The sequence below is a fragment of the Salvelinus alpinus genome, chromosome 33, assembly GCF_045679555.1.
Source record: "Salvelinus alpinus chromosome 33, SLU_Salpinus.1, whole genome shotgun sequence".
Classification (NCBI taxonomy): domain Eukaryota; kingdom Metazoa; phylum Chordata; class Actinopteri; order Salmoniformes; family Salmonidae; genus Salvelinus; species Salvelinus alpinus.
In genome coordinates, this window is record NC_092118.1 from 15919735 (window position 1) to 16208092 (window position 288358).

Here is a 288358-nt window from a genome sequence, read left to right on the forward strand (position 1 = left end):
GTGACAGGACCAGTCATTGAGTCTGGTGTAGAGTTCATGCTCCATCTCAGCTTGATGGAATTGATGGGAGAAGGCCAAGCTTACAGACATTGAAGTCTGAAGACGTTTGTATGAAATATTTTTTTAAATGTATGAGTTTGGATTCAGTTTCCACTGTACGTTACTCATTCTAGCACAGTAATCCCCACATGCCATCTGCCCCCTATTCCTCACCTGTAAGATTTAGAACTCCTTGCAGACATCCTAAAGTTAGGGAGGCCAGGCAACATAGTATAGACTTTGAAGTAGAAACTGTTTCAAGCCTGGCATTTTCTTTCTTAAATCCCATGACATTTCCTCCCTGCTCCTGAATGGGAGAATGAGAGTGACACGGAGAGGGGGCAACCAAATAAACCCTTCCTAGGGGCCGAAGCCACTAATCTATAATTTAATTTCAAGCGGGTGTCTGGGCCATGAGGACACATGGCAAGGTCAAGGGCTACTGTACAGAGAGGGATCGAGAGCGAGAGATGTGGATTTGGAAGCACAGCCGTGGGTTTGATCAACAGCTTCATCCAGTTTAGAGGGAATAGTGATGGGCTTGGGGTGGGGGTTGAGGTGGGGTGGCTTCTCAGAGACAGCCAGCCTGTCTTTTACACCAACCCAACCGCAGCCACTTATTTCACACACGACAGTAACAAATACTCCTGGAGGAAATGCATTATTCAAAACAACTAAGATGTTTGTGATGAATAAGCATCTGCAAGTCCCTAAGAACGTGAGAGCGTAACTGGAAATTTAACACGTCTGGCTAGATCTGCATGTAAATGAAAGATTTGTATTACTTTTCACCATTATTCTTGTTTTCCTCATTATGTAGAGGAGTGTAGTCTGAGATAAATCAGCTCTAATGGAGAAGTGGAGGTATGAATTGTGAGCAGTGTGGCTAATCCCATGAGTAAGGAGATATGTGTAATAATAGAGTGGACCTTGTTCTCCATGAACACACATGCAGTGACCCTGGGAATGGACGCAATAATTACCAGTGACCGCTCGGGAACATTTTCACCATGTCTCTTTAATGCGAATCGGCACTGGGTTATTTTATGGACGGCTTTAGCATTAAACATTTATGGACGGCTTTAGCACATGGACATTTGGCACAAGGACTTGGCACAAGGACTCGAGTACCTGTATACTGTAACAGAACCTATACCCTCACCCACCCACCCTTCCACCCTCCATCTTGAATTCATAAAACATACTACCTTGGCAGTTAAGAGTAGCTGAGAAGAGTCCATGTTCATTAAAAACCTTACATATAAGGCTGCTGTCAGGTCAGTGAGAGAACCAGGGTGTATCCCATGCACCATTTGCAGTTTGTTCGAGCTTAGCTGGCATTCAATTTCAACTCCAAGTTATTGAATATACGAGAGCGGTAGACACTGACAGGTACAAGTTACTCCACGGGCAACCATTAATTAGTGAGTCAAGGAGTAAATGGAGAACTACACAGCTACACTCCATCTCTGGCAGGCAGACAGCTACGGAGACACCGATGGCAGCCTCAGCTGGGTCATCTCTTAAGCTGCTCACTTCCTATTAGAAATGAGATCCTGGGTCTCTCAAACTTCCTACCTCGATACACGGGGAGCCTGTCAAATCCAATGGCGTTCAAGTGGAGTTTCTCTCTAGCATATTGCATAGAAATTAATACGACTCCACATCAGCATTCATATACTGCAGCAGTCTTCGTTAACTGAAAGAGTAGCAGGGGAAGGGAAATGCATAGCGCTGTAATAGGATATGATGGGTTTATGTCTTTTTGAAACCCAGGAGGAAGTGGTCCTGTAGGGATGGGTATGATGGACTCATCATCAGCTCAGTAAGGACTGGACACTGTGTGGGTAGGAGACAGTGGAACCAGTCTCTCCGTCGTTGGATAGGTGTAGTGGGATTAAATACAAGACTCATCGCTGTCTCACCGTCTGCCTCCTCACTTCTGAAAAGAAAAAAAGATTGTGTTAGAGAGAGGGAGGTTATCAGACCAAAACCTTATGGGGAATTGTGCTATGGAGAAAAAACATTACAGAGACACTTTCTTATTCCAACAGGACAATATTACGGTTTGTTCCTTTTGATTAGACTGCAACATCTCAGTCTTTATCCAGTGGACCTGTTTTCCATATTACAGCTAACTCTTCTAAACTTTGAAGGAAGTCTGCCCACTCCGGTCCCAATAGACCCCTCCACACAACTGCTAATGCTACCACAGCAAATGAAACTGCTCTCCCTGAATAATTAAACTGGTTGGAAAATTAACTCAGACACACAGGGTTTAATGTCACACAAGAAGCTCTCCTAGTTTAAGATTTTAAAAAGCAATATAGCGTGGTATAACCGTAGAGGTTCAGGTAAAATATGTAATTATAGTGCATCACCCATAGCTACCTGAAACCTACTGCTCTGGACTTCCAATTGAAAAGAAAATATACAAAAAATATATATAATGTTTAAATTTTTCAGTAAAATAATAATTTAAAGCTGTACATGAAAGGAAATATATTAAAACACAAAGTTTGAGGTAGAGGAATACTTTATGCATTATGACATTTTGCAGTAGCCTACATGCTCTGTGTTCCAGAAAGGCTTCATCTCTACTTCCTGTCCAAGCCTGTCATGCTTATAAAGCTCCGTTTGATTCTGATCTGACTCGAAGGACTGAGATTGCAGACCGTCAGCAGATGCAATATTCTCTAGCGTGTGGTGAATACTGTCTTGGTCACTTTGGCTGCTGCCACTGTTTGGAAACCTCTCTATCACTTCTTAATCATTACATCTTGTCCCCTTACTGGATGGATCTGTGGCACGTGAGATACAGTTGAAGTCGGAAGTTTACATACACCTTAGCCAAATACATTTCAACTCCGTTTTTCACAATTCTTGACATTTAATCCTAGTAACAATTCCCTGTCTTAGGTCAATTAGAATCACCACTATTTTAAGAATGTGAAATGTCAGAATAATCGCAGAGAGAATGATTTATTTCAGCTTTTATTTCTTTCATCACATTCCCACTGGGTCAGAAGTTTACATACACTCAATTAGTATTTGGTAGCATTGTCTTTAAATTGCTTAACTTGGGTCAAACATTTCGAGTAGTCTTCCACAAGCTTCCCACAATAAGTTGGATGAATTTTGGCCGATTCCTCCTGCCAGAGCTGGTGTAACTGAGTCAGGTTTGTAGGCCTCCTTTCTCGCACACGTCTTTTCAGTTCTGCCAACAAATGTTCTATTGGATTTAGGTCAGGGCTTTGTGATGGCCACTCCAATACCTTGACTTTGTTGTCCTTAAGCCATTTTGCCACAACTTTGGAAGTATGCTTGGGGTCATTGTCCATTTGGAAGACCCATTTGATTTAACTTCTTGACTGATGTCTTGAGATGTTGCTTCAATATATCTACATAATTGTCCTTCCTCATGATTCCATCTATTTTGTGAAGTGCACCAGTCCCTCCTGCAGCAAAGCACCCCCACAACATAATGCTGCCACCCCCGTGCTTCACGGTTGGAATGGTGTTCTTTGGCTTGCAAGCCTTCCCCTTTTTCCTCCAAACATAACGATGGTCATTATGGCCAAACAGTTCTATTTTTGTTTCATCAGACCAGAGGACATTTCTCCAAAAAGTACAATCTTTGTCCCCATGTGCAGTTGCAAACCGTAATCTAGCTTTTTTTAATAGTAGTTTTGGAGCAGTGGCTTCTTCCTTGCTGAGCGGCCTTTCAGGTTATGTCGATATAGGACTCATTTTACTATGGATATAGATACTTTTGTACCTGTTTCCTCCAGCATCTTCACAAGGTCCTTTGCTGTTGTTCTGGGATTGATTTGCACTTTTCGCACCAAAGTACATTCATCTCTAGGAGACAGAATGAGTCTCCTTCCTGAGCGGTATGACGGCTGCGTGGTCCCATGGTGTTTATACTTGCATACTATTGTTTGTACGGACGAACGTCATACCTTCAGGCGTTTGGAAATTGCTCCCAAGGATGAACCAGACTTGTGGAGGTCTACCATTTTTTTTCCTGAGGTCTTGGCTGATTTCTTTTGATTTTCCCATGGTGTCAAGCAAAGAGGCACTGTGTTTGAAGGTAGGCCTTGAAATACATCCACAGGTACACCTCAAATGACGTCAATTCGCCTATCAGAAGCTTCGAAAGCCATGACATCATTTTCTGGAATTTTCCAAGCTGTTTAAAGTCACAGTCAACTTAGTGTATGTAAACTTCTGATCCACTGGAATTGTGATACAGTGAACTATAAGTGAAATAATCTGTCTGTAAACAATTGTTGGAAAAATGACTTGTGTCATGCACAAAGTAGATGTCCTAACCGACTTGCCAAAACTATAGTTTGTTAACAATACATGTGTGGAGTGGTTGAAAAACGAATTTTAATGACTCCAACCTAAGTGTATGGAAACTTCCGACTTCACAACTGTATCTCTATAAAGTGGAGAAACTGTAAATAAAACAACAGAGACAACTTGATGAATTATTTAAGTCAAAAGAAGTCTAACTGAGTCCTGACAGTTTCCTAGAGGTTTCTGTAAACTCGGTGGCTCTGGATATCCATATGTATCAAACAGAATCAATCCATTTGAAAAGTAACTCCAGTTCCCACTTTCCTAGCCTCCTCTCAGAGGGCAGTGCAGCTTGCCTCCTAATCCATCAAACAAATGAACACAACACAATATTTTCACACCTGCATGCTCTCATCGGATTCAAATCTACTTTTGGATATTCCCAATTTGGAAATGCATGATGTGTGTGTTCAAACAGGGGGTCATTCTAATTGAGTCCAGGACAGCAGCGTCCTGAAATGAATTTCAGAAATGAAAGACCACCCCAGACCTTTACCAAAGGCTATAGAGATTGTTTGGCTGTACAGTTGAAGTCGGAAGTTTACATACACCTTAGCCAAATACATTTAAACTCCGTTTTTCACAATTCCTGACATTTAATCCTAGTAAAAATTCCCCGTCTTAGGTCAGTTAGTATCACCACCTTATTTTAAGAATGTGAAATGTCAGAATAATAGTAGAGAATGATTTATTTCAGCTTTTATTTATTTCATCACATTCCCACTGGGTCAGAAGTTTACATACACTCAATTAGTATTTGGTAGCATTGTCATTAAATTGTTTAACTTGAGTCAAACGTTTCGGGTAGCCTTCCACAAGCTTCCCACAATAAGTTGAGTGAATTTTGGCCCATTCCTCCTGACAGAGCTGGTGTAACTGAGTCAGGTTTGTATGCCTCCTTGCTTGCACAAGCTTTTTCAGTTCTGCCAACAAATTTTTTATAGGATTGAGGTCAGGGCTTTGTGATGGCCACTCCAATACCTTGACTTTGCTGTCCTTAAGCCATTTTGCCACAACCTTGGAAGTATGCTTGGGGTCATTGTCCATTTGGAAGACCCATTTGGGACCAAGCTTTAACTTCCTAACTGATGTCTTGAGATGCCGCTTCAATATATACAGATAATTTTCCTGCTTCATGATGCCATCTATTTTGTGAAGCGCACTCGTCTCTCCTACAGCAAAGCACCCCCACAACATGATGCTGCCAGCCCTGTGCTTCACGGTTGGGATGGTGTTCTTCGGCTTGCAAGCCTCCCCCTTTTTCCTCCAAACATAACGATGGTCATTATGGCCAAAAAGTTCTATTTTTGTTTCATCAGACCAGAGGATATTTTTCCAAAAAGTACGATCTTTGTCCCATGTGCAGTTGTAAACCGTAGTCTGGCTTTTTTATGGCGGTTTTGGAGCAGTGGCTTCTTCCTTGCTGAGCGGCCTTTCAGGTTATGTCGATATAGGACTCATTTTGCTGTGGATATAGATAATTTTGTACCTGTTTCCTCCAGCATCTTCACAAGGTCCTTTGCTGTTGTTCTGGGATTGATTTGCACTTTTCGCACCAAAGTACATTCATCTCTAGGAGACAGAGCGCGTCTCCTCCCTGAGCGGTATGACGGCTGCGTGGTCCCATGGTGTTTATACTTGCGTACTATTGTTTGTACAGACGAAAGTGGTACCTTCGAGCGTTTGGAAATTGCTCCCAAGGATGAACCAGACTTGTGGAGGTCTACAATTGTTTTCCTGAGGTCTTGGCTGATTTCTTTTGATTTTCCCATCGTGTCAAGCAAAGAGGCACTGAGTTTGAAGGTAGGCCTTGAAATACATCCACAGGTACACCTCCAATTGACTCAAATTATGTCAATTAGCTTATCAGAAGCTTCTAAAGCCATGACATAATTTTCTGGAATTTTCCAAGCTGTTTAAAGTCACAGTCAACTTAGTGTATGTAAACTTCTGACCCACTGGAATTGTGATACAGTGAATTTTAAGTGAAGTAATCTGTCTGTAAACAATTGTTGGAAAAATGACTTATGTCATGCACAAAGTAGATGTCCTAACCGACTTGCTAAAACTATAGTTTGTTAACAAGAAATTAGTTTCAATGACTCAACCTAAGTGTATGTAAACTTCCGACTTCAACTGTATATGCGACACACACATACACAAAAAGAAACTCATATCTTCACGTCAGACTCCTGACTGAATAGACTGGGAAGTTAACACAGACGATCCAAACTTGGCTCTATCCATGAGCTCCAGCAGACAGACATCAGGAGGACAGAACCATCCCACTTCTTCTTAGCAGGTTGAGACGCTGCATGCTGACGGACAGTTTCATTTACAGCCAGTGCAGGGGATTGCACACTAATTTACCCAGGCTATAGGAGACTGTTCCTTTAAAGCAGCAGAGTGCCGGGTTCATTCTAATGAACCACTGTAAATCCACACTGCACTCATTTCAGTCCTCATTTGCATTGAAATGGAAGTGCCATATTTCATTCTCTTCCTTGGTAACCTTCCACCACTTATTTATATATTTGGAGAACCCTGTACAGGGAGCCACGGGCCGCTGTTTTCAGACATTGACGTAAATGACAACAATCTGAGTCATTATCAGAGAACAACTCCAGGTGGGGGATGCTGACATCAACACAGATGTTTCCAGAAGTCAATATGCAGCCTTTGCAGATTTGGAGAAAACTTAAAACTGACCAGGTAAGACAGGTTTCCCATAAGCCATTATGAAATACACAGAGTCCTTATAAAGATGCTCTACTTAATTTATTGAACACTTCATTTGTATAATTTGTCTAATTTGTATAAATGCATGTGGTATATGCATTGTAACATTGCTGGTGGCAAGCACACCATGATGAATTATTACAGACATGACAATGATAAATAATACTCGGAGAAAACCATTCCGTCATACCCTCTGAGACGTCACAGTCACAGCTTCAGTGACTGTCACCTCAATGCAGCGTCATACATCACACACACGCCAAATAAATGTCATCTGTACCTTTCCCCATATTTTTATTATGTGGTGTGATTTCCCCTCTCCAATTTCCTCCAAGCCCCCCCGGTGTTAATTATCAGGCTTCTTTCCCCTAGAGCAGCACAGAGCTGTGGAAGTGCATTAATCTTGATTCTCCACTCCAGTACAAAGCCTTGTTTGAAGAGACTCCTGTGGTAAGCCCCAAAGGCAAAGTGATTCAGAGTCAGAAGGAAAGAGGAGAGGGAGAAAAGAGTTGCAGATCGCTCTGTGTTTACACTGGGAAACCTGGCCGCCTGGCAAAGCAGCATGCAAACCATTCATCCCCTTCTTCCTCAGTGTTATAATCATCATCTGTATGATGAATATCAAGCTGTGCGTCTGTGATGACATCAGAAGGGACCATGGGCTATTATGATTTATTGATTTGGTCTGTGGTAGAGTAATGAGGTCACTTTCATGTCATCATCCCATTCCCACTCAGTGGACTGATGTCTGCTGAGTGGACCTGTCGGTGTTCTGGGGACTAACTAGGAGCTCTACAATTAAATGTGACCCCATTCTATGTTCCATATTTTCTCTCCATCCATGTAATTTAATGGTCTGCTCTAATTGCTGTAGTGTAATTACAAGGTTTTCAAAACATGTTCCTTCGTTAAAAATGTAGTATATAGTGAGCCTTGGATCCAGTGCAGCTAGTAATTGGTGGCGAATCAATGTTAGTGAATTCTTTAGACTACTATACTGTTCTGCTCTGCTGGTCTGCTGCTGGCTGGTCACTCTGCTCCCTCTCATCTAATCTGTCATCCACATCACTGCACAGATACAGACAGAGACAGCAGCACACTCTCAGACAGACACGTCTATCGCCCTCACCAAGGATTTTATCTTTAATTAACACAGGTCAATCCAGATATATCCGCCAACGGAAAGACAGAGATTGTATTATGATTTCCATGACAGGAAGTTGTTTTAAGCCTGTGTCGGTTGAATAATCATTAATTGCACTGTCATCACTGTGGCTGAGTGACAGAATTCATGAGAGCTCATTCATTTAAACAGTCACAGTGTCTAGGTTGAGGAAGGTGATCCTTTTGAAACTTCTAGAACTGGAATTCTGAGGGCTTTTAATGGCAAAAAATGTTATGCCCTTGATTTCTTGTAAATCGTTAGTCCTCAGTTCTAGAATAGTTTCTCATTATGAAATCTTGTTCTACAGCATTGAGGCACTAAGCCCAGGTTGTCAACACAGTGATACACATCTTTCAGCCCAGACGCCTTCCATTTGGAGCCATGTATTTTCTCCCTGAGATTCACATAAAAAGACATCTTAGGCTGCGCTTACACAGGCAACCCAATTCTGATCTTTTTTAACTAATTGGTATTTTGACCAATCAGATCAGCTCTGAAAAAGATCTGATGTGAAAAGATCTGATGTGATTGGTCAAAAGACCAATTAGTGAAAAAAATATAAGAATTGGGCTGACTGTGTAAACGCAGCCTTACCGTCTGCAAATCCAGCATATTTGTGCCTATTCCCATTTGGGTATGCTAACTTCTCTGTATTTACATTTCTGCCTTCTGTAATTCTCTTGATGTTCTCAACACACACCTTTCCTTCTTCTGACAATAGTTTAGCAGTATGTAATTAATTTAGCCAATTTAAAAGAACAGTGTTCCAACACAATTATACCAGCTCATATTTGAGATGACATTTGTAATAGGTGTAAACAAGTCTGAAGGTGTGTGCTACTGTGTACTGTATGCCAGTGGAGGCCTCTATAAAAGTCCCAACCCCAGTTGGACAACTCATGTGGCCAATGGGAGAAGAGACAAAAGTGCAGGCGCCAGGCTCCCGGCCCTCTGCCCCGGCGGGGTTGATGGAGGACGTGATGAATGCTCTGGAGGAGTGTCTCTCCATCCATGTAATGAAGGGGGATTGGACAGTCATGCCAGGCCAGGGGCATCATGACAGCAGCAGTGACCAAAGACCCTGAGCCAGGTATATTAAGTGTTGCTGACAGCCAGGTGACACCAGAGCTCTGTGTTGTGTTGACTGCACATGACTCAGTACCATGTCACCATGATGGAGTGGTAAACAGCCTTCAGGATCCATAGACCACCTGAGACGCTCTATACGTAATGTATATATGTGCCGCTGCATGCATACCACAGCCCACCGCACTGAACTGTCAAGGGGCCCCAAGGCAGTGGGTTGTAGGGAGGGAGGAGGGAAGGTGGGTGGTCTCCATGCTGTGTATTACATACCCAGGCTCTCATCTGCATTATGAGTAATCTATGCTAGTTAATTGAGCCCAGAGGCAGTTGGCTTCAATGAAGCCTCCTGTATTTTTATGGTGCAAAATAGAAGAAAAATAGCTCTCAGAGGAGCGGGGCTCTCTGTCGAGAGGCAAACAGAGCAGAACTCCTGCCGTGTTCATTAGCTGTCATTGATCAGTGATTCAGTCCCCACACTCCCGCTGCACACTGATATTACGAGTTTCTTGTCATGAAAATCGTTATTAAGGTAAAAAACAAACAAGTGCAGCCAGCCCAGCAACTTTGGTCCTTATATTATATTTTTCACTGCACTATTCTGATGCGTATGGCTCCGCGCCAAACCTCTCCAAGCAAAGCTACAAAATACTATGCAGTCAGTGATATTCTGAGCAGCAAAACTATCCATCCTAGACCATCCTCCAATATCAATATGATGCAGTTTTTTCCCCCATCTCTTTATTGGCTTTCCCTCATCATCCAGTAGCTGGTGCTTCTGTACAGTACAGTATTATATGGTTGCAGACTCATTATCCTGATAAATGGCTGACACAATAAGCTAAATAACGCACATAGCCAACACCTCCCGGGAGAGCTCTAGCCCAGCGTAAGTGTCCTGTCTGACATCATCAACATCAGACGAGCCTCGCCGCGGCGCTGAGACAACAGTAACCTGAGGGGCCGCATCGCCGCCTGGCACATGCCCTCTCCCCAGACACACCCAAAGGTCCCACCGACACGCCAGGCGAAGCTTATTCCTCACCTCACGCCAGCTCTCTTGCTCTCGGTCTCTCTCTCTCTCTCTCTCCATCGCTCTCTCTCTCAACGACGAGCCACGGCACAGCAGTTATACCTTAAATGCTCTAGGAACCATTTCCCATTTTTATATCTCACTTCATTTCTTCTCCTAGTTATTTCTTCCTCATTCTTATAAAAAAGAGAAGAGTGGGGCTCCTCAAAGTGATGTGCTGTCTCTGCTCGCTAAAACAGGACAGAGACAGAATAAGCCCTTCGGCCAACACTGTAAAACATAACAATGAGATAGATTCTTAGAATGACAGTCCAGAGTTTAAGTGGATATACAGGGGAAAATTCAAATCAATATTTTAGAGCTCTAGTAGAAAAGAGGGTGGAGAGGGCCATTATCTAGAGCTAATTGTACCTATAGGGCCTGTCCTATTAGACGTATTAATATCTACTCTCTCATTGGAATTCATTTGTGGTACTGGCTGTTGCTGGATGACTAGGCCATATCTGTCTCTCTGCCTCTCCTCTCTCACATTCACACAGGATTTCCTTTATTCTCTTTGTGTCTGGCCTTGACAATGCATCCTCCTTCCATTGGCAGATATAATATCAGGCATGTGTGCTGCAGCTCGCAGTACAATGGGATTCTGAGGTTCTCTTTGCATGACTCATTTGGAGTAATATGTCCTCCTGATTAACGTGGATCATTAAATTGTGTCAAACGTACACGTTTACACTGCATATCTCACCATGCTATAGCCGATAACAAACGCAATCGAGCTGTCTATTAGCCTTTCAGGTAAAAGCCTACTGGCAGACAAGGTGAGAGTCCTCCACTATGAATGACACTTCCCTCAAGGACACACAGTCCTCTGTGAGGAATTACATGAGATGCTTCACCATTGTTCAATGTTTCAGCGAGCACTCACTACGGCTAATTACTAACCATGGCAACAGCTCTGGATGTGAACACAGTATGGACACGCAAGGTGAGTGAATTGCATACCCAGTGGCCTGCAGTTGTTGTATGAAATATAAGAATAGAAAATAATAATGAATCACATATAAACAAATATATCAAGAAGGTAAAAGGTTTTACCGAAAACAAAATGTCCAATGACACTAAAACAAGATAATCAGATGCACTGAACTTCCGTTATTAAATAAGATATGCTGCACTCTGCATAAATGAGGTAATCGATACAAAAATGGCCACAGAAATATTAAAATAATTGATCAGTGGTGATTCAGCAGGAGAATATGGTTTACAGGGTATTGACCTGTGACAGTGTTAGGACTGAATGTGAAGGTCAGGGCGTAGTAATGTCAGATAACCTCACAGACAGTGGCTCAAATGGCACCCTATTCCCTATATAGTGCACTACTTTTGAGCAGGGCTTATTGGATTCTATAGGAAATAGGGTGCCATTTTGGACCCAGACAGTGACTCTTGGTGCCTCTACTTTATTTGGGGTAGTTAGAGGAAATGAGTTCCTCCACCCTCTATCATCATGGTTGACCATCTCAGCAAATTATATTTTTATGACTTAATCCAATCACTGTACAATAAAAACATACTGTGACCGTATATAGACGCACAATAAAGATATTGATATCACTGTCTTGACACCAAATAACTTTGCTTTGCGTTATTACAGCAAGAGAAACATCTGTATAATTTGCATAGTAACATAATATGTGTGAGTTGACAAAGTGTGGTGGTGAAATGCAGTGTCAGCTCCTTCACTCCAGCTGGCCCTCGTGATTATTCTCCAAATGTGATGAGTATAATTATAGGGAAACTATCCCATCCTCTTATTAACAGATCCATGTCTTGAACCCCTAAACCTGCCCTATGAAATCCAGCTATTTTATGGATGGAAGGAAAATAAAGAGGAGGCTCCCACACTGCATTCATTGCTTCCTTTAATGTGACAGGTTCAATCTTAGTCAGGTCAAAATTGATGGAAAGCTTCTGAAACGCCTCTAAAAATATCCACGAGCAATATCAAACATGCTCGTCATAATGAAAGAGGAAAATATAGATTTCACAGAAAAAGCTGTGGTGACAAAAATGTGCTTGGCCTTCACGGCTTTAACCTCCCTCTGTCAGCTAGTGAAGCTTTCCTAAAATAGCCACAACACAGTTCCCAACCTGGGCTTCCTGGCCTGGGCAGTCCTTTCACCCAGGCCTAGGCAGGAAGGGTAGGACCAGGGGAGTGAGGTGGAGCCTGACACAGCCTCCCAATGCTTGGCCTGCCGATGGGCCAGCCCATCCCTCTCTCCAGACAGGCAGCAGACCAGGGGCCACAAAGGCCAGGCTCCAGTCACTGGGTGATGGATGAGGCCTCACAGTCTGCCACTGCATTACTGCTGCTGTCTGTGCATGGTCCATCTGACCCTCACTACAGAGAGACAGACAGACAGATAGATAGATAGACAGAGAGTATACTGCACTGGGCTGTTCTGTTCTGGGAGAGGGAACACACCACACCATCCAGACACTCCATAAGTCTCTCTAGACAGTGCCGTTACACAGCTGCATGGTAGGCAACCATACTGTACATCCTCTTCAGATAGCAAGCTGAATACTAGAGACTGAACGTCAGAGACATTTCTCCAATATTTAGATAGCTAGCTATTAGTGGCTTGCTTTTTGAGGAGTGTGTATGGCTACATGGCAGGCAGGGTTGGGTAGGTTACTTTCTAAATGTAATCTGTTACAGTTACTATTTACTTGTCCAAAATGATAATCAGTAAAGTACATTTTGGATTACCCAAACTCAGTAGTATAATCTGATTACTTTCAGTTACTTTTGGATTACTTTCCCCTTAAGATACATTACAAGAAGGCAAACAGGATCCATCAAATGCATTTGGTGTGTACTCATAGTGGTCTCTGACTTGTGGTCATAGAAAAAACTTAAACTTGCGTATTTTCTCAATGCTGAATTGAATGTCATAAAACAGAAAGGTGTCATAATGAAAAAGATAAAATTCTCGCAAACATCCTTTCTAGATTTTAACATAATCCAATAAGTAATCATCTAGTTTTTCAAAAGTATCTGTAATCTGATTACTGTTTAGAGTTTTTTTTATTAAAATGTAATCAGATTACATGTAACTGATTACATGTAATCATCAGTTACTCCTCAACCCTGAAGGTAGTGTACTGTAGGTCGGTGGGCTGAGCCGACAAGCATCATCCCTCTAAATGATTTATGCAGTCAAATTCCTCTCTTTTTTTTTTTACATGCTAAATAAATACCGTGAGCAAAAGATTGGCATAGTCAAATCAACTAAAGGGAGCAAATACACTGTAAGAAACAGATTATAAATAGAGTGACTTGTTGAGGTGACGGAGACTATTATCAACACCTATGTGTCTGTCTGGCTGGGAGAGAGAGAGAGAGAACGAGCGAGAGAGAGAACGAGAGAGAGAAAGTTGATGCTTCTCACTTTACAACCAGCCTGTCTTTTTTTAACCTCCTCCTGTATTCTTGTGTCACTCCCACAGAGACACACAAACACACCTGGTGCTGGCAGCTTAATGAGTCATCGCTCCAATGATTAAAGGTCTAATGCGGCCGTTTTTTTATCTCAATATCAAATCATAACATGCTGTAATTGAGGAAAATCATGTGTTTGACGGCACCGGGCCTTTAACATTAATTGGGCTTTAAGGGGGGTTAGGAAGGAGCTGGAATATTCAAAACCCACTTCTAATGACATTGCACAGAAATACATTTGTCATAGCAACCAATGACCCAAGACATTCCCAAATTTCTGATTGTCCTTCACAGAATGAATGCAGCCTGAGGCTCATTACAGAAGCAGTTACCCACAGCCTCTGCAGACCTTGGGGCCTCAAGAGCACTTACTGCCTCCTGAAAATGAAATGTGAAGACAACATGACATGACAAACACAAACGCACCCACACGGACAGGCACACAAACACATGAAGGATGTGTAATGATGTCATATTATGTAAATCTTACCTGTGTTCTATTGGCTTTAGCTTTTCAGGGGGTCATGGCTGAAAGACAGAACAACAGAGGAATATGAGCTTCGTAATGCTAGTAAGACAATTAGAATCATAGAACAATACAACATTGTCCAGTAGAACTGTTGGCTATTTGCAGCTGAAAGTGGTTCCCAGTAGCATGAGATGTGAACATGTATGTAGCCAGCCTTCATACCATCTTTGTAATCTGCGTGTAGGGCTGTTGCGGTGACTGTATTACCGCCACACACGAGCCATGTGACCGTTGAGTCACAGTAATCTCCTTTTATGCACTCTTGACATGCATTAGTAGTACCCAACTCACTAAAGACCATCAGGTCACTAATGGCCTGGTACTCAGGGCTCTATTGTCCCTCTAACCACTCTGACATTAATGCAAATGAAATAGAAAATCCCATCAAACACATCATCAAACAGTATGTGTTTTTAAAACTCACCCAACTATGATGATCAATTTGAAGAAAGAAGTTCAACAACAGGTTGAAACTGAGTGTAAAACATGGTCATTGTGGATGTTGTTTCAAAGCCTGACACAATTAAATGGGCAGTGCTTTGTAAGGTGATAATTCATTCAAAACACCAATATGCATATTCAAGTTTATGCATACGCATTGGCCTGTGAGCCCAACACCACCCCCCCTAAAAAAACGAAACTAAAACAATGATTTGCCGTTTCTAGTAATCACCTTTGAGAGTGGACTGCATTATTATGCACACTGGATGGACTGTTTACCTTATGCTACACTCCAAACTTTCTATCCATGAGTCTAGGAGAGAACTTATAGGCCTATGCAATGCGGTAAATTGATTGTGCATGGGCCGCTAAGCCTTCAATTAACAGTGAATTTGGATTTGATTTTGAATAGCCTAGAAATAGGGCCTTTTTTATATTTTCATAATTAAGAGGCTGACACATTACCTTTAGCTACAGCATATCTCACCACCGTGCATCCCCCCCCCCCCCTCCTCTCTCTTTCATTACTTACACGCAGAGAGAGGAGCTGTCAACAGTTTAATGAAATAGGTTTCGGTGTGAATACATGTTACTCTCGATGTTCCTGATCAGATTTCACTAGGTATCCCAAATGAAGCACTGGGTAGCTGTAGTAACAGGGTTGGAGAGCCCATGGCATACAGAGTTTGGGTGGAATATCACCTGTCGCGCAGCGAGAGGCTGCATGCTCCTCAAACAGTGATTGATGCATGGAGTGGAATAACCAGAGTAGCCTGAAAAACGAACCAGCAGGAAAGCGGCCTCCATTCACTATTAGAGAGCATATGGATGACCTGTCTTTTTCCCTCTGTCCCTGTTCCTACCCATTTAATAATGGGCCTTTCTAAATCAAAACAAATGTTACATATTAGTAAAGACAAGATTAAATTGAGAATAGTGAACAGCATGTGAAGCCTGAGGAAAAGAACATAGTGCAATATTTCTTTTACTACTTTCACAAACATCAATAGCCTATAGTTGTCACGTTCCTGACCTTATTTCCTTTGTTTTAGTCTTTGTTTAGTTGGTCAGGACGTGAGCTGGGTGGGTATATTCCATGTTATGTGTTTTCATTGGTTTAGGGTTGTCTAACTAGCCTGATATGGTTCTCAATCAGAGGCAGGTGTTTTACATTGTCTCTGATTGGGAACCATATTAAGGTAGGCTGTTCTCACTGTTTGTTTGTGGGTGATTGTTCCTGTTCGTTGCGTTCTTTGTTTTCTAGATTCACATGTTCAGGACTGTAGCGTCGTTGATTTCGTTTTGTTTATTGTTTTTGTTCGTGTTGAATAAGTGTTCGAATAAATATGGATACATACCACGCTGCAATTTGGTCCTCCTCTCCTTCAACCAACGACGAGAGTCGTTACAATAGTCAGTCGCATAATGCAGCCCATATTTGTTTTGATTTCTACGACATTCTAAGGTTTGTATCATTCACAACTAAAGTTGCCAAATAACTCTAAATCTAGTGTATCTGACCTGTTTCAAATCCCTTTTACGCCAAACATAGCCACTTCATATGCACACTCGCTCCGGAATGGGAACAATATCCTTTCTATTTGATTCAGCAAAGTTAAATTATATTATTCTTACTATAAAATCATATAATATAAAATAAGGGCACAGGACTTATAAGCATATATTGTAGCTAAATGAACAAGCCTACAGCCTATGGCATAGATAGGATAACATACAGTTGGCCAACTCATATTCTGTTCTTCTGAAATAAAATGTCTTCATATCATAATGTTTCTTTAAACATGCCTAAAATAAACAACAGATTTATTGTGATGGTGTATATAACTTTTTTTTTCTTTCCCCCATGTAAAAACTGCTTTTATTTTCAGCAAACGTAACATGTGTAGGCCTCCCGGGTGGCGCAGTGGTCTAGGGCACTGCATCTGGCCCAGGCTCTGTCGCAGCCGGCCGTGACCGGGAGGTCCGTGGGGCGACGCACAATTGGCCTAGGTTTGGCCGGTAGGGATATCCTTGTCTCATCGCGCTTCAGCGACTCCTGTGGCGGGCCAGGCGCAGTGCGCGCTAACCAAAGGGGGCGGGTGCACGGTGTTTCCTCCGACACATTGGTGCGGCTGGCTTCCGGGTTGGAGGCGCGCTGTGTTAAGAAGCAGTGCGGCTTGGTTGGGTTGTGCTTCGGAGGACGCTTCGGAGGAGCCCGTACGGGAGTTGTAGCGATGAGACAAGATAGTAATTACTAGCGATTGGATACCACGAAAATTGGGGAGAAAAGGGGGTAAAATCTATTAAAAATAAAATAAAAAACTTAACATGTGTAAATATTTGTATGAACATAAGATTCAACAACTGAGACATAAACTGAACAAGTTCCACAGACATGTGACTAACAGAAATTGAATAATGTGTCCCTGAACAAAGGGGGGGGTCAAAATCAAAAGTAACAGTCAGTATCTGGTGTGGCCACCAGCTGCATTAAGTACTGCAGTGAATCTCTTCCTCATGGACTGCACCAGATTTGCCAGTTCTTGCTGTGATATGTTATCCCACTCTTCCAACATGGCACCTGCAAGTTCATGGACATTTCTGGGGAGAATGGCCCTAGCCCTCACCCTCCGATCCAACAGGTCCGAGTGTAACGCTCATTTCTTCGACGATAAATGCAAATCCGACCATCAACCCCGACCATCACCCCCTAGCACTTTTTGCCAGTCCTGTCTGGTCCAGCGACGGTGGGTTTGTGCCCATAGGCAACATTGTTCCCGGTGATGTCTGGTAAGGACCTGCCTTACAACAGGCCTACAAGCCCTCAGTCCAGCCTCTCTCAGCCTATTGCGGACAGTCTGAGCACTGATGGAGGGATTGTGCGTTCCTGGTGTAACTCAGTGGTGTAACTCCTGGTGTAACTCAGGTGTGATGTTCGGATGTACCGATCCTGTGCAGGTGTTGCTACACATGGTCTGCCACTGCGAGGACAATCAGCTGTCTGTCCTGTCACCCTGTCGTGCTGTCTTAGGCGTCTCGCAGTACGTACAATTTATTGCCCTGGCCACATCTGCAGTCCTCATGCCTCCTTGCAGCATGCCCAAGGCACGTTCACGCAGATGAGCAGGGGCCCTGGGCATCTTTCTTTTTGTGTTTTTCAGAGTCAGTAGAAAGGCCTCTTTAGTGTCCTAAGTTTTCATAACTGTGACCTTAATTGCCTACCGTCTGTAAGCTGTTAGTGTCTTAACGACCGTTCCACAGGTGCATGTTCATTAATTGTTTATGGTTCACTGAACAAGCATGGGAAACAGTGTTTAAACCCTTTACAATGAATATCTGTGAAGTTATTTGGATTTTTACGAATTATCTTTGAAAGACCGAGTCCTGAAAAAGGGACGTTTCTTTTTTTTGCTGAGTTTAGATGTTCCAAAAGCATGCATCAGCGGCTTGGATGCATGGAAGCCTGGAGAAGCTAAACGTGTTTATGTTAATTAGCGGTCAAATTACCTTGAGACCAGCATTTTTTTGCATGACAATAACCGTCTGACAAAATTTCATGAAGGCCACAGCCCTATTTGTGGGGTTATAGGTCCAAAACATCAGACCACTCTGGAGGCTCTCACATTAGTTTACAGTATTTACCCAACCTTATCATGACTCTCCCTAATGAACGAATGAGGCGGGATTACAATCTAACGGTTGTCTCTCTCTTTAACCCCCAACCCCCTGTCCCTCCCTCTCTCCTCTCATCTCCTGTGTGTGTGTGCACCAACCTTGCCCAGGATAACAGGAAGCAGAGGGCATAGTGCTTTATTTAATTAGCCACTGCAGCGGAGTGCTCATGTGGAACCGACGCGTGGCGCGCCCTGGAACACTAAGGGGAGGCAGATCAGGGGAGTGAGATGGATTGACGACACGTCGCCTCCCCCCATGGGGGCTTCACTGGGCTGAAGGGGTACGGGTCACATGACAGGGAAGGGGGGGACAGATGACGTTTGTGTACAGGAATTCATCCTGGGAATGCTTGTTGCTGTCCCCTAAACCCTGCTTGACTAATGGAGAGCCCTGCCCCTGAGTGTACAGTATACCTCTTCTCCCAAAGACACATCCGTCCTGCGAGCTCTTTGCAATTACTTTATCTAAACTTCTGATCAGTGCTGCGTGCCGTCAATGGGCCTCCATGTTGTTGTGATGCAGAATGCTGCTGTCTGCTTTCATTAGGTCTGACAGCGCTCGTTATTCCACATGATTTAGGAGCAGCTATCCCTCCTCTATCTCTCTCATATTGTGACAATGATCTGCTGGCCTTCTCTTCCCGGACCAACAGATAACCCTTCAGAAGAGGCTAAACCCTGCTCAGTACGCAAAGCACACGCCATTAACAGTTCAAAGAGGAGAGAGGGAAACCTTCTAGCAACACACTACCTAACAGTATCTGGCCAAGTAGTATGGTAATATATGAAAAGTCAATGAAATATCCAACATTGTAGGGACACAATTAGCAGAGTCAGGTGCTGGTCTTCTCATGTGTTTGATTATAGGAAAGGTCCCACCCACAAATGATGCGTGAAAGTAGAACAGAACATGAACATGCCTGAATATTACAGTCCTCATTCTGATGCAATTGGCTTTTTACACCAAAACCCCATTCTCAGGGTGCAGTTTGATAGTGTTGAAGTAAACTCCCTCTTGAGGAAGGAGTGTACTGTACTATACTAGTGAGGAACACAATCTGAAGCACACGAGTTATGCAGAAGAACACTTAGCCGTAGAGCACAGGGACGTCTGTTAATTAGCTCTCCTGAAGTTCTTCTGTGGCCCACATCCACTAATGAAGGAATCATAACGACTGTATTTACATATCTTTAAGCAGTAATATGTGACACACTGGGACAGCACATGAGAAGAGGAGCACCACAGACTACACTGGCTGCATTGGCTGTGTAAAGATAGGCCTGTCGGGTTTGACTGTGGCTGGGGAGAGAGGCTGGGGAGAGAGGCTGGGGAGAGAGGCTGACGCTGGGGAGAGAGGCTGGGGCGAGAGGCTAGGTCTGGGTCGGGGGAGAGAAGCGGGGGCTGGGGATAGAGACTTAGGCTGGGGAGAGAGGCTGGGGCTGGGGAGAGAGGTTAGGACTGGGGATAGAGACTTAGGCTGGGGGGAGAGGATGGGGCTAGAGAGAGAGGCTGGGGCTAGGGAGAGAGGGTGGGGAGAGAGGCTGGGGCTGGGGAGAGAGACTGGGACTAGGGAGAGAGGGTGGGGCTGGGGAGAGAGGCTGGGGCTGGGGAGAGAGGGTGGGGCTGGGGAGAGAGGCTGGGGCTGGGGAGAAAGGCTGGGGCTGGGGAGAGAGGGTGGGGCTGGGGAGAGAGTCTGGGACTAGGGAGAGAGGGTGGGGCTGGGGAGAGAGGCTGGGGCTGGGGAGAGAGGCTGGGGCTGGGGAGAGAGGGTGGGGCTGGGGAGAGATGGTGTGGCTGGGGAGAGATGGTGTGGCTGGGGAGAGATGGTGGGGCTGGGGAGAGAGGGTGTGGCTGGGGAGAGAGGGTGGGGCTGGGGAGAGATGGTGAGGCTGGGGAGAGAGGGTGGGGCTGGGGAGAGAGGCTGGGGCTGGGGAGAGATGGTGTGGCTAGGGAGAGATGGTGAGGCTGGGGAGAGAGGGTGGGGCTGGGGAGAGAGGCTGAGGCTGGGGAGAGAGGGTGGGGCTGGGGAGAAAGGGTGGGGCTGGGGAGAGATGGTGTGGCTGGGGAGAGATGGTGAGGCTGGGGAGAGAGGGTGGGGCTGGGGAGAGAGGCTGGGGCTGGGGAGAGAGGCTGTGGCTGGCTCTCTAGACTCCTCTCACCTTCTCCTCATCAGGAGTACTGAGTAGATAAGTGAGGATTGCAGCTGGACATTTTTCATGACTTTGTGGTTCTCCTAATACCCATGGTCATGGGAATATGACTATTTCATGAAAGGACACAAAACAATGTGCAATGTGTAATCTTGGTTCCCTGAGGAAAGGGAGGGAGATGTAAGCCTAACATGTGAGAGATGGAGATGTGAGAGTTTCTCTAGAAATCACGTGGTCATGCCTTTTCCCTTTCGTAATGTGGTTGTTGAACTTTACTTTTCAGGTTTGTCATGGTTGAAGAGATTAAACAGCTATCCCACTGAATTGTGGAGGCTATTATAAACACTGCTATGGGAATACACCAACTCTGATGTGACTGAGTCTGAGGCAGCTGCCCTAGCCGTTTCCTGTGCAGTGTATTAAAATCATCAAGATATTTAGGTTGATGAGCTATTGCACCTGACGATCTAATGCGATTCAAGCGACTGTCATCCATCTTTCAGCTGTTGCCTTGGAGGATGGTGACGTGGTCTCACTCCATGGTATCAGCATTATGGAGCATGACACTAGCTTGTCTTCAACCTTGACGGCACCTTGTCTCTGCAAGCCAGGTAGGAGGGTTAATTCACCTCACAAACCGGAGACCATTTTCATTTCTCTCTGCCTCTTTCGGAGGGTGCTCAAATTGCTCTTTCTGATGTTGTTTCCCTCATGAAAGAACTGGGTCATGACGATGCACACTCTGCCAGTGCCCTGTTTCTAGGGCCTAGGCTAACTCCACAGAGCCCAGGATGCAGAGAGAGCAGAGCAGAGAGACAGACAGGGGCTAGTGGGGCAAAGAGAGAGATTGCAGCCCACTCCAAACAGTGTGCTGCTCTGGGATTACTGCAGCTAACTCTAAACTGCGCATCACGCTCAGATTACAAAACTCATTTCAGAAAAGAGGTGAGGGTAGGGGAGTGGGGAGTATGTGTGTGTGTGTGTGTACTGTATGTGTGTGTGTACTGTATGTGTATGTGGAAAGAGAGGAGGGGGAATGGGTGATGTTGGCTCTTCCAGCTGCAAGCACATCAAGGATTTCAGGCCAGGCATCTTGTTTGTAAAGCGGTACCCTGCTAGCTAGCTGCTGTAACGCCGGTGAGGGGAACACCTCTCTTTCCAAACGCAGAAGCCCAGGATGAGCCCAGGCTCCTAGTTATCACTGGCTATTGTTCCAATCAGGCTGTCTTTGAAAAGGGAGCCACGCTCTCCTCCGGACAGCTCATTAAGATAACACACAAACGTAGCTCCCACATCATCCTGCATTTATTAAAGTGGCCTTCATTTCAGCTCCTTTGTCTCACACAGGAACCTCTCCCCTTGTCAGCGCAATTGGAGCCAGATGGCAAAACAAAGCCGCTGTCTGGAGTGTTTAAAAGAGGTACCTCAGACGGCAGAAGAATGAGCCGCTGAGCCCCTCTTCAGCTCACGCCCACCACCGTACGCATGTGCACCACTGCCCGCACAGGTGTGGCTTTTGAGGAAAAGAGAAAGGTGGGGGGGTTGTTGAGGAGTCAGGAGAAAACAGTGGGTTGAGGTGGAGGATCTTGGAGGTCTTCCTCCTCCTAGCCAGTACTGCACCTGTAGGTATGGGGGCCACCATGAGTTGCTCCTGCCACTGGGCTGCAGAGTTCACTTCGAAACATTCACGAGACATGCATTAGGGAAAGGAGCCATTGTCCACACTGCCCAGAGACCTTCCTTCACCTCTCGGCTTATTAAAATCACATAGCATTAACTGTGGCATTCACAGGGAGGATAAATAATTCAATCACACTAAAGAAGAAGTCAAATGAATAACTTTAAAGACATTAACGCAGGAGGGAGAGTTGTTCAGGCCTGTGCCTGGTATGCACCATGGCCTTGACTCAGAGCACAGAACTTGCTCTGCTAGCTAATTAAACAATTAATTCAGGACACAATATTAAGTAGTATCACACAATTGTGCTGAAAAACGTGCTCACTGCCCAAACATCAGTACTGCATTTATACATTGCACCGGAAGAAGCAGAAATCCATTCCCTGTAAGTTCTTTGCAATTCAATTAAAAATGGAATTAGAATGGGGTATGCATTGAGGAGTAATTAGCCTGTAAGTGTATGGTGTAAAAATGTGGTGATGGTTGTTCCAGATGTGCCTTGGCTGACCTGTCTTAGACTGCTCCTCTTCCTGCAGTTCTTTGGCCTCTTCAAGCTCCTTGGCTGTGGAGAGAGAAGAGAAGCCATCAGACCATTAAACACACAGAAAACACGCAGGCACGCAACAGCACGCACACAATGTACTGTTCCTCTGGATTTCATAAGGCAGCAGCTCATTTAAACCTACGGTGTGCTCATGCTTCACGGCTCAGTCGGAGGCTGAGGCTGCATGTGGCACTGGACCACAGCTGCCCCCCCTGGCCTGGCCCACTCACAAAGACAGTAATCACATTAAGCTATGGCCACTGGCCCTCCTCTCTGGAAACATACTGTCAACTGGGCCAGGCTGACAGAACCCACAGTGATGGGCACACACGTGTGCGTGGGCACACGGAGGCAGTAATAAATGTGCTCACGCACACACACACACATACACACAAGCACACCTACACACACGCACGCACACTCCAAAAATAGACCAGGAACAGAGGAACCAGAGGACGGCTGATTTGAATTTCCTGACACCATCCTCAGCTCCATTGTGTTAGAGAGAGTCTGCATTTAGTGTCAGATACTTACTGCATGCCCAGATTCAACTGATCATTGGACCAAATTAAACGTGAAAGCAACAATATTGTTTCTGAGTTTTTTTGTATGTCTGCTGCAATTTACAAGACTGACAGAGAGAGAAAATCCTTGCAAAATAACCAAAAAAATTGCAGCAGAAAAAAGATTGGTATGTTTCATTTAAAATATATATGCTGCTTCTATTGTAGTGTCCAGTCCTTCATACATCACACTATTCCATTTCCGTTCCACATTCCTTCAAGTCTATTTTGGATTCGCATTTTGAAAACACCACACTCAGACAGTATGTGTATGCCCACAGGTTATAATTTCTCAGAGTGATTCATTCAAATCTCCAGCTTTTCAAGTGAGTTGTTTTCCCCCTTTCTTCGCATGGCATACCTACCTATTTCTGGATCCCTCCTCAGAATGATTATCTGGGAGGATTTCACAGGAATCCATTTGAGAAGGTCACATATTTGAGCAGCTGTCCTCCTCTAAATTCTGGTGCCAAAAGGACATTTAGTTTAAACAAACATTCACTAGAAACCTTTACAGCATTTGTGTTTTTTATGATGAAGACAGAGGGAATAGATTCACCGACCTCCACTCTCTCTCTCTCTCTCTCTCTCTGTCTGTCTGTCTGTCTCCCTTTACCTCAGCACTATGACGTCACTCTATAGCTCTAAAAGTTGGTTAGAAAATATGAATAATGAATGTGGAGTGTAAATGTTCTGTGAGAGACCTTGAGCCGCCTCTCCTCAGTTAACAGCCAACACTTCCTGTCCTGATGCAACAACCTCTGACACTATGGGAAGAACAGCCTCCAGGGACACTTCTACAGTACCAGGATGAACCAGGCATTTTAGAGATGCCTCTATGTCAAAGTCAAAATGGTGGCTGCCATCCACAGAGTTTGAGTGAAATCTGCTCTGGCAAGGGGAAGCGGCCATCATAAAACTCTGAGATGGATTTCAGAGTTTAGGTCCAATATTAGAAGGTTATTTAAGTGATTAGTTACATCCCAAATGCATGCAGGGATAAAAACAAGTGAGTGCAGCAGCTGGACTCCAGGGGAGTGATCTGAATCATCCATGTCCCCACGATGACCTTCATCTATCACAGAGGGCCATTCGTCCCATGTCACCTCCACATAACACACTCCACATAACACACTCCACATAACACACTCCGAGGGTACGTCTGATTAAATCACACGCTCATTTAAACGTAAAATGAGCTTCAGGAATATGGTACACTGGTCCATTTACAGCATATGTTGGACATGTATGGTATACACATTCATTATGCAAGAAAGGACGGAAGGAAGGAAGAACGGAAGGAAGGAAGAACGGAAGGAAGGAAGGAAGGAAGGAAGGAAGGAAGGAAGGAAGGAAGGAAGGAAGGAAGGAAGGAAGGAAGGAAGGAAGGAAGGAAGGAAGGAAGGAAGGAAGGAAAAAGGGAAGCAAGGAAAAAAAGAAGTAAGGAAGAAAGATGTGTACTGCAACAAATACTAGTATAAATTGAGCTTTCATCTCCCAGACTCCAATCCCACTTGCTGCTCTGCCCGGTTAGGATACACATCCACTGCTCCATATACATTATGACAGGGAAGAAAAATGGCTTACTCTGTTTTGGACTAGTTTTGACCCCTCTACCCTCACTACCCAGAGTTTCAGAGGAGAGAGTCAACTTCAATCTGGCTAAACCCAAGAACACCATTAAAAGATAAGACAGCCTCAATTAGGTTGCACTTTCCTGCTTCCTGCAGTTCCAACAGCTGTGAATGTGCACTTTAACACATCTCCACATCTGTATTCATACGGTATCAATTTATCTGGGTGTGCGAGTCTGCGTGCTACGTGAAGAAGTCAGTGTATGTTACTCTTCAACTCGGCAAACAGGGATCCTAAAGAACTTGGAAAAATTCACAGACAGGGAACAGAATGAGACTTAACCTCTCATTTAGCTGAGTGGTGCACCGCCAGTTAATCAACCCTCTCTCTCTACTACTACTGGAGCAGTAGCCTGCTCCTCCTGGTTACTGGAGAACAGGTCTGCGACCCCACAAGACCTTTTGCTCATGGTATGGAATCAGTTTTTCCCCTAGGATTCTTTTCAGCAGCTCGGGGGGGGTGGGGGGGCTGAAAAATATATATATTATATATTTTATTTGTATGTTTTATATTTTGCAGTATATATAAAATTAATATAAGGGAAACACTGGGAATGTATTGTAATACTCTCTCCCTCTCCCTCTCCCTCTCCCTTTCCGTTTCATTTTGATTTCATATGTTCCATCGAGCTATAATTATTCTTGCCTGTGCGTGTGTGTCAGTTCCAGATATATTTTTAAACCCCAGGGACCAGTGCAGACACTGGCTGACCTTTATTTAAATGTCTCCTCCACTCGGAGTACATCTCATTACAGCCAGGCCACCGGCTCCCCACCATACATCTCGGCTCAAAACTTTAGTTCTCTCAGTCAGTCCCTACTCTGCCTGCAAGCCGTCCCCAGCTATTCAGTAGCGCTAATGATCAGACTCTTCTAAATTAACTTCCTGCAGAAAGACGGGGTCACAGCATCCCTCCACAGCAGCAGATAATCATATATACATACAAACACTGTCTGGGAGTTAAGATTCTGAACCAGCTGTCCAAGACACTGGCACCTCATGTTAACATGTCATCCCTGGTAACCACCACTCTCCTCCCGCTGTCATCCCTGGTAACCACCACTCTCCTCCCGCTGTCATCCCTGGTAACCACCACTCTCCTCCCTCTGTCATCCCTGGTAACCACCACTCCCCCCCCTCTGTCATCCCTGGTAACCACCACTCTCCTCCCGCTGTCATCCCTGGTAACCACCACTCTCCTCCCGCTGTCATCCCTGGTAACCACCACTCTCCTCCCTCTGTCATCCCTGGTAACCACCACTTCCCCCCCCTCTGTCATCCCTGGTAACCACCACTCTCCTCCCGCTGTCATCCCTGGTAACCACCACTCTCCTCCCTCTGTCATCCCTGGTAACCACCACTCTCTTCCCGCTGTCATCCCTGGTAACCACCACTCTCTCCCGCTGCCATCCCTGGTAACCACCACTCTCCTCCTGCTGTCATCCCTGGTAACCACCACCCTCCTCCCGCTGTCATCACTGGTAACCACCACTCTCCTCCCGCTGTCATCCCTGGTAACCACCACTCTCCTCCCTCTGTCATCCCTGGTAACCACCACCCTCCTCCCTCTGTCATCACTGGAAACCACCACTCTCTTCCAACTGTCATCCCTGGTAACCACCACTCTCCTCCTGCTGTCATCCCTGGTATCCACCACTCTCCTCCTGCTGTCATCCCTGGTAAGCACCACTCTCCTCCCTCTGTCATCACTGGTAACCATAACTCTTCTCCCGCTGTCATCCCTGGTAACCACCACTCTCCTCCCACTGTCATCCCTGGTAACCGCCTCCTCCCACTGTCATCCCTGGTAACCACCACTCTCCTCCCTCTGTCATCCCTGGTGACCACCACTCTCCTCCCTCTGTCATCCCTGGTAACCACCACTCTCTTCCCGCTGTCATCCCTGGTAACCACGACTCTCCTCCCACTGTCATCCCTGGTAACCCCCACTCTCCTCCCACTGTCATCCCATGTAACCACCAGCCTCCTCCCGCTGCCATCCCTGGTAACCACCACTCTCCTCCCACAGTCATCCCTGGTAACCACCACCCTCCTCCTGCTGTCATCCCTGGTAACCACCACTCTCCTCCCGCTGTCATCCCTGATAACCACCACCCTCCTCGCTCTGTCATCCCTGGTAACCACCACCCTCCTCCCGCTGTCATCCCTGGTAACCACCACTCTCCTCCCACTGTCATCCCTGGTAACCACCCCCCTCCTCCCTCTGTCATCTCTGGTAACCCCCACTCTCCTCCCACTGTCATCCCTGGTAACCACCAGCCTCCTCCCGCTGTCATCCTTGGTAACCACCACCCTCCTCCCGCTGTCATCCCTGGTAACCAACAGCCTCCTCCCGCTGTCATCCCTGGTAACCAACAGCCTCCTCCCGCTGTCATCCCTGGTAACCAACAGTCTCCTCCTGCTGTCATCCCTGGTAACCAACAGCCTCCTCCCGCTGTCATCACTGGTAACCACCACTCTCCTCCCGCTGTGTCTTCCACATAATCTGGCTCCAGTCATCTGCAGGCCTACTCTGTGAGGGTTTGGGAAAATCATTGGGACAGCCATTTTGCATTTGAACTAGTGTCCTCAGAAGGGTCTGAAAACAGGACGGGTTGTGTACATTATTCACCTCAATCAACTCTACACACAAAAGAACAATACAAAAACACACCTCTATAACAATCTCTATTTTAATGTCCAGCGGTATTATATCATCAATGTAGGTACCAGGTACCTGCTCTGTCCTCCTCACAGCTTTCCTTGATCTTCCTACGGCAGACTGCAGCCAGGGCGATGAGCAGACCCAGCAGACACACAGCCAGGCCCACCGTCACCCACAGAGCCACCGGGGGAAACACCATGTTCTGACCTGGGAGAGGGGGAGCGAGAGAGCAAGAAAGGGGGAGGGAGGAAGATACAGAAAAGGAGACAGATACAGTTAGTAGAGAGCAGGGCACTCAACATGGTCATCACCATGACTACCCCATCATCCCCACCGCTATGGCTGCCTATCATCATTCCCATAACCATCACCATCATCTCACCATCATACAGTTGAAGTCAGAAGATTACATGCACAGGTTGGAGTCATTAAAACTCATTTTTCAACCACTCCACAAATGCCTTGTTAACAAACTAGTTTTGTCAAGTCGATTAGGACATCTACTTGGTGCATGACACATAATTTTTCCAACAATTGTTTACAGACAGATTATTTCACTTATAATTCACTGTATCACAATTCCAGTGGGTCAGAAGTTTACATACACTAAGTTGACTGTGCCTTTAAACAGCTTGGAAAATTCCAGAAAATTGTGTCATGGCTTTAGAAGCTTCTGATGAGCTAATTGACATCATTTGAGTCCATTGGAGGTGTACCTGTGGATGTATTTCAAGGTCTACCTTCAAACTCAGTGCCTCTTCGCTTGACATCATGGGAAAATCAAAAGAAATCAGCCAAGACCACGTTCATCTGTACAAACAATAGTACGCAAGTATAAACATCATGGGACCACGAAGCCGTCATACCGCTCAGGAAGGAGACACGTTCTGTCTCCTAGAGATGAACGTACTTTGGTGCGAAAAGTGCAAATCAATCCCAGAACAACAGCAAAGGACCTTGTGAAGATGCTGGAGGAAACAGGCACAAAAGTATCTATATCCATAGAAAGCGAGTCCTATATCGACATAACCTGAAAGGCCGCTCAGCAAGGAAGAAGCCACTGCTCCAAAACCACCATAAAAAAGCCAAACTACGGTTTGCAACTGCACATGGGGACAAAGATTGTACTTTTTGGAGAAATGTCCTGGTCTGATGAAACAAAAAATAGAACTGTTTGGCCATAATGACCATCATTATGTTTGGAGGAAAAAGGGGGAGGCTTGCAAGCCGAAGAACACCATCCCAACTGTGAAGCATGTAGGTGGCAGCATCATGTTATGGGGGTGCTTTGCTACAGGAGGGACTGGTGCACTTCACAAAATAGATGGCATGATGAGGCAGGAAAATGATCTGGATATATTGAAGCAACATCAATCTAGAAGTTAAAACTTGGTCGCAAATGGGTCTTCCAAATGGACAATGACCACAAGCATACTTCCAAAGTTGTGGCAAAATGGCTTAAGGACAGCAAAGTCAAGGTATTGGAGTGGCCATCACAAAGCCCTGACTTCAATCCTATAGAACATTTGTGGGTAGAACTGAAAAAGCGTGTGGAAGGCTACTCAAAACGTTTGACCCAAGTTAAACAATTTAATGGCAACGCTATCAAATACTAATTGAGTGTATGTACATTTCTGACCCACTGGGAATGTGATTAAAAAATAAAAGCTGAAATAAATCATTCTCTCTACTATTATTTGGACATTTCACATTCTTAAAATAAAGTGGTGATCCTAACTGACCTAAAAGGGAATTTTTACTAGGATTAAATGTCAGGAATTGTGAAAAACTGAGTTTAAATGTATTTGGCTGAGGTGTATGTAAACTTCCGACTTCAACTGTATGTGCCCTAACCACATCATTATTGTCACCCTATTACAGATTATCATCATCACCCTCCTTATATCATGCTTGTATCATCTGGATGTTAGGGAACATTTACTTTATTTGAAATGAACAAGATGTGGTGATTCATCGAGATCCATTTAACAAACACTTGAGTGTTAAAAACATGGCCAGATGGCAGAGATATCTCAGCAGTTGGAGTACTTTGTGTTGTCTTTTTCTACCCAACAGCCTTGGCACTGCGAAAGAGGATGTGGGCACTAGGTATCCTCACGCCTTCTGCTGCATTCACAATCTGTCATCAGGAGTTATGATGCCCAATGACATCACTCGGTTTTATCCTATTAATCATAAATATAAATAAAATATGATGTTGTATTTGTATAATTCTGATGCTACACTGCCAGCATTTTTCTGACGGTTGTGAGGATGACTGTCTATCAGACAGCTTAGCACACAATTCACTCTAGAGAGACAATGAAATATAAAAGTGAGAGACAGCTTCTTGACAAGATAAAACCAACAAAAATCTGGCCAGCAAGACAAAGATATTGCAGACATCCGCAAATTTCCCCAGGGCATTCCAATGTAACAGAATAAAGTAGAGAAGGAAAACAGCTTGAGACACTAAATAGCTTGAAGGCTGGCTATAATACAAACTGGCCTCCTTCAGAGAACCCACTCTGGGAAGATAATTGTAAAAAGTCTCGAAATTGACTAGCGTTGGGATGGAGAAATGACCAAGCATCTGTAAGGACTTGGCACAGGACAGACAGAGAGGACAGAGACACACTATTGCACAGCCAAGATGGAGGTCAATAGGAAGCCTCCTTCCTATTGAGAGAGAGAGAGCGAGAGAGAGAGAGAGAGAGAGAGAGAGAGAGAGAGAGAGAGAGAGAGAGAGAGAGAGGAGGAGAGAGAGAGAGAGAGAGAGAGAGAGAGAGAGAGAGAGAGAGAGAGAGAGAGAGAGAGAGAGAGAGAGAGAGAGAGAGAGAGAGAGAGAGAGAGAGAGAGAGAGAGAGAGAGAGAGAGAGAGAGAGAGAGAGAGAGAGAGAGAGAGAGAGAGAGAGAGAGAGAGAGAGAGAGAGAGAGGGGACTTCTGCCCATTGCAGTGGATGAGGAGGGCCAGGAATGTGTCATAATGGTAGATGAGACAGGATGCAGAGAAATGGAGAGCTCTGGGGGGGGCAGTTGGGGTGGCATTCTCTGAGTTAGACAGAAAAGGTTAATTTCACTGAATTTCACCTCCTATCTGTTTGTTTACCTTTATTTGGCCAAGTAAGTTGAGTGTTTGAATCAAAACATGTTTTGACAGTATGTGGCCATGAGAGCCTTCATACGTATGTGATTATTGGAACACATTATGGGAAGCAAGATTATGCTTAACCACGTAATCACACTTTATATGGCTATTGTATGATATGCCATGAAGAATCATAGGATATACACAATATATATGTTGGCATATATTTATATATATATGATGCGATCCTAGTGCAATATCCAATCAAAAACAATTGGTTTTCAGAGTGACTGATAATGTTTAATATAACGGTGTTTGGGCAGACCATAATCATCATTGAAATGTGCTGGATGTGTTACTACAGATTGGCTTCTAATAAACTCTGTTCCAGCCCAAACCGATATCAAGAGCAACTTGTCATATAGAGAAAGGAGAAAACCTAGATAGTCCATCTTGTCATTTTGACAAAGCAGTATATAGTTCCTTGGGCCAACCATGACTGATGGGCTCCACTGTCTCTCTGTAGAGCTCTTTGCTCTGTGCTATTTAAAGAATAACCACTGTAACCGTGTTAATACCAAATGCAAAGGCCAAATTACAGATAAATACTATGTAGTACCATGCTCTGCTCGCTGTACGCTCTGATTCGTGCATGAAGTGTCCACATAGAGCTATAATAAGACAGAGAAGTAATGAATGTGTGTGGTACTTTGAAGCAGAGCAGAGCTGTGCTCTCAGCTTCTCCCTCTCTCTCACCCCTCCCTCCATTCTCTCAATCCCTAAGGGCAGGCTGATCAAGACAAATGTCGTAGTCGGCTATCATTTCAGCGCTGGGGCCCCAAAGGGCTGCAGGATCATATTTTTCTTTTTCTCTTGTTTGATGATGTGATTTTGTTTTCTTCAGAAAGAGATTTGTCTCTAATGGCTCTGTTTACCTATCGTCTCTTTCCCCTCCACCCATTCCTTCTCTACTGGGGTGAGGATGGAGTGTTTTGGGCTGCCTGTCACATCATTGAAAGTCGGGAGACTGCAGAGCTGCAGTAATGGGGCCACAGAGGTGCAACTTCTGGGCTCTGCACTGAACTCAACACATACAGTTTATAGAAGCAAAACACAGGTCTATTTATGTAAACATCACTTTACAGCAATTACAGTGAGATATGACTTGGAGTTTGGACCGGACTACGGCCCTTAAATATTATCAGGCAGGTCGACTTGAGTGTAGGTGTCGAAAGGAAGCCAAACAAAAAGGTAAAAATATATATTTTTATGGGAGTGAATGCAGTATGATTAAACACCACCTAGATATGGACTCTTAATGGAGGGCCTGCATGACCAAAAAATACATTTAACTCCCCATTCATTCTATAAGACACATAGGGGGCCTCACGCAGGCCAAGCTGAAGGTAAAAGCCCAGATTGGCATTCATTTTCCTGGAGCCAGAGTGCTTTAAGTTCAGCCAGTGCCTACGGTGGAATAAAGTGCTCAGTCCTGGCCTGTCGTATCAGATTGTCTCAGTTCTACATCGTCATGACAGACGAAGGATCAAAGCTGCTTTCTCTATCTGCGGGTGTCAGCTGAGTTTTACATTTACACCGGACAAAAAACACCTCCTTAACTGGGACCGAAGGAGAATAATGTCCCCTGACAGACAGAGAGACACCCCACCACAGGCTAACAGGAGCCCCAGGGCTCATTCCAGGCAGGCTGGGGAATGAGGAGGAGCAGAGGGGGTCAATAAGCTGCCTCTTTCTTTGTGAGGCTATACCAAAGGCCTGGCAGCCCTGGCCTTCAGAGCTGCTCAGGGCTGGTGTGATGTGAGAGGATCAGGGGACAGACAGTGGTTCAGTGGGGATCACAGGGAGGCAGGGTGGACTGGAGGATAGCCCTAGGGTGGAGGGACACTGAGGCCCAACCCTGCTGGAGGGTCTAGTATCCCCCATGGCCCAGAAGAAGTCAAGGCCACACTGCAGAGAGGAAGAACAGGCATGAGAGAATGGACAGAGAGAGAGAGAGAATGGACAGAGAGAGAGAGAGAGAGAGAGAGAGAGAGAGAGAGAGAGAGAGAGAGAGAGAGAGAGAGAGAGAGAGAGAGAGAGAGAGAGAGAGAGAGAGAGAGAGAGAGAGAGAGAGAGAGAGAGAGAGAGAGAGAGAGAGAGAGAGAGAGAGAGAGAGAGAGAGAGAGAGAGAGAGAGAAGACCCGTCTGTGCGTTTGGACAGAAAAGAAAGATAGACAGAAAGAGAGTCAGAGAGTGAGTGCGAGAGAGAGAGAGAGCGAGAGCGAGAAACGAGAAAGAGAGAGGTCCACAGGACTGTTAAAAAGCATTCTGCATCTCTACAATGATGAGTGATGAGTCAGTTAAAGGGGCAGGAAAAATTCATTGTGTGATTACACAGTATAACACAAGAGACAATGAAGCCGAGACGAGCGCACGTAAAACTCATTGGGACAATAGACGAACGCACGTAAAACTCATTAGGACAATAGCAGCCAGTCAACCTAAATCACATTCACAACCCAGTCTGCTGTGTTCACACCTCGCTGGGAAGAACAGCTCTGCAATCACCAATCAACAATCAATCAATCAACAATAAGCTGTCTGGTGATTTAAAGCTTTATTTCCTTCCCTTCGTTTAGCAGTTGTGAGATCTGGGAGGACTGTGATAGGCTGGCATTCATAATAACAACACTGAAGAAAACAAGAGGCCAAGTGCAGTGTCAGAGGTCAAGGCTCAGCCAGACTAGAAGACAGACAGAGAGAAGACATGATTTCCTTTTTTCCATTTGGGGGAATAATTTAATTGAATGGCCGACTTTGCGTTTGTTTCAGACTCACACCAATTGTCACACTTCATCACGGTCAGAGAAGGTGATCAAAACCTTGCCTCCGCCTACATGCTGAAAGGGCTAGCTGCTAGAGGTAGCGCTGCCTCTCTGCCGCCTGTCCTCTGACTGTCCCCGGGTGCATATCTCACAGAAAGGGAGGACAAGGAGGAGCTCACCTCACCGGGAGAGGAAAAACTTGGCAAACTGAGATGGATGAGCACAGCTTTCTGTCCTGTCAGCATCTTTGCACTGAGCATTCTCCCCCTTTTCTTGCATTTCAATGAATTGCTTTTCGGCTAGATACCACAGCTGTCTTATTGGCATGCAGGGAGGGTATAACCGCCTCTCTAGGACAACCCAGCTCACATTTACTTACACAATTTGTCTGACATTATTGCCCTGATTTGATGCCGTGGTCTTGAGGAAAACACAAAAATATGATGTGCACGTGGGTGCATTTAAGACAGAATAGTGACTCTGCAGTTATTGGAAGAAAGTTTTCTAACCACACTTTTTTCACAGAGGAACCCATAAAAGCCATCTGGATGTGGCGGGCGGTGTTTCATGTGTGTCTGTGCACATGTGCATGTGTATGCCTCTGTGCATGTGTGTGTGTTGTTTGTTGTGGGTGTGTGTGACTGGGCTGGGATAGGAATAAGGCCTGCATGCAGTACCATTAGCCCACTCAAAAACTCTAAGCTGTCTTTCATGCACATCGGGAAGTAGCTTGTGACCTTTCTCCTGGGATGGATGCTTGGCTCTAGGTTCCCTGCCTTTACTTCACCATTTAGCACAACGCTGCTGAGAGTTTAGAATAGTGAGTTGCAGTGGGAGGTCACCCGCTCGCCTCAATGAGTTTGACTACTGATGTGATCGATCCAGACGTGAATACCAGTCCAGTAGTTGCTCCGACTCTCCCTGCAGCCTTGCACCTCAATGGTCACGTTCCCTCGAGACAGCCTGGCATCAACATGGAATGGCTGGGTTAGGGGAACAATTGTCTGGTATTGGCTGTACTGAGCTAGACCTAGTCTCCAAGTGTAGGCAAGTCACACATATTGAGACATTGTCCCTATGGTCCTCTAGATTAACTTCTCACTAAGACACTAGTGTCTCACCCTGCATAAAGATTAACCTACAGACAGAGACAGAGCACTCACAATAATGAAAATGTACTTTCATCTCCCATCCGTTTCACTATAATTCAATACAATCTCTTTAAAAAAAAATCCCCCCAGATACATATCCAAAATGTCTGACTGTGCTATAAAAAATTGCTTACAAATATAAAAAATAGGGCCATAAAGAAATTCCCAATCTTATCTAGTGTCTAGTGAAAACAAACTGTCGGCATCAGAGGTTTTGGTTTAATACTCTCACAGCTAGGAATAGTTTTCAGTGTAACACATCCATATAAATACTGATTTGGCCGTGCATGTAAACAGTGTGTGGGGAATCTAATACTCAGGTAAATTCAGTGGGGTGATTTCAAATCTCATTCCAGCAAGGTTAACACGATTTTCTCATCCTTAGTTTACAGTGTACCAGAATCAGACTGTATACCCAGTATGATGGCTAATTAAGCATGTTAGCATCCTAAGCATGTTTCAGACTGAGGGAGGGAGTGAATGTGTGGCGGGGGAGTTGATGAACACTAACCTAGTATGAGAAGAACTAGGACCGGAACCACAGCGTCTATCCCCCACCTCGACCAGACCTCCATTAAAAACTCCTCTGACGTCTCCTGTAGCCGACAGAGACTCCATCACTTCAGCATGCCCTCCTCTCAGGAGAGACTGGCATTAAGATGTCGGAAGAGGCAGAGTGGACTATCGATTTCTCACCACTTCCATTTCGTTCCTCCTTCGGCCGTAACAGCTGAGACAAACTTTAGGTTGCAATAATCAGTTTAACAAGTCTTGTTCTCTAAATTTTTAATTAGTTTTTCAAACAAGGGTCTGACTACAAGAGGGCAGAAGATGTGTAGGAGGGAATCACTAGTGACAGCTATCAGCACCTCTGCCGACAATCTGCCGGGCTGATCGTGTCTGATATGAGTGGATAGGCTGAGAGCAAATAGACAAGGCCGCACTGCAGAGAGGAAGAGCAGGCAGGAGAGAGAGAGGGAGTCCATTTGAATGGCTACTGTCAAGTACAGCCCTTATCCTAACGCTATAGCCTCAATGTTTTACGGGAATAAACACTACCAACAGCCCCTCTGATTGGCTCTTTGGGCATGCGAGTTCTTTACCAGGATCTATTTGAAGGTGTGAGAGATAACACGCGATAGAGGTGATACCCCAGAGAATTTCATCATCATCACAGACTCCACTATCTGAAATAGTATAGCATGAAAGGTTGATGTGTTTACCCCCCGCCACTCAGCAATATAAACATTTGTAGACACCCACAACATTAAAGATGTTCTTGCATCCATCCTAAACCCTCAGTTGAGTGAGTTTGTTCTTTAGTATGCCTTCTCCTCTCTGCAGTATCACTAGGAGAATATATAATGACAGAATTTCTTAAAAAGACATGCCTCTTTATATCTTTGCCTAAGGCTCTCATTATAAAACAACATTTCTCATTTTGCTCTGCTGCAGTCTTTGGTGGTTACTGTAGAGATGAATATTCTCAGAGCACTCAGGAGCAGCTGGCTACGACCCTGCCACTGCCTCTGTATCAGGTCAGCTCTGTCTCCACCAACCACACAGCTGCACATCTCTAGGAAACTGCTACATATTATTATTTATTTTTTTTCACCTTTATTTAACCAGGTAGGCTAGTTGAGAACAAGTTCTCATTTGCAACTGCGACCTGGCCAAGATAAAGCATAGCAGTGTGAACAGGCAACACAGAGTTACACATGGAGTAAACAATAAACAAGTCAATAACATGGTAGAAAAAAAGAGAATCTATATACAATGTGTGCAAAAGGCATGAGGTAGGCAATAAATCGAATAATTACAATTTAGCAGATTAACACTGGAGTGATAAATCATCAGATGATCATGTGCAAGAAGAGATACTGGTGTGCAAAAGAGCAGAAAAGTAAATAAATAAAAGCAGTATGGGGGGTGAGGTAGGTAAATTGGGTGGGTAGTTTACAGATGGACTATGTACAGCTGCAGCGATCGGTTAGCTGCTCGGATAGCAGATTTTTAAAGTTGTTGAGGGAGATAAAAGTCTCCAACTTCAGAGATTTTTGCAATTCGTTCCAGTCGCAGGCAGCAGAGAACTGGAAGGAAAGGCGTCCAAATGAGGTTTCTCTCTCTCTCTCTCTATTATATATATTCTCACATTCACTATAAAAATAGTCTTAATAAGAATGATTTAAACGCAACCAAGTGGGGCAATCGGTTGTTTCTTGTTTCCATAGAAATGCAAAGCAATGCTTTGGAGCAAAACATGCTAATTGGTGACTTCTTCTACTGCGTGAGTAATTTCCTGGTCTTAAATACAGATTTTTGGGTGGGTGTTGATAATATGGATGTTTTCCTGAACATAATGTAGCTGACAGGGACATAAGGTCCAAATAAGGTAGATAACAGAAGACTCAGTTTGTCAAATTTACTTAAATTCAATTTGTATGAGAGAGAGAGAGAGAGAGAGAGAGAGAGAGAGAGAGAGAGAGAGAGAGAGAGAGAGAGAGAGAGAGAGAGAGAGAGAGAGAGAGAGAGAGAGAGAGAGAGAGAGAGAGAGAGAGAGAGAGAGAGAGAGAGAGAGAGAGAGAGAGAGAGAGAGCGAGATAGAGAGAGAGAACAAAAACACCTCCCGGTGGTTTCAAAGGCCTGGGGCCCTGATTCCCAGAAGCCATACAGTAGCCTAATGATCAGACACTGTGGTAATGGTGCTGAAAAATAGATTTTTTAATAGCAGGAGCACATTATTTAAGATTAGCCCTCACATTGAAAGCCTCAGCAATATGATTGGCTGTTATGGCCCTGCAATACTTTCTTTTATTGGCGTACTTATCCCCATGAAGTAATCAATAATTCACCATCATGGTCATAATGTAATGGTCAATGGGATTTTGTGTTGAGCAGATTTCACATTGCCATATATTTGCCATATTGCCGTATGCTTCTAATGTCTGTTCTTGAATTAAAGTATTGGTTCTTGTTCAGTATGACAGAGAAAAAGGCCTCATTAAGGCCTGCACACATCGCACCATATGTTGATCTGGTGTTCGTCTGCCAATCGTTCGGCACGCTGTGTTTTAGAGACCACCCGCTGGTGGACGGCTAACTGACCACATTTTTGCACGATTCTGCACGATGTAAAATCGGCGCGCTCTCGGTTCGCAAATTAGAAGTGCAAACATTATTGGTGTGTCCGAGCCCTTAAATCCAGGGCAGTCTCATGGCATACAGTCTTAAAGTTGAAATGTTGGAGAGTGTTAAAATACATTTAGCTTGACGTTGGTATTCATACTGTGGTCTCTTCTAATGCAGCAGCCAGGAGCATCATGCTCTTTAAGTGAAGGTCGGGTGAAGGAAGAAGTGAGTGTAGTAATGTTCTGAGTGGAAGTGGAGGTTACAGACCTCCTCCACCTTACTCTGCCATCTGAGTGGAGAGGAGGCTCCAGTAAGTCATCCACAGCCAAACTGCATGGCAACTGCCAAGCAGTTAAAGTCTCTCTCTCTCTCTCTCTCTCTCTCTCTCTCTCTCTCTCTCTCTCTCTCTCTCTCTCTCTCTCTCTCTCTCTCTCTCTCTCTCTCTCTCTCTCTCTCTCTCTCTCTTCACTTCTCTAAATAGAAATTAACTGTGTCTTATGCGATGTTCCATCTTAAACACATGCCCTCCAAATCCTTCATTAGCTATATAAATACCACACTGCTCCTTACTGTTTCATTAACTACAAAATATACAAGGATGATCTACTATTACCATACCCAGGGGCGCAACTTTCACTGGGGACGGTGGGGTCATGTCCCCCCCACATTCTGAAATTTCCTTTTTCTCCGGCTGGATTTAGGACCGCGGACACCACAGAGTGGGCTAACAGGCTGCGTGAAGGCAAAGCTTCTGGAAGGCTGGCTGGCTGGACCAGCACGGGAGAGTTGAGCATAGTTCAGTGTGTATGTGTTGTGCTCTTTCACTGAGTTGTAAAAGCAATCAAAGTAGAAACTGGCTACTCTTTAGTTTGCTGATGTTAGCTGGCAAGGTAACTGCTGTTTAATTTAACAGAAAAAATGTGTGTTTATTCACAGTGCTGAGCTAGTATTGTAACTGACATGTAATATCAGCTAATGTTTCATCACCTCTCAACTGAGGTGAATGAATTAGCTACGCTAGCTAGTAGTTACCACAGCCAGGTTAGCTCTAGCCTCTAGTTATGTGTCAGATAGCGATATGAGGTGGCTATTATTACTATATAACAGCAGTTGTTTGTATGGAAATGTTTTGTAGCCTTTGTTTCAACAGAAGTAAATTAACTTGGCTAGCTTCGCCAGTTGATGTAACGTTAGAGAGAGCTGGCCAAAAGTTGGCTAATGTTAGCTATTATTTTTGCCTGAATCAGACTAGACCTGAATCACACGATGAAACCATAAGCCAAACGATGTAAGATTGATATACTGAATGTTTTCACTGCAATGTGTGTTTTTATTAGTCAGTATGGCAATGTAACGTCACAGTCTTCATTGTCAAGGTGCACAGTAGAGGTCTGGTGGGACCAATTTTGTCATCCCACTACCACCCGCATCCGCAGCTTTTCATACCGCACTCCGCCCACACCCGCTGGCTTTGACCTGACTAGATCATAAATGAACAATTGTCCAGACAGAGGCTTGAGTTTGCGAATTGACGGTTTATTAAACCAACTTTACACAGGCTACTGTTTGGGCCGTAGCACACGCCAAATAGATGACAGATAACCCACAAGCCAATCGTGACCTTCTCTTGTGAAGCCCAGACGTAAGAGAGAGAGAACAAAGGCTGAACCTGGTCTTAACTTCCAATGCTCCACCCCCCTGCCCAACCCCCCTCCACGCCACTCCGCCAACCACCAGGATGCCCGGCATCAGAACATTCCAGGCATTCCCGTGATTGGCAGATAGCAGGTTGATTGACATGTCGGACCCCGCGAACACCGGGTACTGGTCAGTACAACACAACCACCTCCTAGCCTAACACATAACACACAGCTGTCTGTGCGGGTCGCTACACAGCCCCCCCACCACAAAGTCCCTCGTCCCCGAGGGAACAAACAAAGTCTCTGAAGCGACCCGGAGGTCTCCTTTGCCTGCGTGGCCGTGATGGTCGCAGAGTGCCCCTCTGGGAACCAGGGGATGAAGGCAGGGATATGGGGGACAAGGAAGCGGGAACGGGTAATACAGTCCGTGGCTCTGGGGAACCACGCGGTGACACAGGGGGGGAGACAGGGGGAGTGGGCTGTCTGGAGCCTTGTCTGCGGCACCTGAGGGTGGGTGCCTGGAGAATGTCATTGCCAGAGAGGGGAATTGTGGGGGTTCCTGGGGTTTGGGGAGAAGAGGCCCCTCTGTATGGGGCTAACCTGTCCCGGTGCAGTGCCACCTTTCTCCCCCTGGGAGGAAGCTGCACCCGGTACACAACCTCCCCTACCCTCTCCAGGACACTGCAGGGTCCCACCCAGTGACTGTCCAACTTGGGGCATCTGCCTTTTTTCCTTAGGGGGCTGTAGACCCAGACCAGCTCCCCAGCCACAAAGTGCCTTCCCCGGGTGTGCACGTCATAGTTCCTTTTCTGCCTCACACCTGCATTCACCAGCTGCTCTCTGGCGAAGGTGTGGGCTGTCTCCAGGCGGTCCTGGAGTCTCCGGGCATACTCCGGCCCCGGAGGAACATGAGGGCTATCCAGGGGCCGACCAAACGCCATCTCCGCAGGGGTGCGGATCTCTCTCCCCAGCATGAGGAGGGCAGGCGTGCAGGAGGTGGAGTCTTGGACAGCGGAGCGGCATGCCATGAGGACCATAGGCAGGTGCTTGTCCCAGTCACGCTGGTGTTTGGAAGAGACGATGGCCAGCTGCTGTCCAAGCGTTTTGTTGAAGCGCTCCACAAGGCCATCACTTTGAGGATGGAGAGGAGTAGTGCGGGTCTTGTGCATACCCAGCCTCTCACACATGGTGGCGAACATACGGGACTCAAAGTTTCTGCCTTGGTCGCTGTGGATGGACTCTGCAGCTCCAAACCTGCTGAACATCCCCGCTGTCAGGGCGTCGACGATGGTCTCTGCCTCCTGGTCAGGCAGAGCATAGGCCTCGGGCCATTTTGTGAAATAGTCCATGGCCGTGAGCACCCAGCGGTTTCCACTGTCTGTGGTGGGGAACGGCCCAACTACATCCACTCCCACCCTCTCCATGGGAGCCCCCACTGGGAACTGTTGGAGCTGAGCATGAGAGCGGCCTGGGGGGCCCTTTCTCGCTGTGCAGTTGTCACAGCGGCGACAAAAGTCCTCCACATCCCTCTTGTGCTGCCCCCAGTAGAAGCCCTGACGGAGACGGCGCAGTGTTTTTGTGACCCCAAAGTGTCCAGTCCCCACCCCCCCCATGAGTACTCTGGAGCACAGCCTCCCGCAATGCTTTTGGGACCACCACCTGCCACCTCTCCTCTCCCGTAGCTGACTCCTTCCATGCCCGCTGTAGCACGCCATCAGCCAGCCGCAGTCTCTCAAACTTCGACCACAACCCTTTGGTCGCGAGTGAGAGCGCTGTCACCTCTTCCCATGGTGGCCTCACCTGCGCCTCTACCCACTGTAGCACTGGCTGTAGGTCTGTGTCCCGTCCCTGCTGCTGCCGCCATTCAGCCACGTCGACAGTCTGCAGCTCACAGCAGACAGGCCCGCTCGCCCGACACACTGTGGCACAGACACCCTCCTCTGCCCGCAGCTCTCTCTCCCGTCCCTCTCTCCGTTCACAGTGGCGGCAGCCGTCTGCAGTACAGGGCCGACGGGACATGGCGTCGGCGTTGGAGTGGCGTGCCCCTGCCCTGTGCACCACCGTGAAGTCATACGGCTGAAGCTCCTCCAACCAGCGTGCCACCTGCCCCTCTGGCTCTCTGAAAGACATGAGCCACTGGAGAGCAGAGTGGTCAGTCCTTACAGTAAAGGGCAGACCACCCAGGTAGTACTTGAAGTGTTTGACGGAAGCCACAACAGCCAAGAGCTCCCGCCGGGTGACACAGTAGCGGCGCTCATGTTTGTCAAATGTTTTGCTGAAGTACGCCACCACTCTCTCCCCCTCTGGCCCCACCTGGGCCAGCACCCCACCCATGCCCACATTGCTCGCGTCTGTGTCCAGGATAAAGGGCAAGGTGAGGTCAGGGGGGGCGAGCACGGGGGCCTCGATCAGTGCACGTTTGAGGGTGTTGAACGCCTCCTCACACTCCACTGTCCAAGTGAAAGCCTTGTCCTTCGGCAGCAGGCGGTTCAGTGGAGCAGCAACGCTTGAGAAGCCCCGTACAAACCTCCTGTAGTACGAGGCCAGGCCCAGGAAGCTCTTCAGCTGACGCTGGTCGGTGGGGGTGGGCCAGTCTCTGACAGCCCCTACCTTGTCCTCCATGGTGCTGATCCCCTCCTTCCCCACTCGGTGGCCCAAGAAGGACACCTCTCTCCTCATGAAGTGGCACTTCTCGGGGTGGAGCTTCAGACCTGCGGCAGCCACCCTCTCCAGCACACGCCGTAGCGCCCCCAGGGCTGACTGGAAGGAGCTGCCATGGGCCAGGATGTCATCGAGGTATACCAGACACTGCTGTCGGGGGATGCCATCCAGCACCCTGTCCATCAAACGCTCAAAAGTAGCTGGAGCGTTGCACAGGCCAAAGCACAGGACCTTGAACTGCCAGTGTCCTCTGTTAGTGGAGAACGCAGTTTTGGCTCTGGCCTCTGGGGAGAGGGGCACCTGCCAGTAGCCACTGCGGAGGTCTAGTGAGGAGAACCAGGAGGACCCCCTAACCAGGTCCAGCGACTCATCGATACGTGGTATGGGGTATGAGTCCTTCCTGGTTACCTCATTCAGCCGCCTGTAGTCCGCACAGAACCTCAGCTTGCCCCCCTTCTTCGGAACCATGACGACTGGCGCCGCCCAGGGGCTGTCTGAGGGCTCAATGAAGTCTGCCCGCTGCATCTCCAACACAGCCTTGTCTGCCGCCTCCTGGCGTGCCAGCGGGATACGGCGGGGACGCATCTTGATGGGTCGAGCATCACCTGTGTCGATCTCATGCTGCACCAGATGAGTCTGACCCACCTCTTCCTCACTCAACGCAAAGCTGTCTCTGAATTCAAACAGCAACTGCCACAACCGTTCCTGCTGCTCGGGGTCAAGACCAACACAGTTCCTCCCCCATATCTCCCTCACTGCAGACAGTGTCCTCTCCTCTCCCATCTGGGGTAGCTGGGCTGGGGGGGTGCGGCCCGGGCTCACAGAGGGCTGTGTCATGGAGGTAGCTGGGGGAATGTAACACACCGCCGTAGGTGACAGGGGGACTGGGGAAAAGTCACACACAGCTGTGGGGGAGGGGGCGCAGCCATGAGTCTCTGCTGCTTTAACTGTTGGAGTAAAGGGTTTGTTGGGTTGAGTGAATGTGACATTAGGGGGGGCCATGGTGACTTCCGTCCCTCCCTGGAAGCTCAGTGTGCCCCTATTTAGGTCTAACTGGCAGCCTGTGCTCCTAAGAAAGTCCAACCCCAGGATACAAGGGTCCTGCACAGCCGCCACCCACACAGGATGACGCACAGTCCTGCCCCCTACTGTCAGAGTCATTATTCCCTTCCCTTTCATGGGTGCCAGCTCACCTGTGACTGTGCGGAGCTGCACAGTTGTAGGCTCACACTGAGTCCAACCTGGCACAATATCTGGCCTCACCAGGGTTACTGTGGACCCAGTGTCCACCAGGGCAGAGCAGGGCACCCCCTCCACAGTGACAGGGACATGACAAAAGTCCCCAACACAGGTCCGGCCCACCACAACAACAGGCTCCATCCGCTTGCCCTCGTCTGCTTCTGGGGGAAGTGGAGCCTTGCTTCCCCGTCTGTGCCGGTGGGCTCCTCCTGAAGATGATGGTGGTTGGGATAGAAAGCCAGGGGTCCGCACTACCCGGTCTATGCGGACCCCGAGCCGTTTCCCTGAGCTCTGGGGGACATGGGGCAATCTCGGCGCAGATGGCCTGGCTGGCCACAACCCCAGCAGACCCTGGGACCAGGGCGTGTGTTTCGTGCCGCCTGTAGCGACACAGCACGAATGAGTTTTGTCATTTCGGCCACCCAAGCAGGCTTTTCCGGCTCCGGGCTGCTCTGCCCCCCAGCTCGCACAGAGGGTGTGTCTCCCTGCACCCCCACCAAAGCCCCAGCTGAAGCCCCAGCCCACACCAGCTCCCTCTCCAAAGCCATCTCCAAGGCTGTCTGCAATGACTCAGGATGAGCCAGCTGGGTCTGTATGCGCAGCTCCGTAGGAGAGAGCGCCTGTATGAACTGGTCCCGTGCTAGCTCGCTCTGCACGGAGGGGGGCATGTGAGCATATGCCCGCCGAGAGAGGCTCTCAATGTCATTAGCTAGCACCCGTAGAGGCTCTCCAGGCTGCCTGCGTCTATTACTCAGTTCGGAGCGCAGTAGCCCGGGCTGTACACACTGTCCATAGCGCCTCCTCAGTGCTCCCACTAAAGCACCATAATCATGCCTGTCCTCGGGGCTAATCAATATCAAACATGCCAGAGCTTCATCCGTGAGGCATAAAGCCAACTGCAGTGCCCTTTCTTCATCCGACCACCCCCTAAAATGAGCTAACAGTTCAAACTGAGCATGAAAAGCTTCCCAATCCGCCTTACCGGAATACTTCGGGGTCTTAACAGATACGGACGCAGCCGGGAACTGGGCGCCGCCATGTTTGTTTACATCCTGAGCCCCAGATTCCTCGTCACGCCGCGTCGACGTCACCACTTCGGTCCGCCCACCAGAATCCGCGCGAAATACAGTCGACGAAGCACTCATGCCCGCTTCAGCTGCCATCGCTCTAACGTCCTCCCTCAAGCGGCCTCTGCGCTCCGACGCCCTGGCGATCTCCTCAGACAGAACCCCCGACGTCCATTCACACGCACCTCCTTGGCCATAATCGTCCCCTACCTCCACCTTCACTTTCGGATTCCCTCGAAGCATTTTCAATCCCCGTTCTCACCTACGGTAGCTAGCCACATAAGTCAGCTAGCTAGCTGGCTAACTTGTATCAACGTTTTTACTTCTGACACCAATGTAATGACCTGACTAGATCATAAATGAACAATTGTCCAGACAGAGGCTTGAGTTTGCGAATTGACGGTTTATTAAACCAACTTTACACAGGCTACTGTTTGGGCCGTAGCACACGCCAAATAGATGACAGATAACCCACAAGCCAATCGTGACCTTCTCTTGTGAAGCCCAGACGTAAGAGAGAGAGAACAAAGGCTGAACCTGGTCTTAACTTCCAATGCTCCACCCCCCTGCCCAACCCCCCTCCACGCCACTCCGCCAACCACCAGGATGCCCGGCATCAGAACATTCCAGGCATTCCCGTGATTGGCAGATAGCAGGTTGATTGACATGTCGGACCCCGCGAACACCGGGTGCTGGTCAGTACAACACAACCACCTCCTAGCCTAACACATAACACACAGCTGTCTGTGCGGGTCGCTACAGTTTTGTAGCCTTTGTTTCAACAGAAGTAAATTAACTTGGCTAGCTTCGCCAGTTGATGTAACGTTAGAGAGAGCTGGCCAAAAGTTGGCTAATGTTAGCTATTATTTTTGCCTGAATCAGACTAGACCTGAATCACACGATGAAACCATAAGCCAAACGATGTAAGATTGATATACTGAATGTTTTCACTGCAATGTGTGTTTTTATTAGTCAGTATGGCAATGTAACGTCACAGTCTTCATTGTCAAGGTGCACAGTAGAGGTCTGGTGGGACCAATTTTGTCATCCCACTACCACCCGCATCCGCAGCTTTTCATACCGCACTCCGCCCACACCCGCTGGCTTTCTGTCTGACTCCCACCCGCTACCGCAAGAACTGGTCCCAAACCCAACCGCAGTCCCACAATGTTATTTTAGGCATATGTGACGCAGCTCACTTGCCAGTCATGGTCCCAGCAATTTTGCTCCCTATAGGCAATATCAAATGGACAAACATAACTTAGGAAATTGTTTAAATTACCAGAGATTCTCACATGGCCCTTATATTAGGCAAACTGTATTACTGGGCTATATCAACCAATATGATAGATGTAGTTTGTAGAGAGCAGAGTAGGAGAGACTTGCACTTTCTCTTGAGATATTTTTATAGCCTACCTTTTAGGAGTGGGAAGATGGGTGATCAATATCTAGGCCTATTTCTAGGCAATGTAGTAAAGTATTTAGGTAGGACATTTCCTTGGAAAGATAACTGCCCAGTGCTTCTACCTCCCATGCATAGGCTATAGCCTACACTATTTAATTGAGACCACACGCACACCTGATCTCGCAGGTATGGCTACAGAACTTGAAGCAGCAAGAATGACGACAGCGACACTTCCTATGTTTTGCATAGGCCTATAGGATATAGCCTACTTTTTAGGAGGACGATTTGCTGGCAGAGACAAATAAATGGGTAATCAATACTTATTGAAAATGAAAAGGCGCACCGCTCGCTCACCATAGAAGCCTAACGTATGCGCGCGTTGAGCCTTTTCCTTTTCAATGATGATTAAAGTTTTTGATTGCACTTCGACTCACGTTAGTTGAGCGCCCTCCACTTCTATCCATTATCAATAGCCTATTTATTTACAGACACTGTAGTAAACTAGTCTAATCATATTTAAATTAATTTCATATTTAAATTGACTGCCACGTGATTCTCCGCCCACGTAGCCAGCCTACTCTATTTCAATGAGACCGCACTTGATCTCTCACGCCCAACTAGGAGAGGTAGGCTACTGATGTTGAAGCAGCGAATTGTGTGAGAATAATGCAAAAAACATGTGATTTTAATACAATAGGTAGGCTAACGCATACAAAGCAATCTGTGGGACAACCAAAATATTTTCATCCCAAAGTCGTCTGTCTGACCGCCCACAGCATGAAAAATGATCTATGTCGGGACCCGCAGGTCCCGCTGGCATCCTGCAGGAATGCAGCCCTCTAGTGCACAGTCAGTACACAACACTGCTCATCATGTCTTATGGTGAAAGTGGTCCCAGCAGGGTCAGACAGCCAGGGAAGACCAGTCTACGGACCTCAGGTGAATTTTGCAGTATATTAACAATATCTGTGAATGATACAACGTTCCATCTTGAGTTGATGGGTAGACCTACAGTAGCCACAGGACAGCAGCTTAAAGCTACAGTCTGGGATCTGGGAATAATGGTCATTTCAATTATTGAACCATTGATTATATTCTTGAATAATATAATATATAAATGTACACCATGGGAATTCTTTGTTGTGCCTCATCTGAGCAGGACCAGATGGTGACAGGGGGCTCAGCAGGGTCAGGTAGCAAGGGAAGACCAGTCTGTGACGGAGCTGAGGTGAATTTTTGCAGATACAGCACTTTATTATCTCTGCGCAGCAAACACTGGACATGACAGATGCTATTTTAAGGCAGTCTGACAAACCTTCAAAGTTGATGTCCAAACTGTATCAAGGGTTGATAGAGGCTTTTCACGATGACACAAAACATGTAAAACAAAAACGTGAGAAAGACCTGGTAGAAGCTATTGATGATGATGATGACTGGATACATATATGTTAAAATGCCCCGTCATGTTCATATCATCTCAGAATTAAATTACTGCAGTTTTAAGACCATCCAGTGAAACTGAATATCATGCACTCAGAAATACATTCCTCTGCTTGAAGTGTAAAACACAAAAGGGGACATATTTGCATATGTTTTGGTCTTGTGAAGGCTGGCTGACTTCTGGCAAAGAGTATGTACTTCTATTTCAGCATGTCTACAGATTCTCCTTTCTCCCTGTTTTTGTTTGCTTGTAAATGTTGATACTGGTGGCTGTTATCTGAAGAAACTGTGTAACGAAGCTGTGTAGCTCAGTTGGTAGAGCATGGTTCTTGCAACACCAGGGTCGTGGGTTTGATTCCCATGGGGAACCAGTATAAAAAAAAAAATGAAGTATGAAAATGTATACACTCACTACTGTAAGTCACTCTGGACAAGAGCATGTGTAAAATGTGAAACATTTATAGTGGCTAAGAAATGTATTGCCATTCATTGGAAGGTTGGTTATCCTCCCCACAATGTCAAGTTATCTATCATTTCATTTATTACAAGATTAAGGGTATACTGGGCAACTTTCATAAGGTCTAGATGCCTTATATAGAATACAATCTGACTAAAGGAGTCTGTATTGAAAACATGCCCACGTCTGGGGAGATACCTATTTAGGCAGTCCTGGGGTCTGCCGTCCTGTGGGTTGTCACTCTGGCCTTGGAGTAACACACCAAAACCAATAATGAATGTTTCACTAAGATCCTAAAGCTTAGTGGGGTGTATTAGAATGTGACACTGCAGGGTGGTGGATCCCTAGAGACAGGACGAGGTGACCCAGCTATATTGTTTGCAAGTGGGGTGTATTAGATTGTACTATTGTGCCCATGACATTAATTATATGGAGGATTTGCTGTTTCTGTTTGTTAATGTATATTTGAGGTGTATGTGTATGTGTATTAAAAAAAATAAAAGAAATACAAACATTTCTCTTGGGAATTAAAAAAAATGAAGGTAGGAACTGGGAAGGAATAAAGACAAATAATAAAGACAATCAAAAGTCTTAGTTTTGCTAGTCTATTGGTTATATGTGCAACACAATATTTATTATTGAATTACCTTTGATCTAGTTCAGTCTTATTTATCATTTAAACATATTTAATAATGATATCTTACCTAGCTTGATGACTGTGGGCATTTTTGCTTACTTTTTGTTCTAAATAGAGACGGCATATTGGATTGTGTAAAAATACAGGAAATTAGCTTTAGATGACCAAAAGAATTATGGGGGAGGACCCCCAGACACCCCGCCAGGTTATGTCCCCCCCACTTCTAAAACCAAAGTGGCCCCCCTGACCATACCCCTCAGGTATTTTGAATCAAAAGGAAATGTTTCCATGTCCAAGTTAGTATAGCGTAGCCCTACTATAACTATCACTGCCTCAGTCTCAGGCAATATCATGGTTGCAGACGCATGAAATGATGCATTTGTCTCCTGAAGGTAGACGTGTATCACCACTGCAGCCAGGACCTTCACCAAGACTACACTGAGTGTACAAAACATTAAGGACACCTGCTCTTTCCATGACAAACACTTACCAGGTGAACCCAGGTGAAAGCTATGATCCCTTATTGATGTCACTTGTTAAATCCACTTCAATCAGTGTAGATGAAGGGGAGGAGACATGTGAAAGAATACTTTTTTAGCCTTCAAACAATTGACATGGATTGTGTATGAGTGCCATTCAGAGGGTAAATGGGCAAGACAAACGTTTGAAGTGCGTTTGAACGAGGAATGGTAGTAGGTGCCAGGTTTGTGTGAAGAACTGCAATACTGCTCTTCTTTTTTTTTACACAAAAATGTGTATCAAGAATGGACCACCACCCAAAGCACATTCAGCTAACTTGACACAACTGTGGGAAGCATTGGATATCAACATGGGACAGCATCCCTGTGGAAAGCTTTCGACACCTTGTAGAGTCCATGCCTTAAAGGGGGGGATGCAACTCAATATTAGGAAGGTGTTCCTGATATTTGGTATACTCAGTATATGTGGCCATAATGTTGTATGCGCTTCCATTGGCTGCTGTGATATAATGAACAGAGAGGGCCTCAGTCTTTACCCAGAAGTAGTTTAGCAGGTGTGAACCTGGGGCCCTATAGGGGCCTCTAATCCTCTGACCTTCTTAGTGTGCTCCATTCACTACCAGTCATTTATCTCATCCCCATCTCTATATCCAGCCAGCCAGCCAGGAGTCTAACAGAAGGCACAGCCTTTGGCTAAAGCGCAAAGGACTTGACTTGGTTAGCATTTAGCTCAGTTGGCATAGGGATCAGATATACACTGGTGGCTCTGGAAAGTCTATCAGGAAATTGTGATGCTCTCTGTGTAGGATCATGTAGGATCATGCTGGAGCAGCAGTTTGAAATTCAAATGAAGTTGTATTAGTCCTTAAGCCTTGGGTTTGTTATTTTTTGTTACCATAGATATTAAACTATCTATCTTATTTTGGATTTCAATATCATTTCACTAGAATCGCTTTAATTTTATCTTGCTATTTCTCTCAAAGCCATTTCTGCTACTGATGCCCGTGGTAATGTTTTTAAGGCAAACATAATGGAATTGCATCTTATTTGATAACGAGGGACGTCTACAGTACATGGTTGAGGCCCCAAATAACCACAGACGTAACAGAGCCATTGGAGACGACAGTAACACTAACAACGGCATCAGAAACCTTCACTACAGCAGTAGACTACAGCTTTGCTGCTCATCCCCCAGCAGTACAGCAAGTGGCTGGAAGTAGGCAGACACATACATTATAGATATGACAGGCAGTATAAGTCTGGGTCACTGAGATGTCTTTTGGCGTTGACGGAGAGTTGCACTTACTGCAGACCCCCCCCCCCCCCCCCGTCTGATGAAATTAAACACAGTTGACGAAATTAACAATGTGAAAGGATGGATTGAGTTCATTTCCCTGTGGACAGTTTGTCTGTTAATGTGACCTGAAGGAGATCCCGGCCCTCACAGCTTCCCTCTATCCACACCAGTCACATTTGGCTATGTCAAAGATGGCTGCCATGTTCTAATCAATGCTTTCATCACAAATGTAGGAGCATAATATTCGGTTTGGAGAGTTAACGGGCTGTGATGACTCTGTCCCTGCAGATGAAGGCAGATGACTCAGACTGACTACAGTACTAAATGTTGAGTCAGGTTGAGTCATTTCAGTCACATTTACAGACAGTAAACAAACTCTTTTGAGTGGTTTAAGTCCATGCTGCAGGGAGGTAAGTACAAAGAGTCCTGGGCCAGTAACACACCCCTACAGAGAGACGGCCACACTAGCTCCATGCTTAACTTTCATTAATTTCACACCTTGTAATCAATTACTGGTCTCTAGAGCTATCAGTGAGGCGAGCTACCTTTTCCAGGAACGAGCCCAAGTATCTCAGCGCCTCCTAATTGAAAAGACATATCACCGCTAGACAATACTCTTTGTGTATGGGTGGCCATTGATATTGGGTGGCCATTGATATTTCAAGGTACAAAGCGATTTACGGAGGTTGCAAACATCTTTTGTGGGACAACAATGCATGGTCTTATCTGGTTTAAGAGAGTTTAAGCATAAAATAAATGGATATGAATAATTAAACAACCAAGCCTTTGAAGGTATGCTCAACCGTTTTCTCTGGGCTACTCTCCGCACAATGTCTCTCAAAAGGCTGCACCTAATATGATTTGAAATCGTAAAGCAGAGGCTGACGCCAGGCCTCCAGAAACCAATCCCTCTTACAGGATAAAACAGCAACTGTGTGAAATGTACACTGCAGGCCCCTTGGCTCAACCCCACTGATTTCCAGTCCCCCCTCACTGTGACTCTGGGAGGGAAAATAAAAAATGAGCTTGATCAGTGACAAAATAGGGCTTTTGCACTTTTACTGCAGCCATAAATATAATCTGTCTTGAAGAAGAAAGAAAGCAGGAGAGGAGTGCAGGGCTTAAAGAGACAGGTTCCCTTCAGGCTCTGGGCAGGCATAAAGATGTCACAGTAGTCCACAGTGTGGAAAGGAGAGGAGAGGAGGCCAGGACGTGCCCGATGCCATGCCATGGTGGCCTGGGACTGGGGCCGTGGACACTTATAGAGTCATGTACTGGTGATGGCTCCCCTGTGGTGAGGGGGAGGACAGGACAGGACCACACAGCAGGCCCAAGCCCACACACCCACACAGACTACCAGACAGCCACTCACAGTAGAGGTGTTCAGGCCGCAACGCTCTAACATTGTATTTTCAACTGCAGACATAAAATACATTTTGACATTCAGCCATTGCAAAGACCTTTTATGCCAAAAGGAGACAGTGAAGATGACAACAGTGAACAGGAACAGGAAGGCATAAATCACCAACACAATGAGAGGGAGCTCATTTTATCGCAGTGATTGTTGAGATGCTATAAGAGCAATGCAGTGAGCAGGAACTGGCCCGGCCCTAATCCCTCATTCAACCCAACAATCCCTCAGAGCTGCAAACGGCAAGACTGAGAGCATGCCAAATAATATTGTGAAGCCATAATACAGGGATAAAACGTGACAGGAGCAAGTGGCCCCTGTTCATAATCCTGAGAGGAAATAATGTGCTTCCAAAGACTGCCATTGGCCTACCTGAATTTGTTTTAGACTGCTCCCTCCATTACTCCATCTCTCTATTTGGTTGATGTTGTGCTACGGTGTTGTCATAAGACAGTGTGTATTCAGGGAGGGATGTAAAGATAGAGAGACAGAAAGACAGAGAGAGAGAGAGAGAGAGACAGAGAAAGCGAGACAGAGAGAGAGAGAGAGAGAGAGAGAGAGAGAGAGAGAGAGAGAGAGAGAGAGACAGAGAGAGAGAGAGAGAGAGAGAGAGAGAGAGAGAGAGAGAGAGAGAGAGAGAGAGAGAGAGAGAGAGAGAGAGAGAGAGAGAGAGAGAGAGAGAGAGAGAGAGAGAGAGAGAGAGAGAGAAAAAAAAAAACGTCTGTGCGTTTGGACAATAATTAATACAGTGTTCCATCAGGGGAACTGCCTGCTCGCTTCTCTGCTGACAATGGATTCATTTATACTGCTGTTTTCCTCTTTTTCCAAAGGCTTCGTTAATTGTATTTAAAGTAGCCCTGTAAAAAAGTTGAGTAGAGAGTGTTTTGTTTTTAGCTTGCTTTCGTTTGCTTACTTGTTTTTTTAGGCTTGCGTAAGCTTGGCGAGCAGGGCACTGGCAGGTACCAATTTAGAAGGCAACACATGTCAGGAACAAGCACCCAGAACAGATAATAACACAGTCAGGGGAAAAGGGAAGAGGCACAAACGTAATGAAGGAAAACACAGCAAAGCTTTATGCTGTCTGCTCCAAATGGAATATATACTGTATATCTATTTTTTTTAACCTTTATTTAACTAGGCAAGTCAGTTAAGAACAAATTCTTGACGGCCTACCCCGGGCCAATTGTGCGCCGCTCTATGGGACTCCCAATCACAGACGCATGTGATACAGCCAGAATTTGAACCAGGGACTGTAGTGACACCTCTTGCACTGAGAAGCAGTGCATTAGACCGCTGCGCCACTCAGGAGTCCTGAAAAGGCTGTGCTAGGACTGCCCATTAGCACCTTTGTGACACTGTCTCTTCTGCCTATTAAGAGTAATGTTGGAGTGTGCATGGAGCTATTGAGGCGTGGATGTGAGTGGGAAAGGGAGCGAGATGTAAAGTGTGTGTTTGAGAGAGAGGAGGAGAGAGAAACAGGGAGAGAGAGAGAACGTGAAAGAGAGAAAAACAGGGAGAGACAAACAGTGAGAGAGAGAGATAGAGAGAGAAAGCGAGAGGGGGGGTAGATAGAGGGAGAGGCTGAGAGAGAGAGAAAAACATGGAGCGCGCAAGAGAGAGAGAGAGCGAGCGAGAGAAACAGTGATAGAGGGGGGGAACATGGAGAGAGAGCAATGTACTGTAAATCTGGTGGAGTGAGTTGGTCCTCTCGGAGCAGGGGATGAGGCCTCCCATGAAGTTGATGGAGCAAAGCAGATTGGATGAGCTCAGCAGCATCTCCCTCTGTCACCCTCTCTTCCTCTGTCTCCCTCACTTCATCCATTTACAATACCTTTACATTTGAGTCATTTAGCAGACTTTCTTATGCAGAGCAACTTAGAGTAAGTGCATTCATCTTAAGATAGCTAGGTGGGACAGCCACATATCTCAGTCATAGTAAGTACTTTTTTTTCAGCTAGTAGGGGGAAAAAGTCAAGTTGAGAGTGTTAGTCCCTCCCTCCCTGTCAGTGACTCAATCTCCCTGCCTGCCTGTCAGGCCCTGGTGCCACGGCTCAGAGCTTAGCAAACACTCTCTGCTCTCGTCTCCATCTCATTCTCTGTCATCAGCACAACCCTCACTCCCCCTTTCCCTCTGTCCTCTCTATCTCGATCTTATCCTGCTGCTGGGAGCTGCGAGTGCTGTGCCAGCAGTGGAGTCGGGCGGAGAGACAATGGTGCTCTCATCCGCTGAGCAGAGAGACAGAGGGCCTGGGCAGTGACAGGCCTAAAGCCCCCACCGCCACCACAGCCATCTCTCATCTCTCATCTCCCACAGTAGGGATCTAAAGCTCTGCATTCTGCCAGCAGCGGTAAAAATGATATTAGACAGACAGCATGTCCATAAAGCTCAAAGGGCATTATTATTTTTTGAGGATAGCAAAGTGGCCGAGAGGGTGGGCAGGGAGGGGGAGGGGGAGCAGAGGTGGGATTTAGTCTGAGACTGAGCTGCTCAAACTGCCTCTGCTGCTTTCGGCCAGGAGGATGGTAGTATAGCCAAGCAGGCTGGGGAGGCAGGGGAGAAAGAGGAGGGAGAGGAGGCAAAGGAGGGAGAGGAGGCTGAGGAGGGAGAGGAGGCTGAGGAGGGAGAGAGGAGGTTGAGGAGGGAGAGAGGAGGTTGAGGAGGGAGAGGAGGCTGAGGAGGCTGAGGAGGGAGAGGAGGGAGAGGAGGCTGAGGAGGGAAAGAGGAGGTTGAGGAGGGAGAGGAGGCTGAGGAGGGAGAGGAGGCTGAGGAAGGAGATGAGGGAGAGGAGGCTGAGGAAGGAGATGAGGGAGAGGAGGCTGAGGAGGTTGAGGGGGCAGAGAGGAGGCTGAGGAGGGAGAGGAGGGAGAGGGGGCTGAGGAGGCAGAGAGGAGGGAGAGGAGGGAGAGAGGAGGCTGAGGAGGGAGGCAACCTGCCTGGGTTCATACAAGGGCTGCTGCAGCTGCTGCCTCTTGTCATCGTCCATGGACGCTGGATGCCAGGCATCTCTTTGTGTCTGTTCCAAGTTGGATCCTACTGTATCCTGTTGCTACATCCATCAATATCCTACTACCAACACACATTGTTGTCTCTCTCCCAACAGCTGTTGAACCAACACATGATACGGTCATTTAGGGCTCAAGCCTGACATGACCTCTTCTAACCTGCACTGAGATATTTCAGTTGTAAATGGCAGTATTGTGTATGTAGTATTTAGCCAGTCAGGTGTTGTGTCATGGGGGAGGTACTACTATTGACAGTGGTGCTAATGATGATGGCATGGTTCACAAGCATAACTTCTTAACCCATACCGTCTCAACACATGGCTTCACACGCGCCCCACACACTGTTCCCGTGCAGTTAGGGGTTCATTTTCTCCAAATTAACCTTGTCAAACTATTTCTTTTCCCAGAGGAAGAGTTGTATTACTATTGTAATTTTCAATCAGAGATTGAGGAAAGTGTGAAATTTTTATGTGCTTGTTCTCTCTCCCTCCTTCTCTCTCTCTCTCTCTCTCTCTCTCTCTCTCTCTCTCTCCCTCCCGCTCTCCCTCCCTCCCTCCCTCCCTCCCTCCCTCCCCTATTGGGTGGGGAATAGTCCATTTGGAATCTTAAGCAGATTTCACCCCTCCCTATAATAGGATCCTCAGCCTGCCTCAGTCTGGTGTGCGGTGGGTGCAGTGCTGTGATTATCCAGTATATTTACTATATAAACTCTGCTGGGCACACACTCAGAACAGTTCTGCTAGGTCAAAATTAATTACAGAAGTTGTTAAGCATACAGCAGCTGTTGTAAACAAATGCAAATACATTTTCATATCAAACAAGCCCCTTGTATCCCGGCACACCAAAATAAATCTGCCACTTGTTTACTAACAAGTTAGGCCATCATCAAGCTGTGCTGGTTAGAGTAAGATAAATTAATATTCTCCAACTAGCCCCAGAGCGCTCAGATCCTGGCCACTCCACGGCTTTAATCAAAAGCTTTGCCGCTTTGTCTCTGGGTTTGTTCCATCCATCCATCTCTCTCTCTCTCTCTCTCTCTCTCTCTCTCTCTCTCTCTCTCTCTCTCTCTCTCTCTCTCTCTCTCTCTCTCTCTCTCTCTCTCTCTCTCTCCTCTCTCTCTCTCTCTCTCTCTCTCCTCTCTCTCTCTCTCTCTCTCTCTCTCTCTCTCTCTCTCTCTCTCTCTCTCTCTCTCTCTCTCTCTCTCTCTCTCTCTCTCTTCTCTCTCTCTCTCTCTCTCTCTCTCTCTCTCTCTCTCTCTCTCTCTCTCTCCATCTCTCAATCTCTCTCTCATCCCTCGGCCTCTCTTTCTTCTTGGCTGGTCTATTCTCTTTCATAGGTTGCCTCTGTTATTCTCCGTAGCCTAGCCTGGTTTTTCTCTAGGATAGCTTCAGAGCGTGGGTAATTCCTTTATTTCCACCGAGCTGAACAGATCACTTTTCGTTATCAGCGGTTTTCTGCGCTCGGCACAAACTGTCTCTCTTTGGAGAACAAAGGCTTTCCACTAGTCTAACAGAACAGGTGCTCTGCTGGGTTTCGGGTTGGATGAGGAACAACTGCTCAGTCTGAGAGGAACTCTTCCTTGACACACCGACTGACGAAGATCACAACCATACCTAGTTCTCGATCCCTTCATACTGCTTCAGATCATCGCTCCTATGTCCATTTCCTCCTCTGCTCTGTCAGGATTCACCTCTATCTTCCCATCACCTCTATAGATCTGGACCACTGAAATAACTCTATGATCAGAACCAGTTCACCGCCTGAGGCAACGTCTAGAATGCCTTAGACAGGCACCTAATCAGCCTTACGTTCTCTATAAAACAGATAGCATATACGCATATCTATGTCCTTTACTAAAACCACAGGATGCAATTGTCTCTAGTAGTTCCACTTTTCTAAAGTCTACTGCAACATGTGAACAGTAATCGTACTGTGAGCTTAACAGCAACACTTGTTGACTCCTTCATGTCATGTCTCTTCCTACTGTGGATTTAGCAACATTGTAATACACCAGAGGCCCTGTCATGACTGTAGAGTGTGGAGCTGTGGAATAGGCCATCAGGCTCAGGGCCCTGCCGGCCCCAGCAGCACGGAAACAGCAGTCATTTCCCAGCCCAGCGGAGCAGCACTCACTGACCTGACACACACACACACACACACACACACACACACACACACACACACACACACACACACACACACACACACACACACACACACACACACACACACACACACACACACACACCACACACACACACACACACACACACACACACACACTCCCTGACCCGGGCGTAGGGTGACCTCCCCCTCCCTAGCTCTGCTCCAGCAGGTCCCGGCCACCTCTTCTTATTTATGAGCCATTTCACACAGCCCTGCTCCCATTTAGAGAGCCAGCCTTGGCCCGTCAGACACACTAAACACTCCACACGCTAAACATCACGTACACCAGTAAGGCAGCCAGGGGACATGGGGTCGGGGGCTGGGGATGGGACAGAGAAGACCCCAGTGCCACCACACAAGGCTACCACCCACACAGCCCAGGAAGAGATTACACCGCTCACCCAAAAAGAGCAATGTAAACATATTGGCCCACTTCCTGGTTGGCAGCCATTGGCTGTAGCTTCAGTGGAGTGGCAGGCTAGCGCTAGGAGTCTGCTCTGTAGGCTGTACAGCTGCTGCACCACCATCACTTCCACTTAGCTGTAATATTACTGTATATCCTTTATCACCTTCGAGCATTACCAAATGTCAGATGAGTAGATGAGTTTCATAGGAATCATCTGGGAAATAATTACCCACTGATGTGATTTAACGATGTGCGGAAACTGATGGTTAGGCTTATTGGAGCATAATTGAACATTTCATTATTTCCCTTCAGTTCTGTGGAGCTCTGAACAGCTGAATATTCAAGGCATAACATTTGACTGACGGATTGATTTACAAATGCATGCAAGACTTTAATAGGCAGACGTGCTCCTGTGTGACTGAAAACAAGATTATCCTGAACTGGCAACATTAAAACACTGTGGGAAGTCTCTGAATGTTAGCCCGTTTACTTTCCAGAGGCTAGGGCCTTTGTCAGGGAAGACAGACAGCAATGGGGAACACAGACACACAGATTCACATAGACACACACATAGACACACACACCTGTGATAGTGACGGAGGCGTGGCCGTCCTCGCCCAATAATGGGTTGGTCAGTCTGCAGCTGTAAGTGCTATTGGGCTCCAGGGTGACAGTCAGGACACTGCGCATGCTGAACAGCCCCTCCTCATTGGCCACCAGGGAGGTGGTGACGTTGTCCGTCAGGTTGTGCCCGCCCCCGTCCTGCCACAGTACGTCAGCCTCAGGGTAGCCACCGTACGCCACGCAGGTCAGCGCCACCTTGTCACCCGGCCGCAGGTTAGAGTCCGGCTCCAGGGTCACCAGAGGCTTGGAATAGGGGGCTGAGGGGGGAGAGAGGGGGAGAGAGGAGGGGACAAGAACAGACACACACAGAGTTTTAGCCAAGTCGCCAGAAACTTGGAGTAGGGGGCTGAAGGGGTAGGGGGGAGCAGAGACATACAGAGTTTTAGTCAGATTATCAGCAGTGAGGGACACCCAGGGAACTGTTTGACATGATTCCCATTAAATTGTTAATTACATTTAGGGAGCTTAGCATAACATCAGCTTAAGATCCCAGAGACATCATCTGCAGCATATCCTGGTGCTCCTCTCTGACGTCCTTCTTCTCCTCCCTGGAGAGAGCCACGGCTCTGAGCCAAGCCGCCTCACAATACAACGCAACCACCACAGCTTGGCCCGGCCCGGATGTGGGGCCTGGGGGAAATTGGCACGGCTCCGAGAATTTGGGACTGCTGTGCTCTGTTCAGGGGTTTGGCAGGAGGGGGCGGGCGGTGAGGAGGTGAGGGGGGTGAATCCTCAGCCTGGAATGAATTCACTGCTCTCCAATCCCCTGAGCTAAAACACAACCAGAGAGACGGCGGGCAGAGAGAGGAGGCTGTATTCCCTGAGCCAATCATAACACAGCAAACAATGGGGAGGACAGGGAGGGAGAAGAAGGAGATTAAATAACTTCATGCGAGTTGCCTTTTGAAAAGTGGGCTCTCTCGCTCTCTCTCTCAGCACTAAGACGGAATGTCAGCCTGCCACTAACCTCCCTGGCTATCCATTTGACTGACAGGCAGATTTCCACAGAGACCCGTCATTTTCTCAGAGCACTGTGGGAAGGGAGCTCTATGATGTTAACTGTAAATGCCAGCTAAAAATAATACATCTATGAATCGAATGCATGAAAAGGGGCCAATTTGTCACTGTTTGAGCTACTGTGTCATTTTTCCCCCTTTCTCTACCCAGACTAGCCAACCAAGAGGAAAACTGTCGAACGTTAGCGCTGCTTAATGCACATACATCCTTAGACAGGAAAGGCCCAATTTAACAACAAAACATGGAAATTAGTGGTGAGGGAGGGAGGAGTTCACCAACACTGTGTGTGAAGTCATAAAGAATAATTATAAATAAAAGTGCACTCAGTTGTGATGATAGTCCTCTGTTGGAACAACCACCTTCATCACCGAGCTGCTAGTAACAATCAATCTTGTCAGGAACTAATAATCAAAGCCAGTGATTGACCACAACCAGAGGACCACAATCAGGAAGTATCGACCAAACATGTTATTGTGCATCCCTGACGGAACTAAGTGTTTTATGACCAATTTCTGTGTTGTGTTAGGCATCGATCCTAAAGGTCTCGCATGATTATCAAAGAAGGGCCTGTGATGTGTCACCAAATTGCCCTCTAGTGGCCTCATGGCTGGAATTATTTCATAATTGATAAACATGAATAAAAAATCCCAAAAAGGAAAATCCGGTGTTTCTATGTTAAACGGGTTTGTTATAATTCAGTCTTCTGTGATGGACAGTCGTGGCCAAAAGTTTTGAGAATGACACAAATATTAATTTCCACAAAGTTTGCTGCTTCAGTGTCTTTAGATATTTTTGTCAAATGTTACTATGGAATACTGTAGTATAATTACAAGCATTTCATAAGTGTCAAAGGCTGTAACGTCCTGACCAGAGTTATTATGTGTTTTGCTTGTTTAGTGTTGGTCAGGACGTGAGCTGGGTGGGAATTCTATGTTGTGTGTCTAGTTTGTCTGTTTCTATGTCCAGCCTAATATGGTTCTCAATCAGAGGCAGATGGTAATCGTTGTCCCTGATTGAGAATCATATATAGGAGGCTTGTTTTGTGTTGGGATTTTGTGGGTGTTTGTTTCCTGTCTCTGTGATTGTCTGCACCAGATAGGTCTGTCTCGGTTTTTGCACATTTGTTATTTTGTATTGTTGTTTGTAGTGTTTCACTTGTTCTTTATTAAACATGTTTAACACTAGCCGCGCTGCACTTTGGTCCTCTCCTTCACCCCTGGAAGAAAACCGTTACAAAGGCTTTTATTGACAATTACATGAAGTTGATGCAAAGAGTCAATATTTGCAGTGTTGACCCTTCTTTTTCAAGACCTCTGCAGTCCGCCCTGGCATGCTGTCAATTAACTTCTGGGCCACATCCTGACTGATGGCAGCCCATTCTTGCATAATCAATGCTTGGAGTTTGTCAGAATTTGTGGGGCTTTCTTTGTCCCCCCGCCTCTTGAGGATTGACCACAAGTTCTCAATGGGATTAAGAGGTCTGTGGGTTTCCTGGCCATGGACCCAAAATATCTATGTTTTGTTGCCTGGGCCACTTAGTTATCACTTTTGCCTTATGGCAAGGTGCTCCATCATGCTGGAAAAGGCATTGTTCGTCACCAAACTGTTCCTGGATGGTTGGGAGAAGTTGCTCTCGGAGGATGTGTTGGTACCATTCTTTATTCATGGCTGTGTTCTTAGAGCCCACTCCCTTGGCTGAGAAGCAACCCCACACATGAATGGTCTCAGGATGCTTTACTGTTGACATGACACAGGACTGATGGTAGTGTTCACCTTGTCTTCTCCGGAAAAGCCTTTTTCCGGATGCCCCAAACAATCAGAAAGGGGATTCATCAGAGAAAATGACTTTACCCCTGTCCTCAGCAGTACAATCCCTGTACCTTTTGCAGAATATCAGCCTGTCCCTGGTGTTTTTCCTGGAGAGAAGTGGCTTCTTTGCTGCACTTCTTGACACCAGGCCATACTCCAAAAGTCTTCGCCTCACTGTGCGTGCAGATGCACTCACACCTGCCTGCTGCCATTCCTGAGCAAGCTCTGTACTGGTGGTGCCCCGATCCCGCAGCTGAATCAACTTTAGGAGACGGTCCTGGCGCTTGCTGGACTTTCTTGGGCGCCCTGAAGCCTTCTTCACAACAATTGAACCGCTCTCCTTGAAGTTCTTGATGATCCGATAAATTGTTGATTTTGGTGCAATCTTACTGGCAGCAGCATCCTTGCCTGTGAAGCCCTTTTTGTGCAAAGCAATGATGCCGGCACGTGTTTCCTTGCAGGTAACCATGGTTGCAGAGGAAGAACAATGATTCCAAGCACCACCCTCCTTTTGAAGCTTCCAGTCTGTTATTTGAACTCAATCAGCATGACAGAGTGATCTCCAGCCTAGTCCTCAACAACACTCACACCTGTGTTAACGAGAGAATCACTGACATGATGTCAGCTGGTCCTTTTGTGGCAGGGCTGAAATGCAGTGGAAATGTTTTTTGGGGATTCAGTTAATTTGCATGGCAAAGAGGGACTTTGCAATTAATTGCAATTCATCACTCTTCTTAACATTCTGTAGTATATGCAAATTGCCATCATACAAACTGAGGCAGCAGACTTTGTGAAAATTCATATTTGTGTCATTCTCAAAACTTTTGGCCACGACTGTATATAAAGTGTAATATTGGGATGCAAACTCAAAATGTAATACATTTCAACTCTATATCTGACATGATACAGGTGTCTTCTTTTTTTTAAGCCCATAACCATGAGTGAGAGGTGTATACTTTTGTTTCAAAATATATTTGTTTAAGACTACCAAGAAACACTGTGTGACCCTGATTTATCCCACTGCAGTAAAAGGTTAAAGAGGGGACTCTACTTCCTGTATGTGAAGCCCTTCCGGTGTCTCCTTCTCCTCACCTCCTTCTCAACCGTATTGGAGGAGACAAACCAAGATCCTCATCCTCTGACCCTCTTCTCCAATGTGTTTTGAGACAGGATTCGAGGAAAGATGTATCGAGAAAGATGTGGTAGCTGCAGGCCAAGCATAGACTCATATCTCCCTCTCTAACTTTAAGTACCAGTTGTCAGAGCAGGTCACATATCACTGCATCTGTACATAGCCCATCTGTAAATAGCCCATCCAACTACCTCATCCCCATACTGTTATTAATTTTTTTGCTCCTTTGCAACCCAGTATCTCTACTTGTACATTCATCTTCTGCACATCTATCACTCCAGTGTTTAATTGCTAATGTCACGCCCTGATCATAGTTTGCTTTGTATGTTTATATGTTTTGTTTGGTCAGAGTGTGATCTGAGTGGGCATTCTATGTTGTATGTCTAGTTTGTCTGTTTCTGTGTTTGGCCTGATATGGTTCTCAATCAGAGGCAGGTGTTAGTCGTTGTCTCTGATTGAGAACCATATTTAGGTAGCCTGTTTTGTCTTTTGGTTTGTGGGTGTTTGTCTTCCGTGTCAGTGTTTGTCGCCACACGGTACTGTTTCGTTTGTTCACATCGTTTATTGTTTTGTTTAGTGGTCTGAGTTTAATTAAAAACATCATCATGAACACTTACCACGCTACGCTTTGGTCCTCCTCTCTTTCTCCCGAAGACGATCGTTACAGCTAAATTGTAATTATTTCGGCACTATAGCCTATTTATTGCCTTATTTGCACACAATGTATATACTTTTATATTGTGTTATTGACTGTATGTTTGTTTATTCCATGTGTAACTCTGTGTTGTTGTTTGTGTTGCACTGCTTTGCTTTATCTTGGCCAGGTCGCAGTTGTAAATGAGAACTTGTTCTCAACTGGCCTACCTGGTTAAATAAAGGTGAAATAAAAATAAATAAATGGTTCAGCTTTCCCAGTCTGAAGTTGTTATTGTAAAACTTAAAAGAGAATGTGTTCTCAATGACTTACCCGGTTAAATAAAGGTAATAAATGAACAGACTCACCTGCCACCTGGAGCAGTAGGGCTGCACTACCGTAGGCCTCCACCCTGACGAAGCAGGTGTAGCTACCCTCGTCGGCCACCCGGACCCCTCTCAGGAGGAGCGATGTGTTGCCTGCGTCCAGTTGGGAGGGGTACAGGCTGGTGCGGTTGGCGTAGCGCTCTCCCTGGTCTGCCAGCTGGTCCTGGCTGGCCCAGTAGCTGTGCACGCTGCGCTTGGTGTCCGTCAGCTGCCAGAAGACACTGAGGTCAGACAGGTTGAAGGGAGAGGCGTGGCTGAAGGAACAGTTGAGGGTGGTGTCCATGCCGTACAGCGCAACCACTGGCAGCTCTGGGACTTGCACTTCTAGGACAGCTAGATAGGAGAGAGGAGAGTATGTCAATAACAGAAAACATAGACCTGTGTGTTTAGCCGTGTAGTGGAGAGAGATGTCGAAATAAGCTTTAGGGAGATGAATGAACTGCAATAAAGATGTAGCTCCTAAATATCCACTTGGAGACAGTGGTGAGTTAATAATCTAGACAGTGGTCTGTCTGGTGAGAAAGAACGCTCTCCATCTCTCTCCAGAGTGTACTGTCTCCCTCAAAACAACACGGGGCTAAGCTGCTCAATGGTGAGTGTGATTTGTTTTGTTTTAAAGCGGAAACCCTCCTTAAGGCATCTGATCTCCACATTGCTTGTCTAGACTAGACTCTTCTCTCCTCTCCTCTTCTCTCCTCTCCTTTCCTTTCCTTTCCTCTTCTCTTCTCTCCTCTCCTCCCCTCCCATGTCCTCTCTGCAGCCAAAAGCAGGCTTTGCATAATCATTCTGGCTTAGTAGCCATCTCAGACACCACAGAGAGAGGAGGCTACAGCTAAACCATTCACAATTTATTCCTGTCTCCACTTCTACAGGTCTGATTGTGTGATGAACATCAGGACAGAAAAAGCCATTCCAACCCCTGAAATCCCCCTGAATCTAGTGTGATGCATCCTGTACTCGACTGCTGCTATTCATTATGAGAACCTCTTCTGTACTCATGTCTTTCAGATTTAATAACAATCACACACTTCTGCATGAAATAGTTGTGATTGAGGTGAAACAATTGATTTCCCAATTATCAAACAACAAACAAACAACACTTTCATCCAAGTGCAATCCGTAGATGAGGACGCTCAGTCAAGGCAAAGATATTTTGGTAGACACATAGCCAAACCTCACAGGGGACCACACATTCACCAATATCCCCCTGCTAATCTATAGGCACACTGCCACCTGCTGGATCTTCATGTAACTACAGGCCAGAGGAAAACAGGGCAAAATAGACCATTTGCCAACACCTCAACATCCAAAAATATACCATCCACCACATCCAGAAAACCATGGAAACAGAAGAACAACAAGCCCCAGTAACTAACAAACACAAGAATGTCATTCTAGGTGATGCACTACAGTTCCTCCCAACCCCTGTGAAAATCACAAAGCAGCTTTTTAATTTACTGACAACACAGTGGTGGGATGTTTTTCTATAGCCCCATAATGTGACTACACTTCCTCTGCCGTGCCACAGCACAGTCGACAATCCAATCCAGTAATCATGGCATACCATTACAGTAGCAGGGTTTATTGTAGGGCTGTATGGCAGTCTACCAGACTAACGTTCTACTAGTTTGTGTGCGTGTGTGTTTTTGTAGTGCTTTCTGGGTTGATGAATAGGCAACAGGCACTTTGGTAGGACTGGAGCGGAAGTGACGGTCCCCACAGAGGCATGCACACAGAGGAGGGAGGAGACACAGCAATTAGATCACTCCCAGAGCAGACCGGAATGACTCACTCCAATGGGTTCAGAGGAGAGAGAGGAGGGAGAGAGAGGTGAGAGGGAGGTAGGGGGAGAGAATGGGAGAGGGGAGAGACGAGGAGAGAGGGCAGAGAGGGGGAACATGATGGAAGAGAGGGGAGAGGAAGGAGAGTGAGAGGGCAGCTTTGAGCGTGCACTTAAAGATAATATCAGGAAACAAGCCAGGAGGGGAGAGCACTGCAGCCCATAGCTAATCCCCTAACTCAGGACAGGGCCCAAGTCAGGGAAGAGATAAGTACTCATCCCTCTCTCCTTCGATCTCTTTCTCCCACCTTCTCTAACCAGTGACCCTCTTCTTGGTGCCAGTCTGGTGAGTGTCCAGCAGGACATTGGGGCAGCATGTTAACACACTGACAGACATACACAGACAGACCGAGAGCAGCAGGAGAGCACAACGTTTCACATCCACTTCACTGCACCCAAAGGGGAGGGTCTGTTAGCTCTGACGTCATGGAAACTGTGAGTAAGCATCTGATGTCCTATTCCTTCAGAGGTGAAACACGGAGGGGGCAAACTGGTATTGTTTCTCCTTTTAACCTCTAGATATCTCCAACAAACACAACAACATACTGTAGTATTTGTGATAACTCCTTTGGTCTAGGGGGTTGTGGTTGAAAAAGTGTATTGTGAGAGGTGGTGTCTCCCTGTTTGAGGGAGGAGGGCTAAGGGCTCTCCCCGGCCCCTGAGAGGCGATAAAGAGATGCTCAGAGTAGAGAGTGGTGGAGGGAGGGGACAGCAGGGCAGATTTACACCCTGCACTTTGTGTTTATGGGCCCGGCTCTGTTTGAGTGCCTGTGAGAGAGACAGAGCCGTGCACTTTCACAGCCGACATGAAATAAACTCATTAAAGCCCTGTGAGCACTGGCTGGCACTCTTACCTCAGACTCCCTTCCCTCAGAGCAGAGCGCCACGCAGGCAGACACGCAGGCAGGGAGGCAGACAGGGAGGGAGGCAACCAAGCAGACAGATACGCAGGCAGAAAGAAAGACAGACAGACAGACAGACAGACAGACAGACAGACAGACAGACAAGCAGGACGACAGTGGCAGGCAGGGAGAGAGGCAGGCAGGGAGGGAGGCAAGAAGGGAGGAAGAGTCAGGCAGGCAGGGAGGAAGAGGCAGGCAGGGAGAAAGAGGCATGGAGGGAGGCAAACAGGCAGCAGGGAGGGAGGCAGACAGGCAGGCAGACAGGCAGCAGAGAGGGAGGCAGACAGGCAGGAAGGGAGGGCGGCAGGCAGGCATGCAGGCAGGGAGGCAGACAGGCAGCAGAGAGGGAGGCAGACAGGCAGGGGAGGCAGGCAGACAGGCAGCAGGGAGGGAGGCAGACAGGCAGCAGGGAGGGAGGCAGGCAGGCAGGCAGGGAGGCAGACAGGCAGCAGAGAGGGAGGCAGACAGGCAGCAGGGAGGGAGGCAGACAGGCAGGCAGGGAGGCAGGCAGGGAGGGAGGCAGACAGGGAGGGAGGCAGACAGGCAGGGAGGGAGGCAGACAGGCAGCAGGGAGGGAGGCAGACAGGGAGGCAGGCAGGGAGGGAGGCAGACAGGCAGCAGGGAGGGAGGCAGGCAGGCAGGGAGGGAGGGAGGCAGACAGGCAGGCAGGGAGGCAGGCAGGGGGGAAGGGAGGGAGGCAGGCAGGCAGCAGGGAGGGAGGCAGGCAGGCAGGGGGGAAGGGAGGCAGGCAGGCAGCAGGGAGGGAGAGGCAGGCTGCAGGGAGGGAGGGAGGCAGGCAGCAGGGAGGGAGAGGCAGGCAGGGGGGAAGGGAGGGAGGGAGGGAGGCAGGCAGGCAGGCAGCAGGGAGGGAGGGAGGGAGGGAGGGAGGGAGGGAGGGCAAGCTAGCAATGGCCCTGTCGAATATTTACATCGCTCACTCCCCTCATCCCCTCCGCTCCCGTAATCCCTGGGCTGTCTATTCAACCCCTTCCTCAACTCAACAAAACAGTGATGCTGTCACTGGGCCCTGTCTAGCCTAGTGCTAAACTCACCAGTACAGATGCAGACTTAAGAGTAGTGATGGGGGTGGGGGGAATCTATACAGATTCATATCAGGATAGTAGTGTTTTCAGCACTTTTATTTCAAAACTATTTTTCACATGGCTCTCTCTCATCCCTCTGCAGCAGACACATGGTGAGCAAAATGTTTGGACCATGGAATCATAATAAAACCACAGTATTGAATCGCAATACATATAGAATTGTGAGAGTCGCAATACATTTTGTATCGGCAGCTAAGTATCGAGATAATATCGTATCGTGAGGTCCCCGGCAATTCCCAGCCCTACTCGAGAGCCACCCTGAACTTGTGAGCTTAGATGAATGGTTCGCTGCACGGATATCCCTGCTAGTACAGATTAGCCCCAGCTAGTGCTAAGCAAATATATACAGATGAGTGGAGCAGAGGGGCTGAGGGGCCTGCTGAGTGTGAAGCAGCATGGCAGGCAGCAGGCTGACAGGGGCTGGGAGGAGAACCACAGGCTTCATACATAGGCAGCTGACAAGGTGACACAACACGGCTCTTGGTAAACAAATTCCTTAGCCACAGCGGCAGTGACATCTCACCTCCGTCCTCCATGCACACACGCACGCACGCACACAACCAGGCAAATGCAGGCACACACATACGCACGCACGCACGCACCCACGCACACACACACACACACACACACACACACACACACACACACACACACACACACACACACACACACACACACACACACACACACACCCACACACACAAACACCTACACGCAGGCACGCACAAACACATTAACATCTCACTCTGCTTGCGATCACTAAAGTTGAATTCACTCAGTTCAATAGAATGTACCCCCGTATCCACATCTAGGAGAATGCAACACATTGCCTACACATTCAGTGTTGATGTTCCATTGCCATTCAGCTGACCCTGGTCAATGGGACACAACCCCAAACAGAAATACCTAAACCTGTAATAACCGGATCCCTTTAATAACCTGGGCTGTTAAACACAAGGACTTCAATAAGACCACAGCTTCCATCTCCCTCCAGCTCCTGAAGCAATAACCCACACTGTTCAATAACCCTGGTTCATAACTGCTTCTCCAATAACAAACACAGAATAGAACTCGGCTTCAAATGAACTGTGCTTAATAACAGTGAACATCACCCACTAGGCCAATAGGCACCCTACACACAGGTTCAATTACCCCTGCTCGATAACAGACGGCAGAGCTACCAGTAGTACTGTTCATTAGAAGACGTTAGGTACACATGTTCAGAGATATGGTAAAGCCCCTTTGTCGAACACGGCATAAAGGAACAGCCATGATAAGAGTGCACAGACATACATACACTGGAAGGCAAATTGCGGCGGTAATATTGACTTAACTAAGTAAACACACACAGGCAGTGTAGTTAGTGTTCTGTCTGGCTAAGTAGTGAGCTGCTTCAAAAGCTGTGGCAATAATGCCCCCATCGGGTGGTCAAAAGTACTGCAGCTCCAGACATGTTGGTCATTGCACGAACGACCCACCTGAATATCTAACGAACAGGAAGTTCACAGATGCTTAGTGGCCTTTCACAACAGCTATTCTTTCAGTCAATGTCGTTGTTCAAACACGCCAACTAAAGGCTTTCTTCAAAGCGTTTCCAAGCCCAAAACCTTTCGAATACGTCCAGGGGAACACAAATAAAAAGCAACATCTGGAATACATTGAGAGATGTAGTGGTAGTTTAGACATGGTCAGCGTAACACTGCTGGGAATTATCCCTCGCGACACATAGAGAATCAATTCTAAACCTGATCCTTTCCTCCCCTCCTGAAAGAGAGACACAAAATGGAGGGGATTATGTAGGTCTCTGAGCCTTGAATAATGGGGTCACTCATGACATTTACCAATTTAACACTGTCTCTCCATATCTGGGCTACAGTCATCATAGAGTGAAAGCCATCTCTGTCTGTGAGAGATATATGAGGTGCAGATAGCTAGTAGAGCAGACAGGAGCTCAAGTTGCTTATTTTCAGCAACGTAATAAATCAAGATGCACCACACTTCCTTTCTCCTGACTCTGTCTGTCTATCTCTCTTTCTCCCTCTCTCTCCCGCTCTCATTTGTTGTTTATGCTCTCTCCATCTTCTTCTCTCCACAAACATGGCGGGCGGGTGCTTTATCAGGGGGAGCTGGTCTCATATCCCGTCAATAAGCTGTTAATGGGCTCTGACAGGCAGATAATGGTGGGCCAGTTGCAGAGGAGCTGCCTGGGAGATAAGGACAAGCCTAACCTTCCTCCACCACCTGCCTGCGAGAGAAGAGAGAGAACACAACCTGGGATGAGTATGAGGAGCGAGCCATAGGATCAAATCCATGCCAGCAGGAGGGGGGGTGGGGTGGATTTGAGTTTGTGCAGCTTAATCCAAATGACTGGGGTTAAGGTGAGCCTATACGCTATGCATACGATTACAGAAAAGCCAAGCTAAGTTGATCAAACTGTATTATTGTAGAGGTGGCAAAGGTTTGGGTTCTAATCCCTCAGATAGACAAGTGTTTGACACCTGCTGGCCCTGGTAATAACCAAAGCCATGTCTGGGAGGGTAGAGCCCTTGCTCAAATCTCAGGCTGCAATTCTGTTCTGCCTTATGAAGGGGTCAGGGAGCAGTGGATGTCTGCATTAATGCTGGGGGTTAAGGGGTTAAAGGGTCAGGGGCTGGGGCTATGTGTCTGGATGGTACCTTGAGCCCGTCTCCTCCTGAGACACAGTGACCTCACTCAGGACCCTGTAACCATGGCAACACCTGGCCGAGCCTCTCCGGAGACACAGTGACCTCACTCAGGGCCCTGTAACTGTGGAAGCACCCGGTAACCGTGGAAACAACCTGTAGGTAAGTGTCTCCTCTCTCTGTATGTCAGGCAGGGAAGCTTCTTCCTCAGCACAGATCAGAGCGGTGGTGGTGGGTCGTTACCCGCATCAATGTTTAAGCGATCCCACAAGACAGCTTTTTTAGGACTTGTTCAAATAATCATGAGGTGCTTGATGGGTAATGCACTCTGTTTAAATGGCTAGGCTACAGTGCAGAGTGAGCGGGGGGAGAGAGGGAGGGGCCAGCAGCTCAGTGCAGTAGCCAACCTGCTAGTAGACTGACTGGGCATTATGTATGCATCGCAGAGAAAGCAATCTTTGTCGAGCCTGTCCTCGATTGTTTTTAAAAGGATACTTCACTGGCCACAATCAAATTAGTAAGAACATCACTGATACGGGGTAATAACCCTAAATTGAATTTCTGTGCGGGCCAAAACGTCCTCTCTCTACAGAATCAATTGCTGTGAAGAGAAAAGGAGGACAGGGAGAGGGCATTCCTAGTTAGCAGACCTCAAAGGGTACACCAGAGATGCGGGCGTGAGCTATTTACACGCTTCAGGGCCTTGCCATAATGTCTGCCGCTCTCTGACTGCCACACTAGATGTGATCTATTCAATTATGCTAATTAATTAGAACTACCTCCCAGCTCTCGTCATTAAAACTGAATCCAGGTCAGCTTGCCATTTTTGCATTTGCATGAATACAATTTCCCTTTTAACGTGGAGATGCTAAGAGCGGGCAGGTGGGCGCAAGCAGCAGCAAATGGCAGAGGCCTGGCAGGCTGGTGGCAGTGCTGACAGAACAGAGAGCATGACAACAAGCAATTAGCCAGACAGCATCCTGTTAATGCTTCTGCTTTACACTACTGGCTCTACTGCCTCTCAGCTGCTAATGCTGCTTATGGAGCCTGGATGCTAAGCCTACTTACTGTGCTGGTGTTGCTGCTGTTGCTTGCCTGTTAACTTAGAGCAACCCCACTGAGAGTACTGCTACTAGTCTAGTGCATTAAAAGTACATGGAGTATACCAAACATTAGGGACACCTTGTTTCCCAATTCGTCGTGGCATGGACTCTACAAGGTGTTGAAAGTGTTCCACAGGGATGCTGGCCTATGTTGACGCCAATGCTTCCCACAGTTGTATCAAGTTGTCTGGATGTCCTTTGAGTGGTGGACTATTATTGATACACACGGGAAACTGTTGAGCGTGAAAAAGCCAGCAACATTGCAGTGCTTGACACAACCCGGTGCACCTGGTACCTACTACCATACTCAAATGCACTTCAATTTTGTGTCTTGCCCATTTACCCTCTGAATGACACACATACACAATCCATGTCTCAAATGTCTCAAGACTTAAAAATCCTTCTTTAACCTGTCTCCTCCCCTTCATCTACACTGATTGAAGTGGATTAAACAAGTGGCATCAGTAAGGGATCATAGCTTTCACCTGGATTCATCTGGTCAGTTTATGTAATGTACAGTTGAAGTCAGAAGTTTACATACACCTTAGCCAAATACATTTAAACTCAGGTTTTCACAATTCCTGACATTTAATCCTAGTAGAAATTCCCTGTCTTAGGTCAGTTAGGATCACCACTTTATTTTAAGAATGTGAAATGTCAGAATAATAGTAGAGAGAATGATTTATTACAGCTTTTCTTTCTTTCATCACATTCCCAGTGGGTCAGAAGTCTACATACACTCAATTAGTATTTGGTAGCATTGCCTTTAAATTGTTTAACTTGGGTCAAACGTTTCGGGTAGCCTTCCACAAGCTTCACACAATAAGTTGGGTGCATTTTGGCCCATTCCTCCTGACAGAGCTGGTGTAACTGAGTCGGGTTTGTATGCCTCCTTGCTTGCACAAGCTTTTTCAGTTCTGCCCACAAATTTTCTATTGGATTGAGGTCAGGGCTTTCTGATGGTCACTCCAATACCTTGACTTTGTTGTCCTTAAGCCATTTTGCCACAACTTTGGAAGTATGCTTGGGGTCATTGTTCATTTGGAAGACCCATTTGCGACCAAGCTTTAACTTCCTGACTGATGTCTTGAGATGTTGCTTCAATATATCCACATAAATTCTCCTGCCTCATGATGCCATCTATTTTGTGATGTGCACCAGTCCCTCCTGCAGCAAAGCACCCCCACAACATGATGCTGCTACCCCTGTGCTTCACGGTTGGGATGGTGTTCTTCGGCTTGCAAGCCTCCCACTTTTTCCTCCAAACATAACGATGGTCACTATGGCCAAACAGTTATATTTTTGTTTCATCAGACCAGAGGACATTTCTCCATAAAGTATGATCTTTGTCCCCATGTGCAGTTGCAAACCGTAGTCTGGCTTTTTTATGCGGTTTTGGAGCAGTGGCTTCTTCCTTGCTGAGCGGCCTTTAAGGTTATGTCGATATAGGACTCGTTTTACTGTGGATATAGATACTTTTGTACCTGTTTCCTCCAGCATCTTCACAAGGTCCTTTGCTGTTGTTCTGGGATTGATTTGCACTTTTCGCACCAAAGTATGTTCATCTCTAGGAGACAGAACGCGTCTCCTTCCTGAGCGGTATGACGGCTGTGTGGTCCCATGGTGTTTATACTTCCGTACTATTGTTTGTACAGATGAACGTGGTACATTCAGGCATTTGGAAGTTGCTCCCAAGGATGAACCAGACATTTTTCTGAGGTCTTGACTGATTTCTTTTGATTTTCCCATGATGTCAAGCAAAGAGGCACTGAGTTTGAAGGTAGGCCTTGAAATACATCCACAGATACACCTCCAATTGACTCAAATTATGTCAATTAGCCTATCAGAAGCTTCTGAAGCCATGACATCATTTTCTGGAGTTTTCCAAGCTGTTTAAGGGCACAGTCAACTTACTGTATGTAAACTTCTGACCCACTGGAATTGTGATACAGTGAATTATAAGTGAAATTATCTGTCTGTAAACAATTGTTGGAAAAATGACTTGTGTCATGCACAAAGTAGATGTCCTAACCGACTTGCCAAAACTATTGTTTGTTAACAAGAAATTTGTGGAGTGGTGTATGTAAACTTCCGACTTCAACTGTATACTCAGTGTATATGGATACTGAAACAAAGAAACCTGTCACCACCACAGAGTCCCTCTGCAGAAGACCTGACAACAGCTGTGCTAAGCAACATTTTCTTATTTTACAATGTTACACACCAACAGTTTAGACGGGGACTCTACCTCTGTACTCTACTAGAGGTTGTCTTGGGAGAGTGCAGCGGCAATGTGGCAGCCTCAGAGTGTAATCCTGTGTGGAGATAGGGGTATTTAATTGTGCAGCACAGGAGTGACACTGATACGGTTATTTAATGGCGGAGTAGAGGAGAGACACTGTAGAAGACAAGTGGGATTAGCAAGGGCCTATAATCCTAATCAGAGACCTACTGGAGACAACAGGCCCAGAGGACCCCAGGTCTCACACGCACACATACAGACACACACACACCAGCACATACACACGTGCACACCCACTCACTATTTCCACATGACAGTTTGTCTCTATCAACAGACTTCAAAGCACATGACTTAGAGTATGAATTAAAACATGCTGTACAGTGTTACCTAATACTGTAAATCCTTAATTCAACAGTAAACTCCAGTAAGTAAATAAAAGATAATCATATATTGTGTGAGGTAAAAACATTATTAACTACAACTTAAAGAGCTACACAGAATCAGTCCGAGACGCCTCCCTCCCTCCGTCCCAGCAGCCGCCAAAGCCAGTAATCAGCAGGCCAGAGACCCATGAAGGCTGGAACAGTACTAGGCCCTAATGAAGCCCTGCTCCTAGCTCTCTCACTCTCAGAGTCTCTGTCTGACTGCTGACTCCAGCACACTGCACTGAGCACTACAACAACCCTGCTGCCTAGTGCCCAGGCTACACCAACCACAACTCCCCCTTCTTACTGGAACATGAGAGGCTGACTCCCCCACCACACTCTCTGACTCACTGGAGAAAAACGACACTCTCTGCAAGTCTCTTCTCAGGCAGGACCTCACCCTACTAACTACCCCAGGGCCCCATTTTAGCTCTGGCTAGAGAAGTACAAACCCAACCAATTTTCCTGTCCAAATATAACTTTCTCCTCAGTCATAACTTTCTAAATGTTCCCATTCTGTAAAGTTTTCATTGTCTTTACTTTTTGCACTGTTAAGAATATTAGTTTGGAGAGTAAGCCTCATTTGAGTTGTTGTTTTGTCTTCCTTGTAATTTCTTTGAAGGGAATGACTAAAAACCCTGTTAAAGCGTATTGTTTAGATGGCGATGGAATTACACTTGGTGGTAGCTTTGATCTCTGGGTAATGGCGGGCCATGGAGGGGGATAGGTGGACACCACCCACCGAGAGCTTGCACAGCAAGCAGCGTGGGCAGCAGGAGGGACAGCATGGTCTTCCTGGGGGGTCTCGGTAGCGCGGGTCAGCCTCGTCAGACACAGCACTGTGGAAACAAACACAGAGACATGATCCGATTCGCTCTGGCCCAATTAATTTAAATACAACATTTCAGACAAGAAATCATCCAAAGAAAGACAGGGGAGTGCAAACAGCTACTGCTCATGTGAACTAAATACAATGTCAACATTAAACCAGCGTGTTTGCTGTGGGAAATCCTGCAAGAGAGGGAGAAAGAGAGAGAGAGAGACAGAGAGATAGAAAGAGAAATAAGAGAGAGAGAGAGAGAGAGAGAGAGAGGGAGAGTGTGAGTGTGAGAGAGAGAGAGAGAGAGAGAGAGAGAGAGAGAGAGAGAGAGAGAGAGAGAGAGAGAGAGAGAGAGAGAGAGAGAGAGAGAGAGAGAGAGAGAGAGAGAGAGAGAGAGAGAGAGAGAGAGAGAGAGAGAGAGAGATTATGACCTGTTGCCACAAGAAAGGTGCAACCAGTGAAGGACAAACACCATTGTAAATACAACCCATATTTATGTTTCTCTTCTGTACTTTAACTATTTGCACATAATCTGACATTTGAAATGTCTTAATTATTTTGGAACTTTTGTGAGTGTAATGTTTACTGTTAATTTGTATTGTTTATTTCACTTTTGTTTATTATCTACTTCACTTGCTTTGGCAATGTTAACACGTTTCCCATGCCAATAAATCCCTTAAATTGAAATTAAATTACTAGAGAGGGAGTGATAGGCAGAGAGAGAGTGAGGGAAGAGAGTGAGCGAGAGAGGTAGAGAGAGAGAGGGAGAGAGAGTAGGGGGGAAAGAGCTAGAGGGCTGTACACAGTACAAGGCATTTCTTTCAGGCCATTAGAACTGAGTGAAGGGAACTTCCATTCTGACAGGAAACAGCCCAGTCATTCGCCTAGTGGCCTCAGGACGCCCACCCGTGGGAAAACTTTAGATGTAATGAACTCTTTTGACTCCTACCACACAAAACTGTCTCCTGTCTGCCACCACTCTCTCGGTGGGAGACTGCAGAGACACTGTGTGTGTGTGTGTGTCAGGGTTTCCGTTAGCCGGTAATAGCCGGCTTTTGGCCTCTTTTTTTTTAAAAGCCCGAAAAATAAAATTGGCACCCGTCAATTCTCCCGGAGAAGACAAAAAATCCCGTTGCGAAATAATGCTTTTTAGCCTATTCATTGATGCAAATATCAGTTGATGTAAATACATTTGACCGGTCATGCTTCTATGGGTTCATTTGCATAATTTTGTGGAATTAAATCGTTATGTATCTTATTTATCACACGCGCACAGCATACATATACATGTATGAAAGACCAAATTTTTTGGAGCCACGATTAAAAAGAGCTAGTCATTTTATTTCTCAACTGGTAATTGAAGCGCGATTCCCAATCGCCATTCAAATGCATAGGCAACGGAAGGCAGGCTTCGTCAGCGCGTCACACACCACTTTGCAATGAGTTGGAGGCAGTATGCATTTTGAAAACATATAGTTACTTAATTGTTTGAAACTTTAACGTTTTACTACTTATTATGAGGCAGGTTTTACCTTGCTTCAAAGTAGCCTAGGCAACTATTGTATAAAGACTTCGTTCCATATGCCATTGAAACCAGTAGCCTATTTCTCTCATGTTCTATTGGTTATCAACTTTCTTTCATCGTCCTGTAGCCAAGAACACATTCGCGGGTAGGCTACTGCCTTGTGCGTATTGCTGAGTTAATAATGTCAAGAAATAATAGTTTATCATCATTTTAAGCTAAACATTCTGATCTGCTGCATCAGATTCATTGCTTTTTAAAGTTGTATTATGTAGCCTAGCATAGCCTACTGGTTGTATGAATGTTGGATCTATCGTTCCACAACTGTCCCAGCCTGTTTGGGCTATTTCTTTCTGGACAAACTGACCAATAGAATAGGTCAACTTTTCTACTATGGGGATAGTAGATTGACATATGCTCATAAGTAAGCGCATCCATAAGGCTGGGGGAAGCGTTCCCTAAGTAAATTTAATTCAATTGCCAAAATTATATAGGCTAATTAGCCTACTCCTGTCTACATAAATAAATAAAAGCATTCAAAATTGGTAACTAAAGCATGATTTCGCCACAGAAGATCATTAGCTTCCCCTAGCCGTAAATAAGTTGTAGATTACTTTTAAATCACATTGCCTACAGTCGGGAAGGAAAGGCATCACAGTTTGGAATGCAAATGGCTATTGCTGTAAAGAGAACACAATGAAAATACTCTAATTTCTCTTTTCATAATTTCTCTTTTCACTACTTAATAATTATGATAATTAAGGATCGGACCCTTTCAATTTTTGCCTAAAATGACATGACCCAAATCTAACTGCCTGTAGCTCAGGACCTGAAGCAAGGATATGCATATTCTTGATACCATTTGAAAGGAAACACTTTGAAGTTTGTGGAAATGTAAAATTATTGTTGGAGAATATAACACATTAGATCTAGTAAAAGATAATACAAACAAAAAAACACGTGCTGTCTTTTTTTATTTATCATCTTTGAAATGCAAGAGAAAGGCCATCATACAATATTGCACTTTAGGCGCAATTTACATTTTGTCCACTAGATGTCAGCAGTGTGTGTGCAAAGTTTCAGATTGATCCAATGAAGTGTTGCAATAGTCTGCCCAAATGTGCCGAATTGATACATGTTCAAGTACATAACTATAGAGAACATACAACAATTATATGGTAATACAAAATGTAAGTTTACACACTCCCAGGAATGTCATACATGATGGATCATTAGCCCACCCGCAGCACGCGCTCCAGCAGGTGTATCTCACTGATCATCCCTAAAGCTAAAACCTCATTTGGACGCCTTTCCTTCCAGTTCTCTGCTGCCTGCGACTGGAACGAATTGCAAAAATCTCTGAAGTTGGAGACTTTTATCTCCCTCAACAACTTTAAAAATCTGCTATCCGAGCAGCTAACCGATCGCTGCAGCTGTACATAGTCCATCTGTAAACTACCCACCCAATTTACCTACCTCACCCCCCATACTGCTTTTATTTATTTACTTTTCTGCTCTTTTGCACACCAGTATCTCTTCTTGCACATGATCATCTGATGATTTATCACTCCAGTGTTAATCTGCTAAATTGTAATTATTCGATTTATTGCCTACCTCATGCCTTTTGCACACATTGTATATAGATTCTCTTTTTTCTACCATGTTATTGACTTGTTTATTGTTTACTCCATGTGTAACTCTGTGTTGTCTGTTCACACTGCTATGCTTTATCTTGGCCAGGTCGCAGTTGCAAATGAGAACTTGTTCTCAACTAGCCTACCTGGTTAAATAAAGGTGAAATAAAATAAAAATAAAAAAATACACTAACTTTCACACATTTAGATGGCCAGATGGGCCAGAGACAGCAGGGGTTCAAACTGTAGAACCCAATTCCTACATTTTAATATAAAACTTAATTTTATCAAACAAAACTATGCTACATTTTATCTCTGGGACCCTCAGGATGACAAATCAGAGCAAGATTACTGAATGTAGGTACATTATTTTCCTTTGAGGTGAATGTATCAAACCATTTGCCGTGATAAAAGTTTTTTGTTGTTGTGCACTCTCCTCAAACAATAGCATGGTATTTTTTCACTGTAATAGCTACTGCAAATTGGACAGTGCAGTTAGATTAACAATAATTTCAGCTCTCTACCCATATAAGACATGTCTATGTCCTGGGACATGTTCTTGTTACTTACAATGTCATGCTAATCACATTAGCGCATGTTAGCTCAACCGTCCCTGTATAGGGACACCGATCCCGTAGTTAACATTTTGTTTTTGGACAGAAGAAGAAGAAGAAACGTATCTGATATAGCCTATAGCCCACGCCTATACGCTATACGCGCTCAGCCATGAGTGACAGGCCTTTTTTGCAAACAGTGATTGAGTTATATTATTAGCCTAAATTATGACTATCCAATCTACTCATCACATTCCGAACAGTAAGCTATCTTACATAAGTTTGCATGGAATGCTTTATTATAAAGGGGAATTTTTATGGTGAAAATTTGCTTCCCCAAACATGAAACTCATGCGCCGTCTATGCATAGGCTTGTGATTTGGCGGATCGTTGTTGGCTGAGGAAAAGTACATGTGGATAGTAATTCTAACATCTTCAAAGTGTGCGATATAAGGACACACGTCATTGCATCCTCGACTTGTAAGTTCTGTTAAGATAAAATGTCGTAATCTAAATGTGATTTCTGTCGTTCTGAGCACCGTGGGTGGACGCCCTAATCAGGTCACGCACCCAATGCATATGGGTCCGGTAAATGTCTCAAATGTCCAGTAAATTAAAATGCTGCAGGTCAAATGTCCGGGGCCACGTTTTCATAATGGAAACCCTGGATTGTGTGTGTGTGTGTGTGTGTGTACACTACCCATGACCCACATACAATTGGGTAAGTAAAATGAGAATAAACACTATAAAATGACAGCAGGGGCACAACAATCATGTGAATATAAACGTTTTGGGGATAATATACATAGACGGGAGGGGTAGACACTGTCCAACTAGTGAAATGCTCCTATATAACCCCTGAAAGTACATGCAATATTAAAATAAAATACTAAACCTATCCAGTATAATATAATAGCACAAACCTAAAAGACTGGATGATACTGATTATGATTAAAATAATACAGAGATCTGTTTCCGCACTGTTACTGTACTCCTCATTTCCCTTTGGCATACAGTATATCCTGTACTGTATTCTCCCTCAACACTCATGTCCTCTACTGTCCACTATTCTCGCTCCCTCCCTTCCTGAATCCTAACACAGCTAGCATACCCTACTGACGACCCCCAGAGAGAGAGAGGCTGTGAGGGGAGGATAAGGACTATAATGGGTAATGCCAACTGGGGTCAACATGACGGCATGGTATCAGGTGGCTTGTGGGTAGACTAGGCAGGCTACAACATAAGCAGACAGCACAAAAGGGAGTGGTACACTAAGAGGTATGGTTAACGCTGTCACGCCCTGGCCTTAGTTATCTTTGTTTTCTGTAATATTTTGGTTAGGTCAGGGTGTGACAGGGGGGATGTTTGTGTATAGTTGTCTCGTCTGGGGTGGTTGTATGGTATAGGGGGTTTTGGTAGAGTGTATGGGTTTGTGTTGAGTGTAGGTGTCTAGGTAAGTCTATGGTTGCCTGAATGGTTCTCAATCAGAGACAGCTGTCATTCGTTGTCTCTGATTGGGAGCCATATTTAAGGCAGCCATAGGCAGTAGGCTTTTGTGGGTAATTGTCTATGTGTAGTGTTTAGTGTCAGCACTATTTGTTTGAATAGCTTCACGGTCGTCTGTTTGTCTTCAAAATAAAAGGAAGATGTCGTTCTATCACGCTGCGCCTTGGTCCTCTATACAAAGTTACGACGATCGTGACAAACGCAGTCTTCAGCTATGGTGACCAGATTGGTCTGTTCACAGAAATGAAAAGTAGAAGCCTCTGACACTCACTTTGGTTTGTACTGCTATTAACAACGTTACTGAGATAGAACAAAACAAATCCCCACCAAATACTCAATCATAACCAACGTAAACATAGCCTACTTCTTACAGTTAGAGAGCTAAATGTGTTTGTAATAAATTAATTAAACAGTTTCCAACTATCCAGGTTAGTACATTGCCAAATGAGTCACGTCAACACTGCAATGGTCATCAGCTTCCTTCCTTGGCTTAGATGAAAACCTATGATGAAAGACTTTCCATGAAGTGACCAGATGAGCTCAGCAGAAAGAAAGGATGTGGGTAGAAAGGTAACTTCCACACAAAGCTACTTCCATAATAGGACTGTTCCCTGGACCCTGGCTGTCTGTCAGTCTATCTGTCTGTCTCCCTCTGGTCTGGACAGCTGTCCAGCAGGCAGCAGCAGCCAGCCTGCCCATAATTAATTTAGCATGCTAGGACTAGGGAGCTCGCGATCTAGAAATATTTGTCCTGCTCACTGGCTTCAAGTTATTCATGGCAAGGCTGATACATTGTATGTGTCCTAACATACCCGCATGGCATTCATAGAAAACATTACAACATAGACAGATGACATACCTAAGAGTTCTTCATAGTCACAAGTCAGATTTCCTGACACATTGTTAAGTTCCTGTTTAATTCAGTTTCACATAGCTCAGCCAATATGAACTCAGATATTCTTGAGTATGACTGGTACGCAGTGCGAAAGCCACTGTCTGTCGAGGCTGTCTCTGTCCCTTGTGGACAGACAGGACAGCAGGAAGCATTCCCATTTTTTGTATTGAATTACTCAACGTTATTTCCCTTCCTCCTGTCTACTTTCTCCACCAGGACTGGTAAATCCCATTTTTCCTCTCTCCCTGCGCTAGCCAGCTTATTTTGTCCAGCTTAATGTCAGAGGTCAGATCAAACTCATTTGACCACACCTGCAGCCTTAGACAGGCATAAGGCAGGAATTACTTCAGCACACTAACGAGTACAATGATCTGTACTCTGTCTTCACTCAGCAGATCCATTTACATTTGTTGTGGATTTATAGGTTGTGGTATCACATACACAAATGGTATTACCTAAACGTAAGGTGTTTGCTGGAAAAGTCTGATATTGCAAATGCTTTTCCCTCCATTTTAAGTATGAAGTATTTCTCTTGTCTTTCCCCAAAGCCGGTTATAATTTCCTCTCTAGCCAGCTTAGTATCAAAGGCTATTGTATCCCTCCAGGATGCTGTACCTGCCAAGAAAGCCCAGCTGCTCTGCTCTGACAGTTATATGATAGGCATCATCAGACCAGTGGTTCTGAAGCCCAGTCCTCCAATGCAGTATGGAGCTCAGAATAATAACATAACATAAACAGCAGCTGACACCATGAAACTAACTCTACCCTCAAGGAGAAATAAAAAGCAAAGCCTTATATAAAAGTTGAGACATTGAGATATGGGTAAAGAAATTATAATTGCATTGTAACCCTCTGTAAAACAACAATGACATTACATCGGCTTATTGAATTCACTTTTATTTGATAAAACCGAGTCTAAGTGGGAGAAAAGTGACAAAGTAAAAGTACAAATTGTTGCTGTAGGGAAATGAATGATAGGGTAGGTACTGTATGTCATTGTTTGGGAGTCACCGAAAGTCGTAGACAACCAGGCAGATTGTGTCATTCTTGGTGGTGGTTACCTGTCATATTCTAGAACAGGGGTTCCCAAAGCTTTTCACTCAGGGAGGCCTCCCTTCCAGCATTGGGGAACGCGGGTAGTTGTTCTAGACATTTCTAACAAGTTATAAATAGCTCTCTAAGGTCTGCAATGACTGACATGATGAGAGGAAAACTGCTGATTGAGGAGTAAGTTGAAAGCCGGACTAAGTTCATTAAACGCCCCACAGTTTAAGAACCTCTGTTCTAGAAGACCTTATCATACTTTATAATCACCCAGGTTGTTTGCTCTATGTTGCCCTGGGCCTGAACATTTCCCCCCTCCCATCTCTGTGATGGGGTAATGCTGCTGTGTGTTCCAAGTTCCAATCACAGCGGTTCCAACAAATAGGAGACCACCCACTGGGCACAGATGTCAATTCAACGTCTATTCCACGTTGGTTCAACACAATTTCATTGAAATGACGTGGAAACAAAGTTGATTCAACCTGTGTCTGCCCAGTGGGCAGTCTATTGTCTAAAAACAAGACAATCGTGTTATTATCAAGCTTTACAGACTATAATTAAGTTTAGAGCAGTGGAGGCTCCTCAGAGGAGGAAGGGGAGGTCCATCCTACTCAGTGAATTTCAGATAAATAAAAATAGTGAAACATTTAAAAAATATATATTTTTAGATAAAACTATACTAAATATATTCAAGTTACCAAATAACTAATTAAAACACACTGTTTTGCAATGAAGGTCTACAATAGCCTCAACAGCACTCTCAGGGGTAGCGCCATGGTGTAGCCGGAGGACAGCTATTTTCGTTCTACTCTGGGTACATTGACTTCATTACAAAACCTAGGAGGCTTAAGGTTCTCAACACCTTCCATAGACTTACACTGTAATTATGGCAACTTGTGGAGGATGCCCTCCAACCTATCAGAGCTCTTGCAGCATAAACTGACATGTTGTCTACTCAATCAAAGGATCAGAGAATAAATCTATTACTGAAAGCATAAGCTACCGCTAGCTAGCACTGCAGTGCAAAACATGTGGTGAGTAGTTGACTCAAAGAGAGAGATAAAGACAATAGTTGAACAGTTTTGAACAAATTAATTTCTTCAAAAATTAAGGAGAAGCATCAGAGAGAAAGTGAGAGACGGAAGCAAGCAGAACGAAATGGGGATAAACCTACCTGAATTTGTCCAATAAAACTTGTTTGCAACTGTTTTGACTAATGGTTACACCATAGATCAACTAGATGCAGGCAAGATTGTGCAAGGCGGTATTGAAAGTGTCACTGTCACCTTGATTACTCTAATTTGTCTCTCGACCTGTGCACCTACGTTATAAACTTTCATTCATAGGCTAGGCTGTAGCAATCTCACAATGGGTATAGGGAAATGTGAATATAACCTCTCTTGGGTAGGGGGCAGTATTTTGACATCCGGATGAAAAGCCTGCCCAAAGTAAACTGCCTGTTATTCAGGCCCAGAAGCTAGGATATGCATATATATATTTGGATAGAAAACGCTCTAAAGTTTCTAAAACTGTTAAAATAATGTCTGTGAGTATAACATAACTGATTTGGCAGGCGAAACAACGAGGACAAACCATCCAGGGGGGTGAAAAAATTGAGGTCATAGGATTTTCCAATGGTTTTCTATGGGATACCCTTATTATTAGGAACCTGGTTGCAGTTCCTATGGCTTCCACTAGATGTCAACAATCTTTAGAAATTGTTTGATGTTTTTCTTTTGAGAAATTAAGAAGTAGTCCTATTCATTGTAAGTGTCACTCCAGGTGGACTCTACTGTTTTGTTGTGCGTGAACAGGAGCGCACTCCACGTTGTTTTTATCTGGTATTAGAAACAGTTCATTCCGTCTTAATTTTTTTTTTACATTTTACATTTTAGTCATTTAGCAGATGCTCTTATCCAGAGCGACTTACAGTAGAGTGCATACATTTTATTACATTTTTACATACTGAGACAAGGATATCCCTGCCGGCCAAACCCTCCCTAACCCGGACGACGCTATGCCAATTGTGCGTCGCCCCACGGACCTCCCGGTTGCGGCCGGCTGCGACAGAGCCTGGGCGTGAACCCAGAGACTCTGGTGGCGCAGCTAGCACTGCGATGCATTTTATCGATTATTTACGTTTTAGGGTACCTGAGGTTGGATTAGGAACGTTGTTTGAAATGTTTGGACCAAGTTTACAGGTAAGATACTTTGATACTTTTAGATACTTTGTAGGCATGTTGGGCGAGTGTAAACCGGTGTATTTCAGAATCAAACGCGCCAAATAAATGGACATTTTTGGGACATAAAGAAGGACATTATCGAACAAAAGGACCATTTGTGATGTTTCTGGGACATTTTGGAGTGCCGACAGAAGAAGATCTTCAAAGGTAAGGCATTAATTATATCGCTATTTCTGACTTTTGTGTCGCACCTGCCTGGTTGAAAAATGATTTTCATGTGTTTGTATGTGGGACGCTGTCCTCAGATAATCACATGGTGTGCTTTCGCCGTAAAGCCTTTTTGAAATCTGACACAGCGGCTGGATTAACAAGAAGTTAAGCTTTATTTTGATGTATAACATATATATTTTCAAGAATGTTAAATATTTTAATTTAGTATTTTTGAATTTCGCGCTCTGCAATTTCACCGGATGTTGGCCAGGTGGGACGCTACCGTCCTGCCCATAAGAAGATAATGTAGTAGCCTAAACTTATCGATGTTACATTGAGCTGATTGAATGGAAGATTAATGACAGTCATCCAGTATTCTGTAATAGAAATAAGGCCATACTCATAAAAAAAGAATTGTCCTCCCTAATCTTAAACAGCAGCGACCGCCACTGGTTTGGAGTACTTATGGACAGCTATAAATTGACTGAATGGTTGTTCCAATTTATTGTCTGGGGGGGGTCTAGCTAAGTTCTTTGGTAAAATGTGATAAACAAAAACCGCCATTGGGACATTAACTTACTGAGACTTACATCGAAGTTACTTAACAGTGTATTTATTGTTAATGAGTTTCTTAAACGAGTCTATTGTCTTTTGTTCGAATAAGATGCAGTAGTAGCCGTATATCCAATCATGCGGCGTTTCTGCTTCATTCACTCCAGCTGTTGCTAACATCTGCAAGCACAACGAAATGTTCGTGTCTCATTCTAAAAATCAACAGAAAATCGAAACGACGCGTTATTACATGGTTACTACACCACGTTTCATGTAATTTTCTTTGACTAATGTAAATAAAAAATGTGGTAAAAACTTACCATGTTTGGGGAACGCAACTTATGAATCACCAACCATCCAGCGTCAGTGATTTGTTACACAAAATCACATATGATCTTATTCTGTTTAGTTTTGTATACCCTCTTTTGGATTTTCTGACAAAATAAGCGCTAATAGTGTTCCCTTGAACCCTTTTGACTTGAGAAAGTAATAGTTCGGCTACAGGAATTGAAAAACCTTACATTCAGGAGGATTCATTCGATTCTAAGAAACCACTCCCATACGGTGCTTTGTCCAGTATGATGTCACGCGTACGAGAAAAGTGTTTGCCCCCCGACCCCCACCGCTGGGTAATGTTAACCCTTTATTTTTTATTTTATGATTGAATCTTTCTTTAACCCTTTATGTTGAAGGCAAGCATACGGTATATTAAACAAATGTGGTGCTCGTCAATTTACATATTATATCATGTTTTGTACATTTCAAAATCTTCATACACAACTTTATAATTTTGAATATACTAAGACTAATAATAATACGTGTAATACGTTGAATACGCATTTTTGTCTGATGAAGGGTCATATGCTTTGATGAAAATAACAAACTGAATAGGCAGTGGTGTTGTGTGAACTAGATGCCATTGTTAAACTGGACGTTTGCAATACATGTCATTAAAACAAAGAGAGTTGGTTTTACACTTACACTGCTAACCATGTGTATGTGACCAATACAATTTGATTTGATTTTGATTTGATGGGCTCTGCTGAACTCAGCTGTGTGAGAAATAATCCTGTATCCAAATAATGAACTCTTCTGCACCTAAATGAATAACACAATCTTGCATCTGAATCCTGTCTGACTCCTGATGCTTCACACCCCCCTGACAAGACCTTGGAGTCCAATACCTTACAAATTGTTATTTTCGTTTTCAATATGACATTTAATTGTTAGTTCCTAACAACAAGGACATTTTTTATTTCAAATTATGTTTTGATAAAAGTCAAAAGTTTTTTATACGTTCAGTTTTTTTTAGTTTTTTTATCTTGTGGGCAAAATGACTCCAGCTGGTAATAATCATATAAAATATGTTGGTAGTTTGAGGGTTAAAATAATTTGATAATGACACAGAAAAGTTGGAAAGTAGGCTGCGGCCCAATAACTGACCAAATGTGCAACAAGGGGTGTGGAGTATCTTGCTGTAGGAAAAGGTATAGTAATTTGGTTAGAATTGCTACATCTACGTTGCAGTTGTTACATTTTGCTTCAGCAAGGACCGTGATAGCAAATAAATGATACATTATTACCATCACGTATATTCCATTACTTCCGCCTTGGTCAACGTGATTGTGGACCACGTGACTAAACACGGACTAAACATCGTTTCAAAAAAGCAAGTCGTGAGTCTGCAGTACAATTTTGCATTGAGTTTCATGTGTCATTGGTGGACTTAATACGTTTTAGTTGCTGCCATACAAACGTTATTTTTGAAAACGTCCTCTTAACGGTCTTTACTTGCTAAAAATGTTAATGCCTAATGTTAGTGGCATTATAGCTAGCCTGCTAGCTTAGTGGCTAATAGCTAACGGTAACGTTAGCTGTGCATATCAGAAGATTAGACATCTAACGTTACTTTTCCAAACTTTAGCTAGTTTTAGATTCGTGAATGTGGTGCTGTTACCAATGTAGATTGTCGTAACTTGTTCCTGTCTAGCAACAGCTCATGATGTCGGAGTGGCACCTGTCATTGAAGCTGGTGGATCAGCCCAAATCCACCTTCCACTTCCCTGAGACGATGCCTGGAGACGTGTCTCCCGGCGGGTACAGAGTCTCTACTCTGAAACAGCTCGTTGCAGCACAGCTCCCGGATTCCCTACCGGATCCCGAACTCATAGGTTTGCATAACATAAGTGAACAACTCACATGTTAGCTAACTTATTTACGATTTGTGTCTAAAGTGTTTTATTTATTTAATATGTCAGAGCTGGTACACTGTGGTCGCAAGTTGAAGGATGACCTGACTTTAGACTCCTGTGGGATCCAGCCTGGATCCACCCTGCACATCCTCAAAAGGACCTGGCCTGAACCAGACATCAATCCAGGTGGGTTCTGGAAGACTAACTCTAACCCTCTTAGAAGTGGCATGTCACTAGACATTACCATTTATAAGGTTACTTCTACAAAGAACCATAGTAATGTATCTCTCCTGTCTTTCTTTCTTTGTCTGTAGAGCCAGTGAACAGGACGACTGCAGCCAGGGAGTTCCGTGTGCTGCAGGCAGCCCTCCACTCCAACTCCACCTACAGAGACTCGGTAATAACATTGTTATAGTGTTGAGAATGAAAATGTAGAAGGATGTCTTTATCAGAAATCCTATTATATCAGTTACAGTGGGGTCCAAAATGATTGACAACCTTTATAAAGATTAGCAATAATGAATGTATAAAATACACTGAACAAAAATATAAACACAACATGTAAAGTGTTGGTCCCGTGTGTCATGAGCTGAAATATTTGAGCCCAGAAATGTTCCATACGCACAAAAAGCTTATTCCTCTCAAATTTTGTGCACACATTTGTTTACATCCCTGTTAGTGAGCATTTCTCCTTTGCCAAGATAATCCGTCCTCCTGACAGGTGTGGCATATCAAGAAGCTGATTAAACAGCATGACCATAACACAGGTGCACCTTGTGCGGTGGACAATAAAAGCCCACTCTAAAATGTGCAGTTTTATCACACAACACAATCCCACAGATGTCTCAAGTTTTGAGGGAGCATGCAATTGGCATACTGACTGCAGGTATGTCCACCAGAACTGTTGCTATAGAATTTAATGTTGATTTCTCTACCATCAACCGCCTCAATGTCTTTTTAGAGAATTTGGCAGTATGTCCAACTGGCCTCACAACTGCAGACCATGTGTATGGCGTTATGTGGGCAAGCAGTTTGTCAACATTGTGAACAGAGTGCCCCATGGTGGCGTTGGGTTATGCTATGGGCAGGCATTCGCTACGGACAACAAACACAATTGCATTTTATCGATGGCAATTTGAATGCACAGAGATACCGTGATGAGATCCTGAGGCCCATTGTCGTGCCAATAATCCGCCGCCATCACCTCATGTTTCAGCATGATAATGCACGGCCCCATGTCGGAAGGATCTGTACAAAATTCCTGAAAGCTGAAAATGTCCCAGTTCTTCCATGGCCTGCATACTCACCAGACATGTCACTCATCGAGCATGTTTGGGATACTCTCGATCGACGTGTACGACAGCATGTTCCAGTTCCCGCCAATATCCAGCAACTTCGCACAGCCATTGAAGAGGAGTGGGACAACATTCCACAGGCCTGATCAACTCTGTATCACGCTGTATGAGGCAAATGGTGGTCACACCAGATACTGACTGGTTTTCTGAGCCAAGCCCCTACCTTTTTTTAAGGTATCTGAGACCGACATAAACATATCTGTATTCCCAGTCATATCAAATCCATAGATTAGAGCCTAATGCATTTATTTCAATTGTCTGATTTCCTTATATGAACTGTAACTCAGTAAAGTCTTTGAAATTGTTGGGTTTATATTTTTGTTCAGTATAAATAATTCAAATCCTGAGCTATATCTTATGCTCAAGAGAATGGGAAAGTTATATTATTTTATTCTAATACAATTGGTCAAAGAAAGATACTTTGTTTAATTAGTAGTACTTTTTTTCTCAAAAAGGTAGTGGCGGAAAAAAAAATGACACCCCTAAAAATGATTATAAATGAAGTAGTCAAAGGTGTAGTATTTGGTCCCATATTCTTAGCTCACAATGACTATATCAAGCTTGAGACTATACAAATGTGTTGGATGCATTTGCAGTTTGTTTTGGTTGTGTTTCAGATTATTTTGTGCCCAATTGAAATGAATGGTAAATGTATTGTGTCATCGTGGAGTCATTTTTTAGTTGTAAATAAGAATAGAATATGTTTCTAAACACTTGTACATTAATGTGAGTTATACCAGGATTACGGATAATCCTGAATGAATTGTGAATAATTATGACAAAGTTACATAGGGTCAAAGATCCTACCTCCAAAACATGCTAACCTCTCACCATTACCAATAACGGGAGGTTAGCATGTCTTGGGGGTAAGATCTTTGACTCTGTAAATCTCACTCATCATTATTCATGACTGTTACTTGTTAAATAAAAATATATTTATCTGGGCAATTAGTATAAAAAAATAGAATTTCACAATTTTTATTTAGCATACACTAGCTCAGTATTTTAATTATTTATTTTATACAGTCATTTCGAACCCCACTGTATATAACTTAATTTGCTTCCCCAGGTGTTTAAGATGCTGACTAATAAGGAGTCTCTAGATCAGATCATTGTGGCCACGCCAGGGCTGAGATCTGACCCGGTAGCGCTAGGCAAGTACTGATAAGCCCTGCCCGTTATGACATAACCTCCTTGGTGACATGGTTAGGATGATGTTATGTCTTACAATGCTATTCTTCTGAATCTTGCAGGAGTGCTCCAAGACAAAGATCTATTCGTGCAATTCACAGACCCTAACATGCTGGATGTGTAAGTGTTTTTGTTCCACATACTGTAGAATGACCTTGTCATGCCATGTTGTGAATGAGTAACTATACTGTGGATTTGTGACATTAGGGATAATACAAAAGTATTAAACGTTTTGCCTTGTAGGTTGATCAGTTCTCACCCAGCCCTGGTCAATGCCATCATCCTGGTCCTCCACTCAGTGGCTGGCAGCATACCTGCTCAGTCCAGCGCCGGATCCTCCCGCAACATCTCCTCCAACTCCTACAGTGACATGCCAGGTGAGCATCACACTGGTGGACACTACAGGGTCGTGTTCAATTTTTCAATAGAAAAATGGTTTGCAACGGAAAACAAAATCTCTGTTCTTATTGGACAAGATTCAGGTAGCACCTCCCTGTTTCATTCTTTTTAAAAACGTTTAGTCCCTACTGAACACGACCCAGTGATGGCCACATCGGTCTGTCACTCGCCACCACTAAGACTGGAACATGTATGACGTTTGCATTGTCTTGTCTGCAGGAGGGTTTATGTTTGAGGGCATGTCTGATGACGATGAAGATTTCCAATCGGTGAGTCAATCTAGCTGGATTGAGATTTAAAATGTAAATATAGATGGAGTATAGCTAACACCATTGCTATTTGTGTAACTAGGGCAATCAGGCAGGACCATCCAACCGAACCGGGGGCCCAGCAGGAATGCGGCCTATGTCCCTTGGCCATAGTGGAGCTACAGGCCCTCGACCCATAACACAGAGTGAGCTGGCCACTGCCCTGGCCCTGGCCAGTACTCCTGAGAGCAGTGCTGTTACTCCCACTGCAGGGGCTCAGGTAAAGAATGGCCCATCATCCTCCCTCAACACACAAACACACTCCTCTACCAGTGACACAGAGCAGACACTTGCCCTTCTAACTGCGTGCCCTTTGTTCTGTGTTGCAGCAGGACACCTCATCTGGAGTGCCTCCCACGCCAGCAGGGACTCCTGTCAGCAATGACCTTTTCAGCCAGGCACTGCAGCAGGCTCTGCAGGCCTCCAGCATGTCCAGCATGTCCTCTCTGCAGGTCAGTCTCTTCTCCTTTCCTCATCTCCTCTCTACTCTCTCATTCTCTCATTTCCCTCTCCTCCTTTCCTCTCACTCTCTCCTCTCACTGTGCTACATGAGCCGTGAGGACAGACCAGATCCACAGGTCTCGACCTTTAAAGGACAACACTGTGGATAGAAGCTGTGCTCTTAATCATACTGCCTGGAGCAATGGCACTCGCTGCGCTTCTATTTGGTCTCTCTAGCTGGAGTAATGACGGCCTAAGCTTCAATGTTTCTGACTGTGTGTTTTGGTCTGTTAGCCAGTAGTTTTAAGGCTAGCTTTGTTCTACTGTCTTATAGGGGCGTTGGCAGTCCCAGCTGCAGCAGCTGAGAGACATGGGGATCCAGGATGAGGAGCTGATGTTACGGGCGCTGCAGGCTACAGACGGGGACATCCAGTCAGCACTGGAGCTCATCTTCGCTGGAGGGCCAGGACTCTGAGCCAAGCCAGGGCCCTGAGAGAGGAGAGTGCAGGGGGAAACGTCTCTACACAGACCCAAGCTGATGGCTCTGGTCATTCTGCCATTGGGCTGTGATATGGACACTTACATGGACACAATGTTTCAGACATGAAGACCTCATTACTACTCCTCTACCCTTTCATACACAGCCTAAATGGAACAACCTTTAAATGAGTCAGTCAGATTCAGAGGTAGATAAGGTACATGTTTATAAGTCGCTCTGGATAAGAGCGTCTGCTAAATGACTTAAATGTAAATGTAAATGTTTATCTTTATTACAAGTCAAAAACAAAAAGAAGAAATGTTTTGCCAGCCATTTAAAGGAGGTTTGGTGCTAGCCCCTGAAGGCTTGAAACTCATCGCTGTGTTAATATATACATAATCAAAGAGGGCTGTGTTCTACCAGAAATCTTCATTTTGTTTCAGACACTAGCATTGACTCAGATCTGCTATAAAATATGCATTGGAAGAAAGCAGTGTTGAGATTACCCCTTGAGTCTAATTGTAATTCATACAGTTGTACACTAGGTGGCAATGTATAACCACATCCTGAGAAATCAGGAGTAGAAATTTGACAAATATGGCTAGCTAATGTTTGAACTGATTCTGAAACTGGTTCAGTTGGGCTGCCAGATCAATAAACACATACATAATGTAATAGTTGTTTGAGAGTAAATGTAAATACCAGTATTAGCCTATTTTTGTGGTTTGATAAAAATATACGCTCATCCAACATGTATGAGATTTATTACACTTTTACTCTTTTAACAGCTGACATTATGCAAACATTGTACTGCAGAAGGATAACCTTGTATCCATTCTAAGTACCATCCATTCAGATGTTATTGTGTCTGAGCTGAACACGGTCGCTACGAGCAAATGGCTTTTCTCAATATTCAAATGGGCTTGCTCTTTAAACAACCAGACCCATTTTGTGTGCTGCTTTGTCTCATTGTCTCCCATTGGGGTGCTGTGGAAGAAGAGGACAAATTGTGTGCCCCCTCACACTACCATTCTTAATCTTCAGTAATTGCCCTGCTTAGTTTTATAACTGCGTCTTGTTGAATGTGGCTGCTCAATCAGTGAATGGCCCTTTCATGAGCACAGCACCCAAACAGTGCTTTGTGTCTTTCTGTCCCAATTACCATTTTATATGCAGGCTGTGCACACCTGCAGGCAATTTCCCTGTGAATATCTCCTACAGAGTTTCAAAGTGAGTTCTCTCACTGGACTCTTCAGAACTTCTTCAAATTATGTTGAGTCTTCAATTGGTTAATACGACGTTTGATTGCCTTTCAAGCTAATTTAAATAAATAATGATGCACCATAGCAATTGACTTACTGTAGGCTTATTAGACAATATATTGGTCTTCTTTGTTTGATAGATCACGTTAAAAGCATTACAGCAATGGTAGAGGAATTGTGATTATTAAACAGAAACTGTTTATTCTGCTGGTCGTTGTCATGTCAGACCTATCCTCTAAGCTGCAGCATCACATCCTCAAACCTCCAACAATATACTGTCACAACATCCAGGGAAGTTGCCATGGAGACTCATTTATCTGATTCAGATGGGGATATGTAATCACATTGCACATCTTCACATATTGCTGTCATTGCACTACATTTAGGTTACACACATTCTTTCTCTTTATTTTCTCCACTCGGCACGATGAAACGCCTTCCTCGTCTGCCCCCTGACATCAAAATGGAGGTGAAAGAAGGTGCTGTCCAGACAGATCTGTTCAGTCACACTATACACCTGTGGCTGTATAGTGACCTCTCTCTCCCTTCTGTCCATGCAGACAGGCTTGTGTGGGACCTAGGGTGCAAATAGGGTGTTATTTGTGGATGAAGGCATTGTCTTGGCTGGGTAGGAAACGGCACTTAATCGGGTGAGTCACTAATGTTTGACTAAAACAGTAGAGGGACAGAATAAATGCAGGGAAATAGGGGAGGACAGTCATTCCTCCCATCCTTTCTCTCCCCATTACCTCTGTCCCCCAGTCTTAGGTCATTATAGCTCCTCTTCTCTCATGTATTCTGCTGCTCTGTGAATGCCTGACTATATGCAGACTGCAGACACAGCGACTCAACCCAGGTTCATAGCTGGTTCACATGGCCCTGAGAAGAAAATTACCTTTCATGAGTACAGCAGCTCCAAGCTCTGCTCCAGCTCTCTTTCATCTAAACCACTGTTACGACAACATAGTTGGTTGGAAGAAGCTGTAATTCAAAAAGGAGGACAATAAATTACATAGAGCCTGGTGGCTGGGTGTTTCTGAGTATAGTGGCTTTGCTCTGCAGCAGACAGAACTATCCACATTATCCAACACAACATTGACCTGTAGATTCAGGGGATGGATTAGGACAGTCCTACTTAATTATACTGTATGACTACACAGTGGAAAACTCTTTGCAGCCATAATAGACCATTTAAAGCAGAGTAAAAGCTAAGTTAATCTAACTGCCAGAGACAGCAGAATAATAACAGGTTTCACTTTGGGTCACCTCCTCACACGTGTCAGAAGGGAATTGGAGGAGAGTTGCTTTATTGTCTCCCCATTTTCTTTTTGTCTTTTTAAATGATGCAGTTCATGTGTTATTAGCATCAAGTCTGTTTACCTGAGATTGCTTTCTGCCAGGCATGACTGGGCTGAATATGAAATTAGTTGGTGATGGACAAGGGCCATTTTTTCTATCCGTCTGTGGAATGGATGCATTCATTGCTGCTTTCAAGCCATGTCTTTCAGGCCTGTGGGTGCTCTTTTGTCCACCAAAGGACGCTTTGATGCATTTCCTCTCAGGTGTTTTAACCCTTGGTGGGTGTCTAATCCCTGGGAGAGGGTGATATCGCAGCAGTGGGAGAACGGTTAGAAATGATACATCTCTCCAGAGCAGCTGAATGGACCGCCATGAAGATGCTGTGAGGTAGAGAACGAGAAGAGTGTCTGAATAAGATTTATACGTTAATCTAAACAAAACAGCAATACCCTGAGTCACCTTGGGTGGATTCTCAGGAGAGTATACTAACACACTCCTGTTCAGGTATCAACTAACTAGTTCATTGCAAGTTTATGTCAACCTTGTGTGGAAAATAGTTCTCCACATTTTTACAAAAGAGGTGGAAGTGGATCACACATTCTTATTGCTTTTGGTTGTCCGTGGTAACATCCATCTGTCTGTCCTCTGTCTCTTCATACAAGCTGTATGTAATAGAAAACACTGCAGACTTTATAGGCCAGCTTGGCTCCATTGTGAGGCTCTGAAAGGATGTTTACATATTGATCTAGCCCCACCTAACAACAGGAGGCAACAGGAGAAAAGCTGGGCAGAGGAGCATGCTAACTAACCTTTTCAGGAGCAGAAAGAGCATCAAAGCCACGTGGTCAGAATCCCCAGGCTGTCTAGTCTGCTTGTTAAAGCCTCGCTGTGCGCTTGTGTTTAAATGAAGGATTCTCTAGCACCATCACCATCAAAGCCCAGGGTGTGTTCTCTGTAATCTCAACTGCTGTTCTCTGTCTCTCAGAGCTCTCCTGTAGTTGTTTATTAATTCATGAATTAAGTATGCTCTAGAAAGACACTAGAGACCGACTCAGACCATGTTTGGCTTATACAGCAATTAATAAATTTCCTCTGTACAGATCTTGGGTTAGTTAATTAAGTCACTATAATATCATGGCCGGACGGTGTGCAGTGAGAACTGGGTTGGGATTGTGTGGTGGAGCAGTTGACCATTCATTACTAGGTTGACGTCAGTGCCTTTATCCTCTTTTACTATTCTTGCAATACCCCGTCTTTGAATCAACCAACAGAGAGTAGCTCTATGGCACTTACCATTGAATAGACCCTTACCATGGTAACTGGTAATCACAACGGTATGGAGTTATTTACCAAACATCTTTTGGATTATCATTTTCTTGTAACATGTTTGTTGCAGCATCAAGAAAGAGCCAACAGACAGAGGGTTTGGACTCATAAACTCTACTTTATTTAGGTTGAAACTTGATGCCTCTATGTCCCCATACAATACATTCAGTATATAAATTTGGCGATGAGGGACTGTACAGATATGTTATAGTAGTGGATACATACATGGGAAGAAAATGTACACAAAAGCACTAAAACCACTTGACCTCAGAGTGGCTAGAGAGAACAGAGTACGTCAATGGCTGATGGCAATGCGCACACACAACACAACACTTCTCTGAGGGTGAGAAGGACTATTTCAGGTTCCCACAGAGACATAACAAAGTGAAGAGTGAGTCTGCTGATTGAGACAAAGCCCCTTCTTTGCCTTCCAGAGTCCCCTCCCTTCCTCCCTCCTTCTAGCCAGGCGAGGGGTATTCCTCTGGGCAGTGGACAACGTACGTGGGACCTTGCCTACAGTAGCATGCATCTGTCAGCAACACTGAATAAAGAACCTCCTCTTCTTTAATGTTTAATCTCTACCACACAGGAACATTCTTAAGACATATAGTCCATTCGGAAAGTATTTAGACCCCTCAACTTTTTTGTTACGTTACAGCCTTATTCTAAACTGGATTACATCCCGCCCATCAATCTACACACCATACCCCATAATGACAAAGCAAAAACAAGTTGACATTTTTGCAAATTAAATTATAAATAAAACTGTTTTCGCTTTGTCATTATGGGGTATTGTGTGTGGATTGATGTGTAAAAAAATATTTAATACATTTTAAAATAAGGCTGAAACAAACAAGGGAAGGGGTCTGAATACTTTCAGAATGCACCGTACATATGTACACACACATATATAAATACACACACACACACACACACACACACACACACACACACACACACACACACACACACACACACACACACACACACACACACACACACACACACACACACACACACACACACACACACACACACACACACACACACACACACACACACACACACACACACACACACACACACACACACATATATATATAGTACCAGTCAAAAGTTTGGACACACCTACTCATTCAAGGGTTTTTCTTTATTTTGACTATTTTCTACATTGTAGAATAATAGTGAAAAACATCAAAACTATGAAATAAAACATTTGGAATCATGTACTAACCCAAAAAGTACATATATTTTATATTTGAGATTCTTCAAAGTAGCCACCCTTTGCCTTGATGACAGCTTTGCACACTCTTGGCATTCTCTCATCCAGCTTCATGAGGTAGTCACCTAGAATACATCTCAATTAACAGGTGTGCCTTGTTAAAATTGTATTTGTGGAATGTATTTCCTTCTTAATGCATTTGAGCCAATCAGTTGTGTTGTGACAAGGTAGAGGTGGTATACAGAAGATAGCCTTATTTGGTAAAAGCCCAAGTCCATATTATGGCAAGAACAGCTCAAATAAGCAAAGAGAAATGAAAGTCCATCATTACTTTAAGACATGAAGGTCAAGAACTTTACACGTGCAGTCTCAAAAACCATCAAGCGCTATGATGAAACAGGCTCTCATGAGGACCGCCACAGGAAAGGAAGGCCCAGAGTTACCTCTAATGAAGTTATCCTCTGCAGCAGAGGTAACTGCACCTCAGATTGTAGACCAAATAAAAGCTTCACAGAGTTCAAGTAACAGACACATCTCAACATCAACTGTTCAGAGGCGACTTTGTGAATCAGGCCTTCATGGTCGAATTTCTGCAAAGAAACCACTACTAAAGGACACCAATAAGAAGAAGAGACTTGCTTGGGCAAAGAAACACAAGCAATGGATATTAGACCGGTGGAAATCTGTCCTTTGGTCTGATGAGTCTAAATTTGAGATTTTTGGTTCCATCCGCCGTGTCTTTGTGAGACGCAGAGTAGGTGAACGGATGATATCTGCATGCGTGGATTCCCACTGTGAAGTATGGAGGATGTGTTTTGGTGTGGGGATGCTTTGCTGGTGACCCTGTCAGTGATTTATTTAGAATTCAAGGCACACAACCAGAATGTCTACCACAGCATTCTGCAGCGATACGCCATCCCATCTGGTTTGTGCTTAGTGGGACGATCATTTGTTTTTCAATAGAACAATGACCCAAAATGACCCATCTCCAGGCTGTGTAAGGGCTATTTGACCAAGAACAAGAGTGATGGAGTGCCGAATCACCCGACCTCAACCCAATTAAGATGGTTTGGGATGAGTTGGACCGCAGAGTGAAGGAAAAGCAGCCAACAAATGCTCAGCATATGTGGGAACTCCTTCAAGGCTGTTGGAAAAGCATTCCTCATGAAGCTAGTTGAGAGAATGCCAAGAGTGTGCAAAGCTGTCATCAAGGCAAAGGGTGGCTACTTTGAAGAATCTAAAATCTATTTTGATTTGTTTGACACTTTTATGGTTCCTACATGATTCCATATGTGTTATTTCATAGTTTTGATGTCTTCACTATTATTCTACAATAAAGAAAAACACTTGAATGAGTAGGTGTGTCCAAACTTTTTACTGGTACTATATATATATATATATATAATCATGTAGGATATATATATATATATACATACACATAATCATGTAGGATATATATATAGATATATGAGCACAATTTCCCTCCATTACATACAATGGCCCTCTCTGGCAACATCAGTTACGTCATGAAGGTGTGGGATAGTCTAATCTTGACACTGACAGACAAATTCCTAAACCTGTCATGAAGAGTCATATACTGTATGCCAGTGGTTCCCAACCATGGGTACTAGGATCCCTAGGGGTACTTGGCCTATCCACAGGGGGTACTTTAGAAGACTCATGAGACCATAGGTCTCTGGTAAAATGCACATGGGGGGGTATAGTACTTCAGGGGTACACCGGGCAGAGCAAAATTCAGTTGCTGGTTCATTATCTGAAAAAGGTTGGGAACCACTGCTGCTGTATGCAACCCTACTTTACTTGTTCCTTTAACTTACCAACAGAATCAATTCACCTCCAGCAAATGCTTGTATAATTCTCTTAATTCTTTGGAAATGCCAATTGGAAAACAGCCTTAGATTTCCATATCTGCAATGATGCCACCTACTGGCTATAGGATTGCATAGCATGCTTCAGCACTCTCCTTATTAACAATAAGATTAAAGGACACGTCAGTCCCTCTAGTTCAGGGGAGAACTCCAAGAACAAAGAGAGGCTTCAAGCACTGTCTCTAACCTCAAGGTCTGTACCTGAATAAGACAGGGTCGTGTGGGTAGAGAGGATAGAACACAGAGACAATGGAGGAAATCAAGAGTAAACTGAATAAGAAACCAATTTTGAGATGTGTGTATTAAATAATTCGAACAAATAGAGGGGTTATGACAGACTGGAGGTCAGAGTTCATTTAGGAAAATTGAGTCCTCAGATTGGTCCATGTGGCTTCTACAGTCTTTATGTGAGGCTTGACAATCCCATTGGTCACGAGACACCATTACTCATCAGTGTCTCAGTCAGGCCACCAGAGTCAGGCCACAGAGGCAGTTGGACACATGAAGCAGAACTGACTAAAACACAAAGCGAAGCACCACAGTATATGAGGCCAGGCCCGGGGTATTCAAGCTCTGGCCAAACACGATCACATGGCAGAGAATAGTGAGGGCCGGATGCCACGAGGCAGGCCTTCACAGAGTAGAAGAGTAACACATCTGTAATAAGAAGAATTACCCCAGAATAAATTACAGTCACAGAACAATCGTTGAAAGAAGCAGAACTCTAGAAATCAGCGGATCTAATCCGACTGATTCAACCCATGCATTATAAGGCATTAACCAAACATTTGTTACTGACATCACACAATTTCATAGTGACAATACATACAAATGCTGATCTGTAAAATGTAGTTTAAAAAAAAAAAGAACCAAAAACATGTGACTGGTTTATGCAAAAACATATTCTTAAACCATAGATGCAATTTGTTGGGAAACAGAGTCGCATGGTGGGGGTTGTATCAATATCTGCAATCCCATTGTACCTATTGATCTGCAGATTCACGAATGAAATTGATTTTCTGAGGTAGACAATGCAGGCATATTCCATTCTACCCATGCAAAGATATTCTACGATGGGGGATTGGGAAGGTAATTTGGCCCATTTTGAGACTAGTTGCCCATCTCTGGCTCATTTAGCCAATGGTGCTACTGCTGTGTAACATAGTGATCCATCTATCAGTCTGCTGACTGTCAAACCAGAGCTGTACTTACACTGTCCTACCAATGGGACACCCGTGGTGATGGATATCAGAAATACAGTCCCGGGAATAGACAGAGACGTCAGTCTGTAGACCGTACAGCACTTAAACACTAAACTGTTGTTGCACTGATGAGGAAAGTATTCACACAGGGCATGTTTATTGAGTTTGCCAGCCAGTGCCCATATATAACCCAACTCCAATACATGAATGTGCCTTTCCTGCTTCCTTTAGAAGGACATTACAATCTTTAGGTTCCCCTCACTAAACATACATTACACTTTCAGCATAACATGGAGCCAAATCCAATATGAACAGGTCTTGTGTGGAGGAGATTGGTACAGAGTGGTACTGTTGAGGAAGCAGCTGTGGGATCAGTGAAACAATGCTTGTCAGCAGATGATGTTTCAGTCAATGACGCAATGATAATGTTGTAGAAAATACAAACAAAAAGTTAATAGCAGGTCTGGGATCAGGTAGGTGATGACCGGTGAGCTGCATTATCCTCATCATCCCTGCCTCCTCCACCAACTTGAACTCTGTCCTTCAGACCAATCAAACAGAAGGAAATAGGCAGAGCGACAGGGTTTCCCAGGGGAGGTGGCAGAAGAGGGCATCTGACCCCTGTGTCACTATAGGACGTGTCACTATAGTGTCCTGATGGCCACGGGGTAGAGCAGGGACATGTGCTCGGCCCCCTTGATGGGCAGCTTGCGGCTGGAGTAGAAGTGGATGATCTCGGGGACACTGTCGAAGGGACAGCTGTTCTGACCCAGGATGTACTTGTTCTCCTTCGTCCTCGACAGCTTCATGTGCATGAAGCCCTGGCTGCTCCTAGAGGGAGAGAGAAAACAATATCAGCTCGAAACATTGAGTGCTTTATCTCCCAGCGGTACAGTGACAGATCATTCCCAGGTGATGCAGTACAATTGGGTTTAGAACCCAAGTCACATACTGTACACACTCCTATATACTGTAAGTAGAGAGTGCTACTAGTCTAATGAGCAGCCAGGAAGAATCACTTAGGCTACACCAGTTAATAAATGCAGAGCAAATGAAAAGCTCCCGAGGCTGTGCTCCCTACAGTATTTCTAGGGCTGAGCCAGAGCCTTGGATATGTGTGCTTTGCAGCTCTTAAGTAATGTCCTGCTCTGGAGCCTTGTCTTAATGAGAAATGTGGCTGTATAAAAACCATTATGCTGCAGTGGACAGAAGCTGCAGGGAGGATGGCAGTGACACGGGCCTTTTATCACATACAAGGAGAGGGAGAGGAAGGAGAGAGAGAGGGAGAGGAAGGAGAGAGAGAGAGAGATAGATAGAGAGGGGGGGGAGAGAGAGAGAGAGAGAGAGAGAGAGAGAGAGAGAGAGAGAGAGAGAGAGAGAGAGAGAGAGAGAGAGAGAGAGAGAGAGAGAGAGAGAGAGAGAGAGAGAGAGAGAGAGAGAGAGAGAGATAGAAGAGATAGAAGAGATAGAGGGAGAGAGAGGAAGGGGGACATGGTGAGGTAAAGGGGGAGAAAGAGAGAGAGAGAGGAAGAGGGAGATAGTGAGGAAGAGGGGGAGGGGTGAAAGAGAGAGAGCGAGGTAGAGAAGGGCTAGAGGAAAAGTCCTCAGTAGACCATTTATCAGAAACCTTTTTTGCGACAAGTAGCCAAACACACAGCATCAGGTTAGTGTCAAGCACTGAGCACACACTGACTCATGGTCCCAGAGAATGTTTTCTCTTCTGTTTGCATTGTGCAATGCCCAAGATACTGCAGAATCAGCTCACCCGGAGGACTTACACAGTTAGAAAAAGTATATATATACAATATGTAGCAGAGCAGGTGTCACCTCTCCTGTCAACAGAAATAAAACTGTGGAATAACAGCCAGACAGTGATGGACTGCAATGACTTCCTGTTCCCATAAGCGGGGAATGGCATTCAAAGATGGAAATATGTTTTCTAAGCCATTCTGTGTGTGTGTGTGTGTGTGTGTGTGTGTGTGTGTGTGTGTGTGTGTGTGTGTGTGTGTGTGTGTGTGTGTGTGTGTGTGTGTGTGTGTGTGTGTGTGTCCATTATCAGCAGAAAGCACAAACTGCTGGGCATCTTATAATTGCATTTGAAAAGCCTGAAGCCATATTATCTCACCAAGACACCAACAGAAACAAAGCCATGGAGAGAACACCAACATTAGGATCAAGGAGAAACTTAACAGGTTCAATTAAGGGACAATAAACATTAAAAATGACATTTCTCAAAACATCAGAGGCAAATACTTATTGTAAGTCAAATATTTCATCAGTTCATGAACCAAGAGATAAAACCCTAGTGTGACACGGTGAAACTAGTAAGGACCAATGCAGATGAAGGACAGTCAACAAGAATTCTCTCATGTTGTCTCTAACACACTGCTGCTGTAAGACTGGCAAGTCACAGCATTGACACGTATAGTTGCTACACTAAAAGTATGGTTAGAGAGGGGGAGATAGAAGGAGAGAGGAGTCGGAGAGGGGGAGACAGAGACCGTAAAAGAAACGAGGGAGATTGAGAGCATCTAGCGTGAGGAGAGGTGGATGATCGTTTTATAAGAGAGCTGAGGGAGAGGACTGCAGGGTTTCTCTGCTGCTATAATAGTGAAGTAAATACAGCCAGCTTCAGCCTCCTCCATCACTGAGGCTGATCAGCCAGCCAGCTCCTCCAGTTGAATACGTCTCTGTCATTACTAGGATGTTCATCAAATCAAAGTTTATTGGTTGGAGTAGATGAGGACAGATATCTCTAGTCACACAGCCTGTTCACTGCCTACATCCCAATATTACACCCTGTTCCCTATTTAAGGCTTAGGCCAAAAGTAGTGCACTATATAGGGAATTGGGGTGCCTATTTGGGATGTAGTCACTGTGTTGCTGCTTCTTAAGCTGGGCCAGGAGAGGAGAGGCCACTCTGAAGGTAAAGTGTGTTTGATTCATCAACAGCTTGAGGAGACAGGCCTTGGGTTACACGAGCACACCACTTAAAAAGCTAAACACATCAATAGGAACATTTTAGAAATCCCCCTAAGATTTCCTTCCCCGTCAGCGTTTAGCTACGCTTATCGCGTTTCAGCTCCGTGGAGACTCAGAGACAACGGCGCAACAGACCACTACTCACTGCTGTCTGATAACAGAAATGTAGGGCTATTTTTGACAAGACTGGGCCTTTTGTGTTTGTTATCGTATCCTATTTAGTTGTGCACTTTTTTATTGTCTAATCGGGATTCATTTCACTCTGGAGGTCTGGTGTCCTGTTCACCGGGGCCTATGACTTTCACTTGAACCTGCTCATCCTCACAGCAGAGAAATAGGCTGACAGCCGTCATCGTTTATCTCTACCTCTCTACATATATTAGACTGCACCATGAATGATGCTTCAACGCAATAAATCCATGGCATTAGAGAAGCTAAACTCACCCAAAAGAAGATAATGATCCAGAAAGAAAGCCTTGACCTTAAGAAGCATTGTGGGACAGGAAATGTCCTGAATAGCCATTATTCCGGTTTAATACGTACTGCGGCAGCCACAAACAGAGTGTGCCTGACTGGAAGGATCACTAACATGATCAGGACATGACCACACCTGTTCCTCGTGGTTTAGAGGGATTTTAAAAACAAGAATGTGGTTGGTGCTGCTCATTATAGGTCAACTATACTGTAAGAAACACAAAGCTGTGTTGTTGTTGTGTTTCATTTGGGAACCATTCCAGGTGTGGTAATATCCAAGAAGAAAACATGCATTAATAAAACGCATTGAACTGTGCACTGAACTGCACTGCACCACACACTCCATAACAAACTAGAAGAGCCCTCACTGGGAGAGCCCTGTGTCTCTCACAAGAAAGACAAAGAGAGAACACTTTTCTGAGACACGTTTGCCTCTCCTGACATGAGTTCAAAGGGCTTTTGTTGTTCTTTCTACAACTCCAAGGCTTTCTAGTTCCCCATGTGTTATAGCATCAACACATTTTGTTGCATAAATCTTTGTTTTCCTCTTTCAACGGTTTATTTTCTACCTCAGTCAGCCCGTAAAACCGGCTGTGTAAAACCCCTCCCTAGGGGAAGGAGGGAGAGCTACGCCACTCAGAGACCAGTGAAAGGCTAAATGTGTTTTATGCACCTAAAAGAGCACTCATCTTCAGAGAGAGGAGGAGGAGAGACAGAGACAAGGTACCCTGTATCCCTGTCAAAAGGCTCTGGAGACTCACGGTTAGTGAAAGTCTGGGCCTTCATCAATGATGCAAAGCCCAAACGTGCCGCCGATTTGGCCTCATGAATATTTCAGCAGCTCCAGACATGGAGTATCTAAACACAGGGTCTCTAACCCCTGCCACAGAGGTTTCAGCATCTGCCAACATATCTGGCCTACACATTGGGTCTTAAGCCTCTGCCACAGAGGTTTCTAGGAAGCAGGAGGCTCCAACATGAGCAGACTGAACTCTGTGTCACCCCCTGTGTCACCCCCTCCCCACTGCCCGGCTCTATGAATCAACCCGCTGATTGTTTACTGGGTTGATCTGAATGACCCTACAGCCTCCTCTGCTTCCTACCAGTACTGCACAACAAACACAGTCACGCTGGCAGGACACAGGCACATGATCCACCACACACACCAGAGAGCTGTTTAGAAATATCTGCCTTCCTGCCTTTGCCCTCTGCCCTGGGTGGATGACATCTCCACTGACATGTGCAGGAGGTCCAACAAACAGAGTGTTGTAAACACCCTTTTACACAACTATGATTTATGGTTCACAAGCACAAAGACCAATTAATTCCATCACTCCTTTCTGGAACTGACACAATTAGTCCCATTATTGGTGGACATTGGTGGTCCAAGACACACTCAGAAGTCCATGTGTTTGAACTTTGAACTCAGAGTCAATATGACTTTCTTCCACTGTGACTGGCCATGGAGGCAGCCGGACTGACAGGGTCAGAGGTTCAGTGCTGCTGGCTGAAAGGTCACAGTGCGTGGGCTCTGACTGAGAAGGACAGCTCCTACTGGAGATCAACACTGCTCTCCTCCACCCCCTCAGACACAGCATGGGACGTGTCATAGTGGCCTCCCAAGTGGCGCAGCAGTCTAAGGCACTGCATCTCAGTGCAAGAGGCATCACTACAGTCCCTGGTTCGAATCCGGACTGTATCATATCCGGCTGTGATTGGGAGTCTCATAGGGCGGTGCACATTTGGCCCAGCGTCGTCCGGGTTTGGCCGTCATTGTAAATAAGAATTTGTTCTTAACTGACTTGCCTAGTTAAATAAAGTTTCCCCAAACAACCCCAGCCCTGTCTGTCCAATAAGGCCTACCAGCCTACTGCACCAGACAGTCCAGCCAATGGCCCAGCACTGTCTGTCCAATCAAGCCCACCAGTCTAATTCCCTGTGTGTCCCCCCAGGCAGGCAAGAGCAGAGTCCCAGAGCTCTGGTAATGAAATGAGCAGTCAGTCAGTGTGAGGGGCAGTGGAGCAGCTCTGGACAGCATCATCTCCTCCTGCCAGCAGAGATGAGCCTAAAGCCGACTGATGAGGAGCGTCCTCAGAACCAGCAACGGTTTCCCCCCTGCTGCAATGTATCTAATCTATCATTGACTTTATCAACAGATGTGTGCTTTATTGTTAATAAGCAACAACAAAAAGCCTACAACAAGAGAGCACAAATGCCAGTTTGTATCTGAAGAAAGGTGACAATAATACTGTAGAACTGTCTTCCATGGCCATAACTCAAGCAGTTATCCTCTCTGCAGCTCATATCAGATGCACTTTCTCTGCCCCTGTGGTGAAATGGTTTTCTCAGCCAGGTATTGCTGTGTGCTGATGAAATGGCAGCCCGCTGACACTCATCAGTTGGCTGGCTCCCTGCGGTGGTGTGAGCCCTCAGAGCCTCTGAGTCGATGGCATGTGACTGCCTTGCGGAGGTGAGTGCCAGCTGTGCAGCGAGACCCTTTAAGCTACCCTCCAACCAAATGTTCGACCAGACTAAACCAATCAGGGCCTGTCACCTGGACTCTCCGCTGGCCAGGAGACAGGTCACAGTCAGGGGGCAGAGGTCAGCCAGGGGGGCATTATGAATTCAGTTCTGGGCAAGTCAGCGAATCAGAGCACCAGAGAGGTAACCTGGTGGAGGTGGGAGGGGAGGAAGGGCAGTGCATCATGTAGGAAGGACAGGGTTCTTAAAGGTGATGTGCATAACCATACTGAAGAGACAGTCAGCAGGTAGGTAGGAGGTGAGGAAGACTCCTGGAGGCAGAATAATGGTGCTGTACTGTGTGTTGAACTGGTACTCTATCTATAGAACTCTACTCTATGATAACCCGTGAACACCCTCAGTGAAGTGTGTGTAAAATTGTATATAGTGCCTTCAGAAAGTATTCATGCCCCTTGACTTATTTCACATTTGTCATGTTACCTCCTAAATTCAAAATGGATTAAGTAGATTTTTTTCTCACCCATCTACACACAGTAACCCATAATGACAAAGTCAAAAAAAAAAAAAAAAAATGAAATGTTTGCAAATGTATTGAAAATTAAATAACTAATTTACATAAAGTCAATACTTTGTAGATGCACCTTCCATGTTTCCACATATTTTCAATGGGATTCAAGTCTGGGCTTTGGCTGGGTCACTCAAGGACTTTTACATTCTTGTTCTGAAGCCATTCCAGCGTTGCTTTGGCTGTATGCTTGGGGTCATTGTCCTGTTGGAACTTAAATCTTCGCCCCAGTCTAAGGTCATTTACACTCTGAAGCAGGTTCTCATCAAGGATTTGACTATTTGGCTCCATTCATTGTTCCCTCTATCATTACCAGTCTCCCAGTCTCTGCCGCTGAATCGCATTCACATAGCATGATGCTGCCACCACCATGCTTCACAGTAGGGATGAGGTTAGACAGGTGATGTGCTGTGCTTGGTTTTCTCCAGACATAGTGCTTTGCATTCAGGCCTAAGCGTCAGCATTTGTGGGTTTGATTACAGGCTCAAAATGGCCAGAAACAAAGGACTTTCTTCTGAAACTCATCAGTCTATTCTTCTTCTGAGAAATGAAGGCTATTCCATGCGAAAAATTGCAAAGAAACTGAAGTACTCGTACAACACTGTGTACTACTCCCTTCACAGAACAGCGCAAACTGACTCTAACCAGAATTGGAAAGAGGAGTGGGAGGCCCCGGTGCACAACTGAGCAAGAGGACAAGTACATTAGTGTGTCTAGTTTGAGAAACAGACGCCTCACAAGTCCTCAACTGGCAGCTTCATTAAATAGTACCCGCAAAACACCAGTCTCAACGTCAACAGTGAAGAGGCGACTCCGGGATGCTGGCCTTCTAGGCAGAGTTGCAAAGAAAAAGCCATATCTCAGACTGGCCAATAAAAATAAAAGATTAAGATGGGCAAAAGAACACAGACACTGGACAGAGGAACGCTGCCTAGAAGGCCAGCATCCCGGAGTCGCCTCTTCACTGTTGACGTTGAGACTGGTGTTTTGCGGGTGCTATTTAATGAAGCTGCCAGTTGAGAAAAACAAGGACATTTCTAAGTGACCCCAAACTTTTGAACGGTAGTGTATGCCTCATCACAATTCGATCACGGCGATCTACGGACAGCTCTGACATGCACTGTCAACTGTGGGACCTTATATAGACAGGTGTGTTTCCTTCTAAATTATGTCCAAACCATTGAATTGGCCACAGGTGGACTCCAATCAAGTTGTAGTGACAGCTCAAGGATGATCAAAGGAAATTGGATGCACCTGAGCTCAATTTGCAGTGTCAGCACAGGGGTATGAATACTTCTGTAAATGAGATAGTTCTGTATTTAATTTTCAATAAGTATGCAAACCTTTTTAAAACATGTTTTCACTGTTAATATGGGGTATTATGTGGATTAAATCTAAATGGATTAAATCTATACAACAAATGTTGAATTCAGGCTGTAACAACAAAATGTGGAATAAGTCAGAAGGCACTGCAGGTACTGGGTGCTGTATATTCTCCAGTGTGTGAGAGGGTGGTGTGTCATCAACTGTGCACTGCTTATTTGTGTGTAGTGGACAGTATGTATGGGAAGGGTCTTACTTGAGTGAGAGGGAGAAGTCGTTCTTGCTGGTCTCACTGTTCCTCACCAGGTAGCTGGCCTCCTTACACAGCCTCAGCAGAGACTCCGCATCTGTCCTGCTGATCGCTCCATGGTACCAGCTACAGGGCGGAGAGAAGAGGGAGGATAAAACAGAGCTTCAAATGGAGAATGGTCTGTTATCTAACGTCAATAGATAATCAATTATCTCCACACAGCTCTACCTCAGAAGCACCAACACATAAATACCAAATCCCTAGAGAGAATCACAGGAATAGAATTACTAGTCATTATAATTCTGTGGATAGAAAGACAGTAGGGGAGGGTGACTTACAATTGGCTCTCCAGGGACAAGGAGGGGTCAATGCGTTCCCCCAGAGCAGCACTGCAGTGGTCCAGAGAGCTCATCTTGGTGTTGACCAGACAGCAACTGGAGTGGATGCGGGGTGGCGGACGCCCTCCTCTAGCCTCCTTGGGGGGCGACATTCTGGACTTCTCCGCCCCTTCAAACTGGACTGTAAATGAAGGAGAGACCCACAGCCAGATATGAGTATCACAATACAACAGCATCTCAAGAGGCCTTCCTTGCGACATGTCAAATATCAGCCTTGGAACATTGAACACCCCGCCTCGTTTTTTGTAAAAAGCTAAGGGACGGGCCTCAAGTAATGTAACCACTCAAATTCATAGAGCTATGGATGCAAGTACAAACCATCCATGACATCAAAATGATAGTTTTAACAATGTTTTGAGGCTATTCAGTGTTTGCCTACATTTATATTGTTTACAAAATTAGTAAAAACAAGCTGATATTTTGGAGTCTGATGAGGTATGACAGTTGAACTCAGCTCATGAGACATTTACAAGTTATATACTTCAAGAACCAATACTTCAAGAATCAATGGAGATATATATATATATATCATTACTTTATAAGTCCAAAATGGATGTAGCAACTAAGGATTCTAGCTTTAACACACTGACCATTGAAGTCCATCTTGTGTTTCCTGTACTCATCAATTATAAGCAATTAAACTAAAGTGGCGTTGAGTTCAGAGAAGCATGTGTTCTAAATTTCAGGCATATCTGTGAAAAACAGAGCTGCTGTGACTTATTATTCATGATTCCTCCTGGTCTTTCCCGGCTTGTATGTGCTGTGCTGTTGTGAAACGTGTTAATGAGAGGAGACAACCATGCCTCAGTGTTTAGAACGCACACACCACCACCCTGAACAACACATCCCTCTCAAGGACCTTCGCAGAGCGAGACAGAAATCAATCCAGCCACACTGTGTACACAATGCCAGACGGGAGGGAAAACACAACATGTACAAACTAGTCCAGGCTAATCACTGAGCCAGGCCTTGAAAAGTGCCAAGGTCACTAACTGTAGAATAGACAGGCTCCCTTGGAGGTGATCCATCGAAATCGTGACACGACCCTGACTAACGCTAGAGGTCAGAGAGTTGCTTTTAGACCAATCAGAAACAAGCTACTCAATCTCCCTATTTACACAGTCTGATGTGAGATCAGAGCGTGGGAGGGGACCAGGAGTAGAAGTTGAAACCTCCGAACTTCCTGGTTGTGGTCAGCGGTTAGAGGTCAGAGACAGTGACACAGGAGAGAGGGGGTGGGGGTGGGTGGGGGGGGGGGGTGTTTTACTCCACAGCTCATTCCTGTAGTTGATGTCACACCATCCTTTGGAAAGAGACCCATTTCCAGTTGCCTTGGCCTTGCTACCCCCCAGCAGTAAACTGAGGTCACCCTTCAACATCAAAACACATTACCAGAGTCTGTCACTGCCAGAATGCTGAAGACCGCTTTAGAGCTTCAAGAGGAGTGGAGCAACATCAAACGTTGAGCCTCTGATGGAAGCAGTTCATTTAGCATACTCTTAGTTGTGATTGCATGCCCCCCGCCACCACTCATCTCAAGGGCTAATCTCACTCCAGGCCTGGCTTTAATTTCACTGAGTGGACATAGGCTCCAGACAGACAGACAAGAGCCGCTGGAATCACAACATGTCGATGAGGAGGAATGCGCTTGTCTAGTCTAGACCACACCTCCAGTCAAAGGATAGCGTTTCACTTTCTGTAAAGCTATTGTAACATTGAGAGTCCTTACAGTCCTTCCACCATTATACACTGAACAAAAGTATAAAACAAAACATGTAAAGTGTTGGTCCCATGTTTCATGAGTTGAAATAAAAGATCCCAGAAATGTTCTATACACACAAAAAGCTTATTTCTCTCAAATTTTGTGCACAAATTTGTTTATGTCACTGTTAGTGAGCATTTATCCTTTGCCAAGATAATCTAACCACCCGACAGGTGTGGCATATCAAGAAGCGGAATGATCAGCATTATCATTACACAGGTGCACCTTGTGCTGGGGACAAGTTGAGGGAGATGTCTCAAGTTGAGGGAGCATGCAATTTGCATGTTGACTGCAAGAATGTCCACCAGAGCTGTTTCCAGGGAATAGAATGTTAATTTCTCTACTATAAGCAGCTTCCAACGTCGTTTTAGAGAATTTGGCAGTACATCCAACCGGCCTCACAACCGCAGACCACGTGTAACCATGCCAGTCTAGGACCTCCACATCTGGCTTCTTCACCTGCGGGATCGTCTGAGACCAGCCACCCGGACAGCTGATGAAACTGTGGGTTTGCACAACCAAAGAATTTCTGCACAAACTGTCAGAAACCGTCGCAGAGAAGCTCATCCCGTCGTCCTCACCAGGGTCTTGACCTGACTGCAGTTCGGAGGCATAACCGACTTCAGTGTACAAATGCTCATTCGATGGGCAATGGCACGCTTCACGGCTGAATCCCGGTTTCAACTGTACCAGGCAGATGGCAGACATTTTGCTGATGTCAACGTTGTGAACAGAGTGCCCCATGGAAGCAGGTATGGTATGGGCAGGTATAAGCTACTAACAACAAACACAATTGCATTTTATTGATGGCAATTTGAATGCACAGAGATACCGTGATGAGATCCTGAGGCATATCTGTATTCCCATTCATGTGAAATCCATAGATTAGTGCCTAAGGAATTTATTTCAATTGACTGATTTCCTCATATGAACTGTAACGCAGTAACATCTTTGAAATTGTTGCATGATGCATTGATATTTTTGTTCAGTGTATAATTACTCTTAAGTGTATTAATACACGTAAATGTCTTCCAGAAAACAACTTAATGTAAATGCCTGACATGCACAACTAGAAGCATTTAACTGTCTTCCTGATGCTAAGCTACATACTGAACAGCAGAAACCTATTCTGAGCATCCCTGAAGCATGCACAGCATGTGCTTACCACTGGCAAAGCTCAAGCATATATGATCATGTTGTTCCACCACTGACCACCAGGGGCTCCCCTTAACCTAATTTCTATTGTTCATGTGAATGACATATCGGTACTTCTAATAAACTAAGGCTGCGTATACACAGGCAGCCCAATTCTGATGTTTTTCCGAATTAATTGCCAAAAGATCTGACTGGTCAAAATACCAATTAGTAGCAACAAAACTAAAAAATCTGAATTGGACTGCCTGTGTAAACACAGCCTTAGTGAAACATTGCTCTAAAACTAAAACCAGTTCAATGGCTTGGTTATACAGAATGATAAGTGTTTTTGCACTCTACACTTTTTTTGCACTGATACATAATTGAGTCTGAAGATGACACACATTGTATAGTATAAATGAGGCCAAATTATTTGTTTTACTACTCTCCGTTCTTCCATGAAAGTCAAATATGGAGGATATATTCTCACACAAATGTCATGCGTTTACGGTACAGGTAGCTATCTTTGTATATGTTTAAGGTATATGTGTATGTGTGTGAGATAGTGTTTCCATGGAGACTGACCGGGTGGGAAAAGATGCGTGTTTGCAGCGTCCCACACCATGTCAGCCAAGACACAGCCAATCTGCAGCTCTGCAGCTCTGCAGCAAACCTTCCCCTGAGTATGTGCTTGCGTGTGTTTCTGTGCAATAATGTCAGAGAAATAGCAGGAGAGGGACTGCTGTAGTCTATATATTTTGTTTCCTCTTTAATTAATAAAACAAAACCCTATCTCTATAAAAACAATGTCCCCTGTATCTCTGAACCAGTGGAGACTACTGAGGGGAGGATGGCTCATAATAAATGGCCGGAACAGAGCAAATGGAACGGCATCAAATACCTGGAAACAAGGTATTTGTTTGGTGTATCAGCCTTTACCACGAGCCGGTCCTTCCAATTAAGGTGCCACCAACCTCCTGTGCTCTGAACGTATATGTGTATGTTGGTGTTGGCTATGTGAGTGTGTCAGTGTGTGTTGTGAATGTGAGAGTATTATGAGTTGATCAGAACACGAGGAGTTCCCATGTGAGGAAACCTCTGTCACTTTCGGTCAGCTATCTGTCATCACCGTGGCAGACAGAACATGTTCTGATGCTATCAGCTATCACATACCAGTACATGACATTGGCAAATGTCTGTCTACATTCCAGGTCTACGCCTATGAAGGAATATGAACCAACACTAAACTCTGTTATTAATGGTTTGATCGTGATAGTTTGGACTGACGTTCACCTGAGCCCTAGTCAGAGCTCTCAATCCCACTTTAATTATGCATAATACTTTAATTCCTAAACACTCAAAACACCTCAATTAAACTCTGATTGACATCTACAGTAACATCAGATCCACAAGGAACCATCTCAATGTGATTACATAATTGTTATTCTCTTGCTTTCGACTCCTCCACCTAGAGTGAATGGCTATCCTCAGCGGTGTTCGCCACTTTACTGTCAGAACAGGCCCTTTTCAGAGGCAATGCACATAGCTTCAAAGAAGCATTACTAAGGAGTGAACCACTAACAACAAAAAAAGCAACCATTTTATTTGTTTGAGTGTGAAGAGCCCGTGTCTTCTATGATTGCCAACCATCTCCCCCACAATAGCTGGAGCTGCAGTGGTATTATAGTTTGGCTGATTCCTGGTGATACTCGGCCCAAACTCATTCCCTTTCATTCTCCACCGCTCACACTCAAGACGGACAAGAGGAGATTGAAGAGAGGATTGGCACACAGATAATGAGCCCTGTGGGGCAGTTAGAGTGACTTACAAACACGCCATTCTGTGTGTGCGTCTGTCTGCCAGCCTGTCTAAACTACCTGTATTGTGGCGTGTAAAGCAGAGCAAATGGAATCTCGGTATCAGATTGAACTGTCAGTCAGACGGTGATGGATGGTTGAAGGGCCCACCCTCTCCAGCCTTCCACCTATCTCTACAGGCTCCCAACAAAACAACAGGCTGCAGGGATGGAGGGAGGGGGATGGAGGTAGAGAGGAAGGGAGATGGAGAGAGGGAGCTGATTGGCTGGGACTTAGATAAACGCAGGCCACAAAGGTCAAAGGGACATCTGGAGGACCAGAACATGCCCAGAGCAGAGCATGGGGGGGGGGGGGGGGGGGACAAAGGAATTCAGCAAGCTGAAAAACACTCACTACTACCACCCACCTTCCACACAGCACATTTACTTATTAAACCAGCTAATTAATTCTCATTTACTAATGGTACTTCCATCAAAAGAGTGAGTTCACTGGTCAGTGGGGAAAGCTTGAGAGCTACTACTGTATTACAGGCTTACAATTAAGAATTCCAGCTTGACGTATGAAATGATTAACAGGTCTGAAGGCTCATTGAAATGCATGACACATTGTGAGCATCAAACCATGAAACCATACACTGCCATGGGAGAGAACGAGCATCTTGTAAAACCACTGCATTCTGTTGACATCCAGAGAATATTGTGCTTGGGGAAGTCGAATAGGATCGGTTGAAAGGATTATATAGAAAGACATTTGCTGAGCCCAATGGTCTTATTCTCTGATGAGTTCAACATCAAGGCACGTTATTTTTCTATCAAATTCCAAAACGTGTTCTGACGAGTTTTCCAAAGACAAAGGAACAATCCTCCAAAGGCTTAAATGCCTGCAGATTCCTTGAACAAAAATGAAATATTTTAATTACATTGTTTGTATTCTAGTGAGACAGAGGGAAGAGAAGGTAAGAGAATGGCCTGAACACCCAGACAATCAATTCACATCAGAAAACAAAGGCAAAAGCTCTTCATTACATCCAGACAAAGGAATCGGTCTTCTATTTATATGCAGATGTAATATCTGTACTGTCACGGTTGTCAGGCAATATTTAAATATGATAATGATGTTGAACTGGTGAGACAGGTTCTGTTCGGCTGTACCGGGCGCTGTTCCATCCAGGTCCATATCACACAGCTAATCATAATGGCCCTGGTAACACTTGTAGCCTGGAGACCTGGCTAGGGCCAGGAGGAGCAATGGCTTTTGCCCCTAACAGTTCAAGGATCAGATTAATCACCCTACCCCCAACTTTAACCATTAGGAGGAACGTCAAAACATCTGACCCTGTAGCATTGGTTAGAAACAACTTCTACCTACTCTTACTAACTCCTCCTGTTTGAGGAGACTTGACTATAGCCAAAGGCGACAGGAGGTGAGAGGCATGCACCTGTACTCACAGGAAGGTCAGAGAGCCCCCCACCCCTAGTCTCTATATCCAACATCTGACCCCTGTGATGTAGTGGGAGTTCAGACAGAGAGAGGATCCTCTTTCAGCCAGACGCCACACTAAAACCCACTCATATCCCATGCATGGGGGAAGTGCAGCCATTCCCAAGGCATTATAGGGCATAAATCATCCATCCGCCTGTCCTCACCCTCAGAACACAGCCAGCTCATCTTACTGGCTCGCTGTCTGGTGATGGAGGGAGGATGGCTCATTGTAATGGCTGGAATGGAATGGATAGAACAGTTTGAAGGACATTAAACACATTTCCAATTTAAACCCCAGCCTCCACTGGTCTCTCTACAGTAGTACACCACCTCTACACTACCAGGGGAGTACAGAGCCTCAGCCTGGGTATTAGTTCTGCTACACATGGCCCCTCTCCTCTCTCTCCCTGGATAATTAGTTACTGATTGTAGAGCTGTGGAAAAGCTGCAAACATCGGCAAACACACAGAGGCTTCTTAATTTGAAAATGGACCAAGTCTCTATTATTCGAATCACAAGCAAGTCTCAAGGTCCAAGTCTCAAGGTACAAGTCTCAAGGTCCAAGTCTCAAGGTCCAAGTCTCAAGTCTCGAATCAAGTTCAAGTTGTGCATTCTAAGAGGAAGTCAAGTTGAGACACGTTTTTTTAAAGTCAAGTTAAAAATGTATCTATAAATGCAATGATTGCAAATCTTTGTCTATTTATTGACCAGACAGCCCTTTTTATAATTTTGTCTACAACACAATTAGATGATGTAATTGTAAAATAGGGATCTTGTAGCAGTCGTCAGGGTGTGACATCGGCAGAAGGCAAGGCAGGTTGATGTGCTCAGTGTAGATATATTTACAGGTCTCGGTGATCCAATGGTGAAAGCACCATATCATACAACATGTACAAGTAGATTAACCAAATATACACAGCCCAAAATAAATAGCTTCTGTATGAGGCATAAACAGTCCTATCTGAACGGACATAGGTAGCGGGCAAGACTGTACAGCCTCCCCTTGAGAAACCACATTGAATCCATCTAACAGGAGCTGAAACAGGTACACTACCATTTTGTCCATTAAAATAACATCAAATTGATCAGAAATACAGTGTAGATATTGTTAATGTGGTAAATTACTATTGTAGCTGGAAGTGGCTTATTTTTTTCTTTGCAACTCTACCTAGAAGGCCAGCATCCCTCTTCACTGTTGACGTTGAGACTGGTGTTTTGCTGGTACTATTTAATGAAGCTGCCAATTGAGGACTTGTGAGGTGTCTGTTTCTCAAACTAGACACTCTAATGTACTTGTCCTCTTGCTCAGTTGTGTACCAGTGCCTCCCACTCCTCTTTCTATTCTGGTTAGAGCCAGTTTCCACTGTTCTGTAAAGGGAGTAGTACACAGCATTGTATGAGATCTTCAGTTTCTTGGCAATTTCTCGCATGGAATAGCCTTCATTTCTCAGAAGAAGAATAGACTGACGAGTTTCAGATGAAAGTACTTTTTTTCTAGCCATTTTGAGCCTGTAATCAAACCCACAAATGCTGATGCTCCAGGTACTCAACTGGTCTAAAGAAGGCCAGTTTTATTGCTTCTTTGATCAGAACAACAGTTTTCAGCTGTGCTAACATAATTGCAAAAGGGTTTTCAATTAGCCTTTTAAAATGATCAACTTGGATTAGCTAACACAACGTGCCAGTGGAACACAGGAGTGATGGTTGCTGATAATGGGCCTCTGTACGCCTATGTAGATATTTCATTAGAAATCAGCCGTTTCCAGCTACATTAGTCATTTACAACATTAACAATGTCTACACTGTATTTCTGATCAATTTGATGTTATTTTAATGGACCAAAAAAAATTGCTTTTCTTTCAAAAACAAGGACATTTCTAGTGTACAAGCACTTGACCACTCCCAGGACCATACAATTACCCAATAGGCAATTACAGCCAATAAACTAGTTCTCCAATGTAAAAGGCAATTTCCACATCCATTGTTACATTTGTTTTAATCAGACTTAATGACTATTAATTTCAAAACCATTCATACATGGAACAATCGTTTATCTTATTCAACGTACTGACTACATAGCATGGCGAGCAGGCCAAGTAGCCTTTTCTATGCGCACTGGGACACGCTCCTATTACGCACAACCAGAATGACAGACATAGGACACAGACACACGGAACTCGGGCGTAACCCGGGAAATATGAACAAAGGAAGCCATACATTAAACAGAACTTCTACCTCAGGAGTCTTGCGAACGTTCCTGTGCACAATAAAGGTAAGAGGGTAAGAAATGGTAGGCTAAATTAAAATGGATTGTATCAAACATAAAACAGAAATGCCTAAGTGTAGCAATAAACGGTATGGGACGGAATGATGAAACGCTAGCAAACATTGTAGGATTATATACGGAAAATAGATTTAGCGCATTAGCGCATTTAAACGTGTGAAAGCAAGAAAACAAAGACTCTCTGGCAGGAGTATGGAGAGCTCAAGTGGTGTGTCCTCGCCACAGTAATAATTGCTTTTAACAAATTACAAATGCAAGCTTCATAAGTAAATTATCAATTTCAAGCAATTTTGACATACTAAATGGCTAGTAGGCCTATACTAGTAGGTCTAATTGTTGCCTGATGCTCCATTGCTGGTGAGCTAACAAAGTAAACAGTCCATATTCTTGATCACCAAACTATTTTTGGAGCTGCATATTTATTTATTATGGCAATCCTCTCCCAACAATTTGCTGTTTGCGCTGCACCCGATCCTATAGCTGTACAGCAAATCAACAATCTGTTCACTAGTGCACCCGACTTGTGTTGATTGACAGTTTGCTGGTCCAATCAGAGGGCCAAGTGTGCGTTTCACTAGCCAATCTGTTGCATGTTTTTTTGTTTGTTGCAAGGGTGATGCTGCGGCTACTGTCTCTTGCTGCATGGAGCATAATCCGTGGAGACTGACACAAAATGAGTGACAAAAATTTGGTAACAGAGCATTATAAGAACAGGGTCAGACACTTTGTGCTACATGGATGTTCTCACCAAAATAAAGAGTAGTAAACTTTTGGATTTGAATGGGTTCTTAATCAAGGGTTTGAGAGTATGATCTATAAAGAGCAGCGGGAAGCTTGCCTTGGAACAGTTATGACTATGTTGACAGTAGCATTACGGGTCACCTACACTTCCAATTACCCATTCAGAAGGCAATTCTGCGCCATTAAAAGCAATGAGTCTTTGTCCACACAACCTGGACTAGTGCTAGTGATTTTCTGCCATATGTAATCCAGATGGGAAAGGGCAGTTATTACAGAGATAATGTGACCCGTCAAACTGATTTAAAGATACTGTAGAGCTGATCAATCACTTCCTCCTCACTCGATGAGGTCACACTGTTTTCATAGGTTGTTATAGTGAATGGAATGTTGTCTTACAACTGTATGGTATGTTGTCGCCCGGGCAATTTGTCATTTCTCAACTTTAACAGACAATGACAGTTCACCAGTACAGTAGCCTATCAGGGAACAGGATGAAGAGGACGAGCAATGGAAATTAGATATGGTTATGGATATGGCAAGAGAGAGAGGCAAGGGGACATTGTTGATGAGGGGCGCTGGATGAGGCTCTGATGGTGGTGGGATGAACAGACAGGACAGGGACAACAAAACCCACCATGCTGGTGCTGGTCACAGGCAGTGTGCCCAGGGGAGTGCTGGGCTGGCTGGGGGGGCAGAGCGGGGGGTGACTCCACCCCCTCCAGCAGGGCCAGGGGAGGACTGTGGTTGAGCTGGCCGACAGGCGGGGGCCACGGCAGATCCTTGATCACTTTAATTTCTACTGCAGGCAGCCCAGGTCACCAGGACGGGAGCAAGAGGGAATGAGTGGAAGAGAGAGAGGTAGAGGCAGAGAGATAGAGAAGAGAGAAAACGCGAGAGAGAGGCAGAGAAAGATAAAGAGAGACAGATGAGGGGAGAAGAGGAAAACAGAAGAGGGGAGAAGAGGAAGAGGGCAGAGTAAGAGAAATGCAGGACAGTAGCATCCCATGCAGGTACAGGTCAGGTTAGTATAGCACAGCAAAGTCAATGGAACAGCAGGGAAAACCAGGAGACAGCAGGACTGAAAAGGAAGGAATATTACTTTACCTGAGAGAGACAGACTTTGACTTCTCCACTTTGCCTCTACGTGTTTCTTTGACGTTTACAAGGAGTCAACCAGGGGAATTTTCAACTGCAGGTCAGAGTCATTAATTACGCTCTGGGTTTCGCAGGGAAAGTGGCTGAAGAGAGCTACTAATGAGGGTTTTAAAACAGAATCAAAGACCTGAGTGGACCTGAGCATGACTTGGCTAGTGTGAAAAGCCTCACGGACAACACAAGCTCTGGTATAGCTCATAGCGGAGTTAAAGTCTGAAACTGCCTCCACAATAAGATAAAGGGCAATATACAAGATTCTCTCCTTGAGCCAGACACAGTGGAATGCATTGTAATGGTGGGGGGCACCCGGCAAACCTAGCCCCTCAGTAATGTATCGTTCATGTCCAGATGGGAGTATTAGCAGAGTAAATCGAGTGCTGGTGTGCCGGCCCATCTTTCACTAGGAATTGTCCACTTGTTTAATAGCACAGGAGGTTCCCTATCCACCAGGGAGCTGCTGGGCTGTTTGCTGCAGTGGCTAATAAAGAAACATGGTGCACCGGAAAACAGGACTGGCTTTGCAGGAGGGAGATCTACAGCCATGAATGACATGTTGCCTGTCAAGTCTCATCGTTCTCTGGATAAACGAATAGAGTCCTGATGTTATGTTTCATCATTGAATTGCCCTCATAAAATAGTAGTAGCAGTAAGATGCATTGTTGAAAGTAGAAAAGAACACACCACAGAATGGCTAGCTCAAATACATTCCGGTCTAACCATTGTCTGAAAAACAATGACATTCTACCCCTATTCCAAGGAATTCTTTACTATCCTCATGCCAAGTAAGCCATTCATTTAGAATCACCCACCTCAGGCGATGGAGTGACTGCTACTTCCACTACTGATGAAAAAAGAAAAGCTGGGAGTTTGTTGACTGTCGCCTGGATGTCGCCAGGTTTTATAGGCTGCGAAACTAGCTTTTCTTCTGTGAGTTGAACAGACACATTATGGGCTTGTCCATGTTCTGGCCTGCAGGAAATAGCTGGGGTGCAGAACATGCTAATGAGGAAGGGGGAATCAGCTCAGCAGATGAAGAGGGAAAACAGAGAATATTTAGTTGGACAAGCAATTAGTGCCGTGGTGGCAGGGTGAGAGTAATGTGGCTGCAGGACTATTGATATGATAAGGGATCATATGAGGATGGAGTCCTCACTATGAATGGCGTTCTCGGAATGAAGTGTCCTCACTTTAATGGTGTCCTCACGAAGGATGGTGTCCTTTCCTCATTATGACAGCCAATAGCGGAGAGAGTTATCCCTGGTTCTCAGACAAAGGCAAATGAGACAGAGGTATAGGGTTGGGACAGAGGTCAGAGCTCTAGCAGCTAATATAATAACTTCCTGCCTTGGGATGCCTCACCACTGAGCGATTAAAAGTCTAATTCTCATTTCATATTCCAGGTTAGCATGTAATTGTTTTGGGAGTAGCAGGCGTTGCAGTGTTACACAGCCTTGCTCTGAGGATGAAAAGCCAATTCTTACAGGTCGGTCTCAGCTCAGCTCTGCTCAGATGCACAGTGCAATAACGAGGTGAACGGTCACACAGCCACTTCTAAAAGAAAGGTAAACTGATTCAAGTGGCAGAAGTACAGTGGCAGTCTTCAAACCTCCGGGTGTCTGATTTTTCCCCTATAACCTGTTTCAATTTGCTGTCAGCCCAAGGGCATTTTCTGAATACATTTTGGCTTGGATGTTATGTTGCGGCACAGATGAGTGCATCTTAAGGCCTCGTCGCGCTGCTCTGAGACACTGTGTGAAGTGACCTGCCTGGGGAGCAATGGGGGCCAATTCTTCATCCTAATTTTTCAGGCTGAGGTGATAAGAGCGGCTGAAACACAGAGGAGACATTTTTTAGTTTGATCTCTGGAGCCTCTGTCCACAGCCTATCCAAGTCACACATACTGTGCAGTACTGTGTGCCAGATAGAACAGTCTGTGTGTGTGTATGACTGGGCTAGCACATACAGGCGTCAGGTCCTTTAGTTGGCACTGCCTCACCAGTGACATGTCCCAACAGTGATCCATGTGTTTTGCTTTGGGAAGAGGTGAATCATGGGTAGAAGGTTGTTCTCTTACTCAGTATGACATCCCATGGGACTCGGTGACAGTGGAGGTGCCTTGAGCATTAGGAGGAAGACACAGAGCCCAGCTCACCCCATTCTACCAAACCCCCCTGGGGTTTACTCTGCCCTACACGGTCTCTCAGAGTCTCTCTCTACAACTATACAGTCCATTCTACCAAACCCCCTGGGGTTTACTCTGCTCTACACGGTCTCTCAGAGTCTCTCTCTACAACTATACAGTCCATTCTACCAAACCCCCTGGGGTTTACTCTGCCCTACACGGTCTCTCAGAGTCACCCTCTACAACTATACAGTCCATTCTAACAAACCCTCCTGGGGTTTACTCTGCCCTACACGGTCTCTCAGTCACTCTCTACAACTATCCAGTCCATTCTACCAACGTTCAGGACCTTATCTCTCAGTCAGGATGAATGTTGATGTCTCCAGGGCATATTGGATGGAAGTACTCACTGTAGTGTTTTTGCTGACTTTAATGTAGTATTCACTTTAGTCAACTGTAAATACTACAGTATACAGTTCACTATAGTATAAATACTGTAGTAAAATAACTGTGGTATATACTAAAGCAATTAATGTAGTGTTTTTGCATATTGTTGTAAACTGTAGTATTTACTGTGGTGTTTTTGTTTTATTATCTTTGACTTAGAAGTGGAGGCTTTCTGCTTGAGGGAACCTACTGAGAAAATGTTCCATAACCTGTAGGTAGGTAGTACTGAGGTCTGAACGAATAGTTCAAGCTTCTGCTCTTTTCTGTAACCTGTAGGGAACACAATATACGGTCTATACTTGGCATGTACGTTTCTCACTTATTGGAGGCACAAATTGGGATATGGGGAGGGGAATGAGCAGGGTACATGCAAATTAAACACTGTAGTATATAGTAAGTATCCTTGCGGGATGGCTCATAGGAGCAGGAGCGTGAGGCAGCTTGATGTACAAGTACACCCCCTGGACGGGACACTAGTCTATATCGCAGGGCCTTACCCCCAATCTATCTCCTTAATGCTGAGTGTCAAGCAGAGACGCATCGGGTCCCATTTTTTTAAGTCTTTGGTATCACTCGGCCAGGGATCAAAATCCCAACCTTCCAATCTCAGTGCAGACACTAACCACAAGGCCACTGAATTGCAGTATATACTATAGTTTTAAAAAACGGTAGTGTTTTGCAGAATGTAGTGTTTTTGTGAATATTACTATAGTATTGGCTACAGTGTTTTTTTTGCAGAGAATGCTGTAGTACTACAGTTTACTACAAAATTCTATGTTAAGTTCCACAGATGATTGAGTGATACTACAGTTTAGTAGTCTACAGTATACTACAGTTTGTTATAGAATGCTATAGTAAGTACTGTAGTATCTTATATCCTAGTAAACTAGTATTTTTTTTTCATGTGGGTGTGCACAGGTGTTAAATTGTGCCGGGTCCTGCCGGGCCCGAGAACAGGCACTATGATCCAAATGAGAGCTGAGAACCGGTACCTTTCGCTAGCCTATTTGAATTATCTAATTGAAAAACTGTTGTCTACGTTTAAATTTTCCACAGCCAACAACATGAGTAGGCTAAGCAACAGCAAACTCAGACAACCCCATAGTAGAATAGTTTACCTATTCAATTGTTCAGCCTGTCGCATTCAATGCGAGAAAATAATATTCCTTTCAAGGCGCATTCAAATTGCGAGTATATGCCCAGTCACTGTAGCCTACAACGTTCTAAATGAAGTCGCGGGGAAAAAACACTTATTTGAAAGCAGTCGATGGCCACTGTTAAAAGAGGAGGATCGCTGAGCTTTCTAGTGTTACTACTCTTATTTCTCAAATCCAATAAATGAGTAAAATACACCATTTTTGAACCAGAGTTTTGAGCAGATAGATGGTTTATGCGCGTTAGCGGGTACCTATGGCATTGAATGCATAGAGAAGGGTGGGGCTAAATGTAACACGGGTCATCTGTAATAGGTAGGTCTACACTATATTCACAGTACGTCAATCTTGTTTGGCTGAGTGACAGTAGAATGTTTTTTGGGTGGACATTCAAGTCATAATGTTGCTATAACTAGCAACAAGATAGCCTAATGTTTAGACTTTGATCTAGCTAATGATTAGCCCAATGGGGTAAGTGAGCAACCCCCAGCCTATTTATTTATAGCCGGTGGGCTGCATCAGGTGATCATTATTTCTAAATAACATACCTGCCTGATCATATGGACTAATAAAGTCATATTGGGCTCATTTCTGGAGGGGAAATGATATTGTCAGCATCATTTTATTTTCATTCATTTTGGAGTAGGATGTCCTTTTATGTCTCAGTCATTTCCCCCCAAATATTGATCCATCCGCGACCTGTAATATGTGCTATTGTCAGTATATATTGAGGCTAGTATATTATACTCAACAAAAATAAACAACATGCAACAATTTCAATTTTTTTGCTGAGTTACGGTTCATTTAGGGAAATCAGTCAATTGAAATAAATTCATTAGGCCGCACAATTGGTCCAGCGTCGTCCGGGCTTGGCCGGGGTAGGCAGTCATTGTAAATAATACTTTTTTCCTAAACCGACTTGTCTAGTTAAATGAAACATAAATAAAATAAAAAGTATATATTATATCCCCCCCACCCTCTGAACTAGGGACCCTTCACCACTCAAATACCAATTTAACCACGGGGTATGCCATACACACAGGTCATCATGACTACTGCATGAACAGGACTTGTCGACAGAAGGATATCTCGACATGACTGGTGTTTAAGAGGTATTTCACCAATACCTCATCCTTCTATTACATAAGCTTTGCCCATGCCGGTACACAAAACATTATGTTGACACAGAGAAAGAGAGAGAGCTTTTTAGGAGGGAAGTTATATTGTTGGGCCCAATCCCATTCTAAATCCACAAAGCTTCAAACATCCAATTGACTGAACATTGGCCAGAGCCAGGACTTGTTGGATTCTCAGAATATAACGGTGATGACAGGAACAGGAAGACACAATGACATAGCTTCCTGTGACATCCTGCCCTGACAGCTCTGTGGAGTGTGGATTTCCGGCAATTCTGGTACTGTGTCAAGTGGAGTGTTCGGTCTTGTGCCAGTTTTGACTGGTGATAAAGAGAGAGAGACAGATGGAGAGAGAGAGCCCGAGAAAGACATTCCATAAAAGCTCTAGACTATTATTATTAATATATATATATTTTTTTTTTAACGTCTCTACAAGAGGTTTTTGTTTACCTTGTCCTTTTAATTAGGCAGCACTACTTCATCAGTGTAAACAGCGATGCCACATAAATCACTGGCCCACTTGTGCCATTTCATTTAGTTCTGCTTAATTAGCCCTGCTAATTGCTTGCATATTCAAAATAAATTGGTAGATTACAATATTTATGGCGTTTATTAGGAGTTGGAGGATAGCTCAGAAGAACAAAAATTGCTTTTGCAGATGCTCTCATATCACCATCACCAGAAGCTAGTAGTTCACGGCTCATTGTGGAAGAAACCAACAAATACACGCTGTATCCATCAAATCACCATCTCTCTATACCTCTCTCCCAACACTTATCTGTTGTGAAGAAGAGAATCTGTTCCTATTAAATATGAAAGTGGAGGTACGCGAGCGAGTGATGGAGGGGAGATGACAGCGTGCCTGTTCTGCTTAGACTCAGCTGGACATCCAGCGGGGCTCCCAGGGGAGAGCAGAGCTACGGTCAGGTTGGAAGAGCGCCCACTCTGTGCAGGAGGAGAGGAGGTGGGGGTTAGGGGTGGGTGGCCAATGTGTGTGAGTGAAAGATAACAGGCAGCGGGCTGCGCGTTCAAAGGCAGCGGAGCCATTTGAGGCTCATGAAAGAGGCCTGTCAGGGAGGTTATCAGCCGTGGAGCAGCGGAGGGGAGGCCAGAATTGGGGGGGGGGTGAAGCACTGTGGGGTGACAAGCCATCACAGGGGACAGGTCTTTCACAGAGAGAGAGACAGAACCATGGGGCCAGGGCATGGACCAGGCTCACCAACCACTCCGTTAACTCCTCTTTAAACAAACTGCAGCAATACTACTGGAACGAAACTGATTCAATGATTTACTTAAGAATAGAAGAGCTTTCTCTGGGTCATTAAGTCCTTGAAGAGTCATTAAAAACCCATAAAGCGGTGTGTGTTGCTCCTCAGGACCTGGCTCAGGGCTCTGACAGCATCTCCTGTTATCTCGCCTGCAGTAAGTGCAGTGGGTTAGGCTGGCTAGCAGCCAACCTCATGGTGTTTAACAGGCAGCAACTGGGCCTACGGATTAAGTAACACTGGCTCTCTAGCCAGACACAATGAGGCACTACTCAGATTTCCAATGGCTGCCTGTTCAATGTCTGGGTGTATTAGTGTGTGTGGTGTGGATATTGAACATGGACACACACACACACACACATGGTCTGTACATACACATGCAAGTGTGTGTACCCCCACCCACCCGCGCACACACACACACACACCCTCAACGCACAAAATACACCACCACACATACCAACCCCTATCACACAGAGGCTCTCTTCATATGGTCAAATTTTAATGGATCTTCCTCACTCCCCAGGTCTCATCCATCACAAAGTCCATGCCTGAGTGGGAAGGGGGGGGGGCAGCGAGGATGAGTGATTAACCGAACGGCATGTACACAACGTCCCAACAAGGGAGGGAATTTACATTCCATTGCATATCTGCCAAGAGATAACCCAACAGAGAATAATAAGCGAGGACCTGTAAAACCAACAACATGTACTGTATGTGTATATGCACTAGGCAGGGAGGCAGGCTGCCCCACACGACAGGGACAGCTAAGGAGAGGAGGTGGTTTACATGCAGGCGGCATTACAGTTCTGTCCCTTATACAGCTCTAATGAAGACAAACAGCGCTTTATTCAAATGGCATTACAGCGTTCAGCTAGGGAGAGATAAGGGTAGCTACATTATGGTGCTTGTTTAATACCTCTTATACACCCACTCTGCACTATTTATGGGGGTGCATTTTTCTTCATTAACCGTTACTATTTTGCGTGCCGACACTTTAATTCCGCAAACAAACGTCTAAATATAAACAGAATCTATGTGGCGTCTTCAAGCGGCTGAAAACCACAGAGGAAATCTGAAGAGCGAACAATATCATTATTCATCTATTGAAATGGGGGTTTAAAATGCAAACAATTTAACTTCACCAACAGAATATGAAACACATCATATACACAATATCTGAAGCTAGGTGGAAAGTACCTTCCTAACACACCCAATGGTGACAGACAAGTCATTAAGGTGACAGCCAGAAGAAAGGGACTGTCCATCATCCTGACCCTTGGCCTGGGTCGATGATCTGTCCTGAGTGATCTGAGACTTCTGGCTGAGGTACCGGCTCATTCAACCCCCCCATCTCTATCTGCAGTCGCCAGGGTCGCACAACGATGACACACTTCTTACAGTGCTCTGACAATGATGATCTAATCTTCAAACAGCCAGGATATAGAAGATAACGCGTAAGACCTAGGTCTACCAGAGCTGTCACCTTTAAGACCTAGGTCTATAGACCGTGTTAGAGCTGAGGCCCTTTTTATATGAAGTTCTTGAAATGTCTGAGCTTTTTGATGATGAAGATGTCTAGAACAGAGCCAGTTCACAGCCAGGTCTTCACACAAGCTGAGAGAAAGGGAGGGGGTTCTTCTTTCAGAAAGCATTGTTTTATGACAGATCGTGAGAGAAGTCTCTCTCCGCCAAACACTGGGATGTCATTATGGGCTGAATGGAACAGAAAAAGGTTGAAGACAGGCAATAAATCAAAGCACTTCTCCAACCCCAGTCTTCCTCTTTGAAGGATAACTTCAGCGCGCTAACCTCTGTTCTCCCACAGCAAACATCACTTTGACATCCCGAGCAAATGAAATGAATCACCATCAAATGAAATAATGTGAGAGGAGTGTTTGTAAATAGCATCCTAATAAACTCGTCTTAGTGCTGGATGAAAGACAAAATAATGAGGGGAGAGACATGAATGAAAGAAAGCAACATCCGTTTTCCTGACAGCTGAAAGAGACCAGCAGTATGAAACAGAGAAACGTAGAAAAAGTAAATATGGACAGATAGAAACAGAGGGACAGAGACCAGCCCGGGTGTTGTGTGTTAGTGGTACCTGTGAGTGATTTAGAGGTGTTGTCCTTCCTTGACTCTGGTTCTGATCCACTGCCACTTACAGAGCCCTTGTAGCTAATGCAGTCAGAACAGAGCAGAGCTGTTCAAAGAATACACAAAAGGAGGAAGAGGTAAAGAAAAAAACCTTTAAAGGATTTTTTTTATATTTGGTATAGTATCGTTTCAAATCGAGGAAAGGTGTTGGTTTTTCCTCTGCTCTTTTTGTTTGTTTGTGTTTGTCTTCCAAAACCAGAGTTTGTCCTGGAACGGCCCTGTTCAGTTATGGCTGTGTTTGCTATGCTGGAGCTCTCTAAACCACAGTTGACATTCAGTAACATTGAGACAGACAGACAGACAGACAGATGCACACATACAGTTGAAGTCGTAAGTTGACATAAACCTTAGCCAAATACATTTAAACTTAGTTTTTCACAATTCCTGACATTTAATGTCAAAAAATTCCAAATTCCCTGTTTTAGGTCAGTTAGGATCACCACTTTATTTGAAGAATGTGAAATGTCAGAATAATAGTAGAGAATGATTTATTTCAGCTTTTATTTCTTTCATCACATTCCCAGGTGGTCAGAAGTTTACATAGACTAAATTAGTATTTGGTAGCATTGCCTTTAAATTGTTTGACATGGCTCAAACGTTTTGAGTAGCCTTCCACAAGCTTCCCACAATAAGTTTGTTGAATTTTGGCCCATTCCTCCTGACAGAGCTGGTGTAACTGAGTCAGGTTTGTAGGCCTCCTTGCTCGCACACGTTTTTTTAGTTCTGCCCACAAATTTTCTATAGGATTGTGGTCAGTACCTTGACTTTGTACCTTGACTTTGTTTTCCTTAAGCCATTTTGCCACAACTTTGGAAGTATGCTTGGGGTCATTGTTCATTTGGAAGACCCATTTGCAACCAAGCTTTAACTTCCTGACTGATATATTAAGATGTTGCTTCAATATATTGGGGCGGCAGATAGCCTAGTGGTTAGAGCATTGGACTAGTAACCGGAAGGTTGCAAGATCGAATCCCCGAGCTGACAAGGTCGTTCTGCCCCTGAACAAGGCACCCACTGTTCCAAGGCCGTCATTCAAAATAAGAATTTGTTCTAAACTGACTTGCTAGTTAAATAAAGGTCAAATGTAAAATAAATAAATAAAATAAATAAAAAATAAATATCCACATAACTTTCCTACCATATAATGCCATCTATTTTGTGAAGAGCACCAGTCCCTCCTGCAGCAAAGCACCCCCACAACATGATGCTGCCACCCCTTCACGGTTGGGATGGTGTTCTTCGGTTTGCAAGCCTCCCCATTTTTCCTCCAAACATAATGATGGTCATTATGGCCAAACAGTTCTATTTTCATTTCATCAGACCAGAGGACATTAACCCAAAAAGTACGATCTTTGTCCCCATGTGCAGTTGCAAACCGTAGTCTGTCTTTTTTATGGCGGTTTTGGAGCGGTGGTTTCTTCCTTGTTGAGCGGCCTTTCAGGTTATGTCGAAATAGGACTCGTTTACTGTGGATAGAGATACTTTTGTACCTGTTTCCTCCAGCATCTTCACAAGGTCCTTTGCTGTTGTTCTGGGATTGATTCACACTTTTCGCACCAAAGTACGTTCATCTCTAGGAGACAGAACGCATCTCCTTCCTGAGCGGTATGATGGCTGCGTGGTCCCATGGTGTTTATACTTGAGTACTATTGTTTGTACAGATGAACATGGTACCTTCAGGCGTTTGAAAATTGCTCCCAAGGATGAACCAGACTTGAGGTCTACAATGTTTTTTATGAGGTCTTGGCTGATTTCTTTTGATTTTCCCATGATGTCAAGCAAAGAGTCACTGGGTTTGAAGGTAGGCCTTGAAATACATCCACAGGTACACGTCCAATTGACTCAAATGATGTCAATTAGCCTATCAGAAGCTTCGGAAGACATTACATAATTTTCTGTGATTTTCCAAGCTGTTTAAAGGCACAGTCAACTTAATGTATGTAAACTTCTGTCCCACTGGAATTGTGATACAGTGAATTATAAGTGAAATAATCTGTCTGTAAACAATTGTTGGAAAAACGACTTGTGTCATGCACAAAGTAGATGTCCTAACCGGCTTGCCAAAACGATTGTTTGTTAACAAGAAAATTGTGGAGTGGTGTATGTAAACTTCTGACTTGAACTGTACATGCACACATACACTACATGACCAAAGGTATGTGGACACCAGCTCGTCGAACATCGCATTCCAAAATCATGGGCATTAATATGGAGTTGGTCCCCCCTTTGCTGCTGTAACAGCCTCAACTCTTCTGGGAAGGCTATCCACTAGATGTTGGAACATTGCTGCGGGGACTTGCTTCCATTCAGCCACAAAAGCATTCATGAGGTCGGGTACTGATGTTGGGCGGTTAGGCCTGGCTCACAGTCGGCATTCCAATTCATCCCAAAGGTGTTCGATGGGATTGAGGTCAGGGCTCTGTGCAGGCCAGTCAAGTTCTTCCACACCGATCTCGACAAACCATTTCTGTATGGACCTTGCTTTGTGTGCGGGAGCATTGTCATGCTAAATCAGGAAATGGCCTTCCCCAAAACCACAGAATTGTCTAGAATGTCATTATATGCTGTAGCGTTAAGATTGCTCTTCACTGGAACCTTACCGTTGGCAAAATGCATTCGGGCAGGAAGCCTTATCGTAGCATCCGCCAAACGCAGATTCCTCCGTCGGACTGCCAGATGGTGAAGCGTGATTCATCACTCCAGAGAGCGCATTTCCACTGCGCCGACGCTTGGCACTGCACATGGTGATCTTAGGTGATCTTCAAGAAGGCCATTATATTGCCAATGTTTGGCTATGGAGATTGCATAGCTGTGTGCTCAATTTTATACACCTGTCAGCAATGGGTGTGGATGAAATAGCCAAATCCACTGATTTGAAGGAGTGTCCACATACCTTTGTATATGTAGTGTATACTATATATGAATGCATGAGAACACACAAACACAGTCATGCTCCCTTAACTACCATACACCATAGGTCTCTCCCAAGTCACAGGTTGACGTTTATTGTTATGAATCTTCCCCTGGAACTGACTGATTTCCGCTAGATGGGACAGCTGCAAAGTCAAAATTGGATATATCGTAAAAATGTCTGAAAACTAAAATTTGCTTTTTGGTCTTAATCAAAATGTCCAGTTGGCAGTGTGGTTAAGGTTAGGGTTATGTTTAAAATCAGATGGTATGACTTTGGTCACTAGCTGGTACAGCCACACTCTGCAGAGCTGCCTCCAGGGCAAGATTCATGACAATAAATGCCCAAGGCTAGACAGACACCCAGAAAAAGGCCCCACTCAGCAGACCAGACACCTGCAAATTAACTTACTGTTATGCTTCACGAGAGGGAAGGAAATGAAAATGAATAATGCCTTTCTGAAGATTATAAGATACCGGAAACCACGAAAGAAGCAGTAATCACATTGGTTAGTGCTGGAAAAGGGTACCAGGGCAATTAGTGGGATGGAGAGGGACAGCAGAACAGACAGAGTGACAGTAATGTAGGAGATGTAGAGCAGGAGGAGAGGAGTGTTACATACGTGCTCTCGTACCTGCGAAAGCCTTGGAGATGCGCTCTTTCTTCCACTCCCAGGGCTGGTCATACTCCTCCGGGGGCCTCTCGTCATCCTGCGGCAGCCGACTCTCTCTGGGGCAGCGGGGACGCTCGCCGTCCGAGTCCCCTCCGTTCTCCGCTGGCTCGTAGGGCGTGTCGTACAGGGGCAGAGACCTCAGTGACCCCTCCTTAGGTCCCCGGCCACCGCGGATCTCTGGCAAAGGAGAAGAGGGAGAGGAGGGGTAAGATATAACAGACTGTCAATGTGGGTAAAACGATACGAAGGGACTGTATGTGAATATTTATGTGAACAATCCAAGCAACATAGAAAAAAGACCAGCTATTATCAGCAGGTTCACTTCCAAAATATAATTTTCTCTACAAACAACACTAAGACAGCCATGATCCAACGTAGGCTAAAGGCAGTGAGATCCAGCTGTCTCTTTACGTACAATTGAAGTCGGAAGTTTACATACACTTAGGTTGGAGTCATTAAAACTCATTTTTCAACCACTCAACAGATTTCTTGTTAACAAACTATAGTTTCGGCAAGTTGGTTAGGACATCTACTTTGTGCATGACACAAGTAATTTGTCCAACAATTGTTTACAGACAGATTATTTCACTTATAATTCACTGTATCACAATTCCAGTGGGTCAGAAGTTTACATACACTAAGTTGACTGCGCCTTTAAACAGCTTGGAAAATTCCAGAAAATTATGTCATGGCTTTCGAAGCTTCTGATAGGCTAATTGACATCATTTGAGTCAATTCGAGGTGTACCTGTGGATGTATTTCAAGGCCTACCTTCAAAGTCAGTGCTTCTTTGCTTGACATCATGGGAAAATCAAAAGAAATCAGCCAAGACTTCATAAAAAACATTGTAGACCTCCACAATTCTGGTTCATCCTTGGGAGCAATTTCCAAACGCCTGAAGGTATCACGTTCATCTGTACAAACAATAGAACGCAAGTATAAAAACCATGGGACCACGTAGCCATCATACCGCTCAGGAAGGAGATGCGTTCTGTCTCCTAGAGATGAACGTACTTTGGTGCGAAAAGTGTGAATCAATCCCAGAACAACAGCAAAGGACCATGTGAAGATGCTGGAGGAAACAGGGACAAAAGTATCTCTATCCACAGTCCTATATTGACATAACCTGAAAGACCGCTCAGCAAGGAAGAAACCACTGCTCCAAAACCGCCATAAAAAAACAGACTGCGGTTTGCAACTGCACATGGGGACAAAGATCGTACTTTTTGGAGAAATGTCCTCTTGTCTGATGAAACAAAAACTGTTTGGCCATAATGACCATCGTTATGTTTGGAAGAAAAAGGGGGAGGCTTGCAAACCAAAGAAAACCATCCCAACCGTGAAGCACGGGGGTGGCAGCATCATGTTTTGGGGATGCTTTGCTGCAGGAGGGACTGGTGCTCTTCACAAAATAGATGGCATCATGAGGAGGAAAATTATGTGGATATATTGAAGCAACATTTCAAGACCGGCTATGAAAAGCCAACTGATATTTATTCCTGATTATTATTTGACCATGCTTGTCATTTATGAACATTTTTGAAAATCTTGGCTCTCTCAAATTCTCTCTTTCTCTCTCTCGGAGGACCTGAGCCCTAGGACCATACGTCAGGACTACCGGGCATGATGACTCCTTGCTGTCCCCAGTCCACCTGGCCTTGCTGCTATTCCAGTTTCAACTGTTCTGCCTGCGGTTATGGAACCACCACCTGTCCCAGACCTGCTATTTTCAACTCTTAATGATCGGCTATGAAAAGCCAACTGAAAATTATTCATGATTATTATTTGACCATGCTTGTCACTTATGAATATTTTGAACATCTTGGCATAGTTCTGTTATAATCTCCACCCGGCACAGCCAGAAGAGGACTGGCCACCCCTCATAGCCTGGTTCCTCTCTAGGTTTCTTCCTAGGTTTTGGCCTTTCTAGGGAGTTTTTCCTAGCCACCGTGCTTCTACACCTGCATTGCTTGCTGTTTGGGGTTTTAGGCTGGGTTTCTGTACAGCACTTCGAGATATTAGCTGATGTACGAAGGGCTATATAAAATAAACTTGATTTGAAGACATCAGTCAGGAAGTTAAAGCTTGGTCGCAAATGGGTCTTCCAAATGGACAATGACCCCAAGCATACTTCCAAGGTTGTGGCAAAATGGCTTAAGGACAGCAAAGTCAAGGTATTGGAGTGGCCATCAGAAAGCCCTGACCTCAATCCAATAGAAAATTTATGGGCAGAACTGAAAAAGCATGTGCGAGCAAGGAAGCCTACAAACCTGACACAGTTAAACCAGCTCTGTCAGGAGGAATGGGACAAAATTCACCCAATTTATTGTGGGAAGCTTGTGGAAGGCTACTCAAAACATTTGACCCAAGTTAAACAATTTAAAGGCAATGCTACCAAATACTAATTGAGTGTATGTTAACTTCTGACCACCTGGGAATGTGATGAAAGAAATAGAATCTGAAATAAATCATTCTCTCTACTATTATTCTGACATTTCACATTCTTAAAATAAAGTGGTGATCCTAACTGACCTAAAACAGGGATTTTTTACTAGGATTAAATGTCAGGAATTGTGCAAAACTGGGTTTAAATGTATTTGGCTAAGGTGTATGTAAACTTCCGACTTCAACTGTACCTAACCCCTGAGACTCAGGAGAGAGAGAGGAACCAAACATGGGACACCAACAGGCATGTTAATTATTGCTGTGTGGATCCTAATCAAACTCTATACCTGCTAATAGTGATTAGCGTAGCCAAGCAGCACACACACACACGTGATCAGGAAACACAGCTACAGATACCTGTGTGTGATGGAGTCAGGTCTATAGGCTTCTGTGATTAACAGTCTGTGTATGTTGATCCCCCTCTGGCTTCATAATGTTAAAGCTCCAGTCTCAGACTATGACCCATAGTGAGTAGCAGTAGCTCCAGGTTTAGAGCTATAGGAGGGTTAGCAGGGCATCCTGGGTGCATGTTGGGAGCTGGGTGTGATGAAAGCCTGCTCTAGCTGATGAGATGATGTGGAGAGAAAGAGAGAGGAGAGGAGCCTGGGGGGCCTGAGCACCTGTGAGTGTGTAAGGCATAGCCTGCCTGCCTGGCTGGCTGGCTGTCTGCATGCAGCACAGCGTCATCATCACTACAGCTAAACAGCCTCGCCTGGGGTCCCACACACCACGGAACAGAACGACAGGAGAATGCCCTTCCCCATCTTCTCACCTATATCTCCCTCACCCTCTTAGTTCCACTCCATTTCCTCTCTGTATCTCTCCCTCGCTCTCTGAGACATATATGAATGACATAAGGCAGGGTATAAATGCAAATTATATGCAGTGCTGTATAGTGTTCCCACCTATCCAGTGAGTGAAGAGAGCAAACCATCATGAGAGAATTCTCCCTCCTCTCTCTAACCCCCCCCCCTCATCCAATCTCCATGTCTTTCCACTAGTATGACGCCGTTAGCAACCAGCTCCCTTCCTCCTGGGCCGTATGAAGCTGTTAGCAGCAAACTCCACCATAGAGTAACACAATGTGAGGAGAATGAAATATTATGCCACACCACTGCATAATTGCCTTGCAGCCCAGGGGAGCTCTTGCGGAAAAATGAGAGAAGCATGGAGCCTAATGGGGCTACCCGGTGAGGGTTGCCAGAAATCTCCAATGTAATCATGCGCTAGGCAAACTCTCACCCTCTTTGATCTCAGTTAAAAGTCTTGGCATTGTGAGATCCTAGAGCGATGAGTGCCCACCTCCTGCCAGAAGAATCAACAGTGGTAGGGAGGAAAGTGGGAAGGAGAAGTGGCTGCCGGAGGACTGAGGGAGGATGGGGGGTGTAATGTTTAGGGGTTTGGTGGGGAGTAAATCTTGCTTGAAGGACCCTTTAATTGGGAGCGTGCTGCCTTGGATAAACTGTCGAAGGGGTATTACGACTCCCCACCAGGCCAATGAACAAGGCTTACGACTACTCTGTGTGGGGTTGGGAGGGGGGGGGGGGGGCTGCGGCAACCGGCAGGAGCCTTCTGACACGTTGCCTCAGTGCTTTCCCAGCAGGACTGCATCCCTCCCACCTCCCTCTCGCCCTCCTTCTTTTCCTCTCCCCCCTCCCTTCATCCCTCCCTCCATCCTTGTTGAGGCATGCTTTGTGAGCTGGGTGGGGTAACATCTGTCTGTGTAGATTAGCGTGATTAGCTTGATGGTGGAGCGGAGCTACAAGTTGTTACGCAGCTGGAGCATAGCTTCCTCTGCCCTCTGACATCACTGCCTCCGCTCAGGGTCAGGGGTCACCCACCACACCCCCACTCCCCTTCTTTCCTTTCCAGATTGGCACCTCCTCCTGACCTCCTTCTGTCGGTTCGAGACCACTCTCACTACTAGGTAGTCCAGAATTGACCTTTGACACCCTACATTCACCCAGTAGTAGACTGACTAAACTAGAGGACAAGCTGCTGTGTAGCAGACTCACTAAGGAGAACAGAGGACACATCTAACTCAGGGAGATTAATAACCATGCACTGCTGACTGCACAGACAACTAAACACTAAGGTCAAAAGGTTGGCTAAATGCCTCAACTCAGGTTCAGAGCTAGTGACAGAGATGGGAGAGATGGAGCGAGAGAAGGGAGAGAGGGAGGGGGTGAGAATGCAGAATCTTCCTTCCGTTCTCTATCGTCTCTGGTTCGTGAAATAAAGGGATTCATTATTGGAAAGATATCAAGATATTGCTTGCCATAAATCCAGCGAGGCTCCTGTTCAACTTACTGAAGGAGGAGCCCTCTGGGCATATTAGCATGGCTGTACGTGGGGAACGGGTGGGAGCTGGTGGGAGTGGGGACGCTGCTCTGGATTAAATCAAAGCTATTATCTTAAACCAGCCTGGCAGCCAGGAAACCTGACCCATCACCTCCCCCTTCCCTCCACTCTCTCTCCAACCTGAGACCGTGAATACATTAGACAGGAGAGGATCTTAGAAGTTAGCTAGCTACAACAGCATCTCTCTGTCTCGATCAAAGAACCAGGGCATCATGTCATCACATAAAAAAGGAAAGAGCAAACAGCCAATAGTCAGTCTCTGGCTGACTACTGCCTGGACCGCCCACTCCTATAGCTCCAGAGAGGATTTGCTGTTATGAAGCGCTTGGAAGGGCACAATCTATAACAGTCTATCTGAACTTGATTGAGGGGATCTTCTCTGCACTAGTGAGGGATTACATGTGATTGACTTTACACCCCTGGAAAACAATGGAGTGGAAGTACCCAGGCTTCTCTCAGGATTTAGTCTTTCGGCTCCTCCGAAGAATCATTCATAAAGAAGTCTGATAGTACATTGCCTAGATTAGGTTGTATGGTGTACTACACACTAGTTACATAGCACAGTGTATTCATCGCTGTATTTGTCTGATATTCCAGAGCAAGCCGATACTATTCAGTATGCACGGTGATGAGTATTGTTAGGTCAGCAGACAGTCTTCACTAAGCAAGATTCTGCTGTCCCCCATTGAAGAGCCTAGTCAAGATGAAAGTGGTACCAGAGTAACAGACATATTGTATCCAACTCGGGTTGTTTTAAAGCAAGATGTACGGAGCCGGGAGGAAACTGCTTTCTCTTCCCAACAAGCCATTGTTTCAGTCAAGTCTTGGCGTTCAGCTGCTTATGAATGTGAAGGAAGGATATTGAAGACTGGCCACCTGTAACACAGCATGCAGTCGAGCTTGTTTAGTGACAAGGAGACAGCGAGCGAGAGGTTGATGGGAAAAAAGCTCCCGTGCCAAGCCGTGTATCCATCCAACCGTAGCTAGCGGATTTTCTACAGCGTTTAATTTCAGTTTTTCATATCGACGTGGCCTAGCTGTGAATGCTGAGCAGAGTAGCAGACTATCAAGTGCTGGCATTGGCACCGAGGGCTTTGAGTTATCTGCGGTCACCCAGAGGTATTGCGTGTCAGGCTGAGAGCTGGCTGACAATTGGAGGTGTATGCTCCCTGACCCATGTCGGCACACTGCAGCGATGCGCCTGGCTTAGTCTGCTGTGAGCAGGGCTGTGAGAGCTACGAGGTCTCACTGCCTTTTGTTCCCCAGACCCCATAGAGAATAGACACATAATGGAGTCAGTCTGGATGGAATGGAACCTGAGACTGGAATGATATGGAGGGAACACGGGCAGGGTGGTACAAGGGTTCAGTTGAAGAGGCAATGCATTATAACGCTTATAGGTTACACCAACTTGACTACAATTTCATATATCTCTCATGATGTAGAATTACTGCAAATGATACATTGTCTTCGTCATACCGTGGTATACGGTCTGATATACCGGTCAGCCAAATCAACAGGGCTCGACCACCCAGTTTATAATGTCTACTATCACATTCCAGAGGTGGAGTTGGAGGGGTGGAGGTAATGACAGGAGAAGCAGCTGGACCAGCTCATATCTCCATGAGTCTCTCCACAAGGCTGGTTTTTAATGTGCTCAGCGAAATCAGACATGTCACAAATGAGCACGACTTGAACTTCAATCAACTTGCAACAGCCAACTACATAATATTCCATATCATATTGTGTGAGTTAGTGCATGACCTCTGTAGCCAGCCCCTCTCTGTTTTAAAGGATCTCTATAGGTAGGTGGTCCCCTTCTCTACACTCCACTGCCCTTGGGATACAATAGGAACACTTGCTAGACGTGTAATCAGTACAAAAGAAAGGGAGTGGAATTGAAATGTGTGTGTGTGTCTCTGTCAGTCAATGTGTGTGTCTCTCAGTCAATGTGTGTGTGTGTCCGTCGGTCTCTCAGTCAGTGTGTGTGTGTGTCTCTGTCGGTCTCTCAGTCAATGTGTGTGTGTCTCTGTCGGTCTCTCAGTCAGTGTGTGTGTGTGTCTGTCGGTCTCTCAGTCAATGTGTGTGTGTGTGTGAGTCTCCGTCGGTCTCTCAGTCAATGTGTGTGTGTGTCTCTCTGTCAGTCTCTCAGTCAATGTGTGTGTGTGTGTGTGTCTCTGCCAGTCTCTCAGTCAATGTGTGTGTGTCTCTGTCGGTCTCTCAGTCAATGTGTGTGTGTGTGTCTGTCGGTCTCTCAGTCAATGTGTGTGTGTCTCTGTCGGTCTCTTAGTGTGTGTGTGTGTGTGTGTGTGTGTGTGTCTCTGTCGGTCTCTCAGTCAATGTGTGTGTGTGTGTCTCTGTCGGTCTCTCAGTCAATGTGTGTGTGTGTGTGTGTCTCTGTCAGTCTCTCAGTCAATGTGTGTGTGTGTGTGTGTCGGTCTCTCAGTCAATGTGTGTGTGTGTGTGTCAGTCTCTCAGTCAATGTGTGTGTGTGTGTGTGCCTCAGTGTCAGTCTCTCAGTCAATGTGTCTCTGTCGGTCTCTGAGTCAGTGTGTGTGTGTGTGTGTGTGTGTGTCTCTCTGTCAGTCTCTCAGTCAATGTGTGTGTGTGTGTGTGTGTGTGGTCTCCGTCGGTCTCTCAGTCAATGTGTGTGTGTGTGTGTGTGTCTCTCTGTCAGTCTCTCAGTCAATGTGTGTGTGTGTGTCTCTCTGTCAGTCTCTCAGTCAGTGTGTGTGTGTGTGTGTGTCTCCGTCGGTCTCTCAGTCAATGTGTGTGTGTGTCTCTCTGTCAGTCTCTCAGTCAATGTGTGTGTGTGTGTGTGTATATGTGTGTGTGTGTGTGTGTGTGTGTGCGTGTGTGTGTGCGTGTGTGTGTGTCTGTCGGTCTCTCAGTCAATGTGTGTGTGTGTCTCTCTGTCGGTCTCTCAATCAGTGCGTGTGTGTGTGTGTCTCCGTCGGTCTCTCAGTCAATGTGTGTGTGTGTGTGTGTGTGTGTCGGTCTCTCAGTCAATGTGTGTGTGTGTGTGTGTCGGTCTCTCAGTCAATGTGTGTGTCTCTGTCGGTCTCTCAGTCAATGTGTGTGTGTGTGTGTGTCTCTCTGTCGGTCTCTCAATCAGTGCGTGTGTGTGTGTCTCCGTCGGTCTCTCAGTCAATGTGTGTGTGTGTGTCTCTCTGTCAGTCTCTCAGTCAATGTGTGTGTGTGTGTGTGTGTCTCTCTGTCAGTCTCTAAGTCAATGTGTGTCTCTCCTGCCACACAGCTAGTGCGTCTCCTTTATCTGCCTCCTGCAGAAGGAACAAAAGCAGCCATGCTGTCTGTCCTCCCTCTGCTCCTCACTCACATCGTGCCAAGCTTGTGGTGGGTAGCCTACTCAGAGCCCCTGCCAGCGCCTCAGACATACTTTTGGGAAGGCTGGAGTCAGAATGAACCAAGTGTCCTATTCATTGGCGGCCTGGAGAGGAGTGAGTATTTTGGGTCTTGCTGCACTTTCGTTGTACTGTGTGCTTCCTTGTAAACATACCTTGCTGCAACTGGAAGCCGTGGCCACTCGTGTTTCAGCAGAAATATTATGGAATCTTCACTTGGCAATGACAGTTGTGGACAGAGAACTGCTTAGCTAGAGAGTCATCTGCTTACTCACAGATAGGATATAGGCATTCAGAATGATGACACATTATGCCTATAATGGAACATATGGCTTAACCACAGCTGGTACCATACCATGATCCTAATAGGGTGCTGGTGAGGAAAGAGAAATCATACCATGATCCTAATAGGGTGCTGGTGGGGAAAGAGAAATCATACCATGAGCCTAATAGGGTGCTGGTGGGGAAAGAGAAATCATACCATGATCCTAATAGGGTGCTGGTGAGAGAAATCATACCATGATCCTAATAGGGTGCTGGTGAGAGAAATCATACCATGATCCTAATAGGGTGCTGGTGAGAGAAATCATACCATGATCCTAATAGGGTGCTGGTGGAGAAATCATACCATGACCCTAATAGGGTGCTGGTGAGGAAAGAGAAATCATACCATGATCCTAACAGGGTGCTGGTGAGAAAATCATACCATGATCCTAATAGGGTGCTGGTGGAGAAAGAGAAATCATACCATGATCCTAATAGGGTGCTGGTGAGAAAGAAATCATACCATGATCCTAATAGGGTGCTGGTAAGGAAAGAGAAATCATACCATGATCCTAATAGGGTGCTGGTGAGAAAATCATACCATGATCCTAATAGGGTGCTGGTGGTGAAAGAGAAATCATACCATGATCCTAACAGGGTGCTGGTGAGAAAGAGAAATCATACCATGATCCTAACAGGGTGCTGGTGGAGAAAGAGAAATCATACCATGATCCTAATAGGGTGCTGGTGAGAAAGAGAAATCATACCATGATCCTAACAGGGTGCTGGTAAGAAAGAGAAATCATACCATGATCCTAATAGGGTGCTGGTAAGGGAAAATGAAATCATACCATGATCCTAATAAGGTGCTGGTGAGAAAGAGAAATCATACCATGATCCTAACAGGGTGCTGGTGGAGAAAGAAATCATACCATGATCCTAATAGGGTGCTGGTAAGGAAAGAGAAATCATACCATGATCCTAATAGGGTGCTGGTGAGAAAATCATACCATGATCCTAATAGGGTGCTGGTGGTGAAAGAGAAATCATACCATGATCCTAACAGGGTGCTGGTGAGAAAGAGAAATCATACCATGATCCTAACAGGGTGCTGGTGGAGAAAGAGAAATCATACCATGATCCTAATAGGGTGCTGGTGAGAAAGAGAAATCATACCATGAGCATAACAGGGTGCTGGTAAGAAAGAGAAATCATACCATGATCCTAATAGGGTGCTGGTAAGGGAAAATGAAATCATACCATGATCCTAATAAGGTGCTGGTGAGAAAGAGAAATCATACCATGATCCTAACAGGGTGCTGGTGGAGAAAGTGAAATCATACCATGATCTTAATAGGGTGCTGGTGAGAAAGAAATCATACCATGATCCTAACAGGGTGCTGGTAAGAAAATCATACCATGATACTAATAGGGTGCTGGTGGAGAAAGAGAAATCATACCATGATCCTAACAGGGTGCTGGTGAGAAAGAGAAATCATACCATGATCCTAACAGGGTGCTGGTTGAGAAAAATAAATCATACCATGATCCTAATAGGGTGCTGGTGGAGAAAGAGAAATCATACCATGATCCTAACAGGGTGCTGGTGAGAAAGAGAAATCATACCATGATCCTAACAGGGTGCTGGTGGAGAAAGAGAAATCATACCATGATCCTAATAGGGTGCTGGTGAGAAAGAGAAATCGTACCATGATCCTAACAGGGTGCTGGTAAGAAAGAGAAATCATACCATGATCCTAATAGGGTGCTGGTGGGGAAAGTGAAATCATACCATGATCTTAATAGGGTGCTGGTGAGAAAGAAATCATACCATGATCCTAACAGGGTGCTGGTGAGAATCATACCATGATCCTAATAGGGTGCTGGTGGAGAAAGAGAAATCATACCATGATCCTAACAGGGTGCTGTTGAGAAAGAGAAATCATACCATGATCCTAACAGGGTGCTGGTTGAGAAAAATAAATCATACCATGATCCTAACAGGGTGCTGGTGAGAAAGAGAAATCATACCATAATCCTAATAGGGTGCTGGTGGGGAAAGTGAAATCATACCATGGTCATTTGAGTGTGGGTTAAATTAAGAATAGCACAGGCAATCACAAATAATATCCTCTCTTTTTTTGCGAGTGTGTGTTTATTTTCTTCTTCCCAGGCGGCCAGAGGGAAGGTAAGAGATGCTGAGGAGGAGATGTCTTCTCCCTGAACACACTGACATGTAGATGGATTCACTACCTCAGACAGCCACTGACAGAGATGGGAAAGCTGGCCTGGAGACACAGAGCGAGAGAGAGAGAATAACAGTGAAAACAGTAAAGGACTCAATGTTCCAGCAGTACATGAGCAGCCGTCACCTGAAGGCTCAACACAATGAAACACACACTGATGAAAACAAAGGCAGAATGACTTTAGTTTTTAAAGCAATATCAGGCTACTTACTGTCTCTTCTACTAAGTTGGCCCAAAGACAAACATCTCTCCCAGCGCATACAACGGAGTGTTTGAGGTAAAAGTGAAGTTCCTTTCATCTCCTAAAGTACAAGCCATACTATATCATCCTACAAAGACATGAAAACAGCAACTCTAAATCCCTAAAGAAACTTTATTTGTTTTCCTCCACAGGAATAGAAAACACATTGTATTTATATACTTTACCCCCAAACTGTTAATTCACCAAATACATCAGAGCACAAATATAACCCAGGAGGGTTCACACAGCACTGACTGTCCAACGTAACACACTGCTGCAATCTGCTGCACTGTTTCTCATCTAAAATCCTAACATCACAATCCATCCAGCAGCACCAGAAACCACAGTCAGGTCAAATCCCCAACACAATACAGATAAGCCAAAATGAAGCATCCAATTACAATAAAATTATTGTTAGGCTTATTACAAAGCAACGGCACCAATCAGTAATTAGCTCGATCTGGGGTTAAGCATGGGATGATGTAGTGAATGTCAGAAGTACAGCGCTGCATTGTGGGGAAGACAAAACAGAACAGCACTACTGATGCTTCCCTGGCCTGTTTAACAGTCCGTCCCTAGCCCCCTTTATGCAAATGACTGTCCAGTCTCCGGCCACAGCACGGACAGCAGCATTGATTCCTACACGGGGCACAGCAGCGATTACAGCTCGTTAGGACTGCGGTGAAGGCTCATTAACATGAGATGGATGGGATCCTGGGCTTGGAAAGGTGCCCTGTTTAGTCAACCTACATCAGGGTTCCCCAGGTCGTGGTTTTATTTGTCCCCCAACATGTTTTCTGAGCAATAATATATATTTTTACATTGCTGGACATAAAGGTCTAAAAACAGCAAGAATTCAGCTCCAAGTGATTTTCATTTTGGAAATCTGTTCCTAAGTATTCCCACGGATAATAGAGAGACACATACGATCGTATTCAAATGTAAGCAGTTTTAAATTATTATGTTTTAGTCAAATATATCTGTTTGGGATTATTATGGTCAATTTCCAGTCTACAAATTATTTTGTCATTATTTTCGGGCCGCTCAACAAAAGAAATTGGCTTCCAGCTACCTGACATTCACACCCACAGGCATACAACCGCCAGATAGACTGTACTGTACATCACGATATGGACAAAACAGCAGCAGGAACAGTGGTACCCTGACTTGTATTTTTCATCGGGTTCATTTGCTTGCCTCCTCCACATCAAAAGGGATTACATTTTGATGTCAGTGAAATGTTAAGAAGCATTGAGGCGGGTTTACAGGGATGGAGAAACCAGGACTTATAGAGTCAGTGTCAACCAGTCTGAGCTGAGCTCTGAGGCAGCCTGCCTGCCACCACACTTTGTGGGCTCTACGGTTGCTGGAGTCATTTTGTAAAATTCTCCATTCTGAGTAGCTGCAGGGGCTGCCTGCCACTCTCTCTGTGTCTATTGTTCCTGAGCTGAGATAAGACTGGCTCAGGATTAGAGGAGAGTGCACCCAGAGTTCAGCTCCTGTGAGAAGGCTGGGGTGGGACCAAGGAGCAGAGAGGAAGAGAGGAGAGGAGCAGAGGAGTAGCCGTGACTAAGAGCAGTGTGAAGGCCAGATGTGGTTTTGCTTGCTAATCTTGCCCTGTGATCGGCCAGTGGAGGACAGGCCGGATGATGACACGTGGACGTTGCGGTGATGAATAGCCACTCGCCCCCCCCCCCTGCTGGGGGTCAACAGCCCATTAGTGGTGACGGCTGGGTTTCAAGCAACAGACAGTCAGCCCCCCCCCACAAAATAGAGAAACAGTGTGAGTGGGTGGGTGAAGGAGAGGTCTCTTCTAGCCCCAATCTCTAATGACTTCCTTTGACAATCATCTGCATCGTTCATAGCCAAATTAACCCAAAACCCAGCTGGACTCTAAATGGGAGTCTCTCTCTCTCCTCGTCTCTGGCTGTGGCCAGGAAATTGCTATTCTTTAGCAATTGGCAAATGAAATATCTTTCTCCTTATTGTGCGTTAATCCGATAATCTCTGCCTCCAGCACAACAAAGCAGGCAGCAGCGGAGAAATCTGTTGGAGATTAAGCTTCATCACCTCGGTACTGTGGCGAGCAGACAGACAGAGAGACAGACAGAGTATTGTCCTCCTCAGGCTGTCTGTCTCTCATTAGTGTAGAACCGTGTAAACGCTGCCACTCTTTACACTCTCACAATCACACACCTGCTGCTAGTACCCGTGGCAACAGGAGGAACGGAACCATGCCACCACCTTTCTCGTGACAACAGAATAACACTGACCTCCAGTCAGCTCTAATAATAGGTACCTCAGATATAATGGCCCATACACATCACATGAGGAACTGAAAACAGACCACTGCCACGCCGCCATTCATGCCATTTCTGAATGCTATTTCTCGGGCTATCACATTCATTATCCACAATAACACGAGGACCGAATTGTAACAAATCAGAAAAGTAACACCAGTGTCTTGCTCATTAGGCCACACCTTTGCAAAAAGTTTTAATGTTCGTAACAGAAAACGAAAGAGAGCATTTCTGTTCGTTTCACAGCTTTTTCTTCCGTTTTACCTACTGAACACAGGCCACTCCAACATTTAGGTCCACAATGAACCATCAGTGAAGCAGAAAACAGGAGCAGCAGAACCCTGGAGCCAGATATAAACACAATGCATGGTATTGATCCCTCCCATTTATTGGAAAAGGCTTTTAGTAAACAACCAGTCAACAGTGAGACCTGTTTACCAATACTTCCCCTGTAGATAGATATAGGACATTGACGCCCTCAGGGGAACATGGATTAACAGAGCTCTCTGACAATACAAATAGTTACACAGCCAGCCATTCAGCCAATGACCTCACTCTAGGCTGAGTGGACCTTCAGCAGGTCATTTACATACTGTGGAGGTGGATTAACACGGTAAACTTCTTGCTGTGTTTCCATCATGATGTGATCTCCTTTGCCCTTCCCTTCGGCGGTATCAAACAAAACATGACCGCCAACAACAGATGAAACAGTAGGATACAACTGTGACAGTCTTTCTGGAGGTAGAGAAAGTGAAACATTCTCTGTGTGTTCAGCAAGTCCTGTTCGACTCACACATAACCCCTGATACTCTTCTTAGGGTTCTGTATCGGTCTGTTCTAGATTATAGCTTTGGCACCTCTCCATCAACAGTGGACGATACCACCTTCATCTTTATAACTGATGCATAACACGCTGCCAGTCAAATGCCTCTCCTTCCATGTTGTTATTTTGGCTGCTGTCTTTTAACTGGACCCAGTGGTGGTGGTGGTGGTGTTGTCCCCTTCTGCTCCCATTAGATCAGGCCTGGCCTGGGGAGAGGATGGGGGAGGTTGGGGAGCCAGGGCCCAGCTACTCATCTCAGCCCAGCCTGATTGCACCTGACAGAGGAGAAATTCTCAACCAGGACTACAGTACACAGGTGATTCACTGGTCTGGTACATTTGTACCACCAAACACTCAGACAATCAGAGAAGGCACATAAGCGTGGTCCCAGAATAAACCAAATGATGCCACACAAGTAACATAAAGACATTGTAATCACAGAGGATAAGAAGCTACAAGAAAATAACTGATGTTGATAATAATCAGAGAGCTTTAGGGCTTTTAGATTGCGTGGGGGAAATACATTCATCAGTTACTGTTGTGCAACTCCCTCCTGAGGAGCAAACCAAACAAAAACAATTAAAAAGGAGGAATGGGTTTTTCTTTTGAAAAGTAGTGAAAGCAATTCAGGACTTCTGACAGTCACTAATGAATTAATAAGATTTTATTGCTGTTCTCCGTGGTGAGAGACTAGAACACAGTGACTCAGTTTGTTTGTAAATCAGCTTGGGAATGGAGATTGAGAAGTGACGGTAGACTACAACTGAATCCAAAAAAGAGCCGACAACATTGAGTAGACAACATGTCAGTCAAGTTCATAAAGGATGTCTACCCTCAGATGAACCTCCTCCCACTTACATATTCACGCTATTTGCATATTGTTGGAATGAGAACATAAAAGAGAGCTCATTTTCCTTAATGAGGAGACCACAAAGCAATAGTCAAGAAGAGTAAACAAAATGCTAATCGCTCCCGAGGGTTCTCTATGCACAGAATGGGCTCTTCTTGTAAACAAAAGTCATCAACCAACAAATACAAGGCAAGTCCTATGTAAATATGAACATTTAACTTGACATATACCCAATGAAATAGTATAGGCTAGACCTAACCCTTCACTATACTGTTTAAGTTGGTGTGACATAATGCATGTTTGTATAGTTCAATATACATTATAAGTGCAGGAGCAGTCCAGAGGTAGGTGATTGATTGGCTTGAGTACCGTACAGTCCAAATGACAGGGATTATAGCTAAAGATCTGTCTTATTCCTCTGTGACCAGGGTCAAATCACTTCTTCTCACTGCTGCCGTGCCAATCTGAGCCCCAAATGGAAAATTCGTTAGCATTAGCATATTTAATTCAGCAGCCCATTACGTCATAGCTCTGCTTGGAAATGGGATAAAGCAGAGCAGGTTTAAAATCACGAAGGCACTGTTAATCCTTAGCATATTTGTTTTTTATCCATTTTGTGATAGGATCTAATGTCAAAAAGCACAACATTAACATTATTCTAGTATCATAGAAATCCTACCAAGCTAACGGAGTGTAGAAGCCATTGTATTGTAACAGTCTGCCTGCCAGGCTATGTTAAACCCCATGTGTTTTACGATGCCTCTCTGCCTAGCTGGCTGGGCACCATGGCTGCGGCTGCAGCCTGCCACGTGGGCTTTGTCCTCCACACTACAGCAGGAGGCTGGAGCTCTGCATGGAGGAGAGCTCTGCCATTCATCAGCCACCACACCATTGACTTTTATAGCCTAGCTCCCCAAAAAACACCTTCGTTGAAAGTATGGGCCATTTGGGTCGGGTCGACTCTGTTCTGTTCTGCTGGCACGTTGTTTTGGACAGGCCGTGTCACTCGCCACACTAATTAACATCAGCCACATCCATTATCATCAGGCCTCTGAGTCACAGGGTGTTGAAACATCTTCCCCCTTAGAGGACCAATGAATCACAAACCAATAAAACAGAAACCCTATCAATAAACATGAATGATGCTGAGTGAATAACCTCCGTGTCATCCATTACTTACAATGCGGAAAAACACTGACGGAGACGGGACGCAATCGATGTGGAGACGTAACGTCAACGATATCATGGAGGTTGTTAGTGATGCCATTCACGTGTAGGATCAGGTAACTAACGGGTCAGGACCCGTTCGTGAACAGTATTTCCATTCACCTCATTGGAAGTCATCCTACTTCTGTATGCCGTCAGTAACACACACTTCCCTAACCGGTCTCTCTCAGCCACTGCAGCTGTCACTGGGGTAAATATATGAATCTGTTAGAAAACTAACTCTCTGGAGAACGCTGACCTTACAAACTGAATCCGAATCGATCGTCTCATTGCGGTGTAAACCTGTCATTGAGACTGAACATGCAGAGTAGTCAGGGAGGAGAGCAGTAGTTGGAGCTGATCAGGAATGGACTGGAACTGCAGTCAACAATGACGCAGAGACAATTCACAAGACTTTGGGAAAAGAGATGGTAAACTGACAGGAGTTATGTACCCAACCAGGTCTCTCTCTCTCCCACTGTATAGACTGCTTGTAGCAGCAGTACAATCATCCTGCATGTGGTTTGGCCCACTCCTTCACTTCAACAGGAATGTCTCCATCTGTGCCAAACTGCTTTTCACAAAATGTAGATACAAGCAGAACCAAAAGAAAGACAGGATGAATAGAGTTTAGGTTGAGAGAGTACGGTGGTTGAGTAAGGGAATGCACATTTTGATTGAAGCCGTCTGCTGCCTACGTCATGATACGAACAGCATACCACATGCCATGATACTACACACCCATCATATTATTTCATAATAAAGTAACCCTAAATACACACACACACACACACACACACACACACACACACACCACAGCCTTCATGTGAAAACTGCACTCTTGTAAGCACATTCACTGTCATACATACTCGCCATGATTCAAAAGCACATGCTTCCAGGCACACAGAGCTTCCTTAGTACTGTGTTCTGTTACTACTTGTGTTTCTATCAAACATAATTTCCTCTCAGCTACTTGAGGCCTTCTCGCACTGAAATGTGGTTTATACATTTATGAATGAGAGAACATAGTTAGGATTACACGGGTCAATAGTTAGAAACACAACTGTACATACCACTCTGCTCTGATTTAGGAATGTTAGATATTTTGGCACCTCACCAGTATGGAATTCATTGCATCCCCCGAAGAAAATAGATGAACGAGAGAGTATGAGTGAGGGAGGGAGACGTCAGGTAGAAGAATGTGTCAGTAAGCAGCTCTGAGCGGGATGGGTCTTGTCAGCCCACCCCTGGCACACTGTGGGTGGAGAAATGAGGAGGGCGTGTGTGTGTGTGTGCACCAAGATTGTGCAAGTGTGTGTGATTGCATGTGTGTTTGCCTTTCCAACTGTGTGTGTGGTTGTACTGGGGTTGCTTGACCGGGACCTTGGCCAGCTGAGAATAGATGCCCAGACCTACTGGTGAGGAATCCAAAACACCCCCTCCATCTGCCACTCCTCTCATTCACTGAATACCAGGCGAGTAGCAGATACAGCCTGCCTCTGAGGTCAGGACAACAGGGCAATGACATGGTCTTTTAGAACTCTCTAATGGAAGGGTTTATCATCTGAGGTGTGTGTGTGTGTGTGTGTGTGTGTGTGTGTGTGTGTGTGTGTGTGTGAGAGAGAGTGTGTAGAGTTGGCTGGGCCTCCAGTCCTGTGGGTGTGTAGATGAAAGACTCCACTGACTTATTGCACTTCCTGCTGAGACACAGGAAGCTCCCAGATTCCTGTCAGGAAGGGGAGGAGCTAAACTCTCATGAATCCCAACTCAGATTCTCTCTCTCTGTATTCCAACAAAACCCCTGTCAAAGAAAATGGTTTCTTGCACCTGAGTGCACAGAGGAACTTTTTGTGAAACAGATTAAACCTTTTACACAGTGTACCACCGGCGTTAAATCTTAGAGGAGGTGCAGAGTGCCCTTGCCATCTGATTATCACGCTCCTTGTGTAATGACATTTTCCTCTCCTGTTGTCTGAATTCCTGTGGACACACGGCAAAGGATGTGGCCCCACCAAACACAGTCGTAGCTGCTGAATGATGGCTGACCTTTCTCCAGGCAATATGTGAGACATGAAGCCTCAGGATAGATGAAAGGGAAGGGCTAGAGTGGCAAATATCCCTGGAAGTATTGATGATTAGGCCAGCCAGGGCTTCTCCTGAACAATAGCATGGATCAAAAGATGTGTGGTTCAGGCCGGGGTCTATTCTTCTCTCTACATAAAGCGTGTTTTGTTCTTTTAAAAGAGTCTGGTCGGAATGGCTGTCTCGTTGGATTCCCGCTGCACATTAATAACCTTCAATAGCTATTCAGGGTCCATTTGAACAGAGCGAAGACTGAAATTCTGCCGTCCCCTCTGGGTGAAGCACTGATACACTCACATGGGCCATGTAATACTGATACACTGACATGGGCCATGTAATACTGATACACTCACTGATACACTCACATGGGCCATGTAATACTGATACACTCACATGGGCCATGTAATACTGATACACTCACATGGGCCATGTAATACTGATACACTGACATGGGCCATGTAATACTGATACACTCACATGGGCCATGTAATACTGATACACTCACATGGGCCATGTAATACTGATACACTCACATGGGCCATGTAATACTGATACACTCACATGGGCCATGTAATACTGATACACTCACATGGGCCATGTAATGCAAACAGGGCAATTCAATTATGGCAAAGGCATTTGATCACTCTCAACGAAGAGGGTGGCTCGGTTTAAAAGGCAAATTTACCACCATCAAGGACTGTCCTGTGACAATGGGGGAATTAGGTATCCTGACTGTTTCCAAGAGGTGACACATCACAGCTTCCTAGAAATATGAGTCATGAAGCTGATTAGAAACTCCCTCAAGAAGGAGTCATGCATCATAAAATAACAGGGATTACTTCTACTTTTTACTTTCCTCATTGAGCAGGACCAAGAGGGTTAGCAATGACCTCCACATCATCGTAGATCATGTGGTCTCATGACTGAAAGAAGGAGAAGTCTATCTACATTTCCTTTTCAATCCAGCTCTAAGAATCGTTTCAGATTCATCACAACCGTTCGGTCAACGTACAAAGACACAAAAAAGAAACAATCGGTGTTTTGTCTACACTCCAGATTCAATTTGTACTGTTGGAGACAGTACCAGTAGACAGAAGGACGGGAGAAGAGAGAAAGAGAGTCACAGAGAGAAAGGGGAGGGAGGGAGGGTTAGAGAAAGAGTCACAGAGAGAAAGGGGAGGGAGGGAGGGTTAGAGAAAGAGTCACAGAGAGAAAGGGAGGGAGAGAGAGGGAGAAGGAGAGAGCAGCCTTCCATATTGAGCAGTCCTCTGCCAATTGACCCACTGGCTCCCATTCTGGACTGTGACCCTACGCTGCTCTCAACAGTACACAGGCACACAGGGTGATCTTGGGTAATTTGGTTGCTTGTTTGGATAATCCATCATCTGCCACACTGTGGGCTCTCAAACCAAACACCAAACCAAACCATATGAGGACAGATTACAATGAAGCTGATTCAAAACAGACAGAAATAACAGAAGAACATTCATCTGCGGGAAAACAATTAGATGAACACAGAAGGTTTAGAGTCTTAGCTACAAGACACTTAATGATAACTAGGCCTCATACATTCTGTAATAGCTGTAATGTTTAATAAAGTCATAAGTGAGCTGCTGTTATGAGACTGGGCTGTCTGCTTAATAGGCTTCTTTAACCATGTCATTACATCAGTATAGGACATGTGTATCGGTGTGATCCAACAGCTCTCTCTCTCTTTATGCTGTATGTGGAGGCCAATAACACTCCGTCTCTTTTACAAGAAGCATGTCACATAGTTAAAGAAGGGAAGTCTATATGAAGATCTCTCTCTCTCTCTCTGGTACAACTCTTTACAACCTGCCGTCACTCAGTGAGTCAGTCAGCCGCTGCTAATTTCACACCCTGCTAAAGTGCCAATTAAATGTGTATAACATTATCGCTAAATATAGAAGGTGCACTCACTGGAGCTGCTCTTCTTCCATCTGATAAAAATGACAATTACGCTTGTGGGTTTCCTGTGACAAGAAGACATGGCTGCCTGCCAGGATGGAATCACCAGTGAAGGGAGTGATACCCTGGTATTGTTAGCTGCTTTCACTGATGTCCCTATCCTTCACTTCAATTCCCAGTTAACATTAACATGTCCTCTCCCACAGGGTTTATGGAGCAGTATGGAACGCGCACGCACACGTCCAATGCAACCTCACTAAAATAATATTTGGGAACACGCTGCAGAATTGCAGGAAGTCAAACATTGGCAGGGGAGTTCAAAATGTGACACGGTAGTGTGAGAGTTAAGTGAAATAGTACGCTGCAGTATCACTTCTGAAACAGAGAGCGCTTTGATCCCATCATTTCCACTGGGCCTAGCTATACATATCCTGTTTGCCCACCCATCCATTACGGACCGTAGACAATTAACACAGCCTGTCCCTTCAAATCATCAAACACTACCTTCATTCTTTGACAACATAGCAACGGCTTCAACGGCTTCTACTGATGATCAGGAGAAAAACCAGAGGAATTAGTCAGAGCAGTTTAATGGAACTAAGTATGTACAATGAGTTTAGAATAGATATGTTTGCTCAATAAAAAGGGTAGCTAAGCCACCTGGCCAAACCCAGTCCTTTTTCTCTTCTATTGCAAAGGTCAACTCAGCGAGCTCACCACAGAAGAGCATCGATGATTATCATAACATGTGAAAATCCATCTCAAACTTCCCCCTCTGCAATTCAGTGGTCATAGATCATGAATCATACGTTTGATTTGTTGCTTGTTTATGCCCGGGGTCAGTTATACCAGTCACATGGGAAGCGTCACCTTTTGAGTTATTGGATTTTTTAAGTGACCTTTAGGAATTCAGGAAATAACGTTCGGATTCAGAATAACCTTGTGGGAGTGCAAATGAAAGCAAGAACTGAATGATCAAGGATAGGAGGGGGTCTGTGTGAGAGGGAGAGAGGCTAGAGGTAAGAGCAAACGTACACCAGACAGCTAGCCTTTCATCTTCCATCCTCCCAAGACTACGTGATGGGACCCATTTCACACACAGACAGAGGGCCAAAGAGGTGAAGCACACACTTCCAGTTCATAACGCTATACATGAGGTCCTCCCTACTTCTCCTCTATTGTGTTCCATTCTATACACTCTGTGGCTGAGAGCACTCTTTTCCTGGGAAGTGTGCTTTCAAAGAAGGCTTTGAAGTGTTCTTGAAAGTCGCCATGAGAGGGCAGGGGAGGTACAGTATTGTCTAAAAGAAGGAAGTGATCTGTCCCAGTCAGAGGTCAGTGCTGTGAATAAGCCTGGAGATGATGACAGCACAGGGGCTGAGGGGTGAGTAATTGGGAAGGAGAGTGGAGGGAGGACGGTGTTGCCGGGCCGCCTGGCTGAGTACCACAGTACAGCCATCAAGACCAGTCATGGAGAAAACCATGTAGCCACAACCTCAGTCTAATGACAACGGTGTCTTAATATGTCTAGAGAAATTGTGGTAATTTTTTATAACAGCTGCATCTAAAAACGTATTAAATTTACATTTTTCAGAAAGTTTGATGTGTTTGAGTGATGATTGAGTTGAGGACTTGGCTAGCGCTGTAGGCTACTTCAGGGACTAATTTAACACAGCTTGGACCAGCGCAGAACGAGCATCTGCAGAATAATGCTAACGCAATCCCCTGAATGCTGCAGTGCAAATTGCTGTAATGAAGCTATTTCATTACCGAGACAAGCATTGCTGAATAAACAGGAAAAACAACTCGTAGTGCTTCATGAGCCATCTGTGGAGGTGCTTTGGCAAAGAGTGCCGCAGTGTTTACAACACTGATGGCAGGAGGGACACAGAGGATGTCTACTGGAGTGGAATAACGTGCTGCTCCAACATCCCCCTATCTTACAACGTCATTAACTTCATGTAAATGCACAGTAGGGGTGCGAGTTTGACAATATTTAAAAAATGCAGATACTGGATTAAGGTTAGATACTGGATTCATATACGTTCCAAGACAGAGATTTGCTGTAACCTGTTGCTCCTAATCCCTTGCTTGTCCATAAACACTGTAAAAGAGCTACACCTATTTTCTTTTTATTTAACCTTTATTTAACTAGGCAAGTCAGTTAAGAACAAATTCTTATTTACAATGACGGCTTTCCCCGGCCAAACCCGAACCCGAACGACACTGGGCTAATTGTGCGCTGCCCTTTGGGACTCCCAATCACGTTCGATTGTGATACAGCCTGGAATCGAACCAGGGTCTGTAGTGACGCCTCTAGCACTGAGATGCAGTGCCTTAGACCGCTGTGCCACTCGGGAGCCCATAAAGACCTAACATAACCTCAGCATCTACACAACGGACTTCAGGTACGAGACGCCAACCACGTCATCTAGTTAGGGAACAAATCAAATTGTATTTGTCACATGCGCCGAGTACAACAGGTGTAGACCTTACAGTGAAATGCTTATTTACAAGCCTTTCACCAACACTATAGTTGTGAGAGAGTTCACCTACACCTCTGTAGAGAAAAGGAGCCTGTCCAGACACATTAGTTAGGTATAATATATCTGCTGCAGTGTGCTGGATCATGTCCTCTGTGTGTAGATAGATACTTCCCAGCAGGCAGCTGAAACGGTGCTAATGCTTGTAAAAAATAAACAGACTTCCTCAGCATGAAACAAAGCCAAGGTTTCTTCTTAAGACAGGAAGCAAAAAGAATCGAAAATCCCCAAACTTCTGACATGTCTGAAATACACACTCACACAGCACACACGACAGAGGTAGATTCGTGACTCCAAAACTACAACAGATGTCCTTTGATAATTCAACAGAGAAAGCAGCCTTCATCTAGCCAATCAAGTTGAAAACCTTGGGATGACAAGATACAAGAGAAGCTGAAGTACACATTGAAAAAAGCCCATGTCCTGCTGGGTTTGGGGAATTTGCAGAGCGAGAAGAAAATAGTACTGAAAAGCTGGCCCACTTACAGCCCGTCTTCCAATAAACTATGTTTGAACAGAGGCCAAGGGAGCCTTAAAAGTGTATAATAATTTCCTTTACGGTGGGTGAATGCAGTTCATACACTAAGTTCAGATTGATGTAAAGGACATAGGTGTGAGACGTGTGTAACTTGTAATATTGGGAAATCGAGGCAGCCCCTTTTCCTTGAGCTCTGACAATGACACAGGATATGCCAGGCATTCACAGGAGTTATGGCGTTGAGTTTGACATCTGAGGGAGAAAAATTGTCAGCCAATTTAGCCCGCTAGCAGGAAGCAATCCACATTGTTGCGCTGAAAAGGAGAAAGGGCCCTGTCTGACTGACATTTCGTGCAGAAAGAATGACAGCCTTGGGACCAAACATGAACAGCTAAAACTACGCGAGTATTTTTCCATCTGTATAAGTAGCATGAGTACGAGTCATAGAGCGATACACGTGATCAAAATGATGAAAGCAATAAATTCCCTCTATTATATTAGCTACTATTGTTCTCGGTAATACTACAGATATGCTAATTTTCATGCAGTGAATTACTTGAATGACGAAATCAGCACCAGAGTCATGCTCTCCAGACATGTCATAATGACTTGTCTCCTGACATTCATTAAGTGACAGGCTGATTTTCCTCCTCCTCAATTGGGCCTAATTGACCGCTTTCAAAAGCCAAGCTAGTTCCTCTATTAGAACAAAGCAGATGGCTAATTGCATCAGAAATGAAAAATGTGTGTGTGTGTGTGTGTGTGTGTGGGGGCGGGGGCTCTGTTGATTGCGGTAATGGACTTGGGCAGCTTGTCTCACCCAAGCTGCCATCCCAGTCAGACTGATGGAAACCAGACTGTGGTGTGGCTGGTCACTCAAGCCCTCTTATCTCCCTATCTCACTCCTAATGATCCTACTGCACACATTACACCATTCTGTCCAACACTGAAGAATTCTGTTCATTCACTAAGAAATTGGAGGACCGATGCGGTTCTGTGTGATGCTAAGAGAGGAAATGAGTGACAATCAAAACGCAATGCAAAATCAAAGGCACCCTTCGGTTAAGTTTATTGCAGTTGCATTTTTCTGTGTTCGAATTCTGAGGGGAATATCACTTATTTGGCTGTCATCGCTTAGTCTATCTGCAGTTTCAGTAGACTGATTGTTCCCATGGGTCTGTAGAAGAGGCTGACTAGGAGACCAGCAGGAGGGCTAGTGTCCACACTCCACAGGGCAGGTCTCTGCTAGGTTAAACATCTGACTGGTGCCTGTAGGCTTCTTATTCACATGCCAGGCCAGGGACTGAGGGTGAGCTCCTGCTCCCCATGCCACCTGCAGTTCTCTGGGAGCAGACAAGCTGCTCTCCCCTCCCAGCATGTCCTAATCAGAGTAGATGAGCATCATAGAGAGGAGAGGACTGGCACTGACTACACACACACACACACACACACCATTCATTGTCCTTTAAACTAGAATAGAACACCATGAGAGCCATGGGAAATTTGAACCCACTGACAAAGTCCCTCTCAAGCCATTTTGGCCAGAGGACTTTACTTCAATGGGCACAGTGCTGGTAGCATGCTTTGAGTAGTCCAACATGAACACATCCATAGACTCTGTTGATCTCCTGTTTTAAATAGCCATAAATACATGTTATTGGTGTGAATTCAACAATCAAAATGCACTGGTAGAGTTTGTGGGTTAGGTGAATTATATTGCATCCTGGTTGGAGACCTAGACTTTCCCTTCAAAATAGTTAATAGTTCTGCTTTACAAGCCAACAAAAGAGAATGTGAATATTCCCGTTGTGGGAAAGATTGAGCAAAACCAGTGAGGCTGACAAAGGCCAGCATAGCCTACCATTTCCCCAAATTAGTCTGCTTTATTCTGTCAGCTTCATGGTGTTTAAATAGTGATTACGTCCAGAGACCCAACTCTGTGACACATCTTAGACAATCCTCACCCAGATTATGTTAAAACCCACTAATTCTTTGTTTTGCTAGCAGGTGCCAAGGGCCATTTCTTCTCTCCCCTCCACACGAGTGCAAGCTCCAAGACAGCAGAAACTCAGTCTCATTCATTTCAACTCATCTCGACTCTCCGTTTTGTTGTGAATCCTATTGTTCATTCAGAGCACCTGGCCACACTCATAAAGCGTATTAAAATGTCATTTTCACTGTCATAAAATACGAAACATTTTAATTAAATGTCAATTCACTAGATAGGTGCGTGTCATTAGAATGTTAAGTAGCTGGGGTTCCGTTGCTTCTCTCAGACACGACAATTGGAGTTTTAATTGACCTGGGGTTGATGCTGCGGAAGGATGGAGGGATGGCCAGGGCAATGACAGTACCTTCCTTCCACTGCACTCTTCTCTCTGTCCATGGCCTCTTAACATCCCACTTCAATTACCCCTCTGAGGCTGGGCCTACAGAGTATTAATCTCCAGCAGAAATACGTTTCTGCTCTATACATACTAGCTATATACATTTCTAAATACAGCCACGTGTCGTGCAAAGTTTAGAGGGGATTCAGAGGACGAGTGTAGATTGGTGTTATATGGAGGCCCTAGACTGCGATTTGTAGCATTACACTGTCAGTTCCATGTTGCATTTTGTGGCAACGCCAGTGAAAATATGAATTATCAGTCAGTTGAGGGTTGTGCTGTTTTTTTTGCTTCATGACCGATATGTTTTCCCTGACATATGTCTCGGGAAGCAGAGCTGATGACATGCTATGGTTATCCCTCTAGTGGTGTGGGGGCTGTGCTTTGGCAAAGGGGGTATCGTCGGACGGGGCCACAGTGTCTCCCGACCCCTCCTGTCTCAGCCTCCAGTATTTATGCTGCAATAGTTTGTGTCGGGGTGCTAGGGCCAGTCTGTTATATCTGGAGTATTTCTCCTGTCTTATCCGGTGTCCTGTGTGAATTTAAGTATGCTCTCTCTAATTCTCTCTCTCTTTCGAAGGACCTGAGCCCTAGGACCATGCCTCAGGACTACCTGGCCTGATGACTCCTTGGTCGTCCACCTGGTCGTGCTGCTGCTCCAGTTTCAACTGTTCTGCCTGCGGCTATGGAACCCTGACCTGTTCACCGGACGTGCTACCTGTCCCAGACCTGCTGTTTTCAACTCTCTAGAAACAGCAGAAGCGGTAGAGATACTCTCTGAATGATCGGCTATGAAAAGCCAACTGACATTTTCTCCTGAGTTGCTGACCTGTTGCACCCTCTACAACCACTGTGATTATTATTATTTGACCCTGCTGGTCATCTATGAACATTTTAACATCTTGGCCATGTTCTGTTATAATCTCCACCCGGTACAGCCAGAAGAGGACTGGCCACCCCTCATAGCCTGGTACCTCTCTAAGTTACTTCCTAGGTTCTGGCCTTTTTAGGGAGTTTTTACTAGCCACCGTGCTTCTACACCTGCATTGCTTGCTGTTTGGGGTTTTAGGCTGGGTTTCTGTACAGCACTCTGTGACATGTAAGAAGGGCTTTATAAATACATTTGATTGATTGATTAAGTTGACCTTACAAGCAATTTACCAGAGCTGACAAGGTCAGACGTTCCCCTGATATGAAGCTATTGTTCCTATAGGCCTCACTCTGGAGCAGATCTCCTGTGTTGGTTTGCGGTCATTGCCAGCTGCTGCATTGGAGAGTTTGATCAATATTTTGTTTGTGTTGACACGTGATAGACAGCGTACCTCTCACAGTTGGAGAGTGCTGTGAGCTCAGGCTAGATACGTTTCAGAGAAAACAGGAAGACATCAACACCAAAGACTCTGCAATGTAGCTCCCTAAGAGTCTGTCACAGTAGGGATGGTTTCAGGCAGGAAAAACGAGTTTCACTCTCCCTCTCTGTGTGTAATGTACCTAGCAGTACACACAGAGATATGTGAGAAAAAGTAGGTAATCATTAACAAGAGAGACCAAAAAGAATTTTGCACCCTTTTTCAACGGTTACAATGCTTCCTTGTTCATGCAATGGCCATGACATGTAAAGCTCCAAAAGGACTACTATCTAAATTGTGTTTATCAATCTCAAACAAAGCAATCACATACAGCTTCCCTTCAAGACAAACACACAGAAATAAAACATGAACATGTAAGGTCAGGTGACTGCAGTTCAACAGAGAAGACTATGTATATACAGTTGAAGTGAGGGGAGCTGCTGCCTGGCCAAGCAGCTGACATAAGGATACCATACATTTGGCCAGGTAAGGTAGGGAAGTGCAGACCATGTGCTCTCTCTCACACAAAGCAGCAGGAATGAGTGTGTGTGTGTGTGTGTGGTAAATAGCTTCGTAATCGCACACTATCTTCTGCTTGTGGGACATACCTTGAGTCTCAACCCTTGTGCTTTATCTGCTTTTGGACATTATCATAGGGAAGCTAGTCCCCATTTTCCCCCCACTTCCTTCAATGTTGATATTTTCGTGAGACAGTGAAACTCAAGGCCAACGGTATTCGGTATAGTCTTACAAGACTGCAATTCAGCCCCATCAGCACACTGTCTGAATCACAATATCTGAGCCTGTTGATCTGAGAGAGACAGACAGCCCTGTCAGGTACTGAGCCCTGTATACTGAGGCAAAGACGGAGAGACAGACAGACAGCCCTGTTAGGCACTGAGCCCTGTGTACTGAGGCAAAGACGGTGAGACAGACAGACAGCCCTGTTAGGCACTGAGCCCTGTATACTGAGGCAAAGACGGAGAGACGGAGAGACAGACAGCCCTGTTAGGCACTGAGCCCTGTGTACTGAGACTGAGGCAAAGAGGGAGAGACAGGAAAAAAAGCTGGGTATCTGCCCACTTGCCCCCATTTCACATCTGAACTACCTTTCTCCACCTCCCTTTCTTTAGTGTACTGCCAACATTTCAGTAAGGCAAGCATTTTCCTCAGAGCTCCATGCAACTCTGATCCAACACTTTGCAGGAGCCGCCTTTAGATGTTAATTATGCATTAACTAGGGATCAAAGACAACTAATAGGCAGATCAGCCTTTTGACTTTGCCAAGGCTCTTATAACCTCGTAGGCCCCCGTTTTCTCCTGAATAAATAATGTCTCTGTTGAATCTTGTGTGCCGTGCTGCTGTCCGGTGCTGTGTGTAGAGACTGATAGGACTGCTGATTGGATTACTGTCTACACTAAAAGGCACCTACCCCTCCGGTCTCTGTGGACCTCAGTCTGCAGCCCTGCAGCCATGCACTAGCTGCAGTACCCACACCCCAGAAGACCTGCCATCAGCTGCTCCCTATTAGTGCACATCAGACAGTGTGTTGGCAGAGATATCGAGCATTGCCTTGGACTCTAAAAGCCAACGTGGATGAGAGGTTATTCTGAGGAGGCTGGATGGATACATCCAATATTGTGGAACAAATGCTTGGTTGTATTTCAGTATCAATTAGGTCCATACTTAAAGTGTGTTACAGCATTATGCGTGAAACAGCCAAAACGTTCAGAGTACATTATGTATTGTATAGTGTCCTGAAATGTACTTTAATTGCAACACATGTCGTCTCCACTCACACTAGCTACTTACATTGATAAATACACAGTATACATACACATCATTAGGGAACCTGGGAAGATGATGTGCACACAAACACATTACAAGAACACATAATGCAGCTCTGACATTTCTATATATACCCAATATTTCACAGGACCACGGTTCAGTGCTCCTGTTGTTTAGGTTTCTACACAAAGGGAGCAATTTATTGCACATTATGTCAGCAGCTACTGTTCACATACAAGAAGTAAAGAAAAGAAGTACCTCGCCAAAATCATTACAGGGACTTTAGAGACAGGCTGTATGTCAAACTCTCCTCTTTCACATTGTTTTAAGAACCTGACCTATTTCCTCCACTGGCTTCCCTGTACATTTCGTTTTCTTTCCGCTGGTACATTTCCTTGCTTTCACAGAATGGGGACCTGAATAGAAATGGGAGTTTTCACCCCGGATCTCCTTTTCAATTAAACTACCACTTGCCAGAAGAGGTCTAGCGCTTATGTAATCACAAGAACAGGGAAGGTACGTGGCACAGAGAGACAGAGACCGAGAGAGAGACAGACAGACAGACAGACAGCGAGAGGGCGCGAGAGATAAATGGAGAGAGGAATGAAAAGAGAGCGAGTGGGAGGGAGGGAGGGCCGGTCCTTAGATGTGTCTGGCTCTGTCTGACCCTGTGAGTGTGCTTCCTTTATGAGGAAGCCGAGCGGGGCGGGGGCCTCTGCCTCTACCCACCTGGGCCTTCAGTCTCTATTGACAGGCTCACTGACACAGGGACTCAGCCGCCTCGCCTCACTCACGCCTCCACACAGCCCAGTAATGGTGCCATTCAGCTGGTTAATAAACGCTCTGCCCACCTGACTTCACAGCCTCATGCATTTCAATGGCCACACAGATGGATCCCTTGCAACAGTCACAGTTTCCATCTCCTCACGGCTATGGGGGCCAGGCGGGGAGATGTGAGTGAGATAAATCGGCCACGGCTGGAAAACTCGGACAACACTTTGATAAATATAGGACAATATTGATCTCTCCAGGGAGGCTAGAGTGAAAATACAGAACAAAGGAGAGCCAATAGGCCTGCAAATATACTGCAGTGGCTGAATGTAGACAAACCCTCCTCTTCTTCTACCCCCTCCCATCCCCATCCTCAAAATACACAGCCTCTGCTTAAAATAGTAGGTCATCCAGCCTTATACAGGCTTGAGGCTGAAAGCTGGAGACAAGAGTGGTGGTTTGTTACAGTGTGGAGCATCAGCATTCACGTCCCAGAGAGTCCAATTACAGTACTCTGCAATGTTTTTGCATGTTCCTTAGATTGGTAAGGGACTATAACCTAGACATGTCTGCACTAACAAATACGGGCAACCGTCTTTGTTGAACGCCAAAATAGATGTACATATATCGATATGAAAAACAAGTTCCAGTTACCGCAATGATAAACTGAAAAAAGTAACTGCCCCAACCTAAAATGTCTAAGAAGGGAGTCACGCCTGAACCTTCCAAGAACAGTAGTGCCATGGAACTGAGACATAGACATGTCACTGTGGGTTGGCTGCAGTACAGTGGCTGTCTAATCCCTCCACACATACACACAGACACACAACACTTTGTCTCTGCATAATCCCTACCTCCATGAAGAAATATTCCCCCCTGAACGACCACACGGACTGGATCTCTAGTCTAGCGGGAGAGCGAGCAGGAGTGGCTGTTGCCGGAGAGAACAAACTTCTAAGTATTCTGTGTGTTTCAACTAATAGGGAGGTGGTCCAGTACTGCAGATGGGGTGGTGGTGGAGGGAGTGTAACGTTCTGTAAAGGACCTCTCCATTTCCTAGACATGTAGTAATGATAAAATACTTGATGTGTTCTCCTGCAACTCCAAGCTACAGGATTTTGAGACGTGCATAAGTCATTTTCTGCTAATCCTTAGTATACAAGTCCTATCTTTGAAATGGCTTTAAGCGAAGTTATGGAGTAGAATTTGTGCAGAACTGTGAATGACGATTTCACACCGTATCACTACTCATCAAATCCCCTTCCCACCCAAACCCTCCCAAAGTCCTCCCCCACAGAGCTGCTATCAGCCCTATCCTGACGTGGCTGTAACCTCCTAGCCAATCTCCCAGCGTGCTTACTCACACTGAACAGCACAATGGTGTTAATGTCCTGGCCAATGGTGTTTATGTTCTTTATTATTTTAATAATTTACAGGCTCTCTGAGGAGCACTGCTAACATGGGCTGAGAGCTCAGTGTCATGCTAATGACTCTGCAGTAGTAGACTAGCACACACTCTGATCACACACACACACTACTCAGACCAGGAAATAACCCACTTGGGGCAATCAGACAGCTTACTGTGTTTGGGCCTGGCTGTAGTCTATAGAATGGGTTATTTATGAGGAGGAGCTGTGAGCCTCGAGTGGATCAGACCCGGGGCCCTTCAGCGGACCCGGGGCCCCTCGGGGTTCTGCAGCCTGACTGACATCCTCTCTCCAGACCCCATCTCAACATGGATCAATGCACCACCGTGGCTCTGTGAGCTGCTGAATGTACTCTGGTATGTTAGGGACAGGACTGGAGATGAGGTAGGACAATGTACATTAAAGGAGTCTACACAGAATAAGCAAACAGGGCCAATGAAGCGAAGCGCTGTGTTGCAATGTCGTTTTTCGTCACAATAGGGACGGCTCCTTGTAAAACACTGTCATTCGAAGCAGTTTTTTTCTACCTGGAAATTGAGACCCGACGCATCATTCCTTGCGAAGACTGAGGGGCAGTATTGAGTGAGTTTTGAAACAGAAGTCCCGCCCCTTTGTCTACATGACATATTTTCTGGTATCCCTTGTGGTATAAACACAGAAGAGATGGATGTTCTGCTACACTGGTGAGACCCTTAACAACCCTTCGAGGAGGTTGTATTCGGACAAACACGCAAAAGACAACATCTGGAGGGAGACATCACAACATTTGAACACCGAAACTAATATCAGAGAAACATGGAGAAAAGGGTGAAGGAGACGAGGAGTGGGGCAGCTGCTGGTGTGTGTGTCCCACCGACACCAATAATATGCCAGATACGGTATGTACTCGTCATGCAGCAGAGTACTTTTGTACAGTGTGTGTGTGTGTGTGTGTGTGTGTGTGTGTGTGTGTGTGTGTGTGTGTGTGTGTGTGTGTGTGTGTGTGTGTGTGTGTGTGTGTGTGTGTGTGTGTGTGTGTGTGTGTGTGATCCTATGTTTACAGGTGTAGTTAGAACATGTGAAATTTGCTCTTTTCTGGATGGGAGAAGTTGTGAGTGGGACATATTCAGTTCATGTGTTGTTATCATGATTAGCAGGGTTAGTTCAAACACCTGAAAACAGACACTGTGGTGTGTGTTTAAAAAAAATATAGAGATTTAACCCAGATTTTACCAGGTAAGTTGACTGAGAACACATTCTCATTTACAGCAACGACCTGGGGAATAGTTACAGGGGAGAGGAGGGGGGATGAATGAGCCAATTGTAAGTTGGGGATAATTAGGTGGCCATGGTATGAGGGCCAGATTGGGAATTTAGCCAGGAGACCGGGGTTAACACACCTACTCTTACGATAAGTGCCATGGGATCCTTAGTGACCACAGAGAGTCAGGACACCCGTTTAACGTCCCATCTGAAAGACGGCACCCTACACAGGGCAGTCCCCAATCACTGCCCCGGAGAATTGGGATATTTTGGGGGGCCAGAGGAAAGGGTGCCTCCTACTGGCCCTCCAACACCACTTCCAGCAGCATCTGGTCTCCCATCCAGGGACTGACCAGGACCAACTCTGCTTAACTTCAGAAGCAAGCCAGCAGTCAGATGCTGTATGTGCTAATTAGATGGAGATGTTTATGAAATCAGTTATTTTGAGTAAGCACTTTAACTCAAAAGGAGCCCATGGAGATATTTCAAAATGTATTGCAATGTATTCGCCATCTGCTTGTAGGTGTTGGGTGGAGTTTGGACAGCCTAGAGACAGATCTGAGCCCTGAAGGCTCATCTACAGGTGGCTCAATGCCTGGCCCGTCTTACCAAAACCCAACACACCGTCCAGGCTCACCCATGCTCTCTGCCCTGCAACTCCATCCACCACCATCTCCCAAACCCAGGTCCAATGGCTGGAAGAGGAAGATTGCTGAGGATTCTTTGGACACTGACATTATGCAGCGGGTGGATGACTTACATGCTGACCAGACCGGACACATCGCGTGCGCGAGCGTTGCAAAATAAATTTAAAAATCCATGTTATTCAATTATTGCACCCACACTGCCCGCGCGTGCCAACGAGCGTCTACGATGCCAAGGGCTAAAATAGAAGTCATTCCTATTTTTGACGCAGATCGCGCTGCAAGTCCTGCCTCTCCCATCTCCTCATTGGTTTATAGAAGCAGGTACCCACGTGCCATCTCCTCATTGGTTATACCCACGTGGGTGATTGAAAGACAAACTGTTTTGTCGGTTGTCGTGGTAATACTATGAAAGTGTAGATGCCAATGACCATATAAGTTCAAAGATGAAAAAGCCTGGAAGGAGGAGAGATGACTAGAAACCATGAGATTCTCATTTCAAAATTGTCCAAGTTCAACTTTTCCCCCGATGCCTTGAGATGGATGAAATCATACCTTGAAGGCAGAACTCAGTGTGTCAGAGTGAGCAATGAGCTGTCGCCCACTCTTAGCTATGATGTGGGCTTGCCCCAAGGGTCAATACTGGGGCCCCTCCTGTTCAGCCTGTACATTAATGATCTGCCTTCTGTCTGTACTGGGTCTGAAGTTCAAATGTATGCAGATGATACAGTGATATATGTGCATGCAGAGAGCAAACAACAAGCTGCACAAGAACTCACTACTGTAATGGTCCAGGTTACAAAGTGCCTCAGTGACTCGTGTTTGCATCTCAATGTGAAAAAAACGGTTTGCATGTACTTCACAAAGAGGGCAACATATGCTACTGAGCCAGATGTCTATGTGTCAGGGGAGAAGCTCCAGGTGGTATCTGATTTTAAGTACCTTGGCATCATACTTGATTCCAACCTCTCTTTTAAAAAGCATGTGAAAAAGGTAATTCAGATAACCAAATTCAACCTAGCTAATTTCCGATTTATACGAAATTGTTTGACCACAGAGGTAGCAAAACTGTACTTCAAATCTATGATACTCCTCACTTAACATACTGCTTGACTAGTTGGGCCCAAGCTTGCTGTACAACATTAAAACCTATGCAGTCTGTCTACAAACAGGCTCTCAAAGTGCTTGATAGGAAGCCCAATAGCCATCATCACTGTTACATCCTCAGAAAGCATGAGCTCCTGAGTTGGGAAAATCTTGTGCAATACACCGACGCATGTCTTGTATTCAAGATCCTAAATGGCCTGGCTTCCCCTCCACTCAGTATTTTTGTTAAACAGAAAACCCAAACATATGGCAGCAGATCCACAAGGTCTGCCATGAGAGGTGACTGTATAGTTCCCTTAAGGAAAAGCACCTTTAGTAAATCCGCTTTCTCTGTGAGAGCTTCCCATGTCTGGAATACACTGCCATCAGACACACATAACTGCACCACATATCACACTTTCACAAAATGCATGAAGACATGGCTAAAGGTCAATCAGATTTGTGAACATAATCCCTAGCTGTGTATTGCCGCTTTCCATGTTGTCTGTTGTCTGTAGCTTGTGAGGTGTGGAAACACTTTGTTGCTTTTATGAATTCTGTCTTACTGCTTTTTGTTCTATGTTGCTCTGTCTGTATGCCACATCTTGCTTGTTCTATGTTGCTCTGTCTCTATGCTATGTTTTGCTTGTCCTATGTTGCTTTGCGTGTGCTCACTGCTCAATGATTGTTTATATTGTAATTGTTTTTAATAACCTGCCCATGGACTGCGGTTGAAAATTAGCCGGCTGGCTAAAACCGGCACTTTTACTGAAACGTTGATTAAATGTGCACTGTCCCTGTAAAAATAAAATAAACTCAACTCAACGATTCGGTTGACCATTTTATGTGTGGATTAATTGTCGAAGTAGAGGACCTTGTGCATTTCAAGTAAAATAACAACTCAATCTTTATATCCCAGGACAAATTAGCTAGCAACAGCAAGCTAACTAGCTAAATGCTTTTCGACCTGTCCCCAAATTAATGTCATTGGTTCAGAGTTTGTTTTGATATTTTAACCTGCGTGTCGTAATCGCGTTTGGTGTAGGGGGACAAAATAAATGTGCGCATGATGGCGCACGCGCGCAGCCGGTTTGGGTTCCGTGTTAGAGAAACAACAGGAGTTAAAAACAGCAGCTGTATCCAGCAAAGGCTGTCTATGACATCATGGTACCATGGACAGTGTCTAGTCCTGCTGATCAATGTCTCCCGTTTGTCAGTGACATGATGATGTACTTTCACAGGACCATCGATCAGTGCTCTGTCCACTCTCCAGTGAGTCCTCACCACAGAGCCCTGTCTCACCCCAAATATGGGTCCCCAGCAAGCACTCTGGCCTTGGTAGCAGCAGCTGGACTACAATGAGTTGGGAGCCAAACTTGCTCACGACTATGAGCCCATGTCGATCATGGTGAAGCCAATTTTGCCACGGAAGAATAAGCAACAAAATCCTCTTTCATGACATGACAGATAGCGTGACATACTTCCGTGACGATGGCACAAACTGTCAAGATTCCTAGCGTCTAACTTACAGCGATACTTTGCGGTGTCTGCCACTCGCCAAAAACCGAAGGGTAACAGACAGCCTTCTTGCAGCAGTTAGAGGCGAGCTGTGAGTTCTCTCGAGCGAGATGTGAGGGGCAAGCCATTGAAGCAAGTCGTCAAATCTGGCAACAGACATCCGAAAGTATTGAAAATGTCTGTCCTCGTCAATGCTTCACATACGTTGGACAAGACACGTGTATTCTCCATTGTCCCACTCTTGTAGTGTTCAGTGGATGAACTTGCCATTTTCTCAGCTTTTTAAAATTCTCCTTCTGAGTGGTAAGAGCAGTTCAAGCTGTTCAAACTCCAGCAATTGCAATTCATAAAGAGACATGTCTGCTTCTGCTTCTGTTGCAAAAAAAGTAGCGTCTTAAAGAATAGAACACCAGACTGACATGCAGCCAGCTAGCTAGCTAGCTAGTATTTGTAAACAGGAATTGAACACTGGATACAGAAGTTCAAATGTCGTTGCTAGCTAGAGTCAAAAAGAGAGCCTCGGCCCCTCTTGCTTGGTAAGCTATTCTGGCTCCCCAAGAGGATATACACTTCACAAGACGGACTTCCTCTCTGGGTGTAATGAAATTAAAAGAGTCCGCTGGCCCAAAAAACAAACTCCACCCACAAACATGCACTCGCATAGATCTACGCACGTAAACCATGTACCCACCCACCCGCCCAGCTGCCGAAAGTGAGCCGGTTCTTGGCCAGATGCTGTAATCGTACTTGCAAAAGCATATGAAAGAGGAGCGGAGGCCCAGCCAAACTTCAATCTCTTCCCCAGTCTGAACACACTAATCACATTAGCTCTCCCTCCCGTTTCACTAGCGCTTTAAAAGGGAGCTTTAACTACCACCCTCCGTCCTCTATAAACCACACCAGATGCTGACAGATTGTCCTCAGCCTCTCAGCTGCCCCCCTGATTATGTCACCCTCTTCAAGTTTCCTCTGATAAGTGTCCACAACTTCTGAGAAGTGCAATACGCAATAACAGACACATTCATAAACTCAGATAAACTTGAAGGAATGTTCTGTCATCTTATCCAGTGTGAGGACTTGGTTGACTGTGTCTGTGTCTTCCATCTCCCACTCCTTCTGTCTCTCTTCCCAAGCTGGGGAGCAACCTGGGGACAAGCAGGCGGAGAGAAGGGAAGGGGACTCTAGGCCAAGTCTCCATGTCTCTGTGTGAGGGGCGGTGGTGGATGATGGGAGAAGAGGGCTTCATGCAGGCGGACAGTCTGTTCTGAACAGGCCAGCTGTTGGCTCCAGCTCCCCTCCACGCTGCCTCTACTCTGCCCACTGAGTGACCAGGCTGGGGTACCAGAGGAGGGCTACTGCTCCATCCTTACAGCACACATGACCAACAAAGGCTTCTTTATGGGGGCTCCATTCAGGAGGTAACTCATTCACTTCAGATCACCACAGTGACCATACGCTCCAGCCAGGCTGGGGCTCTGGCAGTGGCCATCCTGAATTCTAACTCCCGATCGGACCACACAGTCCGGCTCCCTGGGGCGACCCCAGCGAGGGAATGTTCCTAGTGAGGGAATACCTGAACATTTTTATTTTCCATTGCAAAATGGTTTTCTACAGTTCTAATGAACACGACCCTGGCTGCAGCCCTGGCAGCCTGCAGGTGAGCTGCGAGCCCCTGGGAGGTGTTGATGGTGTTGGTGGTGTTGCAAAGCCAGGTGACAGTAGTGACATGTGGGCCTGCTGATGGAGTACTGGGGGACCTGGGAGGCTGGGTGCACACTGACTGCTGCAGCCCAGACATCTGTGGCCCTACGTGGGGTAGCTAAGGGGGGGTGCCTCTCGGCACAGAGTGCAGGTGCAGCCGACAGGCAGTGCTGGCTTAAGAATGTGTGGACCTCTGGACATTAGCATTCACTTTTATAATTGTCTATTTAACTAAATGTTTTACTCTCTAGTGACTCAAACCACTTTGAATCCCCCCAAAAAATAATGTTTAGAATAGAATCGTTGAATAGAAAAGGTTTTTTAAATTAACCTTCACTTCAAACTGTAATAAAAAGACTAGTCAAGCAGAGTCAGTGTATGAGCTGCTATCACTACCAGTGATATACAGAAGACTGGATCATTAAAGGAGAAAGTGGCACTGCATTGAGTAAACAAGTGAGTCAATCATTAATGACTTAATGATTACCTATTTATTACACTTCTTATGAACAGAAAGTTCTTTATCTTTACCAGGCACCCATACTATAGGAGAACCAGATAGTACTCTGTACTGTAGCAATGGCCGACATCTCACAGAGCCAAGGGAAAGGCTGGCAACACACACATGCGTGGCAGCATACCGCAACACACTGCCAGCACAATGCCTACATATCATTTGAATATGAAAACAAAAACAGACTGCCAACACATGCAGAAACACATACAGTATATTAATGCACACAAGCTTAAAGTCCTACTGTACCCCCTTACCAGTCAGTAGTCTATCCACTGCCTGTCTGTCTGTTGGCTCCTGCTAACAGTGGCCACTCCATCGTAAAGCAGTCAGTCATAGGCGTGAGACTTCTCTGACATCACTGAGAGCATATAGTGGAGATGTCCCCAGTTCAGCTGCTGTGATATTTAACGTCCAGCCTTCACTTGTGTTCCTATCTATTCCCCAGAGTTTTTTGTGCTTGCCAAGACGGCTACTGTCTGCTCCCCTTCGCACACGGCCACATATAATCCAGTCTGACAGTGCTGCTCAACGCAACTACCCTCCAACGTTAATGCAGAGCAGAATGGCCTCATGTTCGTCCGACTATTCATTGTGTGTGTGTGTGTGTGCGCGCAGTCCTGCTCGCTCAGCTGCCAGTTTAAGTGGCGAGGTCCCATGTCCCTTCACTCGATGACTCACCCAATAGATACTGTGCCTCTCTGATTTCACACGGCCAAACACACACGATGACATCAAACTGAACCATGTTCTCAACCAATGTGGAGTTCTCACATCTACAGGAGGGTGGTAGACAGTATTGTTTGTTTATCATGTCTGTGTTCTCTCTCTCTCTCAAAAATCAATACAGTCTCTGTTTTTAGAAGGCCTGTCAGAAGGTATTATCTACCTGAGTCTGGAAGGCTCCCCAGCACCACGGTGGTCTGGGTCTGACGCCAGCCCCCTGGGGTGGGGGTACAGGGAGAGCAGAGGATCCAAAAGACAGAGAGCTGATTTCCCCCTAGGAGCCTTCACTCAGTCACTAACCCCCAGACTCTCTCCATCCACCCCACTCAGGGAGGGAGAAGCAAGGCTACAGCCATCCCCGTCTACCATGACAGTCTAGTCACCAGCCATCCTCGTCACTATCAGATGAGAACAGCAGGAGATGGACACAGACCGACAGACAACTACTCATGACCTGCTCCCTCCCAACAGAAACAATATGGCCAGTGACATTTCCCTTGTTTGACCGATGTGTGGCCAGTGTTGGCTGTGGCCTAGAACAGGTTCATCCAGGGCAGGTCGCTCTGTGAGGTCCACAGCCCACCTCCAGGAGGCTGACACTGGGCTCCAGTCTGGGCCAGGCATCCTTAATCACTTTAATCAGAAAGTCAATACTGTGCATGAGTCAATTACCCAGAGAGGGGACTGGAACCACGTGACCTGGGAGTCTCTCCTCCCTCCCTTATCCAGACAACCAATCTCTTGGACAGTCAAATCATATGCAGTTTATTAGATTCCAACCAGCAGGAGATCCTTACATTAATAGAGGCATTAATAACTTATGCTGCTCCCCATGGCTGTGTCTCGCTCTCCAACCTTCATGTGTCTCTTTCTCTCAATACTAGCAATGTAAAAGAAACACACACCGGCGCACAGTACGGGCAAATACAATGTTTGCATGGCTTGATAACCACTCTCCTCTGTTATTGCAGTTTTTCCCCCTCCCTCCTCCCCCCTCCCTGTTCTGGTCTAGTGGTGACAGAGTGTTGGTCCCCTCTCTCCCTCCCTCTGCTCCTGTCCCCTAATGACCCGCTCCGTCACACCACATACAATTAACAGTCGCTATGCAGAAAGCAATTACAGATCAGCCCCACCAGCCAGGCCCGGGCAGCCTGCGCCTCACCACGCCGCACCGCCCGGCATGCAGGCTAACTCCACAGCTATTGATTGATAAGATGTTCGGCAAACACGGCAGAATGACTACTTCCTAGTCTCATTCTTGCTGGCATCAAAAGTTTAAAAAGTATTAATTAGGAGACAGAATGTGATCAGACCACGATCTCATTTTCCTCCAAATAACTTATATAGAATTTTCACGTGGACGGGGATATTGGAAATTTAATCAAAGCTTACTGGATGACAATTTGTTCTTAACTAAGATAAAATAATTCATAGGTACAGCAGATCCCCTTGTTGTATGGGACAGGTTTAAATGTACGTTTAGAGGCCATTCAATACAATACCCACCATTTAAAACAAAAGCAATTTAGGTCAAAAGAGATAAGACTAATAAACCTCAATTACCTCGACTAACCGGTGCCCCCGCACATTGACTCTGTACCGGTACCCCCTGTATATAGCCTCGCTTGTTATTTTACTGCTGCTGTTTAATTATTTGTTACTTTTATTTGCAATTTTTTACTTATCTATTTTTTACTTAAAACTTATTTTTATTGTTGGTTAAGGGCTTGTAAGTCAGCATTTCACTGTTAAGGTCCTGTTGTATTCGGCGCATGTGACAAATACAATTAGATTTGATATGAATGAGGAAATAACAGTGCAGGTAGGTGGTAATGGAAACTGTACTAGAGGTCGACCGATTATGATTTTTCAACGCTGATACCGATACCGATTATTGGAGGACCAAAAAACCCGATACCGATTAATCGGCCGATTTTTATATATATATATTTGTAATAATGACAATTACAACAATACTGAATGAACAATGAACACTTTTATTTTAACTTAATATAATACATCAATAAAATCAATATAGTCTCAAATAAATAATGAAACATTATTTTGGTTCAATTTGGTTCAATTTGGTTTAAATAATGCAAAAACAAAGTGTTGGAGAAGAAAGTAAAAGTGCAATATGTGCCATGTAAGAAGGCTAACGTTTAAGTTCCTTGCACAGAACATGAGAACATATGAAAGCTGGTGGTTCCTTTTAAAAAGAGTCTTCAATATTCCCAGGTAAGAAGTTTTAGGTTGTAGTTATTATAGGACTATTTCTCTCTATACCATTTGTATTTCATATACCTTTGACTATTGGATGTTTTAATAGGTACTTTAGTATTGCCAGCCTAATCTCGGGAGTTGATAGGCTTGAAGTCATAAACAGCGCAATGCTTGAAGCATTGTAAAGAGCTGCTGGCAAATGCAGTAAAGGGCTGTTTGAATGAATGCTTACGAGCCTGCTGCTGCCTACCAACGCTCAGTCAGACTGCTCTATCATATCATAGACTTAATTATAATATAATAACACACAGAAATACGAGCCTTAGGTGATTAATATGGTCAAATACGGAAACTATCATTTCGAAAACAAAACATTTATTCTTTCAGTGAAATACGGAACTGTTCTGTATTTTATCTAACGGGTGGCATCCATAAGTCTAAATATTGCTGTTACATTGCACAACATTCAATGGTATGTCATAATTACGTAAAATTCTGGCAAATTAGTTCGCAACGAGCCAGGCGGCCCAAACTGTTGCATATACCCTGACTCTGCGTGCAATGAACGCAAGAGAAGTGACACAATTTCTCTAGTTTAATATTGCCTGCTAACATGAATTTCTTTTAACTAAATATGCAGGTTTAAAAATATATACTTTTGTGTACTGATTTTAAGAAAGGCATTGCTGTTTATGGTTAGGTACATTTGTACAACGATTGTACTTTTTTCACAAATGCGCTTTTGTTATATTATCCCCCCGTTTGGCAAAGTTGACTGTCTTTGTTAAGAAGAAATTGTCTTCACACAGTTCGCAACGAGTCAGGCGGCCCAAACTGCTGCATATACCCTGACTCTGTTGCACAGAACGCAAGAGAAGTGACACAATTTCTCTAGTTAAAAGAAATTCATGTTAGCAGGCAATATTAACCAAATATGCAGGTTTAAAAATATATACTTGTGTATTGATTTTAAGAAAGGCGTTGATGTTTATGGTTAGGTACACATTGGTGCAACGACAGTGCTTTTTTCGCGAATGCGCTTGTTAAATCACCCGTTTGGCAAAGTAGGCTGTGATTCAATGATAAATTAACAGGCATCGCATCGATTATATGCAACGCAGGACAAGCTAGATAAACTAGCAATATCATCAACCATGTGTAGTTAACTAGTGATTATGTTAAGATTGATTGTTTTTTTATAAGATAAGTTTAATGCTAGCTAGCACCTTACCTTGGCCCCTTGCTGCCCTCGCATAACAAGTAGTCAGCCTGCCACGCAGTCTCCTTGTGGAGTGCAATGTAAAAATCCAAAAATGCCAATTACCGATTTATGAAAACTTGAAATCGTCCCTAATTATTCGGCCATTTTGATTAATCGGTCAACCTCTACTAGAGGCACAAAATAGGTTAGAGGAAAAATAAAAAGGATTGGAGGAACTTATTCAAGAACGATCAAGTGTAATTATTACAAAAATAAAGCGAATTGGATGGAAAATTGTGGAAAATGCACTACAATTTCCTGTGTGAAGGCCAACTTACGGAGGAGGAACATCTTGAGGCAATTAAATGTTTTCAGTCTGGAAAAACACCAGTGGTTGAAGGTATACCAGTAGAGTTATATCAGACCTTTTTAGATGTACTCAAAGATCAATTTTTAGCAAGTTTTAATTACTCCTATAAAAATTATAGACTTTCAGGTACTCAACAAGGTCTGATTTCATTACTACTGAAACAGGACCCATGTCATAAGTATAAAGATCCAGTCCATTTAAAAAACTAGAGGCCTCTTACACTTCAATGTTGTGATGCGAAATGCATAGCATAAATAAAAAAGATTTGACCAGATATTGTTTATTCTGATCAGACAGGTTTTTTACATGGACGATATACAGTTGAAGTCGGAAGTTTACATACACTTAGTTTGGAGTCATTAAAACTTGTTTTTCAACCACTCCACAAATTTCTTGTTAACAAACTATTGTTTTGGGAAGTCGGTTATTACATCTACAAATTTTTCCACAATTGTTTACAGACAGATTATTTCACTTAATCACAATTCCAGTGGGTCAGAAGTTTACATACACCAAGTTGACTGTGCCTTTAAACAGCTTGGAAAATTCCAGAAAATTATGTCATGGCTTTCGAAGCTAATTGACATAATTTGAGTCAATTCGAGGTGTACCTGTGGATGTATTTCAAGGCCTACCTTCAAACTCAGTGCCTCTTTACTTGACCTCATTGGAAAATCAAAAGACCTCAGGAAAAGAATTGTAGAACTCCACAAGTCTGGTTCATCCTTGGGAGCAATTTCCAAACGCCTGAAGGTACAACGTTCAGCCGTACAAACAATAGTACGTACTTTTTGGAGAAATGTCCTCTGGTTTGATTAAACAAAAATAGAACTGTTGGCCATAATGACCATAGTTATGTTTGGAGGAAAAAGGGGGAGGCTTGCAAGCCGAAGAACACCATCCCAACCGTGAAGGACAGGGGTGGCAGCATCATGTTGTGGGGGTGCTTTGCTGCAGGAGGGACTGGTGCACTTCACAAAATAGTGAACATCATGAGGAAGGAAAATGATGTGGATATATTGAAGCAACATCTCAATATATCAGTCAGGAAGTTAAAGCTTGGTTGCAAATGGGTCTTCCAAATGAACAATGACCCCAAGCATACTTCCAAAGTTGTGGCAAAATGGCTTAAGGACAACAAAGTCAAGATATTGGAGTGGCCATCAGAAAGCCAAGACCTCAATCCTATAGAAAATTTGTGGGCAGAACTGAAAAAACGTGTTCGAGCAAGGAGGCCTACAAACCTGACTCAGTTACACCAGCTCTGTCAGGAGGAATGGGCCAAAAATTCACCCAACTTATTGTGGGAAGCTTGTGTGGGAAGCTTAAACAATTTAAAGGCAATGCTACCAAATACTAATTGAGTGTATGTAAACTTCTGACCCACTGGGAATGTGATGAAATAAATAAAAGCTGAAATAAATCACTCTATTATTCTGACATTTCACATTCTTAAAATAAAGTAGTGATCCAAACTAACCTAAGACAGAGTTTGTACTAGGATTAAATGTCAGGAATTGTGAAAAACTGAGTTTAAATGTATTTGGCTAAGGTGTATGTAAACGTCCGACTTCAACTGTATATGTAACATGTGTGTATATGTAGCAGAAAAGCTGGAAAAACTAAAAAGAATGTGTCCTCCGAAGATAAAAACACAGCGGAATCAGGACACAGAGAGATGGAGAAGACTGGTAGAGAGAGAGAGACTGAACCAAACCCCACGGCATCCACACACTAATAGCGGGGATACACTCAACTGAGTCTTCATTAAGCCTTCAGAAGTCAGTCAAACTTTCCACCGTTTAATTATTTCTGATGGAAAACGCAATGAGGGGACAAAGGCCATGAATTACTAATACACACACTGTGCATGATGCTATGAGTCACTGCCTATTGCCCATCTGCTCCTAGTCATTGAAATATACACCTCCAGTAGAGTTGTGATCTCCTCTGTACTCATACAGTAGGCAGTAGTACAGTAGTAGTGAGCTGATTCATTAGCTAGCAGAATGCTAAGCATAGTCGCTTCAGGAGAACAGAGATATGAGACCAATGAGACACGCACATATTCATATAATGTGTGCGTGTCATTTATGTTCAATGAGTGGTACTGTCAGCAATAGACTGTTCCATATTTGTGTGTGTATGTTGTGACGGCCCTGAATTTTTCTGAACCGTCTCAGTGTTTCTCCTTCCAATAGGGCGCTTCCCCTTTAATTCCCAATTAAATAGCCAGCATCAGCTGCGCAAAAGTGGGGTTGTGATGGAGACGTGAATGAGGATGTGTTCAACCCTCAGTTCCGAAGCTTCTTTACTCCGTTTGTTTTGTTGTATTTAAAAGTGTGCTTTGTAGCCTTGTCGCAAATTTAACCAGGACCGGATCCACTCATTGCTTCCTTTGGACTTTGGACTTTGGACTGACTACAACTATTTTGCATATGGTAATTCATTTGTTTTAGTGTGATGTATACCGTGATTATTTATGTGGTCAGTTGTAGTTGAAGACTACTGAGATTTGATACTCTTTCTGGTTGTGTGGTAAAAGAGTTTGATATTTTGATTGTATGATTGAGACTGGGTTTACGCTACACTTTTATGAACCGACAAACATTGCGTGACTAAGGTCAGTTCCCTGAACTCCTTTACCGGGCTGGACTCTTTTAGGCCCAAGGTACGGGACTTTTCTTAGGGAACCAGAGCTTATTGTTTGTTATATTATGTGTGTGATCATTTATGTTGGCAATACAACCCACGCAAAATAACACATTTGTTTTGAAGTTATTTCCAATGTTTTAAGGGTTTATGAAAAGTGTATGTCCATCCTGACTTTTACATGAGTCCTTTGTATTGGTGTAGACTTGACGGACCAGACGGGACTCATTCCCTTCCAAACAAAAAGGAGAAATCAATATTTTCTCTAGGCACAACCTACCTGGCACCCCTGCAAACAATAACCTCAAGTCACAACCGTTAGTGTGTGTGTGTGTGTGTGTGTGTGTGTGTGTGTGTGTGTGTGTGTGTGTGTGTGTGTGTGTGTGTGTGTGTGTGTGCATATGCGTTATTGCTCATTGTAGAGATGCCTATAGAGAACAGAGAAGGGTAAATGTTTAAATCTAGTTGTGTTTTCCTTGAGAGAGAAGGTCAGAGAGGAAAACATTTGCTCTGGGAGGGAGAAAAGGCCTCTAGGGTTATTTTACAAGACAACAAGACTTGTATAAAGAAGTCATTCTATCACAGCAAGCCTATCACTCTCTGGCTCCTGTACAGAGTGAGTGTGTTTGTGAGAGGAGAGAGAGCGAGATGGGGTGGGGGTGGAAAGAAATAGAGAGAGAGAGAAAAGGAAGAGAGTGAGCGGGAGAAAAGGAGTTAGAGGGATTGGGGGAGAGAGATGGAGAGTGAAGAATAGAGAGAAAAAGGAATTTGGGGGAGAGAGGGAGAGGAGAAGGATAGAGAGAAAGAGGGATTGAGAGAGCGAGGGAGAGGATAAGGAGTTAGAGAGGGGATTCAGGGTTATGATGACAACTTCATCAGTGTGTTTGGCCCTCAGACCCACCTCATCCAGCCCTGCTGTTAGACTGCTGTCTCTGCTGCATTACGCACAGACAGACAGACAGGCACGCACACAGGCACGCACGCAGGCAAACACGCAGGCAGGCCAACTCCTTTAGGACCACTCTTCTCCTCTCCACTACAGTTCACTCTGGATACTCTCCACCACTCCAGCCCTGAGGCCCATCACACACACTGGGGGTCCCCAGAGCACAAAGGAACAACGGGCATTCTGGGTGAAGTGAGGGGATCAAATTTGGGTTATGATAGTCAAAAGCAGCGTCTTGGACTTAAATGGATCCAGGGATGATATTGATCCTATGTCTTGCTTTTAGAGTGCCTATTGCAGACTGAGCTGCAGTAAACGTTACAGTAATGGTATAGTTCTGCCATAACGCTGGCAGAGAGCCCAGCACTCTCTCAGATGTCTGGGAGAGAGCACGGTTCTGCATTACCTCCGTCTGTCTGTCGCTCTCATGGTGCTCAACAGCTGTAGCTCTCTCTAGCCCTCTCCAACACAGTCACACCTAATAGAGTTTGCTCTCACACCAGAATGCCAACAGCCCTGATTTCCTGTGTGCATATGCAGCTCGACCACCACCACCGCAGAAACACAGCTCTCCATTCAAACCAACCAAGACAAACCAGCTCCTTCACTCAGCAGCTCAGCCTGTCAGATCTGATCAAACCACCCCGTCAAGTTAAACTATCAGACTGCGATGACTGTGGGCCCGTCAGTATGACAGAATGGGGAAATTGATACTTGACACATCAAATGACCTGCAGCTTCTCTTTCAGACTGTTTGGTCTTTTAAAGCATGACTGAATAAAGTCACATTGTCTGTGAGGCAGACAGGCAGGCAGGGCAGACAGACAGGCAGATCAGTTGAGTTAACAGAGAGGAGAGGGGACAGTAAATAGCGGGTGTAAATCCTGCCGGTGGCCGTCCTTTCCTCTGCAGTGGCCCTGACAGGGATTAATGGAGTCATTCATTTTAGAGAAGAAATTAATGCCTTAAAATACCATCACCCTGCACTGGAGTTGCAGCCCGTCCCACCTAGCACTGTCTCTGCCCACCCAGGCATGACGGATGGTCGCCCAGCCTGCCAACCAAACCATCCATCCCTGGCACCTGACACAGTCTGCCTGCCTCACCAACACAGCGGGGCCTTTTTTATATATTTTGTTAATTCTTTTATGTAACCTTTATTTAACTGGCAGTTGGCTACCCACCACTTCCTCTACTCGCATCCTGGTATTACAGCTCAGCCAGCCCCAGTGTGTGAGTGTGTGTGTGTCCTAACAGGCCAGTGTAAATTCACAGTGTCACCAGCACCTATTCAGGGAGAGATGCTGCTTTTATGCCTGATGGACAGGGATTGAAGGGGAGGAGAGGATGGATGGGGAAGGTAGGGCCTTAACCAGCCCTCTGTGGTTTGGGGCTGTGGTAGAGAGAGGCCACATGGTGCTAGGCTGGTGAGGGGGCATGGCTCTGGTAGGAGTGGCAAAGCATGGCTTGCAGAAGTCATATGTGGCTTAACCTGATGAGGACCAGGGGGTGCTATTTTCACTTTTGGGGAAAATCGTATGATATTTAAACGGCCTCGTACTCAATTCTTGCTCGTACAATATGCATATTATTATTACTATTGGATAGAAAACAGTCTCTAGTTTCTAAAAGCGTTTGAATTATTTCTCTAAGTGAAACAGAACTCTTTTTACAGACATTTTCCTATCCGGAAGTGAGATTTCCAAATGCGAAGTCTCTCTTTAAGACCTTGTCTATAAAAGGGCATGTCACTTATGACTGTAGAAACACGTCATACGCCTTCCCCTGGGTGTCATGCGGAAGTGAGAGCAGAAATGAGTTGATTATCTCGTTCAGGGGTTGTATACAACCTCTTGGAGTGAGAAGTGCGCACTTTATTTTTTTTGGAAGGCGCGAAGTTGGATCTGGAGTAGCCTCCTGGAAAACCGTCGTTATAGGTGAATATGATCTCTGGCTTCGATTTTATTTGATACATGTCACAATATCATCCTAAAGTATGTTTTTTCAATATACTTTAATTATATTATAGAAATGTATTCTGGACTTTAGACGTGATGCGACGCAAGAATTTTGTCAAGACGGAGAGGTTAGCACAGCACGGCCAGTGTGCTTGCTAATTCAAGAGGGAAATCGTTCGTTCTGGTTCCAAATAAAGACGGTTCTGAACAAAGGACCCCTTGGAGAACATTCTGATGGAAGATCAACAAAGATAAGGACCCAATTTGGGATACTATTTCATATATCTGTCGAACTGTGCTATCGCTAGCGTTTGACTAGAATCAATGCTGCTGTGTGTTAGCTATTGTAGTAAGCTAATATAACGATATATTGTGTTTTCGCTGTAAAACACTTCAAAAATCGGAAATATTGGCTGTATTCGCAAGATATTTGTCTTTCATTAGCTATCCACCATATATTTTTCTGAAATGTTTTATGATGAGTAATTAGGTAGTTGACGTTGGTGTCTGTATTTACTCTGGCTACTCCCATGCGATTTCTGACTGTAGCTATGATGGTAGCTATGATGGTAGCAGTAATGTAAAACTGATTTATAGCTCAAATATGCACATTTTTCGAACAAAACATAGATTTATTGTGTAACATGTTATAGGACTGTCATCTGAGGGAGTTTTTTCTAGGTTATTTAGGTTGGTTCTAGGTTAGTTAGGTTAGCTTTGTGCATGCTACTTGCATGCTACCGTTGCTGTGAAAAATGTCTGTCTGTCTTTTGTATTTGGTGGTGAACTAACATAAATATATGTGGTGTTTTCGCTGTAAAACACTTCAAAAATCGGAAATATTGTCTCTATTCACAAGATCTTTCTCTTTCATTAGCTATCCACCATATATTGTTCTGAAATGTTTTATGATGAGTATTTCGGTATGTCACGTTGGTGTCTGTAATTATTCTGGCTGCTTTCGGTGCAATTTCTGATTGTAGCCGCAATGTAAACTATGATTTATACCTGAAATATGGACATTTTTCGAACAAAACATAGATTTATTGTATAACATGTTATAAGACTGTCATCTGATTAAGTTGTTTCTTGGTTTCTTTGGTTTGTTATTTTACATTACATTTAAGTCATTTAGCAGACGCTCTTATCCAGAGCGACTTACAAATTGGTGCATTCACCTTATGATATCCAGTGGAACAACCACTTTACAATAGTGCATCTAACTCTTTTAAGGGTGGGGGGGGGTTAGAAGGATTACTTTATCCTATCCTAGGTATTCCTTAAAGAGGTGGGGTTTCAGGTGTCTCCGGAAGGTGGTGATTGACTCCGCTGACCTGGCGTCGTGAGGGAGTTTGTTCCACCATTGGGGTGCCAGAGCAGCGAACAGTTTTGACTGGGCTGAGCGGGAACTGTACTTCCTCAGAGGTAGGGAGGCGAGCAGGCCAGAGGTGGATGAACGCAGTGCCCTTGTTTGGGTGTAGGGCCTGATCAGAGCCTGAAGGTACGGAGGTGCCGTTCCCCTCACAGCTCCGTAGGCAAGCACCATGGTCTTGTAGCGGATGCGAGCTTCAACTGGAAGCCAGTGGAGAGTTTGTTCTAGGTTAGTTTGGTTGATTTTGATTTTGCTACCTGTGCTGTGAAAAATGTCTGTGCTTTTTTCTATTTGTTGGTGAACTAACATAAATATATATTGTGTTTTCCCTGTAAAACATTAAAAAAATCGGACATGTTGGCTGGATTCACAAGATCTGTATCTTTCATTAGCTGTATTGGACTTGTTAATGTGTGAAAGTTAAATATTTCCCAAAAAATTTTGGGGGAATTTCGCGCTCTGCCTTTTCAGTGGGAGGAGTTCCGCTAGCGGAACGGGGGGGTGGTACAGGTTAACTCTCCCCAGCAGTAAGTGAATCCAGACACAGTACTCCAAACTAATACGGCGACCATATTACCACCACACTAGCGGTCACGAGTCATGACCACAGTCAAATCCAGGTGGCCATTTAGTCACGGTAACTAGGTTTCTTCAAGCTCAGATGCTGCTGGTCATTAGTAGGCTACCAAACTTGCTCACTGCCTGGTACTCAGCACTCTATTGTCCCTCTAACATCAATGCAAATGTTGCTTTTAAAATAGCTTTTAAAAGGTTTTTTGATGTGAGTGGTTGTAGTAATTTGGGCTCTATCGCTTCCCACAACTGTCCCAGACTATGTTTGGAATAATTAATCTCACACAGAAGGACAAGTTGACCAATAGAATAGATACATTTTTATATTATGATGGGGGATAGTAGATTGACATAGGCTTGTACTTTGCTGTTCTTTAGACCTAGTTCTCCTAACATCATCAATATGAATTCAATAACAAGGACGCGCGCAGTTGGTCCCCGATGTGTCTGTCTTCACTTGTAGCCTACTTCAGAGCTGAGACGCTGGTGAGAAGGACCCGATCACGTGACAGGCATTGGTGAATAAGAATGGATATCTGAGAGAGCCATGTGAGTAAGAGGTGCTTCGGAGCAAGGCTATTAGCAGCCGGAATAAGGGAATTATAATAATTATATTCAGCCCAAGGGCACAATGGCCACTGGCCGCAGAAGGCATGGATTCTTTTAGGGGGCATTACAGCCACACAAGGGGGATGCCGCCGGGAAATTCAAGGCATATCAATTGTTGGTCAAATTATGAATGAGAGACTGATGAAGGGTGTGCAGCCTGCACATTAAACAAAGCAGAGCTCATGCCTTATGTTACTTTTTTCAAATCATTATTAAAGTCTCATCATGCAGCCTTAGAAAGTATTAAAAATCAAAATATATAGCCCAACGTTTGTATCACAACTGTTTCCTTGTTAACCGCTCAACATAGAATAGCCGCACGTGCGCACTCCCTCATAAATCGTTTGGAGAAAATATCCTTTCTATTTTGATTCAGCTTTGTCCAATTGTATTCTTCATACTATAAAATAATGCCACGGAATTCTAAGCAAAATCTTATCTGCTAAATTAACTAGTGTAGCCCACAGCCATATGGCATAGCCAGATCAGGGCCTAAAATAAGGACAACTCAGAGTATACTATTCTGTTCTTCTCAAATAGACTACATTTTCTTCATATCATGTTTCTTTAGACCGGTCTAAAATAAATAATGGATTTATTGTGATGGTGTAGGCTATATTACATGGCTTTATTAGACTTCTTAAACTAAACATGTTCCAAAGGTCTGCATTAGTGGCTTGGACGCTATGCGTGGAAGCCAGAAGATGCTAAACGTGTTTATGTTAATTAACGATAAATTACCATGAGACCAGCAGTTATTTTCTTGACAATCACCGGCTGACAAAATGTAATGACAGTCACAGCCCTAGTCCAAACCAACAGATCCACTCTAGGAAACGTGGAGCTTGTGGTAATCCAAGATGTCGCTGTTGAAGGATTGATCATTGGCTCAAGTTGCTTATGTATAAAAATGAATCAGGATCTAATCCACAGAACCTGACGGAAACCTACACCCTTCATTACCAAGAGACTACCACTATAATTTAATCTCTCCAACTATGGTATCAGGATTCAACGTAAATGCCATGGTGGATATTAAATGAGTGGACGGCCGTGTATAAAATCATAGAACAGCACATTGAGTCAGCGACAGTAAGTAAGTGGATGGGGCTGGGGGGTTAACGGCTTGCCTGCCAGCGCGAGACCTCTCTTCTCATCAATAAGTCGTCAGTCCTTCTGCCTGGACGCCGCTCTGCCCCCCACCCCCCGCTTCCTGTTCCCTGGCCTTACTAAATTACCCCTCAGCACCAAGGCCACAGAACGGTGGACTACACAGACACAGCAGCATTAACCCTTTCTACACTACAGGTCTAGTCTGAAACCAGGAAGAAAGAAAGCCTTGTATTGGTGACAGCTGTGTACTTTGTACCAGGGCCTCTGTACCGGCAAGACAATTATCCTGACAAGCTCTCAACATTTTGCATGACACCCATAAAAAGACAGCAATGTCAAACTCTGGAGGAGAGGATCATGTCAAAATAAACACCATGAAATCAGAAAACAAGGATAAGCTCAAATCCCCATTTCCATACAATCAGAACACATCATAGTGCAAAGCTGAGAAAATCCCCCTTTCAAGAGTTTAGCACTGTCTGTACATGTCCAGGATATACCTCAAGTTTCAGCTCAGAGCAAAACCAGCTTTCCCGGCCAAGAAATGTGCCGACACGTACTAGCCTGGCTCTCATAACCCTGAGTCAGTTTCCCCCCATATGAAAAAGTTATTGGAAACCACTCTGCATAGCGCTCTTCCTTTCTCTCCCCTGTAAGAGGCCCAGTAAATAAAGCCACAGGTAGGGATGTACTGTGGGGAAACACCCAGCAATGTGCAGGTATCCCAGTCTGACATATCGCCATGCCAGCAATATCTCTGGCTGTAAAACAGCCTCCTCCATAGAGCTGAGTGGGTAGTAGTGAGCCACGCCATAGTGTGTGTGTGTGGTGAGTAATTGGATTAATATCCCACAGTAGGAACCACAACACATCTGGTTGGCATGGGATGCTCTAGTGCCAGCATTAGGAAACTTTTCCCAGCAGCACTGAGTGAGTGATTTGAGCATGTTCCAGTTGGAGCTTTATGAGCAGTAGGTGAAAGCAGGTACTGCGGTTCCTCTCCCATGAGTCAGCTAGGATGGTGGAAAAAGCCAAGGTTTCTGCTGTACTCATGGGTTGATGTCCACTAGATAACTAGGTGGGTATGACTGGGAAGTGAGGATGAAATGATCCGGAAAGACACACTGTACAGTGAGGCTGCTTTGGTTGTCACAGTGTGTCGTAAATTCACCACAGAGACTCAAACTATTCCACACCTGCGGGAACTGTTCTGTCATGGTCCTTAGGCCCAGGGGCTTGTTTTCCCCTCACCTGAGGTGATGTGGCTTGGCCCTGTAGCAGCCCAGGGTTCAGGGTGGTGGTGGGTACTGGACACGGCTGCCTGTGTTTGCTCATCACAGCCCAGTCATGCCGGTTGTTTGCACAACGCCTCCCACACACTGTGGGAAAAATCTCATATGGCTGCCGGATTGGGCTGGGAAGGATGGGCCCCTGTGTGTGAGAGAGTGTGTGTGTGAGTGTATGTGTGTGTGTGTGTGTGTGTGTGTGTGTGTGTGTGTGTATGTGTGTGTGTGTGTGTGTGTGTGTGTGTGTGTGTGTGTGTGTGTGTGTGTGTGTGTGTGTGTGTGTGTGTGTGTGTGTGTGTGTGTGTGCCCACACACTCAGGGAGTGTCACGTCTATTACTGGAGTCGTTGAGAAATGGCCTGAAGAGTACAGCCCTGCAGTATACACACAGCCCTCTCAGTCTGCATGGCCCTGACTGCAAGTCTCAACAAATACAACAATATAACAGAGAGGAAAGGAGAGGAAAAGAGAATCCGCAAAATATGATTATTCCGTCTTCCGGCAGCCCCATCTGTAATTAGCTGGTGGTGGTGCACGTGAAGAATGGCCCAGCTGATAGCTTAGAACGTGTGTGTGTGTGTGTGTGTGTGCACATGCGTGGGACTGTGGGGTCTGCTGCATGGCTTGCCCATACACTCACACACGAGCACACACACACACACACACACGAGCACACGCACAAGCACAAGCACACACATGTGATACACAGTATCTCTGCAGACTTCCGCAGGCCCTGCTGTAAGCCAAGCCAGTAAAAACAGAGAGGATTATGGATCAGACTTTACAGGTTAGTAAGTCATGACAAGCACCTCCAGCAGGTTCATAAATCAGATGGGGAGACTCCAGGGAGAGGGCTGGATTACACCTTACACAAACACACACCTCTGTCAGCGTAACCGTTAGGAAAATGCCTGTGTAATAACCTACTCTTTATCCTAGGCCACACATCATACATTTCACACTGTGTGTGTGTCGCACAATTCAAACAAAAGGATTATGGCATTACAAATCCAGCAAACAGCTATTTCTTATTAGCCCACTTCAGAATTAGTCATAACCATTTAACCCAAAACCCATGAAATCACAAACTAAAGACAATCTACGAAAACAAGGACTGTAATAATGTACACTCCCTCCTACAGGGGTTATAACAAACAATCACTTGAGGCAAACAACAAATGTCTTTGATCAGTGTTTAGTGCTACGCAATTATCAATCTGATTCCTAAATGCTAAACAATCAACAACTCACGAGGCCATTAAATGAACAAAACATTTTGTCCCGCCGTCTGTTGAAGACAATAGAGGTTAAAACTACTTAACCTGCAGCAGAAGTATAGCCATTTAAAATATAGAAGACAAAGTTGAAATGAAAGCAGAGTTAAGTTAGCAATAAAATGTAAAGGGTTTAGAGTTATCGAAGTACGTTTCTGCAGACACACTGAGCACAGAAACCAGGGCACAAGCTAGCATCAGAGGTGGCATGGAAACATTCAAACCACTACACGCTCATGCTCAATGGTCTTCCTGGTGCGACAGTTTCCTGTCCTCGTGGTTATAAGAAGGAATCGAAAAAGAACATTCAGAATGGTCTAGTGTTGGGCAAACACGCCATAACATACACACACTAGTATCTCAAAGTGAAGAAGACTAACAGGCATAGTTGGAGATGACAGAGTTTGTCAGTGCAGGAAATGATGAATCTGATGGTGAACTCAATGAGGCATACAAAAGCCGTTCTGAATGGATGAGAATGGATGTACACATGAAGACCAGAACTGCAGAAAACAACCAAGAGGTATCTACAACCCCAGGGAGAAGACGACTGTACAGACTGGCTGCTTTGTGTCTTGGGTTGATGTGTATCCTACAAGCTACTCTCAATATCACCCTGCGTCTCCTCTACACAGACTCTTCAGAGACTAGCTACATCAACATGACCAACGTAAAAGACCAGTTACAGGTTGAGAGAGATGGTCTTCAGACAGAGCTCCCTGTACTGGAGCTGAACAAGCCTGGGATGGAGGCGTTTTAAATGTAGTTGGTACTACATCTCTACTGAGAAGAGAAACTGGGAGGAGAGCAGACAGGACTTTCTGAGGAGAGGAGCAGACCTAGTGATCATAAACGGCAAAGAGGAACAGGTATTTGTAAACGGATTCTGGGAAGTCTGGATTGGTCTGACAGACAGAGATTAAGAGGGGGTCTGGAATTGGGTGGATGGCACAGCGCTTACCACTGGGCAAGTCGACAGCCTAATAGTCATCTAGGACGGGACGAGGACTGCGCTGAGCAATGGTCACGTCCTTCTTCTGTAGAAAAAAGCTAGCATGATGCACCATGCAGCGAAGTGCATTTCTGGTCCTGTGAGAAATCGGCCTAGACCTAACTAAAACTTCAAACCCAACTAAAGTTAAACTCAAGTCAACTACTCTCGAACAGGATGTCATTAACAAAGACATCAGTGCTAGTGCTTAGTTACACAAATGAATATTGCTAATTAATTGTGCTTAAACATGCTCTGTGGATTTCAGTTACGGTATAGTTTATGTTCTCTTTCTCCATTTGTAGTAATTGTGTGTCAAAACTGTCATTTTCAAGTTGAATTAATAAACTATATAACTCTGAGATGTATCTCAGCTAAACTTTTCTTCAAAAGTTTGTTCCTGTGAGTCTGTGTGGCTGTGAGTCTGGTGCGTGAAGAGACTCCGGGTTTGAGTGGTACAAACAAATTCAATCTATGGAGAAACCCGAGACTGCATTGAGGCTGGAGTCGACAAGCAGAGAGAGGGGAGGGGGGGGGGCAATAAACCAATATTAATAGAAACCAGTCTGATTTATCAATGATCCAGTGCCTCTAATTAATTAGATACACATTTTATATGAAACTACGATTCACACGCCTCTGAAGGTTTAAACATTACAGTCGCTTTTATGTAGCGTTAAGCCCAATGCTCTCAACAGTCTATATAAATGTGGTCGGTGTGAATTAAAAACGTGCTCTGTCGGAAAACCATAAATAGGAGAGCTAGGAGAGTTGTTGATTTGAGTATTACAGCCAGTCGATGCACATCAGTGAGGTCCAGTAGCAGTGGACTGAGACGACAGAGAGAAAGTCAGGCTCTGATGTTAACAATGCAGAGGGTAACACTGCCGGGGAAAACCTATTTCAGCCTGGACCAGGAGAGAGAGAGAGAGAGAGAGAGAGGGAGGGGAGAATTTCTGACCAGGCCTCACTCCAGTAAATCCCTCCAACTGCCATACTGCAGAGATCTGGGCAGTGGCTCATCTCCCTCTCCTTCTTCCTCTCCCGCCACAGAATTGTAGGACGCTAGCCTGACAAATATGCTCAACACTGCCAGTGCCAGAGCCTTGGCAGGACATTGGTCAATCAGGGGGAATATAGTAATTACACTGTCCATAGACAGAATACAAAGAATGCGGCCAATACAGCCATTTCAACCATCCAGTGTAATCCTGTGTGTGTGTGTAAATCAAAGTGTACTATTTGACACTTGCTTGATGAAACAATCAGAGTGAATCCGTCCTTCAGTGCTCTGCTAGTTTACTGTAGTTATCAACAGGATGGCAGAAGTGGGCTGAATAAATCCAGAAAACAGAACCATTTCAAATGCTCCCTGACAGCTCAGTCAAAACAACAGCAAAACTAGAACTGGCAAACAACCGAATAAACCACAAGGAATATGAGTCTCTGAACACAGCAGAAATAGACATGGCCATCAGTAAAACTGTATGACCCTTACAGACAGGGAGCTTTATTAATCGTGGAGGATATTTTCAGATGAGTGAGAAAATGTAAATGTTGGACTAGTAAATGCATGTTAAAAGGATCTCCAATCTGATGCAGATCTGACGACGTACACAGACATGAGTTACACACCGAGGACATTCATACAGATATCTACGGATTTTAAAGTTCATTCGTGCTGTGTTATGTCTTACAATGTGATTGCTTGATTACTCTGATTGCTCGCAATCCACATTCCTATCAACATTGTTGATTGGAAATAAAAGGTTTCCAATTCAAATGCAACAAAAATAAGGGCTTTATAGAAGAAGCCTGGCAGGGTTATGACCCGGTTTCATTACGGCCCTCTAAGCTTCATCCACATGGGTAGGAAAGACCATAAACCAGAAGTCTCTGGTCACATTAAACCTTACTATTCAGCAGTGAGAAAGGGTCAGGGTTGAAGGTCAAACCAGTGAAACTGATGAAGACGAGAGGTTGTCAGGAGGGCCATTAAGTCCTAGCTTGTCGTCAAGGTATGGAGCAGAAGAGAGGAGGGATGGCCACAGTAAAGTGGTTCTGCCATTACACTGGGGAGAGAGGGCGGGTGAGGGGACGGGGAGGAAGATGGAACGCAACATGAGAGGTCAGGACTTTCTAATCTCTTATAAAAACGCCTTGTCTTCTGAGCCTTGACATCCCTAATGGAACAGACCACTTGGTGACTGGTCCAAAGCTCCAGAATGTTCAGTGAGGGAATATGCTAACCGCAAGATTCTCCTTTAAATATCTTGGAATTCTGTGCTTGTTTTCTTCATTCTTTGTTGATGTTGTTCTGTCTTCGCACACTGCATAATCATGTTCATTTTGACAAAGTTGTGGTGAGTAGGGTTTTTGCTGAATCCTAGCGTTAGCAGAGCTATTGTTGTCTCAAATCCATGTCTTCTTTCAGAGCAGAACATGACTAGCTCAAAGAAAAAATACATCTAAAATACATCTAAAGGCCTGTCTTTCCTGAAGATGTATTTACTGTGGAGGTTGTTTTCACATTACCTACCTGCTAGTAGAATGTATTCTGTCTATTTAAGAGCAAAACAACTGCTTTCAATTGTATTTCTGATACCCAGCTCTCCACAAAATAATGTTGTGGTCTACCAGCATCTGTCATGTAGCATGCCATCTTGGCCATCTGACCAAGTTAATTAGTGGCAAGCCAACAAACATAAGGTCAAGTGACATATGGTCAAGTGACATGCTAATTAATTGTCAACAAAGAAGCAGCTTCCATATGCAGACATGATGAAGGCTAAGATGCATTACTAGACATGTAACATGTAATTCCACAGAGAGGCTGAGGTTGAATGGAAGTCTAATCCAAGATACCAGACAGTTGACCAACAAATACGGTCTGGTAGCAGTCATATTAAACGCCACACTAAACCCAAACAGAGATGTCAGTTAGCGTGAGTTAGTAAGAGGTAGCGGGTAGCATTGCTTTGCACTGCTTAGATTTTTTTTAAACTTTGCTCTGCTCTGTCTAGCATGTTACCTCAGAGTGTGACGCCTCTGCCCTCGGGCTCAGCTGGCTCTGGCTGACGGCACCCGGTCAGGGTGCTCCAATTACAAAGCCACAAGTCCTCAACGGCTGATCGGGGGATACACGAGTCCCATCTCCCAAACGTCTGGAAAGACGAATGAAGGTGGCAACTGATAACTGACGAAATTGTATGCACTCACTACTCACTCTGGACAAGAGCGTCTGCTAAATGACTAAAATGTCAAATGTAATGTGCCGAGGTTTGAAGAGCCCAGGGGAGAACAGAGTACTGATCTACCTGCCATCATCTTCTGGGCCTCATAGGGCTCCATGTAGCCATCGTTCTCTGTGCTGGCCTGGGTCACCTTCTCTGTGGTGGCCTGGGTCCCCCCTTCCTGCTCCGCATCAAACGGGTCTGCATAGTCATCCAGGATAATGAGCTGGAGAGAAAGAGAGGGAGGGAGTGTGGAAGGGTGGGGATGAGAGTAGGGGAGAAAAGATTAGAATACATTTAACTGCTCTGTTTAAAACCACAACACATTCCGGAGCCCAGGGAGTTACATTTTCTCCTCGTCTCCTGCCTCTGCAATGTAACTGGAACCTTAGGAGAGGAGTGGAGGTGACCGTATTAGTGATAGTACCCGTCTGGGCTCTGCAGGAACATGTGATCTCCACACGTCACAACACCCAGACAAGAGATTGAGAGAGAGAGAGACATAAATAACAGTCTCTTCCGCCGTGTGTCTCAGTTCCACCATCTCCTCTTTAGACTTAGTGCTCCCTTCTACATCTAATTATACCGTGGCACTCTGACAGTGCCGGCTTTTCAAAGAGCGGGGAGAAAAAGAGGACAGCCCACAATTGGTAAACTGTCTTAAAGAGAAACAATTCTGCAGATGTACAGGGATTTGGCAGCGAGCCATGGCTAATTGCAGTCCTGCTCTCTTTACTAAGAATTTCTTGCAGAAGCTGGCAATTAAGTGGACATCCTGTCCTGAGCCCCAGAAATACAGCCAACTCTTAGGGTATCAAAATGACTGTCCACACACAGTTTCAGCATCTCTGGCCAGGGCAATTTCCTGAGGCCCAAGAAAACTGTTCCCCTTCACATACAGAATTCTCTTCCAGATAACAAAGTAAATATTTCAAGTTCTCTTCCTTCTGCCATGTTGGAAAGGGACTCCAAAGAGAGAGGCAGACCAAAGGGGGTTTGGACCAGAGAGGTGTTGGACTGACTACTACCAGTACCAGGAGGTGAACATACATTGGCTATCTTCAGTTGGGACTCTTCAGAATCAATAGTGGTGCCAATCCGTTCACCCAGCGGGCAGACAAACGGACTGGAGGAGTGGGTGGGGGGGGGGGCTGGGTCCAAAAACTGAGAAACAACTAAATTGAGACCTACCCTGACTAAGTCAACACACACACACAAAATGTGCAGACAAGCATACTGTACATTTGCAAGCACACACAGGACACATTTGCACAGACAATCACACACATGCAGTCAAGCACACACACACGCAGTCAAGCACACACACGCACACACAGGAAAGGAGTCGATTGGCACTACACCCCATGAGTCATACATTAGCAGGAAGGGGTTGGTTTTCATTCTAAATAAGCTCTTCAGTCATCTAGTGGACAGAGCTGGGCAATCCTAGGGTGAACTAGACTAATGCATGCCATGGCTGTACCGCCAAAAAACCAACTGTCCTTAAACACAACCACAGCCCTTCCTCCACACCCTTCTCAGAAATACAGCCCGCAGGGGAAGACACCTGCCAAGCCTCCCAGGTGGGGACTTTAAGGGGAATTGAGGAATCCAGTACAGTACGATCCATATCTAAAGCATTTCCCCAACTCCAGGTTTTGACAACACCTGGGAAAGCACCGTCCTTCCCCTTCTGATCCAGTTTTGATTTTACTGAACAAGATACGATATACAAAACTGAAACCTTCCAAAGTGCAACGCATTAAAGAGTGAAAAGTTCACCTTGGATGATGCAACGCTGCGTAGGGTAAGAGGAGCGGATGATTTATAGGAGGAAGGCGGCATATGCTCCAACAGATCACCTACACAAATCAGTAGATTAGTCACTAGACAGCTTTAAAAAAAGACCCTTAAATGTGCGTCATACTGGCTAAAGTGTGGTATACACCGATGGCCTGCCTCCTGCTTTTCCATCCGTTTTCGGGACATAACATAAGTAGGACTAGTTTGCCACAGCGTAATTATGGGTTCCTCCTCTGTTTTTCTTCTGTGATATTAAAAGAGGAAATGCATCCAATGCAAACACTCTTTTGGCTTGTTTTTCTACCACAAATATAATACATCTCCCGCACAGCTTCAATTCAGCCAGTCAGGTTACAGATGTTCCTGTCCCTGAAGTATTCAACGGTTACAAATGGCATGTTTCCGTCACATGGAGTATCTTTATCCACTTCACACTATATACCACCTTCGGTCTGTGTCCATATGAATACAGTAGCACAGCCCAAACCAGATACTAAGTAATCCTGACCAAAACAGGGGAGAGTGTACTTACAGCCAGCCCAGTCTGAATGAACACATTCCATGTGGGAGAGAGCAAGAGAGAGAACCTCAGTGCATTAAGCTGCCTCTGTAGGGCAGGCAGCAGTGTATGCCAGGAGCCGTCTGTTTGTCCACGTGGTAAACCCAGCAGAGAAAGCCTGGTTTAGTAATTAAAGTAAACTATGCCTTATGACTGCCATGCCTTCAACCCCATACTTACTATATCTTAGTGTATATGAAAGTAGATATTCAACGACTCATGTCAGTGCCCTCCTCAGAGGGCACGATACCTGTCAGTAGGACAGTTCTACTCTACGTCCTCATTCTACACCTTTCCCTTGTTAGTGTACTGCCACAAAGCTGTAGCTAGCTTAACGACGGATGGCCGCCGTGCCCACAAACATTATATTGGATTGTGTGGTCCTGTCATCAAACAGCAGGGACCAAAAAAGATTTATGTATTAAACGAAGTGGAAAAGAACATTGCAATCAAGCCAGACATACTGTATATTTAGCCCTGTGACTGGTCTTATTCGCTCAAATCATTTTTCAGTGAGCCGATGAAAGCTCTTTTTAGCACGTGGTAATGTTGCTGCTGCTGAGGGAGAGAGGAGAGCCATTCTGCTTGTCCTCTGGAGCCTGAAGCTGAGGTTGATACTGAGGCTGGTTCTGGATGGCAGCGTCCTGCCTCCCACCACCTCTCCTTATCACTTAGTACTAGCTACCCCACCAGATTTTCATATTTTAGAACTATTTTTTCCCCCAGAGATTTTAATTTGTGTCGACAGCGATTTCTCTGCCTAAGATGCCAAGAAACAGCCTTAAAAAAACATAGAAAAGAAGCAATGGAATGGGCACACTACATTCCATTTGATATTTCTCCACATCAATCTTACAGTTCCATATCCATTATTCAGTAAAAATGTATTTAGGGGAAACAAGCAAACAACTCAGTGCAAATGAAAGTAAAAGTTGGCAGTTACCACACTACTTGGGTGTTGACTTTCCCTGCCTTGGGCCACATCTAAAAAGTATTTGGGAGGAGGGGTTCAATTAGTCTGAGTGTTTTTGGGAGTTACCCCTTCTCTGTAATGGTCCCGCCACACTGCACTAATGCTACCCAGCTGGAAGAGTAAGGGAACATGGAGAGAGGGGACCATCAGAGACGAGGCTCTGCCTGCCTGCCTGCTTCCCGGGGCCTCCCTGCCTACCAGTTTCCCTGCCTGCCTCTCTGCCAGCCCGCCCGCCTCCAACCCTCCCTGGCGGCCTGCTTGCCTGGGGACCCACCATCTGTCTGCTGGCATGTCAGGGTATGTCAGGACCACAGCCAAGCCACCACATGAAAGTCAAATTCACCCACAGTGAGTGCAATACTGCAGTGCTTCTATATAGAGTTCTATACTGTATGTGAGCTTTTCTAAGCAGAGATGTAAGCTGTGAGTAACCTAACAAAGCAACCTTGTAGACTTATGACATCTCGCCCCCCCTGGAAGCAGTCAGGGCATATCACTACACTGCAGCAGCACAGACAGAACATACTTAATGACTCCCAGCCTGGTGTCGTGCTGAGCTACCAGGTTCACCAGGTCTTACACCTGCAGCTGCTTAGATAGCCAGTCAGTCATAGTAGGAGAAATAGCCCCACACTGCTTAAAATACATTGCAGCTCTCAAGGAATGAAATCTATTTCGAATCAGTGTGAGCCTAGTGAGAGCATTATCTTAGGAGAGAGAGTGTAACAGGCACCTGCCACTTGGCATTCCACACAGTTAGCAGAGAGAGAGCTTCTGAGATTACAATTCAATTGGGCTGCAGTCCTCCATTATTTATTTATTTAACCAGGTAGGCCAGTTGAGAACAAGTTCTCATATACAACTGCGACCTGGTCAAGATAAAGCAAAGCAGTGCGACAAAAACAACACAGAGTTACACATGGGAAGAAGAAAAAAAAGTACAGTCAATAACACAATAGAACAATCTGTATACAGTGTGTGCAAATGAAGTAAGGAGGTAAGGCAATAAATATGCCAGTAGTGGCGAAGTAATTACAATTTAGCAATTTACACTGGAGTGAGATATGCGCAGATGAGGATGTGCAAGTAGAAATACTGGTGTGCAATAGAGCAGAAAAACAAAAACAAATATAGGGATGAGGTAGGTAGTTGGATGGGCTATTTACAGATGGGCTGTGTACAGCTGCAGCGATCGGTAAGCTGCTCTGACAGCTGACGCTTAAGTTAGTGAGGGAGATATGAGTCTCCAACTTCAGGCATTTTTTAAATTCGTTCCAGTCATTGGCAGCAGAGAACTGGAAGGACAGGCGGCCAAAGTAGGCGTTGACTTTGGGGATGATCAGTGAAATATACCTGCTGGAGCGCGTGCTACGGGTGGGTGTTGCTATGGTGACCATTGAGCTGAGATAAGGTGGAGCTTTACCTAGCAAAGACTTATAGATGACATTGAGCCAGTGGATTTGGCGACTATTATGTAGCGAGGACCATCCAACGAGAGCATACAGGTCGCAGTGGTGGGTAGTATATGGGGCTTTGGTGACAAAACGGATGGCACTGTGATAGACTGCATCCAATTTGCTGAGTAGAGTGTTGGAGGCTATTTTGTAAATGACATCGCCGAAGTCAAGGATCGGTAGGATAGTCAGTTTTACGAGGGTATGTTTGGCAGCATGAGTGAAGGAGGCTTTCTTGCGAAATAGGAAGCCGATTCTAGATTTAACTTTGGATTGGAGATGCTTAATGTGAGTCTAGAAGGAGAGTTTACAGTCTAGCCAGACACCCAGGTATTTAAAGTTGTACACATATTCTAAGTCAGAACCATCCAGAGTAATGATGCTAGTCGGGTGGGCGGGTGCGGTCAGCAATCGGTTGAAGAGCATGCATTTCGTTTTACTAGCATTTAAGAGCAGTTGGAGGCCATGGAAGGAGTGTTGTATGGCGTTGAAGCTCGTTTGGAGGTTTGTTAACACAGTGTCCAAAGAAGGGCCAGATGTGTACAGAATGGTGTCGTCTGCGTAGAGGTGGATAAAAGAATCTCCCGCAGCAAGAGCAACATCATTGATATATACAGAGAAAAGAGTCGGCCCGAGAATTGAACCCTGTGGCACCCCCATAGAGACTGCCAGAGGTCCGGACAACAGGCCCTCCGATTTGACACACTGAACTCTATCTGAGAAGTAGTTAGTGAACCAGGCGAAGCAGTCATTAGAGAAACCAAGGCTGTTGAGTCTGCTGATAAGAATACGGTGATTGACAGAGTCGAAAGTCTTGGCCAGGTCGCTGAAGACGGCTGCACAGTACGGTCTTTTATCGATGACGGTTATGATATCATTTAGGACCTTGAGCGTGGCTGAGGTGCACCCGTGACCAGCTCGAGAACCAGATTTTATAGCGGAGAAGGTACGGTGGGATTTGAAACGGTCGGTGATCTGTTTGTTCACTTGGCTTTCGAAGACTTTAGAAAGGCAGGGCAGGATGGATATAGGTCTGTAACAGTCTGGGTCTAGAGTGTCTCCCCCTTTGAAGAGGGGGATGACCGCGGCCGCTTTCCAATCTTTAGGAATCTCAGACGATACGAAAAAGAGGTTGAACAAACTAGTAATAGGGGTTGCAACAATGGCGGCCGATAATTTTATGAAGAGAGGGTACAGATTATCTAGCCCAGCTGATTTGTAGTGATCCAGATTTTGCAGCTCTTTCAAAACATCAGCTGTCTGGATTTGGGTGAAGGAGAAGCCTGGGCCAGTTGCTGTGGGGATAGAGAGCTGTTGGCCGGGTTTGGGGTAACCAGGTGCAAAGCATGGCCAGCCGTAGAGAAATGCTTATTGAAATTCTCGATTATCGTGGATTTATCAGTGGTGACAGTGTTTCCATGTCTCAGTGCAGTGGGCAGCTGGTAGGAGGTAATCTTATTCTCCATGGACTTTACAATGTCCCAAAACTTTTGGGAATTAGTGCTGCAGGATGCAAATTTATGTTTGAAAAAGCTAGCGTTTGCTTTCCTAACTGACTGTGCGTATTGGTTCCTGACTTCCCTGAAAAGTTGCATATCACGGGGACTATTCAAAGCTAGTGCAGTACGCCACAGGGTGTTTTTGTGCTGGTCAAGGGCTGTCAAGTCTGAAGTGAACCAAGGGCTATATCTGTTCTTAGTTCTACATTTTTTGAAAGGGGCATGCTTATTTAAGATGGTGAGGAAAGCACTTTAAAGAACAACCAGGCATCCTCTACTGACAGGATGAGGTCAATATCCTTCCAGGATAACCGGGCCAGGTCGATTAGAAAGGCCTGCCCGCAGAAGTGTTTGACAGTGATGAGGGGTGGTCGTTTGACCGCGGACCCATAACGGACGCAGGCAATGAGGCAGCGATCGCTGAGATCCTGGTTGAAAACAGCAGAGGTGTATTTGGAGGGCAGGTTGGTTAGGATGATATCTATGAGGGTGCCCGTGTTTATGGATTTGGGGTTTTTATTTTATTTTTTTATTTCACCTTTATTTAACCAGGTAGGCTAGTTGAGAACAAGTTCTCATTTGCAACTGCGACCTGGCCAAGATAAAGCATAGCAGTGTGAACAGACAACACAGAGTTACACATGGAGTAAACAATAAACAAGTCAATAACATGGTAGAAAAAAAGAGAATCTATATACAATGTGTGCAAAAGGCATGAGGTAGGCAATACATCGAATAATTACAATTTAGCAGATTAACACTGGAGTGATAAATCATCAGATGATCATGTGCAAGAAGAGATACTGGTGTGCAAAAGAGCAGAAAAGTAAATAAATAAAAGCAGTATGGGGGGTGAGGTAGGTAAATTGGGTGGGTAGTTTACAGATGGACTATGTACAGCTGCAGCGATCGGTTAGCTGCTCGGATAGCAGATTTTTAAAGTTGTTGAGGGAGATAAAAGTCTCCAACTTCAGAGATTTTTGCAATTCGTTCCAGTCGCAGGCAGCAGAGAACTGGAAGGAAAGGCGTCCAAATGAGGTTTTGGCTTTAGGGATGATCAGTGAGATACACCTGCTGGAGCGCGTGTTGCGGGTGGGTGTAGCCATCGTGACCAGTGAACTGAGATAAGGCGGCACTTTACCTAGCATAGCCTTGTAGATGACCTGGAGCCAGTGGGTCTGACGACGAACATGTAGCGAGGGCCAGCCGACTAGGGCATACAGGTCGCAGTGGTGGGTCGTATAAGGTGCTTTAGTAACAAAACGAATGGCACTGTGATAAACTGCATCCAGTTTGCTGAGTAGAGTATTGGAAGCTATTTTGTAGATGACATCGCCGAAGTCGAGGATCGGTAGGATAGTCAGTTTTACTAGGGTAAGTTTGGCGGCGTGAGTGAAGGAGGCTTTGTTGCGGAATAGAAAGCCGATTCTTGCTTTGATTTTGGATTGGAGATGTTTGATATGAGTCTGGAAGGAGAGTTTGCAGTCTAGCCAGACACCTAGGTACTTATAGATGTCCACATATTCTAGGTCGGAACCGTCCAGGGTGGTGATACTAGTCGGGCGTGCGGGTGCAGGCAGCGAACGGTTGAAAAGCATGCATTTGGTTTTACTAGCGTTTAAGAGCAGTTGGAGGCCACGGAAGGAGTGTTGTATGGCATTGAAGCTCGTTTGGAGGTTAGATAGCACAGTGTCCAAGGAAGGGCCGGAAGTATATAGAATGGTGTCGTCTGCGTAGAGGTGGATCAGGGAATCGCCCGCAGCAAGAGCAACATCATTGATGTATACAGAGAAAAGAGTCGGCCCGAGAATTGAACCCTGTGGTACCCCCATAGAGACTGCCAGAGGACCGGACAACATGCCCTCCGATTTGACACACTGAACTCTGTCTGCAAAGTAGTTGGTGAACCAGGCAAGGCAGTCATTAGAAAAACCGAGGCTACTGAGTCTGCCGATAAGAATATGGTGATTGACAGAGTCGAAAGCCTTGGCCAGGTCGATGAAGACGGCTGCACAGTAATGTCTTTTATCGATGGCGGTTATGATATCGTTTAGTACCTTGAGCGTGGCTGAGGTGCACCCATGACCGGCTCGGAAACCGGATTGCACAGCGGAGAAGGTACGGTGGGATTCGAGATGGTCAGTGATCTGTTTGTTGACTTGGCTTTCGAGGACCTTAGATAGGCAGGGCAGGATGGATATAGGTCTGTAACAGTTTGGGTCCAGGGTGTCTCCCCCTTTGAAGAGGGGGATGACCGCGGCAGCTTTCCAATCCTTGGGGATCTCAGATGATACGAAGGAGAGGTTGAACAGGCTGGTGATAGGGGGTGCGACAATGGCGGCGGACAGTTTCAGAATAGGGGGTCCAGATTGTCAAGCCCAGCTGATTTGTATGGGTCCAGGTTTTCCAGCTCTTTCAGAACATCTGCTATCTGGATTTGGGTAAAGGAGAAGCTGGGGAGGCTTGGGCGAGTAGCAGCGGGGGGGGCGGGGCTGTTGGCCAAGGTTGGAGTCGCCAGGAGGAAGGCATGGCCAGCCATTGAGAAATGCTTGTTGAAGTCTTCGATTATCACGGATTTATCGGTGGTGACCGTGTTACCTAGCCTCAGTGCAGTGGGCAGCTGGGAGGAGGTGCTCTTGTTCTCCATGGACTTTACAGTATCCCAGAACTTTTTGGAGTTAGAGCTACAGGATGCAAATTTCTGCTTGAAAAAGCTGGCCTTTGCTTTCCTGACTGACTGCGTGTATTGGTTCCTGACTTCCCTGAACAGTTGCATATCGCGGGGGCTCTTCGATGCTATTGCAGTTCGCCACAGGATGTTTTTGTGCTGGTCGAGGGCAGTCAGGTCTGGAGTGAACCAAGGGCTATATCTGTTCTTGGTTCTGCATTTTTTGAACGGAGCGTGCTTGTCTAATATGGTGAGGAAGTAACATTTAAAGAATGACCAGGCATCCTCAACTGACGGGATGAGGTCAATATCCTTCCAGGGTACCCGGGCCAGGTCGATTAGAAAGGCCTGCTCGCAGAAGTGTTTTAGGGAGCGTTTGACAGTGATGAGGGGTGGTCGTTTGACCGCGGACCCGTGGCGGATACAGGCAATGAGGCAGTGATCGCTGAGATCTTGATTGAAGACAGCAGAGGTGTATTTGGAGGGCAGGTTGGTCAGGATAATGTCTATTAGGGTGCCCATGTTTACGGATTTAGGGTTGTACCTGGTGGGTTCCTTGATGATTTGTGTGAGATTGAGGGCATCAAGCTTGGATTGTAGGACTGCCGGGGTGTTAAGCATATCCCAGTTTAGGTCACCTAACAGAACAAACTCTGAAGCTAGATGGGGAGCGATCAATTCACAGATGGTGTCCAGGGCACAGCTGGGAGCTGAGGGGGGTCGGTAGCAGGCGGCAACAGTGAGAGACTTATTTCTGGAGAGATTAATTTTTAAAATTAGAAGTTCGAACTGTTTGGGCATAGACCTGGAAAGTATGACAGAACTTTGCAGGCTATCTCTGCAGTAGATTGCAACTCCTCCCCCTTTGGCAGTTCTATCTTGACGGAAAGTGTTATAGTTGGGTATGGAAATCTCAGAATTTTTGGTGGCCTTCCTAAGCCAGGATTCGGACACGGCAAGGACATCAGGGTTGGCAGAGTGTGCTAAAGCGGTGAGTAAGGCAAACTTAGGGAGGAGGCTTCTGATGTTGACATGCGTGAGGCCAAGGCTTTTTCGATCACAGAAGTCAACAAATGAGGGTGACTGGGGACATGCAGGGCCTGGGTTTACCTCCACATCACCCGAGGAACAGAGGAGTAGTAGGATGAGGGTGCGGCTAAAGGCTATCAAAACTGGTCGCCTAGAGCGTTGGGGACAAAGAATAAAAGGAGCAGATTTATGGGCGTGGTAGAATAGATTCTGGGCATAATGTGCAGACAGGGGTATGGTGGGGCGTGGGTACAGCGGAGGCAAGCCCAGGCACTGGGTGATGATAAGAGAGGTTGTATCTCTGGACATGCTGGTCTCAATGGGTGAGGTCACCGCATGTGTGGGGGGTGGGACCAAGGAGGTATCAGAGGTACGGAGAGTGGAACTACAGGGTCCATTGCAAACCAAAACAATGATAGCTAGCCTGAACAACAGTATGCAAGGCATATTGATATTTGAGAGAGACATACAATAAGGCATAAAGTGATTGCAGGTCTTGATTGGGAGAGCTAGCTAAAACAACAGGTAAGATAACAGCAGCAATAACAGGGTGCTAGTCTAACACAGCAACAACAGGTAAAAATGGCGACGACTAGGCAGAGAGGGTCGGATTAACTACACACAGATCCTGAGTTAAAGCACAGAGCCGACAGATAAAACACAAATAAACAGAATGGAGTACCGTGAATTAATGGACAGTCAAGCATGCATCAGCTATGTAGCCAAGTGATCATAGTGTCCAGGGGGGTGGTCTGCTCAGACGGAGGGGGTCTGCTCAGACGTGGTCGTGTCGACAGAGAATCCAAGCCAGATGGCGATGGCGAAAGAGAGGTTGTGAATTGTAGAATTGTGTTTGCTAACTGGTGCTAGCTTCGTGGCAGTGGCGCTAGCTGCGCTAGCCGCAAGCTAGCTGTGAGGATCAGAAGCAGTGGCTCAGGGATTACGGCAGGAATCCGGCGTTGTTGTCGAGAGACAGTCCGATGCTGGTAAATTGGTGAGTAATATCCAGGCTAATAACAGGGCTGGTGTCTGTGCAGAAGGTAAAAGCTACTAGCAGCGGCAAAAAAATGGCTAAATTAGCTTGTAGCTGGTATTGTAGCCCAAGAATTCGCTGGTAGACCTCTTCAGCTAGCCGGCAGATGGGCCTAGCTCGAGGCTAGCTCAAGGCTAACTGGTGCTTGCTTCGGGACAGAGGTGTTAGCCAGTAGTAGCCACTCGGTTGCAGCTAGCTAGCTGTGATGATACGGTGTAATTGTCCAGAGCTTGCGTCAGGAATCCGGTGATGTGGTAGAGAAAAAGCAGTCCTATATGCTCTGGGTTGATATCGCGCTTGCAGACTGGCAGGTATTGGCCCGGTATTGAAGCTGGCTGTGTCCGAGTTGAGGGTGAAGACCGCAGCAGTGGCTAACTGACTACTAGCTAGTAGCTAGTTATCTGGCTAGCTTCTGATTGGGGTTACGGTTCTAAAGTATAAAAAAATAGCAGGTCCGTACCACATTGGGTGAGGCGGAATGTAGGAATGTATATTCAGTTCCTAGATGGAAAGCGAAATTAAAATATATACGAAATGTATACGAAAAATACGAAGACTATTTACACGGGACAGGACAAACAAAGACACGTCCGACTGCTACGCCATCTTGGATTCAAATGGGTAGATGGGTTGCACCTGGTAGGTTTCTTGATCATTTGTGTGAGATTGAGGGCATCTAGCTTAGATTGTAGGACGTCAGAACTAGGAAAATAGACCAATATTCTTTCTCCCACACCATCACATGCAGACCAAGTGGATCTAACAGGCAATTATCATATAGAGCATCTGGGGCAATAAAAGGGAGAACATTAACGTCTTAGTTTGTGGTCATCGTATAGGATGATAGGGTTTTGGCAGTATGCTGCACCAATGTATAGCTTCCCCCCCACATCCAAACTCTATTGAGTTAACTATGCCATTCCGTCATTGACATTTCATAAGCAAAATCCAACTCCTCGCTATAAACACTAAAAAACAAATAATAACAAAAGTAAACTACCTTTGGAAGCATCAGATAGTCATGTGTGTGCGTGCGTGTCTAATATGACAGCCAGCGCCGCTGCCAGCCATCTGAGTAGCCACCTGAATGACCGGTGACAGTCATGTAATGTGGCGACGTTACACGGAAATGTGACAAATGTCACAGCTGGTCCAGAAAGGATGAGGGATGTCAGAGCTACTGGGGGCTGAAGCCTCCCCCACCGTCCCCCCCTACCAGACCACCACAAGAGTCGACATGCTAGAGAAGGAGGGGGGAGGAGGAGGGGGAGAAAAGGGACTGGCATTTGTGATTTATGTCTCCACGCCACAGAGGATTTGAGCCACTGATAACCTAATACAACTCAGGGCTTAGCTGCTCGATTGAATTAGGGCGTTTCAAAGGGCTCTTTTTTGCTGCCATAACTCTTTTGTTCTTAAGTTTGAAAAAATGATATCAGAACTGCAGAACTGTTTACGCTCCAGCATATGTTTACACTCCTGTTTAGACAAATATTAATTTAAAAAGGGAAATTTAACAACAGATAACATCACACTGCCTATTGCTGAATGCTGACTGCTCCAACTTATCTTCAACTAGAAATACAGGATACATGCACTCAGCTCAGTTCCAGTCATCTGAAGCTAACAGCTTGGCATCAAACATTGCCACAAGGCAATTTACTAAAGCAGAACCAATTGCAACCTCTGTTGTTGACACAATACAGCCACTATCAATAAGATACTTGTATGATTCACAGATGGGAGAGGAAATCTGGTTAGGACTCAATGGAACCTGATTGAGAAGCATGATTCCACCTGGGGGCTATATTCCTCTCAAACGAGTGAAAAGACTGTATAGATGGAGCTTTCCCACAATCTAGACGTTAATGAAACTTTATTACGACATCTCCTAATAGACCAAGGTTGTTGACCTGAGAATCAGCATGTGGCTCTATCGGCCTCAACAAGGACGTGGCAACGCCAGCCCTGAATGCCTACTTAAGAGCCAGGGAAGATAGCTGCTAGCTAATCAAATGGATGTTTTCCATGAGCACCCATTGTTTTCAATCAGCCACAAGCAATAGAAGCTACAGTCGAGCAACGCTAAGTGGAGGAGAGTACTTCTCATAAGTAAAGCGAAATCATGTTTGTCTTCTTGCAACTGAATTAATTTGTCAGCTTTGCTTTTAGCCTTATTAAAGCACTCTCAAACTGAATGTTCCGAGGTTAAAGCATGTTGCTTGATTAGGAAAGACTGAAAAAAGAGACAAATATTAATGGCTAGAGAAGACCTGTAGAGAAACAATTTAGAGAAAAGCACACAAAGCGTTCAAGAACCTATTCTGCTGTTCAGATTATAGATAATTAGTACATGTGGTGACACTGGGTACAAAAGAAAACATATTTAGACCTCAATTCTCCGCAACATCGCCCAAACATGCATTTCCCCAGTCATAGATGACTTGCTTTAAAGGGAGAGAGGATTTAGGAAAGAGTGCAGCACATGCTACTTCAACCAGCACGCTCCCTGTGGCGTGGGGATCCGTTCCAGCATCTCCCTTCTTTGCACTCCAATGTGTTCAGCCATCATTCTCGCGTGTCTCTCCGTCTTTCCCCCAGTCAGACATCTGTGTTGTTCAAAGCACAGCTCACACTTTTTCATGTTAACCTATTTATTAGGTCTCGTTAAAGATTCAGACCACATAAAGCAGGCTTCTGTAGATCTCTGGGCTGCTGCACATGTGGGGTGGCTTTTCACACGCCAGCCGGGAAAAGCCCGCTCTTTTGGCACATGGAGAAGTGGTTTAGTGCGTCATTGATCATATACTTTGCATGGGAACACTTCCAGACGCAACGACAGTGACACGGATACCCTGCAACACGGGTCAGTGTCACAGCGAGAAAAACATCAGAGCTGCATTATAAAAATGGGAGAAAAGAGAACAGCACTTGATACTTCTCCTTGAGATAAGAAGAGGTACATCACACCGCTGTGTGCAGTGTTCCCCTCCTACACTTGTGAGTGGGATATAGGTTATGCAGCAGGCAGGGCTATTCAGACCTCACAGGAGTCATGTTTTCCCACACACAGGAAGGACAGCCACACTACAGTCACACTGTAAATCATATTGATCATCAGCGGAGGGATGATACGCTCATGATAATATAATTATACTGAAGATCTGTACTTTCATGGCATGTCACGCTGATGATCCCTTCAGAAAAAACAGGATTTTCCTGCTATGAACAATGCATTCTACATTTGTGAGGATGTTTTACCAATGCAGTTGAAAGTTAGCGACAAAAGAATGTTACACTGACAGTCTGCCACAGTATCAGCTTTATGTTTTTTCTCTTTATCCCTGAAGTGAGAGTCAAGGTCGCAAGTCGTTTCTCTGACAAATGGCATGTGGGTCCTCAAAATGTTACCAGGGAGCTGCTGCACAAACTTCTTCTCTATTAGTTTTTTTAAAAAGCACTTTCTATTCTCATTCCAAGGTTCTAGAAACCCGAGTGACACAAAACATATTGCGTAACGCCGAGCCAAGAGGAACGCGGCATGAACAGGCAAGCACTTTGGACAGCAGAGCAGCAGGCTACTCACTTGAGGCTGAGTCTTAAAAATAATAATAATAATAAATAAATGACCCCGTTTCATTTCATTTGAGCTTACTGGGCCTGAACAGGTGCTTCTCTACTTCGAATGTAATATCACCTAACGTCAGGCCAGAAACCCAAGCGCAATGCTTCACCATCCTCCTAGTCTCACAGGAATACCTGCTGTACTCTACCTTTTCTGTACGATCCCCTATTTTATTCCCTTTTTTAGCCGATCATCCCTTTCTATGAAAGAATGTCTCTTTTCAACTCTTTCAGTTCTCTGTGCATTCAAGTGTGACTAAGTCTCACCTTCTCCCCAGAGAGCCCTTATAGCACACGGAGGACATCGGCTGGAGGGTGGCTGGCCCACATTCAGGCACTCTTCATATTCAACAGATATTCAAGATTAACACTTGAGGATACGCTTGACAAAATCCAATTTCCTTTCTCTGCTCTCTTTCCCTCTGAAATAGATTTATGACTCTGAATTTAAGGAAGAGGGAGTAGTGGTTAAGTTGTGTGGAGGAATGGGCCCGTTGTTGGTCCACTAGAGGCATAAAAGGCTGAGGCACACACACACACACACTTACAGTAGTTTTGTTTGCAAGAAACAGCCTTTGGTAAATTGTGGTTTGCTATGCTAGGGAAGGACAGGAGAAAAATGACATAACTACAAAAAGTAACGCTTGACATAAAAACAACAATGTGAATCCAGTGGGCATGACCTTTTGATTTGGGTGTGTGACTTATAGACAGTAGGGAAAACAAAACGAGGCAGGCCCAGGAGCCAGCTGTACATAAACAAAGCAGGGAAGTTTGATGTGACGAGGATGACTTGATTGCGGTCGGAAGCGACGTGGCCTCAGATAGCCTTTGTGTGGTGAGCGTGTACAGAGAACGCGGCACGTCAAACCCAACAGCTCGGAGACGGTCAATAGAACTTGCAGGCAGGCAGGGTGGAGTCTGTCACCCTGACGGGGCTTTCCACCTCCCATAGCAGGAGAGAGGGGAGAGAGGGAAGGAGTCTTTACACGGACTTCACAGCAGCCTGACCTGACTAGGAGGTCCCTAACAGAACACGACACCACAGCTTTGTATTGACAGTACAATGTCACAATCACAAACCCCTTGCCAGTACAGTTTTCTCAAGCTGCAACATGAGGAAATATTAACCCTGCCTGGTTATATTGTAGCTGTCATGCACGACATAGCACAGATGCGAGAGCAGAGTCAACATTCCCAGACTGTTTGAGAGTGGCGAGCTAGCGGAGACTTGCCCAGCCCCAGTCAAAAGGGAATGTCACCAAGTTGTAAACACTTCCCGTCAGGAAGGGAGCACTTCCTTAATCCTGGAGCAACCCTCTTGTTCCTTATTTTCCACCAAACAAAAGCAGACAGTCAGTGGCCTGGTTGCTTTACCTTTGGTCCAATCACTGCACCAAGCAATTTATATGGTGCTGAACTAGATTAGGCCTACACCTAGAGACAGAGTAATAAAACAATGTTACATGTCAAACAGTAGTAACTATAGGATATTACGGATGGGAAAACAGCAGGGCAAACTCTCTAACCTTACCCCTAACAAGATCTGTGTCCTACGAAGCCCAGGAGAGACATCAGTGCCCATCCAGTCTATAATGAGAGGTTTGGCTAGACCCCACTGGCAGATACACACACACACACTCCAGCCTCAGCACCTGTCTGTGAGCACAGTTCATAGGTCAGCTCCACTGTGAAGGGCACAGACCTTAAAGTGCTCCACTCTACCTCCCGGATAGTAAATAGAGAAACAGTGCAGCTTAACTTCCCTCTACACTACATCTAAAACACCATGGGATAATGTCTATGCTCTACACACAGAAAACCCAGCATAGGTCAAATATGGCCAACTACATGGGAAGATCAGCAGTGTTTGGTGTACTCAGAGTTGAGGTTAAGGGCCGTCCTACTGTTAGCCACCAGTGGGGCAGTTAAAGATATCAGTGCTTCACACAGGCTTTCTGTACGTGCCCTAGATGGAATGAAACCTCAGGGCTCAATTTGGTTCCTTTAAAATCAGTGTCTGACGTTGTGCTCACCAACCAGGGCTTCCCTTACAGGCTCTACTACACTGCGTCATTAAACAAAACAGTGCCATGTGTCCACAGACAACTCTCCTGACTACAGTGGCCAATAACTGCCTGCATACAGGGCCAGGCATTATGTGACCTGTTGGGTTCACATGAACCATGCAGGTTATACAGCTGAAAACCTAGAGAAATACACAGTGGAACAGCTACAGTAACCCTCTTTAGGAAAACAAGAGAAGGGGAATGTCTTAATGCAGGGAGCCTAGTGGTTAGAGCGTTGGGCCAGTAACCAAAATGTTGTTAAATATTTTGCTCTGCCCCTGAACAAGGCAGTTAACCCACTATTCCCTGGCAGGCCGTCATTGTAAATAAGAATTTGTTCTTAACTGACTTTCCTAGTTAAATAAAAAAAATAAAAAAATCATTAAAACTTTGCCATTGTATTAAATTGGTTAACATGTCATCCCATCTCAACAAGATGTTTTATTGTGACTTACAACAGATAGGTGCAGTGAAATGTGTTGTTTTACAGGGTTAGCCATAGAAGTACTGGAACAAATGAGGGTTAAGTTCCTGGCTCAAGGGAACGTCGACAGATTTTTCACCTTGTGAGCTTGGCTATTCGAACCAGCGACTTCTTGGTTGCTGGCCCAACGCTCTAACCGCTAAAAGCAGGTGAAGACTCCTCTTAACCCATTGTAAACCTCTAGTCATACACCATATGCTACTCAGTATTTTGAGAATTAGGTATGCTATGCATCATTCAGCTTTCAAAAACAGTCAATTCATGTCGTTATAAAGTTGTATAAACCTCTACAAACAGTCCACATCAGTATCAATGCATAATCTCTTTCCTAACCAGATCAACATTTCACAACTGAGTTTGTCCTCATGTGATTCCTCCATGTGATCCTGTCGTGTAGTCATCTTCCCATGCGGAATGACATCATCCTGGTGGGTTGAGGCGGGGTGTAATTAAAGTTAGCTGTGTTGGCCCAGCACCAGCAGAGCTCTAGGTTCCTTCCTCTTAAAGAACTCTTCCAGGATTCCTGCCTGGGTCATAGGAATTTAGAAAGCATATCCTAACTAACTGATTCCCTGTGCAACTGTTAAGGACAGAATATGATACACCCATAAAACACCACAGAAGGGTATTGTTGTTCGGAGAGAAAAAAAACATGGCTGCCTAGTCCACCTGGAAATGCATGATCTGTTGCTGGAATACAATAGTGGCAGTTGCCAAGGCAGCTGGGATACCTTGAAGAGTTCAACAAATGGATGGCCCTTTTGGACACTTCAGAAAACAATAACATGATGGATAACTACCCAACAGTCCTCTAACTGGACTACAAGGAGATGCTGCGCCAAAGCAATCATCTTAGACCAGGCTCAGCTGTAATTATGGGCCAGCGTATCCATAGCAACCAACAACTCGTTTAAAAAAAATCTATTATCATAATGTGGAAAGTATTCATTTTCTTGTGAAACATACCCAGTAAACATAACAATAAATGTTTTATTGATAATCTTTTTTATTTTTTTTTATTTTTTTACCCCCTTTTCTCCCCAATTTTCGTGGTATCCAATCGCTAGTAATTACTATCTTGTCTCATCGCTACAACTCCCGTACGGGCTCGGGAGAGACGAAGGTCGAAAGCCATGCGTCCTCCGAAGCACAACCCAACCAAGCCGCACTGCTTCTTAACACAGCGCGCCTCCAACCCGGAAGCCAGCCGCACCAATGTGTCGGAGGAAACACCGTGCACCTGGCCCCCTTGGTTAGCGCGCACTGCGCCTGGCCCGCCACAGGAGTCGCTGGAGCGCGATGAGACAAGGATATCCCTACCGGCCAAACCCTCCCTAACCCGGACGACGCTAGGCCAATTGTGCGTCGCCCCACGGACGACGTGAATTATTGATCATCTTTAATGAAAAATCTAAATGTTGTCCCCCACTACGGACCTAACTAGCTTTCAAGTCCACATCGTATCGCTATCTAGGCTCTCTGGTCATCATGAACTCATACTTAAAAAAAAAAATTATAGTTATTTGTGTTCTTAAAACTCTGTCGAGCGTTAAAAGTAAAGGGTCGGCATGTTTTAACTTCTACTGTACTATGTGCCCTCTAGTCTGTTTGACTGGACCATATTCCATGTGTACCAGAAATATCCCTTTAAGAATAAAAGAGAACATTTAACCTCACATGGGTATTACATCTGGAAATTACTTTCACAGAGAAGACAATTAAGCAGCAATACAACCCCTTTCAGGTTTGACACTTAGAAAGCAATTCCTTTCAGACTTCTTCCTTGGCGATACAGTGTAAGTAAACAGGCGTGTGTTTGTGTGGAGGTGGGAGTGGGAGGAGAAGTGCACTTCCTGTAATGCTCTGACATTCAGCTAAAGCCAGCTATCAGAACCTGTCAGCTTCCATCTGATAGTAAAACAGGTATGAGACTGCTCATACGTCTAGAGACACCCACGCATCACATGATGGATTCTGGTACCCGTCCAGGAGGTCAGATGCCCAGATAGTGTTTACGTCTGACATTTCTCCTATCACTACAAGGACAGAGAGGAGCAGAGTATAAAACAGAACAAAGAGCTAACAGCATTCCCTGAAGAGAGGAATGCCAGAGTCAAGGCTTTAAAGCAAGGCTTTGAGATAGTGAGGGAATGAAGATGAGGAAAGTTCAGAACACCAAGCACTGCTAATCTACAGGCCAGTCAAACAGCCTTGATTTACCCACATACACACACAGCTGCTGGAGGGAAAACACACAAATTCAATCAGACCATCAAACATCAAACCAGATTAGAACAGATAGCGAAAGACAAAGGGATGCGCGGTAAAGCCGCAGCATGTTTATTCCATGGGAAATTAAAGAGCGTTGGTTCAAACCCCCACGCGCTGTTGAGACGCTACTCGTAAGCTAATTACACACAACTGTCCCTTCAAGGACTCGGCTAAAGAACACCTGATTGGCTCACAGCGCCTGCTCCGATTCCATTATCTGAGATGTGATCTGGGCTGGGGAGAGTTGGGGAGGTTCAGGCAGCTGAGATGTGATCTGGGGAGCGTTGGGGAGGTTCAGGAAGCTGAGATGTGATCTGGGCTGGGGAGAGTTGGGGAGGTTCAGGAAGCTGAGATGTGATCTGGGCTGGGGAGCGTTGGGGAGGTTCAGGAAGCTGAGATGTGATCTGGGCTGGGGAGCGTTGGGGAGGTTCAGGAAGCTGAGATGTGATCTGGGCTGGGGAGCGTTGGGGAGGTTCAGGAAGCTGAGATGTGATCTGGGCTGGGGAGAGTTGGGGAGGTTCAGGCAGCTGAGATGTGATCTGGGCTGGGGAGAGTTGGGGAGGCTCAGGCAGCTGAGATGTGATCTGGGCTGGGGAGAGTTGGTGAGGCTCAGGCAGCTGAGATGTGATCTGGGCTGGGGAGAGTTGGGGAGGTTCAGGCAGCTGAGATGTGATCTGGGCTGGGGAGCGTTGGGGAGGTTCAGGCAGCTGAGATGTGATCTGGGCTGGGGAGAGTTGGGGAGGTTCAGGAAGCTGAGATGTGATCTGGGCTGGGGAGAGTTGGGGAGGTTCAGGCAGCTGAGATGTGATCTGGGCTGGGGAGAGTTGGGGAGGTTCAGGAAGCTGAGATGTGATCTGGGCTGGGGAGCGTTGGGGAGGTTCAGGAAGCTGAGATGTGATCTGGGCTGGGGAGCGTTGGGGAGGCTCAGGCAGCTGAGATGTGATCTGGGCTGGGGAGAGTTGGGGAGGCTCAGGCAGCTGAGATGTGATCTGGGCTGGGGAGCATTGGGGAGGCTCAGGCAGCTGAGATGTGATCTGGGCTGGGGAGCATTGGGGAGGCTCAGGCAGCTGAGATGTGATCTGGGCTGGGGAGCATTGGGGAGGCTCAGGCAGCTGATGCCCACTTGTAGCAGTCATCATTCCAACACGCTCAAATATACATGTAGAGAAACGCCATGCGTATGCAGGGCAAGACAAAGCATAGAAATGAAAGAATGAGTAAAAATGGGATTTTGAGATGAACAACCGAGATTGGCAATTGAGACAGGAATAGGTCTCAAGGACAGGAATAAAAAATGTAAACGACAAAACAAATAAGCCATGGTCTCCCTGGCCACTAATGCATCACTTGACTTTATGAACCGCTGAGTCAAAGGCTGTTGAAAAGTACATGGAAGTAAAAGGAAATAACCACGCAATAAATCTGTCAAATCAAATGTCTCAGCTGGCTGTGGGACAGCTGCCTTTATTGTGTTTATGATCCTATACTGCATGAATCTACACATAGTGTACGGAAACTGGCTTATGGACTCAGAGGCCCCATTCACTCAACAGCTTCAGTGGGCCATGGTGGGAACTATAACGTGGCTAAAACACTGCTGCATAGGGTCTCAAGGCCAGAGCAACCCTGGTGTCTAGGACAGTTTATGAATTCATAAAGCCACACAGCAATATATTTAGCAACATGATTTTACAAGGGAGACTGTTATGCACTATTATTTTTGTTTACACATTTCATAAGCTGTGCCTGGCATCACTTTCATGTGTCCTTGAGAAGTAAGTTAGTGCAGAGTCGAGTAGAGCAGACCATGCCAGGGGGAAGAGCGATGATGAGAGCATTTAATTAGCTGGATAATAACAGATCATCTCCCTCTACCATGAAGGTCTTGTCGTTATAAAACAGGAAAACACGTAAAAAAATAAACAATCACGCTGGTGCTCTTACCTGTGGCTGGCTCCTACGTGCTCATCATCATAAAAGAAAGTCCATAGTAGAGCGCATCGGAATGGACATAATGGGGCAGGCCTAAGTCTCATGTAATCACCATACATTGATGAACTAAGGCTTTCACCCCCCCCCCCCCCCACACACATACACACAATTTGAACTGAATGAAAAAACTTTGGAGGGTTGAGATTAGACAAAACACTAGACGGTATAGACTCTGCTATTGGCAGCACAAGCATTAGATAAGCAGTTATATAATTAGCATCCACTAGTCAAGTAATTAAAACATCAATGGTGCTGGGTCTGTAACAAGATAGTGGTGTGGTCCTCTCTTCCTAGCTCTCGCTCCTCCTATAGTCAGCATTCAACACTTCACTCCAGCCAGTACAATTGAATAGCCTTTTAAGTTCCTGTATAGTGTCCATAAAGTGATTGTGAGGTCTACTATAGATCATGTTCAGTGGAAGAAATGTAATTAAGATCAGAATCCTAGCATTCTGTGATATGTTGTAGGCCTAAACTAAGAATAATACATGCCTTGATGCCACTACGTTACAAACTGTGAAATATCTTAATAAATAACAGCTCATGTCAGAACAAGGCTGTTTGGAAATGCAGCATTATCATAAGATGAACTGCCTGACACTCAAGGCCTGTCTACACCACCCCTCTGTATCTGAACAGAGAACACATACCGTTTACCATTTTACCAGCTGAAAATCATATGTTCTCACAGTAAGGGTGCAGCAAGGATTTTACACATCTGGGTTGTTTGTAGGGGGCAATTCCACGCTAACAGAGTGATGCGGAGACTCCAATTTTTCACTTTGAAATGTATATCAAACAAAAACCTTTGGTTGCAAAGTTACACAAACCATACAACTCTATGACTACTTTGAACAATTAACAGAACATTTTACAAAAACACATTTACTTGAAGAACAGTGCAGTTAAAGTCTGGTAACAGTGACGCTTTGCTTTGTAATTCCGTTACCAAAAGATGAAGAACAGTCATATCATCAGCTGCAATTTGACAAGGGCAGAGGTTGGTGCTATTATTATAGAAAATACTCACCATCAAAACTGACACAATTATGTTGACCGTCTTCAAAAAACTTGTGTAGTACATACAGCGTAATACCTGATAAGCCTAGTTGCTTCTACAGGTAGTTCTACTGGAAAAGGAATAGGCTATTCCACATGTCGTTTCATAACCATCACACTTGGGGTCTCTCACTCTCACTACACCAACGTCAGGGTCTAGACAATAGATCCTTCTGGAACAGTACATGACAACATTACCTTGGCCTGTCTGTCGGAAAAGCCAGCATGTGTAAGGTTGAAAGCCTGTGTTGCCTAGTGAATAAACTCTCATGGGGACTGTCTGCTCTCTTTATTACTTAGCCCCCCCCCCCCCTCACATTTCACCACAGTACTAAACAACAATCCAGTCTTCTGAATCAGAATACCTCTAACTCACATGGATGTGATACAATTTCAGCATATCATCATGTTCATGTTTGACAGTGCAACATTTTTAAACCATGTTACAGAACAATCTGCCTGGCTGCCAGCTCCTCCAACATGTGCCCAGTACAAAAAGGGGGGAGACAGAAGCAACAGTATTTTCCTGCTTGAGAATGCCACCCCTAATTTACAACCAAGATCAAAATAAACTCCAATTAACAGGAGACAGCAGTAATCCGTTTAATTAGCCAACAGCAGTCAGTTGCTATGAGGAAACAGTCTTCAGTTTCCTGTTATTTTAATTTGGTCAGCTCTGGAACATTATTTATCATAAAATACAAAAAACCCTGCATTGTTGAATGTGATGACAACTGCATACGAGAAACTACTTTCAGAAATTAAAAGACCATTTGTGAGTACACAAATCACTGTACAATTATTATATTGAGGTTTTTCAAGCTTGCCAATTGCCATGTTCCTTTGCTGTACGACACTGCTTACTGGGAAATTTTATGACCACTAGTTGAACTGAAACAAAAAAGCTCCTATGGAACAGCAGGCAGGCACCATAAACACTGAACAGACCACACCTTACAACAGGAAGTGTGGAGAGAGGAAGTAACCTGTTTAAGGGACTAAGGAATTTCATAACAGAATTGTAAATGTGCAGCACTACTTTGCATACTTGCATAAGGTTTTGGCTGTGCTCTAACTAAACTACTATGATATTGTCTGACTTAGTAAGCTTGAGTAAACAAACACCTGGCAACAGGTGATTAGTTAGTGCTTCAGAACAGTGAGTAGCAGACTGAGTTATGCAGCATGGGTGTTGGCAATGTTGAGAAATACTTCTGCACTTTTTCTCTCACACACAAACTTGTGCTTTTCCTGGGTCCTCCTCCCCTGCCTGCACTGGAGGGAGAGGCATGTACATTCATAAACAGAATCACACTCTTACTTAACCTCACTGGCATTGAATGTCTCAGGTTTCTTCCAATTAACCAGTGTGTTCCTAAAAAGCAGTAGGCTTCAAGGCACGTGGTGTACACTGACTGACTGCATTAGAATTCTTCCCATCTGTCTCTGGTCCACACATTATTTCTGTTGATGACAGGGACAAGAGAAGACTAGGGTAGAGATGACAGAGTTGTAAAAGTGTAGATTTTGCTTGGTGAGCAGAGTTGAATGAACCTGGTCTGGATTATTTGAAAACGTGCACTTGGGCACCTTCACACAGGCCCAGTTCAAAGGTGAGCGAGAACAGTGAAATATACACTGTGTACTTCTGCCGGTTTCAACGATCCATTCCCTGTTTGAATAAGTCCCCACATGATGGAACATGTACATCTGATCTGTACACACTTCCTGGAAGCTGAAAATTAATTTATTTCAATTTACGGATTTCCTTACACGACCTGTAACTCAGTAAAATCTTTGAAATTGTTGAATGTTTCGTTCATATTTTTGTTCAGTGTACTTGATGTAGGCTCTTTTGTTTAGAGTAAATAAAATAAATGGTTATAGCCAATTTGTACATCCATTTTAATGGCACTGGAATGTTTAGTTAAAGGGATTTTATGCCATTGGAATGTTTTTTCATACTGGAAGCAGAGACATTGTAAATAAGAATGTGTTCTTAATTGACTTGCCTAGTAAAATAAAAATGGGATCCACGTGGTCATCTGACTGGGGAAGATGATGATTAAGGGCTTCTTTGCCAACATCCAGAACGATCCCTTCACAGAAAGGTTAGAGTTTAAAATATTGTAATAAACTTCATACTTGAAGACAGCATGCATCTTCCTTTCACCTACCTACATGCAGGCTACTACACTTCTTCGTCCAATGTAATCAAATGCTCAGTAAAGATGTTCATGTATTGTGCAGCTGCTGTCTGTCCGACTGACCCAGCCATTGATAAACACCTGAAAGAACTACACAGAACAAAAATACATCTAAAAGTGTTGGTCCCATGTTTCATGAGCTGAAATAAAGGATCCCAAAAATTCTGAATACGAACAAAACAGATTTTGTACACAAATGTACTTTATATCCCTTAGTGAGTACTTCTCCTTTGCCAAGACAATCCATCCACCTGACAGGTGTGACTTGTCAAGAACCTGATTAAACGGCATGATCATTACACAGGTGCGACTTGTGCTGTGGACAATAGAAGGGCACTCTAAAATGTGTAGTTTTGTCACAACCCAATGCCACAGATGTCTCAAGTTGAGGGAGCGTGTAATTGGCATTCTGACTGCAGCAATGTCCACCAGAGCGGTTGCCAGAGAATTTAAATGTTCCTTTCTTTACCATAAGCCGCATCCAATGTTATTTTAGAGAATCTGGTATGTCCAACCAGTCTCACAACTGAACACCGCATCGTGTGGGTGAGCGGATTGCTAATGTCAACGTTGTGAACAGAATGCCCTATGGTGGTCGCTGGGGTTATGGTATGGGCAGGCATAAGCGACGGACAACGAACACAATTGCATTTTATCAATGGCAATTTGAATGCACCGAGATACCATGAGGAGATCCTGAGGCCCGTTGTTGTGCCATTCATCCACCCACCATCACCTCATGTTTCAGCATGATGCACAACCCCATGTCACAAAGAGCTGTACACATTTCCTGGAAGTGGAAAATACTCATACATGTCACCCATTGAGCACGTTTGGGATGCTCTGGATTGACGTGTATGACAGTGTTTGTGTTCCAGTTCCCGCCAATATCCAGCAACTTCACACAGCCATTGAAGAGTGGGACAACAATCAACAGCCTGATCAACTGGAAGGAAATGTGTTGCGCTGCAAATGGTGGTCACACCAGATACTTACTGGTTTTGTGATCCATGCCCCTGTTTTTAAAAATATATCTGTATTCCCAGTCATGTGAAATCCATAGATTAGGGACAAATTAATGAACTCAGTAAAATCTTTCATTGTTGCATGTCGCACTTATATTTTCGTTCAGTGTAGTCCTGCCGGTTTCAATTACCCATTCCCTGTTTGAGTAAGTCCTCACATGACGGAACATGATCTGATCCACTACTTTCAATGGTAACCAACGCGTTTGAATAGTGAGCATGTAAATGCCCACATCACATAACTATTGAACCATCTCTTTAAATTGAACCTAGGTGGATAGATTGTAATTTAGACTTGTTCAAAGTTGTGTAGGCTATGATGGAACATAGGCTACAATTTTACTGGTGTTGGATATTGGAGAGGTAGGCTAAAGGCAAAAAAAATGTTAAAAAACGTACCTTTTCTTTATTCTCATTTTCAGGAGGCGGTGACGTGGGAGATTTAACGTTCCCAACAGCAACAGCTTGGGCAACGATACCGCTGCCCGGAGCAGAGTTGCCTTTCTCGATTGTTTCCACCTTTATAAGCCGGTGCTTTGGTGACACATACTTTATGTCCGGCGACCCCCCACAGCCCAGACCCGTTCCAAACGAAATATTTCCTCCCGTGTACGGATCTTCGAAGTCCAGTTCCTTTTGTAATTTGTAAGCAGCAAGAATGTCCGGCTGTGCGGGGCTTGGATGTTGGTAGCCAGGCGTACCAGTCACAGCGGCGTGACAATGTCTGTAGTCCGGTTTCGGGGGCGCCGGAGGTGGTGCTTTGGTAGTTTTGAATCCTAGGTGTTCCCTGAACCATCTGGCCATGCTGCCAGTGCATTGCTCACAAGTCTATTTAAATATTTCGTTGCACCTTTCCTAACAATAACCTCCTACTCTTTTCCTGAGCGTTGTATTTCTATAGGTCACCTCGACTGGCTTCTGAAATACTTCTACAGCTCCTACTCTGTCGGTGGATACTGCGCTGACCAAGAGAACAGACACATGCACTTTCTGAGCTCCCGCAACTCTGACACTTCGCTCTGACAGCAGAGCGCTCTTGGCTGTGGCGAGTCCTCTCCGCGACGCAACATGGGAGAGCGCTTTTGCAAGCGCGGGATACGTTTCCCTGTCCTCGTACCTGAGAACATTCACTGCCACCTACCGGACTGATGTTAATTTAGCCTACTAAATGCTTGGTTTTACTTGTAATATCCGTGAGGTCGTGACATTGTCCTTGTTTGTTTCTTAATATGCTGCAGCTGCTGTAGTAGATAACTTAGCCAAAAGCCCGAGCCACTAACATGTGGGATTACAAATGTTTAAAAACGCGTGCAAAACTGCTATTTAGTGGTAGATCTTGGTTGGGTGTTTTGCCCATTTAAAAGCAGAGAAGAAAAATCCATACAGGTAGACCTGATTACTGTAGCATATAATTGTTCCAAGGTGCAAACAGTGAGCATACCAAGAACTCCATACCAGTGCATTCCTACTTCCTGGTCACCTGTGTGCCTAGACGTGTGAAAAGTGAGTGACCCATCATACAGTGCCAACTAGTGTACAAATGAAGTGCAATACAATGACAAACTGTAGACTACAACCACAAGGCCAAAAATTTTCCTTCAATGATTAATGTGGATGAGAATCATGTGAAGTACAGGGAGGCTGCCTTCAGTACCATGGGAATTCCTTGTCCCTCTTCATCCCCATTGGATCAAGTGCCCATGTGCATGCAAGACCAAGGATTGTTCAAGTACAGTACAGTTGGACTGAAGGGTAAAATGCCCTACTCATGCAAACTGCCTTCATCTCCAGATGGCCATTGAAGCCTGATCTGATTGCATTGCAAATTACCAGTGAGGAGAAAGAGGTTAGTGCAAGCACTACAGTCTCGCCACAAATCCATCCACTACAGCAAAGTTTATCTAGACTAGAGCATTGCGCTATGCTCCCAAACAGAGGGGAAATTCTGTAATTAATATAATCTGTAAGAACCAGTATTTAATGAAAACTGAAACTCCTAAACTATCACACTGTTTGGAAATTGCATTGTGTGTACTCGTCTGGAACTGCATCGCTAAAGGATCACTGCCACTATCTCACTTTCCAACTAAGGTGGAGGAATTGAGGAGCAGACTGAAGTATAGGGGCAATTCAGCATTACTTGGAGGACAATGGAATGAATGGAATTGCATCACCACAAAACAGGCAGAGAGATCGCTTTCTAAGGTCTGCTGCCCCATCAGAGGGACCTTGAGATCATGTGGTAAACTAATTGACTTTACAATCAGAGAGCAGACAAGTCTCATTTCCTTTAGATGGCGACGCATCACAGCAACAGCCCACATTAGCAGAAGCAGTGTTTTTTTTATGAAGCAATATTTAATAACTCCACACCCCCAGGCAAGGACCACAATGTGCAGCTAGGAGTTTAACCCTGAAAAGGCCCCTGGGAGAGGCAGCAGCGCTATGCACTGAAGATAGATTTTTGTATTTTCCCATTTGCTGAAATCTTTCCATACACTTTGAAGGCGGGTGGAGTAATTCCTTTTATCCCATCCGTTTCACTTTGATCACTTATTTTTAGTTAAACACCCCCCATGCATGGGTCTGCTGTGGATGCCAATGTGGTGCTTACCATGACATCACATACATGAATCTTGCTTTTTAAAATCAAGACAAGCCATTGAAAACTAAAGATTTATTTAAAAATGGTTTATAAAGTGCTAAAAACACAGGGTAAATCAAGCGTGTCAACAGTGAGAGTTGGCCAGTTTGTTAATGTAGGCGTACGCCCTGGTAGATGCCAGCTCTGGGAGACAGCTGACCCTGAGTAGCTTGACGTTTTCATACTTCTGCTTGATTGACTGGAGGAGAAAAAAGGGGTTTCAGTTAAACATTGCCGTGTGGCCCTACAGTACGTCGCTGGGCTAGAAGTCATCTAAAGGCTGGGCTCACCAACTGTTTCATGCTGCCATCACTCAAGCACGCCAGCATCTTGGCAATGCATTGCATCACAGGTAGCAGAGAGACCTCTGTGTAGCCTGTGTAGTGCTGTAGGGCTGGGGTCTATGGAGCAAACGTTAAGTATCAATTCAGTGACAACAGAACAGTGTTGAAGTTGACACATATCACTCCGTAACTGTACCTTTATCAGGAATCCTAACCCAAAGAAATCTAATGATTATGGGTTAGAAGTGTCTAGTTTCATACACTTCACATAAGTCAAAATAGTCATTGCTCATAACTGACCCATTCATAACCAGCAGAATCATGAAGGATCCTGGATGATAAAGCAAGAGCTGCTGCAGCGGTCAGGGATGGTGGATAGTGAACTGAGGCATAGTCCAGAAGGGTCAGCTCCAGCAGGTATTTAGCCAGCCCATAACCAACAGGCTGAAGCTGGAAGATAAATGTACTGGCATGAAATATCATTTGTTTCCATGTGGCTCTGAACCAATGGTCACTTAAATAGCTGGTCAGCAAGTACAATTAAGGAATAAACAAAAAGGTTGTCAGCACAGGAAGTAGGAATGCACAGCATGAAGCAAATTGGGTGAGTTCGCTTCAGGAGAGCTAAACAATGTGTATTAGATTTTCAAATTCAAAAACTCACCTTCCCAACCTTGGCGGCTCTCCTTAGAAAGTGAACTGGTGGTGGTCGTCCCAGTTCATAGTTCAAGGCTTTCAGAATGGTAATTTCCATCAAGCGTATCTCAGCACAGGAGTAGATGAAGTCTGCTGTATGGGCAAAGTCCTTCACCACAGGAGGAGCGATTTCCTCGTACTTGGAAGCGATGAGCATCGCAGTGACACCAACCAGTTGCAGAGACTTCTTTGGCACGGGATAGTCCTGAGCAAAAGAGAAAACAATGGATAAAAAAATTAATACATAAAGTCAAACAAATGTATCCGACCATCACAGGAAAAACAAGCCATACCTGGAGAAAGCGGTCGATGATCCCAACAGTCATGTAGAGGGTCTCCTGGTGCAGTCTGAACTGCTTCTGGACCTGTACCAGCCAGTCAACTAGAATACTCCGCATGCTCCCAGTCACATCACAACCCTCCAGATAACATGGTTTTATAGCCATGGCAACCTGCCACACATTAAGAGAGGGGTCTGTGGCAAGACACAGGAGCTTGACTAATAATGGTTAATGTAGTGAAAAAGGGAAACCGGTGTTGCCTCTGACAACCCAAATAAAATCACATGAAATTGATTTAGGCTCAGAACAAACGAGAGATAGTTGAAATTAGTCCAAAACCTCCAGGTTCCTTAGATGAGCGTAAATGTCCTTCACATAGTCACTGCACAGCGAGGCGTCGCCAAAGTCTGCAGAGTCCACATCTGGGATGTTGAGCAGGTCATGCGAGAAGGCCTGTGGCACATTGAGCCCCTCGTCCCGAGTAGCCTCTTGGCTCGGAGGCTCCTCAGGGGCAGCTGGAATGGGCTTGGCCTAATGAACAACAAGATATAGAGAAGTGGATGGAATTCTCTGTGAAGCTGAACTACAGACAACAAGTGCACAACATCCATGAAGAGATGACAACTCAGATTTTAGCATATTGGATTAACATGAGACATTTACATAGAGTAGTGATGCATATCTGACTACAGCCAAGCCCGGCTTCAACCTTCTCCTTAAAATCTCACCTGTCTGACCAGATCACAGTTGCCAGCCCCAGTGTTCTCCTTTGAAATAACATGGACTCTTTCAGTGGCGCTCTGCTTATGTTGAGCTGGTTTGATGTGAACAGCCGCCTGTTTCTCAGGAAAATAAACCGCAGATAATTATTCAAACATTGCACCAAAAACTGAACCACAACGTAATTAAAATGTATTAATTGAAAAAATATTTACATTTGTTTTAATCCCTTTGGCATTGTTCAGTTTGCTTGCTACATTTCCCAAAGGCACCCTGGACCTCAGGCCATATGAGGTGACAGGTTTTCCTGGTAAGGAAACATTCTCCTCTGACTTGGTCTGGACCTCAATTCAACATTTAAAAGCACATTTGTGAGTTTCAGTCCAACAGTAGCCCATCACTTGGTTTGTTATTAAGTATATTTACAAATATTAAAATAGCAATGTATATTTTGGGTTAAGATGTGGAAGACGAGGCATTCATAATATCCTTCAATACCCAATGGGCATAAATTAAGTGAAATGTCTACTGAACAAAAGGAAATATCCTAGCTCTTGAGAATCTAAGGCCATACACAAGGGATAGAAATATCCCAGTGTGCCTTCACAGTAGCCAAATAAGAATGGTTGATTGACTCAAGATGAGACTGCCACATGACAAATTACAACATTCTTGTACCCCAGTAAAACCAATGACAGTTCACTATTAGCCTAACCATAAATATCAAAGCATCAGTCATACCTTTACATTTGGAATTGCACATTTCTCCTGATTGGTAGGGTTGGTCACTTTCACAGGCAATTTGGACCTCAAGTTGTAAGGCATTGAGACAACAGGTTTTGCAGTAATAATGGTCTCTTCTGGCCTTGCTTTTCAGGTTAGGGCCACCTAAAACAGATCTATAGGATATTTATCCTTCTTCAGAACATAAAATACGCTGTACCCGCCCATCAACAAAGTTGATGGAAACTCATAGGCTAATCACTGACCTGGACTCAGGGGTAAACATAACGATATATAGTAAATCTGTCTCCATCCATTTAGTATGATATATTTCATTTGGTATGTATTAAAATTGTGGATGTCCATCTATTTCGTACAATGTTATGCATTTGCAACATGTGTGATGTCACAAATTCCAATTTGTAGAGCTTAACATTAGCTAGGTGGCTAACTAATGTTAGCTAGGCTGAGTTAGATTTAAGGTTAGTTAACATGCTAAGTAGTTGCAAAGTATCTAAATAGCAGTTGCAAAGTTGCCAATTAGCTAAAATGTTAACGTTGTCTGATGAGATTCGAACACGCAACCTTTGGGTTGCTAGACATTCCCACACACCCTCCTTACAATTGCATTAAGTAAGCTTGTCTTATGGAGCCATAACAAAATGTAACATAATAAATTTGAGTGTCCCGGATTTACGTTTACTATGGTACGTCAAGTCTATGGCAGCAAACACTAGTAGCAAACTTTGCACTGTCAGTAGCCTACTACAGCCAAATATGTGTATATATAAATCATTGACAGTAGCTTACCTGCGTTATTCTAGAAGCCACAAGGAACAATAACCCTCAAAAGAACAGAGAGCGCTGTGTTTCAACTTCACTGATATTCAATGACATTTACAGCTGCCATGTAGTGAGTTCACAGCAACAGCTGTGTTCAATGACATTGATTAGAAATGGTAGACTCATGCTGCGTTCGTGTACCCATGTGGGAATTTACCACATACGACTGGGAAAGATCCACTTGAACGGCCCTTCAACTGGTAATTACTAGTTGGAAACTCCTCTATAATCCTGATGCCGCGTTTAAGTACTAGTCGGAATGTTCAACTTGCTTACTGGTTGTAGTTATACACGTGCCGTGTTCAACCAGTCAGCAAGTCATAAACTGAGTTTTTCTAGTTCGGACTAGCACATGAACGTGGCATGAGCTCCCACTTCTCCCATATACTGACCTTAATTACCTATTAAGGAAATTACCGCGATAATATAATTTTTGGCAGTTAAATGCAAAAACAAAACATTATTTATAAAAGGCAATCTATTAAAAAATATATGTTAACACTCATTTATTTACAAGCATGATAGCTGTACTTTTAGTTTTCTGGTTTATGCAGCTGGTTGGCCATTAGCCAATTGGCGTTTCTCAATGAGTTCAAAGCACGCGAAGCACTTACGACTTCACAACTGGTAAATTCCCACCTCCCATTTCTTCCCGAATGCAGCATAAATCTATAATGAAAAAAACAATTATCTAGGGCTAGGCTACTTCAACTGCGTTTAGACAAGCAGGCCAATTCTGATCTTTATTCTACTAATTTGTCTTTTGACATCAGATATTTTTCAGAGCTGATCTGATTGGTCAAATTTGGCAAATGAGTGAAAAAAAGATCAGAATTGGGCTGCCTGTCTAAATGCAGCCTTCTAGCTTTACACACAGGACCAGATGACTGAACAGCACGTAGGACAACTTCCCGTTGCCCCTGACCTCTGGGCCCCCGGCCGCCGACCCATCATAATATAGTGGGCTAGTTTATGAAAATTAGATCATTAATATGATTCACAGTTTCATAGAGTATATTTGAGTATTTCAGAGATATTTTCAGAGACCCCCTATAAATCTTTAAAAACATGTTTTTGATTGCCCTATAATTTCTACCACTGTACTTTTGAAATAGTCATAGGTTCCCTGTAACACTTGAAATGTGTTATGAATGGGTTTGCATTTAGATGGTTTAAAAATGGATCAAAATTCAAATCAATGGTCTTGCAGTATTGATTCATTCTGACACACAGTTTATGCTTTTGTTCTTAAGCTCCTCTGTGAAGCCCCAGTGTTCACACAGATGTGAAGGTAAGTGGTTGGAGAAGTCAGAGGGAGAGGGAGATTACAGTACAGAGCCTGCTTTATGTTGATAGGCTTTATATCTCCTGCTACGAGAACACACAGGCATGCAGGCACACACACTCGCACACACACACACACACACTGAATATCAGACTGTTTTCCTACCTACAGTACCTTGGGTATTGTCGCTGGCATTTCAGTTTCAAGTCATGCAACAACATACTCTCATTTAGCAAACTGAGCTCTTTGAGAAACATCAATAATTCAAACAGTTATGCAAAATCTCACTCTACCCTCCACTGGTCTGACTGCATTCATACAAACAAGAAATGAGTACTGGGTCAAGTATGGCACTGGCCACCAATATCTACAACTGCTAAGCCTACCCAGAGGCCATGAGGTCTTGACCAGTCTCAGTCAGCTGAGATCTGTAACCAGCTTTAATTATGTAATACAGTAATGTAAGCTGCTTAGCAGATGCTTTTATCCAAAGTAACTTACTGTGCAGTGAGTACTTACATGTGTACTATGTGTTTGTGGCCCCAGTGGGATTTGAACCCATGACGTCTGCATAGCTAGCGCCCCACTCTAAACATCAGTCATGGAGAAGAAGGCAGCGTATGGACAGTCTATATTCTCCAGCTGTCAATATTCTCCATATTCTCCATATTCTCTGTACAAAGTCTGCCTCATTAGTCAAGTCAGGCGACTGAGGCTATGAATATAAACATGATATAAACCTGTGGTTCCAACTTCCAACCTAGCACAGCATACATAGAGAGGTAAGAGTGTCATACGGGTGGCAGGTAGCCTAGTGGTTAGAGCGTTGGACTAGTAACCGAAAGGTTGCTAGATTGAATCCCCGAGCTGACAAGGTAAATATCTGTTGTTCTGCCCCTGAACAAGATAGTTAACCCACTGTTCCTAGGCCATCATTGAAAATAAGAATTTGTTCTTAACTGACTTGCCTAGTTAAATAAAGGTAAAATAAATTTAAAAATTCTCTTTGTCCACTGTTTCCCCAGTAAAGCATCAATATTGCAATGCAGCTCTGCTCTAGTGCAGTTCATGTCTCTTATTTGATCCCGCTGCAGGCGGATAGGTCCCCCACGTCCGCTTTCGCGGTTTGATTGCATTGCTTTGTTTGCTATCCCATTCCTGTCAATCACCGTGGAGACCAGAGAAACACAGACCATCACAAGCCAAGGGCAGAGGCAGGTGGCTTCAGCAGTTCATTCAACATCACAGTGGCTGTCACCTGTGGTCACTAGTTCCATAGAGCCACCTAGCAGGTGAGATGAAATGCAGTATTAATGTTTCCTGTTCCGTGAGGGCGGACAGGGATAGATTACTACTCTGATTCATGTGTTGTTCTCTGCCTGGGCCCAGCTGTACATAGGTACGAGGAATGAGATAAGAGTATATTCATATATAGTTTATTATGGAGTCATCTCAGATGTGTTCTATATACAATGAAAACAGGTGTTGCTTGGCTTGACCTCCTTCTTGTGAAAGTCCTTATGTTCCTAATGTGAAATAATGGTATCGAATTGAATTGTCTGTAGCTTGAGTGTTATTCCACTAGTTAGTCAGTCTTTCTTTGTTCTCAATGTGTACTCTGTTTTCATGGGGCCACATCACAGTGCCAATGCATTATTTTAGGTGGACCATCTGAGATGCAGACCGTTCTGACCCAATGACTCATGGCAGAGCCCGCGTAGTCCGTCTCTCAGTTCTCCTCTCAGCCCTGTTAGTCTTTTATCCCATTTGACCTGATGGCTTATTCACATTTATGAAGGCCAGCTGGTTAATGGGGGACTATATTTAGATACTGCTCTGATTATGGTTATTCATCATGTTTTCACCACTATCTGTGAGGTTCAATATGATCCAGAGGCAACAATGTTCTAATGACAAAATCGTCTCCCATCTTCAATACGGCTCCTCTCTTGAAGATTTGCGTGAGAAATCTCCCCCACAGTCAAATATTATTCCTGAGCCTCTCTGCAATCTAAAATGCTTCAGATGTTTGCTTTTTGAAGTGATAATCCCATATGATAGACCTAAGTAGAACACTAGGACTACCTGCTGGGATGGCCTACTTTTTCTTAGGGGAATTAGGGTGCTTCTCAAACACCCTCTAAAATCATATAGGCCTATCATATGAAAGGAGTACAGATCATAAAACAGTGTTATTTTAAGGTAGAATCCGCAGGGTGACTCACTTAGGGGGGTGGCTCTCCATTTTCTTGTGTGACGTTGTACAGGTTTGACTCTCCCTCTGCGGCAGCTCATCCTCCCATAGCATCACTCTAAGTTCTGGTTTTGTCTTATGATCAAAATTGAATCTCATTGGTAGTTGGTGCTGGATAAACAAACAAACAAGCAAACAGGCTCTATCTCTTTCTCTCTTTGCTCTCTCACCGACTCACCGACTCACCGACTCACTCCTCACTCACTCACTCACTCACTCACTCACTCACTCACTCACTCACTCACTCACTCACTCACTCACTCACTCACTCACTCACTCACTATTCAATTCAATTCAATTCAAGGGGCTTTATTGGCATGGGAAACACATGTTTACATTGCCAATGCCATTGAAATCGATAAACAAAAGTTCAATAAACAAAACAAAGTGAACAGTAAATATTACACTCACACAAGTACCAAAAGAATAAAGACATTTCAAATGTCATATTATGTTTATATACAGTGTTGTAGCAATGTGCAAATAGTTAAAGTACAGATGGGTTGTATTTAGAATGGTGTTTGTTCTTCACTGGTTGCCCTTTTCTTGTGTCAACAGGTCACAAATGTTGCTGCTGTGATTGCATACTGTGGTATTTCTCCCAATAGATATGGGAGTTTATCAAAATTGGATTTGTTTTGAAATTCTTTGTGGGTCTGTGTAATCTGAGGGAAATATGTGTATCTAAAATGGTCATACATTTGGCAGGAGGTTAGGAAGTGCAGCTCAGTTTCCATCTCATTTTGTGGGCAGTGTGCACATAGCCTGTCTTCTCTTGAGAGCCACGTCTGCCTACGGCAACCTTTCTCAATAGCAAGGCTATGCTCACTGGGTCTGTACGTCATCAAAGCTTTCCTTCATTTTGTGTCAGTCACAGTGGTCAGGTATTCTGCCACCATGTATTCTCTGTCTAAAAGCATTGTAGTTTGCTCAGTTCTTTTAAAATTATTTCCAATGTATCATGTAATTATATATTTTTCTCATGATTTGGTTGGGTCTATTTGTGTTGCTGTCCTGGGGCTCTGTGGGGTCTGTTTGTGAACAGAGCCCCAGGACCAGCTTGCTTAGGGGACTCTTCTCCATGTTTATTTCTCTGTAGGTGATGGCTTTGTTATGGAAGGTTTGGGAATGCTTCCTTTTAGGTGGTTGTAGAATTTAACATCTATTTTCTGGATTTTGATAATTAGCGGGTATCGGCCTAATTTTGCTCTGCATGCATTATTTGGTGTTTTACGTCGTACACTGAGAATATTTTTGCAGAATTCTTGGTTGGTGAGCGGACCCCGGACCTCACAACCATAAAGGGCAATGGGTTCTATAACTGATTCAAGTTTTTTTTTGCCAGATCATAATTGTCATGTCAAATGTTATGTTCCTTTTGATGGCATCCTTCTTGCCTTGTCACTCAGATCATTCACAGCTTTGTGGAAGTTACCTGTGGCGCTGATGTTCAGGCCGAGCTTTCCGGACGACTGCTTCATCTGACCACTTTTTTATAGACCGAGTCACTGGTGCTTCCTGCTTTAAATTTAGCTTGTAAGCAGGAATCAGGAGGATAGAGTTGTGGTCGGATTTACCAAATGGAGGGCGAGGGAGAGCTTTGTACGCGTCTCTGTGTGTGGAGTACAGGTGATCTAGAATTCTTTTCCCTCTGGTTGCACATTTAACATGTTGATGGAAATTTGGTAGAACTAATTTAAGTTTCCCTGCATTAAAGTCTCCGGCCACTAGGAGCGCCGCCTCTGGGTGAGTGGTTTCCTGTTTGCTTATTTCCTTATACAGCTGACTGAATGCGGTCTTAGTGCCAGCATCTGTCTGTGGTGGTAAATAAACAGCCACGAAAAGTATAGCTGAAAACTCTCTAGGCAAGTAGTGTGGCCTGCAATTTATCACAATATACTCTACTTCAGGCGAGCAAAATCTAGAGACTTCCTTAGATTTCGTGCACCAGCTGTTGTTTACAAATATGCACAGACCGCCCCGCTTCATCTTACCGGAGTGTGCTGTTCTATCTTGCCGGTGCAGCGTGTATCCCGCTAGCTGAATATGCATGTCGTCATTCAGCCACGATTCCGTGAAGCATAGGATATTACAGTTTTTGATGTCCCGTTGGTAGGATATTCGTGATCGTACCTCATCTAGTTTAATGTCCAATGATTGCACGTTGGCGCGTAGTATTGACGGTGATGGCAGCTTTCCCACCATGTTCCGGGATTCTTCCGATGGCATTGAGGAGTACACCACATCAGTCACTGGCTTTATCAATAAGTGCATTGAGGACGTCGTCCCCAAAGTGACTGTACGTACATACCCCTGTACGTACATACCCCAACCAGAAGCCATGGATTACAGGCAACATTCGCACTGAGCTAAAGGGTAGAGCTTTCAAGGTCTCTAACCCGGAAGCTTACAAGAAATCCTGCTATGCCCTGTGACGAACCATCAAACAGGCAAAGCGTCAATACATGGCTAAGATTTAATCATACTACACCGGCTCCGACGCTCGTCTTATGTGGCAGGGCTTGCAAACTATTACAGACTACAAATGGAAGCACAGCCGCGAGCTGCCCAGTGACACGAGCCTACCAGATGAGCTAAATCACTTCTACGCTCGCTTCGAGGCAAGCAACACTGAGGCATGCATGAGAGCATCAGCTGTTCCGGACGACTGTGTGATCACGCTCTCCGTAGCCGACGTGAGTAAGACCTTTAAACAGGTCAACATACACAAGGCTGCGGGGCCAGACGGATTACCAGGACGTGTGCTCCGGGCATGTAGTGACCAACTGACAGGTGTCTTCACTGACATTTTCAACATGTCCCTTATTGAGCCTGTAATACCAACATGTTTCAAGCAGACCACAATAGTCCCTGTGCCCAAGAACACTAAGGCAACCTGCCTAAATGACTACAGACCCGTAGCACTCACGTCCGTAGCCATGAAGTGCTTTGAAAGGTTGGTAATGGCTCACATCAATACCATTATCCCAGAAACCCTAGACCCTAAACACAACTCCAACACCATCATTAAGTTTGCAGATGACAGTGGTAGGCCTGATCACCGACAACGATGAGACAGCCTATAGGGAGGAAGTCAGAGACCGGGCCGGGTGGTGCCAGAATAACAACCTATCCCTCAACGTAACCAAGACTAAGGAGATGATTGTGGACTACAGGAAAAGGAGGACCGAGCACGCCCCCATTCTCATCGATGGGGCTGTAGTGGAGCAGGTTGAGAGCTTCAAGTTCCTTGGTGTCCACATCACCAACAAACTAGAATGGTCCAAACACACCAAGACAGTCATGAAGAGGGCACGACAAAGCCTATTCCCCCTCAGGAAACTAAAAAGATTTGGCATGGGTCATGAGATCCTCAAAAGTTTCTACAGCTGCAACATCGAGAGCATCCTGACTGGTCTCTGACTGCAAGGCACTACAGAGGGTAGTGCGTACGGCCCAGTACATCACTGGGGCTAAGCTGCCTGCCATCCATGACCTCTACACCAGGCGGTGGAAGGCCCTAAAAATTGAGGAAGGCCCTAAAAATTGTCAAAGACCCCAGCCACCCCAGTCATAGACTGTTCTCTCTACTACCGCATGGCAAGCGGTACCGGAGTGCCAAGTCTAGGACAAAAAGGCTTCTCAACAATTTTTACCCCCAAGCCATAAGACTCCTGAACAGGTAATCAAATGGCAACCCGGACTATTTGCATTGTGTGCTACTCTCTGTTTATCATATATGCATAGTCACTTTAACTATACATTCATGTACATACTACCTCAATTGGGCCGACCAACCAGTGCTCCCGCACATTGGCTAACCGGGCTATCTGCTTTGTGTCCCACCCACCACCCGCCAACCTCTCTTTTTACGCTACTGCTACTCTCGTTCATCATATATGCATAGTCACTTTAACGATACCTACATGTACATACTACCTCAATCAGCGTGTCACCCACTGTATGTAGCCTCGCTATTTTTATAGCCTCGCTACTGTATAAAGCCTGTCTTTTTACTGTTGTTTTATTTCTTTACCTACCTATTGTTCACCTAATACCCTTTTTGCACTATTGGTTAGAGCCTGTAAGTAAGCATTTCACTGTATTCAGTGCACGTGACAAATAAACTTTGATTTGATTTGAGGCATGTATCGTTTTTTTGTGTGCTCGAGGGCAACGGTATCTAGATGGAATATGTATTTGTGGTCCTGGCAACTGGACCTTTTTTGGAACACTATTATTTTTGTCTTGCTGAGATTTACTGTCAGGGCCCAGGTCTGACAGAATCTGTGCAGAAGATCTAGGTGCTGCTGTAGGCCCTCTTTGGTTGGGGACAGAAGCACCAGATCATCAGCAAACAGTAAACATTTGACTTCAGATTCTAGTAGGGTGAGGCCAGGTGCTGCAGACTTTTCTAGTGCCCTTGTTATAGAGCCACAAAGATTGGAGAAGTGGTTTATCCACACATCTCTGTTTTGGATAGATAACTCTTCGTATGGTTGTTTGTTTAGTGTATTCCAATTTTTCCAGAATTCATTAGATTCTATGGATTCTTCAATTACATTGAGCTGATTTCTGATGTGCTGTTCCATCTTTTTCCGTAGTGTATTTCTGTATTGTTTTAGTGATTCACCATAGTGAAGGCGAAACTCAGGTTTTCTGGGTCTCTATGTTTTTAGTTGAATAGGTTTCTCAATTTCTTTCTTAGGTTTTTGCATTCTTCATCAAACCGTTTGTCATTGTTATACATTTTCTCAGATTTGATTGGGAAGGTCAAATATTCTGTTAAGGCTTTCTACTGCCAAGTTTACACATTCACTATTACAGTGAAATGTTTTGTCCAAGACGTTGTCTAAAAGGGATTGAATTTGTTGTTGCCTAATTGTTTTTTGGTAGGTTTCTACACTACTTTCCTTCCATCTATAGCATTTCTTAATATTGTGCAGTTCCTTTGGCTTTGATGCCTCATGATTGAGTATTGATCTGTACAGGTAGACTGTGATTTTGCTGTGATCTGATAGGGGTGTTAGTGGGCTGACTGAACGCTCTCTCTCTCTTACCCTCTTTACATATCAGATGACAGCAGCAGTGTCACAGTAAAACTTCAGTCTAGTCAATTATTTAGAAGATGTCTCCCTATTGACTGATCATCGTGCCACTAGATGTGTGCCAGGCCTCTATTCTCCCAGGCAAATGGAACACAGAGGATGACGTGTTACCTATTGAACCCTCCTAAGTATGTCACCCATTTCCACAGGATTCAGACAGCAGACATATCTCCCTGTCAGTAGTTTCTCAGCTGTGTGGTTTACAGGCTAGCAAAAAAAAAAGAAGCATTGGGAAATGTGGTATCTGTATTTCTGAAGAGCTGAGATGAAAAGAACAGGGGTCCATTTGAATATAACCTGCTCCATGAAGACCACGGCTCTTAGATGTACACATAGCATCTATCTTTGGAGAGAGAACATTGACCTGGCTTGAGTGACCTGAGTGTAACTCCTGGCTGATGCTACCATGTGTCTGTGTATTTCTGTGGGAGCTCCTGATGCAGCTGTTATCGTGATGGTTCAAAGCCCTGCCTCCACACTCAGACTGACAGAGTCAATAGCCACTGACAAATGAAAGTTTACAGGCAGCTCAGATCTCTCTCTTTCTTCTGTTTTGTTCCGCCTCCTTGCCCGTCCTCTAATGTACAGCTGGTATGCATCACCATATTTACACACCATACGGGGGTCACAGCTCTGCTCATCTCTTTGAACCTGCTAATGGACTAGCTAGCTCTGCATAATCTCCATCACTTGTTTTTTACTCTCTCTCTCCCGTGATCATATCAACAAAATTATCATTATGTCGGTCATGCCCCACCTTGAGCACAATTTAATATATTCAGAAACGTAATTATCAAAGACAAAATTGCCGTTGGGTTGGTTAGATTCATATTGATTGTCTTGCAAGACAGACACTGTGATGAAGTGAATCACCCTCTTCCCCTCTTCCTCTTCATTCTCTTTCAGCTTCATTTGCTGTAATGCATTTTTATGATTGCAACAGTCCCTGACAGACAGTCCAGGTAAACTGAACTGTGTCTTTTGAACGATCAGGTCAAATCGTCAGTCTTTACCGCCAGTCTGTGCAGACTCACAGCAGAGTTACAGCACTACTAGCCTATCTGAGATGTTAGCTATGTTCTGAGGGATGCAGGAAAAGGATTTAGTGTAGTGGATGCTCTTATGGAAAGCCGTAGAGGGCCACTATGGAGTGTCTCAGGGGGCCTTTCTAGGAAATGGGCTCCAGCTTTTGCAGTTTTGGGGCAATAGAAAATGAGAAATGTGACCCTGTTGTTTTGTCTCAGTCGTATAGCTGTTATTGTCATGCTAATGCATCTGCAGTGTCTCTGCACGTGCCACGGCGGACTGGGCTGATTGGGGTCTTCAAACGGTGTGGATATCAAAAGCCATTAAAAGAGAGAGTGCAGTACTTTCCATTCCCTTGAGACTGAGATCTTTTCACCCTAATGTCAACCTATTTCCTTCCCTGAGTGTGCTTCTGTTGGAATGGAGGCTGGATTGAGGAATGGAGTATTCATGACTCTGGTGCTGCTGAGACATGGCGACCATCCCCATCCAGCCCCTCCAATCTGTCCCCACGTGGGTGTGAAACTGACAGGATGATGGCAGAGCCAGTGATAAGCAGACATGGAGAAAGGAGCATCAGAACTGACACAAGTTTGGAAGGCTTTCAAGCCCCTTTAGAATTAAGTTAGGTTTTGGGTTGAGACCAAATCCTCTACCTAACCAATATCTGACAAATGATGTTAACATTATGTGGGGGGAAAAACATTTGTTTTTTGAAATGTTTGTGACTGTTGGGTGGCCACTGGGGGTTAGGGATCGCTTACTCTGGTCTGTGATCTTATTAATTATATATCGACTTCTTACTTGTGTTTTAATGTCCTGGTTGACCAATTCTCAGCAATCTTTAGTATACTATCAATACCTTGTCTTTTAATTGCATATTGATTCAGTGCATTTAATGAGGCTGTTAGTCTTGATTTTTTTAGGCAAAACCCCCAGTTAGACTGAAAGTAGCCGATTGCAATCTTCATTTTCCTTCCAAAGTAAATTATAAAATTGATAACTCTCCTGGTAGAGAAATATTATTGGAGTCTATCTGGGATCTATCCCTCTGTCCAAAGTTCTAGAGAATTATGTGTTGAAATTTCATGTGATACCCAGGCTTCTTGGGTACCTCTACCACATATCCAGACAGCCCAGTAGTATTCAACAGGCCTCACCTCTGGGAAATTATCAAGGCAACATGCTTCTCATCCCAGTTTTGTGTTCCAAGGAAGAAACAAATAAAAGAAAAAAGAGAATTATGAGACCCCATCTAAAGACTAAGAGAGACAGCGAGTGCTCACTAATCACCCAGCCGTGAATGATAAATAAGTCATTTCCTTGCGGGTTTGTCAACGCACGGGAGCGGATCCCTGAGACTCCATAGAAGTGTCGTTTTTGGAGAGAAGATTAGTTGCTGAGGATGATGGATGTGTGAAGTGTGATCCGGGAGATGGGGGGGATGTCGGGGCCGCTCGGTGGCTGATGCCTCGCCACTAGCGACCATAACGACAGGCTCATTACACACACAGCACAGGCTAAACTTTTTATCTTATGACTTGCACAGCAGATAGGTGATTTCACTAGTCCTGCTCAATTTACCACCAACTATCACAGGCCACCCATTAGATAGTAACACCCAGGTTTGAAAATGCATTAAAAATTCAAGTGGAAAAATCATGTAGCTTCCTGAACCTGTATATCTGATGGCATGTCATGTGTAGAATGCCAAGTAGGATGTTTGCAAAGTGTGCAGTAGATTAGTGTTTTAAACCATACAATTTTATGCTTCACTGAACGCACTCAGTGAAATGGGCTCCAATGATGTTGCGTTGCAAAAGCCAGCATTTACAGCAGTTTATACAGATGCGCAAAAGAAGAGTAGCCACTGGTATGGTAACATTGAGAATGAAAGTGTCTTGCTGTAAAACAGTGTACTGCTTATGCAGTGAGGAAACCTACCCTGTCAATTAATCTCTGGCAACTTCGGAACCTCTCAGAGGAACATTTCTTTTAGGACTATCGACTTTACTTCCCAGAATTGCTAGAGAGTCTTTGGAACAGAGAGTGGAAACCTGTTATGTGGTGGAGTAAAGGCATTATTTCTGTGAAACTTTGAGATGAACCAGGCACCTTTTCTTGATGACTGAAATCCAGAGGCAGTGACCTGTGTCTAACTGCTGACCCTCACCGACCGGAGAGTATTTCCTCAGCAGGCTATTAGATCTCAGGGACGGACGGACGGACGGAGAGAGAGAGAGAGAGAGAGAGAGAGAGAGAGAGAGAGAGAGAGAGAGAGAGAGAGAGAGAGAGAGAGAGAGAGAGAGAGAGAGAGAGAGAGAGAGAGAGAGAGAGAGAGAGAGAGAGAGAGAGAGAGAGAGAGAGAGAGAGAGAGAGAGAGAGAGAGAGAGAGAGAGAGAGAGAGAGAGAGAGAGAGAGAGAGAGAGAGAGAGAGAGAGAGAGAGAGAGAGAGAGAGAGAGAGAGAGAGAGAGAGAGAGAGAGAGAGAGAGAGAGAGAGAGAGAGAGAGAGAGAGAGAGAGAGAGAGAGAGAGAGAGAGAGAGAGAGAGAGAGAGCTTTGAGGCAGTGAGCTTCAGTGCTGGATGGAACCAAAACAATCCCAACAACACCTAAAAGCAATCACAATACACTCCTAGAAGAAAAGGTTCAAAAGAAGTTCTTTGGCTGTCCCCAAATGAGAACCCTTTTTGGGTTCCAGGTAGAACCCTCTGAGGAAAGGGTTCTACCTGGAACCAAAAAGGGGTCTACCTGGAACCAAAAAGGGTTCTGCCTGGAAACAAAAATGATTATACAAAGGGTTCTCCAATGAGGACAGCCGAATAACCCTTTTAATTTCAAGATAGCACCTTTTTATCTAAGAGTGTACATGACAAAGGGTAAAGAGGATATGGCAAAGAGCATAGCCGACTACGCCAGTTGATTGGTAAAAAGTTGTTGACAATCTGCGTAAAACCTTTTTCTATACTGTTTATGTGTGGATGCCCGTTGCCTGAAAACACATGAACACACATTTCTTCCTCTTTCCTCACTGCAAACTAGGTCTAGTTTTACTGGGGAACAGCCACCTCAGCCATAACTTGCAGCATTTATTAGACGTGAGCAGTAAAGACCACAGAGCTCCAGGCAGTTCTCACCAGTGACTGAGCTTTGCCTCAGACTCACATTTCTCTCTGAATACTGACTAGGGGCTGCTGTAATTCTAGGCCTGTTACACCCACCTGAATATTTTCTATGTCAGCACTCTGAGTTCCATAGTTAAGGTTTACAATTGTACCCATTTTTCTCTTACAAGTCCTTTTGCATAGAGGAGACCAAGCATAGATCGTGTCAGAAGCTGTGTATAAAATGAACCTGTAGAGAATCCTTTCATGTAACTACATCACGTATTCCACCTATTATAGCTAATTACAGCAGCAGACATTCTGGATTTTACTAAAGGTAATACTCAGCTTCAGTTCAAGGACTGTGTGCGACTTTACATACATAGTATATGAGGAAAAGAGCAAGATGAAGACCACAAATGTGTGTTGACTGGCTTGACCTTCACACAGGACAGTTAGACAGACCGTTACACAGAGAGAAGGACAAAAACATGTCCTCTTCCCCCAGGAACGAATCTATGTGACAGACAGTTCCCCATACTGTAGTTCTGTGAGACCACAGTCTGACACTCCACTATTAAACACTAAAACAGTCAGAGAGAGAGACACAGACATACAGACAATCCAGCCCCAACTAACCCCATGATTATGTCCATGTAGTATGCCCTCTATAGGGAGCATAGACCCTTTACTTTACTCACTCAATAGAATCCTCCACTGCCTTTGAGAACAGAGCCAACCTGCTGTCCTGAGGACACAGTCCCCGTCCTCTCTGAGTGAGCACAATTAGCACTCAGTGAAAAGAATTATCCCCAAGGGAGCTATCCATGCACAATATATTTAATTGAACTAGATGATATAAGGGAATAAATTAAACGTTAGTAATACTGAGCTACCCGGAAAAAGAGTTCAATCATACACTATTATAAAGGCACAGTCGTTTGCTTTTGAACATTCATCAGATAATGGGTCGAGGCATCGGGGACAGAGTGGGGAATTATACGGCCACTCTCTCTGACAATGGCCTGTGTGTCTGTCTGCATGTTAATGAACTCTCTTTCTCTATGTGTCAGACTGTACCTGGTCCGCTGCGCTTCCTTCAGCCCGGCCTGCTCTCTCTACTCTACTGACAGACCATCACAAAGGTCATGACCTTTCCAGACAGGGCAATGGCATGTTGTTTCACTGCTACACTGTGAGTTCACCGCACTGCACCTGCTAGGAGCGCACAGACCCACATGAACACACACACACACACACAGACACAAACACACATACACACACACAGATTTGCTCACAGGTGCACGCATGGAAACACGTCCACACTTGAATACACTCGGCATTGAATACACTCGGCCTGCTGCCATGGCCACCACCCTGCTTCAACCTCTCTCTCCCTGTGAGCTCCTCATGCTTTCTTAGTCTCACACCACTAGCCCTCACCACTCCAGCTACACAGCTGTCTGATGGACCCACTGTACCCATATTAACACCTACACTCCTCTCAACGCAGTATCACATTTCTGTGTGTGTGTGTGTGTGTGTGTCTGTCTGTGTGTGTGTGTGTGTGTGTGTGTCTGTCTATATGTGTGTGTGTGTGTGTATGTGTGTCTGTCTATATGTGTGTGTGTGTGTGTGTGTGTGTGTGTGTGTGTGTGTGTGTGTGTGTGTGTGTGTGTGTGTGTGTGTGTGTGTGTGTGTGTGTGTGTGTGTGTGTGTGTGTGAAAGAGAGAGACCCAGTCCACTGCAGTTAGAGGTGCTGAAGCAGGGAGAGTGTACGTGCCCTAACAATAATAAGATATAGATATTTTTAAGCCACTTAAGGTTTATTTTTAGAGCTCTGCTACTAGATCAATAGTCTCGCTTTGGTATTATTTACAGTACCAGTCAAAAGTTTGGACACACCATTCAAGGGTTTTTCTTTATTTTTACTATTTTCTACTTCGTAGAATAATAGTGAAGACATCAAAACTATGAAATAACACATATCGAATCATGTAGTAACCAAAAAAGTGTTAAACAATAGCTAGATTTTAGATTTTAGATTCTTCAAAGTAGCCAACCTTTGCCTTGATGACAGCTTTGCACATTCTTGGCATTCTCTCAACCAGCTTCATGAGGTAGTCACCTGGAATGCTTGAAGAAGTTCCCACATATGCTGAGCACTTGTTGGCTGCTTTTCCTTCACTCTTTGGTTCAACTCATCCCAAACCATCTCAACTGGGTTGAGGTCATGTGATTGTGGAGGCCAGGTCATCTGATGCAAGACTCCATCACTCTCCTTCTTGGTCAAATAGCCATTACACAGCCTGGAGGTGTGTTTTGGGTCATTGTGCTGTTGAAAAACAAATGATAGTCCCACTAAGCGCAAACCAGATGGGATGGCGTATTGCCGTAGAATGCTGTGGTAGCCATACTGATTAAGTGTGCCTTGAATTCTAAATAAATCACAGACAGTGTCACCAGCAAAGCACCCCCACACCATCACACCTCCTCCATGCTTCACGGTGGGAACCACACATGCAGAGATCATCCGTTCACCTACTCTGTGTCTCACAAAGACACAGTGGTTGGAACCACATTTAAAAAAAATCAAAATGTAAATAATGAAACATTAAAAAAGTTATCCTTTTTAGATAAAACTATACTAAATATAATCACATGTCACCAAATAATTGATTAAAACACACTGTTTTACAATGAAGGTCTACAGTAGTCTCAACAGCACTCTGTAGGGTAGCACCATGGCATAGCCGGAGGACAAATAGTTTCCATCCTCCTCTGGGTACATGACTTCAATACAAACCTAGGAGGCTCATGGTTCTCAATACCTTCCATAGACTTACACAGTAATTATGACAACTTCTGGAGGACGTCCTTCAACCTATCAGAGCTCTTGTAGTATGAACTGACATGTTGTCGACCCAATCAAAGGATCAGAGAATGAATCTAGTACTGAAAGCATAAGCTACATATGGCTAGCACAGCAGTGCATAACATGTGGTAAATAGGTGACTCAAAGAGAGAGAAAGACAATAGCTGAACAGTTTTGAACAAATTCATTTCTTCAAAAATTAAGGAGAAACAATAGAGAACCAGAGAAAACTAGCTATATTTTGTGTTATGTTAGAGGAGGAGGAGGAGGAGATTGCATAGATGTGAGAAGGAATCATACAATGAGAAAAGTGATCATGCTGTTTGTATGTGGCTGCTATGAAAGTGAACTTGCATGTGATCAGGGGTGTATTGATTTAGCTATGGTATATTAATTCCACTGATTCTGTTGAAAAACTTTTCTTAAAATGGAAGCAAATTGAAAGAAACTCGGATAAACATACCTGAATTTGTCCAATAGAAACTTGTTTGCAGAGCCTCCCGAGTGGCGCAGTGGTCTAAGGCACTGCAACGCAGTTGCTAGCTGTGCCACTAGAGATCCTGGTTCAAGCTGGCTGCGACCGAGAGACCCATGGGGCGGTGCACAATTGGCCAAGCATTGTCCGGGTTAGGGGAGGGTTTGGCCAGCATGGATGTCCTTGTCCCATCGTGCTCTAGCGACTCCTTTGGCGGGCCGGGCGCATGCTCGCTGACACGGTCACGAGGTGTACAGTGTTTCCTATGACACATTGGTGTGGCTGGCTTCCGGGTTAAGCGGGCAGTGTGGCTTGGTTGGGTCGTTTTTCAGAGGACACATGGCTCTTGACCTTCGGGCTCTCCCGAGTCCGTACAGGAGTTGCAGCAATGAGACAAGACTGTAACTACCAATTGGATACCACGAAATTGGGGAGAAAAAAAAAGATTATATATATTTTTTAATAAACTTGTTTTCAACTGTTGGACTAATGATTACACCTTAGACCAGCTAGATGTGTGCAAGGTGTTATTGAATGTTTCACTGTCACCTTGATTACTCACATTTTTCTCTCGACCTGTGCACCTACGTTGTAAACTGTTATTCATAGGCTAGGTTGTAGCAACCTCATGATGGGTATACGGTTTAGTAGCCTAAACCTATCGATTTTACATTGAGCTGGGTGAATGGAATATGAATGACAGTCATCCATTGTGCTGTAACAGAAATAAGGCCATGCTCATAAAAAAAATCCTGCCCTCCCTCATCTTAAACGACACCAACCGCCACTGGCTCAAATACAGGAAATAGATGGCTGAAAAAGACAGATCCTCAGGTGGGCAGGGCATGCGCATTGCTACGCAAGCACAAACACGCACAATTAGCGCACGCACACACACAGACCAAAAGATGTGGAGTGAGATACCACAGTAGCATTGTGTCTTTGATTTCATCACCTCCAGAGCCCTGCCAAAGCCCCGCTGCGTCTCACGCTGCCGTCCCCCCACCTTTCCCCACCCTGTCACAGGCGAGAGGAATACAAATGCCCCCGTCCCTGAAGCACAGCCCAGACCCCCTCCCACAGCCTACACCGCCTCCTGCTTCCCGACCTCCACCCGCCTCCCTCCATCCCTGACTGCTCACTGCTCTCTTCCAAGGACAGGCAAAGACATCCCCTTTGGTGAGAGGAGAGTGATTTCCACCAACACAGACTTGACGGAGCACTTCAGCTCAGAGGGCGGATGGTGGTGGTGGAGGGGTTGTGTGATTGAGACTTAAATGCATATGTTTGACTCCCCCCATTGCACCACAGAGACACTTCATACTGAAAGCTATCCATATTGGCCATTCTGCGTTAGTGACTTCTGTCAGACACTCTAAGGTCTAAAGAACACATAAGCCAATGGGGATGGGAGACAGTTGTCACAACAGCCATGTTGTCCAGGCTAAAGAGTGGAGAACAGATGGGCCTAGTGTCAGCTTGTAAACAGTATGGATGGATCATGGAGACAATGGGAATCACTGTCAATGTGTGTGCATGTGTTGAGATTTTATCAACATTTATGAATTTCTTTTGGTTGTAAGATGTTAAAGTGTGTGTGTGTGTGTATCTATGCATGCTTGCCTCTGTCTGGGTGCGTCAGACAGCCAGGTATTCCTGGACAGGGGCACGTATGGGCTTTATGACCCTTGTCTATGAAGTGATTTGGCTGCAGAAGGACAAAGCTGAGAGAGGTGATTAAAAAGCTGAATGGAATGTCACACCTAATGGATACAGAGAGGGAGTCACAGGAAATAGAAAAAGAGGGAGAGGGAAAAAAGAGAGGAAAATGAGAAAACGGGAACAGAACAGAGCTAGTATAAAGAGGTGATGGAGTGTGTGTGTGTGCTCGTGCGTGTGGTGAAATTGGTGTATGAGTGAGTAAATACCTTGGTTCTCCCAATTCCAGGTGTAATTACCAGACCTGGTGATGGGAGGTAAGTGAAGCTGACACAAGCCTCCTGCTCTGTAACACTCTGCCTCCTACCTCACAGACCACCACACTACAGTAGACAGCCAAGGACACATGGACACAGGGCTTTATATGCCTCCTCATTTCAACAGACAATAGATATTTGAGGAGGATGTCTTTAAGCAAAGCGAGTGACAATGTTAACAGTTTCATAAGCTCGAAAGGAGACACTGACATTAGATTCACACTGCGTTTGAGTGGTATGTATTGTAAGTATGAGACATCACAGGGAGGGTATTAGAGACATGTCTAGTTTGGTATCTCTCTCACCCAAGACCACGTGGGCTAGCTGGTCCCTCTGTGTGACTCCTCATTGTCTTGCCTGCTCATGATAGTTCCGGTCTGTGGCATTTGAAATGTGGTCTGCAGAGTGGTGTCTAAATGCAGGCAGACATGTTTTATTGCATGACCTTCTCCACAGACATTCCCATCTTCCCTCCTATATCACTGTTTCCTCACCCCCTCTCTCCCTCCCCTCCCTCTGCTTAGACAACTCTGAGGCGCTGCTGGTTGGAGGTTTGCAGAAACGCGCACGAGCGTGTGTGCACACACACACACACACACACACACACACACACACACACACACACACACACACACACACACACACACACACACACACACACACACACACACACACACACACACACACACACACACACACACACACACACACACTCAGAAGAGCAGTCTGGACCTCTCTGTGTCCTGGGGGAAGGGGGGTATGAAAGAGAGCCGAGGTGGGAGGCACAGCCAGTGGAGCCAGGAGGAAAATAAACATACTATATTCCCTTACTATGAAAAATACACGGAATAAATACTGAAATACATGACTGCAGACTGTTTGAACCTGACAGGTGTGTGAATGGAGAAAGATTACATTCTGGCTAAACCCTTCATATGAGGCATATCCCTCTGTTTGAACTGGTCTCTCATTGGTCTCTGTAACCAGAGAGGGAAGAATCACAGGGGGTCTGGCACCAGGGCTGAGCTAGACACACAGCTTGTATGTCTCAGATCTGGTGTTGGCAACTGCACCCTTAGAAAAAAGGGTTCCAAAAGGGTTCTGCGGCTGTCTCCATAGCAGAACCCTTTTTGGTTCCAGGTAGAACTATTTTGGGTTCCATATAGAACCCTCTGGTGAAAGGTTTCTACTTGGAACCCAAAAGGGTTCTACCTGGAACCAAAAGGGGTTCTTCAAAGGGTTATCCTAAAGGGACAGCAGAAGAACCCTTATTTTATCAGGTAAGTTGACTGAGAACACACTCATTTACAGCAACAACTTGGGGAAGAATTACAGGGGCGAGAAGGGGGGACAAATTAGCTAATTATAAGCTGGGGATGATTAGGTGTTCATGATGGTAGGAGGGCCTGACTGGGAATTACTTAACTTTACTGACTTTATTGTCCCCATGGGGACATTTTGTTGCAGTGACATGTACACCTTTAAAGTGGCATTTAAATAACAAAACAAATTGACAATACAACTTTCATAACAGTTACATACCAATAAAAAGAGACTAGCCTGCTGGCCTTACTGGGTCGATAGGAACATTAGCCCGAGCTATTTAGCAGGGATATCACACCTGGCACAAATTATTGTCGATTAGCCAGGACAGCAGTGTTAACACCCCTACTCTTACAATAAGTGCCATGGGAGCTTTAGTGACCACAGAGTCAGGACACCCGTCTAACATCCCATCCGAAAGACGGCACCCTACACAGGGCAATGTCCCCAACCACTGCCCTGGGGGCATTTTCATATTCTTTTTTAGACCAGAGGAAAGAGTGCCTCCTTCTGGCCCTCCAACACCACTTACGGCAGCATTTGGTTTTCCATCCAGGGACCGACCAGAACCAACGCTGCTTAGCTTCAGAGGCAAGCCAGCAGTGGGATGCAGGGTGGTATGCTGCTGGGTAGCACATTTTTTCTAAGAGTGTGGCTCTGTGTCCTTGTTTCTTCTCTGTGAAGGAGACAAGTCTTACAGAATGTATTAGGCAGGTGGAGGAACAGCAACTGCACCTGCATGTACAGCATGTCAATGCAGACACCACCTACCTGGTGTGTCACTGTGGGCTGTTACATATACAGTGGGGAGAACAAGTATTTGATACACTGCCGATTTTGCAGGTTTTCCTACTTACAAAGCATGTAGAGGTCTGTAATTTTTATCATAGGTACACTTCAACTATGAGAGACGGAATCTAAAACAAAAATCCAGAAAATCACATTGTATGATTTTTAAGTAATTAATTTGCATTTTATTGCATGACATAAGTATTTGATACATCAGAAAAGCAGAACTTAATATTTGGTACAGAAACCTTTGTTTGCAATTACAGAGATCATACGTTTCCTGTAGTTCTTGACTAGGTTTGCACACACTGCAGCAGGGATTTTGGCCCACTCCTCCTTACAGATCTTCTCCAGATCCTTCAGGTTTCGGGGCTGTCGCTGGGCAATACGGACTTTCAGCTCCCTCCAAAGATTTTCTATTGGGTTCAGGTCTGGAGACTGGCTAGGCCTCTCCAGGACCTTGAGATGCTTCTTACGGAGCCACTCCTTAGTTGCCATGGCTGTGTGCTTCGTGTCGTTGTCATGCTGGAAGACCCAGCCACGACCCATCTTCAATGCTCTTACTGAGGGAAGGAGGTTGTTGGCCAAGATCTCGCGATACATGGCCCCATCCATCCTCCCCTCAATACGGTGCAGTCGTCCTGTCCCCTTTGCAGAAAAGCATCCCCAAAGAATGATGTTTCCACCTCCATGCTTCACGGTTGGGATGGTGTTCTTGGGGTTGTACTCATACTTCTTCTTCCTCCAAACACGGCGAGTGGAGTTAGACCAAAAAGCTCTATTTTTGTCTCATCAGACCACATGACCTTCTCCCATTCCTCCTCTGGATCATCCAGATGGTCATTGGCAAACTTCAGACAGGCCTGGACATGCACTGGCTTAAGCAGGGGGACCTTGAGTGCGCTGCAGGATTTTAATCCATGACGGCGTAGTGTGTTACTAATGGTTTTCTTTGAGACTGTGGTCCCAGCTCTCTTCAGGTCATTGACCAGGTCCTGCCGTGTAGTTCTGGGCTGATCCCTCTTCTTCCTCATGATCATTGATGCCCCACGAGGTGAAATCTTGCATGGAACCCCAGACTGAGGGTGATTGACCGTCATCTTGAACTTCTTCCATTTTCTAATAATTGCGCCAACAGTTGTTTCCTTCTCACCAAGCTGCTTGCATATTGTCCTGTAGCCCATCCCAGCCTTGTGCAGGTCTACAATTTTATCCCTGATGTCCTTACACAGCTCTCTGGTCTTGGCCATTGTGGAGGTTGGAATCTGTTTGATTGAGTGTGTGGACAGGTGTCTTTTATACAGGTAACAAGTTCAAACAGGTGCAGTTAATACAGGTAATGAGTGGAGAACAGGAGGGCTTCTTAAAGAAAAACTAACAGGTCTGTGAGAGCCGGAATTCTTACTGGTTGGTAGGTGATCAAATACTTATGTCATGCAATAAAATGCAAATAAATTATTTAAAAATCATACAATGTGATTTTCTGGATTTTTGTTTTAGATTCCGTCTCTCACAGTTGAAGTGTACCTATGATAAAAATTACAGACCTCTACATGCTTTGTAAGTAGGAAAACCTGCAAAATCGGCAGTGTATCAAATACTTGTTCTCCCCACTGTAGGTGAATGTTCTGCATGTTGAGTAGACCCATTCAATGCACCTAACCTATTCCAACCTCCATCATCTTCCATTCTTTCAAGCAAACACCGGAACAATGCAAATAAGATATTTTGTGTTGATCTGGTTAACATGCTAATAGTACCTGTATGAAATATAACCAGTGTAACAGCATATCAGCTAAAAGAAAAGGGGTCAAGAGTTGATTTAGTTGAAAGAATTGAAGGTTTTCGTCATTCAGTGTCCACTTATCCTAATAGTTTTAACCATCTTATTCTCCAGAACGTCAGCATTTCTACCCAGGCAGGCACACCCAGCCATTCCCAACAGGTCAGCAGATTGCCGTTTTATAATCAATTTAGACTTTGGACCATGGAGAGTTGGAATGTTCTGTAGCAAAGTGATTCCCAAAGTGACTGTTACCATTATACTGCAAGGAGGGCAATCAATTTTATCATCCTCCTGACTACTGGGAGATGGTGGCTCTGAAAGTTATGACTGAGAGGTAGCTTCCTGCTTTTTCCCCTGTGTACCGTGCAACTACCTCCCCTTGTCCCCACACGGATCTCTATTACGGATCCACGCCCTTGACTGCTTCAGTCTCATTACGAGCCACTCCAGCCATCAAATCTTCAGGTCCGTGGCCCATACTAACCCCAATATGCCTTATCTGACTCCTGCTCTTCTGGTGAGGAAATGGAAATGTCATTATCCTCACAGGCTGCTCTGAGAGATTGTTATTGCGTCATGTCACACAACAACGCGGGGCAAGGGGGAGATATGAACAGAACAGAGGCTCAGCTTCCACTTAAAACCTTTCTCAACACAGAGGCCAAGTGGATCAGTGGAAATAAAGCAGGGATAATGGATGCAGAGAAGGACATACAGTATGAATTAAACACAAAATTTCCCCATTACAACAAGACAAGTGATGCAGTCATTTCTGAAGACTGACCAATATCAAATGGAAGCAGGGCATACAAAGGACTTTCATTGCATTGATTCAGTCCAGTGGAATAATGGCCAAGTCATTGGACAACGAGTGATGTAATGCATGCTTTGGCAGGGCCTATCAATACTGATATAAATTCATCACAGCCTTCTGTACCCTTCTGTAGCCTTCCTTTTTTATTAGCAATCTCATAAATGTGACTCTTTGAAATTGGCAATTGACTAAACAGTCAGGGCATCAGGTTTTTAATCTGGCGTAAAAGCCCATTCAGAACATATAAATCAGCTTGCATGCATGATGTCATAAGCAACATCAGAGGACAGCATCACTCTTCTTCAAGTGCAGTGTAATTAGCTCTGCCTACGTATTCTCAGATTAATAAGGTAGCAATTATCTGGGGTTCGATAATCTGACACCCTTGTTAAATGACATATACAGGTATGCTTCCTTCTGTCTCCTTTAATCACTGGGCCCCAAAGTCATCTCACCATCCCAAAGACAGAGCAGGTCCCTCTCTATAGGCCTGTCTCCCTCTCCCTCTCTACCTGAGGGAGGACGCATAGCAGTGGTCACTCCTCTGCACCAGGAGATGGAGAGCTTGCTGTTAATCATCAATCTTTACCTACCACACATTCCCACACACACATACATTATATATATATATATATATATATATATATATATATATATATATATATATATATATATATAAAATGCAACACTGGGAGATTGGTCTACACAACACAAACAGTTTCCTTTTCTCACCCTCTCACAAAGGCATACATGATACACTCCATGTAACTTGCTTGCACAGGCACATACACTCACTTCTCACATGAAGAACCCATGTTAGTTGTTAGCGTGTGAGGCCAGGCCACACAAACAACTACTAATAGATCTTTTCACACACACTCCCACCCGTTTTCCTGTGCGTGCAACCGTCGCTGGTGGGACTGTGTCCAGTCATCACTCTTTCTCAGACATGCTCCCTGTGTTTGGCCAATCAGAGCTGCCTATCGTCTCGTCAGGAGGTCTGAGCCAGTGTGTGTGTGTGGGCGTGAGTCCCGTGGCCCTAATTTATTCAAAAACCTTTCTCTCCACTGAACACACACACATGCAAACACTGAAACCTGAAATATAGCTAATTGAAAGGCCTTATGCTTCGTTCTATCTGACCACAAATCCATGTTAAATTTTTTCTCCCATACTCCACAATGTAAACTCTGAAACAAAATGTCTCTCTGAAAGAGACCTGCTCGAGGTATTTAAAGATCAATCATAAAACGCCCTCCAGCTTCCCATTACAGAGAAGGTAATTTATGACTGACAGGATAGTGAGTATCGCTAGTTTGTCTGTTTGATGCTCAGTGAATTGAACATGACAAACCTGAGTGATGCCCAGAATGAGTCTGTTTTCAGTTTGTAGATTTTTTTTTTTTATTAGTATTACTTTAGTGCCTTCTTGCAAACAGGATGCATGTTTTAGAATATTTTAGTTCCGTACAGACTTCCTTCTTTTCACTCTGTCAGTTAGGTTGGTATTGTGGAGTAACTACAATGTTGTTGATCCATCCTCCGTTTTCCCCTCTCACAGCCATTAAACTCTGTAACTTCTTTTAAAATCACCATTGACCTCATTGTGAAATCCCTGAGCAGTTTCCTTCCTTTCCAGCAACATAGTTACGACGGACACCTGTATCTTTGTAGTGACTGGGTGCATTGATACACCATCCAAAGTGTAATTATTAACTTCACCATGCGCAAAGGGATATTCAGTGTCTGATTTTTGTCATTTTTACCCATCTACCAATAGGTGCCCGTCTTTGCGAGGCATTGGCTACAAAGCCTCTCTGTCAGTGGTGTCACTGTCATGCTAGGTGGTGTAATCCTCCTATCTCTACAGGCCAGATCACTGAATTAATAGTAGTCTCTGAGCATTACACTGGAACCTCTTCCACAAATGAGGTCCCCTCTGTAATTGTGTACGCATTCCCCACTTCACCACTCTTCCCAGTCACCATCAGCATAACTGCTGCACACCGGAGGTTCCCTCTTACCCCCATCACTGCCACAGCGCATCCCAGGCCCACCCTGTCCCCCACCCACTTGAAATCAAATACACTTAATGGGGAGATGAAACAATATGGCTGTAATTGAACCTGGAGCAGGATATATTTATCTCCGTTCACCGCGTATCCTCACATATCAGGTCTGCAGGATTGTGTAAGCATGGTTAATAATCAGTGTCATCTAGATAGAGCTATAGAGCTGCTTTCACTGTCTGTGCCTCCCACTACCATTCATTCCTGTGTGTGTGTCTGTCCCCCAGTCCAAACACGCACGCACGCACACACATCCATCCACTGATGGCCCGAATGGGTCATGACAGGAAATGGAGTGCATGGCCAGTGGATCAGGTTCTCTATGTGATGGAGGAGAGAGAGGGAGAGCTGCAGAGTAGAAGCTCAGAGGTGCTCCACTCACCACAACCCAGCTCTACTTTCAGGGGGACATATGCTGCGTCCAGAGGGCAACCTCAAGGTGAAAGAGCTGACAGCTAACTGCCATTACGACACTGTGTATACAGTAAAGTCATGGCTGAAAACAGCATCAGAGAGAACTCCATATCCGGATGGGATTACAGCACGTTTTAAAGAGAGTTACTACAGTGCTTTACTATGTCTGCTAACTGGTTTTCTATACCTCTGTTATACATGTTCAGCCAGTCACCTCTGTACCTCTCTGTCTACACCAGTCATTCAGCATGGTGGTGTCAGTGGCCCTCTCTCTTCATCTTCGCAGCACATTAATACATTATCAATTAATAACGTGGAAATCCATTAGAACAGACTTTGCATATAGATAGCCTACTTAACAAGGAACTGGTCATTAACACAACTTGCAGGGGGGAGTGGCGAGTCATTCGACTGGCTTTCATCCTGCCCTTCCTTCTTCCCGCCACGCCAAGAGGGAGGCCATGGTGGCAGCGGGATGGTGGGCACACACAAGTCTGAGGGATGCTGTCCACACACCCCTCACGTCGCCCGCTTTGAGCACCAAATACCCAGCAGGCCTGGGTATCCAGCAGGCCATCCAGATAAATCATTGATCATGGAGTAGTCAGAGTGGGCACGGCCCAGGATGTGAGACATCAACAACCAAGCCATAGTGGGCAACAAGCTGGATCTGTCAGGTGGTCATTTAAAAAATATATAATGATAATGTTTTATTGTTACACATCGCTCAAGGGCACATCGACCGGTTTTTCACCTTGTCGGCTCAGGTACTCGAAACAGTGACCTTTTGGTTACTGGCCCAACGCTCTAACCACTAGACGCCCTGCCGCCTTGTCTGGTTCTGTCTGTATGGATGTCAAAGATCAAACCACAGACTGACACAGACTGACATAGACCCAGTGGGTCCAGTGAACCACTGCATTCTGAGGTATAGATGAGGCTTCATGCTGTATCCACCAATAAGAGCACTTTGCTTTGTGTCCAAACAGGCAGGCAGGCGAGAGAGAGGAGAGGCCAGCTCTGACACTAAATCACCTCAGCACCCACAGGGCTCTGTCGGAAGACAGATGAACTGCCAATCCCTGGCCGGCAGAGGCAGGAATTAGCCCGCACTCAGCTAATTATATGAATCACTATGAGCGGGTCATTAAATATGGGATAAATCAAACATCATGTGCGTTACTGTGTCATCCATCAGGCCCCTGCCATCCCCTCTCCCTTCAGCAGGGTGGAACTCAGGCAGATCCATCAGCCCAATCCATGGGAAACCATAGATCTTCCCATCTCACAACAATGGGGGAGGACGGGTTTTATAAGATGGCAGGGATGCCCTTAGTTCGTAGAGTTTGATACATTGTGAGTTAATCAGTAAATAATGGCCAGTGGCAGGCATTGAATGGATGTAGCTGGCTCACTCACTCATACACTTTCCAAACTGCTGTAGCAGCCTACTTAAAATCTCCAGCTGTCGAGTGCATCTCTTTGACATTAGCTAACTGGGTTGTCATGGAAACAGTGGCTTGTTAGGGATGTTAATGCTCAGAAACCTGCTGGTTTTAACACCAAGGGGTGTTCTATATGGCTCTATCTATTCATCCCATTACATCCACCACCTACTGAAAGTAGAATCCTGAAAATAGAGTAACCGGGGACACCAATTATGAAGATAAGATGGGATATAACTGTATAATAGATGACACATTGCAAAATAAGCCATGCAATGTGTCTCACCACAAATCTCTTCAGCATCTGTGATACATTCACCACAGGACACAAAGAACCTTAAATAAAGGTCACTGTGGCGTAAAGCTAACGCGTCTACTCCATCGCACATGTTACCGGACTGCCTTGGATGATTTCGCCATCTCTTTGATAGCATGACTTGTAGGCGGATTCTACAGCCCAGTGACTTGAAAATGTGTCATGACTGACAGATGGATTCGTGAGGATCAGGCACACATGCATCAGAGTCATATATCATCCATCTATGGCTCTGACATGCATGACTTCTGTCCTGTCGCTTTTCCCCTGAAGGCCATGCAAGGCTGCTGGTGAAGATGCATTTTCAGTCAGTGAGATGTGAAGGTGTGAAAATAGCACATTCGTGTAACAGCAGGCTAATTCAAGGTGCTCTAACAGTGAAACACGTTCTCACTCGTCATCCAGTACAATGTGCGTTTAGAATGCCTCCACCATTACAACTTCAATCAACAAGACATTCCAAAAGCCACTTCCAAAATATCACTCAACAAGTAACAACTCCAACAGCTGTCTTTGGGAGAGGGTGGAGCAAAGGTTATGGTAGATGTGGTGATGGTGAGGATGTGCAGTGCAGATTATCTTTCTGAGAAGGAAGGAGAGAGGATGGAGAGATTGCCTGCAGTGTTTCTACCCCTCCTCCCTGACTGCTTTTAGGATGGATGGCTGCCTAGCTCCCCTCCCTGGATGGCCCCCATCGTGAGAGGCGAGGTGGAGGGCCTTCTTAATGGGATTGCTCTTGTTCGGGGAGCGACACTCTATCGACTGCTTTCACCAGCGAAGGAGGACCCCCTTTGTGAACCGAATGAACTCTGAGATTGATGACTCCTGGCTCTAGGAAGTTGGCCCAACCTCATCTCCTTCTATCTCGCCCAAGGCTTCAAAGCACAAGTCTATTTAGGGGCATAATTCATATGTATTTGAAAATGAAGTGTCTCTGCTGGGTTGTCGGAAAAACAATATAATGCGAACATATTTCATGCTCAACTAACACAGCCTGGAGAATCTCTATCTTGTGGTGCAGGAGGAAACACAAGGTAATGTATGTCTTCTCTCTGTGTTGTGGGCATATTGCATTACCAGGCACTGAAACCATGATAATGTTGGATATGGAAAATACTAAGAATGCCTTATGTGTCTACAGTCTGTACAATAACAAATGGTACAGCAGAAACGTTCAGCATATCTGTCTCTCGCTGTAGCATTCTGGCTGTGAGAAATGATAACAGGCTTAATTGAAAGACTGTCAAACTGCTTTTTCTGCCGGCCAGTGTGACGGAATGGAAGGAATAGAATGGGGCCTTTATCTGCAGGTAACAGAGGTTGTCCGACATTCTGTAATACAACATGTATCCTCCTCAGGAAGTTCCTGCAGACACTGTCAAGATGCTTATCACAGGCAACCTGCTGATGGCACACAGGCGTATCTCTCCAGAGTGCTGTTACCCTCTGGCTTCAGCCAGACAAACAATGATCCTTTAAAAAGTAATCTCACTGCGGAGAGGAGAAAGAGTAAGAAAGATAACTCTGCTTTGTTTTACTTTGTCCTTTCCTTTACAGTGCTGTGATGTATCGCTCGGTGTCCAATACACGTGTGACATTCATCCCCGGTCAACAGTTATGTGACATAGCCTTATGTCCATACTGTAACACTTTGTATTTTGTTATATTACTTCCTAGATATAAAACAACTGTATCTGAATATAAATGGTGGTTTCTATATAATATGATCCAGGAAATCCAGGCTGTCCAGTAGTTAGTATTCATTGCAAAGAACACCTTTGTGCCAATAACACCTGCCTCATGTGTCACAATACTCATTAATTCCTGTCAAAATGTCCATCTTCTTCTTTTCACTGTAATCCACTCATTTAAAGATCATTCATCTTTGTAAGTGATGGAGAATACTGCACTCCTATTTTTTTTATACCTTCTTCCCTCTGGTGGTGTTAAAGAGGCAATTTAACCAATATAGCCACCCCATTCATCAGCCCTGGAAGTGCACCTCACTGCAGGCAATCTGTCAGGAGACCTGAACATCTCTCCTGCTCCTCATCTCTCTCCTGCTGATCCTCAAAATAGAGGAAGGGAGAAGAAAATGACCCCATGGGCTCCATCTACCTCTACTCTCCCTCCAACCTCCTATGTTACCTCCACTTGGTAGAACCATCAAGCAGCCCAGGGTCCAGATGCTGTGCTTCATTAGGGAAGTACAGGGAGGGTGCTACCTTAGGACCAGGCTGGTCCCTCAATTTACTTCTTCAAAAACCATATCATCATCACTAAACATGGATAGAAAAGTTTATAAAAAAAGACAAAAACAACATGAAATAACTGTTCCTTAGAAAAAATGGCACACAATTCTAGTGTTAATCTGGAAGGAAAGGGTTTCGTTACTGCTTGTCTCTTACAAATTATCACGACAAGGCGCTTTGTGTGAGAGAATAGGAGACCGTATCTCCAGTTAAAATCAATGTCAGGACAATAAGTCAGTTCCATCGCCCTGCTCTGTAGTTTAGGCACATTAAGAATCACAATACGATAGATGGTCTGTTTCTGTGAGATCATTGCTTTCCTCATTGATCTGCTAGTGCAATTGTAGCCTGAGTCCAGGCAGGGCACTGATTCATCATAGCCAACGTAAATAACCTTCACTCACCACTAGTTGAATTCTGATCTCTCATACATACAATGGTGCGGTCAGTAACTTACAGTGCTCAGGGATAATAATAATATATATTTTTTAAATCATTTAGCAGACACTCTTATTTCCAGAGCATCTTACAGTAATGAATTCATATATTTTCATACTAATCCCCCACGGGAATCGAAACCACAACCCTGGCATTACAAGCAACATGCGCTACCAACTGAGCCACACAGGATACATTAGATTTATATTGTGCTTCCTCTAAATCCCAAAGATATGTTGGACCCAAACCTAAAGGGATGTACGTTATTACTGTCCATTAGTTTGTTCTGTCTGATGGGGACTTTCTGCTACAATGTCCACCCCACAATATTGAGTAAGCTTCTAGAATGAATCATAACCCCCTATAATGGATATCCATTTAGTTTAGGGTCCATGTAAGCCTGTGCAGGGAGGCACATCATCACTGTGACAAACTGCTTTCTATCTCTGATCTGACATGCAAGACCACCTCAGAGAAACCAAATATCACCCAAGATGATGGTGCGGTCATCTGGGTAACTACAGCAGTGTTAACAATCTTTGATATTTTGGTTAATTGTATTTCAGATCTTTCTGGAAATTTTGCATGGTCTTGAGGTGAAACATTTGCATTGCTAGACAGTTAAAACAAGCAAGTAGTTCATCATTAGTAAGATACTTTGCATTCTGTTCTGTGGAAGGGAAGTGGAAAGAGAATGGACCAATATGTCTCTGGCTGGATACATTCCCTGAAAGGGTTAACTGGTCGGTGATGATAACTTTGAAACTTCCAGAAGACAGAGTGAAATGCAGGCGGATGCACCGTTAACATTTACCAAAGACTTCAAGCCGGAAAGAATTGGATTTCCAGGCTGGCCTTTTACTGTAAAATATGCATCCTATCTCCTGATTGTGACTCTGTGGCCGTCTGAAAGGCGGACCGTGAATACATTTGAAGTAAATTTATGAAAAGCAACATGGAAAACGCTTGTGAAGGTCATTCTCACCGTGGCGCTGCCTGCAATTACATGCCCCTAAAATGCTGATTTGGATACTTGTAATGAAATAAAATGAGCTCTCTTCCTTTGTAGTGTGAAAGCATGTAATATGAATATACATCTCATACATTGTGTAGCATTGCCTCTCATCACTGAAAATAAGCAGCCCGCTGTGTTCTCCAGGCCAAATCATCACCATTATAGAGAATATAAACAGCCTACACTGTTTGAGAGAGAGAGAAAGGACATGCTTTACAATTCAATTGAAATTCAACATTGTGTCCCAGGCATCTGTCCAATATTCTCCTGGGATTTATTTGCAAGCCCTTGAGGGGGTCTGTCATCAGTGGTGCATTGAGACATTCAGGCGCTAGGACAGTGCTCCTGGTGACAGAAAGAAGCAGAGACCATCCCCCCGGTTAGGTCAGGCTGACCTGACTTTAAATGTATTTAAACATAATCTGATCTGTTTTCTCATGACAAATGTACCAGACTAAACATGAGTTTATGCCATCCAATGCGACGATTCAAGTGCTTGTCCCTAGAAATACAATATGCATTCTGCACATAGATATACATAGGAATGCATCATCTTTGTCTATCAACTAGCAGTATTACAAGACACTAATATACAGTATACATCTCTAGGCTGTGAATGATTATAGATGTCCACCTTGCAGGGACTTTGGTATTCAGAGAATAAAGACAAATGACCAAATAATCTCTGATAAAGTTTACTTCAATTCAGGGTACAATTAAATTCCACGTTCATTGCCATTGGCCATCTTAAACTCATCACTTGTCTCGTTTTCTCCTCCATCCCCATTTTATGTGACAGAGATGGTTGAGTAAAGAAATGTTACATTTGTTTTATAGATACCTCAGGCTTTTGCACTAGAACATGTTTCCAGTTAACTGGGGCAGTATGATCTGTGGGGATGATCGTGACACCTGTCTGTGTCTGGTTGATGCTCAGCTCTTCCACTGCAGCAGCAGGTCACTCAGGGCCACCGTGATTGGCTCCTTGCTCATTGACCCTGTTGCTTCACCTCAGAGGTTATTACAACTGGCCTTTGTCTGCTTTTCTCCCCAATTTACTCTAACAGGGAAACATTCTTGCATACCACAAGACCACTGCAAATTAGTGCACAATATTCTGTAGCAGGTTCATAGTTCATCAAACCAGACACATCACACTTGATTGTGTTGCTACCATGCTGTGTTGTCTTATGTATCTCTTTATGTATTGTTGTGGAGCCTCTCTTGTCGTGCTGTGTGTTTTGTCCTATATTTCTATTTTTAATCCCAGCCCCCATCCCCGCAGGAGGCCTTTTGCCAGACCGTCATTGTAAATAAGAATTTGTTCTTAATGTTCTTAACTGACTTGCCTAGTTAAAGGCTCAATAAAAATAAAATATTAGCATGGGCATGATACTAGGAGAAGAATGTGTTATGATTAATGCTCAACACAGGCAGCTTCTGAAGTCAAAGAACCTGTGAAGGCATCTCTTTCCAGAGGAACATGTTGACAGCACAATCTGTAAAGTTAGGATGCTGAACAGCGAGTAGACTAGAGTTATCAGAGAACATGTAAAAGTATGTCAGATGAAATCCTCACTATGGCTTTGATGTAGTCCCTGACTCTGGGTGATGCTTGTGTATTTGGCTGATGGAAGGCTGCTGGTGCATGTCGAGTTCTGATGGACAACGACTGTTAAGCTTCTGGCTATCAATCAACTTCAGCTGATTCTGTGTGCAAAGCAAACTGCAGCGTGTACTAGGATCTGGCCTTGGGTTGAAGGAAAAGCCAGCATGATCCCAGTCTCAGTATGGCCTCCGTAGAGGTAATCACTGTGACACACTCTCCTTCCACCCCCCCGAAGCCATCCTCGCTGTCACTCTCCAGACTGGCATGTCAGACCTGGAGCCGGGCGGGCAGTCAGGAGACAGGCTGAGGAGCCACAGATTATGGCCAGCGCCAGGTAATGAGGTTTGCTCCCCTGCAGCCAGAGGTCAGTCAGCCAAGACTTCAGATCAACAAAAAAATTACTGAAATAAAAATACATTTCAATAATAGGCAATTAGCCTTGCTAGGGGAACCGTGGAACTCCACTTCCCGCCGGTCTCGCTCTTTCCTCCCTCATCCTTTGTCAGAGAACTGCTTGCCCTGCATACAAATTATCCAGAAATATGATTAAAGCGATGAATGTTTTACAATGGAAAATGTAGTTTCATTGTCTTTGGCGTGCTCCGAGGTCGTTTAGGGTAGACGTTTAAAGTGAGCGGTGCCTCTGTTTGACTGCGTCCACTCTACCTTGTGATTGGCCAGTGGACTTCAAAAGGCTTTCCAAATGCACAATGTCTGTACTTGGTTTGAGTGGTTTATAACCATAACTGTTCATGCAGGGATGAGAACAGCGACCAGTTTAGAGGGATTTGAAGGAGGACATGTTGTTTGACTGTCTGATGAGAAAAGGAACTGTGTTTTTACTATGACTACAGCAATGCTCCCTGTAATAACCCAGGGATTCATTTGGCTTTTACATCAGACTTAATAGGATTGGGATTGCTCAAACCCTGCCAACTCACTCCACCACTGTGGCTCCAAAGTATTGATGAGGGAATATGAGGCGACCAGACTTGACTTGTGATAGTCATGTCAAAATATCAATTGCTCCAAATGTATCATATGGATAAAATACAGATACAGTGCCAAAACATTTCTGCAGCATTAAAGTTCCAAGAACAGTGGCCTCCATTCTTAAATGGAAAAAAAGTTTGGAACCACCGAGACTCTTCCTAGAGCTGGCCGCCCGGCCAAACTGAGCATTCGGGCAGAGAAGGGCCTTGGTCAGGGAGGTGACCAAGAACCCGTTGGTCACTAACAGAGCTCGAGAGTGCCTCTATTTTCCAAATGCACTGTTTCAATACATTTCTGTAACAATGTTCCAGCACCCTCTAGTGGCAATCTGCTGCACCCAGAGAAAATACAAACTATTTGTATGGATTTTCTGCCCAAAATATCCCTGGTATGTTTTGAAGAAGTCAAACCACCATCTATTGAAGTGGTATCACCATACTAGCCATTCAAGCCCAACTCAGTGTTCCAGATCCAGTGTGATTGCATTGCTCTTCCATTAGCAAAAACATTGCTTTTAGAACTTAAAACACTCAGGAAGCCATTCCCCTCTGCCCTTTTGGTTCGCACTAGAGAACAGCCAAATCTGAATCTCATGCCAAAGGCAAAAGCTGTATCTTTATGTATAGGACACTTGTCACCATCTGCTGGTCAAAATGACAACTGTCCACTACAAGGGCATATTTATCACCATTCATGTTTTCAGTCTTAAGCAGAAGGTCCTATATAAAATACTTATACAGCTCTGTATCACATCTCAAATAGTACACAGGAGTATTTAATAAAATTCTTTATTCATAAACTTGATGCAAGTTTACAAATTACTGTACATGGTCAAAATAACCCTTGCAGTGAAAAAAATTAAATAAAACCAAAGCATGCGAACAGTGCATAACTTTATAACCCGCTCAATCGCCAATCACAAAATTAAGCCAGAAAAGGAGCCAATAATTAGTTTCAGGTCTCAAACCAAAATCTCCCAAAGCACTGGGTTGTTAGACAACTGGTCTGGATCTGTAATTCACCGCACAACTGACATTAGAACAGACATGGGGCCTTCCACGGAGTTAACAGCCCATTTGACGTCTGCTCTGATGACACAGGGATTTCAGCAGTAAGAGTTGGAGTCCTGCTCTGGACAGAATAGTAGGTCATTTCTTTCCGATCTCATACTTTAACACACGGGTGGGACGCCCATAAGTGTTGGAGACAGCCTTTTTGCAATTGTTATCCTTTAGAACTAACCTGATCTGGTGAGTGTCAGTCCTACATGAATCGATAAAAAAGGAATCCGTTCCCAGAGATGGGGTTTACAGAGACCACATCTACCGACCTGTGAAAACTAATAGATGATCCAACCTGATAAACCAAAACTGTCCAGTACACACACACACCTTAGTCCCTAGAGGGAAAGTACTTGATGAGATATCTACATGCAAAAGACTACAAAACCAGGAGGTACAGGATCACAATGAAGATGTCCTAGACTAGAAAAACAAAGACAATGAGGTTAAATGAGCTTAAATGGGTGAGGTAAAGCATTGGTTCACCTTTCAGTGTCACAAAATTGATCTGAGGGATTGAATGAGAGATATAGGCCATATATATCAAGAAAGTGCAAACATGCCCCTCCCACATCACTCCACCAGTCACTACTTTAAAGATATTCAGACAAGCCAAATGGAGAGTGCGCAGGCCAATGGTTACTGTAATTATAGGAGGGGGAAACAATTTGGAAGTAAACAATAGTAACAAAAAAAATAATAATTGCATTGTGACATTTGTGAAGCAATCCCTTGCTAAGTCAAGTGTGCAGTAGCCATGTATTCCTGAGTTTGCTTCTCCAGAGAACACAGGGAGTGAGTTTCTAGCCAGGGCATGTTCACGATGAGGTCAGTCATGTGGGAAAGCTGTGGCACACTTGGTACCAATACCTAACGGCTATGACAACGATCAACGGTTATCCATGGGTAGTAGACATATTTGGTAATGAAGTCAGTCCCAATAGTCGGGTGAATAGTAATAAACCTCTAAATGAGTCTTCAGTGCCACCATTTTGAGAGAAAGTGATGCATTGTGTTATACAGGTGGGGTGGCTTACATTGCAACAAATACAAGGTAGATGGAGCTTAATTATACATTAGATGACCATTATTAGTATTTTTCACAAGGGTGACATAGTTCTGGATGAGGTTAGTGTGTTGGGCTGACCAACAGCATTGAACAAAAAAAATAGGAATATTTACTAGGAACAAATTGGTTCCTATGCTGGTTTTTGTGACAGATTTCTAACAAAGTGGATAACACCCACACACAAAAAAATACCCATTAATGTGTGTAATAACATTAAATTAAATGCGTCACACAATATTCTGCATATTATTCATATAGCTACTTGGCATGCTCCAGGTTTGACAGTGCTGAGGATGGTCATGAGTTAGGGGTTCATGACCCCACTGAAAAGGTTCCTTACATCACTGACAACCAAGATCATGAGGTGGTCAGGTCATAAGTGAATAATCAGATACAAAATAAGGTACTAGAGAGGGGAGGCAAAGGATGGAAATCACTGGTGCTCAGTCTTTTGTTGAAGGCATTACTACACACACCTTATAGTCAGACCTGAAAATATTTCTTTCAAATCAACAAATATTTTATTATTGAGCATGTGGTATGACGTTGAAGTCCACTGCAGCAATGAGATGCATGGATGGGCGATCTGAGTGTGTGAACAAGCTAGTTAGACCATGGATTCAAATGAAGCAGGGGACTGCACTGAGCCGTTTTCTAATTATTGCGTGTACATATAACTTCCTAACGATTGTATGCATAGCCTTACTGAAAGGTGCATCAAGTCTGTGTCACCGGGGAAATTAGCCAGCATATCTGGAATGCCCAAAAAGCACCACTGTCGCATTGCGTAAAAGGAATGGTGTCACTTTTGAACATATCAAACCACTAACAAAAAAATGCAAGTATTTCAATTTATACAGGAAAACAAAAAACAATAGTAGTCATTATGCTTACATAAAAACATGGTTTAAAGGTGTTCCTTTTAACTTCTGCAAGAGTATCCATGAAGCAAATGGTTTGTTATCCTACGTCTGAAAATACACCTTGATTGATGCCCCTGCTATAGCCAAGGGTATACTAACGCAGTCTCAGCCCGCTCGAACCCCAAGACCCACACAAGGTTACATTAAAAACAATGAAATCAATTCTCAGAAATACAACTTTACAAGTTTTACATGTGGAGTTAAATTCAACTACATTATAGTGATTAAATCCAACCTGCCTTTGCTAAGCCTGGTCATATTTCCGAAAGCAGCCTGAGAGGGCTGGGTGGTGGAGGAGGCGGCCTACACCTCGTGCTCAACAGGATATCCTCCATTAAGCTGTCTCAGTCCCACTTTGGTAAGGGGTCTATAGCTCTCCTCTCCATTCAGGGCCTTTGGCTTTTGTAGACCAGGCATTTTTAAGGAAATAAGCCTCAGGAGGACATGTTATTCCAGAAGGAGGAATCTTAGCAATATACAGATACACAAGCAGACATGAGAGGCCATCAATGGGGAGTGAGGTGGTGCTCATTCCCACTACCAGTGTTTCATTGTCCATCCCAGCCTCCAATGTCACCGGTCATTCTCTGTTCCAGTCTGTGGCCGGAGAATCTCAGCCCCAGTCACATAACAGACAGCTTCAGTCACTAGCAAAAGCCATGCCTCAACCTTGACCAGAAATCACAGGCAGTAAGTAAGCTCTTCTTTGCTTGCCCAGAGTAGGATTTAAGGGAGTTGCACAAGATATGGAGTTCATTCAATGCTCAAGGGATCAGGGGTGAGATTGTAACAAAGGAAGCGATTGCACAAATGAGAGAAAGATAAATAGCGAGAGGGTGGATCCCCTATTGAGAAGTGGATAAGGTCAGTGAGGTGGTTGGTCAGTGAGGGGGTTTTAACCATTGGTTGGTTCTCATGATAACAGAATGGGTGGAACTGGCTGGGGAACAAACTCCCAATGAAAACAACTCCAGTTAGAGGGAGAAGAAAAGTATGGGGAGGGAAAGGGGTTGACCCTAAGACATGTGGTCCCAGTGGAGGCATGGCAACAGTCCTCTTACCCATCCTCCTTAGGGGGAGTGTACCAGCCTATAAGGATCAGACAAGAGACAGTGCACTCAGTTATACTGGACAAAACAGTCAGTTCATCCTAGACAGTAGGAATGAGCAAAGAGTTAGCTGTATTTTATCTTGACCTAAGAACAATCACTATAGCTGCCATATGAAACCCTCTTGGCGCTTGTAATACACTACCAAAAGTATGTGGACACCTGCTCGTTGAACGTATCATTCCAAAATATTGAGCATTAATATGAAGTTGGTCCCCTCTTTGCTACGATAACAGCCTTCACTCTTCTGGGAAGGCTTTCCACTAGATGTTGGAACATTACTGTGGGGACTTGCTTCCATTCAGCCACAAAAGCATTAGTGAGATCGGGCACTGATGTTGGCCGATTAGGCCTGGCTCGCAGTCGGCGTTCCAATTCATCCCAAAGGTGTTCGATGGGGTTGAGGTCAGTGCTCGGTGAAGGCCAGTCAAGTTCTTTCACACCAATCTCGACAAACCATTTCTGTATGGACCTCACTTTATACACAGGGGCATTGTCATGCTGAAACAGTAAAGGGCTTTACCCAAACTGTTGCCACAAATTTGAAAGCACAGAATTGTCTAGAATGTCATTGTATGCTATTTCGTTAAGATTTCCCTTCACTGTAACTAAAAGGGGCCTAGCCCAAACCATGAAAAACTGACAGACCGTTATTCCTCCACCAAACTTAACAGTTGGCACTATGCATTCCGGCAGGCAAGAGTTCTTCTGGCATCCGCCAAACCCAGATTCATCCGTTGGACTGCCAGATGGTGAAGTGTGATTTATCACTCCAGAGAACGCATTTCCACTGCTCCAGAGTCCAATTGTGGTGAGCTTTACACCATGCCAGTCGACGCTTGGCACTGCACATGGTGACCTTAGGATTGTGTGTGGGTGCTCGGCTATGGTAATCCATTTCATGAAGCTCCCGACGAACAGTTCTTATGCCAACGTTGCTTCCAAAGACAGTTTGGAACTCGATAGTGTGTTGCAACCGAGGAAAGACGTTACGCGCTTCAGCACTCGGTGGTCCCGTTCTGTGAGCTTGTGTAGCATACCACTTGGCAGCTGAGCCGTTGTTGCTGCTAGATGTTTCCACTTCAAAATAACAGCACATACAGTTGACCGTGGCAGCTATAACAGGGGAGAAATTTCACAAACTGGCATCCTGTAACGGTGCAATGTTGAAAGTCACAAATCTCTCCATTAACAATGTTTGTCTATTGTGATTGCATGGCTGTGTGCTTGATTTTACACACCTGTCAGCAACGGGTGTGGCTGAACTAGCCGAATCAACTAATTTGAAGGGGTGTCAACATACTTTTGTGTGTGTGTGAGATATATATATATATATATATAAATACATACACTGCTCAAAAAAATAAAGGGAACACTTAAACAACACAATGTAACTCCAAGTCAATCACACTTCTGTGAAATCAAACTGTCCACTTAGGAAGCAACACTGATTGACAATAAATTTCACATAGACAACAGGTGGAAATTATAGGCAATTAGCAAGACACCCCCAATAAAGGAGTGGTTCTGCAGGTGGTGACAACAGACCACTTCTCAATACCTATGCTTCCTGGCTGATGTTTTGGTCACTTCTGAATGCTGGCGGTGCTTTCACTCTAGTGGTAGCATGAGACGGAGTCTACAACCCACACAAGTGGCTCAGGTAGTGCAGCTCATCCAGGATGGCACATCAATGCGAGCTGTGGCAAGAAGGTTTGCTGTGTCTGTCAGCGTAGTGTCCAGAGCATGGAGGCGCTACCAGGAGACAGGCCAGTACATCAGGAGACGTGGAGGAGGCCGTAGGAGGGCAACAACCCAGCAGCAGGACCGCTACCTCCGCCTTTGTGCAAGGAGGAGCACTGCCAGAGCCCTGCAAAATGACCTCCAGCAGGCCACAAATGTGCATGTGTCTGCTCAAACGGTCAGAAACAGACTCCATGAGGGTGGTATGAGGGCCCGACGTCCACAGGTGGGGGGTGTGCTTACAGCCCAACACCGTGCAGGACGTTTGGCACGTGACAGACGTGACAGTCTGGAGACGCCGTGGAGAATGTTCTGCTGCCTGCAACATCCCTCAGCATGACCGGTTTGGAGGTGGGTCAGTCATGGTGTGGGGTGGCATTTCTTTGGGGGGCCGCACAGCCCTCCATGTGCTCGCCAGAGGTAGCCTGACTGCCATTAGGTACCGAGATGAGATCCTCAGACCTCTTGTGAGACCATATGCTGGTGCGGTTGGTCCTGGGTTCCTCCTAATGCAAGACAATGCTAGACCTCATGTGGCTGGAGTGTGTCAGCAGTTCCTGCAAGAGGAAGGCATTGATGCTATGGACTGGCCCGCCCGTTCCCCAGACCTGAATCCAATTGAGCACATCTGGGACATCACGTCTCGCTCCATCCACCAACGCCACGTTGCACCACAGACTGTCCAGGAGTTGGCGGATGCTTTAGTCCAGGTCTGGGAGGAGATCCCTCAGGAGACCATCCGCCACCTCATCAGGAGCATGCCCAGGCGTTGTAGGGAGGTCATACAGGCACGTGGAGGCCACACACACACTACTGAGCCTCATTTTGACTTGTTTTAAGGACACTACATCAAAGTTGGATCAGCCTGTAGAGTGATTTTCCACTTTAATTTTGAGTGTGACTCCAAATCCAGACTTCCATGGGTTGATAAATTTGATTTCCATTGATAATTTTTGTGTGATTTTGTTGTCAGCACATTCAACTATGTAAAGAAAAAGGTATTTAATAAGAATATTTCATTCATTCAGATCTAGGATGTGTTATTTTAGTGTACCCTTTCTTTTTTTGAGCAGTGTATATACACATACAGTTGAAGTCAGAAGTTTACATACACCTTGGCCAAGTACATTTAAACTCAGTTTTAATCTTAGTAAAAATTCCGTTTTAGGTCAGTTAGGATCACCACTTTATTTTAAGAATGTAAAATGTCAGAATAATAGTAGAGAATGATTTATTTCAGCTTTCATTTCTTTCATCACATTCCCAGTGGGTCAGACGTTTACATACTCAATTAGTATTCGGTAGCATTGCTTTTAAATTATTTAACTAGGATCAAATGTTTTGGGTAGCCTTCCACAAGCTTCCCACAATAAATTGGGTGAGGTCAGGGCTTTGTGATGGCCACTCCAATACCTTGACTTTGTCCTTAAGCCATAACTTTGTAAGTATGCTTGGGGTCATTGTCCATTTGGAAGACCCATTTGCGACCAAGCTTTAACTTCCTGACTGATGTCTTGAGATGTTGCTTCAATATATCCACAATTTTCCTACCTCATGATGCCATCTATTTTGTTAAGGGCACCAGTCCTGCAGCAAAGCACCCATGCTGCCACCCCCGTGCTTCACGGTTGGGATGGTTTTCTTCAGCTTGCAAGCCTCACCCTTTTTCCTCCAAACATAACGATGCTCACTATGGCCAAACAGTTTTTTTTTGTTTCATCAGACCAGAGGACATTTCTCCATAAAGTATGATCTTTGTTTGCAGTTGCAAACCGTAGTCTGGCTTTTTTATGGCGGTTTTGTAGCAGTGGCTTTTTCCTTGCTGAGCAGCCTTTCAGGTTATGTCGAAATAGGTCTCATTTTACTGTGGATATAGATACTTTTGTACCTGTTTCCTCCAGCATCTTCACAAGGTCCATTGCTGTTGTTCTGGGATTGATTTGCACTTTTCGCACCAAAGTACATTCATCTCTAGGAGACAGAACGCGTCTCCTTTCTGAGCAGTATGACGGCTGTGTGGTCCCATGGTGTTTACACTTGCGTACTATTGTTTGTACAGATGAAAGTGGTACCTTCAGGCGTTTGGAAATTGCTCCCAAGGATAAACCAGACTTGTGGAAGTCTACAATGTTTTTTCTGAGGTCTTGGCTGATTTCTTTTGATTTTCCCATGATGTCAAGCAAAGAGGCACTGAGTTTGAAGGTAGGCCTTGAAATACATCCACAGGTACACCTCCAATTGACTCCAATTATGTCAATTAGCCTATCAGAAGCTTCGAAAGCCATGACATAAGCTTCTGGAATTTTCAAAGCTGTTTACAGGCACAGTCAACTTAGTGTATGTAAACTTCTGACCCACTGGAATTGTGATATAAGTGAAATAATCTGTCTGTAAACAATTGCTGGAAAAATGACTTGTGTCATGCACAAAGTAGATGTCCTAACCGACTTGCCAAAACTATAGTTTGTTAACAAGAAATTTGTGGAGTGGTGCATGTAAACTTCCGACTTCAACTGCACATACACAACTGTACATAATTTCACAACCACTGACTGATGTATGGTGGGATGTAATCTCAAGGTCAAATATGATACAAGATGTGTAAGTGGAGATGGTAACACTCACCGTTCTTTTCATGGATCTGGACCAGGGATTTGTATGACTGCTGTGCTCTGGCAAGATTGTATTGGTTCTGAAACAAAAACAGTGCATATATTGAACTTGTGCTTATGAATGCCCCAAGAAGGGTAAAGGTTATATATATATATTGGGGAGACACAGGACTAAGCACCATCACGTACAAGTGAATTAGTTTGGTGAAGTCTGACCACACGGTGGAGGCCTTTCTATCAGCTTCCCCCAAAGAATGTTGCCGCTTGTACTGACATCATGCTGCGTTTGCGCCCACCGCAGTTAACCATTAATTGCAAGGTAATAAATAGCGTGTCGAACTGTGGGGAAAATCTGAGGTGCCAGAAGCTGGGTCTATTTTGTCCGATGCGGGTTTATTAAAATTTAGCATCAGAGGAACTGGCTCTTAAGGCCAGAGTCCTATCAACCCAGTGACAGAAACATTGGTATTCTTATGTTTTTGATTAATAGGTACATTTCTGGCATTCTATTAACCATTTCACCTACCCAACTTACGTAACCTCAGGACAAATATGATAAACACTTTCATTAGACAGGATTTGACAATATAGCTAAGTATCAAAACTTTCTTTGGTGTACATAGTTAGATCCTAACTTTTAAAGAACTCAGAGATTATCAAGCAAGAGGGCCCAAGATTCCTTGAAACTACAGCTTGTCTATAAATATCCCTGTCATTTGGTTTGATCCGAAGTCTGCTGGGATCCCAGAGCCAGATTAGTGTGACTGTGCTGATAGAAGAGGGAGAGAAATGACAGTATGAAGTGGACTCGTGTGAAGCGTCAGCATTAAGAGATCAGCAGCATCGCACTATCCCAGCGACGCTAAGTAACAATGTCCTGTTTAAATGAAGTGCTGATACCTCATTTCCATAGAGCAGCTTGGACCAGCTGGCCACAAACACCAGGGAGCTCACCCCTTTATCCATGTCAGAACACAGTGTCAATACACCCTGTAGTATGCATCATGTTAACACATTTCAAAGCTCTCTGGCCCCTTAAACAATGCTTACCTTATTGGCTCCAAACTGCACTCTGGCTTTTCCCTTGACTAAAGTGGCGTTGATCTGCATGATTACGGACTCTATGGAATAGGCACTGCTCCAGCCCTGAAATCAAGTGGTGATACATCGTCAATGCACTAGCATTTACCTCCACTGTGAAATAACAGTGAACAAGTTAACTGACATTGAGGCATAAAAACATACCTGTTTTGTGAGAAGCTCCATGCACAGGGCACCCCCTCCAAGAACATAACTTAGAAGACAGCAGGTGAAAGGAAAACATTAGAATATGTAGACATTAAGTGATCAAAAGACCACAATACATCTCTTATCCACAAGCACAGACGATCTCCTTTTAGCTAAACTGTCACTTCTGACATTCAGCTTTTCATTGGCTGTTGACAATTAGTCTAGACCACAAGATCCTGCCCTTCCTTCACGGTTAAGTGAGGGGAGCAACTCAGTCACAGCGGAAACGCTGCAGAAAAACAAAACCATTCCACTCATACGCAGTGAACTGAACTCACCCTCCAGACAGCACAGGAGAAGCCACCCGTACAAACGGTGGATCAAAGGGGAAATTATCCTGCAGGTAGAGCACAAAATAGCATTAAAATGAGAACACCCAAAACTACCAAACTGTCTCTGCTTTCTAGTATCAGCATTGGTACTTACTTTATATGAGAAGTTGAGCAGAATGTAATCCATTCCCTCCTTTTCCTTTAAAACCTGCAGGTCACTGTGCAGGGGACTATCTGGATCTACACTGTTGAGCAAATAGAGCGCATCATAATACGTCAGTCACCTGCTAGAATTATACAGTACTGTCAACTCCTATGGTAAAGAGTTACTTACGTCCTCAGCTTGATGTGCCATTCATACAAGCTGTCATTGACCAGCTCCACTGAATAGATACCTGGAAGAGAATGCATAGTATGGTAAGTGACATTCTGAATCAAACTGTCATGTTTGTATTATTTTTTGCACCATATCCGAAGAGCTTTCTAGTGCTGCTGCAGTGAAGTACGTACCCATCTTGTAACTCTGGGACCGGTATATCTCCCGGAGCTCCTTCATGAGGCGGTCTGAGGCCTGCACTGAACCAGACACTGCACCCTGCAACACACAACACACACAGGGTAATACACCGATACCCAAACATGCAGCACATTCAATGATAATAATGCACATAGACTCCGCGACAATTAAATGAAACGTTTACATGCTCAGTTCAAATATGCTAATAGCTCTGCATTTAGATAAAACGTCTACAAACTCCTATAAATGAACAGTTATTGATCAGCATAGAGACAAAATGCTTCAGAACTAACTGGCAGTATACAGTTCGCTACAATATATGGGGAGAAGTTCACAGGTTCCATAGCAATGCTCTCATCTGTGATAATGATAGATTTGAAGAGCTGAGCCATTGAATGCAGTAGGGACTGTGGAGGATGAGAGCAGAGTATCTAATTTATAAGTCTCTCAGAGCTGCTCACATACCTTAGGGGAAACGGCTGTATTCCAAAGCAACAATTAAGAAAGCTATGTGTAAATGTTAGATAATATGATTACTATCAGAATGACTAATTACTGTAATTCAGCCTACGCAATCCATGTTGATTATGTCATTGTTACAAATTGGAGTCCTAAACAGCATAATCTGGGTGTACTGCATTGGTAAGAAATTCCATCAGTAAAACACTGATCAAAAATCAAATGGAAAATACATGCATTCAGAACCACCTGAAACTGGTTAGATGCATGCATATTGGCTATATCATAAAGGGTCACTCTAGACATCCCAGTGTAACAGTGCTGGGTCCAGTAAACTGTTCTAGACTGACGACAGACATTCCCCATGCATCCCCCAAAAGCGTATAAAATGTCACCTTACCGAATGAGCACTTACGTTCAAGTGGTCCTGCCTCTGGTTCTTGCGGATCTTCTCCAGGATGGCCAGGTTCTCCTTCTCGATGCCGTCATCCTCAGACTTTTTCCCATCCACTGGCTCCTCCTCTTTCATCTCATAGTGGTCCAGGTCTTCAATGTCCTGCTGGCACCACACACAACGACAAGAGCACTAGAAGACATGTTTTCCTTCAAGTTAACACTTGCAAATATGTGTGATTGGTATTGACTATCTAGTCGAGCTTGACATCCAGCACAGCTCAGCTCATATCAGCATGGTAATGTGCAGTGCTATATGGAATAACATTTATTTGAAAAAGACCTCTCCCATTTCCTCTTCTTCCTCCTCTTCGGACGTGACCTCGTCTGTGACCCCATGCTAAAGAAAAAACAACAGAGAAAGATGAGTTCATAGTTCAATCTCATTCCTAACATGCCACGTCTGTAGTCTGGTAACAAAAAACTCAAGAGATATTTGTAGGAATGTTCGGAAATGTGCAAAACCAGTAAGCGAGTTTCTGGGTAGACAGAAACAACATTCCTCGTCTTGCATAGCACAACAGTGCCCCCCGTCCCCTTTCTTTCAGCCCAAGAATCAATGTTTTTGTTTAAAGCACAGCTGTACAGGCTGCTACTGCTTAACATTCATCCTCTGCTTCAGTCATTCTAATTCCTCAATGAGGCTAAGGTTGTGTCTTCATTGGTTTCGAGGTAAAATATGCTAGCACCTCCCACTGACCCCGAGCACAGGAAGAGTCTATTGATTCCATCTACTGGACTCTGCACTAATCATTAATGTCTGTGCTGATGGACGGTTTCAGAACAGTATTAGGTTCTTCATGCAGGTTTTTAAACCCTTTCATTAGCTAAGTGTCTTCAATCTCCTTGGTAGCTTTGACAATAAAACTAAACAAAGGGATTAGGCACATGACTCACTTTAGGTGTGTGAAAGGAGATGAAAAAGCCTCTAAATGCTTATTTTTTTATTTTAAAATATTTTTATTTAAATAGGAAAGTCAGATTCAAATTCTTAATTACAATGACGGCCTGCTCCGGTCAAATCCGGACTACTCTGGGCCAATTGTGCGCCGCCCTATGGGACTCCCAATCACGGCCGGATGTGATACAGCCTGGATTCGAACCAGGTACTATAGTGACGCCTCTTGCACTGAGCCTTAGACCGCTGCGCCACTCGGGAGACCCCTACTTCAATGCCATCCAATGGAAAATATATAGGCCTAGTAGTACTTGAAGACCAGAAAACATATTTTGAGCGGTCATTAGCCGTCCTTACCTTTCGGTCTTGTCCTACAGGGCCGGCAGGGAGGGGCTGGTCCAGCATCTCTACATCTGGGTGCTGGGGCAGGTTGTACAGCCGACAGAGGTCACAGATGAGCCGCTTTAGCTGCTGCAGGAGCTGGGGGACCGAGGGACAGTACCAGCAGGGCCAGTTAGAGGTAGGGAGGACAGGCAGCACTAGATAACACAGCACAGACATGTCTCAGATACACTGCTGTGAAAAAGGATATTTTTACAACAAATGCTATCAGATCTTCAACCAAAACCTAATATTAGATAAAGGGAACCTGAGCAAACAAATAAGAAACTAATTTCATTTATTTAACAAACAAAGTTATGCAACACCCAATGCCTCTGCGTGAAAGAGTCATTTCCCCCTTATGCTCAACTGGTTGTGTCACCTTTAGCTGCAACCAAACGCTTCCTGTTGTCGTTGTTGATCAGTCTCTCACATCGCTGTGGAGGAATTTTCACCCACTCCTCCATGCAAAACTGATTTAACTTAGCGACATTGTGGGTTTTCGAGCATGAACGGCTCGTTTCAGGACCTGCCATAACATCTCAAAATCGGGTTCAGATTTGGACTTTGACTAGGCCGTTCCAAAACGTAGTGCTTTTCAGCCATTCTGATGTAGACTTGATTGTGTTTTTTTGATCATTGTCTTGCTGCATGAACCAGCAGCACTTCAGCTTAAGCTCAGACAGCCTGATATTCTCCTGTAGAATTTGCTGATACAGAGCAAAATTCATGGTTCCTTCAATGATTACAAGTCATCCAGGTCCTGATGCAGCAAAGTATCCCCAAACCAACACACTACCACCACACTTGACCATTGGTATGAGGTTCCAACTGTGGAATGCAGTGTCTGGTTTTCACCAGAAAAATAAAGTCTACATCAGAATGGCTGAATAGCAACAAATTGTCCATTTTGGAATGGCCTAGTCAAAGTCCAGACCTAAACCCACAAAGGTCACTGAGTTAAAGCAGTTCTACATGAAAGAGTGGGTCAAAATTTGATGTGAGAGACTGATCAACTGCTTCCTGTAGTTGTTGGTTGCAGTCATTGCAGGTGGAACAACCAGGTACTTTGTGTAAGGGGAAAATGAAATTTTCCATTGGATGTGGAATAACTTTATTAAATAATTATAACTTCCCTTGATCTTATTTTAGGTTGAAGATCTGATAACATTCAGTGTAAGAAAATATGCAAAAACAGAACATTAGAACAGAACATTAGAAAGGGGGCAAATACTTTTTCACTGCATTGTACCTCCACCACGGCACACCCTCAGAGACAACATGAAAGGTAAGATTGTGTCAGGGAATGTCAGACACCTTAGCAACAGTAACAGTGCAGAAATGTGTACCTCTGCAAGCTTCTCAGTATTGCTATAGAAGAAGCATATTCTACTGAATGTAGGCCTGGTCCATACATGGTGAAAATGTTGTATAATGCATGGTGCAACAGAGAAAATCTAATCACCACAGATAACTTTAATAAGAGTACAATAAAATGCAGATCTGGTGGGCTACAAACAGAGCATGCAGTGTTAGTAAGTAGGCTAAGTCAAAGAATGTAGCTACATAAGCAAGATATAGCCTACAGAGAGCTCAGTGTTTCCCCTTGGATTTCTTGCAGCAGCAGCAAAAGATAGGGGGGGGGGGTGAGGGCTTGCTCTGTGCTGGGGGAGCCTGGGGGCTTGCGCCCAGACTGGTAAATATTGGCAAATATTTTCTTAACTCTTTCTTGAACTGCACTGTTGGTTAAGGGCTTCTAAGTAAGCATTTCACGGTAAGGTCAACAGGTGTTGTATTCAGTGCAGGTAACAAATTATTTCCTCTCAAATATTCACATGACAAGGCCGTTTGGCCTGCTGAAACTGTCACTGTGGCAGTGTGCCTGTCAAAAAGACCCATCCCTCTGATTCTCCATCAGAGGCACTCTCACCAAACATGACAGAGGGCTGTCCTATGATGTTTGAGTGACATGAGGGTGACTTCAAAAACCTCCGCTGTCTAACAGCTAGAACTAAGACAAGAGGAAACAGGCAGAGAACAGCCCTGAATTGGTCTGACATTCATCTCCCTTTAACCTCCAATACCGGTTGGAACAGCAGTATGAAATAGGGGAGTTGAGTGACAGCTAGGCTATCAGAAATGCTTTACCCAACAACACCAAAACAGGTATGGTTAATTAGTCATTTGAAGAGATGTGATAGTTTGAAAAACAACCTGTTTTTAATTGCTCCGCATAACACTTAGTTGAAGTTGATTTGATTAATATTCATGTCGTATAATATGGTTGTTTTAGTTTGGATATGAGCATCTGCTAAACAACAAAATTGTAAACAAATACTTCAAATATATTTATCATTATCATTATTTGAACACTGGGAAATCTCCTTCCTAAGCATCCACATACTAGATCAAAGGCTGGAATTGAAATGGATCTTACCAGGGTGCTGCCCTTTCTGACATCCTCCAGGCGCTCCAACACGTGTGTCAGGCTCGGGTCATCAGAGTCCACAAACCAGATTGGAGGTGTGGAGGGGTACGACTCCTGTAAGACATGGGTTTCAATGAGGATGAAAGAAGCAAACAAATAAATCAGCATTATATGGCTGAGAAATATGATCATTATTTGGATCAATAACATTGACGTGTCAATCATAAATCTGTGAAATCTCAAGTCATTTTAAACAGAAAAAATAAATCTGATTACTACTTTACATTACCTGAAACTAAATTAATGTGTTGTGTGATGGTGGCCATTTCACATTCCTTGTAGAATGTTAACTAGCCAAATAACGTTAAGAGCACTGAATTCAATCAGTATGCTGGTCAAACGAATGTAGCAAATTGGAAAATACAAACCAATAGCATACAGCTAGCAGATCACGGTCTGTTGACAAGACCAGAAGCTGTTTATTTGACAAGTGATGCTTTTGAATCATGATACCTAGCAATTATTTACTGACGTCATTGGTATAGCTAACTTAGTACTTACTGTGTTGATCATGACCATGAAGCATGCAAATATAACAACCACTACGTTAGCTAGCTAGTTAACTTGTTTGACAATCAACTAACGTCAGAAAATGCGGAAGTGTAGCTAGCTAACATTAAAAATGTTCATCAGTGACGCAGAAAGCGTGCCTAGCCTAGGCCCTACCATAATGTCATGCCAGTTTTTAGAATAACTATTTGGCTAAAATCAGACTTGCTTGTATCTCAGTATTTTGGCTAGCGACGTTGGCTACGTAACCTACAATAGTATTATGCAAGTATTTTTACTCATACTAAGTCACTATAATAGAAACAAAAGTCAGCTACCGTTAGCTAGCTTGCTAACATGCAAATATTTAGACTCCTACTAGAAGTAGAAACAAAAGTCACAAACATTGCATGGCTAAAGAAGCTAAATGATAGCTGACTAACGTTCGACTGGCCACAATTTGCTGAGTGTTTCTTTAACTATCGCCTGTCCCGCACCGCCAGGCAAAATAACTGCGTGTTCTAAGCTAACCTACTGTAACTAGTTACCGCGGTTACTTGGCTAGCCAACTAACGTCAAATAGACATGTCGCCTCGTTTCCCTACTTACCGTAATGTTGCAATGTATAATCAACAGTTTTTCTCCAGTCACATTAAACTGACAGTTTAACTCATCCGGTTTCCAGTCAATAATTCGGAAGCGTTCGTGGTTTGGATCAAAAATGGACTCCAGAAACTTCAGTTCGGCCTTCAGCCCCGAAACCGACATCTTCCACGCATCTCCGGCTGGGCCGCTGGGGATGGGTGAAGTCGGGACTAATACTGCAGTCACGCAGTCGAGTCCCAAATCAAGCCTTTTAAAACAACGTAATGTCAAAGCGCCTTCAACACAGGTTAGCTAGCTGAATAACAACGCCTTGATTATTCGTCCGTTGTCTTTCCGTTTAGCTAGTATTGTTGTTGATGTTAGCCTTCTGATAGTACAATTTTAAGACCATACAATGTGACTTGGTTGAGTATTTACAGTTCTTTCAATTAGTTGCGTATTTGTTTCGCCGGTCAACAAACTGATCATGACGATGCCCGCAAAATGTAAAAACCAAGGCAGGCACTGTGTGTCGTTGATCCCCGGCGCTCAATTGTGATTTCTTCTGGGGTTTAAAGATGGCGTTTTCCCGAGCCTGCAGAATCCCAGCATCCAGTGCGTGCTCAGTTGAGGGGCGGAGGTTAGAACACCAAAATATAGAAATATATAAATCACTTAGACAACTTTGAAACATTTTGTCACAGCAGTCTTTCTGTGTGGTGACTGAGTGAAGTAAACCGTCCTTACCTGGAGCATATTGTTACTAAAATTGTAAACGTGTAGCTGGCCAAAGGTAGTCCTTTTCCAGGTGGAAGTTTAGGCCAATAAAACCATATTTATAATTTAATTGATGACAAGGCAGACCCATGGAAAACTAATCTAATTGGATTGGCTTGCTGATGAGAGAGCTGTCTGACTTTTTAGGGGGTCTTTAATTCACCTTTAGCCATCATTCTAGTTGAAGACTGACTTGTTGAGAACACACCCCAGCTGTCTGTCATACATTATTGTAGCTATGCCCTTGCACCAGAAGATGTCAGTGTACTACTCTTTTTTTAGTTAAATGTTTTTTAACAAAAAAACTGAACTCAAACAGTAGCTTCTCAACTTAACAAAGCATCATGATGTGATGATGATCATTACACAGCACTCTCTGCATTGTAATTCTCCATTTAGTCACACCAACTCCTCATGACACCAACTCCTCACTTCAATGGACAGTGAAAGAATGATGAACCAGGACTTAATTATTGGGTGGTAGTCTGATCATCAGCTAATTATGTCTTACAGTCAATATAATAGTAAATGTGCTTGTGACAGGCGCACGTTCACAAGCTATATGATATGTGAATTGTCTACTGAAGATTTGGATGGGGCGGCAGGTAGCCTAGCGGTTAATGAGCATTTGGCCAGTAAATGAAAGGTCCCTGGTTGGATTCCCCAAGTCAACTAGGTGAAAAATCATTCAATGTGCCCTTGAGCAAGGCACTTAACCCTTAACCCAGTTGCTCTGGATAAGAGTGTCTGCTAAATTACTACATTTAATTTTCTTCTAATGGATGGAATCTTTGGAACTATCACGATGCAGCGAGCCCCTCTCAGTTCATCTAAGAATGGCAGCTGTGTGGGGAGATGAGGCTGAACAGAGGGGGGTCCAGTCAGAGGAGAGGAAGATGAAAAAGGCCTCAAATTCAACTGGACAACCAGAATGGGATTCATTGAGCATGCCAACCGTTAAAAGTAAACAATCAAGGCAATCCCTGAGGAGTAAGCCTGTAACCGAGAGATGAGTGAGTGCAGCTGACTGAACGAGGAGAATGCAGTGCTGTCAGCTCCAATCACACTGTCACAAGGCCTGCCCTGCAGCTCAAGAGAAAGAAACTTCCCTGTGGCCCTTCTTCAAACCCCAAACAACTACCCAGGCAGAAATTGTGAGTACATGAGCACTGCAGTGCAGGACACAAGCAACAGTCATGAGCAGACTAAACCTCTGAGATCTGTTACATTTAGACCAAGGTGATTTCCACATAACCCAACTCTGTTTTTGGTTTATTTCATTTAATAAAATTTTAATTTAAATTCAGAAAATCATTGAAAGTTGTTGAAATTATATAGGCTAGATATTCAGCAGCAAATTACACTGAGTGTACAAAACATTAGGAACACCTTCCTAATATTGAGGTGCTCCTGGCAACCATTACCATACCCCGTTCAAAGACACTTAAATCTTTTGTCTTGCCCATTCACGCTCTGAATGGCACACATACGCAATCCATGTCTCAATTGTCTCAAGGCTTAAAAATCCTTCTTTAACCTGTCTCCTCCCCTTCATCTACAATGATTGAAGTGGATTTAATAAGTGACATCAATAAGGAATCATAGCTGGATTCAAGTGTTCTTAATGTTTTGTACACTCAGTGTACGTCAGCATTCATTTTGCCACTACCAAACTAGAGTATATTGGCCACCAGATGGTAGTAGACACCAACATTATATTCCATAAACCTCAAATTTACCAATTGTATTTTTCAAGATGCTATAATAGGAAAGGCAAATGGCCATCACTAGAGAAGGAGCAGGCTCTCTGACAAATACCTGCCAAATCACATGCACAGGAAGCCTACAAAACGAAGGCATTCCACACTGCTTTAGTCATTAGCAGCTTAAGGGGACGATGACAAGTCCTCTTTTTCTCTCCAGAGGGGCAGGAGTGGATGGAGGTGACCCTGAGAAGAGGCTGTCTGAATTGTTGTTCTCCACATGCCACTACCCCCAGCCTGGTGTGGCTCCTCTTCTGTCTGGAGTCAGTGCTCATTGACACCATGATCCATCTTTATCCTCAGATGCAGATTGGGATTTAGGGAGATTGCATTTTTAGAAATAGCTACAACCTCGTGTCTGCCAGTGAGGGATGGCTGTGTGATTGGGGTTATGGCAACACTGCAGTTGCATCATTCACATAAATAGTGGCTTCAATGCATGCAAGCATTATTAAATACATCTGTCACTGTAGCACCTCCCATGTGTGCTCTGAACTGGTGCTGCATCACTTGTCACCCATGGTCATTGAGAATCATAGGCTTCGGTTGTGTGCGAGTGTGCTGACATACTGGCTTGTGCTGACATACTGTTAGTGGTCCAAACACTTAAAAGACACCCTAGCCCCTCATCCCTCAAATTAAGTGGACACTTCTGATGACGTATCATGACGTCTGACGAGTATACACTTGCAGGGCAAGTTTTTAAATGGACCGCCCTTGCCCGGAAATTCATCACTCGTTCATCCCGCGATGATTGTGTTTTCAGCCACTGCTAGCTTGTGGGTGCTTTATATGCGCTACAGTCAATTATGATTGCATAATATTAACTATATCATTATTAATATACGCCTACTGTATGATAGCTAGCGAATTAATTAGCTAACTGACGTTAGCCTGCCTAGCTGGATTTTCTGAAGAAGGAAAATGTTTTATTTCTACAATTTCCAAAAGATAACCAAACAAAAACATCATTACTTTTACGGGACGTGTTTGTGCATTAGTAGCACAATTAAACTATACATTAGTTTTAACCTAACCTGTATGTTGACTTCTCCGTTGATATTGTTTTTAAGTTTTGGCTGACTTTTCTTAGCGGATGAACAATTGTCACAAATTGAATTATGGGGAGTTTCAGGCCCCGGAGTGAACATAATTGTACACTTGCAAAGTCGACTAAAAACAAGGGCTTACGTTGCAAACTTCCCTTGCTTGGCTAATCATTTGGACCGCCCTCCAAGATGGCGACGGGGATTCCCACAAGGGCATAAGGCGAGGATAAGTGGACGAGGGTGTGTCTCTTAAGTGTTTGAACCGCTGCCACTGTATGTCCATTAGTGACTTTGTGTGTAATGTATTTACAAAGTTGCTTCCATCCATAGAGAACCATCAACCCTATCGTAAATATGTTACAGCTTAGCCATATCGTGTCCAAAATCACACTCCCTGAATCACTGGGCAGATTGAATTGCTCTTGATTAATTTGGAGAGGGACTGAATGGGTTTGGAGTGGATGTGGCTGGCAGGGGATGAATAATTAGCATGAATACACTTGGTCCCATTCTTACATTTCATTACCTACTACTCCCATGGTGCTGTCCTATTGATTGGATTAGCAATTTTTGAATTGACCATTACACTTTTGTGATTAACATCTCTCAGCTGTTAACCTTTCTAACACTTCGTACCTGTGCATTTACCCAATCATGGTAAGACTTTTGATTGTGTTGACATTAGGCAACCAGTGGGTAAGTCTGGATCCAAAAGCCACATAAGGCCACAATTCTTATACCACAGAACACCAAGTAGGTACAACAGAAGGTATGTAAAGGTTGCCTGAACTCCACGACCCATCTGGCAGGTCAATCAGGAGGCTCTGCAAAGGCCACAGTTCCAGCTCTGTGCACAGGGTCATTTCTTTTTGTGGCTTTGGGCAGGGAATGGAGCTGGTAGTGGTCCTTGGCGTGTGTACATGTTTTCCTACATTATCAGGACCAGAATGTCCTGAAAAGGTAGAAAAACAAGAATTTGTTAAAATTATATTTTAGACTTAAAGGTTAAGGTTAGGTTTAGGGGTTAGGGGAAAATAGGATTTTGAATGGGAATTCATTTTTATTCCCCAAAAAGTCCAGATCATTCACATAAGAAAGCTGTGTGTTTGTGTGTGTTTGTGTGTGTGTGTGTGTGTGTGTGTGTGTGTGTGTGTGTGTGTGTGTGTGTGTGTGTGTGTGTGTGTGTGTGTGTGTGTGTGTGTGTGTGTGTGTGTGTGTGTGTGTGTGTGTGTGTGAGCGAGAGATGAATGGGCTGAAGAGGTGAGGATATTGGTCAGATAATAATTCATTTTGAGCAGGTCTCAGAATTATACATGGGTTTATCGGTCAGTTGAAGAAAGGGTTTGTATTTTCCTTTAGTTTCATCTCTATTCACAAAAATAGTATTGATGCATTTCAAGAGAATCTCAGATTTAATATTGCAGGTAGATTTGGGGTTTTATCAATTTTATAGTTTGCATAATTTCTAACCCCCCTTATTTTTTGTATTTGCCCAACCCTACCACCCTTCCCTGATTGGAGTAAACTAATGAACAGGAATTTGCTATTTTCTCAATACATCCCTCCGTTTTACTGTAATTTCTTACGAGGGTCTTGAACCTCCCTATTTGTAACATTACCGATATTGCCCTAAAAATAAATACATTACCCAAGAGTATAAGGATATTTCCCATTGACTGATAGTGGTTTTTCAGATCCCCTAACAATACAGTTTTTAGGTCCATCTGAACCCTGATATAATACACAATATACAGTAAGTACTGCAAGGCATCATTGATGTCGGAAAAGGTTACACAAATATGTATTCTTTTGGTGGTATTTAAGGTCGTCACATTTATCACTTTATATGAGTGAGAACGGAGCTAAAGTCACTCCTCGTGACATTTTAAGGATTGGCCCAGACCCCAATAACAGTACCATCGACCAAGAGAATAATACCAAGTATTATTAACCACAAAAACTAAATGATGATCCTGACCTTATCCTCTTTTAGAGAAACGGCAATTGTTATACACTGAGTATAACACCACCCAGCCTATACTAAAATACAGCTTTTATGATAGCAATATATATCCCTCTCTTGAGCACACCGTAATTGCATGTGACCACCATGAAATCACTGAATCATTCATTGTTAGAATAAACTCAGCAAAAAAAGAAATGTCCCTTTTTCAGGACCCTGTCTTTCAAAGATAATTCGTAAAAATACAAATAACTTCACAGATCTTCATTGTAAAGGGTTTAAACACTGTTTCCCACGCTTGTTCAATGAACCATAAACAATGCATGAACATGCACCTGTGGAACAGTCGTTAAGACACTAACAGCTTACAGACGGTAGGCAATTAAGGTCACAGTTATGAAAACTTAGGACACTAAAGAGGCCTTTCTACTGACTCTGAAAAACATCAAAAGAAAGATGGCCAGGGTCCCTGCTCATCTGCGTGAACGTGCCTTAGGCATGCTGCAAGAAGGCATGAGGACTGCAGATGTGGCCAGGGCAATAAATTGCAATGTCCGTACTGTGAGACGCCTAAGACGGCGCTACAGGAAGACAGGACGGACAGCTGATGTCCTCGCAGTGGCAGACCACATGTAACAACACCTGCACAGGATCGGTACATCTGAACATCACACCTGCGGGACAGGTACAGGATGGCAACAACCACTACCCGAGTTACACCAGGAATGCACAATCCCTCCATTAGTGCTCAGACTGTCCGCAATAGGCTGAGAGAGGCTGGACTGAGGGCTTGTAGGCCTGTTGTAAGGCAGGTCCTCACCAGACATCACCGGCAACAACGTCGCCTATGGGCACAAACCCACCGTTGCTGGACAAGACAGGACTGGCAAAAAGTGCTCTTCACTGACGAGTCACGGTTTTGTCTCACCAGGGGTGATGGTCGGATTTGCGTTTTTTGTCGAAGGAATGAGAGTTACACCGAGGCCTGTACTATGGAGCGGGATCGATTTGGAGGTGGAGGGTCCGTCATGGTCTGGGGCGGTGTCACAACATCATCGGACTGAGCTTGTTGTCATTGCAGGCAATCTCAACGCTGTGCGTTACAGGGAAGACATCCTCCTTCCTCATGTGGTACCCTTCCTGCAGGCTCATCTTGACATGACCCTCCAGCATGACAATGCCACCAGCCATATTGCTCGTTCTGTGCGTGATTCCCTGCAAGACAGGAATGTCAGTGTTCTGCCATGGCCAGCGAAGAGCCCGGATCTCACGTCCGGGACCTGTTGGATCGGAAGGTGAGGGCTAGGGCCATTCCCCCAGAAATGTCCGGGAACTTGCAGGTGCCTTGGTGGAAGAGTGGGGTAACATCTCACAGCAAGAACTGGCAAATCTGGTGCAGTCCATGAGGAGGAGATGCACTGCAGTACTTAATGCAGCTGGTGGCCACACCAGATACTGACTGTTACTTTTGATTTTAACCCCCCCCCCCCCTTTGTTCAGGGACATATTATTAAATTTCTGTTAGTCACATGTCTGTGGATCTTGTTCAGTTTATGTCTCAGTTGTTGAATCTTGTTATGTTCATACAAATATTTACACATGTTAAGTTTGTGAAAATAAACGCAGTTGACAGTGAGAGGACATTTCTTTTTTTGCTGAGTTTATATGTATGACTGTGTTGGTTTATATGCTGTTCATGTATTATTTTTCCTGTGGTGTTTAACATAAAGCTCTCATCTCTTTCCCAACAAGAGCAGATCTCCAGATCAGCACATCATTTTTAGGCAATTCGAGCCAGCAGAAAATATAAATATATCTTGTGACATCGTCAAAGTGCAGACAAAAAAAAAATGATTGTCTTTCTTTATGATTGAGGAGCTGACGTGTAGTTTGTCAAAGGGTGTGCGTGGCGTGCTCTAATAAAGTGGCAGATTGGTGTTGTCTCTGGTGATTTATACTGGACTTCTGTCCTCTGTGTGTACCGGAGGAGAGAGAAGTTAATTAAAACACAGACTCTCGTCTCCTCATTTCAGCCTGGACAGGCCGAGCAAATCACAACCCCAGCATTTACCGTCCTTATTATTTTTTTACGACAAAGCCCAGCACTGCTTGCTTTAAAAAAAAAAAAAGGTTATTGAGGGTCTGCGATTCCTGCTTAGGTCTTTTCCTCACCACCAGCCTATAAGAGACGGATGAAACACAGTTAGTGCTGGCCTACTCTTTTTGGTACCACAAAATCCCTTAATTTGTGTGTAGTAATTAAAATTATGTTTTTGAAGTAGGTGCCAGCATCGTTCTTGATAAACAGCTAATGACCTGGCTCAGTCTCAGTAAGTGGAATTAATAACATGGAAAAACTTCCCTGTTCATCCATTTGGCACATTGAGTCTACAGTGCAACCCTCAGGGTACTGTATTGATTGCCACTTGTCTACCATGGCCCACTTTCATCAACAGGATCTGCCACATCTAAAGGATTAAAGATCATCATTCAGACAAAAAATCTGTTCTATCACACAAAGTTAAACTCCTGTGGGGAAAGATATGATTTCTCATCACCGGGGGTGTTTCGAGGTCTGACTGTGGATCACAAAGGCTATTCCTCAAACTTCAGTCTTAATTACCGTGGCCTGTCCTGATGACTGCATATTCTAGAGCAGTTTGTCACAGGAGGCAGCCCATTTCCCAACAACAAGGAAGCTCAATATCCACTTTTCTTTGGGGGAACAGTGAGAATACATCTCCCAGGCAGAGACCAAGAGAGAGCAAGCAGCGGCATCCAGGACACACGGCACAAGGAGCCCACGCCCCTGCTGTATCCCAGGCTTGGCGTGGTGCTGCTGCCTGCACTGTGCATCAGCCTGGTGATAGAGATGGCAGCTCATTTACAGAGAGGCTCTCAATCTCTCACTCTCAGTACGGGAGGACCACCAGGCATCGCTGTCTGGCTTCATTAGGGCTGTACATCACCAGGCAATAAGATTGATAGAAATGAACTAGCAAGATGTAGAGAGAAGGCATGTAGCCTCTCATATTGGCAGAATGGACACAGCCTGTCTTGCTGTCATGTTACTTTGCAAGAAACCTGACCTTGAATGAGTTTTTTTCTCAGTAAATGCGATTATATGTGAGTACAGCAATGCAGGCTGTAAGAGAAAGGGAAAGGGGGATACCTAGTCAGTTGTACAACTGAATGCATTCAACTGAAATGTGTCTTCCACATTTAACCCATCTCATCTGACATGTACGTCTTCGGCGCCCGGGGAACAGTGGGTTAACTGCCTTAGCCTCTGTTGTATATCTTGTGCCAGGGACTTCAAATTATTTTGAAATATAGTTTAACACGACCCAGAACTGTCAGGATTTCAGACACCTTTTTTACAATGAGAATGTCTTTCACCTACCCCTGTAAATACAGAACCAGTCTTTGTTCCTGAGATCTGACATGCCCTGACATAGTAGACTCCTGAGGGTGTTAGTTCTACTTTGACTACATTCTAACACTAACTGTCCCCCTGTGGAGTGTGGAACTCCAGATGACCTGCTGCTTGTCCATGCAACGACAACTTACCTCTTGTACCTTGTATGTTTTTATATTTATTTAGCCAGAATAGTCAATCAAGTTTATTTTATATAGCCCTTCGTACATCAGCTAATATCTCGAAGTGCTGTACAGAAACCCAGCCTAACACCCCAAACAGCAAGCAATGCAGGTGTAGAAGCACGGTGGCTAGGAAAAACTCCCTAGAAAGGCCAAAACCTAGGAAGAAACCTAGAGAGGAACCAGGCTATGAGGGGTGGCCAGTCATCTTCTGGCTGTGCCGGGTGGAGATTATAACAGAACTATGCCAAGATGTTCAAAATATTCATAAGTGACAAGCATGGTCAAATAATAATCATGAATAATTTTCAGTTGGCTTTTCATAGCCGATCATTAAGAGTTGAAAATAGCAGGTCTGGGACAGGTGGCGGTTCCATAACCGCAGGCAGAACAGCTGAAACTGGAATAGCAGCAAGGCCAGGCGGACTGGGGACAGCAAGGAGTCATCATGCCCGGTAGTCCTGACGTATGGTCCTAGGGCTCAGGTCCTCCGAGAGAGAGAAAGAAAGAGAGAATTAGAGAGAGCCAAGATTTTTAAAATGTTCATAAATGACAAGCATGGTCAAATAATAATCAGGAATAAATATCAGTTGGCTTTTCATAGCCGATCATTAAGAGTTGAAAACAGCAGGTCTGGGACAGGTAGGGGTTCCATAACCGCAGGCAGAACAGCTGAAACTGGAATAGCAGCGAGGCCAGGCGGACTGGGGACAGCAAGGAGTCATCATGCCCGGTTTGCCGTGACGTATGGTCCTAGGGCTCAGGTTCTCCGAGAGAGAGAAAGAAAGAGAGAACGAGAGAATTAGAGAGAGCATACTTAAATTCACACAGGACACTGGATAAGATAGGAGAAGTACTCCAGGTATAACCAACTGACCCTAGCCCCCCGACACATAAACTACTGCAGCATAAATACTGGAGGCTAGGACAGGAGGGGTCAGGAGACACTGTGGCCCCATCAGAAGAAACCCCCGGACAGGGCCAAACAGGAAGGATATAACCCCACCCACTTTGCCAAAGCACAGCCCCCACACCACTAGAGGGATATCTTCAACCACCAACTTACAATCCTGAGACAAGGCCGAGTATAGCCCACAAAGATCTCCACCACAGCACAAACCAAGGGGGGGCGCCAACCCAGACAGGAAGATCACGTCAGTAACTCAACCCACTCAAGTGACGCACCCCTCCCAGGGACGGCATGAAAGAGCACCAGTAAGCCAGTGACTCAGCCCCTGTAATAGGGTTAGAGGCAGAGAATCCCAGTGGAGAGAGGGGAACCGGCCAGGCAGAGACAGCAAGGGCGGTTCGTTGCTCCAGAGCCTTTCCGTTCACCTTCACACTCCTGGGCCAGACTACACTCAATCATATGACCTACTGAAGAGATAAGTCTTCAGTAAAGACTTAAAGGTTGAGACCGAGTCTGCGTCTCTCACATGGGTAGGCAGACCGTTCCATAAAAATGGAGATCTATAGGAGAAAGCCCTGCCTCCCGCTGTTTGCTTAGAAATTCTAGGGACAATTAAGAGGCCTGCGTCTTGTGACCGTAGCGTACGTATAGGTATGTACGGCAGGACCAACTCGGAAAGATAGGTAGGAGCAAGCCCATGTAACGCTTTATAGGTTAACAGTAAAACCTTGAAATCAGCCCTTGCCTTAACAGGAAGCCAGTGTAGGGAAGCTAGCACTGGAGTAATATGATCAAATTTCTTGGTTCTAGTCAGGATTCTAGCAGCCGTATTTAGCACTAACTGAAGTTTATTTAGTGCTTTATCCGGGTAGCCGGAAAGTAGAGCATTGCAGTAGTCTAACCTAGAAGTAACAAATGCATGGATTAATTTTTCTGCATCATTTTTGGACAGAAAATTTCTGATTTTTGCAATGTTACGTAGATGGAAAAAAGCTGTCCTTGAAACAGTCTTGATATGTTCGTCAAAAGAGAGATCAGGGTCAAGAGTAACGCCGAGGTCCTTCACAGTTTTATTTGAGACGACTTTACAACCATCAAGATTAATTGTCAGATTCAACAGAAGATCTCTTTGTTTCTTGGGACCTAGAACAAGCATCTCTGTTTTGTCCGAGTTTAAAAGTAGAAAGTTTGCAGCCATCCACTTCCTTATGTCTGAAACACAGGCTTCTAGCGAGGGCAATTTTGGGGCTTCACCATGTTTCATTGAAATGTACAGCTGTGTGTCATCCGCATAGCAGTGAAAGTTAACATTATGTTTTCGAATAACATCCCCAAGAGGTAAAATATATAGTGAAAACAATAGTGGTCCTAAAACGGAACCTTGTGGAACACCGAAATGTACAGTTGATTTGTCAAAGGACAAACCATTCACAGAGACAAACTGATATCTTTCCGACAGGTAAGATCTAAACCAGGCCAGAACTTGTCCGTGTAGACCAATTTGGGTTTCCAGTCTCTCCAAAAGAATGTGGTGATCGATGGTGTCAAAGGCAGCACTAAGGTCTAGTAGCACGAGGACAGATGCAGAGCCTCGGTCTGACGCCATTAAAAGGTCATTTACCACCTTCACAAGTGCAGTCTCAGTGCTATGATGGGGTCTAAAACCAGACTGAAGCATTTCGTATACATTGTTTGTCTTCAGGAAGGCAGTGAGTTGCTGCGCAACAGCTTTTTCTAAAATTTTTGAGAGGAATGGAAGATTCGATATAGGCCGATAGTTTTTTATATTTTCCGGGTCAAGGTTTGGCTTTTTCAAGAGAGGCTTTATTACTGCCACTTTTAGTGAGTTTGGTACACATCCGGTGGATAGAGAGCCGTTTATTATGTTCAACATAGGAGGGCCAAGCACAGGAAGCAGCTCTTTCAGTAGTTTAGTAGGAATAGGATCCAGTATGCAGCTTGAAGGTTTAGAGGCCATGATTATTTTCATCATTGTGTCAAGAGATATAGTACTAAAACACTTAAGTGTCTCTCCCGATCCCAGGCCCTGGCAGAGCTGTGCAGATCCAGGACAGCTAAGCCCTGGAGGAATATGCAGATTTAAAGAGGAGTCCGTAATTTGCTTTCTAATGATCATGATTATTTCCTCAAAGAAGTTCATGAATTTATTACTGCTGAAGTGAAAGCCATCCTCTCTTGGGGAATGCTGCTTTTTAGTTAGCTTTGCAACAGTATCAAAAAGAAATTTTGGATTGTTCTTATTTTCCTCAATTAAGTTGGAAAAGTAGGATGATCGAGCAGCAGTGAGGGCTCTTCGGTACTGCACGGTACTGTCTTTCCAAGCTAGTCGGAAGACTTCCAGTTTGGTGTGGCGCCATTTCCGTTCCAATTTTCTGGAAGCTTGCTTCAAAGCTCGGGTATTTTCTGTATACCAGGGAGCTAGTTTCTTATGACAAATGTTTTTCGTTTTTAGGGGTGCAACTGCATCTAGGGTATTGCGCACGGTTAAATTGAGTTCCTCAGTTAGGTGGTTAACTGATTTTTGTCCTCTGACGTCCTTGGGTAGGCAGAAGGAGTCTGGAAGGGCGTCAAGGAATTTTTGTGTTGTCTGAGAATTTATAGCACGACTTTTGATGCTCCTTGGTTGGGGTCTGAGCAGATTATTTGTTGCGATTGCAAACGTAATAAAATGGTGGTCCGACAGTCCATGATTATGAGGAAAAACATTAAGATCTACAACATTTATTCCATGGGACAAAACTAGGTCCAGAGTATGACTGTGGCAGTGAGTAGGTCCAGAGACATGTTGGACAAAACCCACTGAGTCGATGATGGCTCCGAAATACTTTTGGAGTGGGTCTGTGGACTTCTCCATATGAATATTAAAATCACCAAAAAATGTAAATATGATCTGCTATGACTACAAGGTCTGATAGGAATTCAGGGAACTCAGAGAGGAACGCTGTATATGGCCCAGGAGGCCTATAAACAGTAGCTATAAAAAGTGATTGAGTAGGCTGCATAGATTTCATGACTAGAAGCTCAAAAGACGAAAACGTCATTTTTTTTTTTGTAAATTGAAATTTGCTATCGTAAATGTTAGCAACACCTCCGCCTTTGCGGGATGCACGGGGGATATGGTCACTAGTGTAACCAGGAGGTGAGGCCTCATTTAACACAGTAAATTCATCAGGCTTAAGCCATGTTTCAGTCAGGCCAATCACATCAAGATTATGATCAGTGATTAGTTCATTGACTATAACTGCCTTTGAAGTGAGGGATCTAACATTAAGTAACCCTATTTTGAGATGTGAGGTATCACGATCTCTTTCAATAATGGCAGGAATGGAGGAGGTCTTTATCCTAGTGAGATTGCTAAGGCGAACACCGCCATGTTTAGTTTTGCCCAACCTAGGTCGAGGCACAGACACAGTCTCAATGGGGATGGCTGAGCTGACTACACTGACTGTGCTATTGGCAGACTCCACTAAGCTGGCAGGTTGGCTAACAGCCTTCTGCCTGGCCTGCACCCTATTTCATTGTGGAGCTAGAGGAGTTAGAGCCCTATCTATGTTAGTAGATAAGATGAGAGCACCCCTCCAGCTAGGATGGAGTCCGTCACTCCTCAGCAGGTCAGGCTTGGTCCTGTTTGTGGGTGAGTCCCAGAAAGAGGGCCAATTATCTACAAATGCTATCTTTTAAGAGGGGCAGAAAACAGTTTTCAACCAGCGATTGAGTTGTGAGACTCTGCTGTAGAGCTCGTCACTCCCCCTAACTGGAAGGGGGCCAGAGACAATTACTCGATGCCGACACATCTTTCTAGCTGATTTACAGGCTGAAGCTATGTTGTGCTTGGTGACCTCTGACTGTTTCATCCTAACATCGTTGGTGCCGACGTGGATAACAATATCTCTATACTCTCTACACTCACCAGTTTTAGCTTTAGCCAGCACCATCTTCAGATTAGCCTTAACGTCGGTAGCCCTGCCCCCTGGTAAACAGTGTATGATCGCTGGGTGATTCGTTTTAAGTCTAATACTGCGGGTAATGGAGTCGCCAATGACTAGGGTTTTCAATTTGTCAGAGCTAATGGTGGGAGCCTTCGGCGTCTCAGACCCCGTAACGGGAGGAGTAGAGACAAGAGAAGACTCGGCCTCAGACTCAGACTCCGACTCGCTACTCAATGGGGAAAACCGGTTGAAAGTTTCTGTCGGCTGAATGAGCGACACCGGTTGAGCATTCCAACAGCATTTCCCTCCAGAAGCCATGAGAAAATTGTCCGGCTGCGGGGACAGTGCGGGGGGATTTATACTAACGTTACTATCTGTACTTACTGGTGGCACAGACGCTGTTTCTTCCTTTCCTACACTGAAATTACCCTTGCCTAACGATTGCGTCTGAAGCTGGGCTTGCAGCACAGCTATCCTCGCCGTAAGGCGATCATTCTCCTGTATATTATGAGTACAGCGAATGCAATTAGAAGACATCATGTTAATGTTACTACTTAGCTTCGGCTGTTGAAGGTGCTGACGAACCATGTCCAGATAAAGCGTCCGGAGTGAAAAAGTTGAATGAGGGAAAAAAGTTGTGATGGAAAAACTAAAAATATAAACGGTAATTAAAAAAAAAAAAAAACGTTGTCAGCTAGCAAAGCAAAGCTAGCAAAGTAAAGTTGGCAACAAAACGCACAGCAACAAAACGCACAGCAACACGTCTGCAAATTCAATAGTCCACTCAGTAACAATTGTCACTGTTTTCCAGGGAGTATCACAATGTCCCCTTATACTCAAAGCACAAAGTATCTCACTCAAAATCCACTCAGAGTCAAATCAAATTGATTTATAACGCCCTTCTTACATCAGCTGATATCTCAAAGTGCTGTACAGAAACCCAGCCTAAAACCCCAAACAGCAAGCAATGCAGGTGTAGAAGCACGGCGGCTAGGAAAAACTCCCTAGAAAGGCCAGAACCTAGGAAGAAACCTAGAGAGGAACCAGGCTATGAGGGGTGGCCAGTCTTCTTCTGGCTGTGCCGGGTGGAGATTAGAACAGAACATGGCCAAGATGTTCAAATGTTCATAGATGACCAGCAGGGTCAAATAATAATAATCACAGTGGTTGTCGAGGGTGCAACAGGTCAGCACCTCAGGAGTAAATGTCAGTTGGCTTTTCATAGCCGATCATTCAGAGTCCCTTGGAGGGCCCTGTGTTTGTGATGAGCTCTCCAGAACTGGATGAGAGAGGCTTGTGAGAGAGCAGTGGTCATAGAGGAGCTCAACCACCTATCCATTATCATCAGGCTTTCAGCATGTCTCAGGAAAACACCCAGATCACTTGGCCAACAGTGACAGATATAGAGCCAGCTGTAACGGCACTGTACCCGACCTTCTGAACCAGGATCCACTTCACCTGATACCTAATGGTGCCAGAGGGGATGGCTGCCATTTTACAGGCTCCTAACCAACTGTGCTATTTCTTTTTCTTTTTTTCGCATTGTTTGTAACTTGTTTTGTACATGATGTTGCTGCTGCTGTCTCTTATGACCGAAAAGAGCTTCTGGACATCAGAACAGCGATTACTCACCTCGAACTGGACAAAGATTTTTTCTTTAACGAGTCTGATTCGAAGGATATACTGCTTTCTCGAGACCAGGACTAAATCCCCGTCATTCGCATGAAGAAAAGATGGAAAGCTAAGCTAAGGACCCTGGGACTAAATACCTCCCTCTGCAACTGGATCCTGGACTTCCTGACAGGCCACCCCCAGGTGGCATGGGCATGGGTCCCCAGATCCTCAAAAAGTTATACTGCTGCACCATCGAGAGTATCCTGACCGGTTGCATCACCGCCTGGTATGGCAACTGCTCAGCATCTGTCCGTAAGGCGCTTCAGAATGTAGTGCATATGGCCCAGTACATCACTGGGGCCAAGCTTCCTGCCATCCAAGACCTATATATTAGCCGTGTCAGAGGAAGGGCCAAAACAAATTCAAAGACCAGTCACCCAAGTCATAGACTGTTCTCTCTGCTATCGCACGGCAAGCGGTACCGGAGCACCAAGGCTAGGACCAAAAGGCTCCTTAAAAGCTTCTACCATCGAGCCATAAGACTGCTGAACAATTAATCAAATGGCCACCCAGACAATTTACGTTGACCCCCCCCAGTGGAAATAGTTAAAAAGTTTAATTGCAACGGCGTTTCTTCTTTCTCTACAATGTGAAACAACAACAAAGAGGGGCCATCTTTGCCCTTCTCTGTCTGGAAGCACTAAATAGGAAAGGAGGATACCTAATCAGAGAGGTGCGGGGGGCTGCCATAATCGACATCCACGTCTTCGGCGCCCGGGACTTGGAGGAGATAGTAAGTTATGCCTTCTGTCTACATAAGTAATTGTTCATTGACCTGAATCCCCCTTTTTCTTCTTATTGGGTAAGTAAACACGGGTTAGACCTAGCTACCATATAATGAATGGCTACAAAGAGAAAAGCTACATCCCAACTATTCAAAGTCATCGCAGGCAACAAAATACATAAGAAATAAAGTACTATGCTATCTATCTATGAGGTTATTGCAGTGATTTGGCACTGAGAATATCATCCTCGTAGCATTGAAATGGTATATAACTTTTTAAAGAGATGACTCAAGCTGCTGATAAGCATTGCAACAAAAAAATACAATTAGAGTAAAAACCCACTAATCATTCCAAGTATCACCCGGTCGGCTTAAGTGCTTCCTCAAATGGCCCCCCAGAGGACCGTTACTCTGTTAAAGTACATAACCAAAGACTATGTCACCTTGAACTGCAGTGGCACTACAGCTGTTGCCAACCGCCAGGCACCTCTTCAGAGCAGCAGTTAGACTGTTTTATGCATGCTGAACATTTCAGGGGTGAAGGAGAGCTGTTGGTGAGCTAGCTAGCTTATAGCTCTGGTAAGCCAGCTTTTATTTGTACATGGTAAATAAAAACAGATCAGTAATCTGTATGGTGAGTCCATCAGTAGGCTACATAAAGATGATAACCCCTATGAAGAACTAGAGAACAAAAATGTATGTACATATTATTGTTATCCAACCTGATACAATGTCAGAGAATAAATATTAGGAGTATAAACACTGGTTAAAACATGCATAATGCATTTTTCATGACGCCACCACCAGTGTAATGGATAAATGGACTGTGTTCTGCAGCTCTAATTGGATAAGGGTTATCTAAGGATCAGCATTGTTTAATGGGCTCTCTCTGCTGCTCCTGATCCTCTATCTCTAACCAAGTAAACTACTGCCTAATCAGATTCCCGCCAAAGTCCATTTACTCTCTTGCCGGGCAGTGGCAACTGGGCCCGGCTATAGGGATAGGCTGCTGCTGGATAGGAGTGCACAGAGAGGAGTGTGGACGGTGTTGCCAATCTATCAGTTATAATGCTAATGCAGTTTTACAGGGCCAGGCAGAGGACCCGACAGCCTGACAATAGGGGAAGGAGGCCCAGCCTAAATCAATTAGCTAAGAGCACAAATATCATCTAAATCATAGCCTGCATGCCCCAGCTAGGCCCCAGGCAGTAGACCTGCAAATGAAAAGAGCAGGCAGCTTACTCAGGCCTGGCCAGAGAGTTATGACTGGAGCACTGACATTTAAACACACAGACACTTTTACACCAACTCACAACAGCAGAGACGAGAGAGCAAGACAGGAGCCAACCCTGAGATCAAACTTCATGTAAACCTTTCCCTCTGTCAATCAAGGTGTTGTTAAAGTCTGCTGCAGTACAGCTTAATAGGGATAGTAAGAAGTAATAAAAAAGCTGGAGATTGACGAGAGGTGTTGCTGCAGTACTGTATTTTGCAAAGCTAAGCCTTACTTTTCATTATACATCAAGATCATCAGTGTTGCACCCTTCTGAAAAAAGATTGCAGTCCAAAATACCGCAGTCGACTGCAGTTACTGCACTTTAACTGCAGTTTCAAAACTGTAAGGAACGTGTTCTTCGGAAGTGTTGCAGTCCAAATGAATGTATCATTAGCCCTGCACAAAGAGTCATGCTAACTTTTGTTTTGGATTTCCATTTCCAAGTGAACAGCCTTGCTGACAAATATTCGATAGAAAGCCATTGACTTGAACCAAAAGTCAATTACTTTTTTCAAAAGAAAGCTGTGTGAGTATTTGTTAGTGTTAGTGTGCTATTGATGTGAGAGTGAGAGAGTGTCTAAGGGTGTCGGGATGGTGTTGAGGGCCTTGTAACAGGGACAGCAGGAACATATGGTGACTGTGCTGGGACACAATATGTGGCAGATAGTATTTTCCACCTATAATTCAGATCTCAGTGGAGGGTGTGAGGAGGAGAGGCCAGTCCTGGGGGCATCACTCCACCATCTGGATCCCAGAGAGCTGTGTGACACATCCAATTTACCTCTACTGCGTAGCAGTATGACCCTGCTCCACCTCTCCACCCAGCACACAGGCAGGGCCAAGGACTATGGAACACGGACGCTGTCAAAAAGGACAAGACGGACTCGTCAGTTTAGCCCCGAAAAATCCTCAAAGTGGAACAGAGAAGATTTATTGACCTGAGGCCACTAGTCTCTCACTGGAGAACATTCAGCAGTGTTACTGCAGAGGATTCATGGTTATGGCCTCTCACTGTCCTCTCATTGTATAGAATCCATACAGCATGTGCTCTGATATGTATTGCTTACTGTATGGTTTTTTTGTACTCTGGTACTTTGCTTATTTTGGAATGATTGAATGCCTCAGTCACTGTGGTTCATCCTAAGACCCAAGTTATTCATTGTTACCTTACAGTACCTTCTCATTGCCGCATTTTTGTTAATGGAAACTTTTGTCTTTAGTTGGGTAACCACAACATGGATAAAAACAGAGTCAAGCCATCAGGTATTTCATAACATTATTATTTTGAGTAAAGTCTGGCCAAATGGCTCCATTGCTTCCAGACGGACCCTTGTTATTTACATTAGACAACCACATAGACTTGGATGTCCTCCAGATCAGCAAACCAGCAGGTAATTCACCTCTTGATTGGCAGGAGGACATAGCAGGTTAAGAGATGACAGGAATCTAACACATTATGACCCCAGCCAAGGAGACTGCTACTGAAGCCCTGGCCCATCTCTCTGGTCAAGAGCCAACACTGGACTGTTTGTATTCCGTGTCACAGC

The 288358-nt window shown here is 44.6% G+C and overlaps 5 protein-coding genes and 1 long non-coding RNA gene across 27 annotated transcripts; 2 read left to right on the top strand and 4 right to left on the bottom strand.

The window, feature by feature from the left end:
* Positions 1–1037: 1037 nt before the first annotated feature.
* Positions 1038–86092, bottom strand: LOC139563189 (CD276 antigen-like). 4 transcript variants are annotated; one of them, XM_071381530.1, is made up of 8 exons: positions 84431–84660; positions 73933–74029; positions 62895–63245; positions 57895–58191; positions 27882–28016; positions 22911–22964; positions 14420–14457; positions 1038–1981 (listed from the first exon to the last, which is right to left on the bottom strand). In XM_071381530.1, the coding sequence occupies exons 2-7, from the start codon at positions 73976–73978 to the stop codon at positions 14444–14446; spliced, it is 897 nt and encodes a 298-aa protein (XP_071237631.1). In that variant the 5' UTR covers positions 73979–74029; positions 84431–84660; the 3' UTR covers positions 1038–1981; positions 14420–14443. The 4 variants fall into 4 exon arrangements, with proteins under 4 accessions (XP_071237631.1, XP_071237632.1, XP_071237630.1 ...); XM_071381531.1 differs by having other exon boundaries at positions 1843–1978; positions 84431–84655; XM_071381529.1 differs by lacking the exons at positions 1038–1981; positions 14420–14457; positions 84431–84660 and adding exons at positions 22014–22344; positions 86068–86092.
* On the top strand, positions 85530–91945 carry LOC139563188 (ubiquitin-like protein 7). 5 transcript variants are annotated; one of them, XM_071381526.1, is made up of 11 exons: positions 85530–85597; positions 86101–86281; positions 86369–86488; positions 86617–86699; positions 88727–88811; positions 88911–88968; positions 89092–89225; positions 89467–89516; positions 89599–89775; positions 89885–90007; positions 90331–91945. In XM_071381526.1, exons 2-11 carry the CDS (start codon positions 86110–86112, stop codon positions 90469–90471), a joined length of 1143 nt encoding a protein of 380 aa, XP_071237627.1. In that variant the 5' UTR covers positions 85530–85597; positions 86101–86109; the 3' UTR covers positions 90472–91945. The 5 variants fall into 5 exon arrangements, with proteins under 5 accessions (XP_071237627.1, XP_071237628.1, XP_071237624.1 ...); XM_071381527.1 differs by having other exon boundaries at positions 85585–85779; XM_071381523.1 differs by lacking the exon at positions 85530–85597 and adding an exon at positions 85634–85786.
* A 5810-nt stretch (positions 91946–97755) lies between these two features.
* On the bottom strand, positions 97756–214294 carry LOC139563304 (SH2 domain-containing adapter protein F-like). Of its 8 annotated transcripts, none has more exons than XM_071381884.1 (8): positions 213620–214294; positions 187556–187697; positions 129337–129564; positions 125751–125849; positions 117002–117166; positions 107088–107268; positions 106756–106875; positions 97756–99505 (listed from the first exon to the last, which is right to left on the bottom strand). In XM_071381884.1, the coding sequence occupies exons 1-8, from the start codon at positions 214022–214024 to the stop codon at positions 99319–99321; spliced, it is 1527 nt and encodes a 508-aa protein (XP_071237985.1). In that variant the 5' UTR covers positions 214025–214294; the 3' UTR covers positions 97756–99318. The 8 variants fall into 8 exon arrangements, with proteins under 8 accessions (XP_071237985.1, XP_071237986.1, XP_071237989.1 ...); XM_071381885.1 differs by having other exon boundaries at positions 129349–129564; positions 213620–214293; XM_071381888.1 differs by lacking the exon at positions 125751–125849 and having other exon boundaries at positions 117002–117163; positions 129349–129564; positions 213620–214293.
* A 1588-nt stretch (positions 214295–215882) lies between these two features.
* Positions 215883–219785, bottom strand: LOC139563305 (G2/mitotic-specific cyclin-B1-like). Of its 3 annotated transcripts, none has more exons than XM_071381893.1 (10): positions 219379–219785; positions 218587–218733; positions 218061–218189; positions 217854–217961; positions 217465–217656; positions 217138–217296; positions 216813–217049; positions 216449–216598; positions 216155–216265; positions 215883–216063 (listed from the first exon to the last, which is right to left on the bottom strand). In XM_071381893.1, exons 2-10 carry the CDS (start codon positions 218668–218670, stop codon positions 215950–215952), a joined length of 1284 nt encoding a protein of 427 aa, XP_071237994.1. In that variant the 5' UTR covers positions 218671–218733; positions 219379–219785; the 3' UTR covers positions 215883–215949. The 3 variants fall into 3 exon arrangements, with proteins under 3 accessions (XP_071237994.1, XP_071237995.1, XP_071237996.1); XM_071381894.1 differs by having other exon boundaries at positions 218587–218744; positions 219379–219633; XM_071381895.1 differs by having other exon boundaries at positions 218061–218152; positions 219379–219630.
* A 35958-nt stretch (positions 219786–255743) lies between these two features.
* On the bottom strand, positions 255744–269713 carry LOC139563257 (ubiquitin-conjugating enzyme E2 Q2-like). 6 transcript variants are annotated; one of them, XM_071381757.1, is made up of 13 exons: positions 269150–269713; positions 268001–268105; positions 265540–265662; positions 264568–264624; positions 264247–264387; positions 263366–263450; positions 263190–263250; positions 263010–263100; positions 262862–262920; positions 262539–262587; positions 262344–262439; positions 261307–261373; positions 255744–256918 (listed from the first exon to the last, which is right to left on the bottom strand). In XM_071381757.1, the coding sequence occupies exons 1-13, from the start codon at positions 269306–269308 to the stop codon at positions 256887–256889; spliced, it is 1125 nt and encodes a 374-aa protein (XP_071237858.1). In that variant the 5' UTR covers positions 269309–269713; the 3' UTR covers positions 255744–256886. The 6 variants fall into 6 exon arrangements, with proteins under 6 accessions (XP_071237858.1, XP_071237856.1, XP_071237857.1 ...); XM_071381755.1 differs by having other exon boundaries at positions 264232–264387; positions 269150–269685; XM_071381756.1 differs by having other exon boundaries at positions 264247–264390; positions 269150–269682.
* On the top strand, positions 267570–268274 carry LOC139563258 (uncharacterized). Its single transcript, XR_011672519.1, has 2 exons — positions 267570–267729; positions 267957–268274. It is a non-coding gene; the product is annotated as an uncharacterized lncRNA (long non-coding RNA).
* Positions 269714–288358: the final 18645 nt, after the last annotated feature.

What these genes read in the sequence shown, in the direction of transcription:
- LOC139563189 (XM_071381529.1), bottom strand. Translation starts at nt 73,978, where the DNA reads ATGCTGTCCCTCCTGCTGCCCACGCTGCTTGCTGTGCAAGCTCTCG. An exon ending in CGCCTCCGTCACTATCACAG is followed by an intron (nt 28,017 to 57,894) that starts GTGTGTGTGTCT and finishes CCCCTCTCCCAG; the next exon opens with GTCAGAACATGGTGTTTCCC. An exon ending in CTGTGAGGAGGACAGAGCAG is followed by an intron (nt 22,965 to 27,881) that starts GTACCTGGTACC and finishes CTCTCTCCACAG; the next exon opens with CCAAGGAGCTTGAAGAGGCC.
- LOC139563188 (XM_071381523.1), top strand. Translation starts at nt 85,679, where the DNA reads ATGATACATTATTACCATCACGTATATTCCATTACTTCCGCCTTGGTC. An exon ending in GACCCTAACATGCTGGATGT is followed by an intron (nt 88,969 to 89,091) that starts GTAAGTGTTTTT and finishes TTTGCCTTGTAG; the next exon opens with GTTGATCAGTTCTCACCCAG. An exon ending in CTCCCACTGCAGGGGCTCAG is followed by an intron (nt 89,776 to 89,884) that starts GTAAAGAATGGC and finishes TCTGTGTTGCAG; the next exon opens with CAGGACACCTCATCTGGAGT.
- LOC139563304 (XM_071381884.1), bottom strand. Translation starts at nt 214,024, where the DNA reads ATGGCCAGATGGTTCAGGGAACACCTAGGATTCAAAACTACCAAAGCA. An exon ending in TTTCGCAGGTACGAGAGCAC is followed by an intron (nt 125,850 to 129,336) that starts GTATGTAACACT and finishes TTCTTTGAACAG; the next exon opens with CTCTGCTCTGTTCTGACTGC. An exon ending in CACCTCTAAATCACTCACAG is followed by an intron (nt 117,167 to 125,750) that starts GTACCACTAACA and finishes GGCTGCCTGCAG; the next exon opens with TAGAAATTAAAGTGATCAAG.
- LOC139563305 (XM_071381893.1), bottom strand. Translation starts at nt 218,670, where the DNA reads ATGCCTTACAACTTGAGGTCCAAATTGCCTGTGAAAGTGACCAACCCT. An exon ending in CCAAAGGGATTAAAACAAAT is followed by an intron (nt 217,962 to 218,060) that starts GTAAATATTTTT and finishes CCTGAGAAACAG; the next exon opens with GCGGCTGTTCACATCAAACC. An exon ending in GAGCCGCCAAGGTTGGGAAG is followed by an intron (nt 216,599 to 216,812) that starts GTGAGTTTTTGA and finishes TTTATCTTCCAG; the next exon opens with CTTCAGCCTGTTGGTTATGG.
- LOC139563257 (XM_071381754.1), bottom strand. Translation starts at nt 269,308, where the DNA reads ATGTCGGTTTCGGGGCTGAAGGCCGAACTGAAGTTTCTGGAGTCCATT. An exon ending in TGAACGTAAGTGCTCATTCG is followed by an intron (nt 263,451 to 264,231) that starts GTAAGGTGACAT and finishes TGTGTGTTGCAG; the next exon opens with GGTGCAGTGTCTGGTTCAGT. An exon ending in TGGAGCTTCTCACAAAACAG is followed by an intron (nt 262,440 to 262,538) that starts GTATGTTTTTAT and finishes ACTTGATTTCAG; the next exon opens with GGCTGGAGCAGTGCCTATTC.